At 42.7% G+C, this 288,358-nt stretch overlaps 2 protein-coding genes across 8 annotated transcripts in view; one reads left to right on the top strand and one right to left on the bottom strand.

The window, feature by feature from the left end:
* The window catches only part of LOC130293610 (uncharacterized), a 16,725-nt gene extending 10,240 nt beyond the window's left edge, over window positions 1-6,485 (bottom strand). For 2 of the 4 annotated variants that reach the window (XM_056542485.1, XM_056542489.1), the window contains exon 1: window positions 3,009-3,203. In XM_056542485.1, the coding sequence (XP_056398460.1) occupies window positions 3,009-3,087 (79 nt within the window). In that variant the 5' untranslated portion in view covers window positions 3,088-3,203. Of the gene's footprint in view, window positions 1-3,008; window positions 3,204-6,442 lie in introns of those variants that run through there. The other 2 variants (XM_056542487.1, XM_056542490.1) reach the window with 2 other exon arrangements.
* A 41,213-nt stretch (window positions 6,486-47,698) lies between these two features.
* Window positions 47,699-282,592, top strand: CACNG7 (calcium voltage-gated channel auxiliary subunit gamma 7). 4 transcript variants are annotated; one of them, XM_056542633.1, is made up of 7 exons: window positions 47,699-48,374; window positions 54,806-54,825; window positions 169,980-170,216; window positions 234,154-234,240; window positions 253,640-253,780; window positions 265,680-265,825; window positions 279,197-282,592. In XM_056542633.1, exons 3-7 carry the CDS (start codon window positions 170,021-170,023, stop codon window positions 279,452-279,454), a joined length of 828 nt encoding a protein of 275 aa, XP_056398608.1. In that variant the 5' UTR covers window positions 47,699-48,374; window positions 54,806-54,825; window positions 169,980-170,020; the 3' UTR covers window positions 279,455-282,592. The 4 variants fall into 4 exon arrangements, with proteins under 4 accessions (XP_056398608.1, XP_056398607.1, XP_056398606.1 ...); XM_056542632.1 differs by lacking the exon at window positions 54,806-54,825; XM_056542631.1 differs by lacking the exons at window positions 47,699-48,374; window positions 54,806-54,825 and adding an exon at window positions 49,887-49,977.
* Window positions 282,593-288,358: the final 5,766 nt, after the last annotated feature.

Genomic DNA, 288,358 nt, shown 5'->3' with positions numbered 1-288,358 from the left:
ACATACACATATGAGGTATTTCCTTACTCGAGAGAAATTGGGTTACACATTTTAGGAAGATTTCTCTCCTTTTACCCCTGGATGATGTTGAAGGCCGCAGTGGTCTTCAACCTGCGGACCTCCAGAGGTTTCAAAATTACAACTCCCAGCAAGCCCAAACAGCCGATGGCTGCCCGGGCTTGCTGGGAGTTGTAGTTTTGAAACATCTGGAGGTCCGCAGGTTGAAGACCACTGTATCAGGGGCTGATGACATGTGGTGAGGATGACAAGGGGATGATGAAGGGGGGGAGGGTGTGGGATGATGACAAGGGGATGATGAAGGGGGAGTGTGGGATGATGACAACGGGATGATTAAGGGGGGGGGTGGGATGATGACAGGGGATGATGAAGGGGGCTGTGGGATGATGACAATGGGATGACGAAGGGGGGTGGGGATGATGACAAGGGGATGATGAAGGGGGGTGTGGGATGATGACATGGGAATTATGAAGGGGGGGTGTGGGATGATGACAAGGGGATGATGAAGGGGGGGTGTGGGATGATGACAAGGGGATGAAGAAGGGATGTGTGGGATGATGACAAGGGGATGATGAAGGGGGGGTGTGGGATGATGACAAGGGGATGATGAAGGGGGGTGTGGGATGATGACAAGGGGATGATGAAGGGGGGTGTGGGATGATGACAAGGGGATGATGAAGGGGGGGGTGGGATGATAACAAGGGGATGATGAAGGGGGGGTGTGCGATGATGACAAGGGGACGATGAAGGGGGGTGTGGGATGATGACAAGGGGATGATGAAGGGGGTGTGGGATGATGACAAGGTGATGATGAAGGGGGGGTGGGATGATGACAAGGGGATGATGAAGGGGGTGTGGGATGATGACAAGGGGATGATGACAGGCAGTGACGATGAAGGGGGATGATGACAGGCGGTGATGATGAAGGGGGGATGATGACAGAGTGATGATGATGAGGGTGTTTATGACGGGGGTCTGGATGATGACAGGGGGGATGATGTATTTCCCACCCTAGGCTTATATTCGAGTCAATAACTTTTCCCGGGATTTTGGGGTGAAATTAGGGGCCTCGGCTTATATTCGGGTCAGCTTATACTCGAGTATATACGGTATATAATTTATTTGGGATGTCTATTTTCTTTATAAGCAGAGAGCTTCAAAGTTTAAAAAAAAATGCAAAATTTTTAATTTTTCATCAAATTTTGAAATTTTTCACCAAGAAATAATGCAAGTTTCGACAAAATTTTCCACTAACATAAAGTAGAATATGTCACGAAAAAACAATCTCGGAATCGGAATGAAAGGTAAAAGCATCCCAGAGTTATAAATGCTTAAAGTGACAGTGGTCAGATGTTCAAAAAATGGCCGGGTCCTACAGTGAAAATTGGCTGGGTCCTTAAGGGGTTAACATGCTGTCGTCTCAGGACTAGCCGGCTCGTTCTGGCGCTATAGATGACATCAGATGTCATAGGGGAATGTGACATCATGGCACCCGATCAGCCCGCCCCATCCTAGTACTGCAGAGAGGGTGCTATAGATGCTGCGATCAATGTGACCGCAGCATCTATAGAGTGACAGAGGGAGGAGGCTCTCTCTGCTGTTCACGGCGCCACCGGTGGTAGGGGGATCGCCAATGATAGCCATGGCAACCAGAGGTCTGACAGTAGCCTCCGTTGTTATGACTACAGAAGCCTGAGGCAAAGTCTGATTAGTTGTACTATGATAGAAATAGGCATAATACAGTGCAGTACAGATGTTTAGTGCACCGTATTATCTGTGTATAAAAAAAGAAGTGAAAAAATAAATTAAAATAAATTAAATAAATGTGAAAAAATAAAAATGTGAAAAAATGTAATAAATGTATAATATATATTACAGTATTTAATATGTATGTGCCACACTTTTTTTTTTTGCACAACTGTAACTCTTTGACTAGAAAAGTCGCAGAGGACTTCATACAAAGTGGTGTTCTGAAGTGATTTATTGTTTTTCGCATTTATCACCCCCCCCCCCCTGCGATAGTATGATAAATATGTCACATGTAAACCAAACCAAAGCAAAATACACAAAATATACTTTCCAAAAACACACAATGATAAATGTCCCCCTAGGTCTTTCTGCAAATAAACCTCCCCTTAATAAAACTAATATATATATATATATATATATATATATATATATACATATGTCATGCAAGAAACAGGCCAACGGCTGTCCGAGCATGCTGGGAGTTGTAGTTTTGCAACAGCTGGAGGCACCCTGGTTAGGAAACACTGCCTTATATGTTCATAAATAAATAAAGTTATAGGGGGAAATGTATCAAAACTTGTCTAGAGGAAGAGTTGCTGAGTTGTCCATAGCAACCAATCAGATCGCTTCTTTCATTTTTTCAGAGGCCTTTTCAGAAATGAAAGAAGCAATCTGATTGGTTGCTATGGGCAACTCAGCAACTCTTCCTCTAGACAAGTTTTGATAAATCTCCCCTCATAGGGGGAGATTTATCAAAACCTGTGCAGAGGAAAATTTGCCCAGTTGCCCATAGCAACCAATCAGATCACTTCTTTCATTTTGCAGAGGCCTGGTGAAAAATGAAAGAAGCGATCTGATTGGTTGCTATGGGCAACTGGGCAGATTTTCCTCTGCACAGGTTTTGATAAATCTCCCCAATAGTTTTTACAATCTGATGATAAAAGAAATAATGAAAATAGTTTGGGCAATAAGGCATAAATTGGTTTGGTCACTAAAATGTTCTGGTGATCCAGGGCTGTTTTTTTTTTTTCCGTCTTTCCAACAGGTTTTGTGCAGTATAACAACATGGCTCCATTCACATGAATGGTACTGAATTGCAATATTACACACAACCTTAGGACAGGGGGTGGCACTGTTTTCAAAAGAAATCATCTCTGTTTTTCTAATCCTGGATAACACCTCAACCTCTGGGGAAAATTGTGGTTAATGTCAGCTCCTCTGGTCAATGAAATCTCCCTTACCGTTTCCTCGATGCTGTTGCCCACAATGTCCTTGGACAAGGACATAAAAAACAATAAAAGTCATCACTAGGATCCTCATTTTGAAGTCGCTTTCTCAAATCCACTTGAGAAATGTTTGTCATCTCCTGCTCCGTCAGCCTTTTTGACTACAGCAGAGTATTGTGACATCATCAGGCTCAGACGATGTCATGACTGAGGCTAAGTTTCCACTTGTTTTTCTTTTACCTTCCAGGCCGATAGCAGATAACGGGCTGATATTCCGGTATAAGTTATTGGCTATTCCCCCCCCCCCCCCCTGGCGGGGCAGATGCCATTGCAGATGAATGATTTAAAGCGGGCGCTTTAAATCAATGAACTGCAGCGGCTTTTGCGGGGCCAGAGACTGCCGCCACCACCCGCTTCTCTCCCCCTGCATGTCCTGGGGTCCTCCTGAGTCCAATCACCACTGCTGCCCCATCGCCTCCCCCATCTCCGGTGTTATAATTACCTGTTCCGGGGGTCCGCGCTACTTCTGGCTCCTGCGGCGTCCTGAGCTGTCACTGTGCGCACTGACGGTGATGTCGCACAGCAACAGCGCTGCTTGCCCAGAAGTAGCGAGGACCCCGGGAACAGGTAATTATAACAGCGGGGATATGTGCAGATTAGTCAAGACCAATGGTCTCAAACTGTGGCCCTCCAGATGTTGCAAAACTTCAACTCCCAGCATGCCCGGACAGGAAAGCGAGAGTGGTCGCTTACCAGACCCTATTACACTAAGGCTGCATTCACACGGCAGAAATTCTGCACAGAATTTTGCATGATTTTTCCTCACTGAATTCCACCTAAATACATTGCCCGTTCCCTTTAATTGGATTCTGCAAGGTCATTTATACAACAGCCCCTAGTCGCCTCCTCCTTCTCTCATTTTATAGTGTTTATATGTATATATTTAGTAATGTATATATTTAATGTAATGTTTATTAGTATACTTACCTTGGCAGCGTCGCAGGACCTTCCTCTATGGTATGTTGGAGGACCTTTGGAGGTCCTTGGGTCACATGATTACCCATAACCCTTTGTAAAGAGAATTGAAAGAAGTATTGGACCAATCAGCCTAAGTTCAGCCCCTGCCATATAAGGGAGCTGTAGCCAATGATCGCTCTCTTAGGTTGTTGCTCTCGTGGGTGCCGGACTATCAGGACGGATCTGCACAACTTACAAAGAAAAGCTAGGCCAGAAACCTGCCGTCCTCAGCGTGAACTCAAAACATGAGTCTTAAACTAAATCCCCGCTAAAGCTAGCATGACCGCTGGACCTCAACTAAATCCCCTAAATCCAGAGGAACAGCACATATCAGTCTACGGACTCTAAAACTCTTAAGGTTCCAACCACTCTCAATTTCTAAGAGACTTTGCTTGTACAGAGACTGTTCCAATTATAAAGCTTGCATAAAATCTTCAGTAAAAGTTCAGACTGTTTTCAGCAAAACTCTCCGGTTGTGGACATTCCATTATTTCATACCTCCCTATCGCTCTTGGGAAGGGTGGGGGTAGGACAATTATTATGGAGGAGCCCTCACCCTGGCGTCACAAATAGAAAGGGTTAAACAGACCCTACAGCTACACTCCCTATACCCTACATCCCCAGGCTATCCCACTGCGACCAAGACTGGTCCAAACTGGGTCCAGATATGCTACTGCAGTGTCCAGGAGCGGGGTCACCTTTTGCTACCATGGACACTGTTTGGGTGGCTGTTGCCTCAAAGGTCCCCAGCTCTAAATCAGGTACATTGGGGAGATTTATCAAAAGCTGTGCAGAGGTAATGTTGACCAGTTGCCCATAGCAACCAATCAAATTGCGTCTTTAATTTTTTGAGGCCCTTTTAAAAATGAAAGCAGCAATCTGATTGGTTGCTATGGGCAACAGACAACTTTTCCTTGATAAATCTCCCCCTATTGTCTTTAAATGTGTTTTTATGCAGGTGTATTTTTCATGCCTTTATTTGCTTCCTGTGTGTACTGAGCCTAAATGTAGTGCAAGGGGTTAACTGTCTGCACCCATAATCCTTATCTGCAATCTGTAAAGCTGATAACATGTCACATGTCTACTCTTAAGCCAATGAAGGGTGAAGGGCTGTCCTGTCTCCACCCCAATCATTAGTCTTATCTGGAACATTCTCCCCTTCCCACAACTGCCAGAAATAAGGGAGGTCTCTGCCCAATATGAAGTCTACCTCCAGCTCTGCACACACTTCCAGCACATAAGTAACAGTCCCACAACATGTTTTCCAGTCAATGAGAACCATCTTATCAGACTCTGGATGGGTCATCACAAATGGTATAATGTTTGGAAGAACCCTTGAGGCCTCCATTAACAGTCCATCTCCACCAAAAGTAGATTCCACCCATCACTTTACACTTCTCTGGCCTCCTGAGCTGAGGACAATCCAGTGCGCAGACATCCATTCCCTTGGACCTCCAACATGGCTCACTCCACTGTACAGTAGCATCAGCAATTTGCTGTCGAGATTGGTTGCTCCTAGTTCTTTACACTTGGGCACCCGGCAAAAGGACTTGCGGCAACACAACAGTTCAGTCTTCAATATGCCAAGCCTGGCTCTGGCTGGAACAGCACCCTCATGCTTTCCATCTGGACACTCAGACAGGAGAGCCCCCTAACCTTTGGTATAGTAACCACCTGGTTAGGGTTGCAATGCATTGCATGTACCTGGAAGCAAACCTTGTGTCTTCAAATAGTAAAAAATAGAAATAGTTTTTTGTAAATATTGAAAGCTGAAACAATTATCAACAATTATCCCTTGTTGGGAGTTGCAACATGATAAGGGTCCCAAAATTTTGGAGTCTGGTAAGTAAAGAAGCCGCATTGGCTTTTTCCAAGCGTTCCAAAATTCCAAAAATTCTCCCGCTTAGAAGTTGCAACAGGATTGGTGTCCTAAAATGGTGAAGAAGAAATAGCTTAAGTACAAAACAAAAAAAAAGTGTCTTTTTTGGGTATCATGGGTTGTGTATGTGTAGGCATGGCTGGTAGTAGCAGCAGCAAGGGTGGTGGACTGGTGGGAGTAGTAGCCAGCAGACAGGCGGTGGTGGACTAGTGATACTTGTAGCCTGGCCTTGTGATGCCACTCCATGTGCTTACGTAGGGCTAAAATTCCTAAACTTTGACCCTGGCTATGCCTTACATTTTTTTCGCAGAGACTGCGCTTTGCCTGGTCTTCTGCAACTGGTAAGATATGAAAAGTGTACACATGGCAGAATATCGTAAAAACCTATGCATACCACTAGACAAGTGTTTCCCAACAAAAAAAAAATTTCCGCGAGGCACCGCTACCGAGGTTGACGAAAAAAAAAAGGGGAAAAACGGTAAAAAACGCAATACACTATATCTATTTATCAGTGAATATGTAGTTTAAAGTGCTGCTTTATACAACAACTCACCAATGATGTCTTCTCTAATTTGAATCATTGCCTTCCCTTCTCCATCTGGTCCGGGCCATCGTCATGATTTCTTCCACACACAATTCTTCACCGTTAAACCTGCAAAACAAACCTATTAGGCTCTGCATGGGTTACAGAGGGGTGTAGAGGGGTGTACAGAGGGGTGTAGAGGCGTGTACATGAATGAAAGAGGGGTGTAGAGGAGTGTATATGGGTGACAGGGGTGTAGAGGAGTGTACAGAGGGGTGTAGGAGTGTACAGAGAGGTGTAGAGGAGTGTACATGGGTGACAGAGGGGTGTAGAGGAGTGTACAGAGGGGTGTAGAGGAGTGGACATGGGTGACAAAGGGGTGTAGAGGAGTGTACAGAGGGGTGTAGAGGAGTGTACATGGGTGTCAGAGGGGTATAGAGGAGTGTGCATGGGTGACAGAGGGGTATAGAGGAAAGTACATGGGTGACAGAGGGGTATAGAGGAGTGTACATGGGTGACAAAGGGGTGTAGAGGGTATACAGAGGGGTGCAGAGGAGTGCACATGGGTGACACAGCGGTGTAGAGGAGTGTACATGGGTGACAGGGGTGTAGAGGAGTGTACATGGGTGACAGAGGGGTGTAGAGGAGTGTACATGGGTGACAGAGGGGTATAGAGGAGTGTACATGGGTAACAGAGGGGTGTAGAGGAGTGTACAGAGGGGTGTAGGAGTGTACAGAGAGGTGTAGAGGAGTGTACATGGGTGACAGAGGGGTGTAGAGGAGTGTACAGAGGAGTGTAGTGGAGTGGACATGGGTGACAAAGGGGTATAGAGGAGTATGCAAAGGGGTGTAGAGGAGTGTACATGGGTGACAGAGGGGTATAGAGGAGTGTACATGGGTGACAAAGGGGTGTAGAGGAGTGTACAGAGGGGTGTAGAGGAGTGCACATGGGTGACAAAGCGGTGTAGAGGAGTGTACATGGGTGACAGGAGTGTAGAGGAGTGTACATGGGTGACAGAGGGGTGTAGAGGAGTGTCCAGAGGGGTGTAGAGGAGTGTACATGGGTGACAGAGGGGTATAGAAGAGTGTACATGGGTAACAGAGGGGTGTAGGGAGTGTAGAAGGGTGACAGATGGGTGTAGAAGAGTGAACATGGGTGACAGGGGTGTAGAGGAGTGTACATGAGTGACAGAGGGGTGTAGAGGAGTGTACATGGGTGACAGAGGGGTGTAGAGGGCTGTACATGGGTGACAGAGGGGTGAAGAGGAGTGTACATGGGTGACAGAGGGGTGTAGATGGCTGTATATGGGTGACAGAGGGGTATAGAGGAGTTTACATGGGTGACAGATGGTTGTAGATGAGTGTACATTTGTGACAGATGGGTGTAGAGGAGTGTACATGGGTGACAAAGGGGTATAGAGGAGTGTACATGGGTGACAGAGGGGTATAGAGGAGTGTACATGGGTGACAGAGGGGTGTACATGGGTGACAGAGGGGTGTAGAGAAGTGTACAGAGGAGTGTAGTGGAGTGGACATGGGTGACAAAGGGGTATAGAGGAGTGTACATGGGTGACAGAGGGGTGTAGAGGGCTGTACATGGGTGACAGAGGGGTATAGAGGAGTTTACATGGGTGACAGATGGGTGTAGAGGAGTGTACATGGGTGACAGATGGGTGTAGAGGAGTGTACATGGGTGACAGAGGGGTATAGAGGAGTGTACATGTCACGATTCGGCTAACGGGTTGTGGATCCGCTGTGTCAGCGAGGGATTGGCGTGGACCGTGCTAGTGGACCGGTTCTAAGAGGCTACTGGTTTTCACCAGAGCCCGCCGCAAAGCGGGATGGTCTTGCTGCGGCAGTAGCAACCAGGTCGTATCCACTAGCAACGGCTCTACCTCGCTGACTGCTGAGAAGGCGTGGGACAGAAGGACAAGGCAGAGGCAAGGTCAGACGTAACAGAAGGTCGGGGGCAGGCGGCAAGGTTCGTAGTCAGGATGGATAGCAGAAGTTCAGGTACACAGGCTTTGGACACACTAAACGCTTTCACTGGCACAAGGCAACAAGATCCGGCAAGGGAGTGCATGGGAGGAGGTCAGATATAGTCAGGGAGCAGGTGGAAGCCAATTAAGCTAATTGGGCCAGGCACCAATCATTGGTGCACTGGCCCTTTAAGTCTCAGAGAGCTGGCGCGCGCGCGCCCTAGAGAGCGGAGCCGCGCGCGCCAGCACATGACAGCAGGGGACCGGGACGGGTAAGTGACCTGGGATGCGATTCGCGAGCGGGCGCGTCCCGCTGTGCGAATCGCATCCCCGACGGCCATGACAGTGCAGCGCTCCCGGTCAGCGGGACTGACCGGGGAGCTGCAGGGAGAAAGACGCCGTGAGCGCTCCGGGGAGGAGCGGGGACCCGGAGCGCTAGGCGTAACAGTACATGGGTGACAGAGGGGTATAGAGGAGTGTACATGGGTGACAGAGGGGTATAGAGGAGTGTACATGGGTAACAGAGGGGTATAGAGGTGTGTACATGGGGGACAGAGGGGTGTAGAGGAGTGTACATGGGTGACAGAGTGGTGTAGAGGAGTGTACAGAGGGGTGTAGGAGTGTACAGAGAGTTGTAGAGGAGTGTACATGGGTGACAGAGGGGTATAGAGGAGTGTACATGGGTAACAGAGGGGTGTAGAGGAGTGTACAGAGGGGTGTAGGAGTGTACAGAGAGTTGTAGAGGAGTGTACATGGGTGACAGAGGAGTGTAGAGAAGTGTACAGAGGAGTGTAGTGGAGTGGACATGGGTGACAAAGGGGTGTAGATGAGTGTACAGAGGGGTGTAGAGGAGTGTACATGGGTGACAGAGGGGTATAGAGGAGTGTACATGGGTGACAAAGGGGTGTAGATGAGTGTACAGAGGGGTGTAGAGGAGTGCACATGGGTGACAAAGTGGTGTAGAGAAGTGTACATGGGTGACAGGGGTGTAGAGGAGTGTACATGGGTGACAGAGGCGTGTAGATGAGTGTCCAGAGGGGTGTAGAGGAGTGTACATGGGTGACAGAAGGGTATAGAGGAGTGTACATGGGTAACAGAGGGGTGTAGAGGAGTGTAGAAGGGTGACAGATGGATGTAGAAGAGTGAACATGGGTGACAGGGGTGTAGAGGAGTGTACATGAGTGACAGAGGGGTGTAGAGGAGTGTACATGGGTGACAGAGGGGTGTAGAGGGCTGTACATGGGTGACAGAGGGGTGTAGAGGAGTGTAGAAGGTTGACAGATGGGTGTAGAAGAGTGAACATGGGTGACAGGGGTGTAGAGGAGTGTACATGAGTGACAGAGGGGTGTAGAGGAGTGTACATGGGTGACAGAGGGGTGTAGAGGGCTGTACATGGGTGACAGAGGGGTGAAGATGAGTGTACTTGGGTGACAGAGGGGTGTAGAGGGCTGTACATGGGTGACAGAGGGGTATAGAGGAGTTTACATGGGTGACAGATGGGTGTAGAGAAGTGTACATGGGTGACAGATGGGTGAAAAGGAGTGTACATGGGTGACAGAGGGATATAGAGGAGTGTACATGGGTGACAGAGGGGTATAGAGGTGTGTACATGGGTGACAGAGGGGTGTACATGGGTGACAGAGGGGTATAGAGGTGTGTACATGGGGGACAGAGGGGTATAGAAGACTTTACATGGGTGACAAAGGGGTGTAGAGGAGTGTACAGAGGGGTGTAGAGGAGTGTACATGGGTGACAAAGGGATATAGAGGAGTGTACATGGATGACAGGGGTGTAGAGGAGTGTACAGAGAGGTGTAGGAGTGTACAGAGAGGTGTAGAGGAGAGTACATGGGTGACAGGGGTGTAGAGGAGTGTACATGGGTGACAGAGGGGTGTAGAGGAGTGTACAGAGGGGTGTAGAGGAGTGTACATGGGTGACAGAGGGGTATAGAGGTGTGTACATGGGTGACAGAGGGGTGTAGAGGAGTGTACATGGGTGACAGAGGGGTATAGAAGACTTTACATGGGTGACAAAGGGGTGTAGAGGAGTGTACAGAGGGTGTAGAGGAGTGTACATGGGTGACAAAGGGATATAGAGGAGTGTACATGGATGACAGGGGTGTAGAGGAGTGTACATAGGGGTGTAGGAGTGTACAGAGAGGTGTAGAGGAGTGTACATTGGTGACAGGGGTGTAGAGGAGTGTACATGGGTGACAGAGGGGTGTAGAGGAGTGTACAGAGGGGTGTAGAGGAGTGTACATGGGTGACAGAGGGGTATAGAGAAGTGTACATGGGTGATAGATGGGTGTACATGGGTGACAGAGGGGTGTAGAGGAGTGTAGAAGGGGGACAGATGGATGTAGAAGAGTGAACATGAGTGACAGGGGCTATGCCTTACATTCTTTTCGCAGAGACTGCGCTTTGCCTGGTCTTCTGCATCTGGTAAGATATGAAAATTGTACACATGGCAGAATATCGTAAACACCTATGCATACCACTAGACAAGTGTTTCCCAACCTTTTTCGGGTCGGGGCACACCTTGGAAAAAAAAAATTTCCGGCACCGCACCGAGGTTGACGAAAAAAAAAAGGGGGAAAAACGGTAAAAAACGCAATGCACTATATCTATTTATCAGTGGGTATGTAGTTTAAAGTGCTGCTTTATACAGCAACTCATCAATGACGTCTTCTCTAATTTGCATCATTGCCTTCCCTTCTCCATCTGGTCCGGGCCATCGTCATGATTTCTTCCACACACAATTCTTCACCGTTAAACCTGCAAAACAAACCTATTAGGCTCTGCATGGGTTACAGAGGGGTGTAGAGGGGTGTAGAGGCGTGTACATGAATGAAAGAGGGGTGTAGAGGAGTGTACATGGGTGAAAGGGGTGTAGAGAAGTGTACAGAGGGGTGTAGGAGTGTACAGAGAGGTGTAGAGGAGTGTACATGGGTGACAGAGGGGTGTAGAGGATTGTACAGAGGGGTGTAGAGGATTGTACATGGGTGACAGAGGGGTATAGAGGAGTGTGCATGGGTGACAGAGGGGTATAGAGGAGTGTACATGGGTGACAGAGGGGTATAGAGGAGTGTACATGGGTGACAAAGGGGTGTAGAGGAATGTACAGAGGGGTGCAGAGGAGTGTACATGTGTGACAGAGGGGTGTAGAGGAGTGTCCAGAGGGGTGTAGAGGAGTGTACATGGGTGACAGAGGGGTATAGAGGAATGTACATGGGTAACAGAGGGGTGAAGAGGAGTGTACAGAGAGGTGTAGAGGAGTGTACATGGGTGACAGAGGGGTGTAGAGGAGTGTACAGAGGAGTATAGAGGAGTGGACATGGGTGACGAAGGGGTGTAGAGGAGTGTACAGAGGGGTGTAGAGGAGTGTACATGTGTGACAGAGGGGTATAGAGGAGTGTACATGGGTGACAAAGGGGTGTAGAGGAGTGTACATGGGTGACAGGGGTGTAGAGGAGTGTATATGGGTGACAGAGGGGTGTAGAGGAGTGTCTAGAGGGGTGTAGAGGAGTGTACATGGGTGACAGAGGGGTATAGAGAAGTGTACATGGGTAACAGAGGGGTATAGAGGAGTGTAGAAGGGTGACAGATGTGTGTAGAAGAGTGAACATGGGTAACAGGGGTGTAGAGGAGTGTACATGAGTGACAGAGTGGTGTAGAGGGCTGTACATGGGTGACAGAGGGAGGGGTGAAGAGGAGTGTACATGGGTGACAGAGGGGTGTAGAGAGTTGTACATGGGCGACAGAGGGGTATAGAGGAGTTTACATGGGTGACAGAGTGGTGTAGATGAGTGTACATGTGTGTACAGGAGTGTTCATGGGTGACAGATGGGTGTAGAGGAGTGTACATGGGTGACAGAGGGGTGTACATGGGTGACAGAGGGGTATAGAGGAGTGTACATGGATAACAGATGGGTGTACACGGTTGACAAGAGGGGTATAGATGTGTGTACATGGGGGACAGAGGGGTGTAGAGGAGTGTACAGAGGGGTGTAGGAGTGTACAGAGAGGTGTAGAGGAGTGTACATGGGTGACAGAGGGGTGTAGAGGAGTGTACAGAGGAGTGTAGAGGAGTGGACATGGGTGATGAAGGGGTGTAGAGGAGTGTACAGAGGGGTGTAGAGGAGTGTACATGTGTGACAGAGGGGTATAGAGGAGTGTACATGGGTGACAAAGGGGTGTAGAGGAGTGTACATGGGTGACAGGGGTGTAGAGGAGTGTATATGGGTGACAGAGGGGTGTAGAGGAGTGTCCAGAGGGGTGTAGAGGAGTGTACATGGGTGACAGAGGGGTATAGAGGAGTGTACATGGGTAACAGAGGGGTATAGAGGAGTGTAGAAGGGTGACAGATGTGTGTAGAAGAGTGAACATGGGTGACAGGGGTGTAGAGGAGTGTACATGAGTGACAGAGTGGTGTAGAGGGCTGTACATGGGTGACAGAGGGGTGAAGAGGAGTGTACATGGGTGACAGAGGGGTGTAGAGGGTTGTACATGGGCGACAGAGGGGTATAGAGGAGTTTACATGGGTGACAGAGTGGTGTAGATGAGTGTACATGTGTGTACAGGAGTGTTCATGGGTGACAGATGGGTGTAGAGGAGTGTACATGGGTGACAGAGGGGTGTACATGGGTGACAGAGGGGTATAGAGGAGTGTACATGGGTAACAGATGGGTGTACATGGGTGACAAGAGGGGTATAGAGGTGTGTACATGGGGGACAGAGGGGTGTAGAGGAGTGTACATGGGTGACAGAGGGGTATAGAAGACTTTACATGGGTGACAAAGGGGTGAAGAGGAGTGTACAGAGGGGTTTAGAGGAGTGTACATGGGTGACAAAGGGATGTAGAGGAGAGTACATGGATGACAGGGGTGTAGAGGAGTGTACAGAGGGGTGTAGGAGTGTACAGAGAGGTGTAGAGGAGTGTACATGGGTGACAGAGGGGTGTAGAGAAGTGTACATGGGTGACAGGGGTGTAGAGGAGTGTACAAGGGTGACAGAGGGGTGTAGAGGAGTGTACAAAGGGGTGTAGAGGAGTGCACATGGGTGACAGAGGGGTATAGAGAAGTGTACATGGGTGATAGATGGGTGTACATGGGTGACAGAGGGGTGTAGAGGAGTGTAGAAGGGTAACAGATGGATGTAGAAGAGTGAACATGGGTGACAAAGGGGTGTAGAGGAGTATACATGGGTGACAGAGGGCTGTAGAGGGCTGTACATGGGTGACAGAGGGGTGTAGAGGGCTGTACATGGGTGACAGAGGGGTGAAGAGGAGTGTACATAGGTGACAGAGGGGTATAGAGGGCTGTACATGGGTGACAGAGGGGTATGGAGGAGTGTACATGGTTGACAGAGGGGTGTAGAGGAGTTTACATGGGTGAGAGAGGGGTGTAGAGGAGTGTACATGGGTGTAGAGGAGTGTACATGTGTGTAGAGGAGTGTACATGGGTGACAGATGGGTGTAGAGGAGTGTACATGGGTGACAGATGGGTGTAGAGGAGTGTACATGGGTGACAGATGGGTGTAGAGGAGTGTACATGGGTGACAGAGGGGTATAGAGGAGTATACATGGGTGACAGAGGGGTATAGAGGAGTGTACATGGGTGACAGAGGGGTGTACATGGGTGACAGAGAGGTATAGAGGAGTGTACATGGGTGACAGAGGGGTGTACATGGGTGACAGAGGGGTATAGAGGAGTGTACATGGGTAACAGATGGGTGTACATGGGTGACAGAGGGATATAGAGGAGTGTACATGGGTAACAGAGGGTGTAGAGGAGTGTACATGTGTGACAGAGGGGTGTAGAGGAGTGTACATGGGTGACAAAGGGGTGTAGAGGAGTGTACATGGGTGACAGGGGTGTAGAGAAGTGTATATGGGTGACAGAGGGGTGTAGAGGAGTGTCCAGAGGGGTGTAGAGGAGTGTACATGGGTGACAGAGGGGTATAGAGGAGTGTACATGGGTAACAGAGGTGTATAGAGGAGTGTAGAAGGGTGACAGATGGGTGTAGAAGAGTGTACATGGGTGACAGGGGTGTAGAGGAGTGTACATGAGTGACAGAGGGGTGTAGAGGGCTGTACATGGGTGACAGAGGGGTATAGAGGAGTTTACATGGGTGACAGAGTGGTGTAGATGAGTGTACATGTGTGTAGAGGAGTGTTCATGGGTGACAGATGGGTGTAAAGGAGTGTACATGGGTGACAGAGGGGTGTACATGGGTGACAGAGGGGTAAAGAGGAGTGTACATGGGTAACAGATGGGTGTACATGGGTGACAGAGGGGTATAGAGGTGTGTACATGGGGGACAGAGGGGTGTAGAGGAGTGTACATGGGTGACAGAGGGGTATAGAAGACTTTACATGGGTGACAAAGGGGTGAAGAGGAGTGTACAGAGGGGTGTAGAGGAGTGTACATGGGTGACAAAGGGATGTAGAGGAGTGTACATGGATGACAGGGGTGTAGAGGAGTGTACAGAGGGGTGTAGAGGAGTGTAGAAGGGTAACAGATGGATGTAGAAGAGTGAACATGGGTGACAAAGGGGTGTAGAGGAGTATACATGGGTGACAGAGGGCTGTAGAGGGCTGTACATGGGTGACAGAGGGGTATAGAGGGCTGTACATGGGTGACAGATGGGTATGGAGGAGTGTACATGGTTGACAGAGGGGTGTAGAGGAGTTTACATGGGTGACAGAGGGGTGTAAAGGAGTGTACATGGGTGTGGAGGAGTGTACATGTGTGTAGAGGAGTGTACATGGGTGACAGATGGGTGTAGAGGAGTGTACATGGGTGACAGATGGGTGTAGAGGAGTGTACATGGGTGACAGATGGGTGTAGAGGAGTGTACAGAGGGGTGTAGAGGAGTGGACATGGGTGACAAAGGGGTGTAGAGGACTGTACATGGGTGACAGAGGGGTGTAGAGGAGTGTACAGAGGGGTGTAGAGGAGTGTACATGGGTGAAAGAAGGTGTCACGATCACACCCTATCGGTCCAGCCAAGACGCTAGAGAGAGTGTGATTGTGCAAGGGTTAAAGCCGCCAGACCTCTGGGTATCCACTACTAGTCCCAGCAAGTCACCAAATTAACCCTTAGATAAACGTGTTTCACCCGAGCTGCCTTCAGAAAGGTGAGCTCATATATTTAGAGATCAAAGACCAGAGCTGATTAATTAAACATTTAATCTGATAAAAGGTATCACAGTGCTGACTATATAAAAATACAGAAATAAATGACATACAGTTACAAAAAAATATAAAAGAGTTTAGCAAGTTCAGAAAGCAAAAATGAAGTTCTTACAGCGTAATAGTATAGCAGTCCATGAGAGTGGGTCTCCAGCTGTTCTTATGATGGTCTTGTCAGCTTGGGGCACAGATCTTAACACTGACTCTAGCATTGTTAAATATTATATATCTCCTTTTTGGAGGGACTCCATTCCCCCCTCCCCTCTGGTCCCACCAGGGGGGGGGGGGGGGGCATCTCTTATCTCATATATGGGACCAGAGATCCCTTACATCCTGCTACTTCAAAAAGAGGAAAACAGCAGACAGGCCCCAAATGACAGCAATACACAAAAACAAAGGATACACCGTCTGAATGACCCCTCACCCCCCAGATCTTGGATAATACAGTACACACAGTACAATTATTATACACATATATGATTTAATACTCAGGCCTGGGCCTGACACCTCCCCCTTTAGATGGGGACAGGGAGATCTTGCCTTTCCAGGCTGATAGACCTTTCTCCTTTACTCCTCTATTCCTCCCTGACGCGATCGTACCAGTACTTCCGCCTGGACTGGGCTGCTGTGAGGTTGTCATGTACCAGCCCAGTCAGTGTCTGCATTCTATCCCTGAATCTCAGAACATACTCCACCACAGAAGTCTCAGGGGCAGGTGGCCCCGCTTCCCATTCTCCCCTAACTAAATCTCGGGGTCCCCGCACTTTGTGACCATACAATAACTCAAAGGGCGAGAAACCTGTAGACTCTTGGGGTACCTCCCGGTAAGCAAATAACAGATGGGGTAAATACTTTTCCCAGTCTCTGCCCTCCGATTCTACAAATGTTTTTATTTGTTTCAAGGGTACCGATATGACTGGTAGGGGAACTAGGGGAACACGAGTAACATCCCCAGACTTACCCACCCTCTGGCAGACACGACAAGATCTACAATAATTGGCAACAGCAGTACCCATACCTGGCCAGTAGAAATTGTGTGCCAACCTCAGCGGCTCTTTCCTGTACTGCCTTTCTCTCTCCTGGGCCCCTTGCATGCCTTTGGAAAGGGACTCCCAGTACAAGATATCATTTTCCCAATGTACCCGATGCCCATCTGTGTCAACACCTGTATGTTTAGCACGTTGTCTCAGCCCTTCAAGGGAAGAGTCACTGCTCAGAGCTCCCCGGAAATGCTCATTTCCCTCCCTCCATCTTGGGGCATCAGGGAGCACATTTCCCCCGGGTGGACTAGCATCTCCACCTTCCTCTCCCTCAGTTCCAGACATAAGAATGTTACAGGCATCATACACAGGGCTATCACTCCTTCCCTCCTCCTCCTTAGGCTCACAGGATTGGGACATATCGCTCACTGCTGATCCCTCATACCTTCTTAGGCTCACAGGATTTGGACATAAAGCTCACTGCTGATCCCTCATCCTTCTTACACTCACAGGATTGGGACATAAAGCTCACTGCTGATCCCTCATCCTTCTTAGGCTCACAGGATTGGGACATAAAGCTCACTGCTGATCCCTCATCTTTAAATGTCACCAGGGGCACACCAACCCCTCCCCCTAGCCCATCTCCACTAGGTTTTGGCATTGGCAATGCATTGTCACCACATTTTACAATACACCCCATTCCACTTTTGGAAAACATTACTGGTTCAGTCACAGGTAAACAATTATCAATCCCCTGCACCCCCTCCCAGTTACCACATTTCGCAGTGTCTCCCAAAGTCTTGCACAGTACCTCAGAATGAACAGGGCTCTCTCCTAGCCCATCCGGTGGGCAGGTAGTGTCCTCTGGAGCATAATCACAGAGCATCCGACCCAAATCATTCCCCAGCAGAACATTAACAGGGATGTCCTCAGAGACCCCCACCTCCCGCAAACCTTTTCCTGTACCCCAATCCAGGTACACACGGGCCCTGGGCACAGCAGTCCGCACACCTCCAATTCCTTTTAAAGCCATGGTTCTTCCAGGGATAATGCCCTCTGTATCCACCACTTCAGGCCGCACCAAGGTAAAGGAGGCCCCATAATCTCGCAAACCCACTGTCACCCGTACACGCACAGTTACACTCTGCAGGTTATCCACTCTTTTCTTCACTGCTCCAGACACCAGAAGAATGGCTGTGTGTCCTCCAGCTACTGGTTGAGAATGCTTTTTGTTGGGGCAAGTGGCATTCAGGTGCCCAACATTGTTGCATCTGTAACATTGGCGGGTGTCCCCCTGACCCAATGTGGCTCCTGTTGCTTTTGGACTTGCTCCGGCTTGTGCAGATCCACGCTTTGCTGTCGGTGCCCGGTTGTTGGCGAAGTCATCTCCAAGTTCTGCTGCTTCCGTTGCTGTCTTGGGCTTGCGGTCCAATATCCACTCTCTGGCTTCAAAGCTCCGTGTTTGGAGAAACTAATCCAGGACCATCAAGTCCTCCAGGGCCTCATAGGTAGTGACTTGTAGGCCCCCAGTCCATAGCCTGAATGCAGTCCTTAGCTGACCTGCATGCTGAGTGCAGCTTTCTGTGGCTCTTTGTTGCAATGTCCGAAGCTTTTTCCGATAAGCCTCTGGAGTCAGATTAAAACTTTTTAGCAGGGCAGATTTTATTGCCTCATAGTCCTGGTCACTCTCAGAGGGAAGCGAAGCAAACACATCCAGAGCTTTCCCTCGCAACCGTGGGGTTAGATATCGTCCCCACTGTTCCTTAGGTAGATGGAACTGCCGGCAAACCTTTTCAAATCCCCTGAGGAACACCTCCAGATCACCATCTTTCTCCAACATGGGGAAATGTTCCAAGCGGTGTTTGTGGTCCCCTTGATCCTGCACATCACTCCGTGCAGATGAAGCATCCCCTCTCAGCCTCAGAACCTCCAGTTCATGCCTCCGCTGGGCCGCTCTCTCTGTGGCTTGTGCCTCTCTCTCTGCAGTTTGGTACTGGAGAAGCAATTGGAGTTTCATATTAGCATACACATCCCCAAGGTGTTGTAAGGCAGTCTGCATATAAGAGTCCAAGGCCTCATGTGGAGTACTGTCCTGATGAGGAGTAATGTTGCTGCGTTCCCCAGGAGATATCAGTCCTTGGATGGCAGTTCCAGCTGCATGACTTTGCCTCATGTCACTCAGCTCTTCTGCATGGGCATCATACTCCACAAGATCAGCAATAAGTTGTTCCTTGTTCTTTCCTGCAGTAGGGATGTCCTTTTCTTGGCACATTAGCTCCAGTGCAGGCTTGGACTGCTTGCGATATGCCTCCATATTTCTAAGATGAGACAGAGGAGGTAAAACAGGAGATGGGGAGGATAGAACTGTCTTGCACTCTTTTTGTATGTCTTTTAAACCAGCACTGAGCTCTGTCTTTGGAATTTACACACAAGAAGATGTATGCAATTTATTTTTTAGTGCTAAGATTTCCTTACAGGTAAAATTCAGCAAGCACTAAAAATCTCTAAATACGTCCCGACGCTGCCACCAGTTGTCACGATCACACCCTATCGGTCCAGCCAAGACACTAGAGAGAGTGTGATTGTGGGGTTAAAGCCGTCAGACCTCTGGGTATCCACTACTAGTCCCAGCAAGTCACCAAATTAACCCTGAAATAAACGTGTTTCACCCAAGCTGCCTTCAGAAAGGTGAGCTCATATATTTAGAGATCAAAGACCAGAGCTGATTAATTAAACATTTAATCTGATAAAAGGTATCACAGTGCTGAATATATAAAAATACAGAAACAAATGACATACAGTTACAAAAATATATAAAAGAGTTTAGCAAGTTCAGAAAGCAAAAATGAAGTTCTTACAGCGTAATAGTATAGCAGTCCATGAGAGTGGGTCTCCAGCTGTTCTTAGGATGGTCTTGTCTGCTTGGGGCACAGATCTTAACACTGACTCTAGCATTGTTAAATATCATATATCTCCTTTTTGGAGGGACTCCATTCCCCCCTCCCCTCTGGTCCCACCAAGGGGGGGCATCTCTTATCTCATATATGGGACCAGAGGCCCCTTACATCCTGCTACTTCAAAGGGCCTTTGACTTCAAAAAGAGGAAAACAGCAGACAGGCCCCAATTGACTGCAATACACAAAAACAAAGGATACACTGTCTGAATGACCCCTCACCCCCCAGGTCTTGGATAATAAATTACACACAGTATAATTATAATACACATATGATTTAATACTGAGGCCTGGGCCTGACAGAGGGGTATAGAGAAGTGTACATGGGTGACAGATAGGTGTAGAGGGCTGTACATGGGTGACAGAGGGGTGTAGAGGAGTGTACATGGGTGTCAGAGGGGTTTAGAGGAGTGTACATAGGTGTAGAGGAGTGTACATGTGTGTAGAGGAGTGTACATGAGTGAGAGATGGGTGTAGATGAGTGTACATGGGTGACAGATGGGTGTAGAGGAGTGTACATGGATGACAGAGGGGTATAGATGAGTGTACATGGGTGACAGAGAGGTGTACATGGGTGACAGAGGGGTATAGAGGAGTGTACATGGGTAACAGATGGGTGTACATGGGTGACTGAGGGATATAGTGGAGTGTACATGGGTTACAGAGGGGTGTAGGGGAGTGTACATGGGTGACAGAGGGGTGTAGAGGAGTGTACATAGGGGTGTAGAGGAGTCTACATGGGTGACAGAGGGGTGTAGAGGAGTGTACATAGGGGTGTAGAGGAGTCTACATGGGTGACAGAGGGGTGTAGAGGAGTGTACATGGTTGATAGAGGAGTGTACATGGGTGACAGAGGGGTGTAGGGGAGTGTACATGGGTGACAGAGGGGTGTAGAGGAGTGTACATAGGGGTGTAGAGGAGTCTACATGGGTGACAGAGGGGTGTAGAGGAGTCTACATGGGTGACAGAGGAGTGTACATGGGTGGCAGAGAGGTGTAGGGGAGTGTACATGGGTGACAGAGGGGTGTAGAGGAGTGTACAGAAGGGTGTAGATGAGTGTACATGGGTGACAGAGGGGTGTGACAGAGGGATATTGTAAATCTGGAAAAAAGCCTGCTCTTCAAGATGGCCGCTCACCTGATGGAGGATAAATCATGCATATCAACCCGCTGGGGTACTAACACATTAGAGGGAATGAACTGCCAAGCCCAAGGTTCAATGGGCGAAGACAAAATCTTATCCTATGTAGAGATGAAGGAAGCAGCAGTAGAAAAGGAAACCTTATCTGTAGGCCCTGTTCACGTTCCAAAGATATCAAGCCACAGTAAGTGGAAAAGTGCCCAGAAGCACTATATTTATTTATATAAAATCCAATGATGCGTTTCGGAGGCTTAATCCTCCTTCCTCAGATTGGCATACAGGACTAAATACAGACAGTGCTTTATATACACTCAAAATGGATGCCAACTTAAGGTTGGCAGAGCCATACAGAAACATACAGATCAGAGATTGTACAGAAAATCAAGTTATAATAGACTGGTACTTTCAAAGTTAATCAGAACGGAATACACAGAAATAGATTAGGCAATTAGAAACCTGAAATTGATGCAAAACATTTTACATAACCAGAGGTCATAGCAAGCCCTCTGTTCACGTGCACCGGTAGTGATGCATGATAATGAGGTTCACTGGAAAGTACATAAATAAATAGAGCGTGGCCGGGCTCAGATCGCATCCAGCATGGTCTAGTGGAGCTTCAGCTAATGTTGTCAGGGACGCGTCGCCAGGGCCAATGATCATGTGGTGACGGCTCACCATTCGCGTCGCAGCGGGGCATCTCATTGATAGAAACTGCCGGCTGTATAAACAGACGCGCGCTGTCAGTGGTGGTGTCATGCTGTTATCAGTATATTTTTACAAATTCCAAGGACACATGTCTATAATAATCAACATTGGGACCAACGATAATCAAGGAAGAATGAGCAATGGAAAAGTTATATGTATCTATAGAGACATTATCAAAAATAAATAATTTAATAGGATTGTGATCTACAAAGACCATATTAAAAGTAAAATAGCATTAGGAATAGCACCATCTGTAGCAGCAGGCATATTAATAGAATTAAAATACAAAAAGTTACACCAATATTAGGGTTTATAAAATAGCAACAATGTTAAAATATATTATGTCTGGTAGCAGCAACACTAATAAATATATATAGTGGACACAATGTTATATGTAGCAGCAGCGATACTCTATATATGGTAGCAGCAATATTGTTAGCAGCAATTATGCAAAGTTAAGAGCAGCAATATTGGTAGCAGCAGAAGAATAAGCGCTGAAAATTCTGGTTTCAGGGCTATAGAGCAAACAGCAGAGAAAGATACTTGAATGAAATTAAAAACTACTAAAAACTGTTAAACATGTCAGCAGGACTAGCAATAAAAATAGAAACAAAGGTAACTCTAGATTGGACAGTAAATTAAGCAGTACATAGGTGACAAGAAGGTGAACTAAAAAAAAATATATATACATATATATACTCCCAACAGCTACAGTATGCTGATAAAAGGGCTAACATTTTTTAAAAGGAACTTTCAATGAGCTCGTTTAAACCAAGAGGCATTAGGGTGCGTAGCCTATATATCCAATAATTTTCTCTTCTTTTTAGCATAGAAAAATTCTGGGGGATCTCTCTAGAAATACCTTCAATGGGGTGACTGAAATACCAGTAACTCCAAACTCGGAGTTGTGAGATTCCACAAGATGCCTGGATACACTGTGTAGCAGAAACCCTAATTTGGTATTGCTCCTATGCTTGTTGATTTTATCTCTCAATATACTGAAGGCCACAGGACATTGCAGTAGGTAAATAACAAATTTAGAATTAAAACTGAGAAATGACTGTATAAGGAAAGATTCATTGGTGGTCCCAGAGGTAAATGTCTTGGCCCTATTGGATATCTGGGCACAGTATTTACATCTAGGGGAGCCACACCTATAGCTACCCATTTTATCCAAGAATGTAGAGTTGGAATGTTTGCTATTCTTCAACCTACTGGGAGCTAGAATATTACAGAGGGTGCGGTTTCGCCTAAATGTAGCCCCTGGTCTCAAAGGTAAACACTGGCTGAGATAGGAATCTTGAAATAAAATATGCCAATGTTTTGAAAGGATTTTTTTGATATCTTTACAAAAATTTGTAATAAAATTAATGGAACATTTAGGATTGGACTGGGTAGTTGGCACTACATTGTCCATCATATTGTTGTTGTGTCTACCCGATTGCAGGCATTCCTGTTAAGTCAGCTTACTAGCTTTATTAAAAGAATAGTCAATAAGTTTTTTAGGATAGTATTTCGCACGGAACCTTGCCTTTAGAATCTTATTTTGTTCATGAAAATCAGTCTCTAAGGATCCATTTGAACTGACCAAACGGTATATTGGTAATGAACTTACTATAGTACGCACTAGAAAATTCTAGATAGCTGTTGCTATCGACTTTAAAAAAAAAAAATGTTTTGGTCTGCAACTTACCAGAATCTCCATGAAACACCAACACATCTAAAAACTCTGCATTGTGCTTAAAACAGATTGAGTAAAATTGAGACCCCAGTTATTATTATTAAGGGCAGATAAAAATTAATTTAGTTCAACAGGATTCCAACTCCAGATAAAAAAGATGTCATCAATACAATTTTAACAAAGTATAAAATACTTAACCCCTTAACAACGCAGGACGTAAATGTACGTCTTGGTGAGGTGGTACTTAACGCACCAGGACGTACATTCACGTCTTGTACATGTACTGATAGCAACCAGGAATCTGCCTATATAGGCCGACATCCGCAATTGTGCGGATGTCCGCCATTAACCCCTCAGATGCCATGATCAATACAGATCATGGCATCTGCAGAAGTGCGGCACTTAATATGGACGATCGGAATGCCTGCAGCGCTGACGCGGCGTTCCGATCATCTTTAATGGTTGATGGAGGTCCCCTCACCTGCCTCTGTCCGTCTCCTGGTAATATTCTGCTCTGGCCTGAGATCGAGTAGACCAGAGCAGGAGATAGCCGATAATAATACTGATCAGTGCTATGCCCTATGCATACCACTGAACAGTATTAGCAATCAAATGATTGCTTTAAATAGTACCCAATGGGGACTATTAAAGTGTAAAAATAAAAGTAAAAAAAAAAATTTGAAAAATCCCCTCCCCCAATAAAAATGTAAGTTGTCAGTTTTTCCAAATTTTACCCCCAAAAAGTGTAAACATTTTTTTTAAGTAAACATATTTTGTATCGCCGAGTGCATAAATATCTGAACTATTAAAATATAATGTAAATTATTCCATACGGTGAACGACGTGTACGTAAAAAAAGAAAAAAATCCAAAATTGATGATATTTTTTTGTAACATTTTATTCCCCCAAAAATGTTAAAAAATGTATTAAAAGTTTTATATATGCAAATGTGGTATCAAAAAAAATTACAGATCACGTTGCAAAAAATGAGCCCTCATACTGCCGACTATACGAAAAAATGACAAGGGTATAGGTCAGCAAAATGGAAGGATTTTAAACGCACTAATTTGGTTAAAAAGTTTGCGATTTTTTTATGTGGTATAATAATAGAAAAGTATGTAATCACGGGTATCATTTTAATAGTATTGACCCACAGAATAAAGAAAACATGTCTATTTTACCATAAAGTGTACAGCATGAAAACAAAACCTTCCAAAATTAGCAAAATTGTGGTTTTCTTATCAATTTTCCCACATAAATAGTATTTGTTTGATTGCACCATACATTTTATGGTAAAATGAGTGATGTCATTACAAAGGACAACTGGTCGCGCAAAAAACAAGCCCTCATACTAGTCTGTGGATGAGTTATTATTTTTAGAAGGCAAGGAGTTAAAAACAAAAATGTAAAAATAGAATTGACCTTACAGTCCAACAAACAAATTAGCAAAATTGGACGCTACCTTAGACCCCATTTCTGTACCAGTATGCTGAGAGAAGATTTGCTGTTGGAACTCAAAATAGTTATGGGTCAATATAAACCTTAGCCCTCTAATAACAAAATCAGTTTGAGCCGTCGGCATGCCATGGTCTAAATTAAGAAAATGGGATATTGTACTGAGCCCCAATTCGTGATCTATCACCGTATAAAGAGACAAAAATATCCATAGTACCCATTTTTCCAGGGTACCTCTATAATACTTTTAATAAAATCAGTGGTGTCCTTAACCCCTTAAAGGGGTATTCCAGGAAAAAACTTTTTTTTATATATCAACTGGCTCCAGAAAGTTAAACAGATTTGTAAATTACTTCTATTAAAAAATCTTAATCTTTTCAATAATTATCAGCTGCTGAAGTTGAGTTGTTGTTTTCTGTCTGGCAACAGTGCTCTCTGATGACATCTCTGCTTGTCTAGGGAACTGCACAGAGTAGAATAGTTTTGCTATGAGGATTTGCTTCTAAACTGGGCGGTTCCCGAGACACGTGTCATCAGAAAGCACTTTGACAGAAAAGAACAACTCAACTTCAGCAGCTCATAAGTACTGAAAGGATTAAGATTTTTAATAGAAGTAATTTACAAATCTGTTTAACTTTCTGGAGCTCATTTTTTGCGCCACCAATTCTACTTTGCTGTGACATTAGTCATTTTACCCAAAAAATCCACGGCAAAACAGAAAAAAAAAAAATCATTGTGCGATAAAACTGAAGAAAAATGCCAAATTTTGGGGGCTTCCGTTTTTACGCAGTGCATTTTCCGGTAAAAATTCCACCTTCTCTTTATTTTGTAGGTCCTTACGGTTAATATTATACCCTACTTATATAGGTTTGATTCTGTCGCACTTCTGGAAAAAATCATAACTATATGCAGTAAAATCTATACGTTTAAAATTGTCATCTTCTGACCCCTATAACGTTTTAGTTTTTCCGCATACTGGCTGGTATGAGGGCTCATCTTTTGCACCATGTTCTGAAGTTTTTATCGGTACCAGCTTTGCATTGATCAGACTTTTTGATCGCTTTTTATTAATTATTTCATGATATAAAAAGTGACCAAAAATACGTTATTTTGGACTTTGTAATTTATTTGCGCGTTCGCCATTGACCGTGTGGTTTAATTAACAATATATTTTTATAGTTCAGATATTTACGCACACAGTGGTACGACAAATGTTTATTTTTATTTACACAGGTTTTTTTTATGGGAAAAGGGGGGTGATTAAACTTTTATTAGGGAAGGGGTTAAATGACTTTTATTAACTTTTTCTTTTCATTTTTAATTTTTTTTTGCAATGTTATAGATCCCATAGGGGGCTATAACACTGCACACACTAATCTTTTCCCCTGACTTTTAAATTTTTCCGCATATGGGGAAGTATGAGGGCTCATTTTTTGCGCAGTGATCTGACATTTTTATTGGTATCATGTTTGTTTTGATCAGACTTTTTGATCGCTTTTTGTTAACTTTTTTATGGTATAAAAAGTGACCAAAAATACGCTATTTTGGACTTTGGAATTTTTTTAACCGTGCGCTTTAATTACTATTATATTTTTATAGTTCAGACATTAACGCATGCGGCGATACCACATATGTTTATTTTCATTTTTATTTACACTGTTTTATTTTTTTATTGGGAAAAGGGGGTGATTCTGACTTTTATTATGGAAGGGGTTAAATGATCTTTATTAAAACTTTATTTTCATATATATTTTTTTTTTTGCAGTGTTATAGCTCCCATAGGGGGCTATGACACTGTACACACTGATCTTCTACACAGATCACTGCCTGGCAATAGCCGGGCATTGATCAGTGTTATCGCCGCTCGACTGCTCCTGCATGGATCTCAGGCACGGAGCAGTCATTCGGCGATCAGACAGCGAGGAGGTAGGTAGGGACCCTCCAGCTGTTCACCAAGCTGTTCGGGACACCACAATTTCATTGCGGCGGTCCCGAACAGCTCCACTGAGTTAACCGACACAGTTCACTTTTACTTTAGACGCGGCGATCAACTTTGATCGCCACATCTGAAGGGTTAATACGGGCATCACCGCAATCGGTGATGTCCGGTATTAGCCACGGTCCCCGGCCATTGATAGCCGCCAGGACCGACGCGATATGATGCGGGGTCAGGAAGTGACCCCGCGTTCTGTCGCGGGAGCCTGCTCATGACATATGCATACGTCATATAGCTGGAAGGGGTTAAGGAATCAGCATTTTTCCGTTTTTGCAATTTTCATTTTTTCCTCATCACCTTCTTTCAATTTTGCATATAAAATTCCATATAATGGCTTATTTTTTGTTCCACCAATTCTACTTTGCAGTGACATTAGTGATTTTACCAAAATGTCCACGGCGAAACGGGAAAAAAATTCATTGTTTGACAAAATTGAAGAAAAAATGTCATTTTGTTAATTTTAGGGGCTTCCATTTCTACGCAGTGCATTTTTTGGTAAAAATAACACCTTATCTTTATTCTGTAGGTCCATATGATTAAATTGATACCCTAATTATATAGGTTTGATTTTGTCGTACTGAAAAAAATCCTAACTACATGCAGGAAAATATATACGCTTTAAATTGTCATCTTCTGACCCCTATAACTTTTTATTTTTCTGCATACCGGCTGGTACGAGGGCTCATCTTTTGCGCCGTGTTCTGAACTTTTTATCGGTACCAGGTTTGCATTGATCAGACTTTTTGATCGCTTTTTATAAATTTCTTCATGATATAAAAAGTGACCAAAAATACGTTATTTTGGAATTTGGAATTTCTTTGCACGTACGCCATTGAACGTGTTTAATTAACAATATATTTTTATAGTTCAGATATTTACGCACACAGTGATACCACATATGTTTATTTTTATTTACACAGGTTTTTTTTATGGGAAAAGGGGGGTGATTAAAACTTTTATTAGGGAAGGGGTTAAATGAAGGGGTTTATTAGGGAAGGGGTATTCCAGGCCAAAACTTTTTTTTATATATATCAACTGGCTCCGGAAAGTTAAACAGATTTGTAAATTACTTCTATTAAAAAATCTTAATCCTTCCAATAGTTATTAGCTTCTGAAGTTGAGTTGTTGTTTTCTGTCTAACTGCTCTCTGATGACTCACGTACCGGGAGCTGTGCAGTTCCTATGGGGATATTCTCCCGTCATGCACAGCTCCTGGGACGTGACATCATCATTGAGCAGTTAGACAGAAACTTCAGAAGCTAATAACTATTGGAAGGATTAAGATTTTTTAATAGAAGTAATTTACAAATCTGTTTAACTTTCCGGAGCCAGTTGATATATATAAAAAATGGTTTTGCCTAGAATACCCCTTTAACCCTTCAGACGCGACGATCAAAGTTGATCGCTGCATCAAAAATGAAAGTAAAAGCTTCCCGTTAGCTCAGTCGGGCTGATCGGGACTATCGCGATAAAATTGCGATGTCCCGTTCAGCTAGGATGCGAGCAGAGGCCCCCTTACCTTGCTCTGTCGTGTCCGATCAGCATTTGATTGCTCCAAGCCTGAGCTACAGGCTTGAGCAATCAACCCCCTATTACGCTGATCCATGCAAAGCTATGGCTTTGCAGGGATCAGGGTAAAAGATCAGTGTGTGCAGTGTTATAGCCCCATATGGGAGCTATAACACTGCAAAAAAAAAAGTGAAAAGAAAAAGTTAAAGGGGTATTCCAGGCAAAACCTTTTTTTATATATATATCATCTGGCTCCGGAAAGTTAAACAGATTTGTTCAGGATTAAAAAATCTTAATCCTTCCAATAGTTATTAGCTTCTGAAGTTTTCTGTCTAACTGCTCAATGATGATGTCACGTACCTTGAGCTGTGCATGATGGGAGAATATCCCCATAGGAACTGCACAGCTCCTGGGACGTGAATCATCAGAGAGCAGTTAGACAGAAAACAACAACTCACCTTCAGAAGCTAATAACTATTGGAAGGATTAAGATTTTTTTATAGAAGTAATTTACAAATCTGTTTAACTTTCCGGAGCCAGTTGATATATAAAAAAAAGTTTTGGCCTGGAATACCCCTTTAATAGCGCGTTGCTCAACGATCTGTAACGCACGCTATAAGCCCAAGGTCCCGGCTATGAATGGGCTGCCGAGACGGTGTGATGCGGGGTCACATTTTAAACACCGGGCGCAGGGTGTACAGGTACGTCCTGTGTCCATAAGAGGTTAAGGTATAATTCAAGTTAAACCCCTTAAGGACCAAGCCCATTTTCACCTTAACCCCTTAACGACGCAGGACGTATATTTACGTCCTGCGCCGGCTCCCACGATATGAAGCGGGATCGCGCCGCGATCCCGCATCATATCGCGTCGGTCCCGGCGCTAATCAACGGCCGGGACCCGTGGCTAATACCACACATTGCCGATCGCGGCGATGTGCGGTATTAACCCTTTACAAGCGGCGGTCAAAGCTGACCGCCACTTCTAAAGTGAAACTGAAAGTATCCCGGCTCAGTCGGGCTGTTCGGGACCGCCGCGGTGAAATCGCGGCGTCCCGAACAACTGATCAGACACTGGGAGGGCTCTTACCTGCCTCCTCGGTGTCCGATCGACGAATGACTGCTCCGTGCCTGAGATCCAGGCAGGAGCAGTCAAGCGCCGATAATGCTGATCACAGGCGTGTTAATACACGCCTGTGATCAGGGTAAAAGATCAGTGTGTGCAGTGTTATAGCCCCCTATGGGACCTATAACACTGCAAAAAAAAAGTTAAAAAAAAGTGTTAATAAAGGTCATTTAACCCCTTCCCTAATTAAAGTTTTAATCACCCCCCTTTTCCCATAAAAAAAATAAAACAGTGTAAAAAAATAAATAAATAAACATATGTGGTATCGCCGCGTGCGTAAATGTCCGAACTATTAAAATATATTGGACAATTGAAAGGGTTATGATTTTTAAAAGGTAAGGAGGAAAAAAAGAAAGTGCAAAAACGGAAAAACCCTGAGTCCTTAAGAGGTTAAGGACCAGAGCTTTTTTTGCACATCTGACCACTGTCAATTTAAGCATTAATAACTCTGGGACTTTTCATTCTGATTCCGAGAATGTTTTTTCATGACATATTCTTCTTTATGTTAGTGGTTAATTTTTGTCGATACTTGCATAATTTCTTGGTGAAATAATCCAAATTTTATGAAAAAATTCAAAATTTAGCATTTTTCTAACTTTGAAGCTCTCTGCTTGTAAGGGAAATAGACATTCCAAGTAAATTATATATTGATTCACATACACAATGGCCCTCATTTACTAAGTTTTCCGGGTTTGTATTTTTTCTTTTTTTCTGCTGATAGCTAGGGCTTTTCACACATATTTACCAATGTGTCGCATGTGAGTGCCGCACAATGTCGCATATGAGTTATAGTGTTGCAGCAGAATCCCTCTCTGATTCTGACAAGATTCCTGTCAGACTTCATTCCACTCAGAAGTGCGGGAGTGAGAGAAAAGAACTGCTTTCTGTTTGCTGGAGATTATGGCTGCAGCAAACAGAAAGCACATTCCCTAACCCCCTCCATCCTGTCACATTCCCCCCTTGTCACATTCCTCTCCCCCCCTCCTGTCACATTCCCCCTTTGTCACATTCCTCTCCCCCCTCCTGTCACATTCCCCCCTTGTCACATTCCCCTCTCCCCCTCCTGTCACATTCTTGTACTGCAGTAATACACTGGGTTTAATTCCCGGGCGGATTTCAAATCTTCCACGGGACCTGGGAAACCTAGTGTATTACTGCAGAACTAGACCTCTCCCCATCAGCCAATCACTGGCTTGACACGTGACACCACTGCGGCCAGTGATTGGCTGAAAAGGGAAAGGTCCTACTGTACCAAGAAGAGAGGAAACTCCAGAACACACGGAGACGAATCTGCTGGGACCGGGAGGGACTAGGTGAGCAAAATGTTAATGTTTTATTTTTCTCCCTGCACACTTTGCTCAGAGTTTTTCAAGCAGGGTGCCTCCAGTTGTTTTGAAACTACTACTCCCAGCATGCCCGGACAGCCTTTGCCGGATTGGGCATGCTGAGAGGTGTAGTTTTGCAACAACTGGAGGCACCCTGGTTGGGAAATAGTTTGCACAAACTTGAACACGTTTTTTGCAACAGCTTGCAGCTGTCGGTTAAAAAAACAACACAAAACCCGAGTAATGTGGTCGGGAAAATTGGTAAATATGTGTGAAAGTAAGGTTTTTGTCGGGGAACGCCCCTTTTTAGGCTTTTCAGCAAGCGGAGTCGGGTGGTTCGGGAATTAGTGTAATGGCGCAGACAATGTGCGACAACATAAACCCGACAAATGCTGTCGGTTTGGCGATAGTAAATGAGGGCCAATATGTCTATTTTATGTTTGCATCATAAAGTTGGCATGTTTTTACTTTTGGAAGACATCAGAGGGCTTCAAAGTTCAGCAACAATTTTCCAATTTTTCACAAAATTTTCTAAATCTGAATTTTTTAGGGACCAGTTCAGTTTTGAAGTGGATTTGAAGGGCCTTCATATTAGAAATACCCCACAAATGACCTTATTATAAAAACTGCACCCCTCAAAGTATACAAAATGACATTCAGTAGGTGTGTTAACCCTTTAGGTATTTCACAGGAATAGCAGCAAAGTGAAGAAAATTCAAAATCTTCATTTTTTACACTCACATTTTTTTGTAGACCCAGTTTTTTTATTTTTACAAGGGGTAATAGGAGAAAAAGCCCAACAAAATTTATAACGCAATGTCTCTCGAGTAAGGAAATACCTAATATGTGTATGTGAAGTGTTCGGCGGGTGCAGTAGAGGGCTCAGAAGGGAAGGAGCAACAATGAGATTTTGAAGAGTGAATTTTGCTGAAATGGTTTTTGGGGTTTGGGGGGAATGTCACATTTAGGAAGCCCCTATGGTGACAGAACAGCAGAAAAAAACCCACATGGCATAACTGTCTTGGAAATTACACCCCTCAAGGCACGTAACAAGGGGTACAGTGAGCCTTAACACCCCACAGGTGTTTGACGACTTTTCGTTAAAGTCGGATGTGTAAATGAAAAAAAAAAATCCTTTAAAGTGCAGTTTTTTCCCAAATTTACCATTTTTAAAAAGGGTAATGGGAGATAATGTCCCACAAAATTTGTAACCCCATCTCTTCTGAGTATGGAAATACCCTATGTTAGGACGTAAAATGCTCTGCAGGCGTACTACAATGCACAGAAGAGAAGGAGTCACATTTGGCTTTTGGAAAGCAAATTTTGCTGAAAGGGTTTTTGGGGGGTCATGTCACATTCGGGAAGCCCATGTGGTGCCTGAACAGCAAAAAAAAAAACAAAAAAAAAAACACATGGCATACTTATTTGCAAACTTCACCCCTCAAGAAACGTAACAAGGGGTACAGTGACCCTTAACACCTAGCAGGTGTTTGACAACTTTTTGTTAAAATTAGATGTGTAAATTAAAAAATAAAATTCACTAAAATGCTGGTTTTCCCCAAACTTTACATTTTTACAAGGGATAATAAGAGAAAATTACCCCCAAAATTTGTAACCCCATTTCTGGAAATGCATGGAAATACCCCATGTGTGGACATCAAGTGCTCTGCTGGCACACTACAATGCTCAGAAGAGGAGGAGCACCATTGAGCTTTTGGAGAGAGAATTTGTTTGGAATGGAAGTTAGGGGCCATGTGCCTTTACAAAGCCCTCCATGATGCCAAAACAGTGGACCCCCCACATGTGACCCCATTTTGGAAACTACACCCCTCACAGAATTTAATAAGGGGTGCAGTGAGTATTTACACCCTACTGGCGTTTGACAGATCTTTGGAACAGTGGGCTGTGCAAATGAAAAATTACATTTTTCATTTTCATGGACCACTGTTCCAAAAATCTGTCAGACACCTGTGGGGCATAAATGCTCACTGTACCCCTGATTACATTATGTGAGGGGTGTAGTTTTCAAAATGGGGTCACATCTGGGGGGGGGGTCCATTGTTCTGGCACTATGGGGGCTTTGTAAACACACGTGGCCTTCAATTCCAGACAAATTTTCTCTTCAAAATCCCAATGGCGCTCCTTCTCTTCTGAGCATTGTAGTTCACCAGCAGAGCACTTGGCGTCCACACATGGGGTATGCTCTTACTCAGAAGAAATGGGGTTACAAATTTTGGGGGGCTTTTTTCCTATTTTACCTTGTGAAAATGAAAAATTTTGGTAACACCAGCATTTTAGTGAAACATTTATTTTTTTCATTTTCCCATCCAACTTTAATGAAAATTCTTCAAACACCTGTGAGGTGTTAAGGCTCACTATACCCCTAGTTATGTTTTGTGAGGGGTGTAGTTTCCAAAATGGGGTCACATGTGGGTATTTATTTTTTTGCGTTTATGTCAGAACCGCTGTAAAATCAGCCACCCCTGTGCAAGTCTCTAATTTAGGCCTCAAATGTACATAGTGCACTCTCACTCCTGAGCATTGTTGTGCACCCGCAGAGCATTTTACACCCACATATGGGGTATTTCCATACTCAGGAGAAATTGCATTACAAATTTTGGGGGTCTTTTTTTTCTTTTTTTGCTTTTACTGCTTGTGAAAATAAAAAGTATGTGGCAACACAAGAAGGTTAGTGCAAACATTTTAATTTTTTTAGACTAATTGGCTAGTGTAGCCCTCAACTATCCCTTTTCATAAGGGGTAAAAGGAGAAAAATCCCTTAAAATTTGCAGTGCAATTTCTCCCGGTTACGGAAATACCCCATATGTGGCCCTAAATTGTTTCCTTGAAATACGACATGACTCCGAAGTGAGAGAGCGCCATTCGCATTTGAGGACTACATTAGAGATTGCATACACCAGTGATTCCCGAACAGGGTGCCTCCAGCTAAACTCCCAGCATGTACAGTGTACCCCCCTGTACAGTCAGTTGCTGTCCGGAAATGCTGGCAGTTGTTGTTTTGCAACAGCTGGAGGCTCCATTTTGGAAACACTGCCGTACGATATGTTTTTCATTTTTATTGGGGGGGACAGTGTAAGGGGGTGTATATGTAGTGTTTTAACCTTTATTATGTGTTAGTGTAGTGTTTTTAGGGTACATTCGCACTGGCCGGCGTTTACGGTGAGTTTCCCGCTAGGAGTTTGTGCTGTGGCGAAAAATTTGCCGCAGCCCAAACTTGAAGCAGAAAACTCACTGTAAACTCGCCTGTGTGAATGTAGTGTTGAGCGGCATAGGCCATATTCGAATTCGCGAATATTCGCGAATATATGGACGAATATTCGTCATATATTCTCGAATATTCGCATATTCGCAATATTCTCGTTTTATTTTCGCATATGCGAAAATTAACATATTCAAAAATTAGCATATACAAAATTAACATAAGCAAAAATTCACATATGCGAAAATTAGCATATGCAAATTTTCGCATAAGTGAAAATTAGCACACCAGTCTCACACAGTAGTATTAGAGCCTTCTTTACACCACACAAGCTGGAAGCAGAGAGGGATGATCCCTGTGATGTGTACTGTGGAAAAAAAATAAACAAAATAAAAAAAGAATATTCGTAATTACGAATATATAGTGCTATATTCGCGAATATTCGCGAATTCGCGAATATGCGATATTCGTGAATAAAATTAGCATTGCGAATATTTGCGAGCAACACTATGTGAATGTACCCTGTACATTGCAAACCTCCAGCTGTTTCAAAACTCCCAGCATGTACTGACAGACCGTGCATGCTGGGAGTTGTACTTTTGCCACAGCTGGAGGCACACTGGTTGGAAAACCTTCAGTTAGGTTCTGTTACCTAACTCAGTATTTTCCAACCAGTGTGCCTCCAGCTGTTGCAAAACTACAACTACCAGCATGTACTAATCACCCTCCCGATGTTGCAAAACTACAAATCCAAGCATGCCCAAACAGCAAACTGCTGTGTGGACATGCTAGGAGTTGTAGTTTTGAAAGATCTAGAGGACCACAGTTTAGACATCACTGTATAGTGTCTCAGACTGTAGCCCTGCAGATGTTGCTATGCAACTCACCGGCTTCCGTAGTATCGAGGGAGCCAGCCACATGACATCGCCGCCCGCCGATCACCGCCGGTTCTCTGTCGGTTTCCCCGTTCTGCCCCACCTATTTTGGGTGGGCAGAATGGGGAAACCGAAAGTTAACCCCCACGCCCCCGATCTGCTATTGGTCGTCGCTTCTTGATGACCAATAGCAGGGATAGGAGGGGTGGCACCCCTGCCACCTCACTCCTATCCCTTCAGGGGGATCTTGGGTCTTGGACAACCGTGATCCCCCTTATATTCCGGGTCACCATAGACCCGTATGACCTGCAATCGGTGCAAATCGTCGGTGTGAATTCACTGATGACCCCCCTAGGCATTTGCGTGGGGTGCCTGCTGATAGAAATCAGCAGTCACCCGGTCTGTTCCCTGCCCAGCACGGCGGGGACCGAAATTCCAACGGGCGTATGGATACGCCCAGGGTCCTTAACGATCTAAAACCCAGGGCGCATCCATATGTCCTGGGTTCTTAAGGGGTTAAAAAAAGGCTCAAAAATCTTTCTAAATGACTGTATACTGTACTGTACTCACTCCAGAGTGTAGTTACCTATAAAACATGATAAAAAGCAATATTACAGTAGAATCTCCCAGTGTCATTTAATCACCACTTATCAACCCCCTGTATCATTTCATCCCCCTTTATACCCTGTGCCACTTTATTTCCCCTGTGCCTTGTGTCAAATAATTCCCCTTTACCCCCTGTGCCACATCATTTCCCCTTGATCCCTCAGTGCCATTTCATTCCCCCTTTTTTACCCTCTTTGCAAATTCATCACCCCCCTCTTTACCAAACCCTGTATCATTTATCCCCCCCCGTGCCATTTAATTCCCTTTCTGTCACTGTATTCCACCTGTGCCAAATCATCCCCCACTCACCCCTTGTGCCACATTCCTTTTCCCCTTCCCATCTCCCCCTTTTGTTCTTCTAACCTGGCCACCAAACTCAGGTGCAGGGGCACTCAGCGGGATAGACGTTCTCCAGACGTCTTCTGTGCTGCACTTACTGAGAGCAGCAGCAGTGGCTGCGGGCACTGACAAGTGATATCAGGACATTCACTCGTCAGTGCACACAGCCGCCGCTGGCCACAGCCTCTCAGTAAGTGCAACTCAGAGGATGTAAGGACAATGTCAAACTAGCTTAGAGCCCTGCACCTGAGCCTGCTGGCCAGGTAGGAAGAACAGCTGGAGGAAGAGGGAAGGAGTAGTGATGTGGCATGGGAGGGGGGGTGATATGGCACAGGTGGAGTAAAGTGGCACTGGGGCATAAAGGTGGATGAAATGACACCGGTGGAATAAAGAGGGAAAGAAATGTCACAGGGGGTGGTAAAGAGAAGGTGATGAATTTGCACAAAGGGTAATAAAGGGGAAATTAAATAGCACAGGGGGGATCAAGGGGAAAAGATGTGGCACGGGGGGAAATAAAGTGGGGGATGATTTGACACAGGGGGAATGAAGTAGCACGGAGGGATCAGGGGGGCAAATGATGTGGCCGGCAGACATACAGAAGCAGGAGACCACTGACGGTGGTTCTGTGTACAAGGTAGGGTCGGAACATAAGCCTGGTTGTCCCCTATTGCAAGTGTTTTGTCCCCTACTGGGTGTGTCTGCATCCGCTATTGGGAGTGTCCCCTATTCGGTGGGTGCAGATAAATTAATAGAGTAGTCTAGTGAAAAATAACTTATCCCCTATTCAAGGATAGGGGAAAGGTAATAGATAGGGGGGGGGGGGGTTGAGTGCAGGGGCTCCCCCGCTATCTCCTGCACGAGGACCTGGCAGTTTTCCTGGAAGCTGACATCCGGCCCCGACAGGAAGCCTTGGCCGGAACACCCCTCCATGTATCTCTATAGGGTACATGGAGGGGCGTGTCGGCCGGCGCTCCGTGTGGGGGTTAGCACTCCCCCTTCCAGCCGTGCGGGGCTCCCAGCGCTCGGATCCCCCGCAATCTATAACTTGTCCTCTATCCTTGGATAGGGGATAATTTATTTTACACCAGAAAACTCCTTTAAGTCTTATGAGACTCTTCCGGGGAATTAAAAACTGTCCGCTACTGCTATAAGAAGGTGTCTGCCATATTGGAGTCAGAAGAGAATACAGTAAAATCTCCCTTAGCAATCAGTTATAATAAGTAATAATATAGATTTTTATCCAGGCCCCCTTGAACTTATTTATTGAGTCAGACATCACAAGATCATATGGCAGAGAGTCCCATAGTCTCACTGCTTCACTACTCAGAAAACCACAGTAATACATAGGAGGACTACAGTAATCAAAATTTGTGTTATGAAAGGGATGACCAAATAACTATGTATTAATTTATCAGATGACAGTACAAAGATCTCTCTCATCATATTTATACCAGAACTGTATCTATAACAAGAGAGCATCCTCTACAGAGGTGGGTTCTTTACTGTAAGAGCAGTGAGACTATGGAACTCTCTGCCAGAAGCAGGGGGAATGGTGAACTCAATAAAAGAGTTGAAAAAGGGCCTGGATGCATTTCTGGAGAGTAATGATATTGCAGGTTAATAATTACTGAAGTGAAAAACCTTCCAAAGCAAAAGTCGCAGTAAAAAGTCTCTAAATAGCATTTGAGCTAAACCAATGATAAATTCCCTTCTATGTAACTATGTAAAAGTCATGTTGTTATGAAAACCTGGTAATCTCATACCATACAGCTGAAGATGAGTTGAGTTTAGAGATAAGTTTAAAAAGAACACATCTGTATGTGCCAGATATATGTTTTGTACCCAGGATTAATTGACCAGGTAGACAACTGTAAATAACGCTGAACCATGCCTGGTGTCAAAAGAATTCTTCTGGACATCAATGAGAGCCCTAGATTACAAATGACATTTGTTTAAATATATTTTACATTTATGCTAGTTTTGCTACTTTTTGGCAGATTTACATTGTTCTTGACACTTGGAAAAGTGGGAGGAGCATGATATAAAGAGCGGAGTACCCCTTTAAGATCGGTATATGATGCATGGGACATAAGCCATTATATACCAGTAACCATGACAGTTAACCTGTTTATGCCTTTCTTTGGCACCACTAAGACTTTATATAGCAATCAGGCAACAGCAAGCTCAACAACCTGAAATGGTAATTAATAATTCTAACACTTCCTATGATTGACAGCTAGACATTGACTTCTGATGCACATGAAACCTCCTATGGTGGCTTATATCATTAAAACACAGCAATCCTGTAGACACCTGCTGTCCGTGAAGACAGCTTCCTAGGCTTATATTATAAAATGCTTAGATGTTCTCCTTCCTCACTTCTAATACACTGACTAATTAGAGCACATAGGTCATTTATATATAATTAAAGCATAACCTTAGAAAAATATTTGTATGTTGGATTTAGTGAGCAGAAAATAAGTCTGGTAATCTGCTGCAGTTTTCCCATGAACGGTGTCCTAGATTTGATGCTGGGAGTAATAATACATCCTGTGACGTATAAAGTAAGAAAAAAAAAAGATATCAAATTCCAAGAAGGATTTCCTTGATTCAGACATATAACATTCCTCAATCAATAAATCCTTCCATTCATAAATCATACATAGCTGCAACACACTTCTCTAATGTGATGCTAATTCTTACCAGCAATACTAGGACAGACATGAATCCAATGTCAGGTCACAGAGTATATCATTGTATATTCTTTTATTCATAATACAAGATAAAACAGAGAAAGGTTTCCTAACAACTTGAATTCATCTTTACAGATACCCCACTTAAGTCAATGGGGCACATAATAACATTTTATTTAGCAATGCATATTTTCCATAAAGAACAAATATACAATGACATATGCTCATTTCAAACATTCTAATATAAATTTTGTTTATATTTTTATCTATTTCAACCTCTTGGGGATGCAGGGCATGTGCATACGCCCTGCATCCCAGATCCTTAAAGAGGATCTTGGCTGCAGCATCCCGCTTTCATTACTGCACAGAGCAAACTCGCTCTGTGCGTAATGACGGGCGATACAGGGGGCGGAGCATTGTGAAGTCACGGCTCCGCCCCTCGTGATGTCATGGCCCGCCCCCTTAATGCAAGTCTATGAGAGGGGGCGTGACGGCTGCCACGCCCCCTCCCATATACTTGTATTGAGGGGGTGAGCCATGACGTCACGAGGGGCAGAGCAGTAACATCAATCAGACATCAATCAGACATCTTATCCCCTATCCTTTGGATAGGGGATAAGATGTCTAGGGGTGGAGTACCTTTTTTACAACTCAAGGGGTACCTGTACGCCCTGAGTATTTCTGGTCCCCACTACTTGCCGGGAGGGTACCGAACCAGGATGCCTGCTGAAATCATTTAGCAGGCATCCTGGCACATCGCCGACGGGGGGTGGGTCCTGGACCCCCCATATCGGCGATCGCCACAAATCAAGTCAGACCGGCGATCTGCGGCAATTCCGGGTCATTGGGGTTACATGTGATCCGATGACCCGGAAAAGGAGGATGATCAGTAGTGTAATATACACCATGAATTATCCTCTGTATTGTCCTGGGAGGTGGCAGTGTTGAGGGTATGAGGGACAACACCCCCCAGAATGTCCCCCCACTCTGGCTGTTAGCGGGAAAATTGTTTGGGGCCTTTTGCATCCAATGCTAGATAATAGTTAGCACCTTTCCGTGGATAACTTTTATACTAGTATCCCTCTCTTCTCATCCGTAGGCCGCAAGATCCACGCTCGCTTGTGGGACAGTCCGGAAGAATCAAAGAGGCCTTCCTATCCCCTCCAGACTCCTATGCCCCAGGGTGAGTCCCGTGCCCTTACCCATGAAAACCTGTTGCTGGTCAGGTATAAGGACAAGAGGGATGTCCTTATGCTCACCACAATTCATGGAACACCAGCACCTGTGTCCCTGTGAGAGGTACCGTGGGACTGGTTCTCAAGCCCGATTGATATTCTTGACTACAATCAGTATATGTAGGGAGTTGATATCTCTGGTCAAGTCCTCAAACCATATAGTGCGATGTGGAAACCAAGGGCATGGTACAAAAAAGTTGCGGTCTACATGGTTCAGCTTTTGTACTTCCCCAGTACAGTGGCAACACAGGGACATTCCTGCAGTTCCAAGAGAAAGTCCTAAAGGCCCTAATCTTTGGTGACTGCCAAAGAGCGGGGCAGAGCTCCTCAGAAACTTCAGTCCCCCGAATTGTCCCCGACGAATACTTTCCAGGTGAGGTCCCCCACACTGGAAAGAAGGGACGATCCCAGAAAAAAATGCAGAGTGTGTAGCAAGAGGGGGATTCGGAAGGAAGCCACCACTCAATGCGACACTTGTCCTGATCAACCGGGCCTCTGCATTAAGGCTAGGTTCACACTGTGGAATTTCTGGGCAGAATTTCTGCCGGTGATCAAGCCAGCAGCATTAGGACCGCACGGACTACATTGCTGTCCCCATAGATGGCAAGGTATTTCTGAGCAGATCTCCCAAAAGATCTACCCAGAAATGCTTTGCAGTCTATGGTGGCAGCAATGCAGTCTGCTCGGTCCTAGTGCCGCCTGCTCGATCTCCGGCTGAAATTCTGCCCAGAAATTCTGCAGTGTGAACCCAGCCTAAGGATTGCTTCAGGGAGTATCACACATTCATGGAGTACTAAATTTTTATCCTTTTTCTTAATTTTAACTCCCCAGAATTCGACTCCAATGTTCCAGTCCAGAGTACATTGTCTTCCAAATTTTAAAACCAAACACTCCCCCCCCCCAAAAAAAAAAAAAATAAATAAATAAATAAAAAAAAAGGGTCATGGGACACTGAGTCAACCAACAGTGTTGGGGGTTTGCAGTTGCCTCAAATGAGCAGGTGCGCATTTGAGGTAACGGAATAGGGATGGCCATAGCCATACACATGACATTCCCAGAATAATGATTCAGAGCATAGGGTTTGGGGCGGGCATAATTTTTACTTTTGGCTATACTATGGGTCATAAATCTGGGAAAATAATTGGCATATTAGTACTAAAATTGCAATTTTCATTTTCCCCAAACTACACTTCATCCATTCCTGGAAAATAAATTTAGGGAACACCTGTCTGTTCCAAATCTCCACTTCACCCCTATTCACCTTCCCTAGGGGGTGTACTGTTTGTAATAGGCTCACATGTGGGTGTTCCTTTCTTGTATTTTCCTCTGAACGTATGTAACTGTTAGGTCCGTAACAAACATCGGCCTCAAGTTCTCGCTCATGAGCTCTGTCGTATTTCCAGGCGACAATTCGGAGTCACATGTTAGTTGTTCCGAGAAAGATGAAGCAGAGCATAGGTTGAAAATTGCAATTTTCAAAAGCTACCCTTCATCCATTCCTGGAAAATAAATTTAGGAAACACATGTGCCCTCAAAATGTCCTCTTTATCCCTATACCCATTCCTCAGGGTGGGTACTTTCTGTAATGGTGTCACATGTGGGTGTTTCATTTATGCATTTTTCTCTGAATGTATGTAACCATCAGCTACTGATATTCCATAGGCCACAAATACAAACTGACCTCTATGACTTCTGAGCCTTGTAGTGCGCCCGCCCAGCACATTACCCCATATGTGGATGTGTTTCTATAGTGAGGAGAAAAAGCCCTCCCAAATCCGTAACCTAATTTCTCCCATTACCCCTTGGGTAACTCCAGCATTTTAGTGTTCAAAAAATAAAATTTCTCAATTTACAGCTCACTGTTCAAAAAACCTGAGTTGTAAGTACTCACTGTAGCCCTTTTTTCCTTCCTTGAGGGGTGTAGTTTCAAAATTGTGGTCATGTGCTTTTTTTTTTTTTTATAGATTTTATGTCAGAACATCAACCATTGCAGTGCAAATCACCACTTTATGCCTCAAATCTAATTGGTGCTGTCTCACTCCTAAGCCCTGTTTTGCACCCGCATAGTGCTTTACCAACATATGAGGTATTTCCTTGTTCTGGAAATTGGGCTACGAATTTTGTGGAGCTTTTTTTCTCCTACTACTTGTAAAAATGTTTGTTAATACCAGCAATTCAGTGTTAAAAATAAAATATTTAACTTTTAAGGCCCACAGTTCAAAAAACATGTGAGGTGTAAGTACTCCCTATAACCCTTGTTACGTTCCTTGAGGGGTGTAGTTTCTTAAATGGTATCACATGCGTGGGGTTTCTGCTGTTCTTGCACAATGGGGGCTTTGTAAACTCACATGGCCCCCGACTTCAATTCCAACAAACTTTTGATTCCAGAAGCCCAATGGCGCCCGCAGAACACTTTACATCCACATTTCTTTCTCAGGCGAAATTGCACTACAAATTTTAGGGGCCTTTTCCCCTATTTCCCGATGTAAAAATGAAACATTTGGGGTAACACTATCAATATAGTAAAAAAAAATCTAATTTTTCAAATTGTTCAAAAATTCACTGTAACCCTTGTTACATTCCTAGAGTGGTGCAGTTTCCAAAATGGTGTGACATATAGGGGGTTTCTGCTGTTCTGGCTCCATGGGAGGTTTGTAAATGCACATGGCCCCAACTTAAATTTCAGCAAAATTCTCTCTCCAAAAGTCCAATGGCGCTCCTTGTGTTCTGAGACCTGTAGTGCGCCAGCAGAGCACATTACGTCCACATATGGGGTGTTTTCTTAATCGGGAGAAATTGGGCTTAAAATTTTTGGGGCCATTTTCTCCTATTACACTATGTGAAAATGAAAAATTGAGTAACACCATAATTTAAGTGTTGAAAATCTAATTTTTCACTTTTACGGCCCACTGTTCAAAAAACCTGTAAGGTGTAAATACTCACTGTAATCCTTGTTACGTTCCTTGAGGGGTGTAGTTTCCCAAATGGTGTGCCATGTGTTGTTGTTTTTTTTTGCTGTTCTGGCACCCTGGGGACTTGCTAAATGCAACATGCCCCCCAAAAACCATTTCAGCAAAAGCCAAATTCTGCTCCTTCTCTTCTAAACATTGTAGTGCGCCAGCAGAGAACTTTACATCCACATATGGGGTATTTCCATACTCAGAAGAAATGGGGTTTTAAATATTTTGGGGCATTTTATCATATTACCCCTTGTGAAAAAGAAAAAATTGGGGTAACACCAGCATTTTAGCGTTAAAAATTTAATTTTTCATTTTCACGTCCAATTTCAAAACAAAGTTGTCAAACACCTGTAATGTGTTAAGGCTCACTGTACCCCTTGTTACGTTCCTTGAGGGGTGTAGTTTCCTAAATAATGTTCCATGTGGAGTTTTTTCTGCTGTTCTGGCACCATAGGGGCTTCCTAAATGCAACATGCCCCCAAAAATCATGACAGCAAAATTCGCTCTCCCAAATCCCACAGTTGCTCTTTCCCTCTTTCATCATGTTGTGAGCCCGGAGAGCAGTTTGTCAACATATGGGGTATTTCCATACTCAAGAGAAATTGGGCTACAAATTTTGGGAGACTTTTTCTCCTTATACCACTTTTAAAATTGAAAAAAATGGGGCTACAAGAACATGTTAGTGTAAAAAAAATGCAGATTTAGATTTTTCTCCTCTACTTTGCTGCTATTCTTGTGAAACATCTAAAGGGTTAACAAACTTTCTGAATGTCATTTTGAATACTTTTAGGGGTGTCATTTCTACATTGGGGTAATTTATGGGGTAGTTCTCACAGAAAGGCCCCTCAAATCCACTTCAAACTTAACTGGTCACTGAAAAATTCTGAGATTGAAATTTACGTGAAAATTTTAAAAATTGCTGCTATAGTTTGAAGCCCTCTAATGTCTTCAAAAAGTAAAAACATGTCAAGCTAGAAAAATGCAAAATTTAAAAAATGTTCATGAAATTTGGGGATTTTTCACGAAGAAAGGTTGCAAGAAATGACAAATATTCACCACTATGTGAAAGTACGCTGTAGCCGGCGTTTGGAGCTTGTAACATCATGATGTCATGCCCCGTCCCCTCAATGCAAGTGAGCATCACTGCTTACTATACAGAAGTCCTTGCTCATCTGTTTTTCTGGTGCTCAACATTAAGATGCCATGGAAACAATGTACTGAACAGGAATGCCCGGCCTGGTAGTGTAAGCTTCTATGCATCACTGCTTACACCTTTTACACTCGCCAGGCCGGGCATTCCTGCCAAAGTAAAAGCAGCAATGGATAGAGTATCTCTGCTTACTGTTAAAGAGCAGGGAGTCCTTTTTTAGACACATGTCCCTTCTCCTCTGCATAGTTTCCTGTGCACTCTAAGCTAGAGCACCATGGAAACTACAGTGACTCGACCTACGATGGCCCCGACATACGATAATTTCCACATGCAATGGCCTCTCAGAGGCCATCGCATGTTGAAGGCAGCATCAACGTACGATGCTTTTGTATGTCTGGGCCATCGTATAAACGGCTATCTGACAGCGCTGACTGCTTCAGCTGCCACCGGATAGCCGTTTACGCTGCCCCGTGTGCTCCGGTGATGGTCTCCTACCTGTCCTCGGGGCTCCGGAGCGCCTCTTCGGGATTCCCTGCATCGCCGGCGCTCTCCATCGTCGTCATCCAATAGGAGCTGCGTTGCGTAGTGACGTGATGGCGGCGACGTGAGAGCGACAATCCCAGGGAAGCAGAGACATCTGGAGCATTGGGGACGCAGCGGCAGTGATGGAGGGCGACATCCAGGGCAGCAGTGACGAGCGGTGACGGTCCGAAGTGGCGGGGACAGGTGAGTACAACTTCCTATACTTTACATTGCATGGATCCCTCAACATACAATGGTTTTAACAAACGATGGTTCATTTGGAACGGATTACCATCATATGTTGAGGGACCACTGTACGTATTAAGTAGTCAGGCATACATTGTATCCCTCCCTGATCAGTGAATATGTATAGTGAAAAGGACATTGTTCTGTGAATCATCAAGCAGACAATCATTTGCTGGGCTGGTGCTTGGCTCCTTGCCTAGTAAATGTGGACTTGACAGTTTGGTATACAGTGTATGCACTGCTTCTCCGAAAGTTAAGGAGTAGGGACTTATTTTGCTAAATTCTGGACCAATCTGATGAGTTCTATTCACTTGGCTCATCACTAATCCTAAAGATTTAAAAACTCACTGAATCATTTAATGCTCAAGGGTTTTAAACCTATGGATGTCAAATACCATTGACTTCAATACACTACGTGTGGAATTCCACCAAAGGACGCCCTGCTTACTCATACTTTGCAGGGCACCACGGCAGACATTGTATAGGGCATAGAGGGTAGTGAAAAGGTGGGGAATATGATGGAAAAGGGTGAAGCATGTTGAATGAAGTCTTTATGCCAGTCTGAGCCAGAAAAAAAACAAAAAAGGAAAGAGAACGCCTTCAAGAAGATGCCCCCTGCAAGTCAATGGATGTAACTGCATTGTAATAACTTATCGGTATAGTGATTTCTATTTTATGTGTATAGTGAATTCTATTTAGCATCATTAAGGAAGTATTCAGTCACTATGTGGTGGTAATGGTTGTGGTCATAGTGTGGCAGAATATATGTCTCCTGTATAGTGGTGTTTTATCTGTGATTTTGGTTTGTGTATAGTGATTTCTATTCAGTATCAGTAAGGTAGAATATGTATCCCTTGTAAAGTGATGTTGTTGGTGATATTATTACATTATGGGTATGTACCGGTACCTGTGTGTGTGTGGGGGTGTGGGTGGGTGTTACCACAGCTATCAGGGCCAGTAGTGCCCCCTCCCGAATTGAAAGGTAAATCTGGGGCTCAATTTTGGGAATGTATTTCTTTCATACTCGTTTGGTTGTAGATTGCCTAGAACACAGCGGGGGAGATTTATTAGTCTGCATGAGTGGTGCACACTATGAAAAGTCAGATTTTGGGGCCGAATGGGTGTTTGCTCAAATAAATCTGCAACCTTTCACTGTTTCCCCCAATGGGGCAAGAAGGGAACGTGGCTTCATATGGAGGGGAGCGTAAATTGGCGCAGGAATCTAAGCCAGCGTATATTTCTGTACCTGGTGCATAGACAGCCTCACAGACACTGGATTTACAGAGAGCCGTGAACCTCTCAGTAAATGCAGTGTAGCAAAAACGGGCAGAGTTTTAGGTAAGGCTAAAACAAAACACGTAGTAAACATTCCCAATGTTCCCCAAATGTTTGGATTATGTAGCTCCAAAAAGAAAGGAAGTTTCATTATGTGAGATGATGATTTGTTGACTTTTGTTATGAATGTCCTGTTCATTGTTACATCTATGTTATCAAAAAAAAAAAAAAAAGGAAAATAGCCAGCACAACTAACTAATACACAGGTGCATGCTGCTGTGGCAAATACAAAGTATATAAAAAAGAAGGTTGCAGCAGCACTCTTCAAAAAATTTCTGCTCTTAGCACACTTTTTGATCAAAACGTGTCCCCCATCCACCACGCGGAGGTGGCCTCACTTCGGATGGGACCCTAACATGCTTAATCCACTCACCTCTGCTGGGCATATAGCCTCTGACTGGGTGACATGTTGGATCCACTATCAATTTATAAAACCTCCTGTGAACAGGGAAGGGAGCACAGCTAAAGAGGGTGCAACGCCCCCTAACTTGCATAGCAAAAAAACTAAAAAAAAGCCACCTAATACATGGGTGCATGCTGCTGTGGAAAATACAAAGTATACAAAAAAGAAGGTTGCAGCACTCTTGGTCAAAAAATGGAGGCTCTTAGTATTAGGTAGTTGTGCTGGCTATTTTTTCTTTTTTTCTTTTTGCTATGCAAGTTAGGGAGAGTGGCACCCTCTCTAGCCGTGCACTCCTCCCTGTTCACAGGAGTTTTTTTTTTTTATTGATAGTGGATCCTGCATGTCACCCAGTCAGAGGCTATATGCAAAGCAGAGGTGAGTGGATTAAGTATGTTAGGGTCCCATCTGAAGTCAGGCCACCTCCGCTTGGTGGATGGGGGACACGCTTTGAGCAAAAAGTGCGCTGAGAGCCTCCATTTTTTGACCAAGAGTGCTGCTGCAACCTTCTTTTTTATTTTCTATCAAACAGATTGTCGAAAAAATGTATTGGCTATATTTCATACTTTATTTTATACATATACCCCCTCCTTCTCCTCCACATGAGCTGATGTCCAAGCTGCACTAAAATGCAGCTCTTGTGTGTTGTCCTGTATGTATAAAATGTTACATGGTGGATTGCATCACACAGTAAACCGGTCAGATTTCACAACCATTATATCTTTCTATCTTTCCCAGTCAACAAATAATAAACTAGTTTTTTCATTATATCTGAAACCGTATCAAGTTTACTATCATATCAGCCTTTTTTAACTTGTCCAGCTTCATGGGATAAGCTTATAAAAACATCTGAAGCTTTGCCCAGAGCTGCAACAATAGCTTATGCCAAGGTCATGGTGAATAGGAGGAGTAACTTATACTGTACAGTTCAACCCAGTGCACCAGTGACTAGTGACGTCACATAATTACAGGCTTCATGGCTACAGAATCCCTATAGTTGTTCTACACTGGCCCGATCACACACTGACTAAAGCTGAATGGACACAAAGAGGTGACCTTGTATCTATGTGTTGTTATTGTCTTTCAGATTACTTTCTTATATTTTAATTCATTTATACACTAACACCATCACCAAAACAATCAAAGAAAGTATCACAAGTGTAATGGAGCATATCCTGTCCAGAAACATGTATATGAGATGTCCACCTGCATGCAGTGCATGGCTGCAAATAAGTTACAATTGCATATGCAGGCACTGAATTGTAAATATGTGATATTCCGCATGTAGTCTGGGTGCCTGGGCTGCACATACTGTTTTTCACACATTCTTGATGTGATTCTAGTAATTCCTAATGACCGTTCTCCATTCTGTTTACTCACCACAAGCATAAGGGATACTGGAATATCTGCTGTAAAGCAGAAAAAATGTACATTAGTACAGAAGAGCTGAGAAATCCCCAGTCAGTGCAGTTTTCCACTGCAGTCCTCATGGGTGGCAGGTGTGACCAGTAAACCTCAATGCAGAGGCATAGAGTAGTGAAGGGGAAAAAACTCAGCTGTCCCTTTAAGAGAGCTCCCTCTGACATCACATTGATGAAGAAAAAAGGGAGGAGGGAGAGGGGAATTGTGAATTCTTGGCCACTCAGAGGAGAGAGAGTGCTCCTGAAAAGCGATGTAGAGGAAAGACAATGGGGACCTCAGGACAGACCAAGGCTCCTAACTGATCTTTCCAAAGCGATGGATGCTTCTCCCAGCACTGCAGTATCCCTCCTCCTCACCCCTTATCTACATTGAAGCTGCTGACAAAGAAGATCCAGGGTCTCCTCTCACTAACACTGATGATAAAGATGATCATGATATTCTGATTTTCTTCTACATATATATTTTTTGCATTAACATTGCCCATCTTTGTATTTTGATGGCATACAAATTAAGAAGCGCCCTCCCTCTGCTCCAGACAGGTCCCCTCCAGTCTTCATTCTTGCACAAATGACTTTACAGTACCTACACTTTGGCAAGCTGCAATATTCAGTTCCCATCCCCTCCCCCCATCCGAGATACAGATCCATACCTACACCAATACATGTAGTTCGATGATTCCTCTCCTCTACACGTATCTTCCAAGAGGATGACTCAGATCTAGAAAATAATATACTTGCTACTGTACCTGGCTGCAGTCGAGAGACTTTTTACATTCCCCTAAAGAAAAAAAAGTCATCCGAAGATATTTTCGCATTCTTTACGTAAAACTAGGAATATTAATTCAAGATTTGCCATGTTCTTGAAGCAATAACTATGCAGAGGCTTAGAGAAGACTGCAGCTCATAAACCCAGTGGATAAGGTGAGCATCGTGTTTATGTCCTAGTTTAATATAATATCCTTAATCTTTTCCTTTATACACCCACGGTTAACTCTTTCAGCACCCTGTGCGGTGAGGTTAGAACCTTGACCATGACCCTTGAGAGTTAAAATGATAGATCCCTGAATGCTTGACCTGTATTCTGTTTTCTGCTGTGTTCTTGTTTGACAGCTTGGTCTGCTGCATGCAAGTAGGCACCTGCATAATATGGGGGTTTTCTATGCTGGGATACTGGGGATGTCTGGGTACCAGTGTGTGTGATGGGTTGTGTATGAAGTAGCATGGTATGTGGTGATGTGTGGAGTGGAAGAAATGCTGCTTAGACTAACAGATTTACTGTGGGATGGATCCATCCCGGTATACTATGTAATTATCCATAGAAATGTTTGCATTGGTTGGCGTGGCTTTTTAATGGAATTGTTAGACAACATGTTTTAGCTCAGGAAAGCCACAATCTTGTTTATCATGTCTGCAGCTCTTCTGGAGCTGGATTTATGAACCTTCATACATTCTGTACTCTAAGTCATTGCTGTGACTTTTTAATTTACAACCCTGGTTAAATCATTTCATGACACACAGTAGAGTACATAGGAAATGTATCATATTACTACCATAGAGTATGTGAGCTTGTAAACCTATTGCACGTGTCTATCTATCAATCTATATAATATATATATATATATATATATATATATATATATATATATATATATATATATATATGAAGGTAACTGTGTATATACATCTTGAATGTATCTATAATATTGCATTTTCTGCTCTAATACACATGCATTGCATTGCCTAGTTACTGACACTGAGGAATTGCCTATTGGTATAAAATCATTTGGCGTAGTACTTGGCATGGTTGTACCGAGATATAGCAGTCATGCCCAGGAAGGCAATGATTTATTGTATATTATAGAATTGTATATTATACATTCAATTGATGGGGGTGGTATATGGGGAAATGTCCTACTAGTGGATTCGTTTTAGATGGGGAGGAGCAGATATATAAAAAAAAAAAGAAAAAAAGTGTGGGAACTAGCAATGATATAAAATGACACATAAGTACTTTTTTTTATTGGTTAGAAAGGAAAAGGTGGGGGCTGTTGTTGAAGATAAATAATATTATGGTATCCTATCCCCATCCCCAATCGACTTAATATTGGACGTCAAGGGTGAATGTTTGACTTAGCAGGGAAAATCTCTGAAATAACCATGAGAATCGTTATTATTTTTGATACTTCAAGGGTAAGGGCAGTGTTTCCCAACCTGCGTGCCTCCAGCTGTTGCAAAACTACAATCCCCAGCATGCCCGGACAGCCTTCGGCTGTCCGGGCATGCTGGGAATTGTAGTTTTGTAACAGCTGGAGGCACGCTGGTTGAAAAATACTGGGTTAGGGGCAAGAAGTAGAAAAGGGAGGGACTGCAGCAGTGTTCATGAAAAAAGCTGATTCAATTCCTCTTTGGAGACCAGGCTTTTGGCTGGAAGGTATGTTTCAGCGAGATGTGTGATATGCAGGTAGATGCTGAGGCTTTGCTGCAGAGGATTAGAGGAAATGGTGAAGTCTTTGCTGTATGAAGGGTGAGTTAAGAACTCTGCTGTACTGATCAGGACAATGGGGCTCTCTGTCATCCTATCCTGATACTGCATAAGAAAATGAGACAGCATCACTGCATCTTACAAAGGGCAATGGGGAAATCTACACCAGGGTGTTCTTTACTAAGCAAAATAAATGGACTTATATGATTTTTTTTGTTATTCTGTAATAGAATTGTATTATGATCATTAACTAATCTTTAGTTTTCAGTTTTCTTATCTGAATATCTATCTATCTATCTAGAAAAAATAAAGGCACAACAGCACTCGATGCAAAAAAACTGTGTAGAAGGCAGGGTGCAGGCAACTGAAAAAAGAATTAATCCATAAATTCCTCCAATTCCATAAAAGTAAAAAGCAGTGCAGCACTCCATATAGTGAAAAACTGTGGGTTTATTCCATCAAAAAAGTGTATGTTACACCTTTTTGATGGAATAAACCCACTGCTTTTCATTATATGGAGTGCAGCACTGCTTTTTACTTTTATCTATCTATCTACCTACCTACCTATCTACCTATCTATCTACCTATCTATCTCCTTCTCCCCTCCACAAAAAAATTATATAGATGGATACATATACTGTATCAATTTGATATCTTCTTTATCTTGTGGCGAATTTGTGTTTGTTTACATCAGGTTGTGTCACCAATTGTAAATATTGTTGTGACATTCTATTTAAAAGCTTTTGTTGTACACAGTTCTTTTACATTTGAAGTGACAGATTTAGTAAAACAAAAATACATTCAAAATGGTGCATACCTTTTTTGCCAAATGTCATGTAAAATCATGGTCTCCAAATGATTGGTGTATATATATATATATATATATATATATATATATATATATATATATGTATATAATGTTTATAATGTCACTCACTGTTGTAAAAGTTATGGAAGAAAAGTTCTGAGTATATTTTGTAGCATGGAGTCTTTAATAAAAAAAACAAAAACTTATAGATATACTTGCCCTTCAATATCCTTTTCTTCCCAATGGTAAGGACAGTTCGACCTGTTCTACGCTAAAGAAATCCATAAAATACATTGCTTTGTGAGGGTGAGCTGAGGACAAATATGGAAGCCTCTGCAAGGGTGGATGGGGTAAATTGTTCTTCAGATACTCATTTTACATCATGTGAAATATAGGCATTTAAAGGACTTCTGCAGCAAAAGACAACTTATCCCCTATCCACAGGATTGGGGATAAGTGTCTGATCATGGGGTCAAACTGCTTGGACCCCCCCTCCCCCCTCCGCGATCTGCTGTACGGGGCCACGGCTCTCCCGTGCAGTAGGAATGCCGTCCGCAGCGTGACGTAGCGGCCGACACGCCTCCTCCATGTATCTCTATGGGAGAGGCGGGGAGGTAGTGTTCGTGCTTCTCTGCCTCGCCCATAGAACTGTATGGGGAGTTGGCGTGGAGAGGTCGATGCTATGTGAATTAGCCGCTCACATAGAGCTGCAATGCCGGGCCCCATTTGGGGGATTGCGGGGGTTCCCACCGGTCGGACCCCCCAAAATCAGACACTTATCCCTTATCCTGTGGATAGGGAATAAGTTGTCTTTTACTGCAGATCTCCTTTAAGGGTGCGTTCACACATACAGGATCCTGCGCAGATTTGATGCACAGGATTTGTAACTGCCGATTAGAAGCTGTGCTCAGTCATTTAGTTTACATTGAGATGTGCCGCAGAAAATCCTGCGCATCAAATCCTGTGCATCAAATCTGCATATGTGTGAATGTATCCTAAAGAAAAGTTTGAAGTTACAAAAAATGGAAGAGAAAAGTTATTTTAAATTAATTATTACTGTCAAGCATGACCCATGGAAGGTTTCATGACCTTAGTAAAATCATGATCATTTTAATTTCCCAGGAATGTTTAAAATAACTTTGGTATACTTTATTCAGCACTGTGCCAAGTTAAAGGGGTACTCCAGTGGGAAACTTTTTTTTTTTTTAATGAACTAGTGCCAGAAAGTTAAACAGATTTGTAAATTACTTCTATTAGAAAATCTTTATCCTTTCAGTACTTATTAGCAGCTGTGTGCTACAGAGGAAATTCTTTGCTTTTTGAATTTCTTTTTTGTATTGTCCACAGTGCTCTCTGCTGACACCTCTGTCCATGTCAGGAACCGTCCAGAGTAGCATAGGTTTGCTATGAGGATTTTCTCCTGCTCTGCACAGTTCCTGATACAGGCAATAGATTTCAGCAGACAGCACTGTGGACAAGACAAAAAAGAAATTCATAAGTCAAAGAATTTCCTCTGTAGCATACAGCTGATAATAAGTACTGGAAGGAGAAAGATTTTTTAATAGAAGCAATTTACAAATCTGTTTAACTTTCTGGCTCCAGTTGATTAAAAAGTTTTCCACCGAAGTACCCCTTTAAGACTCTGTTCACACTAGCATCATCATGGCTTTCTTTTATAAATAAGCCAAAGTAGTTATGCTGGATTCAAATAGATCTCAACAAGACCCACACTAAGCAATTGGCATCATCAAGAATATTGGAAACTTTAATGGGAACAAGGCTCGCCAATGTAAATAAAGCCTTATTTCGGCATAAAAAAGATGAAAGTATTGAGACAGGTAAAAGTATTGGGTAAATCCATGAATGGTTAGCTGCTGGTCCCCCAACTGGTTAGCTCCTGGTGTTTATCCTGTGAGTCATAAACATAAAGGTCAATTAGTTAATTAGTTTATATAATTACAATATAAACAGTTTTATGCTGCTGCCCATCATGTTGTCTGAGCCATGTATTTGATAAAAATGTAAATTTCTATGTTTCTATTTGTGTAAAATATATAAGGACAAATCTTTAGTCTAAATATTTCTATGTTTCCAACAATCCATTTTACCAGACAGATTGTTACAATGGAAACATTAGTATGACCATATTCATAGGGATGATTGTAGAAAATGTATAATTACAGCAAGATATCATAATTTATTTTATTACAATGTTGAAGAAGTTATCCCAAGATTCAAAGTTATTTCCTATCCATAGCATAAGGGACAGTAGCTGATCAGTGGGGGTCCTACCACTGGGACCTCCACAGATTCTGAAAACAGAGGACAATTGTTCCCCCCATAATGGAGTAGAAGAACACATTTATTCACTAAAGAGCTCCTGAACATTGCTGAAATCTGCACTCAGCAATGTTTAGAAACTCCATAGATAATGAAATGGGTTATCCTAAGAAGCTGAGTTATATCATGTTCCTAGGATAGGGGATAACTAACTGATCAATGGGGTTTTGACTGCTAGGACCCCACCATCAGTTAGTTATTTTCTATCATGTAGATAAGGCTGGATTTACATGAGTATATCACATGTCCATAATATGCCCACGTGAAGCCGGACTTAGAGATAACTTTGCTTCTTGGGATAACCCCTTTAACTAACCTGTACAGTTGTGTCAGATAGCATCTATGGCATGCAGGCCACGCTCCAGATAATACATTTTTTCAGTGTCTGATGGTGTTAAATCAGAATGTGTAAAACCAACCTGAATCACAGACAATACCATAGATCATTTCAGTATAGCTTACAGAAGTTCATATATACATGTGTGTCAGCTATTAGAATGACAACATTCAAAATATGAATACTTTTTTTTTTATCTTTTGAATTAAAATTTTTATTCATAGCATGGCTTTGGCAAATACAACCATTGTCCACCACTATCTAGAATGTAATAACAACACTGAGGTTTTTTTTACATTTATTTCACACATAAATGATACAGGTGCTTAGTATAGTATAATTTATCCAGGGCTTTGAGTACATGTAACTTCCATACATATGAATGGCAATTAATAGGTAAATATAGGAGCAATGATTGATAATCCCTATATTGACAGTTAAAGAGGATAGGGGATACGATCATGGGCGGTCTGACCACTGGGACCCCCCTGTGATCTCAACCCCGTCACCCCGCCTCTGAATGCAGTTTGTCAACCACGGCACAAAGCTTTGAGTGACATGCCCTCTTCATGCATCTCTATGGGAGAGTCAGAGATATAGCATTCGGGTATCTCCGCCAGGCCCTAGGCATGAGATCGCAGGGGGTCCCAGCAGTCGGACCCCCCAGGTTCTGACAATTATCTCCTATTCCTGCAGATATATGGGATACATTTTTTGTTACTTTATAACTCCTTTAAGATTTAAAAAGCAGGGGGAAACAAGAGTCAATCATAAGGTATCCTTTTAGGATGCTGTCACATATGTGCTGAGCCGAATCCTGGTCACAAGTGACAAAGTGCATCAGAAGCTTAGGGTCTGACATCCAGTAATTCCTGCAGGCATAACAGGGGAATACTACAAGATGCAATCCAGTATCCCAATTGAGGCGCCTTAATTGAGGCGCCTGAAGTGTCCCATTCAAAAGAATAGGATCAATTTGATCATCAGTTTCACTCTGGCACTTGTTTTTTACAGCAATAGTGGGAAACTGAGTCAGTTCATTGGACATAAACGATGGCACCCTCAAAGTTTTTCCCATTGCTGTGCATATGGTCTTGCAGCCAGGCAAGGCAAGGTAGAGGCTAGACAAAAGAGTAGATATAATCAGTAGGTTATTTTTATTGCAGTTTTACTGTGTTTATTTGCCACAACCTTGAGTAATGATGCCAAAAATGCACACATTTCCCATGCTAATGGAAATCAAAGCAAAAAAAAGAAAAACAGATACAATCCCCCCAAAATAGCATATTCATATACTATGCTCCTCTGTCTCATATGTAATGTGAACTGTACTCTATGTGTCTGACATCCATCGTAGTGTTATTGCTTTTTCTTTTTTTTTGCAGCAAATGTTCAAAAGTTGCAGGTAAGAAACTCAATTTGTCACTCCCCTTCTATATATATTTCTAAATATATTTTAAGAATGTGAAATTAGAAACTTAGAAGGAAAAAATAGACATTTACCAATGAATGATTGTTTTAGCTGACCAATGATAATCCGTCATTGCCTTGAAAGAAAACAGTTACCGTTGGGAAGTCTGCGGGCATTACTGGCGGCCATGGTCCGGATCTGGACCGCAGTCTGCCAGTTGATTACCCCTGGCCTAGGTCTTGTTTTCGGGGTAGGGCTTATATTGCAGCCCACCGTGATAATCCTGCTAGGGCTTACTTTCGGGGTAGGGTTTATTTTTGGGGAAACAGGGTATGTGTGAATTCTCCAGAATTTTTTTTTCAGTTTCATTTCTATAAAAGTATGTTTCCAGAAAGATCATTTGTCCATTGGCTGGCATCATTGTACAATAATGTATAGCCAGTTTTGTGATGGGCCAGTATGGGAGGTGTTATCCCGTGCTCCTGCTGTCCTGTCCAGCAGCCTCCTTCAGTTTCCCCAAGGCCCCCTGCACTTGTTTCCCCATTGTAAATTTGTTTTATCATATAAAGAGTTATCAAATGTAATGTTGCTTTAAGAGTTATACCATGTGATATGTCATGTGATTGTTACCCAGGAGGTACCAGTGACCAGGTGATCCCAAGAGTGACCTATGGGCTCCCTGCTAGTCTCTCCCATATAAGCCTTGGGTGGAACTGGCTTCTCTCTCTATAAGCTCTGCTCTTCTGCTAAGCTGAGGTCCAGTGCAGTCGTGTCTAGTGTGTGTGCCCAGAGTGTTGGAGGCCTCAAAGTCAAGTCCTGCAGCCACCATCAAGTCAAGTAAGCTAAAGTCACAGCTTTATGAGTCAAGTCAGTCACTGTCATCTGTCAAGTCAGCATGGTCTGCATTCAATTGTCCAGTCCTACTACAAGTCCCAGCAAGCCCTTAAGGTCTCTGCATCACTGGTCACCTCCTTGGGCTCTGGCTGAACTGTATAGACTTTACCAACTGTACAGACTTTACCAACGGTAAAGCTACCGTTGTCCGTAACTTGGTGTCGGAGTCTTCTATTGCCCCCATGCCTAGCCCAGGATCCAGCGGTATACCTTTGGGTGGTTTTAGGCTAAACCACGCCCTGGCAAAATGAATACAAGGGGTTAATGCCATCTGCCCCTAGGATAACATCTGCCCTCATCACACCCCGCTATCATAAATTTTGGCTTTATGAACAGGATGCGGGTGTACGCCTTATGCCACAAGTCCTCCCCCTAGTCAGAACTGTGTCCAATATTGTCTGCAAAAACCACATGCCGATGCAATTCAAGCCTGCGCCAAAAGGTGTAGGGGACTTTACAAGTAAAAAGTGTTTTTTACTTGTGGCGCTTGTGAAACAGAGGAGGAGGTGAAGAAAATACTGTCATTTGCCATTGTGGATTGTAGGGATTTGCCATTGTCGATATTGGAAATGGATAGTTGGGTCCGGTGTTTCCCGTGTACGTGAGCAGTCGCAGCTCCTTCCCCTCAGTCCCCATCGGTGATGTCTCTCCAGCACAGTGAGGAGGAACCAAAGAGCCCCCTGTGTTTCACAGGGGAAGACTTTGCCGACCGGACCAAAACACAAAGTTCCTTGGGCACAGCCATATTGGAGGTTCCAGCGGCTCCGCTGTCTTCTATCAAGCACCCGCTGCAGTGCAGACTCGGCAAACACCGACGATTACCGGTATCAATTCTCAAGACAAATGACTACTGGGTACCTGCAAAATAAAGGGGACGCATTCATTTATAGTACTCCCACTAGCCGGGTATAAGCCGCTGCAGCACTTCAACAATTATCTTAAAGGCGAAAGCACCTTATTCTTCTTAAAGCAACAAGATGTCAGAACCCACCTCTCCAGATCAACCAGGCGACTGTGCCCCTCCATCTCAAGCAACGGGATCATCACCTGCCCCAGTGGCCGGAATGTTGCCAGTCCTGCCTGCAGTCTACATCAACAACACTGGTGTTCCAACGTCTGCACCGGTATTCATGGGGAACCCTGTCCTCCCTACCTACAATGGATACTCCTTCTCCCTGAGGTATTTCAAAGAAAGGATCCAGAATTTGTCTTTTACTCTTTTCCTCCTAATCAACAGGTGCAATTGCTCACAGGAAAGCTACAGAGACCAGCGTTAGAGGAAGTCCGCACCTGGCCAGAGGTACGTCTCCGGCTGTATGAAAGCGGACAGAAGCCAGGTGAAACCTTGAAAGCATATGCCGTAGCCCTACAGAATGCCCTAGAGACTGTTTAAAAATTAGATGGTATAACTCCCGAGCAGGGCAACAAGGTGTTAATGGACAGATTTATTGATGGGGCTCATAATAATTGGGACAAAGCCCAGCTACGAAAGTTGGCGGTCCAAAACCCCAACTTTTCATTCCCCGCTTTCAAGAGACTGGCTATCCAAGTGAATGAGTCCGGGACTGAGTTAGAGGGAGCTTATCCATCTGTCCAAGAGCCATTAGGGGTGGTAGCCAGACCTATACCACCACCATAACCAGCCCCCGCCCCAGTGTCACCTGCTTTGCCAGTCACCGCAGCCTCAGATTTACAGAGTGTTAGGCAGGACATTGACTAAGGTTGTAAAGGAGCTTGCCACACGGTCTGCCCCACCTGACCGTGAACCCAGAAAATCTGCCTCTGCTCCTGCTCCCTGCAATTTCAACCCCTGCAATCCTCTGCCTAATAGACCCACAGGGACTCAAAGACTCTTTTGTACCTATTGTAATAAACCAGGACATTGTAAAATGAAGAGTTGGGATTTAACTGGATTTTCTCTGAGGTCGCAGACCGTCCCTCAGAAAAACAGTCATAAGGTCCGATCCCCGAACGACCTCATTCAGGACTCTCACTTTATGTCTCCTCCTGCCCATATGTAAAAATTATTGTTGAAGGTGTGCCATTGGAGGCGATGATAGATACAGGGTCACAAGTGTCTACTATACCTAAAAATGTTTTCTATCAGCATTGGGATGCTAGTTTATTGTGTGAACCAGAGAATGTTAACTTCAGAGTAGTTGCGGGTAATGGGCAACAAGTCCCCAGACATGAATACTGGGAGCCAACCAGTCAGTTGGGAGAGCATGTACTTAGCGGGCAAGGAGTGATTGTAACTTATGTGACAGATAAGGGGAATTTATACTAGGGATGAACATTATGAAAAACTGTTTTGTTAAAATTGTAGATGCCTTGCATGCCTCTCTTCCCCATATGTCCCCTTTAGGCCAGCGGGCTGCGCAGCACCACTTGAAAGTTCCACAAGCAGAGAGATTTGCCAAAAAGCAAGGTGAAATCTGCAGAGCATAACCTATTTATTTGTATACAAGGGACTATGTCACGTGTTTAAACTATGCCCTGTTGCAGTATGACTAACATTGAAATGTCAGCAAATTTATTTTGCTTTATAATTATGCCTTGTTACTAAGACATGATAAGATATTCAGATGGCCCTCAATTACTATTTTAAACCCGACTTGGTTTTTTTGGCGCATCTTTGTCTGCGACATGTCGCAGACATCGTGCGCCAGTCTGCGACACGATGCAACATTTTTTCCCGACGGACCCGATGTGGATTCTCCCAAACCCGAAAAAGGGGCGTAACCCGACATTTCTGAGCTTTTCCACGTATTTATAAAGGTTTCCAACCCGAATATGTTGAATTGTTGTGGATTGTTTCCCGACAACTCAGAGGAGTTGGAAACCAAAACCAACAAAACCCACGTGCGACAAACAGGATGCGACATAATAATAAATACCAGGGGAAAAAAGCAGTTGGTAAGAAAGCAAGATAGACTTACAACCCGATTTTATAAGTAAATGAGGGCCACTGTGTTTTTCTATGAGCATAATAAATTAATGGCTAATAAATTATGTAGGGGATAGATGGTTAAGACCATTCATAGTATTTGGCCTATAATATTTTCTTATATCTTTGATGCAGCAGTATTGTTTAATGGAAATGTCACTTATTCTTACATATCATTTGAGCTATTCAAACATCATTATATCCACTGGCTGTAAAGAAATAATGTAGTAGTCTTGCCATGATAGTAACAACACATAGGACTATTGTGTACCCATGGAGACGTGTTCACTGCTCCTACATACGCGGTTCAGTGGTGACCATTTCGTCATAGTATCTGATGCAGCTCTGAAGATGTGCCCTACTTTATCCTCTAAAAGGCTGTGCATGGTTTTTGGAAGCAGTACTATAATACCTATTACATTGGTGGGATGGGGCATGTATGCTGATACAATTGCATGCTACATCTGCAAGTAAGCACTATGGCATCTAATATAATGGTGTGATGCAATATAAAAGGTTAAATAGGTTCTCAAAAGGGGTAGTTTTCCTGTGGGTTCTCCCTATTCAGAATGGTTGCCAGGTCACTACTAATATGCTTCCACCCCAAACCACACCCATAATTCCTCAGGTCACAGACCACTTCCCTAAGTTCCATAGATCTTTAAATGCCCCTATGCACCCAATTTGGGAGGACCGGACAACCATTTAATGTGTATTGGGGTTCCTAACTATACTGCTGGATCCTTTTTGGTCTCAGACAGATAAGCAAGTTCTAAAGGAATCTCTCCTTTCAGTGAAACCAATGGGCTGATGAGCAGAGATAGCTGTCTGCCAAACAAAGATGTGAAATCAAAAACGAATGACCAGGGAGTCAGGAGTTTATCTGGCGCAGAGAGGAACCATCAGGCAGCCAAGTAAAATCAATGGATTTATTAGATGCAACGCGTTTCGCTGCGCATGCGCAGCTTCATCAGGCATGACAAAGGAAGGCTGGTAACAGATATATATACCTCCAGGAATTAACCATTAGAGTGCTTTTTGAAAGAGTTGTTACATAGAATTACATATCCATGTGACAATGTATGAAAAAAGTATATAAATAAATATAAATAAATATAAATAGACAAACAAAAATCACAAAAATAATAATAAAACAGCAATATAAAAGCACAATGCAATCCTATAAACATATATATATATAATATAATTATCGCATGTGGTGTGAATATAACACCACAAGCGACTCAAGAAGTCACACCGCTTAGTCACCGGTGCGGCATTCAACAACACAAGTTGGATATTATTTCGAAAGATGTATATGGTATAAAGAGTTATGTATGTTAATTCAAAGGATAAAAAAATAATTTTTTATTTTTTTTATTTGTATATCGCTGCCTTTTTAAAATAAAATAAAAAATAAATAATAAATAAATGACAGTGCGGTAAACCAAATCGCAACTGACCAAAAGGGAATGTATGAACACTACTTGGAAAAAAGATGAACTAGAATGACTAGTGCGGTATTGAATACAGCACCCGGCGAAAACGCATGGTATAATATTTAACAAAGCTGTAAGGTACTGTTAATACTTCAAATGCTAGACCAGACCACTAAAGGCTGCCATACATAGAATACCCTTTAGACAGAAGTAGGTTGATGGGTGACGGATTGGCGAATGATCGTGTCAGTGACACAGCCATACACATTTTAGTCCATATCAGCTAAAATAGTAATTCAAACTTGTGATAGAGGGATGTGATGAGGGCAGATTTTGTTACCCTAGGGGCAGATGGCATTAACCCCTTGTATTTGTGATGCCAGGGCGGGGTTTAACCTAAAACCACCCGAAGGTATACAGCTGGATCCTGGGCTAGGCACGGGGGCAATAAAGACTTCAATGCCAAGTTACGGACAATGGTAGCTTTACTGAGGGTAGACCATTGGTAAAGTCTATACAGTTCAGCCAGGGCCCAAGTAGGTGACCAGTGACACAGAGACCTTAAGGGCTTGCTGGGACTTGTAGTAGGACTGGACAATTGAATGCAGACCACACTGACTTGACAGATGACAGGGTCTGACTTGACTCGACTCATAAAGCTGTGACTTTAGCTTACTTGACGGTGGCTGCAGGACTTGACTTTGAAGTCTCCAACACTCTTGACACACACACACACACACACACACACACACACACTAGGCACGACTGCACTGGACCTCAGCTTAGCAGAAGAGCAGAGCTCAAAGAGAGTGAAGTTAGCTCCACCCAGGGCTTATATGTGGGAGACTAGCAGGGAGCCCATAGGTCACTCTTGGGATCATCTGTTCACTGGTAACTCCTGGGTAACAATCACATGACATATCACATGGTATAACTCTTAAAGCAACATTACATTTTATAACACTTTACATGGTAAAACATATTTACAATGGGAAAACAAGTGCAGGGGGCCTTGGGGACACTGAAGGAGGCTGCCGGACTGGACAGCAGGAGCACTGGCTACCACAAACTCCCCCTCTTAATTAAAGTCATCATCGACGCGCAGTCCTGGAGGGTAGAAGACTGAAGTGGCCAATGAGGCCTAGTGACAGTTCCTGGGGCATTTATGCACAATGTTCTTCTCAGGTCTGGATTACAAAACAAGATAAGGATGAGTCTGTGTGGCATGGTGAATGTCCATACATGCTCTTTAAACATATGGGGTTAATTTGACTTTGTAACTGCTCTGAAGACACTCAAGACAACAATATACATATCAATATGCATAGAATTACGGATTCGGCTGCCGGAGGCCATCTAACCAATGCCTTGGCTGCTGGGGCCCCTCGGTTCCCAACTCTTCTCCCCAAAATTCAATATACGTTGTTACACTATACAACAGTGTTACCTTTACATTGATCAATTCTGTCACTCTACATACATTATCTAGATATCAGGTGAACCCTCTGGCCAGTAGAGTACCCTGTACACGTGGACAGAAGAGAAACATTAGACACATAACTGTATATATTTAGAACTTGTGGACTGGGACGACAAATAATGTTACGGTCCTATCTTAACTATTTGCATATGTGTGGACTATCTTTACCATATGTGAACTGACTATGTGTGGTACATAACTTTACATTATGAGTTAATCTTTGTACCTGGCGGGAATTTGTCCTTGTGTCAACCGTTGGGACCTACGCAACACCACTTGGGGGGAATCTGGAACTCTTGCGTCTTCGAGAGCCCTTGGAGCCTCTGAAGCTGCAGCTAACTCTTCCTCGATGAATTCAAGAGAGGGTATTGGTCCAGGGCTGGTGGGATCCAGAGTTGCTGGCATCTGTACTGGAGAGGATGGAGACTGAGTTGGTACGCTAGAGACTGGCGTATAGGCTCGAGCCAATGGTGACAAGACTGGGACTGGTGTGGAGACTAGTGTTGATTGAACCAGCCCCGGGGTTGGTGAAACACAGAAGATTGCATGCTCAGTGGGAGAAAACATGGGTAAATCCATGGATGGGTGGATTCTCTCGCATGGGACATATTCTTTTACAGGTCTGACAGCTGAAGGAGGTGGTGCTGGGAGCACTGGTAGATCTTCTTTCAGACACAACTTGATTCGGTTTCGGCAAACAACTTGTGGCTCATACCCAGACTTTTGTACTTTGTATACATGTGAGTCCGGATAGGGTATGGCCGTCATGGTGTATGGTTCTGTCTCCCAGATAGAGTCTAACTTGTGGGTCCTTGGAAACTTCCTCAGCAAGACTAGGACAGACTCAGGACACCCAAGGGGTTGTACCCAATTGGAGTAGAACAGATGGGCTGCTGTCTTGGCTGTAAGATCTTTGACGGGGACAACGACAACCCATTTAGAGTAGTGATCCACCATGGTAAGAGCATAAGTGTACCCGGACGGGGTAGGAGACAACTTGACATGGTCTAGCGTGACCAACTGGTTAGGCCTTTCACTCTGGATGAAATGGAGGGGTGCTCTTGCGTCCTTGCGCACATCTTGGTGACAATACAGATAGCACATTCACTGTACCATTTCCCTCGTAGCTCCACATTCTGATCCAATAGAATCTTCGCCTGACAGTAGCTTCGGTCTTGTGAACTCCAAAGTGTTCTGACTGATCATGGTATGCGTTGAGGACCATCGCCGCGTCTATTCGGTAAACCAGAATCTGATGAAGTTGATCACCAGAAACCAGATCCAAAGCATTTCGGCACAACAGCCCTTTCACGGCCCATACCAGGGCAAGAAGTTCTAACTTGAATGAGCTGTAGTTTGCATCGTTCTTCACTGCTCCTCGCAGGTTATGGCTGGCATAGGCAACTACTGGCTCTCGCCTTGCCTGGACTTGGGACAAAACCCAGACCTTCGAAACTGGCATAGGTATATAATCGGAATGGCTAACTGTAGTCTCGGTATGCCAGGAAGGGGGATTCTGTCAGAAGACGTTTAAGAGCTTGGAATGCTGCCTCTTGCTCTTCAGCCTATTCAACAGGTAGTTTCCCATTGTAGTTCTCTTTCGCCGTACCCTGTAAGAGAACTGTGAGGGGTTCTGCAATCTGGGCAAAGTGGGGAATGAAGCAGCGGTAATAGCCCGAAATCCCAGGAAGCTCCTGGCATATTTCACCCCGCGTGGGGTAGGCCAGTTCTTGACAACTTCCACCTTTTGAGGATTGGGCTAGACTCCCTCTGCGCTGACAACATGAATCAGGTAGGGTACCTGAGATTTGAGCAAGTGACACTTTGACGGCTTGATCTTCAGCCTATGCTTGATCAGGACTTGGAAGATGTCTGACAGATGACTGAGGTGTTCCTGATAGGACTTGGAATACACAATGACATTGTCCAGGTACAATAGGACACTTTGAAAATTTTGATGGCCCAGGCACCTCTCAATGAAACGCTGAAACGTAGCAGGGACATTACATAGCCCAAAAGGCATACTTTTAAACTCGAACAGTCCCATGGGTGTCATGAAGCACTTGCCGATATCCGCTGGTTAAGTCCAGGGGGGAGAAGTAAGCAACAGACCCGAGGACTGTGAGTGACTCCTCGATCCTTGGCAGAGGATAAGCATCCTTATATGTGACATTTTTCAGTTTCCTGTACTCGACACAGAAGTGGATGGTTTCCTTCTTTTTTCTTGACCAGGACAAGTGGAGCTGCCCAGGGTCTCTGACTTTCTTGGATGACTTCTGCTTCTTTCATGTCAGCCAGCATTTTCCTGACAGTCTGATACATGCCTGGCACGACAGGGCGGTGTCTTTCCTTGACAGGTGGGCTGTCGTCTGTGAGGATTCAGTGTTGGATCATGGACGCATGCCCAAAATCTGCGGGGTGTGTGCTAAAACCTTCATGGTACCTTTTGGTGACATTGATAACTACTTTGACTTGGTCCCTTGGGGCAGTTTCGTCTCCCACTTGGAGTTGTGCCCACCAGGGCTCGAGAGGACTTGTACTGGATCCTTGAGCCACTTGGGTTGCATGCTGTCGGGCCACCATATGTTCTGTTAAGATGTCCATTGACTCTATGAGATACAACTGAGATACTGGGGTGTATTTAGGTAACACAGTAGCAGCATCAGACAGGTTGACTAACCGGAATGGAACTCTCATGTTGATAACCGTGACAAGGCTTCTTGCAGCTCGGACAAGAGGGTGGTCTTCTATTTGCAGAGGCTCCAGCAGGGCTTGATAGTCTCTATTCTTGACTCCGGGATGCGCAGGAGACCAGATGATAATCTCTGTGTTGGGTTGCAAGGTCAAACTCTGCAGATTTATGTAGTCTATTAAACAATAGCATATAAAATTGAAATACACACAGACATTTTAAAGCAACACTCTTCTCAGCACACTGGTCTTTGCCCCTGAGCTGTTAGTACATCCATCAAAGACAAAAAATAGTGCATTCCATAAATTAATTTACACAATGGGCTTTGCTTTAATGGGACTAGTCCCCTTTTTAACTTAGGGCGCCTACAGAGTTATCAAATAATATCAAATAAATCCCTCTTTGATTATTATTGTTGAAGAGATTATCTAGACTTATAATAAACAAAGACAAGTATTTATGTATGAATTCTCACCAAATGATGCCATCATTGCTTAGAAGTGGTAATTTTCATTTTTATTATGCTGCTTAGCTCTGAATTTCACTGGTTCCATTTTAGTAGGGTTTCCTGTTAATATAGTAACATAGTTCATAAGGTTGAAAAAAGACCAGAGTCCATCAAGTTCAACATATAACCCTAATGAGTCCCTACTGAGTTGATCCAGAGTAAGGCAAAAAAACCCTCATACTAGAGGTAAAAATTCCTTCCCGACTCCAAATATGGCAGTCAGAATAAATTTCTGGATCAACGTTCTGTCCCTATAATACATAACCAGCGATGTTATTTTTCAAAAATGCCTCCAGACCCCTTTTGAACTCTTTTACAGACTTCCCCATGACCACCTCCTCTGGGAGAGAATTCCACAGTCTCACTGCTTTTCCAGTAAAGAACCCCTGTCTGTGCTGGTGTAGAAAACTTCTTTCCTCAAGACATAGAGGATGCCTTGTCATAGATATAGTTCTGGGTATAAATAGATCGTGGGAAAGATGTCTGTATGGTCCCGATATATTTATGCATATTTATTAGGCCTCCCCAAGCCTTCTTTTTCTAAACTAAATAACCCTAATTCTGATAATCTTTCTGGGTACTGTAGTCCTCCCATTCCCCATATTACTCTGGTTGCCCGTCTTTGAAGCCTCTCCAGCTCCACTATATCTTTCTTGTACACTTGTGCCCAGTACTGTACACAGTATTCTATATGTGGTCTGACTAGTGATTTGTACAGCAGTAGAATTATTTCCTTTTCATGGGCATCTATGCCCCTATTGATGCACCCCATGATTTTATTTGCCTTGGCAGCAGCTGCCCAACACTGGTCACTGCAGCTAAATTTAATATTTACTAAGACTCCCAAGTCCTTTCCACGTCAGTCGTCCCAAGTGTTCTCCCATTTAATACATAATCCCAGCCCGGATTTTTCCTCCCCATGTGCATTACCTTACATTTATCAGTGTTGAACCTCATCTGCCACTTCCCAGCCCAAACCTCCAACTTATCCAGATGCATTTGTAACAGTGCACTGTCCTCTATAGTGTTTACCGCTTTACAGAGTTTAGTATCATCTGCAAAGAGTGCTACTTTACTATACATCCCCTCTACAAGGTCATTAATAAATATATTAAATAGAACAGGACCCAAGACGGACCCCTGTGGTACCCCACTAGTAACAGTCACCCAATCAGAATAAGTACCATTAATAACCACCCTCTGTTTCCTATCACTGAGCCAGTTACTTACCCACTTGCACACATTCTCCCCCAGCCCAATCCTTCTCATTTTATGTACCAATCTTTTATGTGGCACTATATCAAATGCTTTGTAAAAATCCAGATCTACGACATCCAACGATTGTCCCTGGTCCAGTCTGGAACTCACCTCCTCATAAAAGCTGATCAGGTTAGTTTGACAGGACCGATCCCTCATAAATCCATGCGGATATGGGGTCCTACATCAAGATACTCCAAAATAGCATCTCTTAGAAAACCCTCAAACAATTTACATACAATGAAGGTTAAACTAACAGGTCTATAATTCACAGGGTTACCCTTTGACCCCTTTTTTAAATATTGGCACCACATTTGCCATGCACCAATCCTGGGGAACAGTCCCTGTTACGATAGAGTCCCTGAACATTAAAAATAGGGGTCTGTCTATTACATTACGTAATTCCTTTAGAACAAGGGGGTAAATGCCATCTGGACCTCGTGATTTGTCTATTTAGATTTTTTGTAGGCGGCACTGTACTTCTTTCTGGGTTGGACAGGTGACCTGTACTGGGGAGTTTACCTTATCTTGCTGTATTTCACCTGGCATTTCATTTTCCTTGGTGAATACAGTGGAGAAGAATTTATTTAATATATTTGCTTTTTCCTGATCCCCGTTTATAATTTCCTCATCATAATTTTTTAAAGGGCCAATACTTTCATTTTTAACCTTTTTGCTATTTATATAGTTAAAAAACATTTTGGGGTTAGTTTTACTCTCTTTGGCTCTGAGTCTTTCTGTTTCTATTCTTTTGACCTTTATCGTTTTTTTTTTTACATATTTTACATTTTTCTCTGTAGTTTTTTAATGCTTCATCACTGCTGTCCTGTTTTAGTAGTTTAAATGCTTTTATTTTTGTCATGTATTACCCCCTTAACATTTTTATTCATCCATATTGGTTTTCTTTTATTTCTGACCCTTTCATTCCCATAAGGTATATACATCTTACAGTGAGAATTTAAGATATTTTTAAAAGTCTCCCATTTAGTGTCAGCATTCTTGTTTTTTTTCATTTGCACAGCCCACTGTTCCAAAAGTCTGTCAAGCACCAGTGGGGTGTAAATGCTCATTGCACCCCGTATTAAATTATGTGAGGGGTGTAGTTTCCAAAATGGGGTCACATTTTGGGGGGTGCACTCTTCTGGCACTACGGGGGCTTTGTAAACGCACATGGCCCCTGACTTCCATTCCAAACAAATTCTCTCTCCAAAAGCTCCTTTTCTTCTGAGCATTGTAGTGTGCCCGCAGAGCACTTGATGTCCACACATGGGGTATTTCCATACTCAGAAAAAAAAGGGGTTACAAATTTTGGGGGGCATTTTCTCCTATAACCTCTTGTGAAAATAGTTACTTTGGGGGAAAAAAACAACATTTTAGTGAAAATCTTTTTTTTTATTTACACAACCGACTTTAACGAAAAGTCACCAAACACCTGTGGGGTGTTAAGGCTCACTGTACCCCTTGTTACATGCCTTGAGGGGTGTAGTTTCCAAAATAGTATGCCATGTGTTTTTTTTTTTTTTTTTTTTTCTGTTATGGCAATACAGGGGCTTCCTAAAAGTGACATGCCCCCCAAAAAACCATTTCAGCAAAATTTGCTTTCAAAAAGCCAAATGTGCCTCCTTCTTTTCTGAGCATTGTAGTGCGCCAGCAGAGCACTTGACGTCCACATATGGGGTATTTCCATACTCAGAAGAGATGGGGTTACAAATTTTGGGGGGCATTTTCTCCCATTACCTCCTGTAACAATGGTAAATTTTGGGGAAAAACTGCATTTTAGTGAAAAATTTTTTTTTTTCATTTACACATCCGAATTTAACGTTCCTTGAGGGGTGTAGATTCCAAAATAGTTTGCTATGTGGTTCTTTTTTTTTTTGCTGTTATGGAACCATTGGGACTTCCTAAATGCGACATGCCCCCCTAAAACCATTTCAGCAAAATTCACTCTCCAAAATCCCATTGTCGCTCCTTTGCTTCTGAGCCCTCTGGTGCACCCACAGAGCACTTTATGTTCACATATGAGAGAAATTGGGTTACACATTTTGGTGGGAATTTTCTCCTTTTACCCCTTGTAAAAAAAAAATTAAAACTGGGTCTACAAGGACATGTTAGTGTAAAAAATTGAGTTTTTGAATTTTCTCCTTCAATTTGCTGCTATTCCTGTGAAACACCTAAGGGTTAACAAATGTTCTGAACATCATTTTTTTTTTTTACTTTAATGGGTGCATTTTTTATAATGGGGTAATTTATGGGGTATTTCTAATATGAAGACCCCTCAAATCCACTTCAAAACTGATCTGGTCCCTGAAAAATTCTGATTTTGAAAATGTTGTAAAAAATTGGGAAATTGATGCTGAACTTTGAAGCCCTCTGATGTCTTCCAAAAGTAAAACCATGTCAACTTTATGATTCAAACATAAAGTAGACATATTGCATATGTGAATCAATATATAATTTATTTGGTATGTCTATTTTCTTCACAAGCAGAGAGCTTCAAAGTTAGAAAAATGCTACATTTTATAATTTTTCATGAAATTTTGGAATTTTTCACCAAGAAATTATGCAAGTATCAACAAAAATTTACCACTATGATAAAATAGAATATTTCACGAAAAAACAATCTTGGAACCAACTTCATAAGTAGAAGCATCCCAGAGTTATTCATAGTTAAAGTGACAATGGTCAGATGTGCAAAAAATGCTCTAGTCCTTAAGGCCAAAATGAACTCGGTCCTTAAGGGGTTAAAGAAAAACTGTTAGCCTGTTCACCCACACTAAACCCAATAAACTGGGTTATTGTGTAGGTGAACAGGAGTCTAACAAGGGGTCACTCACTTAAAAAGTACCTGTCACCAAATGAACTGTTTTCAACTACCTGAGGCTATGTTCCCTAACTACTCCTAACACCCCTCCTGCTCTTAAAAACTATTTCAGAGCTTTAAAAAGCTGTGTATCATACTTCTTCTTGCTCTCATAGGGAATCTCCAAGCAGGAGAAAGTGAGTGTTTCCCAACAGGCATGACATCACTGAAGCCTGCTGGGGGACAACTGCCCTCACATTGTTGCAGCATTGTGATGAATAGAAGACCTCAAGCTCTGTGCATGTTTCAGTCTGTGTTGCTATCAGTGAGGCTCTCCTTTTGCTGTCAGTCAAGGAGAATCTGTGGAGCATTCACTTTCTGTGCAGCTGTCAATCAAGCTCAATGCAGAGAAACACTTCCTAAGTTTGGTCTCTTGCCAGGACAGGAGGAGGTTGAACTCACTGTATTAATTTTTGCAGGGAACAGAACAGAGCCATCTAGTGGTCATTTTTTATATAACATTTTAAACATATTTATGTTGATAAATTTAAAAGCAAGTGAATGGTAAAGTGTCTGCCAATTACACAAGGAACACTATATAAAAAGTTTAAATATGTCCAGTAGGTCTTAAGATATGTCCACCAGAAGATCCTCTGCAAAATTCAGTGAATCATGCACAGGGGTGGGGCTTCGCTGGCTCATATTACCTATTCATTGTCTGTGACTCCCCCTATTAAATATAAAAAAAAAAAAACATATACACAAAGGAGATGTTAAAAACATGATGGTAGGGGAACACCCAATAACAGATGTAGGGCAGCAATTGATATCTTATACCGTATTTATCGGGGTATACCACGCACCGGCCTATAACACGCACCCTCATTTAACCAAGGATATTTGGGTAAAAAAAGTTTTTTACCCAAATATCCATGGTAAAATGAGGGTGCGTGTGTGCGCGTGTATACCCCGATATACCCCCAGGAAAGGCAGGGGGAGAGAGCCCGTCGCTGCCTGCTTCTCTCCCCCTGCCTTTCCTGGGGTCTAGAGCGCTGCTGCCGGCCCTTCTCTCCCCCTAGCTATCGGTGCCGCTGCCCGTTCTGTCCCCCTGACTATCGGTGCGGGCGCCCCATTGCCGGCGCAGATAGCCAGGGGGAGAGAAGGGGCAGCGGCACCGATTGCCGGCGCCGCTGCCCCGTTGCCTCCCCCCATCCCCGGTGGCATAATTACCTGGTTCGGGTCCGCGCTGCTGCAGGCCTCCGGCGTGCGTCCCCGACGTCGTTGCTATGCGCTGCACGGCGCGGCGCATGACGTCAGTGCGCCGTGCCGTGCATAGCAACGACGCAGGGGACGCACACCGGAGGCCTGCAGCAGCGCGGATCCGACCCAGGTAAATATGCCACCGGGGATGGGGGGAGGCAACGGAGCAGCGGAGCCGGCAATGGGTGCCGCTGCCCCTTCTCTCCCCCTGGCTATCGGCGCCGGCAGTGGGGCGCCGGCACCGATAGTCAGGGGGACAGAACGGGCAGCGGCGCCGATAGCCAGGGGGAGAGAAGGGCCGGCAGCAGCGCTCTAGACCCCAGGGAAGGCAGGGGGAGAGAAGCGGGCAGCGACGGCCTCTCTCCCCCTGCCTTTCCTGGGAGTGTATCGGCGTATAACACGCACATAGACTTTAGGCTAAAAATTTTAGCCTAAAAAGTGCGTGTTATACGCCGATAAATACGGTAATTCATAAACTATACACCCTTAATTATAACTACAGCATATATTAATTTTTGCCAATCAGTAAAGGTGACCTTTGCAAATATATCCTATAATCCAAAGAAAAGTGCCCTGTATAAATGAGGTTAATATTATCTTATCTTATCTTAATATTAATCCATTTGGGTGAGCATTGTTAAAAAATAAAAAAATAGAAAAAGCCAGAATTACTGTATTTAATCTTCTTCCCCCAAAAAAGTGAAAAGAAAGCGAGAAAAAAAGTGAAAACTTGTGCAGAGGAAAAGCTGATCAGTTGCCCATTGCAACCAATCAGATTGCTTCTTTAACCCCTTGGAGACGGAGCCCATTATGACCCTAAGGACGGGAGCATTTTTTGCAAATCTGACCACTGTCACTTTAAGCATTAATAACTCTGGGATGCTTTAACTTATACATTTGATTCCAAGATTGTTTTTTCGTGACATATTCTACTTTATGTTAGTAATACATTTTCGTCGATACTTGCATCATTTCTTGGTGAAAAATTCAAAAATTTCATGAAAAATGTGCAAATTTAGCATTTTTCGAACTTTGAAGCTCTCTGCTTATAAGGAAAATGGATATTCCAAATAAATTATATATTGATTCACATATACAATATGTCTACTTTATGTTTGCATCATAAAGTTGACATGTTTTTACTTTTGGAAGACATCAGAGGGCTTCAAAGTTCAGCAGCAATTTTCCAATTTTTCGCAAAATTTTCAAAATCGGAATTTTTCAGGGACCAGTTCAGGTTTGAAGGGGATTTGAAGGGTCTTATGGTTAGAAATACCCCATAAATGACCCCTTTATAAAAACTGCACCCCTCAAAGTATTCAAAATGACATTCAGTAAGTGTGTTAACCCTTTAGGTGTTTCACAGGAATAGCAGCAAAGTGAAGGCGAAAATTCAAAATCTTAATTTTTTACACTCGCATGTTCTTGTAGACTCAGTTTTTGAATTTTTACAAGGGGTAAATGGAAAAAAATCCTCTCAGAATTTGTAACCCAATTTCTCTTGAGTAAGAAAATACCTCTTATGTATATTTCAAGTGTTCGGCGGGTGCACTAGAGGGCTCAGAAGCGAAGGAGCAACAATGGGATTTTGGAGAGTGAGTTTTTCTGAAATGGTTTTTGGGGGGCATGTCCCATTTAGGAAGCCCCTATGGTGCCAGGACAGCAAAACCCTCCCACATCGCACACTATTATGGAAACTACACCCCTCAAGGAACGTAACAAGGGGTATGGTGAGCCTTAACACCCCACAGGTCTTTGACAACTTTTTGTTAAAGTCTGATGTGGAAATGAAAAAAAATAAAAGAATTTCACTAAAATGCTGGTTTTTCCCCAAATTTTACTTTTTACAAAGGGCAATAGGAGAAAATGCCCCCCAAAATTTGTAACCCCATTTCTTCTAAGTATGAAAATACCCCATGTTTGGACGTCAAGTGCACTGCGAGCAAACTACAATGCTCAGAAGAGAAGGAACGCCATTGAGCTTTTAGAGAGATAATTTGTTTGGAATGGAAGTCGGGGGCCATGTGCATTTACAAAGCCCCCGTGGTGCCAGAACAGTGGACCCCCCCACATGTGACCCCATTTTGGAAAATACACCCCTCACAGAATGTAATAAGGGGTACAGTGAGCATTTACACCCTACTGGCGTTTGACAGATCTTTGGAACAATGGGCTGTGCAAACAAAAAAATTACATTTTTCATTTTCACGGACCACTGTTCCAAAAATCTGTCAGACACTTGTGGGGCGTAAATGCTCACTGTACCCCTTATTACATTACATGAGGGGTGTAGTTTCCGAAATGGGGTCACATGTGGGTATTTATTTTTTTTGGTTTATGTCAGAACCGCTGTAAAATCAGCTATCCCTGTGCAAATCACCAATTTAGACCTCAAATGTACATAGTGCGCTTTCACTCCTGAGCCTTATTGTGCGCCCGCAGAGCATTTTACGCCCACATATGGGGTATTTCCGTACTCAGGAGAAATTGCGTTACAAATTTTGGGGGTCTATATTTTTCCTTTTACCTCTTGTGAAAATAAAAAGTAAAGGGCAACACCAGCATGTTAGTGTAAAAAATTTTTTTTTTACACTAACAGGCTGGTGTAGACCCCAACTTTTCCTTTTCATAAGGGGTAAAAGGAGAAAAAGACCCCCAAAATTTGTATTGCAATTTCTCTCGAGTACGGAAATACCCCATGTGTGGCCCTAAACTGTTTCCTTTAAATACGACAGGGCTCCGAAGTGAGAGAGCGCCATGCGCATTTGAGGACTAAATTAGGGATTGCATAGGGGTGGATATAGGGGTATTCTACGCCAGTGATTCCCAAACAGGGTGCCTCCAGCTGTTGCTAAACTCCCAGCATGCCTGGACAGTCAGTGGCTGTCCGGAAATGCTGGGAGTTGTTGTTTTGCCACAGCTGGAGGCTCCGTTTTGGAAACACTGCCGTACAATACGTTTTTCATTTTTATTGGGGGGAGGGGACAGTGTAAGGGGGTGTATATGTAGTGTTTTACTCTTTATTAGGTGGTAGTGTAGTGTAGTGTTTTTAGGGTACATTCACACTGGCGGGTTACAGTGAGTTTCTCGCTAGAAATTTGCGCTGCGGCGAAAAATTTGCCGCAGCTCATACTTGAAGCAGGAAACTTACTGTAAACCCGCCCATGTGAATGTACCCTGTACATTCACATGGGGGGGGGGGCAAACCTCCAGCTGTTTCAAAACTACAACTCCCAGCATGTACTGACAGGCCGTGCATGCTGGGAGTTGTAGTTTTGCAACAGCAGGAGGCACACTGGTTGGAAAACCTTCAGTTAGGTTCTGTTACCTAACTCAGTATTTTCCAACCAGTGTGCCTCCAGCTGTTGCAAAACTACAACTCCCAGCATGCACGGTCTGTCAGTACATGCTGGGAGTTGTAGTTTTGCAACAGCTGGAGGCACACTGGTTGGAAAACCTTCAGTTAGGTTCTGTTACCTAACTCAGTATTTTCCAACCAGTGTGCCTCCAGCTGTTGCAAAACTACAATTCCCAGCATGACTGATCACAGAAGGGCATGCTGGGAGATGGAGTTATGCAACAGCTGGAGGTACGCAACTACAACTCCCAGCATGCCGAGACAGCTGTTTGTAGTTTTGCAACATCTGGAGTGCTACAATTTAGAGACCACTGAACAGTGATCTCCAAACTGTGGACCTCCAGATGTTGCAAAACTACAACTCCCAGCATGCCCAGACAGCAAACAGCTGTGTGGTCATGCTAGGAGTTGTAGTTTTGCAAGATCTAGAGGGCAGTATAGAGATCACTGTGCAGTGGTCTCTAAACTGTAGACCTCCAGCTAATGCAAAGCTACAAATTCTAGCATGCCCACACAGCAAACAGCTGTCTGGGCATGCTGGGAGTTGTAGTTTTGCAACATCTGGAGGGCTACAGTCTAGAGACCACTATAGTGGTCTCAGACTGTAGCCCTCTAGATGTTGCTAGGCAACTCACGACTTCCGCGCATCCAGGGAGCAGTCCTCTTCTGCTGCATGCCACCCGCAGATCTCCGTCGCCGCCCGCCGATCGCCGTCGCTCCGCTGCCTCCGGACGGGTAAGTGGACTCCAGCGCCGCTCCTCTTCGTTTTCCCTGTTCTGTTCCGCCTATTGTGGGTGGGCAGGACGGAGAAAACAAAAGTAAACCCCCCGCCCCCGATCTGCTATTGTTGGTCGCGTCTAGACCACCAATAGCAGGGATAGGAGGGGTGGCACCCGTGCCACCTCACTCCTATCGCTTTAGGGGGATCATGGGTGTCTTAGACACCCGCGATCCCCCTTATATCCTGGGTCACCGGGTCACCATAGACCCGTAATGACCTGGAATCTGCGCAAATCGCAAGTGTGAATTCACTTGCGATTTGCGCCAATCGCCGACATGGGGGGGGGGCCCTAATGACCCCCCTGGGCATTTGCACGGGGTGCCTGCTGATAGATATCAGCAGTCACCCCGGTCCGGTCCCCGCCCGGCGCGCGGCGGGGACCGAAATTCCCACGGGCGTATGGATACGCCCTTCGTCCTTAAGTACCAGGATGCAAGGACGTATGCATGCGCCCTTCGTCCCCAACAGGTTAATTTTCAAAAATGCCCTCTGAAAAATTTGAAGCAATTTGATTGATTGCTATGAGCAACTGGCAAGATTTCTCTCTGTACAGGTTTTGATAAATCTCCCCAATGTGTACCTAAAAACACAGTTTCCCTGCAAAATGCAAGCTCACACACGGCAACACAATCTTTTTTTTTTTTTTTTTTTTTTTTTTTAGTTAGAAAGTGTTTCTAGTTAGTTTAGCTGTAATCATACTAAACCAGACAATAATAGAATAAAGTTATAATGATACTGTTCCCACATGGTGAACAGTGTAAATTGAAAACACACATAAAAATTAAATAAATAAATAAATAAAAGTTAACCAATACATTATGTGAACCTTTAAATGGTGCCATGGAGTACATCTGGGCATACAAAAACAAGCCCTCATATGGCTCTGTTAACAGAAAAATAAAAAATAAAGTTATCTCAGAATGGAAAAAGATAAAGAAAATATTTTAGTAAATATGCATAAAAACAGGGTGGCGTATGGTATGGAGGTCCAATTGGAATGTCTGTGGATGGATGAGGAAGGTTGTAGTCCTTAGTTGTCATGACAGGGTTCCCAGAAGTCATGGTGGCTATGGTACACAAGACATCCCACACTATTTGGGTTGGCACAGTGATGAGGAGGTTGCACTTACATCTAATGAGGGTATCAGTTCCCTGGCTGTTGTTGGTTGGTTGTGCACAGACAAATGGAAGAGAATGGTGGGAGTTCTAAGATAACACAGGGGAAAGCAATGTTCTGTAACAAATGTAGCAGAGCAGTTGCTGGGTTTTACAATTCCAAGAATACAGAAGTGCCACCGCATCCGACCTATTTCCCTCCCACAGGACTCCTGCCAGTTCCCCACTAAAAGCTGCTGCAGAATGTTGCGCTACACAGAATTTTTTTGTCTTTTTTTCTCTTCTGCCTGTTGTATTGCACAGTAAAAGGCAGCATGCTGTAAACACACCTCATTCCTCCCTAAAGGTCTCAATAAAGATATAAGTGTAAATGACAGGGAGAGATGGCGATGTAGGCTGTAGGACAGTGTTTCCTAACCAGGGTGCCTCAAACTGTTGCAAAACTGCAACTACAAGCCTTTGGTTGTCTGAGCATGCCTAGAGTTGTAGTTTTGCAACAGCTAGAAGCACCATTGCTGGGAAACACTGCTGCAGAGGCTTTTTCAAAGGTGGTGACATCCCTCAGGAGACTGGGTTCGAGCTCAGAGACAAGATCCAGCAAAGCCTCCCGAGGCAGCAGAGGAGGATATCTTGGAAGAGAAGGTGTTGCTGTGACAAGAGGCCCAAATGGCACGTTCAGCGTTGTGAGTTCATTGACAAAACCAAGGTCTGAGTTAAAATAAGTTATAGTCTATCCGAGAAATCAGGACATGCAATTGGCAATAAAAATGAGTATAATCCAAAGTGGAATTATCCAAATTGAGCCCAAAGTATCAATATTTTGTGTGGCTACCATTATTTTTCAGAACTGCCTTAAAGGGGTACTCCGGTGAAAAACTTTTTTTTTTTTTAATCAACTGGTGCCAGAAAGTTAAACAGATTTGTAAATTACTTCTATTAAAAAAAATCTTAATCCTTCCTGTACTTATTAGCTGCTAAATACTACAGCGGAAATTCTTTTCTTTTTGAAATACAGAACTGTCTGCTGACATCACGAGCACAGTGCGCTCTGCTGACATCTCTGTCCATTTTATGAACTGTCCAGAACAGCATATGTTTGCTATGGGGATTTCATTTTATCCTGGACAGTTCCTAAAAATGGACAGAGATGTCAGCAGAGAGCACTGTGCTCGTGATTCAACAGACAGCTCTGTGTTTCAAACGAAAATATTTTCCACTGTAGTATTCAGCAGCTAATAAGTACAGGAAGGATTAAGATTTTTTAATAGAAGTAATTTACAAATTTGTTTAACTTTCTGGCAGCAGTTGATACTCACCGGAGTACCCCTTTAAGCTGGAGTTCACCAGAGCTTCACAGGTCGCGTCTAGACCACCAATAGCAGGGATAGGAGGGGTGGCACCCGTGCCACCTCACTCCTATCGCTTTAGGGGGATCATGGGTGTCTTAGACACCCGCGATCCCCCTTATATCCTGGGTCACCGGGTCACCATAGACCCGTAATGACCTGGAATCTGCGCAAATCGCAAGTGTGAATTCACTTGCGATTTGCGCCAATCGCCGACATGGGGGGGGGGCCCTAATGACCCCCCTGGGCATTTGCACGGGGTGCCTGCTGATAGATATCAGCAGTCACCCCGGTCCGGTCCCCGCCCGGCGCGCGGCGGGGACCGAAATTCCCACGGGCGTATGGATACGCCCTTCGTCCTTAAGTACCAGGATGCAAGGACGTATGCATGCGCCCTTCGTCCCCAACAGGTTAATTTTCAAAAATGCCCTCTGAAAAATTTGAAGCAATTTGATTGATTGCTATGAGCAACTGGCAAGATTTCTCTCTGTACAGGTTTTGATAAATCTCCCCAATGTGTACCTAAAAACACAGTTTCCCTGCAAAATGCAAGCTCACACACGGCAACACAATCTTTTTTTTTTTTTTTTTTTTTTTTTTTAGTTAGAAAGTGTTTCTAGTTAGTTTAGCTGTAATCATACTAAACCAGACAATAATAGAATAAAGTTATAATGATACTGTTCCCACATGGTGAACAGTGTAAATTGAAAACACACATAAAAATTAAATAAATAAATAAATAAAAGTTAACCAATACATTATGTGAACCTTTAAATGGTGCCATGGAGTACATCTGGGCATACAAAAACAAGCCCTCATATGGCTCTGTTAACAGAAAAATAAAAAATAAAGTTATCTCAGAATGGAAAAAGATAAAGAAAATATTTTAGTAAATATGCATAAAAACAGGGTGGCGTATGGTATGGAGGTCCAATTGGAATGTCTGTGGATGGATGAGGAAGGTTGTAGTCCTTAGTTGTCATGACAGGGTTCCCAGAAGTCATGGTGGCTATGGTACACAAGACATCCCACACTATTTGGGTTGGCACAGTGATGAGGAGGTTGCACTTACATCTAATGAGGGTATCAGTTCCCTGGCTGTTGTTGGTTGGTTGTGCACAGACAAATGGAAGAGAATGGTGGGAGTTCTAAGATAACACAGGGGAAAGCAATGTTCTGTAACAAATGTAGCAGAGCAGTTGCTGGGTTTTACAATTCCAAGAATACAGAAGTGCCACCGCATCCGACCTATTTCCCTCCCACAGGACTCCTGCCAGTTCCCCACTAAAAGCTGCTGCAGAATGTTGCGCTACACAGAATTTTTTTGTCTTTTTTTCTCTTCTGCCTGTTGTATTGCACAGTAAAAGGCAGCATGCTGTAAACACACCTCATTCCTCCCTAAAGGTCTCAATAAAGATATAAGTGTAAATGACAGGGAGAGATGGCGATGTAGGCTGTAGGACAGTGTTTCCTAACCAGGGTGCCTCAAACTGTTGCAAAACTGCAACTACAAGCCTTTGGTTGTCTGAGCATGCCTAGAGTTGTAGTTTTGCAACAGCTAGAAGCACCATTGCTGGGAAACACTGCTGCAGAGGCTTTTTCAAAGGTGGTGACATCCCTCAGGAGACTGGGTTCGAGCTCAGAGACAAGATCCAGCAAAGCCTCCCGAGGCAGCAGAGGAGGATATCTTGGAAGAGAAGGTGTTGCTGTGACAAGAGGCCCAAATGGCACGTTCAGCGTTGTGAGTTCATTGACAAAACCAAGGTCTGAGTTAAAATAAGTTATAGTCTATCCGAGAAATCAGGACATGCAATTGGCAATAAAAATGAGTATAATCCAAAGTGGAATTATCCAAATTGAGCCCAAAGTATCAATATTTTGTGTGGCTACCATTATTTTTCAGAACTGCCTTAAAGGGGTACTCCGGTGAAAAACTTTTTTTTTTTTTAATCAACTGGTGCCAGAAAGTTAAACAGATTTGTAAATTACTTCTATTAAAAAAAATCTTAATCCTTCCTGTACTTATTAGCTGCTAAATACTACAGCGGAAATTCTTTTCTTTTTGAAATACAGAACTGTCTGCTGACATCACGAGCACAGTGCGCTCTGCTGACATCTCTGTCCATTTTATGAACTGTCCAGAACAGCATATGTTTGCTATGGGGATTTCATTTTATCCTGGACAGTTCCTAAAAATGGACAGAGATGTCAGCAGAGAGCACTGTGCTCGTGATTCAACAGACAGCTCTGTGTTTCAAACGAAAATATTTTCCACTGTAGTATTCAGCAGCTAATAAGTACAGGAAGGATTAAGATTTTTTAATAGAAGTAATTTACAAATTTGTTTAACTTTCTGGCAGCAGTTGATACTCACCGGAGTACCCCTTTAAGCTGGAGTTCACCAGAGCTTCACAGGTTTCCACTGGAGTCCTCCTCCTCTCCTCTATGACAACATCACAGAGCAGGTGGATATTCAAAACCTTGCACTCTCCAATCTTGAATTTCTCAATAGGGTTTAGGTCTGGCCAGTCCATCACCTTTCCCCTCAGCTTCTTTAGCAAGGCAGTGGTTATGTTGGAGGTGTGCTTGGGATCATTATTGTGTTGGAATACGTGATGGCAGGAAGTGAGGAAGGAATCGCCTCAGCTAAACAACATGCTTAGTCAGGTTTCATTCTCCTCCTCACCACCGGCAAAGGGATATACAGTAGTTTGGGAACTGACTTCAGCAACTGGAAGAGGGAGTCTCAGGCTCAGCAGGCTCAGGCAGGCTTTATCCTTCTCCAGTGTGTCTGCACACTGAGGTGGCACAGCTGACCACCTCACCACTGGCAGAAGGAGGGCATTCAGGTCGAACAGCAGAGGGACATTACATTAATCACCACTACTAAAACAAAAATTGCGAAGCAGTATATAAACACTCCACCCTCCTCAAGCAATTTAATGTGCCTCCGCTGCCGGTCTACACTCCACTTTCACCCTCCACCTGCAACCCTGCTTTTAAGAGCATTAAAGGACAGTTTATTTAAAAGAGGAAGAGCTCAAGCATCCTTGTGAGTCAATGTGTGCTTGTCCCAGGTTACAGTACATGTTGGCATCCATGGTTCCCTCCATTAACTGTAGCTTCCCAGTGCCAGCAGGTCCAGACTAGTGTTGAGCGGCATTGGCCATATTCGAATTTGCGATATTTCACGAATATATGGACGAATATTCGTCATATATTCGCTAAATTCACATATTCGTAATATTCGCGTATTAGTTTCGCATATGCAAAAATTAGCATATGTGCAAATTAGCATATTAAAATTAGCATATACGAAAATTTGCATATGCAGAAATTAGCATATGCGAAAATGCGCATGCCAGTCTCACACAGTAGTATTAGAGCCTTCTTTATACCACACAAGCTGTAAGCAGAGATGGATGATCACTGTGATGTGTACTGTAAAAAAAGAAATTTAAAAAAAAAAGAATATTCGTAATTACGAATTTATAGTGCTATATTCGCAAATAAAATTCGCATTGCGAATATTCCCGAGCAACACTAGTCCAGACAATGACGCTTCCACTACTATGTTTAACTAAAGGCAAGACACATTTGTCTTTGTATTCCTCACCTGACTGTCACCACACACGCTTGACACCATCTGAACCAAATAAGTTTATCTTGGTCTTTTATGACCACAGAACATGATTTCAGTAATCCATGTCCTTAGTCTGCTTGTCTTAAGCAAACTGTTTGGGGGGCTTTCTTGTACATCATCTTTAGAAGAGGCTTCCAATTGGGACGATAGCCCTGCAGACAAATGTTATGCAGTGTGCAGTGTATGGTCTGAGCACTGAAAGACTGGCAGCATTCATATGGATATGAGGCTGAGCACGTGCACTCAGCTTCCTTGGTCGACCATGGCGACTTCTGTTCTAAGTGGAACCTGTCCTGTGAAACCACTGTTTGGTCTTGCTCACCATGCTGCAGCTCAGTTTCAGGGTCTTGGCGATCTTCTTTTAGCCTAGGCCATCTTTATGTAGGTTCTTTGCAATGAGATGCAATGTTGAACTGTCAGTGATCAGTATTAGAGAATGTGAGAGTGATAAGAAACCAAAGACAGCTGCTCCCAATTCACACCTGAGACCTTGTAACTCTAATGAGTCACATAATAGTGGAAGAGAAAATGCTAACTGGGCCCAACCCAATTTCCACTTCCACTTGGGTTGTTTTGACTTTTGTTGCCAAGGTTTAGACCTTATTGGCTGTGTGTTAGGTTACACATCATTAAACACTGTTATACAGGCTGTGCACTAACTGCATCACATTGTAGCAGAAGGTCATTTTTTCATTGTTGTGACGTGAAAAGATATAATAAAATATTTAAAAAATGTGAGGGGAGTAGTCACTTATGTGAGATGTTGTAATTTTGTGCTATTTTTATGTTGTCTGCACTGGCTTCATCATTTTTCTTGATGTACACTTGCATGGGTGTGGTTTGCAGATGCATTGGTTGTTGCGCTGAATTTATCTCCCTCTGGTCTATGAAAGTATGTGAATTTTTCACAATATTTTACACTATCCTGGAACTTCCTGTCACTTGCATAAATTTATGAAGTGACATGCACCACAAAATACTGCGAGATACTGTAGATGATAACTTCAGTGCAAATGAATGCACAAAATAAAAACCCACTATGTGTCTCTTTAGGTGGTGAAGGATTCTGGAAAGGTAAGTATTGTAACAAAATGGATACAAAAGTGTTTCCCTTTTCTACATAGATCTTTGCAAAGTGTTTTCCATGGAATTGCATATACAAGTTGTGTGCTAACATATTCATGCCACACGGAAATGCAAAAGCCAGCATACATTTTTTTTTTTTGTGTGTGTGTGTGCAGAAGAAGGAAACCATTTCGGATTTAAAATGATTTGCATATGATTTACATTTTATAATAGGTCATGGACAAAGTCAGCATCTACAAATACATTGTGAATGTGAGGTGAGCATTGGACACTGATGTAGAACATTTTAATTGTCAAAACATGAACTTTATACCATGAACATTTCGTATTTCGTGCAACCAGAACTAAATCAAGATAATGTGAACCACATATAATTCCAATTTATAAATAATTGGATCAGTGACAGTGTGTGAATACTTTTCCTGGAATTTGGGCATTAACCAGAACTATGAATCCTCAGTGCTATGTGCATTTCCATTACAAAGCAGTAAGGGTTACATCTTAGGCTGTGTCCTATATTCAAACAAAAGGAGGACTTTAGTTGGGCAGAAAAAATAAACATTCATAAATTGTTTATGGCGAGTATTAAGCTGGGTGTTCAGAGTTTCCTATAGAGGCTAATGGCTCAAAATGCTACTGCACCAAAAAATGTTGAAATTTCTGTACTCATTGTATATACATATTCAGATTATTGCCTCACCCCATATGACTGATATATATTTATTAACCTATCAAAGGGGTACTCCAATGGAAAACACTTAAAAAATATGAATCCTTTCAGTACTTATCAGCTGCTGTGTGCTCCACACAAAGTTGAGTTGTTCTTTTCAGCCTGATGACAGTGCTCTCTGCTGACATCTCTGTCTGTGTCAGGAACTGTCCAGAGCAGGAGAGGTTTGCTCTTGGGATTTGCTTCTACTCTGGACAGTACCTGATATGGGCACAGAGGTGTTAGCAGAGAGCACTGTGGTCAGACTGAAAGAACAATTCAACTTCCTCTGTATTATACAGCAGCTGAGAAGTCCTGGAAGGATTATGCTTTTTTAATAGAAGTAATTTGCACATCTGTTAAACTTTTTGGAACCAGTTGATTCGAAAAAAATTGGTTTTCACCCCAGTACCCCTTTAACCCCTTAACTCCTTCAGGACAAAGGGCGTACCTGTACGCCCTCTGCCCTGTCCCGGTGTTTAAAACGGGGTCACACCGTGACCCTGCATCACACCGGATTGTTCCTGGCTGCTAACGATAGCCGGGACCCTGGGCTAATAGTGTGCGACACCGATTAATGTGCCTTGCGCTATTAACCCTTCAGACGTGGCAATCAAAGTTGATCGCCACGTCTAAAAATGAAAGTACACGCTTCCCGGCAGCTCAGTCAGGCTGATCGGGACATCGCGATAAAATCGCAATGTCCCGATCAGCTAGGACGTGAGCGGAGGCCCCCTTACCTTGCTCTGATGCATCCGATCGGCGATTCATTGCTCCAAGCCTGAGCTACAGGCTTGAGCAATCGAGCCCCTATCCCGCTGATCCATGCAAAGCTATGGCTTTGCCGGGATCAGGGTAAAAGATCAGTGTGTGCAGTGTTATAGCCCCTTATGGGAGCTATAACACTGCAAAAAAAAGTGAAAAGAAAAGTTAACAAAGGTCATTTAACCCCTTCCCTAATAAAAGTTTGAATCACCCCCTTTTCCCATAAAAAACTGTGTAAATAAAAATAAACATATGTGATATCGCCGCGTGCGGAAATGTCCAAACTATAAAAATATATCATTAATTAAGCCGCACGGTCAATGGCGTATGCGCAAAAAAATTCCAAAGTCCAACATAGCGTATTTTTGGTCACTTTTTATATTATGAAAAAATGAATAAAAAGTGATCAAAAAGACCGATCAAAAATAGTACCAATAAAAACTTCAGAACATGGCACAAAAAATGAGTCCTCATTCCGGCCTGTACGCAGAAAAATAAAAAAAGTTATAGGGGTTAGAAAATGAGAATTTTTAGCGTATAAATTATCCTTCATGTAGTTATGATTTTTTTCCGATATACGATAATATCCAACCTATATAAGTAGGGTATCATTTTAACCGTATGGACCTACAGAATAAAGATAAGGTTTTTACTGACAAATTTTTACTGACAAATGCACTGCGTAGAAACGGAAGCCCCCAAAAAGTTACAAAATTAAATTTTTTCTTCAGTTTTGTCGCACAATGAATTTTTTTCCGTTTCAACGTAGATTTTTTAGTAAAAAGAATTTTCACTGCAAAGAATTGGTGGCGCAAAAAAATAAGCCATCATATGGAATTTTAGGTGCAAAATTGAAAGTGTTATGATTTTTTGAAGGTGATGAGGAAAAAAGGAAAATGCAAAAACAGAAAAACCCTGCGTCCTTAAGGGGTTAAGGACCAAGCCCATTTTCACCTTAAGGACCAGGGCATTTTTTGCACATCTGACCACTGTCACTTTAACCCCTTAAGCACCAAGGACGTACCGGTACGTCCTTGGTCCTGCTCTTCTGATATAACGCGGGGTTACACAGTAACCCCGCGTCATATCATGGCAGGCCCGGCGTCATAGTGAAGCCGGGACCCGCCTCTAATAGCGCGCGGCGCCGATCGCGGCGCCGCGCGCTATTAACCCTTTAGCCGCGCGCTCAAAGCTGAGCCGCGCGGCTAAAAGTGAAAGTGAAAGTTCCCGGCTAGCTCAGTCGGGCTGTTCGGGATAGCCGCGGCTAATCGCGGCATCCCGAACAGCTGACAGGACAGCGGGAGGGCCCCTACCTGCCTCCTCGCTGTCCGATCGCCGAATGACTGCTCAGTGCCTGAGATCCAGGCATGAGCAGTCATCCGGCAGAATCGTTGATCACTGGTTTCTTATGAGAAACCAGTGATCAACATAGAAGATCAGTGTGTGCAGTGTTATAGGTCCCTATGGGACCTATAACACTGCAAAAAAAAAGTGAAAAAAAAAAGTGAATAAACATCATTTAACTCCTCCCCTATTAAAAGTTTGAATCACCCCCCTTTTCCAATAAAAAAAAAAACACAGTGTAAATAAAAATAAAAATAAACATATGTGGTATCACCGCGTGCGGAAATGTCCGAATTATAAAAATATATCATTAATTAAACCGCTCGGTCAATGGCGTGCGCGCAAAAAAATTCCAAAGTCCAAAATAGTGCATTTTTGGTCACTTTTTATATCATTTAAAAATGAATAAAAAGTGATCAATAAGTCCTATCAATGCAAAAATGGTACCGTTAAAAACTTCAGATCACGGCGCAAAAAATGAGCGCTCATACCGCCCTATACACAGAAAAATAAAAAAGTTATAGGGGTCAGAAGATGACAATTTTAAACATATTAATTTTCCTGCATGTAGTTATGATTTTTTCCAGAAGTCCGACAAAATCAAACCTATATAAGTAGGGTATCATTTTAATCGTATGGACCTACAGAATACATATCAGGTGTCATTTTTACCGAAAAATGTACTACGTAGAAACGGAAGCCCCCAAAAGTTACAAAACAGCGTTTTTTTTTCAATTTTGTCGCACAATGATTTTTTTTCCCGCTTCACCATAGATTTTTGGGCAAAATGACTAACGTCATTACAAAGTAGAATTGGTGGCGCAAAAAATAAGCCATCATATGGATTTTTAGGTGTAAATTTGAAAGAGTTATGATTTTTTAAAGGCAAGGAGCAAAAAACGAAAATGCAAAAACGGAAAAACCTCCGGTCCTTAAGGGGTTAAGCATTAATAAATCTGGGATGCTTTTACATATGAATTTGATTCCGAGATTGTTTTTTTCGTTACATATTCTACTTAAAAATTTCAGAAAAAATTTGAAAATATTGAATTTTTCTAACTTTGAAGCTCTCTGCTTGTAAGGAAAATAGACATACCAAATAAATTATATATTGATTCACATATACAATATGTCTACTTTATGGTTGCATCATAAAGTTGACATGTTTTTACTTTTGGAAGACATCAGAGGGCTTCAAAGTTCAGCATCAATTTTCTTTAGATATAATTTTGTTACGAATTTCAATATTGAGGCATCTAGTATTAGAAAAATACTAACCAAAAACTGGCCCATTATTCAAAATGATAAAATTCTAAACCAAATAATTCCCCCAGTCCCTAATGTCACCTACAGACGTTCCAAAAATCTCAGCAATTTATTAGCCCCCAGTAGATTTTCCGAACATCTTACACCACAGAATTCCTGTTCCATTAAACCATATTGTTTCCCTTGTAAAAAAAAGTCGCTGCCTTTGTTGTGAATGGATCATCCAAACTGACACTTTTTCCATTCATTTACCTAACAGAATACAAAGATTAAACAATCGTGAATCCTTCTGGATTCACAAACTACATACTTTGCACCCTCAAGGTTTTAATGAATGCATCGATACAGTTAAATAATTTGATAATTTGGGGTTTAAAAATTTCCCATTTTTTCTTATGGATTAATCTCCAAAATATTATACCTTGATTTTTCTTTGTTCCTTTTGTGCTGTTCACCCTGGAGCGCCCCACTGTGTATTCATTATTCCTTATGTTTTATTATTTAAGTTTTGTTTATTTTCCTTTCCTTTCTACATATAAATACTTTTGTATTTTTTATTTATTTATTGTTTGTAAATTTGGATCTTTGTACGAATATTCACACCCTGCGTTTTCGCCGGGTGCTGTATTCAATACCGCACTAGTCATTCTAGTCCATCTTTTTTCCAAGTAGTGTTCATACATTCCCTTCTGGTCAGTGGCAATTTGGTTTACTGCACTGTCATTTATTTATTTTTTAATAAGGCAGCGATATACAATTAAATATTTTTTTTATCCTTTGAATTAACATACATAACTCTTTATATCACATACATCTTTCTAAATAATATCCAACTTGTGTTGTTGAATGCCGCACCGGTGACTAAGCGGTTATATTATATACTTGTTATATTCACACCACATGCGATAATTATATTATATATATATATATATATATATATATATATATATGTTTATAGGATTGCACTGTGCTTTTATATTGCTGTTTTATTATTATTATTGTGATTTTTGTCTGTCTATTTATATTTATTTATATTTATTTATATATTTTTTTCATACATTGTCACATGGATATGTAATTCTAGGTAACAACTCTTTCAAAAAGCACTCCAATGGTTAATTCCTGGAGGTATATATATCTGTTACCAGTTTTCCCTTGTCATGCCTGATGAAGCTGCGCATGCGCAGCGAAACGCGTTGCATCTAATAAATCCATTGATTTTACTTGGCTGCCTGATGGTTCCTCTCTGTGCCAGACAAACTCCTGACTCCCTGGTCATTCGTTTTTGATTTTACTCTCACCCAGGAGGGCTGCAGTGGACCTTCTTCCATATCTCTTCTGCTCTATACCTTGTTGTGTGTGGGCGCACAACCAACTTTGGTAAGCGGCTTGGGAATCACCGTCCCCTACCCCCACCTGCAAGATCTACTGATCCCGCACATGAGGCGCCTTCCTTTCTTTCTCTAGACATCAATTTTCATAACATTTTCTAAATCAGAATTTTTCAGGGACCAGTCCAGTTTTGAAGTGGATTTGAGGGGCCTTCATATAAGAAATACCCAACAAATTACCCCATTATAAAAACTGCACCCCACAAATTATTCAAAATGACATTCATTTGTTCATTTGTTCATTCATTTGTTCATTTTTCACACTAACATGTTCTTGTAGACCCAATTTTTAAATTTTTACAAGGGGTAAAATGAGAAAAAGCCCCCAAAATGTGTAACCCAATTTTTCTTGAGTACGGAAATACCTCATATGTGAACATTAAGTGCTCTGCGGGCGCAGTTGAGGGCTCAGAAGCGAAGGAGCGACAATAGAATTTTGATAAGTGAATTTTGCTGTAATGGTTTTGGGGGGGCATGTCACATTTAGGAAGCCCCTATATTGCTTTAACAGCAAAAAAAAAAAAAAAAAAACACATGGCATACTATTTTGGAAACTACACCCCTCAAGGTACGTAACAAGGGGTACAGTGAGCCTCAACACCTCCCAGGTGTTTGTCAACTTTTCTGTAAAGTCGGATGTGTAAATGAAAAAACATTTTTTTCAATAAAATGCTGTTTTTTTTCTTTCCAAATTAACCATTTTTACAAGATGTAATAGGAGAAAATAACTCAATTTCTTCTGAGTATGTAAATACCCCATGTGTGGACGTAAAGTGCTTTGTGAGTGTACTACAATGCTCAGAAGAGAAGATGCCACATTTGGCTTTTGGAAAGCAAATTTAGCTGAAATGGTTTTCGGGGGCATGTCACATTTAGGAAGCCCCTATGGTGCCAGAATAGCAAAAAAAAAGCCCCACAGGGCATACTATTTGGGAAACAATACCCCTTAAGGCACGTAACAAGGGGTACAGTGAGTCCACTAAAGTTGGACGTAAAAATGAAAAATTTGATTTTTTTCAATAAAAAACTGGTGTTACCCCAAATTTTTCATTTTCACAAAGGGTAATACAAGTAAAAGCCTCCCAAAATTTTAACCCCGTTTCTTCTGAATATGGAAATATCCTATATGTGGATGTAAATTGCTCTGCAGGCAAACTACAATGTTCAGAAGAGAAGGAGTGCCATTGGGCTTTTGGAGAGTGAATTTGTTTGGAATGGAAGTCGGGGACAATGTGCATTTACAAAGCCCCCATGGTGCCAGAACAGTGGACCCCCCCACATGTGACCCCATTTTGGAAACTACACCCCTCATGGAATGTAATAAGGAGTGCAGTGAGCATTTACACTCCAGTGGCTTTTGACAGATCTTTGGAACAGTGGGCTGTGCAAATGAAAAATTCAATAAATTTTTATGGACGTCTGTTCAAAAAATATGTTAGACACCTGTGGGGCGTAAATGCTCACTGCACCCCTTATTACATTACACGAGTGGTGTAGTTTACAAAATGGGGTAACATATGGGGGTCTCCACTGTTCTGGCACCATGGGGGCTTTGTAAACGCACATGGCCTTCAATTCCAGACACATTCTCTCTCCAAAAGCCCAATGGTGCTCCTTCTCTTCTGAGCATTGTAGTGTGCCAGCAGAACACTTAACATCCAGATATGGGGTATTTGTATTCTCAGAAGAAATGGTGTTAACAATTTTGGGTGGCTTTTTTCCTATTACTCCGAGAGAAAATGAAAAATTTAGGATAACACCAGTATTTTAGCGGAAAAAAAAAATGTTTCATTTTCACGTCCAACATAAACAAAAATGTATCAAACACCTGTGAGGTGGTAAGGCTCACTATACCCCTTGTTACGGTCTGTGAGGGGTGTAGTTTCCAAAATGGGTTCACATGTGGGTGTTTTTTTTTGCATTTATGTCAGAACCGCTGTAACGATCAGCCACCCCTGGTCAAATCACCTCAAATGTACATGGCCCTCTCACTCATGAGCCTTGTTGTGCGCCCACAGAACATTTTACATCCGCATATGGGGTATTGCGTTACAAATTTTGGGTTTACAGCAAGTTTCCCGCTGGGAGTTTGAGCTGCATTTCAACCTTGCAACTAGTGTTGCTCGCGAATATCTCATTTTCGCGAATTCTCGAATATTCGTGAATATAGCACTATATATTCGCAATTACGAATATTCATTTTTAAAAATTTTTTTATTTTTTCACAGTACACATCACAGTGATCATCCCTCTCTGCTTACAGCTTGTGTGGTGTAAAGAAGGCTCTAATACTACTGTGTGAGACTGGCGCGCAAATTTTCGCATATGTTAATTTTTGTATATGCTAATTTTTGCATATGCAAATTTTCGCATATGCAAATTTTTGCATATGCGAAAATAATACGTGAATATTACGAATATGCAAATTTAGCGAATATATGATGAATATTCCTCCATATATTCACGAAATATCGCAAATTCGAATATGGCCTATGCCGCTCAACACTACTTGCAACGAGAAACTCTCTGTAAACCCCAGTCTGTATGAATGTACCCTGTACATTCACATGGGGGGGTGCAAACCTCCAGCTGTTGCAAAATTACCACTACCAGCAGGCCCTTTGGCTGTCCGTGTGTGCCGGGGGTTGTAGTCATGCAACAGCTGGAGGCACACTGGTGGCAAAACACAGAGTTTGTTATTTAACTCAGTGTTTTGCAACCAGTGTGCTTCCAGCTGTTGCAATACTACAACTCCCAGCATGTATGGTCTATCAGATGTAGAGATGTAGTTTGCAGCAGCTGGAGGCAAGCTGGTTGCGAAACATTCAGTTAGGTAACAAACTCTGTGTTTTGCCACCAGTGTGCCCCCAGCTCTTGCAAAAAAATACAACTCTCAGCATGCAGTGACAGCTGTAGAGCATGCTGGGACTTGTAGTTATGCAACAGCTGGAGGCATACTACTAACACTCCCAGCATGCCCTTTGGCTGTTCGTGCATGTTGGGGGTTTTAGTTATGCAACAGCTGGAGGCACACTGGTTTCAAAACACTGAGAGTTTGTTATTTAACTCAAAGTTTCCCAACCAGTGTGCCTCCAGTTGCTGCAAAACTACAACTCCCAGCATATCCAGACAGCCGGGAGATGTAGTTTGCAGCAGCTGGAGGCAAGCTGGTTGCGAAACATTCAGTTAGGTAACAAACTCTGTGTTTTGCCACCAGTGTGCCCCCAGCTCTTGCAAAAAAATACAACTCTCAGCATGCAGTGACAGCTGTAGAGCATGCTGGGACTTGTAGTTATGCAACAGCTGGAGGCATACTACTAACACTCCCAGCATGCCCTTTGGCTGTTCGTGCATGTTGGGGGTTTTAGTTATGCAACAGCTGGAGGCACACTGGTTTCAAAACACTGAGAGTTTGTTATTTAACTCAAAGTTTCCCAATCAGTGTGCCTCCAGTTGCTGCAAAACTACAACTCCCAGCATATCCAGACAGCCGAAAGGACATGTTGGAAGTTGTAGTTATGCAACAACTGGAGGAGAACAGTTTGGAGACCACTGTGTAGTAGTGTCCAAACTGTAGCCATCCCGATGTTGCAAAATTTCAGGGCCAGATGTTAAAGGACTAAAACTCCCAGCATTCCTGGACTGTCTGGGCATGCTTGGAGTTGTAGTTTTGCAACATTTGGAAGGGCTACAGTTTGGACACCACTGCACAGTGGTCTCCAAACTGAAGTGCTCCGGCACACACCGTCATCTTTCCCCTGCTCTGCTTGGACATCCAGGGGCGGGCAGAGCGGGGATTTCAACTGTATCCCCCCCTCCCCCCGCTCCCAACTGCCAAAGGTCAGTCAGTCCTGATCGACCAATGGCAGGGGATAGGAGGAGGTGGCACCCCTGCCACCTCACTCATATCCTTCAAGATTATCAGGGATGTCTCTGACAGCTCTGATCATCCCTATTAGCCCGTAATCACCGCAAATCGCCAATCTCAGGACCCCTCAGGGGTTTGCACGAGGTGCCTGCTGAATTATCTCAGCAGGCATTCTGGTCTGGTCCCCGCCCGACGAGCGGCACCCTGTGTTCTTAAGCACCAGGATGTCAGGGCGTACCTGTACAGCCGTTTTAGCCTTGAAGACACAGACAGGTTTTATTTTTGCTTTTTCATTTTTCCTCCTATCCTTCTAAAAGCCATAACTCTATATTTTTTATTCACTGAGCCATATAAGGGCTTGTTTTTTGCAGGACAAATTGTACTTTGCTATTGTACTATACCTTTTTTAGGGAGGGGAATTGAAATACCCCCCACAATTTTGCAACTTTTGGTGGTTTCATTTTTAAGTACTTTTACAATAAAATTGACATGTGATCTGCATTCTTTTGGTCAATACTATTACAACAATATCCACATTTACATGGTTGTCTATTATTGTACTCATTTTTTAAATATTCAGAATAAGAATGTTAACATTTTTCCTATTCTGACCCCTAAAACATTTAGACTTTTCCATATGTCGGGCTGTATGAGGGCTCTTATTTGTGTGATGATTTGTATATGATGTGACCAAAAATTTCAGCAACAAAATTGTGTTAAGGATTTTTTTATGTTTACACCATTTACCATGAAGGGTCATAAACTTTAAATTCTAATAGTTTGGACAGTTCAGCATGCATTTATACAAAATTTGTTGTATTTTTTTTTTTTGTCTATATATTGTTTAAAACATTTTTTTAATGATTATTTTACATCTTTTAAGTCCCTATATAGTACTATTAATAGCAATTATTAGATTGCTATGTACTGTTCAATACTATATTGTATGGTAAAACACAGTACTAATCAGTACTATCGGTGATCTTGTTGTACAGTCTGGCTCTGCAGGCTGCACAAGAAGATTGTCTATTCTGCATGCCAGAGGCTGGTAAGAGACCTCCAGTGGCCATTTGTGTTCAATGGATTCCAGTGATTACACTGTGGGGGTCTGATGAGCCCACTGGAACTCACTGACAACTCCATTTTCCCTATAAATGCTGTCATCTGCATTAAACATTGCATCTATAGAGTTTTTAGTGGCTATTAGCATGATTGCTGATGTACACACCAGGAAGAGGATCACATCTGTCACCAGAGGAGCCACCAAAGCAGCAATATCGAAATTATCGGGGGAGCACAAAGGGTAAGTAAAGGTTTGCTTTTTGAAGGAGACAGACTAGGCATATTTCTAAAAAAAATGTTATGTTTGGCTTTAACCAATGAAGACTGGGAATGCTTCTAAAACTCTGCCATGGGCAAAAAGAGAGCTTGTCCCTCCACTATCTTCCAGTGGTCAATATCTAGATCAGAATCAATATTATGTATGTTTTGTGGAATATAACCCCCAAAAATCAAGAAAAAATGCTTTGACAGGGGCGTTGGTAGTATCAAAGAGCCTAACAAGTGGCTTTAAAATTATGCGTGCATAGCTTACAACTTGTTAATAGATCCCAATAAAATAGGACCAAACCCCTATGGACAACAGAAGAGGGCTTCTCCATCTGTGGAGGGGTCTTAATTTAAAAGCAATTTAAAAGGCAAGCTGAAAAAATTATGTGAAGAACATACATGCATCTTTTTTTTTTATCAAGCTGTATCTACTTGAAAATTCTGAAAATACTATAGGAGAAAATATTGTAAGAAGTAGTAACTTTTTGTGGCAAACACCTGACGCAAACTATCTTCAAACCCCTGGTGCTTTTGATAACCTAAATCACCTTGACTATATTTTCCGCCATCAGGAGAAGTAGATTTTTCCCTTGCTGAGGGAATATTCTCAATGACAAACCAATAACCAAATCCCTGACTGCTCTGTCACAATGTTTCATGGGTGGGCTCATTAAACCTAACTTCAAGCCTGTAATTTATTCAAGGCACATTGAGAGGTAAAGATGTGAAAACTGTCAGTTTTGGTCTGTTAGGTATCTTAGTTAGGTAAGAGATGAATTTAGAGATATTTCTAATTAAAGGAAATGATAACCTAGAATAAAAAAAATAATATATATATATATATATATATATATATATATATATATATATATTTATAACCGGGGATTGGGCCGTGACAAAAAAACTCTACCTGTTAGAGTGTTGCATCTTAAAGATATTTTTTATTAATTAATTTATTTACCTATAATTTTTTTTCTATATAATTAGAGTTTGTAGGCCTCTTTTTGAGAACAATGGTCAGAAAAATGAAAAAAATTAATAATTTTAAAATTCGTTTTCCCAATCAATAGCATTTCCTACAAAAAAATAATCCACTGATACTTTTATAAATACAAATACTATCTATCTATCTGTATGTATGTATCGATTAGAATGTGTAAGATTACATCACTACAGAGAACAAAAAGACAGAGAACAAATCCCCATTTTTTGTTTTATATTGAAAAGGCTCGAAAGCACAACGGACTACAGTGGGACAGAGAAAAATGGCGCTGTAACATACATACTTGGGGGTATTGATTTCTGAGCCCCTGACTCCAATACGGCAATCTCCAACACCACAGTGCAATGCAGGAGCTGCCAAGACTAACAAAGTCATAAAATGTATCGTGAGAGGCATAGAGGCTCGGGACAGGACTATAGCTTTGCCTCTGTATAAATCAATAGTCAGACCAAATATGGAGTACTGTGTCCAACTTTGGACACATGACTATACCGTAAGAAGGAAATGGCTGAATGCAGAGGAGGACACCAAAGATAATTAATGGTATGGGAGGATGACAGGACCAAGACAGGTTATCATGCTTGGGGTTATTTAGTTTTGAGAAAGACGTCTTAGGGTCGATTTGATCACAATGTACAAATATATGAATGGACAAAACAAAGGTCTTTCTAGTGATCTAGTAACCATGACAAGAGTCAATCCTCTATGTCTAGAGGAAAGAAGGTTTCACCATCATCACATACCAGGGCTGGCCCAAGACATTGTGCTGCCATACTGCCATACTGCCCACATTGTGCTGAAATACTGCCATTGCATTTTAGGAGGACATGACTAAAAAAAACGCAATTCTAGGGTTTTGTATATATTTATTTTTTACTTTCATGCCATTTACCATACAAGATTAATAATGTTATATTTTAATAGTCTGAAAAATTATGCACAATATCTATTATGTTTCTTTTTATTATGTTTACATGTTTTTTATGTGGAAAATGGGAAAAGGGGAGGTGATTTGAACCTTTAACATGGAAGGGGGTAATGTATTTTGTATTTTTATTTTTTTTTACTTTATTAACCTGCTAAGGATGCAGGGCGTACCAGTACGCCCTGTGCCCACTCCTGTGATATAATGCAGGGTCACGTGCTGACCCCGCATCATATCGGGTCAGTCCTGGCACCTAGTAATGGCCGGGACCCGTAGCTAATTCCCGTGCAATCCGTGAAGTCGGTATTAACCCCTTAGAGGTGGCGATAAAAGTTGATCGCCGCGTCTAAAATGTAAAAAAAATGCTTCCCGGCAGCTCAGTCAGGCTGATGGGGATCACCCTAATGAATTATTGTTTATATTTTTAACAAAGAGGATTTTTTCTTTTTTTTAACCAGAAAACATTTGTACTTTTGTGCTGGGTCTTCTTTTTGTGACATGGTCATGTGGCTTTTTCTCCAAGTGATCCATACATAATATACTCCTTGAGAAAGATGTGGTGAGCTGTTCTTGCCTGGTGAATACATAGAGCTGTGGTACTGTATTTAAGCCTGTCATATTACAAAAATTGCCTTGTGGATAAACTCTCCCAGAGTATATATCTTGTAAAACCATTGTAATGTCTTTGGTTACTAGCGTTGGTAGGTTACTTAAGATATTGATGATGTAGTTGATAGTTATGGGCCATAAAAAGAAGGAAGTAAGCGCAAGTACTACTTTTCCATCAGGGCCCATGATTCAGTGAGCATAGTAGAGCCAAACCCCTTCATTCTCCTGCTTCTGCTACTTCAACTTGAAAGGCAGGAAGCGAAATTGAGAACATGTTGAAGTAATCTGGAACACAGAATTTCCACTTGTCTATATAGTAGTTAAAAAGTTAAGCAAGTATTCCTGGCATTTGACTGGCTTTGAATAGCTTCAAGAGACTGGACTGGATATACAGTCATGGCCGTAAATGTTGGCACCCCTGAATTTTTTGTAGAAAATGAAGTATTTCTCACAGAAAAGGATTTCAGTAACATGTTTTGCTATACACATGTTTATTCCCTTTGTGTGTATTGGAACTAAACCAAAAAAGGGAGGAAAAAAAGCAAATTGGACATAATGTTACACCAAACTCCAAAAAATGGGCTGGACAAAATTATCGGCACCCTTAACTTAATATTTGGTTGCAAACCCTTTGGAAAAAACAACTGAAATCAGTGGCTTCCTATAACCATCAATAAGCTTCTTACACCTCTCAGCCGGAATGTTGAACCACTCTTCCTTTGCAAACTGCCCCAGGTCTCCCTTATTGGAAGGGTGCCTTTTCCCAACAGCAATTTTAAGATCTTTCCACAGGTGTTCAATGGGATTTAGATCTGGACTCATTGCTGGCCACTTCCGAACTCTCCAGCGCTTTGTTGCCATCCATTTCTGGGTGCTTTTTGAGGTATGTTTGGGGTCATTGTCCTGCTGGAAGACCCAAGATCTTGGATGAAAACCCAGCTTTCTGACACTGGACTGTACAGTGCAAACCAAAATCCGTTGCTAATCCTCAGATTTCATGATGCCTTGCACACATTCAAGGCACCCAGTGCCAGAGGCAGCAAAACAACCCCAAAACATAATTGAACCTACACAATATTTCACTGTAGGTACTGTGTTCTTTTCTTTGTGGGCCTCATTCCGTTTTTGGTAAACAGTAGAATGATTTGCTTTATCAAAAAGCTCTATCTTGGTCTCATCTGTCCACAAGACATTTTCCCAGAAGGATTTTGGCTTACTCAAGTTAATTTTGGTAAAATGTAGTCTTGCTTTTTTATGTCTCTGTGTCAGCAGTGGGTCCTCCTGGGTCTCCTGCCATAGCGTTTAATTTCATTTAAATGTTGATAGATAGTTTGTGCTTACACTGATGCTCCCTGAGCCTGCAGGACAGCTTGATTATCTTTGGAACTTGTTTGGGGCTGCATATCCACCATCCTGGCTATCCTGCATTGACACCTTTCATCAATTTTTCTCTTCCATCCATGCCCAGGGAAGTTAGCAACAGTGCCATGGGGTGCAAACTTCTTGATAATGTTGCACACTGTGGACAAAGGCAAATCTAGATTTCTGGAGATGGACTTGTAGCCTTGAGATTGGTGATATTTTACCACAATTTTAGTTCTCAAGTCCTCAGACAGTTATCTTCCCCTTTTTCCGTTGTCCATGCTTAGTGTGGCACACTCAGACACACAATGAAAAGAGTAAGTGAACTTCTCTACTTTTTATTCTTTTTCAGGTGTGATTTTTATATTGCCCGCACCTGTTACTTGCCCCCAGGTGAGTTTAAAGGAGCATCACATGCTTCACAATTTTGAAAGGGTGCCAATAATTTTGTCCAGCCAATCTTTGGAGTTTAGTGTGACAGTATGTCCAATTAGCTTTTTTCTTACCTTTTTTGGTTTAGTTCCAATACACACAAAGGGAATTCACATGTGTATAGTAAAACATGTGTTACTGCAATCTTTTTCTGTGAGAAATATTGGTTTTCTAGAAAAATTTCAGGGGTGCCAACATTTACGGCCATGATTGTATATAGTTTGCAGCTCTCAAAATAAACAAATTGTTCTGCCATTGCCCCAAGCCATAACCAAAACTCTTCCACCAATTGTCGGGCTCTTGTGTTAGGCACATGCTTGGCAATAAAATATCTTGGGCTTTATGTCTAAACTTGGCATTATTTAACCAAGAATTAACAGTGGCAACAATGCTGTAGAGGCACTTTTAGCATACAACATGAGAGAGAAGATAGTAGAAGATTATCTCCCCTAAACATAGGTTTGACAAAGTACAGCATCTCAACAGTCAGACAAAGATGTGGTGGCACACCATACTGGGCACATATGCAAGTGAATGATCACCTATAGTAATCGTGCTATTGGATTTTTGCATATGGTCAGGTAGGCAGTTTTCACCAAACAGTGCTGTAGATAGTCTAGAATCACATTAGAATGTCAGGCAAAGCCAGAAAAGATAGGTGAGTCATGGGTGCAAATCCCTTAGCAGATACACACTTACATTATAGTGTGCATGAAGTGACCACGGCTTTGTTGATTTAAAATAATAAACAGTCTACTCTCTAACAGCTGGCAATGCAATTCTTGTTGATGACCATTTATGTTACTGATTGTATTTAACACCCTTAAAGGGATACTCCGCCCCTGGACATCTTATCCCTTATCCAAAGTATAAGGAATTGTTACGCCGAGCGTTCCGGGTCCCCGCTCCTCCCCGGATCGCTCACAGCATTCTCCTGTTCGCAGCGCCCTGGTCAGACCCGCTGACCGGGTGCGCTGCGATAATGTCCCTAGTCGGGATGCGATTCGCGATGCGGGATGCGCCTGCTCGCTGTGCGCATCCTGACCCGCTTACCAGACTCTCTCCCCGTCTGTGCTGTCCCGGCGCGCGCGGCCCCGCTCCCTAGGGCGCGCGCGCGCCGGTTCTTTGCGATTTAAAGGGCCAGTGCGCCACTGATTGGCGCATGGTTTTTAATTAGTGTGTTCACCTGTGCACTTCCCTATATTACCTCACTTCCCCTGCACTTCTTTGCCGGATCTTGTTGCCATTGTGCCAGTGAAAGCGTTCCTTGTGTATCCCTAGCCAGTGTTCCAGACCTCTTGCCGTTGCCCCTGACTACGATCCTTGCTGCCTGCCCTGACCTTCTGCTACGTCCGACCCTGCTCTTGTCTAATCCCTTGTACCGCGCCTATCTCAGCAGTCAGAGAGGTTGAGCCGTTGCCGGTGGATACAACCTGGTTGCTACCACCGCTGCAAGACCATCCCGCTTTGCGGCGGGCTCTGGTGAATACCAGTAGCAACTTAGAACCGGTCCACCGACACGGTCCACGCCAATCCCTCTCTGACACAGAGGATCCACCTCCAGCCTGCCGAATCCTGACAGTAGATCCGGCCATGGATCCCGCTGAGGTCCCGCTGCCAGTTGTCGCTGACCTTACCATGGTGGTCGCCCAGCAGTCGCAACAGTTAGTGCAACAAAGCCACCAGCTGTCTCAACTGACTGTGATGCTACAGCAGCTTCTACCACAGCTTCAGCAATCATCTCCTTCGCCAGCTCCTGCACCTCCTCCGCAGCGAGTGGCCGCATCCAGCCTCCGTTTATCATTGCCGGACAAGTTTGATGGGGACTCTAAACTTTGCCGTGGTTTTCTCTCGCAATGTTACCTTCATTTGGAGATGATGTCGGACCAATTTCCAACTGAAAGGTCAAAGGTGGCTTTCGTGGTCAGTCTTCTGTCTGGGAAAGCCCTGTCATGGGCCACACCGCTCTGGGACCGCAATGATCCTGTCACTGCCTCTGTACACTCTTTCTTCGCGGAGATTTGAAGTGTCTTCGAGGAACCAGCTCGAGCCTCTTCTGCCGAGACTGCCCTGCTGAACCTGGTCCAGGGTAATTCTTCAGTAGGCGAGTACGCCATCCAATTCCATACTCTCGCTTCTGAATTGTCCTGGAATAACGAGGCTCTCTGCGCGACCTTCAAAAAAGGCCTATCCAGTAACATCAAAGATGTGCCGGCCGCACGAGAAATCCCTGCTAACCTGCATGAACTTATTCATCTTGCCACCCGCATTGACATGCGTTTTTCTGAAAGACGTCAGGAGCTCCGCCAGGATATGGACTTTGTTTGCACAAGGCGGTTTCTCTCCCCGGCTTCTCTGTTCTCTGGTCCGCTGCAATCTGTTCCTGTGCCTTCCGCCGTGGAGGCTATGCAAGTAGACCGGTCTCGCCTGACACCTCAAGAGAGGACACGCCGCCGCAATGAGAACCTATGCCTGTACTGTGCCAGTACCGAACACTTCTTGAAGGATTGTCCTATCCGACCTCCACGTCAGGAAAGACGCACTCCGATTCCGCACAAAGGTGAGACAGCTCTAGGTGTGAACTCTGCTTCTCCACGTCTTACTGTGCCTGTGCGGATTTCTTCTTCTAACTTCTCCTTCTCAGCTGTGGCCTTCTTGGGTTCCGGATCTGCAGGAAATTTTATTTCTTTAACAGGTTCAACATCCCAGTGACCAGTCTCGCCAGACCCCTCTACATCGCCTCTGTTAATGGTGAAAGATTGGACTGTACTGTGCGTTACCGCACAGAACCCCTCTTAATGCGCATTGGACCCCATCACGAAAAGATTGAATTTCTGGTACTTTCTAACTGCACCTCTGAAATTCTTCTTGGACTACCTTGGCTGCAACACCATTCCCCTACCCTTCATTGGACCACCGGGAAAATCAAGAACTGGGGTACTTCTTGCCACAAAAAATGCCTTATGTCTGCTCCCAGTCCTGCCAGTCAAAACCCTATGGCTCCTCCGATACCAGGTCTCCCCAAGGCCTATCTGGACTACGCTGATGTTTTTTGCAAAAAACAAGCAGAGACTTTGCCTCCTCACAGGCCTTATGACTGTCCTATTGATCTCCTCCCTGGTACTACTCCACCCCGGGACAGAATCTATCCTCTGTCTGCTCTGGAAACACAAGCCATGACGGAGTACATCCAAGAAAATTTAAAAAGGGGATTTATCCGCAAGTCTTCCTCCCCTGCCGGAGCAGGGTTCTTCTTTGTCTCCAAAAAAGACGGTTCCTTACGACCATGCATTGATTACCGCGGTCTTAATAAAATCACTATAAAAAAACGCTATCCCCTGCCTCTTATCTCGGAACTCTTTGACCACCTACGTGGCGTCAACATCTTTACCAAATTGGATTTAAGAGGTGCATATAATCTCATCCACATCAGGGAAGGGGACGAGTGGAAGACCACGTTTAACACTAGAGATGGACACTTTGAATATCTGGTTATGCCCTTTGGGGTTTGCAACGCCCCTGCCGTCTTCCAGGACTTTGTAAATGGAATTTTTCGGGATTTATTATATACCTGTGTTGTGGTCTACCTGGACGATATTTTGATTTTTTCTTCTAACCTAGAAGAACACCGCCGGCATGTCCGCATGGTTCTTCAGAGACTCCGGGACAATCAGTTATATGCCAAGATGGAGAAATGTCTCTTTGAATGCCAATCTCTTCCCTTCCTAGGATATTTAGTCTCTGGCCAGGGACTCCAAATGGACCCAGACAAACTATCAGCCGTGTTCGATTGGCCACGCCCCTCCGGACTCCGAGCTATCCAACGTTTCTTGTGGTTTGCCAATTACTACAGACAATTTATTCCTCATTTTTCCACCATTGTGGCTCCAATTGTGGCCCTAACCAAGAAAAACGCCAACCCTAAGTCCTGGCCTCCTCAAGCGGAAGAGGCGTTCAACCGTCTCAAAACAGCCTTTTCTTCTACTCCCGTACTCTCCAGACCTGATCCATCTAACCCCTTCTCACTGGAGGTAGACGCCTCCTCGGTGGGAGCTGGAGCTGTACTCCTACAGAAAAATTCTTCCGGACATGGTGTTACTTGTGGTTTCTTTTCTAGGACCTTCTCTCCGGCGGAGAAAAACTACTCCATTGGTGATCGAGAACTACTGGCCATAAAACTGGCCCTCGAGGAATTGAGGCACCTGCTGGAGGGGTCCAAATACCCAGTTATTATATACACTGATCACAAGAATCTCTCTTATCTTCAGTCTGCCCAACGGCTGAACCCTCGCCAGGCTAGGTGGTCGTTGTTCTTTGCCCGTTTTAACTTTGAGATTCATTTTCGCCCCGCTGACAAGAACATTAGGGCTGACGCCCTCTCTCGTTCCTCGGATGCCTCTGAAATGGAAGCCTCCCTGCAACACATTATTCCTCCTGACTGTCTGATCTCTGCTTCCCCAGCTTCCATCAGACAAACTCCTCCTGGAAAGACCTTCGTCCCTCCACGCCAGCGCCTCAGGATTCTCAGGTGGGGACACTCCTCACATCTCGCCGGCCATGCTGGCGTCAAAAAATCCGTCCAGCTCATCTCTCGTTTTTATTGGTGGCCTACCCTGGAAGCAGATGTTGCTGATTTTGTTCGGGCTTGTACAGTCTGTGCCCGGGACAAGACTCCTCACCAGAAGCCTGCCGGTCTCCTTCATCCTCTGCCTGTTCCTGAGCTACCATGGTCTCAGATTGCTATGGACTTTATTACAGACTTACCTTTTTCCCATGGCAACACAGTTATTTGGGTGGTCGTTGATCGTTTCTCCAAGATGGCACATTTTATTCCTCTTCCAGGTCTTCCTTCTGCGCCACAGTTGGCGAAACAATTTTTTGTGCACATTTTTCGCCTTCACGGGCTTCCTACGCATATCGTCTCAGATAGAGGTGTTCAATTTGTGTCGAAATTCTGGAGGGCCCTCTGTAATCAGCTTAAAATCAAATTAAACTTCTCGTCTTCCTATCATCCCCAATCCAATGGGCAAGTGGAGAGAGTTAATCAGGTTCTTGGTGACTATTTGCAACATTTTGTTTCCTCCCGCCAGGATTACTGGGCCGATCTCCTACCATGGGCCGAATTCTTGTACAATTTCAAAGTCTCTGAGTCCTCCGCTAAATCCCCATTCTTTGTAGTGTACTGCCGTCACCCTCTTCCCCCCTCCCCACTCCCATGCCTTCTGGTTTGCCCGCTGTTGATGAGGTGACTCGGGACTTCTCCACCATCTGGAAAGAGACTCAAAAATCTCTCATACAGGCCTCATCCCGGATGAAGAAACATGCCGACAAAAAAAGAAGGACTCCTCCTGTCTTTTCTCCTAGAGACAAAGTGTGGCTCTCCGCCAAGTATATCCGCTTCCGTGTCCCCAGTTATAAACTGCAACCATTGTTATCTTGGACCTTTTGAAATCAAATGCCAAATCAACCCTGTCTCCTACAAACTCCTTCTCCCTCCTTCTCTCCGTATTCCCAATGCTTTTCATGTCTCTCTCCTTAAACCACTTATCCTTAACCGCTTCTCTCCTAAGGTTGTTGCTCCTACTCCTGTCTCCGGGTCCTTTGACATCTTCTCGGTTAAAGAAATTCTGGCATCCAAGACGGTCAGAGGTAAAAAAAAAAATTCTTGTAGATTGGGAGAATTGCGGTCCGGAGGAGAGGTTATGGGAACCCGAGGACAACATCCTTGACAAGGACCTTATCTACAAATTTTCAGGTTCTAAAAAGAGGGGGAGACCCAAGGGGGGGGGGGTACTGTTACGCCGAGCGCTCCGGGTCTCCGCTCCTCCCCGGAGTGCTCACAGCGTTCTCCTGTTTGCAGCGCCCCGGTCAGACCTGCTGACCAGGTGCGCTGCGATAATGTCCCTAGCCGGGATGCGATTCGCGATGCGGGATGCGCCCGCTAGCGGTGCGCATCCCGACCCGCTTACCAGACTCTCTCCCCGTCTGTGCTGTCCCGGCGCACGCGGCCCCGCTCCCTAGGGCGCGCGCGCGCCGGTTCTTTGCGATTTAAAGGGCCGGTGCGCCACTGATTGGCGCATGGCTTTTAATTAGTGTGTTCACCTGTGCACTTCCCTATATTACCTCACTTCCCCGGCACTTCCTTGCCGGATCTTGTTGCCATTGTGCCAGTGAAAGCGTTCCATGTGTATCCCTAGCCAGTGTTCGAGACCTCTTGCCGTTGCCCCTTACTATGATCCTTGCTGCCTGCCCTGACCTTCTGCTCTTGTCTAATCCCTTGTACCACGCCTATCTCAGCAGTCAGAGAGGTTGAGCCATTGCCGGTGGATACGACCTGGTTGCTACCGCCGCTGCAAGACCATCCCGCTTTGCGGCGGGCTCTGGTGAATACCAGTAGCAACTTAGAACCGGTCCACCGACACGGTCCACGCCAATCCCTCTCTGACACAGAAGATCCACCTTCAGCCTGCCGAATCCTGACAGGAATAATATGTCTGATAACATGTCAGAATGCTGGAGTGCCATGGCTGGACCACCCACGATCTGGGGGCGGCACTCTGGCAATCTGAACATTTTTGTTCAGAATGCTGTGTTCGGGCGACCGTGGTTGTGACTTCACACCATGCCCCCTGCATTCATGTCAATGGAAGGAGGCATGACGAGCGACCAGCCATCACGCCCCTTTTCATAGGCATGAATGTAGGGGGCCTGGTGTGAAGTCACAACCCCGGCTGCCCAAACCCATTGCTCTGAGCAAGGATATTCAGTACGCTTGTGACGCCTAGAGATTGCAGGGGGGTCCTAGAGGCCAGACCCCCAGCGATCAGACATCTCATGTCCAGTGGAAGAGTACCCCAACACGAGCATTTTCTTGTGATTTTCTTCTAGTAAAGGTTAATACTGGGCAATAATTGATTTGTCTTGTATTATTTTAGACCTTTGGAAACAAAAAAAGGTTGTCCCTGAGATTTGATATGATGAGGCCTTAAATCAGTTTTCAGGTGAACTGTCGCAAGTGATGTAAGGTCGCCTCTACCTAAATAAACGTCTTAGATTTTGTTGTAGTCAATGAAATGTTTTAAGCAGGAGTCACATGACCCTCTTCCTATTGAAAAAACTAAAGTTGGATTCAAAATGGCCGACTTCAAAATGTCCGCCATGGCCACCACCAATCTTGAAGAGTTTCCCCCTCACATATACTAATGTGCCACAAACAGGAAGTTAATATCACCAACCATTCCCATTTTATTAAGGTGTATCCATATAAATGGCCCACCCTGTATATTAGCTGTGAACATTGAAAGTATTCTTAAACACAACAGGGGCAAAAACACTGCAATAAGGATGTAAATTTTTACTTCAGAGAAAGAACTGTAAGGGGAAAGTCTTTAACAATGGAGGCATATAATGAACAAAAAAAAAGAATTTTAAAGAAAAGAACACAATGAAGACAAGAATACCTGTGATGAAACTTCACAGGAATATACAGTAGAAAGGGGAGATGACATTTAAACATTTGATCAAAGATATAGCACATAATTCACAGGAATGGTTCAGAAAGTGAGCCGCCTGTCAAATTTAACCATATTTTTACTTCTCAGCAGAGAATAGTGTCATACGAACATCTTAGAAATTAATTCCAAGGGCAAATTGCTTTAAGAGTTTGGCAAATCAAAACAATGTAAAACCTAAAAGTGCAAGTGCATTTCCTTCAGATAAGAAAAGTGCTGTCAAAATTCTCTCATTTGACTCATATGATGGATAGTTTGACATGACACAGTAAGGTATTACAGCTTAAATCAAACATTTTCCTATCTGCACTGTAAATTGTTTAATGCAGTGTTCCAGCACCTTTACTATTCTCACAAACAGTGGGGGGAAGGTAGCGTGCATCTATTGCAGTTATTACATGGCAGACCATTTTTAGTCGGGCAAACAAATCGAATATGGTCCAAAAGTGATCTGACTCTGGTCGGCTCATTCAAATAAATGGGTGCAGCATGGGTCTGCCGGATCAGGCTGCCGCATCCTCAAAACATAGTGTGAATGAGACCTAAACATTTCCCAAGGCTAAATTATTTGATGTAAACATAATTGTATTGATGGGGGTGATACAGAACTGTATTTATATAGTTTCCATTAGAAACAGAGATGTATTGGAGAGCTGGTACAAACTGAGAAAACTTTATTTGGCATTCTATGAAACTTGCCTAAGTGTGTTTGAGATACTCAAAAAAAAAACAAAAAAACAATATGCTGTAGGGAGAGAAATATGAAAAAAATGCATACTTATCTAGCCACACTCCCTCACTGGTCCCCCACATCTGACATTAGCCTCTGTAAAGGAACCCTGATTTTCTAAAGAACTAAAGCTGGAAGCTTTCTTTTTGCATCTACTTTTGGATTTGGTTTCAATAAATGCAAGCATAACCTGCCACAACAACTGCATATGTGATTCTAGTCTTTCATGGTTATTTTCATGCATCAGAAGTGTCCAATTCGGTGTATAAAGATGCAGAGAGGGGCTGGGTTGGGACCATGCTTAAGAGGAATCTATAGGCTTTGTATTATGCCCAGAGCTAAAGTATGAAGGAGGCAGTGCCAAGCCACAGGATGTATGCATTCTCTCTCCCCCACACTTCCTTGCCTTGACCATTTGACGTACAGGGCACATCATCCAGCACTGAACCTTGTACATAGATCAGTCAAGACAGGGGCAGGGGAGGGAGAAGGAGTGTATGATGTGAATCAGTACTGTCTCTTTGACACTTCAGCTGTGAACATAACATAGGGATCAAAGATCCCCTTGAAATAATAAAGTCCAATGCAGCACTTCCACCAAATGTTGAGACTTTGCTGTCTCACAGCAAAAGAAGGCTATCACTGAAACGCGTTTTGTTTTATTTGAAGGCTATGCAATAAAGCTTCTTATTCCTGAATAAACCTAGTGAGTTCTGGGCCTTTATTTACACAGTAACGTAGCTATAACATACAGAATATTCCAATAATAAATTTCATATAAGAGGTTAATTAACTTTCAAGTATTATTTTGTGCTAGTAGTTGCTGTATATCGGTCACATTGTAATGTATTGTAAATGTATTTTTAGATTATTCCTCATGGATTTCACTGTGTGACCCATGTCACATGATCTCTGAAGGGTGCACAAATCAGCATAAAATGTGCATACTCAGTTTTTGCTGTACATTTTTTTCTGCTACAATTGTAATCATTGATGCAAAACACCTGTGTTACTGCATACTTAACCCATGATCAATGCACATGGCCATAATGATAGTTGTTTTGTGATTGTGAAGTGTTTTCTTCTATCACATTAGTTCAAGCTGGACTTTTTTTTCACAAATGACTTAAACCAAAAAATAAGGATTAATCTAGGAAAGTAGAAACAATTAATGTTTTCAAGTGTAGTTGGGGCTGCTATAGCGTATACCAGCCATACATATGTCTGTTACGCCTAGCGCTCCGGGTCCCCGCTCCTCCCCGGAGCGCTCACGGCGTCTTTCTCCCTGCAGCGCCCCGGTCAGTCCCGCTGACCGGGAGCGCTGCACTGTCATGGCCGTCGGGGATGCGATTCGCACAGCGGGACGCGCCCGCTCGCGAATTGCATCCCAGGTCACTTACCCGTCCCGGTCCCCTGCTGTCTTGTGCTGGCGCGCGCGGCTCCGCTCTCTAGGGCGCGCGCGCGCCAGCTCTCTGAGACTTAAAGGGCCAGTGCACCAATGATTGGTGCCTGGCCCAATTAGCTTAATTGGCTTCCATCTGCTCCCTGGCTATATCTGATCTCCTCCCTTGCACTCCCTTGCCGGATCTTGTTGCCTTGTGCCAGTGAAAGCGTTTAGTGTGTCCAAAGCCTGTGTACCTGAACTTCTGCTATCCATCCTGACTACGAACCTTGCCGCCTGCCCCCGACCTTCTGCTACGTCTGACCTTGCCTCTGCCTAGTCCTTCTGTCCCACGCCTTCTCAGCAGTCAGCGAGGTTGAGCCGTTGCTAGTGGATACGACCTGGTTGCTACTGCCGCAGCAAGACCATCCCGCTTTGCGGCGGGCTCTGGCGAAAACCAGTAGCCTCTTAGAACCGGTCCACTAGCACGGTCCACGCCAATCCCTCGCTGACACAGCGGATCCACAACCCGTAAGCCGAATCGTGTCAATGTCAAACAGCCTTTTTGTCATTAATGTCCATAGGCACATTAGTGTATATTTTTATGCATCACAGATATGGTTTAAAACAGTCATAAGCAGATGATAACATTTAAACCAGTCTGGCAGTTTAATTGAATGTTTCTTTAGGGTGAAAAATAAAATGGCGTGAAAGACTGGCAATGCCAGCTTGGTAGCCCCCTCAAGCAAGCATATGGCCTCCCTGAGACCCATGTTACAGATTATTATGGTTTGGCTGATAATCCTTAGTCATGTTCCAAGACTCTTTAAGTAATTGAGTATTATCTTACAGGGAAAACATATCGAATAGCTGACACTAGAGATATTTTCACACCCACCTCTTATAATAAGCTTGTCACGATGCCGGCTGGCAGGTAGTGGATCCTCTGTGCCAGAGAGGGATTGGCGTGGACCGTGCTAGTGGATCGGTTCTAAGTCACTACTGGTTTTCACCAGAGCCCGCCGCAAAGCGGGATGGTCTTGCTGCGGCGGTAGTGACCAGGTCGTATCCACTAGCAACGGCTCAACCTCTCTGACTGCTGAAGATAGGCGCGGTACAAGGGAGTAGACAGAAGCAAGGTCGAACGTAGCAGAAGGTCGGGGCAGGCAGCAAGGATCGTAGTCGGGGGCAACGGCAGGAGGTCTGGAACACAGGCTGGGAACACACAAGGAAACGCTTTCACTGGCACAATGGCAACAAGATCCGGCGAGGGAGTGAAGGGGAAGTGAAGTATAAATAGGGAGTGCACAGGTGAACACACTAATTGGAACCACTGCGCCAATCAGCGGCGCAGTGGCCTTTTAAATCGCAGAGACCCGGCGCGCGCGCGCCCTAGGGAGCGGGGCCGCGCGCGCCGGGACAGGACAGACGGAGAGCGAGTCAGGTACGGGAGCCGGGGTGCGCATCGCGAGCGGGCGCTACCCGCATCGCGAATCGCATCCCGGCTGGAGACGGTATCGCAGCGCACCGGGTCAGTGGAGCTGCCCGGAGCGCTGCGGTAGCGAGAGAGAAGCGAGCGCTCCGGGGAGGAGCGGGGACCCGGAGCGCTCGGCGTAACAAAGCTCTACTGTAGGTATTTTTCTATAAAGATGTGTGTCCTTACCCTTTCTAACTTACCCCTTTAACAACCTCACTTCATAGACAGTGCATGATGGCTGTTATCAGCAGCAGCAGACAGTCAATGTCACTGATTTTGGTCATTTAACTACCAAAATGCAGTACGACATTTAAAAAGTACCTGTCACCAAATACATTTTTCTAAACTAAAGCTATGTTTCCTAACTACTCCTTACACCCCTCTGAAAAAATTTCAGAGCTTTAAAAAAGCTCTGTATCTTACCTTTCTTTTTGCTCACGTAGTCCAATTTCCCAGCTGGAGAAAGTGGGCGTTTTCCAGCAGGCATGACATCACTGAAGCCTGCTGGGGGATCACTTTTGCCCTCACATGGTTGCAGCACTGTGATGAATAGAAGAACTCAGGCATGTTTCAGTGTGTGTTGCGATCAGTGAGACTCTTCTGCAGCTTTCAGCCTTTGCAGCTTTCTCTGAGAATCTGTGGAACTTTCACTTTCTGTGCAGCTGTCAATCAAGCTCAGTGCAGAGAAACACTTCCTGTGTTGTGACTCCTGCCAGGCCGGGAGGAGACCAAACTCACTGTATTATACATTATACATTTTAAACATATTTATGTTGATAATTTTAAAAGCAAGTGAATGGGAAAGTGTCTGCTATTTACACAAGGGACACTATATTAAAAGTTTTATTTGGTGACAGGTACTCTTTAAGAAGTGGATTGACAGGAGCAGTGCCTGTCAGGTTCCCGGTCGACAACCCTGCAATATAATAGTGGGGTGCCAACCAGTTATCGTGGCAGACTGAGGCCTTCTGAAGGCCTGTGTGCATGCCATGGTAAGATCTGCTAATACAGGTTGCTTTAGGCAGGCTGTACAAGCAAAGCATGAATCTAACTGTAGCAACCTATCTGCCTAATGGGGTAGGTTGTTTGTCCGGCAGGATATGCAGAGATAAATTGTGGCTGGAAGAAATTGTCATTGCAGTCTGGGTCAGATGAAGAAGAAATAGGAAAGAAAAAGGAAAGAGTAATTTGAAATAACAGCAGTCATTATGTGGAGATATTATTTAGGCATCATGTAGTGGTATCATTGGTAATATCTTTCTGTTTATAGGGCATTATATACAATGGCAGTATGAAGGAAATATTTAATCACTGTAATGTAACAAGGAGAAAATCTGCAGATAAAATATATTGCGTTTATTGGGAAATTTGAATAAAAATGACAAAATTGCAAGACCAACACTGTGTATCGGTGTTAAGACTACACCCTTACTCATGGCTATCGATGTATGGGTATGGTTGGAGTTTTATGGTCTGCAAAATGGGCCATGAATTTTCTTCTGGATCAGATTTTTATGAAATTCTGTGGAATTGCCATAGCTGAGAAAAGGCTTACTAAAAGTAAATACATTTTATGTAGAACACAATACTCACTAAAAAGCACCAAAAAGAAATGCAACATAGGAAAAAAAAAGCTAGTGCACGCATGACATGCCAATAAACTTGTATGATAACTGGTATGATAAACATATCAGAAGTAACAAAAAAATTCAAGCATAAGAAAAATAAGATTGATGTAGTGTGGACAAAACAGAACATATGATGTAAACAAGACAAAGCATAAAATACTGGAGCCTATATTTGTGTAAATACAAAGAGAAATAGGAAATTATTTAATAATGAAACATGAATTCATTTAAAAAATGTAACTCTGCTGGTAATCTAGTATACAGGGGGAAAATCCAGAAGGCCTCTCTGTCCATCAGGAACCACTTGTGATCACGAGTCACGACCCCTGGCCATATTGTATCTATCTTATTTCCTATGCTTGCATTATTATTTATTTCATTATTCATTTTTGATATGTTTATTATATCAAACTTTATCCATAGGTCATGTATTTACTTACCGTATTTTTCGCCCTATAGGCATATAAGACGCACCCAATTTTAAAGGTGCAAAATCTAGAACCCAACAGTGATCTTCAACCTGCGGACCTCCAGATGTTGCAAAACTACAACTCTCAGCAAGCTCATGCTGGGAGTTGTAGTTTTGCAACATCTGGAGGTCCACAGGTTGAAGACCACTGGTATAGGAGCTAATACTCACGTGTCCCTGCCGCTCCGGACCCGTCACCGCTCATCACCGCTGCCCTGGATGTCGCTCCATCGCTATCGCCGCATCCCCGTGGTGTCCCTGACGCTCCGGATGTCTTCTTTCCCAGGATCCACGCTCTCTGTCGCCGTCATCACGTCTCCGTCATCACGTCGCTACGCACGTCGCCCCTATTGGATGACGGGACGGCGTGCGTGACGACGTGATGGTGTCGAAGGAGAGCACCGGCCAGGCAGGGGATCCCGGCACAGAACAGATACCAAGGAGGCAGGTAAGGTCCCCCCCGGTGTCCTGTAAACTGTTCGGGACACCGCGATTTCACCACAGCGGTCCCGAAGAGCCCGACTGAGCAGCCGGGTTAGTGTCACTTTCGCTTCAGACGCGGCGGTCAGCTTTGATCGCTGCGTCTGAAAGGTTAATACAAGGAATCACCGCGATCGGTGATATCCTGTATTAGCCGCGGGTCCCGGCCGTTGATGGCCGCAGGGACCGCCGCAATAGGTGTTTATTCGCCGTATAAGATGCACCAACTTTTTGCCCCCAGTTTTGGGGAATAAAAAGTGCGTCTTATACGGCGAAAAATACGGTACTTTTTTCGTGTGTTGCATTTATTTTCATTTTGTCTAACCTTTGTAGAGGGTATTGTGTTCTACATAGAATATATACAATATTAGTGAGCATTTCCATAGCTGTGGCAATTCCACATTTTAATTTACCTCAGAAGGAAGTTCATGTCCCATTTTGCGGAGCATAAAACACCTACCATACCCACACATCAATAGCCATGAATAGGTGGAAATCACAGCATTTGTCTTGCACTTTTATCCTTTTTATCATAAATTCTCTTCTGTCTTTTAGTAAAATCTGTCATTTGGTAAAACCTAATATTATCTAGAATGTGCCATTTAATAACAAATTTGAAGCTTTTATACCCCCAAATCTACATTGAAGTTCCAGCCACGTGAGATCCTCCTTTAGTCCTGCATGCATTTCTCTCCCCAGGCCTAGCAGGATTTTCTCTTGCAGCTGTCGAGTCATAGAAAAAAATCTGGAAATGCAGGCAAAACCATCATTCGATTGGCGATGAAGTGCGAAAGCAAGCGCCATGTTAGATGCACCACATGCGCCTCCTCTATCTCTCTGCCTTCTAAGAACAAGCATCAGCCAGGAGCGCAGAGTATTACTCACTTTAGTGCAGGTCTACCAGCCTGCTGTGCAAAGTATTTTCTAGCAGGGCTTTGGTTAATGTCATGCCTGCCAGGGAATGCCCTTTCCTGAACTCTGGAGCTTACTGACAGTGAGCAGCAGAAAGGGAGCTTTAGTAAGTGTAAAAAAATTCAAATCAACAAAATAAAGGTGGAGGGCGGGGGGGGGGGGGGGGGCAATACTGTTTATTTTTATTCTTACTAATAACAGGTACTCTATAAAGCTATTCCAACAATGTGAGGTTTAAATTGTTCACATGGTTTTTATTTGCGCCTGAAAACCAGTCAGATACTTTACATAGCCCAAATCAATTGCAGTCTTTTGTGAGCCCCTTGACACCTTCCTGCCCACCTAGTACAATTTTATTGGTGTGCCCTTGTGTGTTTATAATTTGTTGCTATATTACTTCCCTGGCTTCAAAAGCATTATCAAAAAAAAAATTATCTGTAAATAAATATAATTATTACTATCTGCATCTGACATCTGTCATCTGTGTCCAAGCATAACCCGAAATGAGCAATATCAACAATTACTGTCATATTTTTACTTATAGTAACATAGTTCACATGGTCAAAAAAAGACCAGAGTCCATCAAGTTCAACCTATAACCCTAATGAGTATCTAATGAGTTGATATAGATATAGAATCCATAATGTTATTATTCTCCAAAAATGCATCCAGACCCTTTTTAAATTATTTTACAGAGTTCACCATGACCACCTCCTCTGACAGAGAATCCCACAGTCTCACTGCTCTTACAGTAAAGAACCCCCGTCTGTGCTGGTGTAGAAACCTTCTTTCCTCTAGACGTAGAGGATGCCCCCTAGTTATAGATACAGTCCTGTGTTTAAATAGATAATGGGAGAGATCTCTGTAAGGTCCCCAGATATATTTATACAGAGTTATTAGGTCGCCCCTAAGCCTATTTTTTTCTATACTAAATAACCCTAATTCTGATAATTTTCCTGGGTACTGTAGTCCTGCCATTCACTGTATTACTCTGGTTGTCCTTTTTTGAACCCTCTCCAGCTCCACTATGTCTTTCTTGCACACTGGTTCCCAGTACTGTACACAGTATTCTATGTGTGGTCTGACTAGTGATTTGTACAGCAGTAGAATTATTTCCTTGTCGTGGGCATCTTTGCCCCTATTGATGCACCCCATGATTTTATTTGCGACACTGGTCACTACAGCTAAATTTACTATTAACTATCACTGCCAAGTCCTTTTGCATGTCAGTCGTCCCAAGTGTGCTCCCATTTAATACATAATCCTAGCCTGGATTTTTCTTCCCCATGTGCATTACCTTACATTTATCAGTGTTGAACCTCATCTGCCACTTCCAAGCCCAAACCTCCAACCTATCCAGATCCATTTGTAACAGTGCACTGTCCTCTATAGTGTTTAACGCTTTACAGAGTTTAGTATCATCTGCAAAGATTGCTACTTTACTATTCAACCCCTCTACAAGGTCATTAATAAATATATTAAATAAAACAGGACCAAAGACTGACCCCTGTGGTAGTGACCCCACTAGTAACAGTCACCCAATCAGAATAAGTACCATTAATAACCACCCTCTGTTTGCTATCATTGAGACAGTTACTTTCCCACTTGCACACATTTCCCACCAGTCCAAGCATTCTCATTTCATACACGAACATTTTATGTGGCAGCATATCAAATGCTTTGGAAAAATCCAGATATAGGACATCCAGCAATTGCCCCTGGTCCAGTCTGGAGCTGAGCTCCTCATAAAAGCTGATCAGGTTTGTTTGACAGGACCGATCCCTCATAAAGCCATGCCGATATGGAGTCATACATTTATTTTTATCAAGATACTCCAAAATAGCATCTCTCAGAAAACCCTCAAACAATTTACATACAACGGAGGTTAAAGTAGCAGGTCTATAATTCCCGGGGTCACTTTTTGACCCCTTTTTAAATATTGGCACCACATTTGCCATGCATCAGTCCTGGGGAACAGTCCCTGTTGTGAGAGCTTGTGAGTTATGAGAGCTTGTTTTTGCTTTTAGTGACTCATTTGACAGTCTGGTATTAAATAAACAGGCAAAAAGTTCTAACCATGTGAAAGGTTATGTTGGAATTTTCAATTCACTTTCCACTGGTAACACAGTGGGATGATGATAAAGAAACAGTGTGACTATTACATAACCTAATATTTCATTCAGAGTGATAAAGTAACTGATACTGAGGTCTTAATTCACATGCTTTGAAAAGGTTGCATAAACATATTGAACTTGTTTTACAAACTAAACAGCAGATGACTATTTGATGAAGTTTTGTAAGGCTGGGTTCACATATATCAGTTGTCCAACATAGTTTTCCTCCAACGTGCACTGGAGTGAAACTGATGCTAGAACTGATACCATTCATTTGAATTGGACAGTTTAAAATCATCCAGTGTCTCAACTTTGACGCCCGATAGTTGGACACACCGGACGGCACCCGAGAGGGGAATACAGCTTGCTGTCTTGCCTTGTCTGGTGTCCAGAAACAATGGCCACTGGATGCCATACAACTGATGACAACTAATGCATGTTGTCATCAGTTATGGCATCAGTTGCATTGAGATCTAGGCTGAGTTCACCTATGCGGACATATATGAACCCAGCCTACATGTATTATGTCAAAAATCTTAACTTTCCTGTCCATTTTTTGAGAGGGTCATTTTAAGTGGACATTTATTTTATAGGTGTGCAGACCTATATTAATATGTAAGTTATAGTCAATTACATGACAGTTGGAAAAAAAAGGTTTTGTTGGTTTCGGATTTTGCTTATTGATCATTATTTTATTTTATGTTTACCCAAATCTGGTAAATTAATAAAGCCAAGGCACCATTGAGTCGTTCCTCTTAATCTGAGCATTAAAAAAGCTGTAATCAGCATGACGGTGACTACTCCCCTTGAAGACTTTATGAGCTCCTTATCTTATTAGGTAATAATAAGGTTCATAATTTATGCAGTGCAGTAGAACATTCTACTTATTAATACATTATTGTTTGGTCCCATTAGGGCACTTATGGGGATTAATTAGTAGATCCTTGTGTTAAAAGCCTCCAAATCACACAACATTTATGTAGGAAAACATATAGGTGTTTGTACAAATGCACATCATGTTTAGAGCCATCCAAATGAAAAGCACACACATCATTAATGGATGTTTTTTTCAGCCAAAAAAAGAAAAATTGGCTGTTTTTTCATGAACAAAAAAACTGCTAAAATGTTGGCCTTTCCAGCTGTATTTGCAAAAAAAAAAAAAAGATGGTAGGGCCAAAAATTTAGCAGTTTTTTTTTCATGAAAAAACAGCCATTTTTTCTTTTTACTTCCACAGTTTTTTTTTTTTGTTTAAAAAAAATTGTCTGCAATTAATGACTTGATTTTATTTATTAGGTGTTATTTATTATAAATGATGTTATACCTTATCTTACCTTATCAGCAGCAAAAATAGTTTCATCCCCTCTCCCCCCCCCCCCCCACAAAAAAAGCATAAACACACACCAGTATATATATATATGTATATATATATATATATATATATATATATATATATATGTATATATATACATATATATATATATATATATATATATATATATATATATATACAAATATCACAGTGTATATATATCTCAGCCCCCTAATTACACATGCAAATGAAGGGGGATATGCCATACAAAACATAAACAAAGATGTACATAATACTCAAAGAGCCATGATCGGTCAAAATTACAATGTAAGGGAGAGCAAACGTGTGTTCTCCTGTATAGTGACAACACTCTCATAGTGACAACATATAAATAAATAGTGTCATACATGTGTGAAGAGTAAAAGTCTATAGTGTGTCCGGTTCTGAGGGCGGAGCTCACCTGATGACGGAAAACTTGTGGTCCAGTGATCTTCTAGTTTGATGGTATCACATCATATTTGTAAACAAAAGCACTGTGCAAGTGCCGGATCGCTGTTTCCGGTGGCACCCAGAAGTCGTCAGCGGTCACAGGTTCTTGCGTACAGCCGCTCGGGCCTGTACCTATCCCGATGAGCTGCGTCTGCGTCGTGGCTTCTCAAACATCCGACACGCCATCTTGAGTGATGACACAGCTTCTGGCATATGTACAATATCGAGAGCATACAGGATAACCACACTACTGTATTAATAGGGCAAGCATATAGTGTTAAAATAATACTAACTAAAGTTATAATATGCATAATTTGATTATTGCATTGGGTATGTCACACATTAGTTCCACAGACCTGTAAACCGGACCAAATAGCCACTCATGTCCAGCAAAGGCATACAGGGTACAGCTTGTGGGTATTTAGGCTCATATTTGATGTTCTCCTGTCTAGTGGTGAACCATATAAATATATCACCCCACTCAAGTTGTGGTGGCTCCCCCATGCAATAAATAGCAAATAATAAAGTGCTCTGCCCGACAGTAACATAACCTCTAGGTGTTCCCATGTGCTCTCAAAAATAGTTGTATTGTCAATAAACTAGTATATATATAGACCAATCTCACGATCTTCCAGTCATCGGTGAGCTGCCTTCTTGTATCCAGACCACTAGGTGAGTATCTGTAAGAAGAAAATATATATTAAAAAATAGGCAGTATTTAATATGAAAAAGAAGGAACAAATCCTTACAACGGATTAGCTGACATCACCAAAACTGGGAGGATCAACATGGATCCCATGCTCTCTCTTATTCACAAAGCTATAATATCACAAATACAGTTAATTAAAGACTCTAATGGGAAAATCCATATTGAGCCCGGCTGGATACAGCGAGCCCAATCTATATATCCATACAACCTCCCTTTGTTTTAACAATTTAATCCTGTTACCCCCTCTCTTGGGTGCTGGGACATGATCAATGATGGAAAATCTGAGTTGTTTTTTTGTACCACCAATTTTAGTTTGTATTGATATCACTCATTTTACCACCAAATTTATGGTGAAACAAAAAGAAAAATATATTTGTGGAATGAAATTGAAAAAACAAACACCATTTTGTAACTTTTGGGACTCCTAAAAACTTTTTATTGCTTCTTATTACGTTTTTTAAGGCCCCTTAAGGACTTTTTTTTTTTTGCCCTTTTCGTTAATTAGTTTTTCATATTCTAAAAAACCATAATACTTTAAATTTTCCACCTACAGACCCAGAACTTTTTTTTTATTTTCACGTAGATGGGGACATTTGAGGGCTTCAAGGTCTTTAGTTTTTAGTGATAACATTTTGTTTTGATGGTACTTTTTGATCACAAAAATTGGGGTACAAAAAATATGCAATTCTTTACTTTTTTTTTATTTTTTATGTTTATCCCATTGACCGTGCTGTTTAATAAACATTATATTTTAAAAGTTCAGACATTTACGCATGTGGTGATACCACATATGTTTATTTTTATTTTTGTTTACATTATTTTATAAATGGGAAAAAAGGGATGATTCAAACTTTTTTAGGGAAAGGGTTAATTCATATTCATTAACTTTTGTTTTTACACGTTATTTACAATTTTTTAGTCCCCACAGGAGACTATTACCTGCAATCTTAAGATTGCATACACTGATCAATGCTGCTCCATAGAAGAGCATTGATCAGTGTTATTGGTACTCGATTGCTACAGCTGCAATGGCTGGCTGCAGCATAAAAGTGCCAATTGGATGGCAGGGAAGGATTTAAGAGACTTCCCTCTGTACTTACAGCTGATCGGGACGCCACGATTTAGCCACGGATGTCCCGATCAGCTATCTGAGCTACCAGCAACAGATTTTGGCATTTTTGATTGTGTCATCTAAAGGATTAATGTCGGACATCAATGCCTGGCTCCTGATTTAATTTCATACCCCTAATGCGCTGCTGTGCCATTTAAAGATGGCATTCTGCATCTAGTGGTTAAAGCAATCCTTTGATTGCTATTACTCTTCAGCATTTATTAAAACAATTGACGGCAAGTGAGGAAAGCTCCAGCCACCATCTTGACTCATCGAACAATGTAGGATGTTGAATGAATCTTTCAAGGACTGCAACAGCTTTAGGTGCTGTAATCAGCATTGATCATGGCATCTAAAGATTTAATGGCAATTAAGTGTCATTAGCAGCAAGTTCCTGGCTGCTGATAGAAGCCAGGACCCTCCATGTATGAAGCAAACATAGCTCCTGCACTCACTTCGGGTTCATGACTAGAGATAAGCGAATGAAATCGGACAAAGTCGAATTCATACCAAAGTTCATGAAAAATTCGCTTTGGACCGAATCCGGCCTTAACCCCTTAAGGACCGGAGGTTTTTCCGTTTTTGCATTTTCGTTTTTTGCTCCTTGCCTTTAAAAAATCATAACTCTTTCAAATTTACACCTAAAAATCCATATGATGGCTTATTTTTTGCGCCACCAATTCTACTTTGTAATGACGTCAGTCATTTTGCCCAAAAATCTATGGTGAAGCGGGAAAAAAAATCATTGTGCGACAAAATTGAAAAAAAAACGCTGTTTTGTAACTTTTGGGGGCTTCCGTTTCTACGTAGTACATTTTTCGGTAAAAATGACACCTGATATGTATTCTGTAGGTCCATACGATTAAAATGATAACCTACTTATATAGGTTTGATTTTGTCGGACTTTTGGAAAAAATCATAACTACATGCAGGAAAATTAATACGTTTAAAATTGTCATCTTCTGACCCCTATAACTTTTTTATTTTTCCGTGTATGGGGCGGTATGAGGGCTCATTTTTTGCGCCGTGATCTGAAGTTTTTAACGGTACCATTTTTGCATTGATAGGACTTATTGATCACTTTTTATTCATTTTTAAATGATATAAAAAGTGACCAAAAATGCACTATTTTGGACTTTGGAATTTTTTTGCGCGCACGCCATTGACCGAGCGGTTTAATTAATGATATATTTTTATAATTCGGACATTTCCGCACGCGGTGATACCACATATGTTTATTTTTATTTTTATTTACACTGTGTTTTTTTTTTATTGGAAAAGGGGGGTGATTCAAACTTTTAATAGGGGAGGAGTTAAATGATCTTTATTCACTTTTTTTTTTCACTTTTTTTTTGCAGTGTTATAGGTCCCATAGGGACCTATAACACTGCACACACTGATCTTCTATGTTGATCACTGGTTTCTCATAAGAAACCAGTGATCAACGATTCTGCCGGATGACTGCTCATGCCTGGATCTCAGGCACTGAGCAGTCATTCGGCGATCGGACAGCGAGGAGGCAGGAAGGGGCCCTCCCGCTGTCCTGTCAGCTGTTCGGGATGCCGCGATTAGCCGCGGCTATCCCGAACAGCCCGACTGAGCTAGCCGGGAACTTTCACTTTCACTTTTAGCCGCGCGGCTCAGCTTTGAGCGCGCGGCTAAAGGGTTAATAGCGCGCGGCGCCGCGATCGGCGCTGCGCGCTATTAGAGGCGGGTCCCGGCTTCACTATGACGCCGGGCCCGCCATGATATGACGCGGGGTTACTGTGTAACCCCGCGTTATATCAGAAGAGCAGGACCAATGACGTACCGGTACGTCATTGGTCCTTAAGGGGTTAAATTTGATTTGAAATAACAATTCTTCATTAACAATACCCCTGCGATTGTCCTGTATAATGTATAGATGCAAGCGCCTTTCTCCTGCGCTTGCATCTCTGCAATAGATAGGACAATCGCAGCGGGTGTCAGGAGTGACACCTTCTTTGATCTGTCTTTAACTTCAGGTCCTACTGCTCCCAACATGGAGCACATTCTGCTCCATGCTGGGAGCTGTGGTACCTGCATTATTAGACAGATTGCAGCGGGTGTCCATTCTGATACCCAATGCAATTGTCCTTTATAATGTATAGATGCGGGTGGCCGGACGCTCTTCTCTGGTCCCACTGTATTATGAGTATATGCCGTATATATATATATATATATATATATATATATATATATATATATACCTATTATTCATATTTCCCGCAGAGCTGTGAGTGGAAATTCTTTTCTTTTTGGAAAAGAGAGCTCTCTGCTGACATCACGAGCATAGTGCTCTCTGCTGACATCTCTGTACAGTTTAAGAACTGTCCAGAGTAGGAGAAAATCCCTATAGCAAATATATGCTGCTCTGGACAGTTCCTAAATTGGACAGATATGTCAGCAGAGAGCACTGTGCTCGTGATGTCAGCAGAGAGTTCTGTATTCCAAAAAGAAAAGAATTTCCTCTGTAGTATTCAGCAGCTAATAAGTACTGGAAGGATTAAGATTTTTTAATAGAATGTATTTATAAATCTGTTTATAATTTAGAAAAAAAAAATGTTTTCCACCGGAGTACCCCATTGACTGCAGGTTCTACAGCTCCCAACATGGAGCACACTCTGCTCCATGCTGGGAGCTGTAGTACCGGCATTAATAGACAGATCGCATTGGGTGTCACTCTATTAGTACAGGTACTACAGCTCCAATCATGGAACAGTCTGTTCAATGCTGGGAGTAGAGGTACTACCTAAAATATGTAAACAGTTTAGAAATAAAAGTGAAACACACTACCAACACTTTATTGAACGCAATATTAAAATACATTACTAAAAAAAATGTTTAAAAAATTAATTATAAAAAATATATTATTTTTACATTTAAATGGCCCCTTTCTACATTTTTAGTATTGTCGGCTAAATTTTTAGGTCCCTGTCCACCCACATAAATTGATCCCTGTTTAAAAATTAACATTAACGTTTTTTTCTTTTTGTCTTTGAACTTTCAGGAGCGGGCAGGGACCAGAAAATTCAACGCTCAATATTAAAAATGAGGCTAAAAAAACTAAAGTGAAAATTAAAAATATGATTTAGAACAAAAACTAGAAAAAAAAATTATGAAATGTACTCCTCATTCATTTTTTATATTGAGAGCTGAATTTTCTGGTCCCTGCCCGCTCACGAAAATTAAAAGACAAAAAAAAAATTTTAATTTTAATTTTTAAACATGGATCAATTTGTGTGGGCGGGCAGGGAATTAAAAATGTAGCCAACAATAATAAAAATGTAGAAAGGGGCTATTTAAATGTAAAACTAATATTTTTTTTATAATACATTTTTTCAATTTTTTTATTAGTAATGTATTTTAACCCCGTGAGGACGCAGCCCATTTGGACCTTAAGGACGCAGACAATTTCATTCTTACGTTTTGTTTTTTTCCTCCTCGCCTTCAAAAAATCATAACTCTTTTATATTTTCATCCACAGATTAGTATGAGGGCTTGTTTTTGCACGACCAGTTGTCCGTTATAATGCCCTCACTCACTTTACCATAAAATGTATGGCGCAACCAAAAAAATACTATTTGTGTGGGGAAATTAAAAAGAAAACTGCAATTTTGCTAATTTTGGAAGGTTTTGTGTTCATGCCGTGCAATTTACGGTAAAAATCCCATGTGTTATTTATTCTTTGTGTCAATACAATTAAATTGATACCCATGATAACATACTTTTCTATTACTGTTGGGTTTAAAAATAAATCACAAACTTTTTAACCAAATTAGTACGATTAAGATCCCCCTATTTTGAAGATACCTATAACTTCTTCATTTTTCTGTATAAGCGGCTGTATGAAGGCTCATTTTTTGCGCCATGATCTGTACTTTTTATTGATACCATATTTGCTTACATAAAACTTTTAATACATTTTTTTTTAAATGTTATAAAAAGCAGCTATTTTGTAACATGGGACAATTTAAGTTTTTATTGGGGGAGGGGGTTTTTACTTTTTTTTTTTACTTTAGTTTTTTAACTTTTATTTTTACACTACAAAAGTCCCCATAGGGGACTATTTAGAGCAATCATTTGAATGGTAATCCTGTTCAGTGCTATGTATAGGACATAGAACTGATCAGCATTATCGGTCATCTTCTGCTCTGGTCTAAGGGAAGGCAGATCAGAGCAGAAGACTCCTGGAAGGTAGCGGAGCCAGGTGAGGGGACCTCCATCTGCCGTGCTGGATGATCGGATCACCGCGGCAGCGCTGCGTGGGATCCGATCATCCATTTAAGTGACCGCGATGCTGCAGATGCAGTGATCTGTATTGATCACGGCATCTGAGAGGTTAATGGCGGACATCCGCGGGATCGTTAAGTACCACGTCACCAGGACGTACATTTACGTCCTTCGTCGTTAAGGGGTTAATATTGTGTTTAATAAAGTGTGTGTGTATGTGTGTTTCACTTTTTTTTCTCTATTTATTTATTTATTTATACTCTATACATTTTTTAGGTAGTACTACTACTCCTAAAACAGACTACAGACTGTTCCATGATGGGAGCTGTAGTACCTGTACTAATAGACAGATCACAGCAGGAGTCACTCCTGACATCCGATGTGATGTCCTTTCTATTGCAGGGATGGAGTGGTTTTCTCCTGCGCTCACATCACTGCACTATACATCGGCTAGCCAGTGATATGAATAGAATTATTTGTGACTTATTCATATTTCCTGCAAAGAGCTGTGATTGGCCAGATGGTTCCAGCCAATCACGTCTCTCTGCGGGAAATATGAATAATAGGTATATTTACGGCATATACTCATACTATAGTGGGACCAGAGAAAAGCGGCCGGCCGGCCACTCACTACGATCTGTCTATTAATGCAGATACTACAGCTCCCAGCATGGAGCAGAGTGTGCTCCATGTTGGGATCAGTAGTACCAGCAATTGAGGACAGATCATAGCAGCTGCCACTCCTGACACCCAAAGCGATCATCCTATCTAGATGCGAGTAAGCCACCCGCATCTATACATTATACAGGACGATCAAATCAGGTGTCAGGAGGGACACCTGGAGCGATCTGTCTATTAGCACAGGTACTACTACTCCCATCAAGGAACAGTCTGTTCCATGCTGGGAGTAGTAGTACTATCTAAAAAATTTGAAAAATGTTGAGAAAAAAAAGGGAACACACACTTTATTAAAAACATTATTAAAATAAAAACTACTAACAATTTGTCAAGAATTTATTCGGATCAAAACTATTTTTTTTTTCAAAATTGTCGAATCGGCCGAATCAAATTTTTCTACAATTCGCTCACCTCTATTCATGACGTAAATATATGTCATAATGTGCTAAGTCCCAGGACCTCTAGGGTTTAAACGAGACTTTTCTTGTTTTTATGTTTACACAAAACAAAAAATGAAGTTCATCTAAACATGTGCAGAGTAAAAGTAGAGCAGTTACCAATAGCAGCCAATCATCTCTTTTTTTCCCTTTAAAAAAATAAAAGAAGCAATCCGATTGGTCCTATGCTGTTCCGTCCCCTAAAGAAGTATCTTATGCTGTGGCTTCAGCTCCACTATTCAGTGAAGACGATCTAATAGAGGACAGTCAGCAGCTTCTGCCCAGCCAAGAAGTCGAGGAAACATCCACCGCTTCCTCCGATAGGTGGGCAAGTAGTGATGAGGAGAGTGACGTGGGAGGCGGTGTTGCCAGCGTTCAGCGGTCCTGAAGCAGACACTGTTGAGGAACCTGTGGAGGACATCAGTGACGTGCAGACAGTTGTTGATGATGATGATGAAGCCGATCGCAATTGGGAGCCGGGTGCAGAATGGGCTTCATTATCATCAGGAGAAGAGAGTTGCAGGTTGCGCGTGAGGCAGCAGCTGAGCCAGCAAGGTGGTAGCATGGTTGGCAGTCAGCATTGTGGCAGAAGTGGAAATACTGGAGCCAAACATACCCAGGGAAGACCACCTGCTTCGCGGCAGCCAACCATCCTGGGAGGTAGTGGAACAGGGGTTCCTGGAGATGGCGGCAGTAGCAGTCAATTAGTGCGGACTGTTGGTAGGAAAATCAGCTACTCGGCCGTGTGGCAGTTTTTCATCAAGCATCCGGAGGAGGTTCACTTAGCCACATGCAAGATGTGTCGGAAGAAGGAAAAGCGTGACCATGGTCCCAATGTTGGCACCATGGCCCTGCGTCAACACATGCTTCGCCACCATAAAGCGGCCCGGGAGAACCATGGCTTCAATGTAGTGGTCCAGTCTACTGCATCGCCCAGTGGCACGCCGCTCCCTCTTTCAGTCAGCAAAGGCTCCACCACCTCAGCTGAAGGGAGCTGTATTTCCTACCCTCCTTCTGTTGCTCCAGATGCTACTGCTCATCCTACTTTTAGTCAGCAATCCATCGGCAAATCCATGTCCAAGAGACAAAAGTATGGTCCTGTGACAGTTTTACACGCCACCTCCTCATCATCCACCATGTCCTCAGCCTCCACTGCCCAGACAAGACTCAGTGGCCCTATAGTATACCATGTGTGCAGGGCAAGGGGGTGTCACGCTGTTCGTCACATGGTTTGCCTTCGCGAACAGAGTCACACAGGGGAGGAACTGCTAAAAGTTATTCGTAAAGAAATTGGCTTACTCCACGAAAACTGGAAATGGGAACCATGGTGACTGACAAGGGGAAGAATATCTTGCATGCTCTGTGCGACTGGGAAGGCTGAGCCATGCGCCCTGCATGGCGCACGTGTTCTATCTGCTTGTCAAGTGGTTTATGAAGTGTTCCCCCCATTTGCAAGACATCCTAACAATGGGAAGGAATCTTTGCATGCTCTTCAGCCACTCGTACACCGCAAAGCACACCCTCCTTGAGTTGCAGCGTCAGAACGGTATCCCCCCAACATAGTCTGTTTTGTGACGTTACCACATGTAGGAATTCCACCCTCCATATGTTGGACTGACTGTATGAACAGAGAAAAGCCATCACTGATTTCTTGATGATCCAAGCGGATAGAGTTACTCCCCTGTTTAACTTCAATGTGTCATATGTGACATCTGCTGTTTGCTCAGGCCCTTTGAGGAAGCCACATTATTAGTCAGTCACCAGGATTACAGGATGAACAACATCATTCCACTGCTTCATTTCTTACAATGTGTTGGAAACCATGGCTGCTCAGGGCACTGGAGACATGGTGCCTACATCTCACAGTAACATAAGCATTTTGGGGGCTGAACTGGAGGAGGAGGGGTAGGGTTACAGTGGAGCACAGTTTACGTTTGCAAGACCGGCAGTTTTTCTAGTCATCTGACAGGAGAGGAGGAGTAGGAGCATCCAGAGGAGCTAGAGGATTATGAGGAAGATGAGTGTGGCAGTATGCAGTGAAGATGGAGGCAAGGAGTCCCTCTGGGTCACTTGCACAAATGGCACAATGCATGCTCACTTGCTTTCATAGTGACAGCCAAATTGTCACCATTTGGCAGCAGGATGACTTCTGGCTCTCCAACCCTCGCTACCGAAACAAAATAGGGGCCTTTTTTACACCCACTGAGAGGGAGGACAAACTGACCTACTACAGAGGCATCCTATGTAGTCAGTTGGCTGATGCCTATTGGCGCCATCGTCCATCCTCTTGCATGTCTGAATCAGGGGTGGCTACCTGCACTCACCTTCCACTGCTATGGCTGCTGGGGAGGGGTGGGGTGGCAGGAGCAGTACCAGCTCCATCAGCAGCAGCCTGAGTCTACAGTCGGTGATGAGTACCTTTCTTCACCCGCATAGTGAAGCAACTCATCATCAACAGGTAGACCTGGAGCAGAACCTGAACCAGCAGGTGGTGGCATACCTTGACATGCCCATGCCAACACACCTTGACTGTCCACTGGACTTCTGGGCAGCCAAACTTGATTTGTGGCCGCAATTAGCAGAGTTTGCCCTGGAAAGGCTGTCCTGCCCGGCCAGTAGTGTGCCATCAGAGCGGGTGTTTACTGCAGCGGGGCCATAGTCACCCCAAGGAGAACTTGTTTGTCCATGAAAAATGTGGAGAGACCGACCTTTGTAAAGAAGAATCAGGCATGGATCAGCCAGGATTTCCACCCACCAATGCCTGATGCATCAGAGTAGATTGACCATGGTGCCACACCAACACTTCACAAATATGGACAGTGCCAAACAGATTTAAGGCACTGCTCCCCAGTTACAAACATTCCTCTACATCAGACCTTTTTTCACCTACCTTCGTCACCGGGTACTGGTATTGCCACCCACCGCACCACTCTGTCACTGGGTCACTTTCAGGACTCCTGATGCTGCTGCTGCGACCTCCAGGCTGTCTCATTCGGCCACTATATGGTCTTCTCATGCCACCTCAAGGCTGTGCCATTCAGACACTATATGGTCTCTTCATGCTTCAGCCGACTCCAGGCTGCGCCATTCAGACACTATGTGGTCTCTCTTCATGCTTCAGCCAACTCCAGGCTGTGCCGTTCAGACACTATATGGTCTCCTCATGCTTCAGCCACCTCCAGGCTGTACAATTCAGCCACCATATGGTCTCTTCATGCTTCAGCCACCTCCAGGGTGTGCCATTCAGCCACTATATGGTCTCCTCATGCTTCAACGACCTCCAGGCTGTGCCATTTAGCCACTATATAGTCTCCTCATGATTCAGCCACCTCCAGGCTGTGTCATTCAGCCAATAAATGGTTTACTTATGCTGTTGGGCCTGGGCCTAAACAATTTTATGGTAGCAATAGCTACCATAAATCTTCCATTTAAATTTAACCCCTTAAGGACCGAGCCCTTTTTCACCTTAAAATTTTGCATTTTTCTAACTTTGAAGCTCTCTGCTTGTAAGGAAAATGGATATTCAAAATAATTTTTTTTGGGGTTCACATATACAATATGTCTACTTTATGTTTGCATCATAAAATTTATGAGTTTTTACTTTTGGAAGACACCAGAGGGCTTCAAAGTTCAGCAGCAATTTTGAAATTTTTCACAAAATTTTCAAACTCGCTATTTTTCATGGACCAGTTCAGGACCAGTTCAGGTTTGAAGTGGATTTGAAGGGTATTAGAAATACCCCATAAAAGACCCCATTATAAAACTACACCCCCAAAGTATTCAAAATGACATTCAGTAAGTGTATTAACCCTTTAGGTGTTTCACAGGAATAGCAGCAAAGTGAAGGAGAAAATTCAAAATCTTCATTTTTTACACTAGCATGTTCTTGTAGACCCAATTTTTGAATTTTTGCAAGGGGTAAAAAGGAGAAAATTTTTACTTGTATTTGAAACCCAATTTCTCTCAAGTAAGGACATACCTCATATGTCTATGTTAATTGTTCAGCGGTCGCAGTAGAGGGCTCAGAAGAGAAGGAGCGACAAATGGTTTTTGGGGGGCATGTCACCTTTAGGAAGCCCCTATGGTGCCAGGACAGCAAAAAAAAAAAAAACATGGCATACCATTTTGGAAACTAGACCCCTCAGGGAACGTAACAAGGGGTAAAGTGAACCTTAATACCCTACAGGTGTTTCACAACTTTTGCATATGTAAAAAAAAAAAAAAATTTTATACCTAAAATGCTTGGTTTCCCAAAAATTTTACATTTTTAAAAAGGGTAATAGCAGAAAACACCCCCAAAAATTTGAAGCCCAATTTCTCCCGATTCAGAAAACGCCCCATATGGGGGTGAAAAGTGCTCTGCTGGCGCACTACAGGTCTCAGAAGAGAAGGAGTCACATTTGGCTTTTTGAAAGCAAATTTTGCTCTGGGGGCATGCCGCATTTAGGAAGCCCCTATGGTGCCAGAACAGCAAAAAAAAAACACATGGCATACCATTTTGGAAACTAGACCCCTCGGGGAACGTAACAAGGGGTAATGTGAACCTTAATACCCTACAGGTGTTTCACGACTTTTGCATGTGTGAAAAAAAACTTTTTTTTTTTACCTAAAATGCTTGGTTTCCCAAAATGTTTACATTTTTAAAAAGGGTAATAGCAGAAAACACCCCCCAAAATTTGAAGCCCAATTTCTCCCGATTCAGAAAACACCCCATATGGGGGTGAAAAGTGCTCTGCTGGCGCACTACAGGTCTCAGAAGAGAAGGAGTCACATTTGGCTTTTTGAAAGCAAATTTTGCTCTGGGGGCATGCCACATTTAGAAAGCCCCTATGGTGCCAGGACAGCAAAAAAAAAACACATGGCATACCATTTTGGAAACTAGAACCCTCGGGGAACATAACAAGGGGTTAAGTGAACCTTTATACCCCACAGGTGTTTCATGACTTTTGTATATGTAAAAAAAAATATTTTTTTTTACCTAAAATGCTTGTTTTCCCAAAAATTTTACATTTTTAAAAAGGGTAATAGCAGAAAATACCCCCCAAAATTTGAAGCCCAATTTCTCCCGACTACGGCGATACCCCATATGTGACCGTAAACTGTTGCCTTGAAATACGACAGGGCTCCAAAGTGAGAGCGCCATGCACATTTGAGGCCTAAATTAGGGACTTGCATAGGGGTGGACATAGGGGTATTCTACGCCAGTGATTCCCAAACAGGGGGCCTCCAGCTGTTGTAAAACTCCCAGCATGCCTAGACAGTCAGTGGCTATCTGGCAATACTGGGAGTAGTTGTTTTGCAACAGCTGGAGGCTTCGTTCTGGAAACAGTGGCGCACCAGACGTTTTTCATTTTTATTGGGGAGGGGGGCTGTGTAGGGGTATGTGTATATGTAGTGTTTTTTACTTTTTATTTTGTGTTAGTGTAGTGTTTTTAGGGTACAGTCGCACGGGCAGGGGTTCACAGTAGTTTCTCAGCAGAAAATTTGCAGCAGAAAATTTGCCGCAGCTCAAACTTGCAGCCGGATACTTACTGTAATCCTCCGCCCATGTGAGTGTACCCTGTACGTTCACATGGGGGGGGGGGGGGGGAATACCTCCAGCTGTTGCAAAACTACAACTCCCAGCATGTACGGTCTATCAGTGCATGCTGGGAGTTGTAGTTTTGCAACAGCGGGAGGCACACAGGTTGTGAAACACCGAGTTTGGTAACAAACTCAGTGTTTTGCAACCAGTGTGCCTTCAGCTGTTGCAAAAGCTACAACCCCCAGCATGTACGGACAGCGGAAGGGCATGCCGGGTCTTGTAGTTATGCAACAGCCGGAGGCATACTACATTGGCTGGGGATGCTGGGGATTGTAGTTATGCAACAGCTGGAGACACACTGGTTTGCTACTTAACTCAGTGTGCCTTCAGCTGTTGCAAAACTACAACTCTCAGCAGTCACCGACAGCCAACGGGCATGCTGGGAGTTGTAGTTATGTAACCACCAGATGCACCACTACAACTCCCAGCATGCACTTTAGCTGATTGTGCAAGCTGGGAGTTGTAGTTATACAACAGCTGAAGGTACACTTTTCCATGGAAAGAATGTGCCTCCAGCTGTTGCAAAACTACAAGTCCCAGCATGCCCATAAGGGCATGCTGGGAGTTGTGGTGGTCTGCCTCCTGCTGTTGCATAACTACAGCTCCCAGCATTCCCTTTTTGCATGCTGGGAGCTGTTGCTAAGCAACAGCAGGAGGCTGTCACTCACCTCCTGCTGCTGCTCCACGATGCCGCCGCACAGGTCAGTCCCTCGTCGCCGCCGTCGCTCCTGGGGCCCCGATCCCAACAGGGACGCCGGGGATCGGGGTCCCCAGCACCGGGGGTCGTCTTCCCGCACCCGCTCACGTCCTCCGGAAGAGGGGCGGAGCAGGTTGCGGGAGTGACACCCGCAGCAGGTGCCCTGATTGGTCGGCCGGGAATCTGGCCGACGAATCAGGGCGATCGTGAGGTGGCACCAGTGCCACCTCACCCCTGCTGGCTCTGGCTGTCTCACTGGAGACCCGATTGACCCGGAATCCGCCGCAGATCGCTGGACTGAATTGTCCAGCGATCTGCGGCAATCGCCGACAAGGGGGGACATAATGACCCCCCTTGGCGATATGCCGGGATGCCTGCTGAACGATTTCAGCAGGCATCCGGCTCCGGCTCCCCTCCGGCTAGCGGCAGGGGCCGGAAATGCTCAGGGCGTATCCATACGCCCTCGGTCCTTAAGGACTTGGAAACGGGGGCGTATGGATACGCCCTATGTCCTTAAGGGGTTAAAATATCATCTTTTAATCTTAGGGATTGTGAAGCCCTAGTGTCTACTCATGCTGTTGCCAGCTCTAGGCTGTGTCATTCAGCAACTATATGATCTCCTCATGCTGCCAACACCTCCACGCTGTGTCATTCAGCCACTATATGGTCTCCTCATGCTGCCAACATCTCCACGCTCTGTCATTCAGCCACTATATGGTCTCCTAATGCTTCAGCCTCATCCAAGCTGTGTCATTCAGCCACTGTATGGTCTCCTCATGCTTCAGCCTGATCCAAGCTGTGTCATTCAGCCATTATATGGTCTCCTCATACTGATGCCACCTCCAGGCTCTGTCAATGTGCCGCTCTGCGACAGTGATTCTAATAGCAATGCCTGTAATCTGCATGCCATACTGAATAACAGGATTATTTCACTATCCCAGCAAACTCCATATGCATGTTAGAACACAGCTATGGAGGCTCTCTGTAGGCCAGAAATTGCGATTTTTAATATAGATTTGCCACAAATTATTTCGACCCAAAACTAATTTTTGGGCGAATCAGCCGAATTTTGGGCGAATTTTATCAAAAGTTTGCTTATCTCTATCCATTACTGCTGACAGGAAGATTATCCAGGATATCCAGTAGGGGGGATTGTTCAATGGGCTATGTCCCACCACTGTGAAGTAAGTTTTTCTGGAAGTGTATTCAGTTTTATATTGCATTATATTCCTTTCCCCCTTAAAATTTATTGAACAAAATCAGTGTATTAAAAATTGTCCGATTCTGAGTCCTATAACTTTCTTATTTTTCCGTATAAGGGGATGTATGAGGGCTCATATTTTGCGCCGTGATCTGTAGTTTTTATCAGTTCTTGTTTTGATGTTTATATATAATGTGACTAAAAATCTATATTTTTGGACTCTGTATTTTTTAGTAGATCGGACATTTTTGCATGCGGCGATACCAAATATGTTGATTTATTTAAATTTTTTGCTGTTTTTATTTCAATGGGAAAAGAGGGGAATGTTATTTTTAATTGGGGGAGGAGCTTTTTCACTTTCACTAAAATGTTCTTTTACTTTTTTTTTTACACTTTCATAGTCCCCATAGAAGACTATTTATTGCAATCATTAGATTGCAGATGCTGATTAGCTCTATGCATAGGCATAGCATTGATCAGTGTAATCGGCAAACTACTGCTTGACGGCAGACCATAGAAGAAGACCCCATGATGGCAGCAGGAGGCAGGTCAGGAGACCTTTAGCTGCCATCTTAGCTAAATTGATCCTTGCGGCCGTGTCGCAGGCGATCAGATCAGCCACCCAAACTGCCGCATAGCCGCAGATGCCGTGATCTGTTTTGATCGCTTTATAGCCGTGGTGGAACACAGGGCGTACAGGCACCCAGGGCACAGCTGTACGCCCTGCGTCCCCAAGGGGTTAACATCAGTAAATTTGCTTTTTGTTTAACTACAGTTTAATACATATATTTCCATTTCAGTTTAATGTGGGTAGCTTATTTACATCTACAATTGTATAGAGGGCAGCTGTGAATTGTACAAATATCTTAATTGATACTGTTGTTGCTTGAAGATGAGGTAATATTGAACTTTTCATGTGGTTTGTACAGTGTGTAGATGTTGTGTTTTTATTTACATTCAGTAGTAATAATAAAGGCTAATAAAAGAGCCATATCATATATTAGCTGAGCAATGTGTCAAGACATAAAGCATCCAATCTCTTCTCATACCTAAATAAACAGTGTAGCAGTCAGCACTTACCGTACAAAGCACTGCAGGGTTTCTGCATTTATTTAGCTGCAGTATATATACAATCAATGATATGAGTTATTATGTACTATTAAAATATAGCACAGGTTAAACTACACTTAGATTCTACAACTGTGATCCAAGAAGAAAGCCTGAGGAAGCAAGCATTATACTGTGCGGTTGGATTACATCACAAATGCAGAGCTAGCAGGAAATTTGCAGGAGTGCAGAGCTTGTAAAAATAAATGACATGAACTGAAGATGCAAACTTGCAAGAAAGAGCTATGTTCTGCCTGAGAGGAGGAGAATGATATATCTAATTGTAAATCTATGTTTTTTTTTTTTTTTTACTAAAGATCAGCATTTAGTTGATGTACAGTGACAAATACTGTATACAGTACATCTTCATATGATGTAAAACATTTTTTTATATCATTATGAGTTTCTGTTTATTTGCACACTTTCACCTGCTTTGTGCAGTTCTATATGTGCAGGATAAATATTTCCTATATAATTATTGGGCATGTACAGAACTGTAAGAGTACCATAAGGAAGGGTGGAGGAAAGTTGGAGCCCAATTTGAGCTGTAGTTAGACAGATGTAAACAGATGTAAAGAACCGTTTGATAAAGACCTTTTTCTTCAGGGTAATAAGACATGGATGCTCCTGGCAATGCTAACCAAAAGTTGCTACATACCTACTACTACATACATACTTTCAAATAGTATCCATTAAAGATCCTTTGAGCTCTATTTAGACTCAATCTTACATTATCACTGAGCTTTTTGCCGATTTGTATAGGGATCTTTATCAAGATTCTCCCCCTGATCCTGATAAGAGAGATGCCCTAAATGCACTAATGATGGATGAGGAGGTCAAGGCAGTCTTTAAGTATTTGCATAATAAAAAAAAAAAAGCCCCTGGCCCAGATGGATATCCAGGGGAACATTATAAGCCACTAGTGGACCAAGTTGTTCCGGTCTTTCTGAGGATGGGAGAAATGCCATAAAGGCAGGTGACCTTATGGTTACCAATAGTAAATGGTGGCTCTCTCCTCGTGAAAATGTATTTTCCCTCCTACATGCTGTGAACCAAAACTACTCTTTTTTGCTCTGCTTGACTGTGCTATCTAGATAAAGAAGCCCTCACCCATGCTTTACTGTACATAATAGGGAATAAACCCCACAAAACATTTTCTCTACTTTACAATGGCCTCCACCATATCTTTCTGAAGGTGGACCCTTAAATCTCATTCTTCTCATGGCAGGTTTGGATTCCTGGGGGAGGATATTTCAGACTGCATTTTATCTGGCTGGAACTCTGTCCAATGGTACATCAGTAATGAGATATAGAGAGAGCTGCTCTAAACTGGCACACAGAGCCTTGTATTCCTGGACTATTTACCTGCAAGCTTAACCAGAATGGCAGCTGTACTGTGATTACTAAGCACTCACACAAGACTTCCTTTCCCTTATCTCTCTGGCCAAACAGCCCAACTTTGGTCAAAATCTTTGAAATAGAAAGACTGAGAATGTTGTGCCAGGGGACTCTCAGGGGCTCAATATCAGACATGAGAGTATTGAAATCACCATGTTTTTTTTCTTCTAAAGGGTCAATCGAATAAAACTATGCAGGTTTTAAAAAATCATTTAAAATAACATGTACACTTTAAAATATGTTTTGTGTTAATTTCAGAATGAATGCCATTACATTTTAATCAACCTTACATTAAAGTGAACCTGTCAAATCCCACAAAAAAATTAATAAAATAATAATAATATGCTACTCAGTACCTACATCAAATTTTTTATTTAAAGGGGTATTCCAGGATTTTTTTAATTTGACTATGCTACAGGGGCTGTAAAGTTAGTGTAGTTCATAATATAGTGTCTTTACCTGTGTGTGACAGTTTTATCACAATTCTTATGTGATTTTCACCCCAAAATTTATTTTTAACAGCATAAAAAATGACTGTTGCCTCAGATTTTTCCCAGCTTGCAATGCGGTCGAGACCTGACCTCACTAGTCAGCTGGAGGCACCCTGATTGAAAACCACATTTATGTCTCAATGGGTGGGGTGGCTGATGTGTGGGAAGGAGGAAAATGGAATAATGGGATTTGTAGGCAAACAAGAAAACTGAAAACAGGAAATACAAGTTCACAAAATGCTAACCACAGTGTTATGGTAATCTCACAGCATAGCCATTTAGCCCCAAGACAAGCACAGATCCTTCCTAAGTATGTCCATTACTGTCTGGCAGGTATGTACTAAAATCACCTTATGCTGCATAACCCCTTTAAACACTGGGAATTATTTTGGATATTTACAGGTTAAAGATGCACTTAAAAAGAAAGAGGGAAAGGAAAACTGAGAGTAGACGCATATTACATAGTTTATTAAAAAGTCACAAGGAGGAGAGAAAAAGTTGCTGGGTTCCCTATATAAAATGCTGGGGGAAAATGGTTGGGAAAAAGTGGATTAGGTCATGGGCGTGATGTAGGTGGGATTTCGGAGGATGAATGTAGAATTAAGGAATATTGGCAGAGCCACAATTAATATAAATCACAGAATTTCCTTCCTTATGATAGCATACCGTACACAATGGGGACCTCTAGTGGTGGGATTTCCAGGGGCCATTTCTTTATTAAATATTTTTTTTAAATGCAACAACCATATTACGAAATGTCTTTAATTTTCATCAGTAATAACATATAAAATGTTTTTGGATCTGACAGTGCCCATTTAAGACAATGTCAAGCACATCATACATTGTGTAGTCTTACCAAAGATAAGCAGCTTGTTATGTACAATGTATATCAATCTAAAAATTACCTCAGCTTCATTACATTTTACACTATTCCACTAAATCTATTCAAACAGACCAAAGAAATTCATACATAGCAGCAAAGCAATCTGTAGCAGTACAATTCAAAAGAAACTACAAACACAGTAATACATTAAAATATTTGCTAGAGCATTTATATAGAGTAAAGCAAAAACAGAATTGGTGTACATACCCTTGGAGAAAGGGGGTCTAGAACTTTAAACCTTTACTTGTCTCCCCAAATGAAATGCATTGTTAGCATAATAAAAGGGGCCGAGTTTGGGATAAGGTTTACAAGTCATAATTTTTTCTATTGGTAGACTTGGCCTTAGTAAACTATACAGATACCTGAATTTTAGGAAGCTTCAATGGTAGTGTTACAATAATCCATTTAGTTAATAAGAACAACTCTTTAAGTCAAGCATAGTTGTGCAGACTTCTATCCTTGGGTACTGAGAAAACATTTTACAAGCAAATATTTTAAAGCAGTTATTTATTTTTATAAAACTATATGAGCGAGTCACAGTGTTCCCATTTATTTTGCTAATCTAAAACTTTGTATTTAGCCAAGAGGTCTTTCACTTCTAATATACTTTTATATAGATTAGAGCTGAGAGTGGAAAAATCATGGGACATGAAAGGGATACAGATCTTTGCCAGTACATTACATGGAAGTACATTTCAGCTAACAAAAATGCAAATTACATTTAGCTATCAGAAGGCTGCTATTCAGAATACTGGAGTTAAATGAATTAACTATGAGCTTCACACTATAAATTATTGACCCTGTGTTGGCAATTTCATTCCATTTTTTTTATTAATTTTTTTATTATAAATGTCAATTACCATTCTTAATTTACCTATTCTAATTTTATTATAGGTGAAAACAAAGACAATAAAGTGATCACCGCTCCCTCTGTTGTATGTTCTACACAATACATTCATTTTATAATGTGCAAGAAAATCTTCCAGAATAAACCTAAGTCTAACATTTCTTAGTGTTTCTTAGCTTAGTGTTTAGTAAAATTTGATTTAGTCTAGATGAGCCTCTGTAAGCTAAACAGCTTGGACTCCAGGCGGATACATTCTACCTACACTAATACATAGTGGCATTGAAGCAGGGCAGGAAAGAGATTTGTACTGCTGCTGATATGTTTAGCTGGCAGAGTATGGCAAAGCAATTGCTCTTAACCCTCAGCTTTAAGAGGAATTACATTTTTCTACAATTCAGCCCTTGGATGTAAACAAAAATATTTCCATTCATTGGCAAAAACCTGAAATCTTGAAAATTGTAAGGAATTGAGACACTAAGTACATTTCAAAACTTGTTTATGTTTCAGAGAGGTTTCCGTTATTTTACATAAATCAGGAAAGTCCTTTTAACGTTTTGTTAATATACTTCACTGAACTGTATTGGAACAGATGGTGAATGCAGGATTACAAGTAGCAATCAGTTTCGCCTCCATTTTCTCACATGAAATGAGAATAAAGCTTAAAAACTGGAAGTGGAATTGTGAATTAATAGATAAACAATGAAACCAAGTCAAAGGAAAAGCAGAGATCTACATTTTACTAATGCTACTGAAAAACAGTGTGCATTATCCAGTATCCATTTCAGTCAAAATTTGTCAAAATACAAACTTCTAATTGTGTGAACAGTTGAATATAGTTGGATATTGTCGTTTATGACAACGTTTCTCCATGTGATAGTCTGTGTTTCCTAACATTCCTAACATTCCTAACATTCCTAATTCCCTTTATTTACCGAAATGACTCCTTACTCCAGAAAAAAAGCTCTAAAGTCTTGGCCACTAGATGTTGTTACGCCTAGCGCTCCGGGTCCCCGCTCCTCCCCGGAGCGCTTACGGCGTCTCTCTCTCCGCAGCGCCCCGGACGGTCCCGCTGACCGGGAGCGCTGCACTGTCATGGCCGTCGGGGATGCGATTCGCACAGCGGGACGCGCCCGCTCGCGAATCGCATCCCAGGTCACTTACCCGTTCCCATCCCCTGCTGTCATGTGCTGGCGCGCGCGGCTCCGCTCTCTAGGGCGCGCGCGCGCCAGCTCCCTGAGACTTAAAGGGCCAGTGCACCAATGATTGGTGCCTGGCCCAATTAGCTTAATTGGCTTCCACCTGCTCCCAGACTATATCTGATCTCTGCCCCTGCACTCCCCTGCCGGATCTTGTTGCCTTAGAGCCTAGTGAAAGCGTTACTGTGTTTGTCCATACTGTGTACTTGACCTCCTGCTATTACCTTATTGACTACGATCCTTGCTGCCTGCCCCGACCTTCTGCTACGTCCGACCTTGCTTCTGTCTACTCCCTTGTACCGTGCCTATCTTCAGCAGTCAGAGAGGTTGAGCCGTTGCTAGTGGATACGACCTGGTCACTACCGCCGCAGCAAGACCATCCCGCTTTGCGGCGGGCTCTGGTGAACACCAGTAGTGACTTAGAACCGGTCCACTAGCACGGTCCACGCCTATCCCTCTCTGGCACAGAGGATCCACCTCCTGCCAGCCGGCATCGTGACAGATGTATTTCTTCTTTGTATTCTTCTGACCTCTGCTTGTTGTTAGAAGCAATCTGTCTCTAGTAACAGTCTACGCAAGACAAAAGACAAAGTCCACAGTGCTGCAGTGTAATCTCCCATCACTCTCCTTACTGTGCTGCAGTGTTTACACTAGGCTATGGACGGAGCAGGTGCAGTGTTTACATTAGACTATAGACTGACTGGATGCAGAGTTTACAATAGAACTTAGACTGACCAGCTTTAGTTTACACTGGAGAGTGGACTGACAGGGAAAACATTTAGGGTATACCACAGGCAGATTGGGAATGGAACTGACACTAGACTGCAGACTGTCCAGAGGCATCATTTCCACTAGACTAAACTAATTTGGTGAAGTTGGGTGGGGCTTGGGGAAGAAAACCTTGGAGCTAAAGCTAAGCAGGTCAGGCTGTGGTTACACAAAGCAGATAGGTCCTGAATTACAAAATATATGGGGTGCAACACCATGACATCAAGAGAGCCTGATAAATCAACACGGGAAGAAACAGGTACCCACAATAGGGTTTGGTAATTTCTATAATTATTGGGTGCCTCACCACATTTCTATAAAGATGGATCTAGAGTAGTACAGTATGTCTCATCTATCATGGTGGTTTTTCTAATGTGGCTCTAATGTTGATAACAAATTCATTAAATCACTGTTATTGATAAACTTCTCATTCTCAACTTCCCAAGCTGTCCATAGTCCTACCTCATCGCTGTGCGGACCTCTAGATTATATTTATAGCCTATCCTTCATGAATTATGGCTAACTACAGAAAAAATACAATCCAAAAGTAGTTATTTTTGTACATCATTCATAAAGTTTTCCCATCTCATAAAATATTCAACATTGTCCTTTCTGCATGTTTTATAACAGTGTAGAATGCAGTAGTCTTCAGACACAAGCAACACATCTTCAATGAGCTCACGCTCTAAAAAATGTAAGTATCTTTCATCTCTTTTAAAGAACAAGACAGCTTTAGGCTACGTTTCCATGCAGGATATTTGACATGAAACACAGAGAGCTTCCTTGTGCGGGATCACCGGGAGACTTTTTAAAAAAAATTGGAAATCGTGGATTCGCTCACCTGGTGGGGTTGTGCAGAATCCAGGCACAACACTTACAATGGCGCGGATGTAAGAAGCTTCTGCGGCTTCCCAGAGCCGAAGGACTCTGCGTGGTAAATCAGTGAGACAAGGGTGGAAGAGAACGGGGGGCTGTAGTCGTGCTGCTAGATAGTTGAATGCACAAGGCAATAGGACGTAATAAGGATGAAGTAAGAAACCATTTATTTCTTTCATGCAACGCATTTCTGGGAAGAACGCAAAGATGCCTGATGAAAGGATGGTCTGACGAAGTGCGGAAGGACAATACGGCTGTGACCAGTCAGCCGGATTCCCCGGTGTCCCTGTCTCCCTGCACCTGCATGTTTTAACTGCACGCCTAAGAAATAAAGAAGTTGTCGCTAGCTGTCTGTGGTGAGTGCCGCTTATTTTCCATGCTCTCTCAAATATTTGATATTTATACATTTATCCACATTTAGAGAAGGTATAGAGTGGGTAAATATTCAAGGTCATCCTTTGTATAGGTGTGTATATACATCATCTATACGGGCCAATGCTTTACTTGATTTGAAGAATAGGTCAGGAAAGCCTAGTGTTATCTTAACTCATCTTATGTGTGGAGCACTTTCATGATCAGCGCATAATAAGTGCATACCACATACCTACATCTAAGTACTATTTTACGTTTCAACAGATTTTATTGAACATTTTTCAAACACGAATCAATAGACATAGGCAGTACAAAGCATAGTCAGAAGCACAAAGTACACATATTCCATAAACAGGTGCGAAGTACTGACCCAATAGCAATTGATAATGATGTGAACATAAGCGTACATTATTGATAAACGGGTTATGCATAGTCCATCCTGAAGTGGGGTCGGCATGCGGACAGCATGGCAAGTCAGTAGTGTACTATTTTGTACTTGTTAATCTGTAAAGGGCCTGCATACTGTGAAAGTCCAGGCAAAAGTAATCACCGTCTGGTGTTTTACAAAAATACAGAGTTTTTAAGCGTACTTTAGCGCATTTTACTGCCTTCATAAGTGCATACCACATACCTACATCTAAGTACTGTAGTGTACTATTTTGTACCTGTTAATCTGTCAAGGGCCTAGATACTGTAAAAGTCCAGGCAAAAGTACTCACCAGCAGTTGTTTTTACTTAGATAATTTTTTAAGTGTACTGTAGTGCATTTTTCTGCCCTCATAAGTGCATACCACATACCTACATCCAAGTAGTGTACTATTTTCTACCTGCTAATCTGTCAAGGGTTTATATACTGTGAAAGGACAAGGCCAATAGTACACACCTGCTGCTTTTCTAGACAAATAATGTTTTAAGTGTAGTGAAGCGTATTGTACTCCCCTCACATACGCAATAAGTATTTTAGGCAGAATAGTGCCAGGGAGTGGCACTGGAGTGGCAGAGGCCTAAATTCATCAGGCGCAGGCAGAGGTCGCAGCAGAGTAGGGGCATGTGGCAGCTGGAGTCGCAGCGAGAGATCTGAGCTCCTGGTGTCAGCTAGCAGTCGTGTCTCGACCAGCAACCCAGCAGCCGTGATTGATCGGTTCACTCGGTCATCCACGTCATCCCAAGTGATATCCAAAACCCCCAGTCAATAGTCAGTGGGTTCCTTAGACTTAAACCTCAGTTGGATTAGCCCTCATGCCGCTGCGGCCACCTCAAGGCTCTCTCATTGTGCTGCCATGTGACATGTGACTCCTTGTTACATTTTTTCCTGTGGAGACACACGCCGGGGCCTGGGGCACTAAAACTTAGGAGTTAAAATTTCCATTTCAAAATCCTCAATTTCAATTTCAAAATCTTAAATTTCTATTTAAAGAATCTTACATTTCAATGGTCTCCTCCTGCTTCTGCCAACACCACGCTGTGCCATTCAGACACTATATGGTTTCCTCATGCTTCAGCCACCTCCAGGCTGTGCCTGTTATCCAATATATATTTTACTGATGCTTCAGCCACCTTCAGGCTGTGCCATTCATCCAATATATGGTTTACTGATGCTTCAGCCAGCTCCAGTCTTATTTAGCAACTACATGGTTTAGTGATGCTGCTGGGCCTAGGATATTACCTATATATTTTTATGGTAGCACTAGTTACCATACATCTTCAATGGAAATTTCTATATTCATCATTTAATCTTAGGGTACTCATGCTGCTACCAGCTCTAGCCTGTGTCATTCAGCAACGACATGGTCTCCTCATACTGATGCTACCTCCAGGGTCTGTCATTGTGCTGCATTGTGACATGTGACTCCTTGTTAGATTTAGTCCTTTGTACCCACACGCCGGTGCTCGGGACAATAATACTTGGGAGTTAAAATTTTCATATCAAAATCCTCAATTTCAATTTAAAAATCTTAAATTTATATTTAAAAATCTAAAATTTCAATGGTCTTCTCATGCTAATGCCAGCTCCAGGGTGTGCCATTCAGACAGTATATGGTATCCTTATGCTTCAGCCACCTCCAGGCTGTGTCATTCAGCCAATTTATGGTTTACTGATGCTGCTGGGCCTAAACAATTTTACTGTAGCACTAGCTACCATAAATCTTCAATTGAAATTTCAAAATTAATCTTTTAATCATAGAGATTGTGAAGCCCTAGTGTCTACTCATGCTGCTGCCAGCTCCAGGCTGTGTCATTCAGCCACTATATGGTCTCCTCATGCTGCTAACACCTCCACACTGTGTCATTCAGCCACTATATGGTCTCCTCATGCTGCTGACACCTCCACGCTGTGTCATTCAGCCACTATATGGTCTCTTCATGCTTCAGCCACATCCAAGCTGTGTTATTCAGCAACTATATGGTCTCCTCATGCTGCCAACACCTCCACGCTGTAACATGCTGCGCTCCGGCCGCTGACTCCGGTCGTGAGCGCAGCGTCCCCGACTCCCCTCGGGGCCTGGATTCGCAGCGCAGGACGCAGCCGCATGCAAATCCCGGCCCGTCCATTACCTCGTGCCGCTCCTTCCTCTCAGCCCAGATGCGTGCGTTCCTTAGGGCGCGCGCGTGCCGGGGCTTTGAAATTTAAAGGGCCAGTGCGCCCATAATTAGTGAATGCACCTGCCCCTATGTTATAAGTTGTTTGCACCTCCCACACTTCCCTGCCGGATCTTCGGTGCTCATTGCCTAAGAGAAAGCATTCCCACTGCCTGTTTTGCCTTCCCATGTTTCCAGACCTTCCTGCTACGTTTTTTGACTCCGAACCTTTGCAGCCTGCCTAAACCTTCTGCTAAGTTGACTACGCCTCTGTCTCATCCTCCAGTACCTCGCTTTGCCCAGGTACCTGTGTGGTCGAGCCGTATTAGGGGTAGCGACCTGGGTGTCGCCTGCCACAGCAAATCCATCCTGCTTTGCGGCGGGCACTGGTGAAGACCAGCGGCACCTTAGACTCTGCTCCCCGATACGGTCCGAGTCATCAGCCACACAGGTAGAGGATCCCCATCCAGCTCCGTGACAGCCCGCATTCAGGTGCATGACACACGCTGTGTCATTCAGCCACTATATGGTCTCCTCATACTGATGCCACCTCCAGGCTCTGTCATTGTGCCTCTCTGTGGCAGTGATTCTAAAAGAGATGCCTGTAATCTGCATGTTATACTGAATAACAGTATTATTTCACTACCCCAGCGCACTCCATATGCATGTTAGAACAAAGCAAAGTGTTCTCTGTAGGCTCTCTGTGGTCCAGAAATAGCCATTTTTAATATAGATTTGCTGCAAATAATTTTGGATCAAACCAAATTTTTTCGAAAGTTCGGTCATCTCTAGTTATTAATCAGTTAAGAACCGAGCCCTTTTTCACCTTAAGGACTGAGCACATTTTTGCAATTCTGACCACTGTCACTTTATGCATTAATAACTCTGGGATGCTTTTACCGATTATTCTGATTCCAATACAGTTTTTTCATGACATATTCTACTTTAACATAGTGGCAAATTTTCATCGTTACTTGCATCCTTTCTTGGTGAAAAATCCCCAAATTTCATGAAAATTTCGAAAATTTTGCATTTTTCTAATTTTTAAAGTTTGCTTGTAAGGAAAATGGATATTCCAAATAAATTATATATTGATTCACATATACAATATGTCTACTTTATGTTGGCATCATAAAGTTTACATGTTTTTACTTTTGGAAGACCTTAGAGGGCATCAAAGTTCAGCAGCAATTTTCCAATTTTTCACAAAAATTTCAAAATCGGAATTTTCAAGGGACCAGTTCAGTTTGAAGGGGATTTGAGGGGCTTTCATTTTAGAAATACACCATAAATTACCCCATTATAAAAACTGCACCCCTCAAAGTATTCACAATGACATTCATAAAGTTTGTTAACCCTTTAGGTGTTTCACAGGAATAGCAGCAAAAGGGAAGGAGAAAATTCTAAATCTCCATTTTTTTACACTCGCATGTTCTTGCAGAGCCATTTTTTGTATTTTTACAAGGGGTAAAAGGAGATAAATCCCCTCAAAATTTGTAACCCCATTTCTCTCGAATAAGTAAATATCTCATACGTGGATGTAAAGTTCTCCATGGGTGCAATAGAGGGCTCAGAAGGGAAGGAGCGACAATGGGATTTTGGAGAATGAATTTTGCTGAAATGGTTTTTGGGGGGCAAGGAAGCCCCTATAGTGCCAAAACAGCAAAAAAATAAATAAAAAAAAATGGCGTACTATTTTGGAAACTACACCCCTCAAAGAACATAACAAGGAGTACAGTGAGCCTTAACACCCCACAGGTGTTAGAAGACTTTTTGTTAAAGTCGGATGTGTAAATGAAAAAAAAAATGTCACTAAAATGCATTTTTACCCCCCAAATTTCACATTTTTATAATGGGCAATAGGAGAAAATGCCCCCCAAAATTTGTAACCCCATTTCTTCTGAGTATGGAAATACCCCATGTATGGACGTCAAGTGCTCTGCTGGCGCACTACAATGCTCAGAAGAGAAGGAGTTACATTTGTCTTTTGGAAAGAAAATTTAGCTGGAATGGTTTTTGGGAGGCATGTTGCATTTAGGAAGCCCCTATAGTGCCACAACAGAAAAAAAAAACACATGGTGCACTATTGTGGAAACTACACCCCTCAATGAATGTAAGAAGGGATACAGTGAGCCTTAACACCTCACAGGTGTTTGACACCTTTTTGTTAAATTCTGATGTGTAAATGAAAAAACATTTATTTCACTAAAATGAAAATTTTTCCCAAAATGTTCCGTTTTTACAAGGGGGTAATAGGGGAAAATGCCCCCCAAAATTTGTAATCCCATTTCTTCTGAGTATGGAAATACCCCATGTGTGGACGTCAAGTGCTCTGCTGCCCCACTACAATGCTCAGAAGAGAAGGAGTGCCACTGGGCTTTTGGAGAGAGAATTTGTTTGAAATGGAAGTCGGGGGCCATGAGCATTTACAAAGCCCCCCGTGGTGTCAGAACAGTGGACCGCCCCACATGTGAACCCATTTTGGAAACTACACCTCTCACAGAATTTAATTAGGGGTGCAGTGAGTATTTACACCCCACTGGCATTTGACAGATCTTTGGAACAGTGGGCTGTGCAGATGAAAAATAAAATATTTCATTTTCACAGACCACTGTTCCAAAAACCTGTGGGGCGTAAATGCTCACCTTACCCTTTATTACATTCCGTGAGGGGTGCAGTTTCCAAAATGGAGTCAAATGTGGGGGGGGGGGGGGGGTCCATTGTTCTGGCACCATGGAGGCTTTGTAAACACACATGGCCTTCAATTCCAGATACATTTTCTCTCTAAAAGCCCAATGGCGCTCCTTCTCTTCTGAGCATTGTAGTGCACCTGCAGAGCACTTTATATCAACATATGGGGTATGTTCTTACTCAGAAAAAATGAGGTTACAAATTTTGGGGGGATTTTTTTTCCTATTTTCCCTTGTGAAAATGAAAAATTTAGGGTAACACCAGCTTTTTAGTAAAAAATGTTTTTCACTTTCCCATCCAACTTTCCAAAATTCGCCAAACACCTCGGGCCACACGTGGGTATTTATTTTTTTGTGTTTATGTCAGAACCCCTGTAAAATCTGCCACCCCTGTTCAAATCACCAATTTTGGTCTCAAATGTACATAGTGTGCTCTCACTCCTGAGCCTTGCTGTGTGTCCGCAGGGCATTTTACGCCCACATATGCGGAATTTCTGTACTCAGGAGAAATTGTGTCACAAATTTTGGGGGTCTTTTTTGCTTTTACCTCTTGTGAAAATAAAAAGTATGGGACAACACCAGCATGTGTGTAAATTTTTTTAAATTTTTTTTACACTAACAGGCTGGTTTCATAAGGGGTAAAAGCCCCCCAAAATTTGTAGTGCAATTGCTCCTGAGTACGGAAATACCCCATATGTGGCCCTAAACTGTTTCCTTGAAATGCGATAGGCCTCCGAAGTGAGAGAGCGGCATGCACATTTGAGGACTAAATTAGGGGTGGCATAGGGGTGGACATAGGGGTATTCTATGCCAGTGATTCCTAAACAGGGTGTCTCCAGCTGTTTCTAAACTCCCAGCATGCCTGGACAGTCAGTGGCTGTCCAAAAATGCTGAGAGCTGTTGTTTTGCAACAGCTGGAGGTTCCGCTTTGGAAACACTGCAGTATGATACATTTTTACTGGGGGGGGGGCAGTGTTTAACCCTTTTATATGTGTTATTATGTGTAGTGTTGTGTTTTTAGGGTACATTCACACTGGCGGGGGGGGTTTACGGTGAGTTTTCCGCTAGGGATTTGAGCTGCTATGGAAAATTTGCCGCAGCTCAAACTTGAAGAAGGTAACTCACTGTAAACCTGACCGTGTGAATGTACAGGGTACATTAACACGGGGGGGGGGGGGGGGGGGCAAACCTCCAGCTGTTGCAAAACTACAACTCCCAGCATGCACTGACAGACCATGCATGCTGGGAGTTGTAGTTTAGCAACATCTGGAAGCACACCAGTTGGAAAACCTTCAGTTAGGTTCTGTTACTTAACTCAGTATTTTCCAACAAGTGTGCCTCCAGCTGTTGTAAAACTACATCTCTCAGCATATACTGATCGCTGAAGGTCATGCTGGGAGATGTAGTTATACAACAGCTGGAGGTGGGCAACTACAACTCCCAGCATGCTGAGACAGCAGTTGGCTGTGTGGGCATGCTGGGAGTTGTAGTTTTGCAAGATCTAGAGGGCCACAGTTTAGAGATCACTGTACAGTGATCTCCAAACTGTAGCCCTCCAGCTGTTGCAAAACTACAAATCCCAGTATGCCCAAACAGCTGTCTGGGCATGCAGGGAGTTTTTGTTTTGCAACATCTGGAGGGCTACAGTTTAGAGACCTCCAAACTGTAGCCCTCCAGATGTTGTTAGGCAACTCACCGGCTTCCGTAGTCTGCAGCACGCCGCACCAGGGAGCCCGCCACACATCATCGCCGCCTGCCGATCACCGCCGCCGATCGTCCCCTCTGCCGCCGCTGATGGTAAATGGACCTCCGGCGCCGGTCACAGCCGGTTCCCTCGTTCTGCCTGGACTACTGTGGGTGGGCAGAAAAGGGGAACCAAACTTTAACTTCCCCCAGCCCCGATCTGCTATTGGTCGGTCGCTTCTGACCCACCAATAGCAGAGATAGGAGGGGTGGCACCAGTGCCACCTAACTCCTATCCCTTCACGGGGACCGGAGGGTGTCTTGGACACCCCCGATCCCCCTTATTTTACAGGTCACTGGAGACCCGTATGACCCGGAATCGTTGCAGATCGCCAGGCAATTCAAACCAGGCAATTCAGACCAGGCAATTTGCAGCGATCGCTGACATGGGGGGTCTCAGGACCCCCCTGGGTGATGTGCCGGGATGCCTGCTGAATGATTTCAGCAGGCATCCAGGTCCTGTCCCCAACCGGCTAGCGGCGGTGACCAATAATCCCACAGGCTTAATAATCCCACACCCATACGCCCTCAGTCCTTAAGGACTTTAAAACGGGGGCATATGGATATCCCGGCATCCTTAAGGGGTTAATAAACAACACAGAAGAGAGGAAATTTGGTCAAAGCAAAGGTATTTCTTACATTAATATGTGACACAAATATTGTAAAATAGGAAGAAATACAGCGTACAACTATTGTATATTAATGTATAAGAAGGGAAAATACAAGGGGAAATAAAGAGGAGAGGTAAAGATAACAACAGATTAAAGGGCAAGTGCATTAAAAAATGATTGATCATTCACCACATAACTGTATCTGTCTTTTACTCAGAAAGATCTTCTATTTACCAGCATCTATTACATTTTAAGGAAAAAAAACATTCTAAAAATTCTTCACATTTTTACTTTTGGAGAAAATAAAATAAAATTGCCATTTACTATTGGAAATGGTGGTTGTTATGCTTTTTCAGCTTTTCTACAGTTTATTGTTGGATTTAATGTAATATTTCATTTAATTATTTTTTGTTTTATATTAACCCCTTCCCGCAGAATGTCATATATAAACGCCGGGTTGTGCAGTGCGTTCGCGCATCCCGGCGTTTATAAATGACATGCAGTTAACCCGGCGATGCGCAGCATCACACGGGTTAACTGGCAGAAGTCCCGCTGTTTCCAGCAGGGGACAACTTCTGCTTCACCCCCAGGACCATCAATTGATGGTCCTGGTCAGCGATCACTGTGATTGGTCCCTGTGGACCAATCATAGTGATCTGGGGTGAAAGTTCAGATCCCCCGCACTGCCCGCCCCTGGAAGTCGGGCAGAACGGGGGACGAAGGCTGCAGGGGCTCGCGGGGACCTGCGGCATTCGGGGGGAACACGTGGGGACCGGCGGACTTACCTGATCCAGCGGCGGGACCGAGGAGCAGCGGCAGGATTGGCCACGTGGACGAGCAGCGACGGGTAAGTATGTTGTCCTCAGAGGCAGCAGTGAAGATCTTCACTGCTGCTTCTAGGAGTCTGAAAACTACAACTCCCAGCATGCCTAGACAGCCTTTGGCTGTCTGGGCATGCTGGGAGTTGTAGTTTTGCAACATCTGGAGGGCCTCAGTTTGGAGACCATTGTATAATGGTCTCCAATCTGTGCTCTTCCAGCTGTTGCAAAACTACAACTCCCAGCATGCACTGACTGTCCAGGCATGCTGGGAGTTTTAGTTCAGCAACATCTGGCCCTTCAGATGTTGCCGAACTACAACTCTCAGCATGCCCTTCAGCTGTCTGGGCATGCTGGGAGTTGTAGTTTTGCAACAGCTGGAGACACACTGGTTGGGAAACATTGTTTCTAACTCAGTGTTTCCTAACCTGTGTGCCTCCAGCTGTTGCAAAACTATAACTCCCAGCATGCACTAAAAGACCATGCATGCTGGGAGTTGTAGTTTTGCAACATCTGAAGGGCCCCAGTTTGGAGACCATTGTATAATGGTCTCCAATCTGTGCTCTTCCAGCTGTTGCAAAACTACAACTCCCAGTATGCACTGACTGTCCAGGCATGCTGGGAGTTTTAGTTCAGCAACATCTGGCCCTTCAGATGTTGCCGAACTACAACTCCCAGCATGCCCTTCAGCTGTCTGGGCATGCTGGGAGTTGTAGTTTTGCAACAACTGGAGACACACTGGTTGGGAAACATTGTCTGTTTCTAACTCAGTGTTCCCTAACCTGTGTGCCTCCAGCTGTTGCAAAACTATGACTCCCAGCATGCACTAACAGACCATGCATGCTGGGAGTTGTGGTTTTGCAACAGCTGATGCAAGCCCCCCCCCCCTTCCCCCCCCCCCCCCCCCCCCCCCGCCACGCCACCCCCGTGAATGTACAGGGTACATTCACATGGGCGAGGCTTTTACAGTGGGTTTCTCGCATCTTGAGATGCAGCAAATTTTGCGCTGGGAAACTCGCTGTAATCCCCCGCCCATGTGACTGTACCCTAAAAACACTACACTACACTAACACAAAATAAAATAAAAAGTTAAAAACACTACATATACACATACCCTTACACAGCCCCCCTCCCCCAATAAGAACGTCCGGTACACCACTGTTTCCAAAGCAGAGCCTCCAGCTGTTGAAAAACAACAACTCCCAGTATTGTCGGACAGCCGTTGACTGTCCAGGCATGCTGGGAGTTTTGCAACAGCTGGAGGCACCCTGTTTGGGAATCACTGGCGTAGAATACCCCTATGTCCACCCCTATGCAAATCCCAAATTTAGGCCTCAAATGCACATGGCGCTCTCACTTTGGAGCCCTGTCGTATTTCAGGGCAACAGTTTAGGGCGACATATGGGGTATCGCTGTACTCGGGAGAAATTCCGTTACAAGGTTTGGGGGGCTTTTTCTTCTTTAACCCTTCATAAAAAGGAAATGTTGGGGTCTACACCAGAATGTTAGTGTAAAATATTTTTATTTTTTACACTAACATGCTGATGTTGCCCTATACTTTACATTTTCACAAGAGGTAAAAGGGAAAAAAGCCCCCCAAAATTTGTAATGCAATTTCTCCCGACTACAGAGATACCCCATATGTGAGCGCAAAGTGCTCTGGGGGCGCACAACAAGGCCCAGAAGGGAGAGCGCACCATGTACATTTGAGGTGATTTGCACAGGGGTGGCTGATTGTTACAGCGGTTTTGACAAACGCAAAAAAAACAAAACCCCACATGTGACCCCATTTCGGAAGCGACACCACTCACGGAATGTAATGAGGGGTGCAGTGAGAATTTACCCCCCACAGGTGTCTGACGGATCTTTGGAACAGTGGTCCATGAAAATGAAAACTTGTACAGCCCACTGTTCCAAAGATCTGTCAGACACCAGTGGGGGGCAAATGCTCACTGTACCCCTTGTTATGTTCCTCAAGGGGTCTAGTTTCCAAAATGGTATGGCATGTGTGTTTTTTTTTGCTGTTCTGGCACCTTAGGGGCTTCCTAAATGCGACATGCCCCCCGAGCAAAATTTGCTCTCAAAAAGCCAGATATGACTCCTTCTCTTCTGAGCATTGTAGTTCGCCCATAGTGAACTTCAGGTCAACTTATGGGGTACCTCCATACTCAGAAGAGATGGGGTTACAAATTTTGGGGGGTATTTTCTGCTATTAACCCTTGCAAAAAGGTGAAATTAGGGGGGAAACACACATTTTAGTGGAAATTTTATTTATTTTTTTTACATATGCAAAAGTCATGAAACACCTGTGGGGTAATAAGGCTCACTTTATTCCTTATTACATTCCTCAAGGGGTCTAGTTTCCAAAATGGTATGCCATGTGGGTATTTTTTGCTGTTCTGGCACCATAGGGGCTTCCTAAATGCGACATGCCCCCCGAGCAAAATTTGCTCTCAAAAAGCCAAATATGACTCCTTCTCTTCTGAGCATTGTAGTTCGCCCATAGTGAACTTCAGGTCAACTTATGGGGTACCTCCATACTCAGAAGAGATGGGGTTACAAATTTTGGGGGGTATTTCCTGCTATTGACCCTTGGAAAAATGTGAAATTTGGGGGGAAACACACATTTTAGTGAAAAAAAATTTTTTTTTTTTACATATGCAAAAGTCGTGAAACACCTGTGGGGTATTAAGGCTCACTTTATTCCTTGTTACATTCCTCAAGGGGTCTAGTTTCCAAAATGGTATGCCATGTGAGGGTTTTTTGCTGTTCTGGCACCATAAGGGCTTCCTAAATGCAACATGCCCCCAAAAACCATTTCAGAAAAACGTACTCTCCAAAATCCCCTTGTCGCTCTTTCCCTTCTGAGCCCTCTACTGCGCCCGCCGAACACTTTACATAGACATATGAGGTATGTGCTTACTCGAGAGAAATTGGGCTACAAATATAAGTATACATTTTCTCCTTTTACCCCTTGTAAAAATTTAAAAATTGGGTCTACAAGAACATGCGAGTGTAAAAAATGAAGATTGTGAATTTTCTCCTTCACTTTGCTTCTATTCCTGTGAAACACCTAAAGGGTTAAAATGATGACGGAATGTCATTTTGAATACTTTGGGGGGTGCAGTTTTTATAATGGGGTCTTTTGTGGGGTATTTCTAATAAGAAGACCCTTCAAATCCACTTCAAACCTGAACTGGTCCCTGAAAAATAGTCAGTTTGAAAATTTTGTGAAAAATTGGAAAATTGCTGCTGAACTTTGAAGCCCTCTGGTGTCTTCCAAAAGAAAAAACTCGTCACTTTTATGATGCCGACATAAAGTAGACATATTGTATATGTGAATAAAAAATTTTTTTATTTGTAATATACATTTTCCTTACAAGCAGAGAGCTTCAAAGTTAGAAAAATGCAAAATTTTCAAATTTGTCATCAAATTTTAGGATTTTTCACAAGGAAAGGATGCAAGTTACCACAAAAATTTACCACCATGTTAGAGTAGAATATGTCACGAAAAAACAATCTCAGAATCAGAATGATAACTAAAAGCATTCCAGAGTTATTAATGTTTAAAGTGACAGTGGTCAGATGTGCAAAAAACGCTCTGGTCCTTAAGGCCAAAATGGGCTTGGTCCTGAAGGGGTTAATGAGAAAGATTGGTCCAGGATTCAGAGTATTGGCATTTTACCTCTCTCAGCATGTAAAACCCTTGAAGAGTTATTACAAAACATCAGCTTAAGACCCAGGCCAGCTCTTCTACAGTATAAGTAATCTTTACAGCAAAGAGATTGGAAATCACCCTCCCCCACAGTTTTGGACATGTGTATACCTATAGACCATCTGCACAAAATTCAGTTTTGTGTTAAAAACTGTTTAAAGAAACAAATATTTATATATATATAATATTAAAAACTATATCTAGACATACATTACCTAATGGTTTGCTTTGGTCAGACCTTCATAATAGAATATTTGGATTATTTTTTTTTTTTCAAAGTATGTAATGAGTTCTTGTATTTTTTTTTTTTTTTTTAAACATGCATTGGTAATTCAATAATCTGTCAGATATAAAATGTTTACTGTTTCCATTCAAAATCCCCAGTGCCTGTTCTGTGTAAATAATGCAAATTTTTGAAACTTGATGCTGTTTGGTATAAGTAATTGGATTTGAATGCATTCTTTCATCACCATGGAATCTTTTGCAAATATAATGCATATTATTTACTGTGGTTCTCAAGAATCTTTGCTCACTTCCTCTTTTAGACTGTGCATGTCAATTATCTCATTAGCATGATGGCACACCATAGCGCTGTCTTTCATCAGAACTGTTAGGCTTTCATACTATACAGACAATATATTGCTCACATAACATCTTTCCTTCTCCGAAATCAAGGAATATTCCTTCACGAGTCATCAAAAAACTTTCTAAACTTACTCCACAAACACTTTGGGCTTTAGACCATTCTTATCATTTATAAAATGATTTACAGTAATAATGGAGTGGTAGTGTCTGATCCTACAGTGACTACAGAATATTTTCTGGTGACCTTCCCCCATACAAAGTTTTTCAGCCTGTACTCCGCCCCTAGACATCTTATCCCCTGTCTAAAGGATAGGGGATAAGATGCCTGATCATGCCTTAAAATGCATTAAAATGTTGTCTTCAAGGTAGGTGGTCAAAGAACATGGCCAGTACATATAATAAATATTGGACTCAAAAATCTGTTGAAGAAAATCTGGTCTGGATAAAGAGATAGTCTTCTCAAAGAGGAAGTCTATTGAAGATGATTCACTGTATTTGAAGACTATTATGTTCCTATCAGCCTTATCTGCTTTGTTTTTTTTTAACTGTGATATATCTGCTTCTGAGTCTCATTACATCATTGCATATGTATGATAATATATGAAGCAATTCCGGATGGAATTGACTAGAACTGGCCTAAGACACTAGAACTGTAATAATGCAAATGTAAATGGAGAAAAGGCAGCAATATCAAACTGAGAAAAATTATATGAATTAGAAGTTGAACTGACTAGACAAAACAAAGTCTTAAAGAAATAGAAAAAATACTTGGTTTAAACACACAAAGCATATGCTATAATCCGCACCCCACTGCAAAAGTCATAGATATTTAAATTAGCAAGCCCTGAATTTCATGTTCTTCAATGTGCTAATATCCAAGAATTGTTATACTCCCACAGACAATTCAAACTACATCTATGCCTGTAGAGAGTGAAAACTAAATAGTTATTTTTACATCTGTTCAAGGACAATTGCATTATCAAGAGGAGATTTTTCAAAACCTGTCCAAAGGAAAAGTTGCCCATAGCAACCAATCAGATTGTTTCTTTCATTTTTAACAAGGCCTCTAAAAATGAAAGAAGCGATCTGATTGGTTGCTATGGGCAACTGAACAACTTTTCCTCTGGACAGGTCTTGTCCTGGTCTTGTCCCCCAATGTCTGTACAGGTCTTGTACAGGTCTTGTCCCCCAATGTCTGTAACCTATGTCTTTAACCACTTTTCAGTGCAAAGCAAATTTTTGAAGCATATCAATGGAAGCCAGTTTATTAATAAAGATCATTATTACATGTATTTTTTACATGAACAAAGAATTACAGGAGGAAACAAAAAGAGACAATAGCACTAGGACTAAATGAATGCTATCAAATGCTCATATAGTAAAAGATATTTTCTATGTTGTGATAACTATAGACATGTTATAAGTTACCTCATGGAAAAGCTTCCTGTTCAGTTATTTATTTTCCACTGACACCGATTCTTTCTTTTGATTGTATGTGTTCCATAATGTGTGAATACAGAAATGTGTTAGATTGAAATTTACAGAACACAGTGTAATAATGCAAATTCTTAGACTGTTTGATATTTTGCATATTTTTTTTATTCCTCCAACTCAGTTACTTTCAAGGTAAAACAGCTGAGATTTAACTATATACATGTCCTTAGATTCTTACCTTTGCTTGGGCTCCACAGGTGCTCTATTGGTGAGGTTTTTACTACCATCAGGAGCAATACTCTAGTACTGTACTCCACTGGGGAGAAAATTAAACTTCTTATCTATTTTTGATATATTGTGGCAATGCATCGTACGATTCGTTCTCTGACCCCTTTTTATTTTATTTTTGAGAAGCCATATAAATAATGCATTTTTTCATGTACTGCACTTAAAGGGCCAATAAAAAAGGCAGGCTATCTGGGATACCTCCAAGATAATGTCAGCTTTATTTTAGGCATTTCTAAATATCTTCCAGTGCAAGACCAGGTCTCATTTACCTGCTCCAGTTCTACTTTGCATTTATTTTCTTGATATCAGACCTAGCTCATTCCCAAAATGTTTACGAGTGTGCCACAATCCAGGTACATGATCACACTTGTCTGTTCAGTGAAGATCATCCTGGGTTCAACAAATAGATCATGTGCAGAACATTCCATGCCCAATGGTTTTAAACTTAAAGGGGTATTCCAGCCAAAGACATCTTATCCCCTATAAGATGTCTGATTGCAGGGGGCCGGCCGCGGGGACCCCAGCAATCTCCGTGCAGCACCCGTATTCTATGTGTAGCTGCTCCTCCAGTCTTGGAAACCTCCAGTCTCAGGGCCCCATGGTCAGATTTCTTATCTCCTATCCAAAGGATAAGATTAGAGATGAGCGAATTCTTGAAAAACTCGATTCGGACGATTTGCCGAATGTTCCGAAAAAATTTGGTTCGGTCCGAATTTATTCGCTAATCACTATTAAAAACGGCTATTTCTGGCCTACAGAGAGTCTCAATAGGAGTATAGAACACTTTGCTTTGTCCTAACACGCATAGGGAGTGTACTGTGTTAGTGATATAATACTGTTATTCAGTATGACATGCAGATTACAGGCAGCGCTATTAGAATCCCTGCCACAGAGCGTCTGGATGTGGCAGATTTTGTATGTAATTTTAATTTAATTTAATTTGCATTTATTAAAATTTTTTGAGTACCCATTCTGGTGAGCATCAAGCTGTTCCAGCCTCTGCCTCTCAGATGAATGACACAGCCTGTAGCTCGTGGCAGCGTGAGTAGAACATATAGTGGCTAAATGGCACAGCCTGGAGTTGGCAGCAGATGAGGAGACAATAGGGCTTCACAAACCCGAAGATTAAAATATTAATTTTAACATTTTAATTGAAGATTTATGGTAGCTAGTGCTACCATAAAATTTTTCTAGGTAATGTCCCAGGCCCAGCAGCATCAGTAAACCATATAGTGGCTGAATGACACAGCCTGCAGCTCACGGCAACATGAGGAGACCATAAGGCATCACAATTCCTAAGATTAAGATGAATTTAAAAATTTTAATTGAAGATTTATGGTAGCTAGTGCTACCATAATTTTTTTTAGGTAATGTCCCAGGCCCAGCAGCATCAGTAGCTGAAAGGCACAGCCTGTAGTTGGCTGCAGCACGAGTAGAACATATAGTGGCTGAATGGCACAGCCTGGAGTTGGCGGCAGATGAGGAGACCAAATAGTGTCTGAATGAAACAGCCTGGATCTGGCAGCAGCATGAGTAGAACATATAGTGGCTGAATGGCATAGCCTGGAGTTGGCGGCAGCATGAGTAGAACATATAGTGGCTGAATGGCACAGCCTGGAGTTGGCAGCAGCATGAGTAGAACATATAGTGGCAGAATGGCACAGCCTGGAGTTGGCGGGAAATGAGGAGACCATATAGCGGCTGAATGGCACAGCCTGGAGTTGGCGGAAGCATGTGGAGACCATATGGTGGCAGAATGAGACAGCCTGGAGGTGGCAGCAGCATCAGGAGTCCTGAAAGTGACCCGGTGACAGAGTGCTGCGGTGGGTGGCAGCACAAGTACCCGGTGACGAAGGTGGGTGAAAAAAGGTCTGATGCAGAGAAATGTTTGTAACTGGGGAGCAGCACCTTAAATCTGTTTGGCACTATACATATTTGTGAAGTATTGGTGTGGCACCATGGTCAATCTATTCTGATGCATCATGCATTGGTGTTTGGAAAACCTGGCTGATTCATGCCTGATTCATCTTCAAAAAGGTCAGTCAGCCCAGAAGTCCAGCGGATCTTGAAGGTGTGTTGGCAGGGTCATGTCAAGGTATGCCACCACCTGCTGGTTCAGGTCCTGCTCATGGTCTACCTGCTGCTGATGAGTTGCTTCACTATGCAGATGAAGAAAGGTACTCATCAGCGACTGTAGACTCAGGCTGCTTCTGATGGAGTTAGTACTACCCCGGCCACCCCACCCCTCCCTAGCAGCCATGGCAGTGGAAGGTGAGCGCAGGCAAGTGCAAAAGCTCACTTACCATGTGCTCCGCGTCAGACTGGGAGGCTGCCAGAAATTAAAGGGCCCTGTGTAGCTACCTGCTACTTTATATAGGGTTGGGCTGAGGGGGTGGGGCAGAGTGCAGACCAAGTGAAACCAACAAAAAAGGAGGGGGTGGGGCAGAGTGCTTTGACCAGCCATCGTTTCCAACACATGTTGTAGGAAATGAAGCAGTGGAATTTCGTCGTTCATCCCATAATCCAGGCGACTGACTAATAATGTGGCTTCCTGGACCTGAGCAAATAGCAGGTGTCACGCATGAGTCGCCACTGGTTGACATTGAAGTTACACAGGGGAGTCCCCATATCCGCTTGGATCATAAAGACATTGGTGATGGCTTTTCTCTGTTTGAAGAGTTGGTCCAACATATGTAGGGTGGAATTCCAATGTATGGCAAAGTCACAAATAAGACTATGTTGGGGATACCGTTCTGACGCTGCAGCTCAAGGACAGTTTGCTTTGCGGTGTACGAGTGGCTGAAGTGCATGCGAAGATTCCTTCCCATTGTTAGGATGTCTTGCAAATGGGGGGAACACTTCAGGAACCGCTTGTCAACCAGATTGAACATGTGTGCCATACAGGACGCATGGCTCAGCCTTCCTTGTCGCAGAAGATGTTCTATCCGTTGTCAGTCACCATGGTTCCCATTTCTAGTTTTCATGGAGTGAGCCATGCTCCGATTTTTTTTATGTGTGACTCCATTTGCCAAGGCAAACCATGTGGAGAACAGCGTGACACCGCCGAGCCCTGCACACTTGGTATGCTGAAGGGGCACTGAGACTTGTCTGTTCAGTGGAGGCTGAGGACACGGTGGAGGATGAGGAGGCAGAATCACACACTGTCACAGGACCAACGGGCTGAGAGCGTGGAGGAGGAAGCGGCGTGACATTTCCAAGTTCGTGTTGTGGCTGTGCAGGAATCACATTCACCCAGTGGGCCGTAAAGGACATGTATTGTCCCTGGCCGTAGTTACATCTCCAGACGTCGGCGCTGCCATGCACTTTTGTACACACCGACAGGCTCAAGGAATGGCCCACCTTCTCTTCCACAAAATTGTGCAAGAGGCTTGGCACTCTCCACCTCGGCTCGGCACAAGCCATCAGTTCTCTGAAAGGTGCAGAGTCCACCGCTTGAAAAGGGACTGCAGCACCAGCAACTTGGACCGGAGCACATTCAGCTTCTGCGCCGTTGGATGAGGGGGCACATACTGTTGTCTCTTGGACATGGCTTTGCCGATGGATTGTTGACGGAATGACTGACTAGAAGTAGGAGGAGCAGGAGCATCTGGAGTGACAGAAGAAGGGTATGAAACACAGCCACTGGGTGATGCAGCAGACTGGACCACTACATCGGACCCACGGTTCTCCCAGTCTGCTTTATGGTGGCGAAGCATTTGTTGACAAAGGGCCGTGGTGCCACATTGGGACCCTGGCCACACGTCACCTTCTGCCGACACACATCTTGCATGAGGCTATGATAACCTCCTCTGGATGCTTGATGAAAAACTGCCACACCGCCGAGTAGCTTATTTTCCCTCCAACATTCCGCACTGATTGACTGCTACTGCAACCGTCTCCAGGAACCCGTGTTCCACTTCCTTCCAGGAAGGTAGGCTGCCACGAAGCAGGTGGTCTCCCCAGGGCACGTTTGGCTCCAGAATTTCCACTTCTGCCACTATGCTGACTGCCAACCATGCTACCACCTTGCTAGCTCAGCTGCTGCCTCATGGGCAACCTGCAACCCTCTTCTCCTGATGATGATGAAGCCCCTTCTGCACCCGGCTCCAAATTGCGATCGGCTTCATCATCATCAACAAGTGACTGCATGTCACTGATGTCCTCCTCAGGTTCCTCAACAGTGTCTTCAGGACCCTGAACACTGGCAACACCGCCTCTAACGTCACTCTCCTCATCACTACTTGCCCGCCTAGCGTAGGAAGCAGCGGATGGGCAGTAGCTGCTGACTGTCCTCAATTAGATCGTCCTCACTGAATAGTGGAGCTGAACCCACAGCATAAGATACTTCTTTAGGGGAGGGAACAGCATAGGACAAAGGCAATGGGAGGACAGGGACTGCTTCCGGGCCATGCCAACTGAGGGTTGTGTCTCAGAAACCCACCGACTGTTTACTGGGGGTATCAGATGTCACTTGAGATAAAGTGGATGACCGTGTTAACCAATCGATGACAGCAAATGAGTTGCTGGTCGAGACACGAACACTAGCTGATACCGGGGGCTCAGGCCTCTCGCTGCAACTCCTGCTGCCACTGGCTCCTAGTCTTCTGCGCCCTTTTCCTGATGAATTAAGGCCTCTGCCACTCCTCTTTGCACATCCTGGCACTTCTCTTCCTGACATACTTAGTGCGTATATGAGGGGAGTACTATACGCTTCCCTACGCTTAAAACAGTATTTGTCTAGAACAGCAGCAGATGTGTACTTTTGGCTGTCCTTTCACAGTATCTAGGCCCTTGGCAGTTTAAACAGGTACAAAATACTACACTACTTAGATGTAGGTATTTGATATGCACTCATGAAGCAGAAAAATGCGCTACAGTACGCTTAAAAAAGAATTTGAGTACAACACCAGCCGATTAGTACTTTTGCCTGTCTTTTCACGGTATCTAGGCCCTTGGCAGATTAACAGGTAAAAAACAGTACACTACTTATATGAGGGCAGAAAAATGTGCTACAGTATGCTTAAAAATCATATTTTTGCACAACACCAACAGTACAGAACAGTTCTGCAGCACACTGTCGCTGTATACTAAACCCAAAATTTAACTCTCTCAAAGACTATTAGGAATGGACTGCTGGGTTTTATACAATCTAAAGACTAGTATAACCAGCAGACCATTTTCTGTGGAACAAAGACACAGAGTTGCGCTGAAAAATTATCCCTCCATCCTCTGTTGTTTCTCAAGCTGAGCCAGCTTGTTCAAATGTATGAGGCAACAAACAGCTCCCTGCCCCTCACTGTAATACACTGCTGTAGAAAGTGACTGGGAGGTTAAAGGGGTATTCCAGGCAAAAACTTTTTTATATATATCAACTGGCTCCAGAAAGTTAAACAGATTTGTAAATTACTTCTATTAAAAAAAATCTTAATCCTTCCAATCGTTATTAGCTTCTGAAGTTTTCTGTCTAACTGCTCTATGATGATGTCACATTCCGGGAGCTGTGCATGATGGGAAAATTTCCCCATAGGAACTGCACAGCTCCCGTCCCGGGACGTGAGTCATCATTGAGCAGTTAGACAAAAATACAACAACTCAACTTCAGAAGCTAATAACTATTGGAAGGATTAAGATTTTTTAATAGAAGTAATTTACAAATCTGTTTAACTTTCCGGAGCCAGTTGATATATAAAAAAAAGTTTTTGCCTGGAATACCCCTTTAATGGCTGCAGTAAAAATTATTTTCTGTGAAAAGCGCAGTGCTATCTGTCCACCAGAAAGCTGATGTGACTATGAGGTGAAACGCTGCTGTAAAAAGCTTGTCTGTGTAACACACAGCGCTGTCCTATTTCTCTACAGTGAAAGGATGAAGTGACGAGCCAGAATATGGCTGCCGATTATATAGGGCTGTGAAATCACAGGGTTGACTGGCTGCTGGATCCTGCATGTGATTCAGGGTCATCCCGCCTACCCACCTTTCTGTCTTGTCTTCCCAGAGTTCCTTGCCCCATGTCCTCACATGTGGATCTGCCATTTTGGAAGCCCTGGAGCCTGGACCGCACTAAATGGAGTTTAGTGAGGCGATTCAGCGATAGAATTGCGTCAATATTCGCATTTGTTGCAAAACTAATTTTACATGAAATTCGCAACGAATTTGGATTCATCAGATTCAATTCGATCATCTCTAGATAAGATGTCTTTGGCTGGAATACCCCTTTAAGAATTTTTGGGTTTGCCATGCCTCTTTGCCATTTAGTGCTGCTTTTGGGAATTTCCACCTACTAATCATCACAATTTTTGCTGTATATTGTTGTAAGGGGAATGTAAACAGTATTGTAAATTTCACTTGCATACCCTCTAAATATCATGTTTATGTGCCTGTCCTGTTGAATATTTGTGATTCGATTCATTGCGTAATAGCTTAATATCTTTGATTCCTTTTTCTAAACTGGTGGACCACAGCATTGGGCAGGGCCACTGTCACAGATAGCTGTCAGATAGGAAAGAGTCTTCAAGAATGTTCTGCAACATTGAATGTTCTGTAACATCTTTCTTTCCCATTTGGCAACTGCCAGCGGAACCTCAAGCATCCTTCAGCCACCCTCCTCAGGTGGACCTGGGTCCGGAGGCAACCCCGCTCTACATGTTTTATGCTACTATAGATGTTGAGCTCTGAGCCCAACATCACAAGGTATGTGAGAATTCAACACCCCTGATTCAACCATCTCACCCCCGGTAACGGCACAAGGCAGCGCCTTCCCCTGTCTGTTTCTTTTTGTCTCTGCATATACTGTATCTGTAACATTCAAGCAACAGTACAACCAAGAATAAACGTCAAATAAAAAGTTCCTATATAAGAGTTGAAACCACCAAGTGTATAGTCCGGTTACTAATCTTGGCCTGTAACTGTTTCTTTAAAACCCATTTCCTAAAAATTACTGGTTCAAAAACCACTTCTTACATGTTTGTAAGAATAAAGTGTCTTGCATGTGGCAAAAGGGAATTTTTCAAATACAATCCCAATGTTGTGGATCATTTTTCACAGACATTGAACAACAATGTGAATATTTAAATCCTCACTGTGTCAATTTTGTGTTGCAAATTTTTACTGCAGCTTTCACCTCTTTCAGTAAGCCAAAGCCAGAATTGTATTCAAAAGGATAGGAAATATAAATGAAGAACTTGTACTATATTCCAAAAAACGGCAGGAAAAATCTGTGTGGAAACTTAACCTAAGTGGTGAAATCATCAACGAATCTGAAATAAAATCTGCATTTCACAAATGCAAATTTTGCTGAGGATTTGCGGCAGATTTGTGGTGGTGTGTTATATCATAGTGCTAAGTGCATCAGATTGTCTCAGATTCCACTCGATGCATAAGGCCTTTATTAACTATTGGAGTCCTGTGTAAATTTAGGTACAAGAATTAAGGTCTTTCCCTGTAATTTAATTTTTTATATTTTTTTACCCAGTTCCTCATTTTCAGCTAATTTCATAAAAAGTGGGTGTGGTTTTTAATTTTTAAGGCTGTAATTTTTCACTATAAGCAGAGAGGTTGAATAAATGTCATACATTCATGCATATGAGGGAAACATGTATCTTAATTCACTATGAAAAAGAAAAAAAAATCAAAAACATACAACATGAGGCACATCCTGTTCCATTTTTTTGTTGCAGAGCTACATGGGTGACAGATTGTGCAACCAATACTACTACAAAATGAGATCAGCCTGCATCAGTTTTTAGTCTTTTTCTTAATCAGTTACTGCTGAGTTCAGTACGGAAATAATGAACCATGCCTTATCATGGAAGATCACAACAGTTCCACATAAGCCTGACTGACGGCATCTCTTGTCATTCTGATAATGGCCATGCATATAAACTGCAGTGCCTATCCTCATGCCTCGCAAGAGTGGGATGTCTACACTGCCATGTATCTGCAGCCTGTGCCCGTCTTTGCAATTTACTAACACAAAGGCCTAAAAGGGGCTCACAAATCTGTCAGGAGTAATACAGTATAACAACTTACTGAAACAAAGGTCATGAGCAGGATATATTTATCAGCAGCAGATGTTGCTTTCTTTTGCATATGTTGTGATATATATATATATATATATATATATATATATATACATGATTAGCTCTGTAGAACCAGTCCAATAGCAGCAAAATAGTAGTTAGAGCAAGGGACCCAGAAGTAGCTTGTAAACAGAGCTTCTCCTGTCTTTACTTTTCAGTAACAAAATAAACACAGTCCAATAGTCCAATGCACAGGGTTAAAGTGCAGATAAACCTGAGTAAAAGGAATATAGGTTACTTAGTTCTGTGGTCCCATTGTAATGAAATCAGGTGTATGGCTAATATGTAAATGTCCCCCTTTTCCTATTGGAGTTTGGAGCTGGCTGTCTGAGCTTCCCTGTCTTTATCTTGTCGGCTGCCTACCTTATAAATATTCACATTTTCTTCACTCTTACATCCACATGACAAGAGAGAGTATGCCCACATGAGCACTCTGCTCTGCTAGGTGGAAGGGAATTTGGCAGCAGTAGGTACAGGGGCAGGAAAGCTTGAAAACACAGCTCCGCCTCCATTATGCACAAGGGGGGGGGGGGATTTGTATATTGGCAATATACCAGATTTCTCTGCAACAGGGCCACTGAACTAAGTAAGTCATACATTGTTTTACTCAGGTTCAGCCAAACTATAACCCTGTTTGTTATATTTAGTGCCGGTGAACCATCTATCAGATTCCTTTTAATGTAATGCCCAAACAAATACAAAATAAATCATGATTGTCAAGCACTATCTACACAAAATCTTTCCTCTCTGGACAGGTGGCTTAGTACCCATCAAAATAGTCACCAAAATGTGTTACTCCCTGTTTGAGCAAGGGATTTTACCGACCTCCTGGATTCCCCATATCTCACCCAGCTTTTCCTAAATATGAACAGTACATTAGGGACATACTGTGATCCTTGTCAACCATCCCTGTCATAGACAAAGACAATGGCCCAGATTTATAAAAAAAAAATGTCTATGGTAGGGCTATTTTCCCATGTTTATTTGGGCGGTAGGTTTGACTAGTATGCATCTTATTTATCAAGAAGGTGCAGCAGGATGATGAATTTTGCGCAGCTCTGCTGTGGTGGGAAAAGCTCTACCACATACTGTACACATTTTCGAGACCTTGTGAGGGAGAAAGGGTCCTGAGTTTTACAGGATGGGCGTTTTTACTTACTTTCGCAGTGCTGCCAGGACATTTTCACTTGCATTTTAAATGCTGCAATCAAATTTGATTGCGGATTCCATGGGGTTAAAGCCGGGCATCACGATGATAGGTAATGTCTGCATTAGAGACGGGTCTCAGTGGCAGATACCTGCTGGGACCAACCAGCTATGACTCGTGATCAGCTCCTGAGCGAGCGTCATAGAGGGGGACTGGAATGTCGTCGTCCCCAAGAGGTTAATGGCTACTGTTACATTTCGGAAGGTAGAAGTGATTCTCAAGCCTACTTGTAGGTGGTGTAATTATGTGGGTTATTTGTCAATAATGGTCTTGGCTAGATCATTTTTGTTGTTTGTCTAGATTTTGTTTTGTTTTTTTGGCGGTGCTGCTCCAAATTTATCATATTGTCACAGTGACCATGATACATTTCACACAGATCTTCTCCCAGATTATTTTCTACCACTGCTTTCAGATCATGTCTACCCTGCTTCTGAGGAGCGTGTTTGTCTGTGTGTTTGGACAGAAATGTGCAAAATGAAAACTAAAGTAGTTGTCCATATGAAACAATCAGATATATTTTTTAAGGTACAAAAAAGGAATCAAAAAGATGTAAGAAACAATAAGATTGTTAGCAATGGCCAAAATCTAACGATTTCATGTGCCCAAGTTTAACACCTTGGGGACAGAGGGTTTTTCCGTTTTTGCACTTTCGTTTTTTCCTCCTTACCTTTTAAAAATCTTAACCCTTCCAATTTTGGAATTGCCATATGATGGCTTATTTTTTGCACCGCCAATTATACTTTGTAAGGACATCAGTCATTTTACCCAAAAATCTACGTCGAAATGGAAAAAAAATATATAATTGTGCACTTCTACACAGTACATTTTTTGGCAAAAATTACATCTTCTCTTTATTCTGTAGATCCGTACGGTTGAAGTGATACCCTACATATATATATATATATATATATATATATATATATTGTGGCAGTGTGGCAAGGAAAGGGTGTATTTCCCTTGCTAACTCTGCTAAATGCTCCACCTGTGGCCTGATTAATGAGGTATCAGGAAGGGAAAGTGTGTTTAAAAGGAAAAGAAACAGAATAGTTGGGGCTCTCCCTGGGTAACAGCAAGTCGCTGTAGGGGGAGACACACGGACCCTGTTGAGGAAACACACAGCGTACTGTTAGCGGTCCAAGAAGTGGTGTGAACTGTGAGTAACAGGTTGCAGGGGCACATGTTTTATGCTGGCTGAGGGTAGCTCACCAGATAGTAGTCAGGGCATGCTGATATGTGTAGTCAGTGACCAGACGGTCTAGGACTTTGGTTTGTTCCTGAGTTATGTTTTGTTTTACCTGCAACCTGTCTAAATAAAGCTGGCAAGGTGCCAGGCTTGCATGAATAACCGTTGTCTGCGGGTATATTGAGTGGAATTGTGTCCCGTGGCAGTGTCCAGGATGATCCCGGAGCTAATCCCCAAGGAGGAATCCTTACAATAAATATATATATATATATATATATATATATATATATATAAATGATTTTGTTCTACTTCTGGAAAAAAAATCATAACTATGGGCAGGAAAATGTATACGTTTAAAATTGTCATCTTCTGACCCCTATAACTTTTTTTTCTGCATATGGGCCAGTATGAGGGCTCATTTTTTGCGCCGTGATCTGAAGTTTTTATTGGTACCATTTTTGTATTGATCGGATCTTTTCTATCGCTTTTTATTTATTTTTTCATGTTATAAAAAATTACCAAAAATACACTATTTTGGACTTTGGAATTTTTTGCGCACATGCCATTGACCATGCGGTTTAATTAACAATATATTTTTACAATTTTGACATTTCTGCACGTGGCGATACCACATATGTTTATTTTTATTTACACAGTTTTTATTTTACATGGAAAAAGGAGGGTGACTCAAACTTTTATTAGGGGAGGGGTTAACCGATCTTTATTAACTTTTTTTCACTTTTTTTTGCAATGTTATAGCCCCCATAGGGGGCTATAACACTGCACACATTGATCTTTTACATTGATCATTGTTATCCCATTGGATAACATTGATCAATGATTCTGCCGCTTGACTGCTCATGCCTGGATCTCAGGCACTGAGCAGTCATTTGGCGATCAGACACACAGGAGGAAGGTAGGGACCCTCCTTGTGTCCTCCAGCTGTTTGGGATGCCGCGAACAGCCCACTGAGCTAGCCGGGAGTAGTTTACTTTCAACTTTGAACGCCCTGTCTAAACGGTTAATAGCTATTAGCCATGGGTCCTGGCCCTTGTTAGAGGCCAGGCCCTACCCGCTATAACACGGGGCCATGCCTATAGTGGTTAATGTCTAAAAGAATGTCTGCAAAGAGAGTCTCACATTTGAACAGTGGTTTACCTTGCCGCAGGCCAGAGGAAAAAAAAATATTGTCTGGGAGAAAGAGGTTTTAGTTGAACAGATTATATATGTATTTTACCTTTTACAATTTTTTTATTTTGTACCTGTACGCCCTTCACCCACTGCCATTTTATAACGTGGGGCCCGTGGCTAATAACCCTTTAGATGCGGCTTTCAAAGTTGAACGCTGCGTCTAAAGTGAAAGTAAATTAATGCCGGTTAGCTCATTGGGCTGTTCGGGATTCGGCATCCTGAACAGCTGTAGGACAGCAGGAGGGTTCCTACCTTCCTCCTCGCTGTCCGATCGCCGAATGACTGCTCAGTGCCTGAGATCCAGGCATGAGCAGTAAAGCAGCAGAATCATTGTTCAATGGTTTCCTATGAGATACCCTATGGGAGCTATAACATTGGAAAAAAAAGTTTAAAAAAGTGAATAAAGATCATTTAACCCCTTCCCCAATAAAAGTTTGAATCACTCCCCTTTTCCCATTAAAAAACAGTGTAAATAAAAATAAACATATGTGGAATCGCCATGTGTGGAAATGTCTGAATTATAAAAATATATTGTTACTTAAACCCCACGGTCAATGGCGTATGCACAAAAAAATTCCAAAGTCCAAAATAGCGTATTTTTGGTCACTTTTTATAACATGAAAAAATGAATAAGAAGCGATCAAAAAGTCTGCTAAATACATAAACAGTACCGCTAAAAACTTAAGATCATGGCACAAAAAATGTAGCCCTCATACCTCCCTCGTACGCGGAAAAATTACAGTTATAGGGGTCAGAAGATGACAATTTTAAACATATACATTTTCCTGCATGTAGTTTAGATTTTTTCCAGAAGTAAGGCAAAAATCAAACCTTTATAAGTAGGGTATCATTTTAATCATATGGACCTACAGAATAAAGAGAAGGTGTAATTTTTGCCAAAAAAATTACTGCGTAGAAACAGAAGCCCCCAAAATTTACAAAATGGCATTTTTTCTTTAATTTTGTTGCACAAAGATATTTTCTTCTATGTTTCGTCGTAGATTTTTGGGTAAAATGACTGATGTCATGACAAAGTAGAATTGCTGGTGCAAAAAATAAGCCATCATATTGATTTGTAGGTGCAAAATTGGAAGGGTTATGATTTTTAAAAGATAAGGAGGAAAAAACGAAAGTGCAAAAACGGAAAAACCCTCCGTCCCCAAGGAGTTAAACTTGGGCACATGAAATTGTTAGATTTTGGCCATTTCTAACAATCTTATTGTTTCTTACATCTTTACCATTCCTTTTTTGTACCATAAAAAATATATCTGATTGTTTCATATGGACAACTACTTTACTTTTTATTTGCACATTTCTGTCTCTCTCTCTCTCTCTCTCCCTCTTTTTGCGCACAAAATATCAACTTTTGACAAAAGTCGCAAATGATAAATACGTGACCAGTGCATGGTCCAAAAGAAAAAGGTCTACGGATAGGCAAAAATATTGAAACTATCTATATCGAAAGAAGCTTAAAAGTCACTAAATAGGCCGCTTGCGCCTGGACTGCGCCAAAACATAGATAAAAAACTGCTCTAAAAGCAATGATAAATCTCCCCCAATTACCCTAAACATACAGCTAATGCCATTAAGAACTATTAGGAACTTCTGTATCTTTAGCATACAGAAGTACAAGGAGTCCTGCATGTGATATTATGGCCTTCATATAGCCCTGATCTTAACATCATTGACAGAAGGATCTGAGCAAGCCTATATTCAAAAATATAGGAACAATATAAGAACAACTTTTCTGCTAAGTTTCTTCAAAAACTGTGGGCAAGTGTACCTAGAAGAGATTAAGTTGCTTTGAAGCCAAAATGGGGTTACATCAAATATCAATTTAATTTAGATTCTTCTTCTGTTCATTGACTTTGCATTTTGTTGATTTATAAACATAAACTATTACCACTTCCATTTTTGAAAAGGTGGCATTATATATACAGTAAAATCTCCCTTAGTGGAAACCTCCCAACAGGGGACACCTCTCAATGGTGAACAGTTTTAAATTCCCTGGCAGAGTCCCAAATGTATTTGCACCCTCCAAATAGGGGACACTCCCAAAAGGGGACAATAAGATTTCACAGGGTATAAAAAGGGGGATAAAATGATACTGGGGAGGGATAAGGCTTGATTAAACAACACTGGGAGATTATACTGTAATATTGATTTTTATTGTGTTATATAGGTTATTAAACTCTGAATTGAGTACAGTACATTATTCAGTCATTTAGGAAGGATTTTGAGCCTTTTTACCAATAAGGGATATCTCTCAATAGTGGACACTTTTTTATTCCCCGCGAATGTCCACTATTGGGAGATTCTACTGTGTCAACTTTATTTCCTGATAATATCTTTACTTAGAGTTTGCAGCATTTTTGCAGCATTTTAAATTAGTAGTATACATTATGCAAATTCTTCTATTATTGATTTACCCTTGCAACCAATTGAAAGTTTTATCAGGCATGAATTTTACACGCTTGAGCATTTAAAGGCATTTCATCTAGTACAGTCACCTACTTTTCCATGAAAGATGAATGAGTGGTTGTAACAGCTCTGCCCCAGCTACTAACATCAATGAATATTAATGAATGAATATAACCTTTTTTTTAATGCTGACCTTAAACAATTTTATTTGTAACTAAAGAGTAACTTCTTTTAGACATATCTGAATTGATTATTTGTAATGTTTCTTAAAAGGGTTAGAGCACCAGGGTAATGAAATGAAGTTAGATCTATTTATTTAATTATTCTCAGCATCCTATTTTTATTTTCTGTAGATTTAGCTTTCAAAAAAATTAAAGAACCTTTTTTAGCTTCACTACATTTGATGGTCAGGCAGAGGCATAGCTTGTAGCTTCTGGACCCCTGTGAAAAATCTGCAATGGGGCCCCATGTGCCAAGTATAATACTGGTCTCTTATGGAGCAGATGTGCTTTGGGGCCCACTTAGGCACCAGGGCCCCCAGTGCAACTGCAACCTCTGCTACTTCTATAGCTATGCCCCTGTGGCCAGGGAAATACAATACAGTCCACATTAAGTCACGTGAATTGTGTTCCAGTTCCATGAACAGTAGGTGAGCAGGAGCGCTGCTGTGCAGGGATAAACTAGGAAACAGATGTAGTGCTTAAAGGAGAACTCCGGAATAGGAAAATTATCATCCATACTGCTGGCAGTAAAAAAAAATAAACAGGTACATACCTTCCTTCGCTCCCCCGGTGCCTCCGATAACCGTCTCCGGCCTACGCCGCGATCCTGTTCCTGGTTGCCGGTGGTCGGCGAGTCATACTGCACTCAGCCAAACACCGCTGGCAGCAGGTGCCGGTGTAGTGAAGAATTGTGTGTCTTGAAGCGTTCTCACACTGCCGCTCAGCCTATTGTCTGCTGAGTTGGGACTTCACTGTGGCCGGTGATTGGCTGAGTGCAGTATGACTCGCCGATCACCGGCAACCAGGAAGAGGATCACGGCGGAGGCTGGAGCCGGTTACCGGAGGCACCGGAGGAGCGAAGGAAGGTATGTACCTGTTTATTTTTTTTACTGCCGGCAGTATGGACAATACTTTTCCTATTTCGGAGTTCTCTTTTAAAGAGGTACTCCACTGCCCCAGCATTCAGAACATTTTATGTGACTTGCATTAAGGGGGCATGGTGGGACGTCATGATGGGTGGGGCCGTGACATCATGACCCCCCGCAGTCCGCACCCAGCGTTTGAAACAAAATGTTCCGAATGCTGGGGCAGGGGAGTACCCCTTTAAAGTTATTTTCCCAACTAATATGATTGATGGCTGCTTGAATGGGAGCTGAGGCGAGGTAAAGGGGCTTAAAGGGGTTTTCCCGGCTCATATGATTGATGGCCATTTGAATGAGGGCTGAGGTGAAGTAACTTGACTCAACCTCAACACAGTGAATAGAATCAACTTCCAGTCCCTTTACTGTGTATTGTGAGACCCTAACAGCTGATTAGCATGGGTGTTGAGTGTCAGCGGCCCCCTGATGATAGATTGATGGCTTATCATGAGGATAGGCCATCAGTCATATTAGCCTGGAAAACCCCTTTAACTTCAGAAGATATTTCTGGACTCGTAGCAGCTGGAACCAAATTGATGAGGAAGTGATGACATATTCTAAGAAGGTCTCAGCACTTCCTTTAGTAGCAAACTACAGGGTGGGCCATTTATATGGATACACCTTAATAAAATGGGAATGGTTGGTGATATTAACTTCCTGTTTGTGGCATATTAGTATATGTGAGGGGGGAAACTTTTCAAGATGGGTGGTGACCATAGCGGCCATTTTGAAGTCGGCCATTTTGAATCTAACTTTTGTTTTTTCAATAGGAAGAGGGTCATGTGACACATCAAACTTATTGGGAATTTCACAAGAAAAACAGTGATGTGCTTGGTTTTAACGTAAGTTTATTCTTTCATGAGTTATTTCCAAGTTTATTACCACTTATAAAATGTGTTCAATGTGCTGCCCATTGTGTTGGATTGTCAATGCAACCCTCCTCTCCCACTCTTCACACTGATAGCAACAACGCAGGAGAAATGCTAGCACCGGCTCCGTAGTTTCAGGTGCTGCACCTCGTATCTTCACAGCATAGACAATTGCCTTCAGATGACCCCAAAGATGAAAGTCTAAGGGGATAAGATCGGGAGACCTAGGGGGCCATTCAACTGGCCCACAATGACCAATCCACTTTCCAGGAAACTGTTCATCTAGGAATGCTCGGACCTGACACCCATAATGTGGTGGTGCACCATCTTGTTGGAAAAACTCAGGGAACGTGCCAGCTTCAGTGCATAAAGAGGGAAACACATCATCATGTAGCAATTTCGTATATACAGTGGCCTTGAGGTTTCCATTGATGAAGAATGGCCCTACTATCTTTGTACCCCATATACCACACCATACCATAATTTTTTGTGTTCCAACAGTCTTGGAGGGATCTATCCAATGTGGGTTAGTGTCAGAGCAATAGCGGTGGTTTTGTTTGTTAACTTCACCATTCACATAAAAGTTTGCCTCATCACTGAACACAATCTTCTGCGTAAACTGAGGGTCCTGTTCCAATTTTTGTTTTGTCCATTCTGCAGCACCTGAAACTGCAGATACTGGAATCCTGTGCTAGCATTTCTCCTGCGGTGTTGCTATCAGTGTGTGAAGAGTGGGAGAAGAGGGTTGCATTGACAATCCAACACAATGGGCAGCACATTGAACACATTTTATAAGTGGTCAGAAACTTGTTAATTACTCATGAAAGAATAAAATTACGTTAAAACCAAGCACATCATTGTTTTTCTTGTGAAATTCCCAATAAGTTTGATGTGTCACATGACCCTCTTCCTATTGAAAAAACAAAAGTTGGATTCAAAATGGCCGACTTCAAAATGGCTGCCATGGTCACCACCCATCTTGAAAAGTTTCCCCCCTCACATATACTAATGTGCCACAAACAGGAAGTTAATATCACCAACCATTCCCATTTTATTAAGGTGTATCCATATAAATGGCCAACCCTGTACTTATTTAAAGGGGTACTCCGGTGAAAACTTTTTTTTTTAAATCAACTCGTGGCAGAAAGTTAAACATATTTGTAAATTACTTCTATTAAAAAATCTTAATCCTTCCTGTACTTATTAGCTGCTGAATACTACAGAGGAAATTATTTTCTTTTTGAAATGCTCTCTGATGACATCACGAGCACAGTTCTCTCTGCTGACGTTATTATAAGAATAATAACACTTTATATATTGTTGTCCTTAGTGGGATTTGAACCCAAGTCCCCAGCACTGCAAGGGAGCAGTGCTAACCACTGAGCCACCATGCTGCCCTTAGCATACATCTGCTATGCATGGTTGCTAAAATGGACAGAGATGTTAGCAGAGAGCACTGTGCTCGTGATGTCATCAGTTTTCCAAAAAGAAAGGAATTTCCTCTGTAGCATTCAGCAGCTAATAAGTACTGGAAGGATTAAGATTTTTTAATAGAAGTAATTTACAAATATGTTTAACTTTCGGCAACCAGTTGATTTAAAAGAAAAAAGGTTTTCACCGGAGTACCCCTTTAAGTCTTATTGATGAGTTGTTGTCAAAGCTATTCTGATAGGAGTGCTCATTTGCTATATACTGACCCTGCTTTAATTGCAACAATGCCTGGTTAGCTGGTCTTTGAGGAATGGGGATGCCAGGTTGGATCAGGGCAGCGCAAAACCAAAATACACCACTGGTTTATGGACAATAAACTTCACAGCTAGTTGGATTGATAGTCTACCTCCAGTAAATCCTATTCACATGTTGTTATTTTTCCTTACAGGTCACCGCAACATTTTGACTGGTTTCCTTCTAGGCCCTAGGATGAGTAATTGTAGCAGCCGTGCATTGACCCTACTCAGTAGCGTCTTTGGAGCGTGTGGTCTCCTTTTGGTTGGCATAGCCGTTAGCACTGACTACTGGCTTTACATGGAAGAAGGAATTGTCCTACCTCAAAACCAAACAACTGAAGTCAAGATGGCATTACATGCTGGGCTATGGAGAGTGTGCTTTGTGGCTGGTAAGTTGTTCAGCATTATTGTGTATGTTAGAAGTATATGTCCAGCTGGAATATGAAAATGTCTATATAAAACTTTTTACAGTTTCAACAATGATATTTATGTTTTCAGTGAGTACATACATCAAGTATATTTATACAGGTAACATAATTAAAAGTTGACTTCTTAACAGTGTTGTCTGGGAAAAAGTTTTTATTTCATAAATATTTCCAGGCTATTTTATAAAAGAAAAAAAAAAAACTATGTTTGGCTGAGGCCGCCATTAATTGGCTGAACAGGAAGTGCTGCAGAATGGAGATCAGGCATTATTATAACAGAGGCTGAATGAGAGTAAGGAAGAGTTGCCCAATACTATGACTGCTATAAAGTGATCCATGTTGTAGTAAATATTGTGTAACAAATTAATTCCTCATATTTAGGAGACCCCCCCAAAAATAATAATAATAATAATAATAATAATAATAATAATAAGGATCATTCAATGCCCACACAGACTTCATCAAGACTTCACAATTCAATGGATAAATGCCCCTATTAAATTTGACGATTTGTAGACAATTTTTAAGCAAACTTAGCTCCATGCAGTGATGACAGGGGTGATGCAGGAGAGATTGCGGGAGGCCCCAGCAGTGGTACTCCCACGATCAGACATTTTATCCCCTATACTTTGGATAGGGGATATAATGTCTAGGGCAGAGTACCCTTTTAATTCAGGCCCATGTAAGGGCAATCTGGTTTGGAGAAGGCCGTTGGATTCTGTTTCATCTACATGAGTATAAACTATAAAGGTCTAAATAAAGTCTAATATAGATAAGTTGGTGTTTGCTAGCACACTTTATTTTTGGCCCCCATTATGAGCCAGTGTATTATTTTGTGCAATATATGTTAAAACATATGTTACTTTTTTTCTATGAGATCCTATATTTTGTAGCCACCTCACGTACAGAATTGTATTTTTGACTCCTATAGGAGTGAGCCTTTATTCAGGTTGTCGGTTGATTATAGGTAAATAGTCAATCTAATATAATTGATAACCCCAGATAAATTTGGTGTACGTTTATAATGCACAGTTCAAGTGGCTCACTTGTTATTTGGGTAGGTGTTACCAATTTTCAAGGAAAGGACAACATTACTCCACTGAGGAACATGCTGAATATTTACTGCACAACAGCATTAGGCACCATAAAAAAGGTGTCTCGCAAATAAAGGGGTTATCCAGGAATAGAGAAAAACTGAACTACTTACTTTTATAAACCCCTCCTGTCTGTCTCCAGGTTCGGTGTGGTTCTGCAGCTCAGGCCCAATGAAGTTAATTGAGCCAAGTTGTAAAACCACACCCAACATGGAGACAGCATGGAACTGTTTTTGAAAGAAATTATCTTTGTTTTTCTATTCCTGGATAACCCCTTTAATGTAAGCAAGTTGCTGAGTAGTCTGTTGCTGACTTTTTTAATCCCCTTTGCAAACAGAAGTATAGACTGCAGAGTTTGAAACTAAGTGGTGAAACACTGCTGGTGAGAAACACTGATAGGGGTATACCCCCGCAGGGATAACCCTTGACTAAAGACCCCCCTAAATCCATATTTAAAACTTTACTTTTATTATCATGATTAAAATGAAAAATGGTGAGAAAATTTCCCTAGGTGACAGTGTGTATTAAAAACATGAACTCTGCATCAAAAATCTGCTGGCTTTAAATTGTATTGCAAGATACAGTTTATAGTCTCTTTTTGAGATATAACTTTTAGAAGCACTGTGGCCGGTCCATTATTTTTCCTATACAGTATTTAACTAGCTAGAATAAAGTGTTTGCACTAAAATCCACAGTAACCTCCCTGATGTTTTGCCAGGAAATCTGGCTTTATCAATTGCTCAAGGTTAATACCGTGGCCACACCACATCCGTTCCTATATGGACTATGTTTTAAGATGTCCTCCCATTCCCCGTATTACCCTGGTTGCCTGTCTTTGAACCCTCTCCAGCTCCACTATATCTTTCTTGTACACTGGTGCCCAGTACTGTACACAGTATTATATGTGTGGTCTGACTAGTGATTTGTACAGCGGCAGAATTATTTCCTTGTCGTTGGCATCTATGCCCCTATTGATGCACCCCATGATTTTATTTGCCTTGGCAGCAGCTGTCCGACACTGGTCACTACAGCTAAATTTACTATTAACTAAGACTCCTAAATCCTTTCACATGTCAGTCGTCCCAAGTGTGCTCCCATTTAACCCCTTAAGGACACATGACGTACTGGAATGTCATGTGTCCACTCCCGATCTATAACGCGGGGCCATAGCGGGTCTAACAACGGCCGGGACCCATGGCTAATAGTGCAGTGCCGCGCGCTATTAACCCTTTAGACGCGGCGTCAAAGTTGAACACCGCGTCTAAAGTGAAGCTGAAACCATGCCGGTTAGCTCAGTGGGCTGTTCGGGATAGCCGCGGCGAAATCGCGGCATCCCGAACAGCTTACAGGACAGCGGGAAGGCACCTACCTGCCTCCTTGCTGTCCGATCGCCGAATGACTGCTCAGTGCCTAAGATCCAGGCATGAGCAGTCAAGCGGCAGAATCATCGATCACTGGTTTCTTATGAGAAACCAGTGATCAATGATAAAGATCAGTGTGTGCAGTGTTATAGGTCCCTATGGGAGCTATAACACTGCAAAAAAAAAGTGACAAAAAAAAGTGAATAAAGATCATTTAACCCCTCCCCTATTAAAAGTTTGAATCACCCCCCTTTTCCCATAAAAAAACACAGTGTAAATAAAAATAAACATATATGGTATCGCCGCGTGTGGAAATGTCCGAATTATAAAAATATATCGTTAATTAAACTGCACGGTCAATGGCGTGCGCGCAAAAAAATTCCAAAGTCCAAAATAGTGCATTTTTGGTCACTTTTTATATCATGAAAAAATGATCAATAAGTCCTATCAATGCAAAAATGGTACCGTTAAAAACTTCAGATCACGGCGCAAAAAATGAGTCCTCATACCGCCCCATACACGGAAAAATAAAAAAGTTATAGGGGTCAGAAATTACAATTTTAAACGTATTAATTTTCCTGCATGAAGTTATTATTTTTTCCAGAAGTACGACAAAATCAAACCTATATAAATAGGGTATCATTTTAATCGTATGAACCTACAGAATAAAGATAAGGTGTCATTTTTACCGAAAAATGTACTACGTAGAAATGGAAGCCCCCAAATTTACAAAACTGTGGGTTTTTTTCAATTTTGTCTCACAATGATTTCTTTTTTGGTTTTACCGTAGATTTTTGGGCACAATGACTGACGTCATTACAAAGTAGAATTGGTGGCGCAAAAAATAAGCCATAATATGGATTTTTAGGTGCAAAATTGAAAGAGTTATGATTTTTTAAAGGCAAGGAGCAAAAAACAAAAATGCAAAAATGGAAAAAAAAACGGTCCTTAAGGGGTTAATACATAATCCCAGCCTGGATTTTTCTTCCCAATGTGCATTACCTTACATTTATCAGTGTTGAACCTCTTCTGCCACTTCCCAGCCCAAACCTCCAACCTATCCAGATCCATTTGTAACAGTGCACTGTCCTCTATAGTGTTTACCTCTTTACAGAGTTTAGTATCATCTGCAAAGGTTGCTACTTTACTATTCAACCCCTCTACAAGGTCATTAATAAATGTATTAAATAGAACAGGACCCAAGACGGACCCCTGTGGTGCCCCACTAGTAACAGGGGAGGGGGGGAGGCAAGGGCAAGGAGGGTGGGACACAGTACGAGCCTAGGGGAGACATCACACATATTGGCAACAATAACATAATGCATCAAATGTATACCTCACGGGGGGAGAGTACTCCCAGAGGCCTTCATGTTACGGTTGATCCAAGGCTGACAAATCTGCAGAAACTTGTCATGAGACCTATCGAATCTACTGGACATTTCCTTGAACCTGCAGATCTGGTGTACTTTAGAAGACCAGTCAGCAATTGTTGGGGGCAGGGGGTCCAGCCACCTCAAAGGGACAAGAGATTTTGCTGAAGCTAAGAGGTGAGCCAGTAAGGAATCCTTATGCAGGCGCACTAACTGGGTAGGTTTACCAAGAAGGACCAAGCCAGGATCCAACCGGACTGGAGTGGGAAGGATAGCATTGACGTTCAATTCTACCTCTTCCCAAAATTTGCTGATTATAGGGCATGACCACCAGATGTGGGTGAGGTTACCCACCTGCGACCCACAACGCCAACAGGACTTAGAAGAGGATAGACCATGTGTGAACAATAATTTGGGGGTTCTGTACAAGCGCGAGAGGAGCTTAAAGTGAGACTCCCGCAAACGCACACATCTAGAGTAACCTTGAGAGTTGTTGACGATATATGCTACCTCAGAGTCGGAAAGTGGGATACCCAGCTCTCGCTCCCAGGAATCTATACAGCCTGGTCTCGAGAGGTGTGTTGGCGGGCAGCAAAACTTCTTGACTTGGGACAACTTATGGAGAGAGTCTGGGCGAGAGGCCAGAGCATCCTCAAAAGTCGTCGGACTCCTCATCTCCCCCACCCCCTGCAGAAACAAGGCACAGCATCGCTGCAGCTGATGAGCATGGAGAAACGTCAGGCCAACATCTGGGATGAGAGAGCATAGACGCTCCACCGTCGGGACCCCACTGTCCGAGAGTAGCTGATTTACCGGGACCTGAGCAAGTCTGGACCAAATGTGTGTGTAGGTGGAGGTGGCGCGACCCACGACCTCAGGAATAAGAGAAGAGGGAAGTAAAGGAGAAAAGGAGGGAGAGAGTAAAGGAGCTAGAGAGGACCAGACAGAGAACACATCTGAGAACAGTAGTGAGGAGTCAGAGCGGGAGTAACACCTCGGCCTCTGTAGCCAAAGTTCTGTCAAAAATCGAGGACCAAATGCCTATTGAGACCAAGAGAGTTCAGAGTAGGAAGTGGAGGAGAGAGAGGAGAAGCACAACACCCATCTATGGAGTTGTATAGCTTTGTACAGAAATTGTATGTCCGGGACACCCTGTCCACCATGGTGAGCAGGAGCGTGTTAAGAAGGAGTAAGCCATGCTAGGCCTCTTTTGTCTCCACAAGTAAGCGGAAAACACTCTCCTGAGGGAGACAAAGAACGACCGAGGGAGGGCAATCGGGAGCAACTGCAGTTTGTAGCTTATCTTGGGAACAACATAGGTTTGGAGGACATTCCGCCTGCCAATTCAGGAGATGAGAAGAGCCTGAATGTCAGAGATCAATGGGGAAAAGTTGGCTTTTTAGAGGGACATTAGGGAGGGCGTGATGTGGACCCCCAGATATTTTAAAGAGGAGGACGCCCAGGGGAACGGGGAGAGTCGCGCTAGCTTAGAGACTTGTGGGGGGGGGGAGGGGAGAGTAATATTGAGGAGTTCCGATTTCATTATGTTTACTTTGAAACTGGAGAGGATACCAAAGTCAGCGAACAAGGACACCAGACAGGGCAAGGCCTCCTCAGGGTTGGATAAGAGAAAGAGCAGATCATCCGCAAAGGCCAAGGTCTTTAGTTCGCCGGATGGCGCTCTGACGCCTCTTATGGGGGGGGGGGGTGTTGTCTAAAGTGTTGGAGCAAAGATTCAATGAGCAGCACAAAAAGGGTCGGGGAGAAAGGACAGCCCTGCCTGGTGCCATTGGTGATCTGAAATGGTGGGAAGACAGTGTAATTTATAAGGAGGGAGGCGTAGGGATGTGAATAAAGAGAGAAGATGGCACTGATATATTGCTCAGGAAAGCCAAATTTTCGGAGAACCGCCTCCTTGAAGGACCAATTTACTCTGTCAACGGCCTTCTCGGCATCAACACCGAGAAGGACCAGTGGAGAGTGAACAGAGCGTGCCCAGTGAATGGAAGACAACAGCTTGAGTGTGTTAGTTCTACCCTCCCTGCCTGGAACAAAACCAGTCTGTTCAGGCGCAATCATGTGGGGGAGAAATTTCTTGATTCTGTTGGATAGTAGCTTGGCCCAGACCTTTAAGTCAAGGTTTAGGAGCGAGATAGGCCTATAACTCCCACACTCAGCCGGGTCCTTCCTGTCTTTTGCAATCAATGTGATGTGAGCTTCTAGAGCCTGGTGGGGAGAGGGGATCCCTGCATTAAGGAAGAACATGAGTCCGTCAGGTAAGGAATGAGGATGTCGAGGAATTTCTTATAGTATGCCAGAGGAAGGCCGTCAGGGCCGGGACTTCTGCCTGGGGGAAAGGAAGCGAGGACCTCCCGGACCTCCCCAGGAGACACTGGTTGCGTGAGTGCCTGGGACATCGTAGAGTCCAGTGAAGGCATATTAAGGCCAGATAAGAATGTCTCCTGAAGGTGGGTCCGAGAGGCCACCGAGTCCAGACGTCCAGACACTCGCAAATTATAGAGGTCTGTATAAAAGCGGTGAAATTTTGAGCTATGGTTGTGGTGGAGGAAAGCAGAGTGCCCGAGCTGTCCTTGATACCGTGGATATGTTGCTTTTCCCTCGCTTTTTTGCGGAGGGAAGACATCAATCTACCTCTGTTGTCCCCGTGTGCATAAATGCGGTGCCTGTGGTGGAGATAAGCTTTAGAGGACTGTGAATGCAGGTGGGATCGCAGTCTCTCTCTCAATCTCTGCAAGTCAGAGAGAGTGGCAGCTAGATGGGTACGTTTATGGGTCTTCTCTAAGGCCGAGATGTCAGCCAGGAGATCATCTACCTGTTTCCTAGACTCCCTCTTCAATTAAGTACCCCAGGAAATAAGTATCCCCCGTATATAGGCTTTATGTGTCTCCCAGATTACAGGAGGGGATGGACCGGAGTCCCTGTTTACCTCAAAGAAAGTTTCAAGGTGGGTGACCAGGTCAGCTACAACACTACAACACTTGTTTTCTAACAGGCGTTCGTTAAGTCTCCATGAGGGTGTGGAAGTAGAGGAGGGGGACAGAGAGAGAGTAAGGGTTATAGGATCGTGGTCTGAGATCGTGATCGCGCCAATACCTGTGGTAGTGAGAGATGGGAGGAGCGAGGAGTGGATCAGCAAGTAGTCCAGTCGCTGGTAGGAGTTGTGTACCAGGGAATAGAACGAGTAGTCTCGGACGATCTATGAGAGATAATTCAGACAATTTAGAATGCAACCTTGACAATAGGTGTTGAGATATATGGGAGGCAGAGGAGGTGGAGTCAATACATGGGTTCAAAGTTACGTTAAGGTCTGAGCCCAGGATGACCAGTCCCTCTGCGAAAACCTTAAGGTCCGACAAAACATTGAGCAGCCATGGCACCTGCGCGTGATTTGGGGAGTAGATATTAGCTAGAGTGTGTTTTGATTGGTAGAATTGAATACGGAGGAAGAGGACTCTTCCATCAGCACCAGAGTGCTGTTGTAAAATTTTGAACGGAAGAGACCGGTGGATAGTAATAGATACTCCTTTAGTCGCGGAGGAGCCATGGCAGGAGTGTAACCAATGAGAGTAGTACTTCGTTGGAAGCTTGGGGATCTTGTCGGGTTTAAAATGCGTTTCCTGTAGGAAAACGAAGGATGCCCCACGATGGATGTCCCTCAGAAGGGATATAACATGGTGTCTCTTTTCCGGGGTATTTAGCCCTCTGACATTAAAGGAGGCAATAGTGAGATCTGGCATCCCAGTAAGGGAGAGGGATGGGAAGGAGAAAAGTGTGGAGGAGGGAAGAGAGGGGCAGGAAGCGAGAAGGCAGGAAGGGAGAGGGGGTTAGAGGGGGGAAGGAGGGGGGAAGGGCAGAACAAGGGGAGTAAGTGGAATGAGCAAGCAAGAGAGAGGAAGGGAGGGAGGGGAGAAGAAAGAAGGGGTAAAAGGGAGGGGGGAGTGAGAAGAGGGTGGGAGAAGAGGTACGGGAGAGAAACGAGCAGGCCAAGGAGAAGAAGAACAGTAGGTGAGCAAGAGGAGGGAAATAGAAGGGAGGGAAAGAGGGAGGGAAAGCGGGGGGGTAAAAGGAGTGTGAGGGCTAGGTGGGTAAAGAAGACGGAAGAATGAGGGGAGCGATAGAAATCAGAGCACAAAGACCGCAAGGCCTCAGGTCCCAACCAGAGAAATGGGAGGGAAGCCCAGCAAGTCTGGGGGGAGGGTTAGGGAAACCAACACTGCCTAACCTGTGTGCACTCGTGGACCACACCTCTCATGAAGAGAGATCGGGGTAAGCATACAGGTGAGCAGAAGTGCCACATAAATCAGAAATAGAACAGTTGTGACATGACATGAGAACACTGATGTGGAGAGGCTGGAGGGAAGAGGAGGAGAAGGGAGGAGGGGGGAAGGGGTATGGGGGGGTTCGAGGAAGTACCCCCACTAAGTAAAGGGCGAGAGAACACATCTAAGGAAGGCAAGTAAAATCATCTATGTGCTAAGCATGAGAGGTAACACAAGGCATAGGTTATAAAACATCAACAAGTGCAATAAGCATAGACACAATCACAACCCTGGGTCCAGGTCAGGAGAAGTCCAGGAGGAGTCAGCGTCAATGGAGACTAGGAAAGGGGGAAAGAGGGGAAAGAGAATCAGGAAGTCCAGACCTACATGCAAGTAGCTTGAGGATCAGTTCTTAGCCGGCTGGAGGGGGCAAGGATCGGGATGTTGGGGGGGTGGGGGGCGGTAGCAGGGAATGTGAACGAGCAGCAAGGGATTGTATGGTTACAGCTATATGTCCATCAATAGATCAGGTGATCTGGTGGTCAGGTGATCTGGTGGTCAGGTGATCGGGTGGCCAGGTGAAGGTGACAGTGGCCAGGTAAGTCCGCAGACATGACTGAAGAGCAGATAACAGGGGGGTAAAGGAGATGGTGGACGAGAGTCCACAAACAGTCAAACCTGGGGCCACCAAGGTAAGGTGGATGAAGAGCAGTCTACCGAAACCAGCCACAGTTCACACCGGCCGTCTAGAAGAGGGTGAACAACTTAAGTACTGAGGCATCAGCGGGGTGGGGGTCCATCTTTAAGCGGGGTGATCTTACGCTTGTTGGACATAGGCCACGAGACCACCGGCCAGTCGGTCATCTGTGGGAGTAGGGGTAGCGGTTGCATGTCGGTCACAGTCATCTAGGAAGGCAGCTCGATCAGTGAGATGTCCAGCGCAGACCACACGGACTCCAAGTCCGCAGGCGATCTTTCAGTGAGGCGGCGGCCCTTGTGAGAGATGGAGAGGGTGAACAGGAACAGCCAGGCATATTGAACTCCCATCGCCCGCAGGGCAGTCCAGCAGCGGGCACAGCATGCCGTGTTTGGCAAGCATGGACGGGGCAATGTCCTGATAAAGAGCGATTTCTGCCTCACCGTAGGTGATAGGCCTCTTCTCTCTAGCCGCTTGGAGGATGGCGGAGGTGTCCACAAAGGAGAGAAGTCCACATGTTACGTCTCGAGGAGGTTCAGAGACCTTCGGTTTTGGCCTTAACGCCCTGTGGATCCTTTCAATGGTGATCAATTTCGCTCTCTCAGGGCCCAGGAGACCGGAGAAGATTTCACGGGCGACCTTCTGCAGAGCGTCCGCAGCCAAAGACTCAGTTAAGCCCTTAAAACGAATGTTTCTGCGTCGGCTTCTGTTTTCCTGGTCTTCGATGAGAGAATACGTGGTATTCAGGTGAGCCTCCAGCATCTCAGTGCGACTAGAGACTGCCACTGAGTGAGATGTAAAGGCCACGCATGTAGACTCCAGGGCCTCCGTCCTGGCTCCTATGGCCTGCACCTCGGCCTTATTTTTTGCAAGCTCCGTCATCACCGGCCTGACCGCTTGTGCGAGAGCTTTTGTCATAAAGGACTTCAGGAAGGACTGCGTGACCATCGCTGGGGAGCTGCCTTCAGCGCTGTTGTCCTGCTCACCTTCTTCCTGGGAGTCATGTGGGGAGGTTTCCGGCACCATTTTAAGCGCCCGGGCTGGTGAAACGCCCCCTTTCTTTTTGAAGAATTTGGACATATCTGAGCGGTTTTTGCCCGGCTTGGGGGAATCTCCAGCCTCACCAGATGACCAATCTTAACCATGATGTAGCACTAACATGGTAGTTAGAGGTGAGGAAACACGAGGCAGATGGGAGAGCTGCAGGCTCATGCGTCCATACCAGTCCGCGGCTAGGCTTCGCCCCCTTTGGTACGTAATATTTGAGACAAGAATCTCTTAATAATGTTTATAGTATTGTGCAATGTGTTAATGGAATACAGACACGTCAGTGCTAGGGAAATTTTTTTTACAGGTTTATTGGCATACAGAAATAATAACCATCAGTATACTTTATATTGTATATGCTGGCATTAGAGATTTGTTGATCCAATACCTGCCTTACAGAGTAATAGAGAGCTGTCATCTCATAGGCTCATAATGATATAACATAGTAGCTGGTAATCATGGGTTTGAGTTATAATCTTTTGACTTTGTTCTATAGGACAATTTCCCTTTTACAGTCCACTTTTATGTTTAACATTGTATGATGTCCACTTTGCTACTAGGTCTTCTGACACTAGACATATTAGTTCTCTACTTACCTGAATGGTACCTATCAAAAAAAAAATTAACTTTTGTTATGCTGTAGAATTTTTATTGGTCTCAGTGTTTAGACCCTGACCAATCACAAGAAAGAGCTAAGAGAAGTCACACGACCTGTATGTAAATCTATGGGGCTGTCCAGGAGAGAGGAGTGTGCAGCATTGCAGCTCTCTCCCAGTTTGTTCTCATCTTCGATAAGGTTCTGAACACTCAGGCCCTGACTTTTGGTATATCCCAAGGATATGTGCAGAACAATAAACTTAGGACTTACACTCAAACTGAGCCTCACATTGATCACTAATATTATTTGTTCATAGTTCATTTGGATGAAAACATTTTATGAGTGGGTTGTTAATAAAGGTACTTTAATGCACAGAAGTGAGTAACCAGGAAGATTTCTTCTTCATTTTGGGGAATGTATAATCAGAAAATCACCAAATTGTTAGGTTTTTGTTATGAGTTTTTTTTTCAAATGTTTTAATGTTTTTTTTTTTTTTATTCATCAAGACATTATCCACTTTACAAAATTGGAAATACACCCATTGCGATCATTCTTTATAATTTGGAGAAGTGGGTGGGTGGCCGCACTTCTCTTCTCCCCTGCCTGGCACTGTATTCTTCAGTGATGTGAAGTTTTCTCCACATCACAGATTCATTTTTGGCACTGAGAGTTGTGATTGGCCGGATGGTGTCGACCAATCACAACTCTCAGCGGCATATATGAATCTGTGATGTGAAGAGAACTTCACATCACAGCGCAGTACAGTGCCGGCCAGGGGACCAGAGAAGTGTGGCCGGCAGCCCACTTCTCCAGATTATAAAGGCAGATCGCAACAGGTGTCAGGAGTGATCTGTCTTGCGATCTGTCTATTAGTTCAGGTACTACAGCTCCCAGCATAGGAGCTGTAGTACCTGCAGTAAGGGACGGATCGCAGCGGGTGTCACCCATTGTGATCATCCTTTATATTCCTGAGATGTGGAGTGGCTCTCTGCAGCACTCTACATCTCAGCTATGAACTCCGGACAGTAATGTAAATAGAAATTCACATCACTGATTCATATATGCCACTCAGAGCTGTGATTGGCTGGCACCATCTGGCCAATCATAGCTGAGATGTAGAGTGCAGCCGAGATCACTACGGGTGCCAGGAGTGATACCCGGGGTGATCTGTCCTTAGTGCAGTTACTACAGCTACCAGCATGGAACAGACTGTAGTAGTAGTACCTAAATAATATTGAAAATAGAAAGAATAAATTTAAAAAGTATTAAAAATAAAACACACTTTATAAAACACTGTTAAAATACATTAATAATGAAAAGTTTCACAAAATTTATTTAAAAAAAAATATATGATTTTTACAATCACAGGGCCCCTTTATACATTTTTTATATTGTCGGCTATATTTTTATTTCCCTACCCGCTTACATAAATTGGTCCCTGATTGAAAATTACTAAAAATGTTGTTATAAAAAACATAAATTTCCATTTTTTGCCAACCATACTGCATATTATTATTTTTTATTTTTTTTGTACCCAACAAAATAAAACAAAAATGCCCACAGGGAAACTGCCAAAGGGGCCAAAAATGCAATTTCCACACAAAGTTAAAAACACGAGCAAAAACGCCTGGTGTTTTCTGGTGTTTTGTCTGGCGTTTTTTCAGGTATAAAAAAAACAAAACAAAAATAAATAAATAAACAAATGGAAACCTAGCCTTTAGGGCAGCTGAGCAATTAGAAAGAAGAAAGACGTTCCCTGAGGCTATGTTCACATGGTGGAGTGTCAGCATGGAAAATTTCCATCAGACATTCCACAGATAGTGGAGCATGTTCTGTGCTAAGACCACTCGGAAATGCACCATCTCATACACTGAAATGCATTTCCTTGCAGAATCTGCATAAAAAAATAGACATGTCCATTCTTTCTGTGGATGCCAGAATCAGAATTTCTGGCATGTGAACAATGCATCAGAATCCCATTAAAATCAATAGAAATCAGTGTCCAGCCGGAATTCTGCAGAAGAATGATTTCCATTGATTTTGAAATTCCGCCACGTGACCATGGCCTTAGTCACCAAATCAGGCCCTCTGTGAAGCAATTAGACATGTGCAATTCGGTTCGGCACGAATGTCTAATTTACCGAATTTTACCGTTTTCGGGCATTCGGACCGATCCGAATGCACGGAAACATATTTTGAACATTCCCGAATAGCCACGATAATACGAATAGCAAAATAACGAATGCATTCGTTATTTACCGAATGCATGCGGTAAATAACGAATGCATTCGTTATCCGTACACAAACGTAAAGAATTCATTCTAATAACAAAAAATAATGAAAAAGATACAGTAGTGATGGAAAAAATTGTATCTAACGAAATGTATCTTTTTTATTATGAAATGTTTATTAATTTTTAAACACGGATCAATTTATGTAAGCGGGTAAAGCACTAAAAATGTAGCCTACAATAATAAAAATGTAGTGTGTGCGTGTTTTTCACTTTTTTTTAAAACATTTTTTGGGTAGTACTACTATTCCCAGCATGGAACACACTGTTCCATGATGGGAGTAGTAGTTACCAGTACTAATTGACAGATCACCGGGGTCCCTTGCGATCCTCTTGTATGATGTATAGCTGTGGCGGCCGCTCTTCTATGGTCCCCTGCACTCACGTATATATACACATATTCATATTTCCCGCAGAGCTGTGATTGGCCAGATGGTTCCAGCCAATCACAGCTCTCTGTGAGAAATAGGAACATGTGTATATATACGGCCGTGCAGGGGACCATAGGAGAGCGGCCGCCGCATCCATACATTATACAGGCGCATCACAGCGGGCGTCAGGAGTGATACCCGCAGTGATCTTTCCTTTACTACAAGTACTACTACTCCCAACATGGAGTACACTCTGCTCCATGCTGGGAGCTGTAGTACCTGCATTAATAGACAGATCGCAGTGGGTGTCAGAAGTTACACTCACTGCAATATGTCTATTAATGCAGGTACTACAGCTCCCAGCATGGAGCAGAGTGTGCTCCATGTTGGGAGTATTAGTACCTGCAATAAGGGACAGATCCCAGTGGATGTCACTCCTCCTGTTACTCGCATTGATCGTCCTTATGTGAATGTCGGGATCAGCTGTTCTCAGGGCTACAGAGGCGGGAGAACAGCTGACGCTGAGCCGTAGGTATACATCGTATATCTACTGCCCAGCAAGAACTTACAGTGAGCCTGCAATGTGTATACAGAATACACATTGCTGGCTCACTTAACCCCTTGCTGAGCTGTGCGCTATGTGCAAGCCCAGCAAGGGAAGAGTTAACTTACATTGCTGCACAGTGTAGGTTAACCCTTTGGGCGGTATACACTATATACAGCTATCTATAGATAGCTGTATATAGTGTATACAGAAGACGAAGTCCGCCTACTTCCCTCGAGTATGGGCAGGCCCATGTAGCTCCTCCCCCTAGTGATGACGTCATTGGGGGCGGAGCTACATAAGGGAACAAGGCAAGTTAATTTGAAGCTCTGTTCACATTGTCTGTTTTGCATAATGTGAACAGACCCTTCTGGCAGTGTCTATCCAGACAGGGAGACTCCAGCTGTTGCTAAACTACAACTCCCAGCCAAAGGCTGTCTGGGCATACTGGGAGTTGTAGTTTTGCACCAATTGGTCGCTCCCTGTTTGGGTAGACATTGCATCATGGGTGCCAGAAGGGTCTGTTTACAATTTCCTTGCTGGGCTTGCGCATAGCGCACAGCTCAGCAAGAGGTTAAGTGAGCCAGCAATGTGTATACTTTATACACATTGCAGGCTCACTGTAAGTTCTTGCTGGGCAGTAGATATACGATGTATACCTACAGCTCAGCGTCAGCTGTTCTCCTGGCTCTGTAGCCCTGAGAACATCTGATCCCGACATTCACATAAGGACGATCGATCACAGCGGGTGTCAGGAGGAGTGACATCCGCTGGGATCTGTCCCTTACTGCAGGTACTAATAATCCCAACATGGAGCACACTCTGCTCCATGCTGGGAGCTGTAATACCTGCATTAATAGACATATCGCAGCGAGTGTAACTTCTGACACCCGCTGCGATCTGTCTATTAATGCAGGTACTACAGCTCCCAGCATGGAGCTGAGTGTACTCCATGTTGGGAGTAGTAGTACTTGTAGTAAAGGAAAGATCACTGCGGGTATCACTCCTGACACCCGCTGTGATGCTCCTGTATAATGTATGGATGCGGCGGCCGCTCTCCTATGGTTCCCTGCATGGCCATATATATATATACACATATTCATATTTCTCACAGAGAGCTGTGATTGGCTGGAACCATCTGGCCAATCACAGCTCTGCGGGAAATATGAATATGTGTATATATACGTGAGTGCATCTATACATTATACAAGAGGATCGCAAGGGACCCCGGCGATCTGTCAATTAGTACAGGTAACTACTACTCCCATCATGGAACAGTGTGTTCCATGCTGGGAGTAGTAGTACTACCTAAAAAAAATGTTTACAAAAAAAAGAGAAAAACACACACACAATACATTTTTATTATTGTCGGCTAAATTTTTAGTGCTTTACCCGCTCACATAAATTGATCCCTGTTTAAAAATGAATTAACATTTCATAATAAAAAAGATACATTTAGAGATGAGCGAACTTACAGTAAATTCGATTCGTCACAAACTTCTCGGCTCGGCAGTTGATGACTTTTCCTGCATAAATTAGTTCAGCTTTCAGGTGCTCCGATGGGCTGGAAAAGGTGGATACTGTCCTAGGAGGCTCTTTCCTAGGAATGTATCCACCTTTTCCAGCCCACCGGAGCACCTGAAGGCTGAACTAATTTACGCAGGATAAGTCATCAACTGCCGAGCCGAGAAGTTTGTGACGAATCGAATTTACTGTAAGTTCGCTCATCTCTAGATACATTTCTTAGATACAATTTTTTCCATCACTACTGTATCTTTTTTATTATAATTTTTTTATGGTACCCTACGAAATTTTTATAAAAAAGGTATCTCCATAATTTATTTGGATCGCTAAAGTCCAAAAAAGAATAAAAATATTTAGCCAAATGTACCCAAATACCGAATGTATCCTAAAACAAATCTAACCGAACACCCGAATACCGAATGTATCCGAAAAATCAAAACCGAAAATATTACCGAACCGAAAAATTTTTCAAAAACAAAACGAACATTTTTCTAGTGCACAAGTCTAATAGCAATTGTTTGGTTGCCATGACATCCGATTAGAACATTTACACAAACATACTGGTGTTGCCCCATACTTTTTATTTTCACAAGCAGTAAAAGGAAAAAAAGACCTCCAAAATTTGTAACGCAATTTCTCCTGAGTACGGAAATACCCCAAATGTGGGCGCAAAATGCTCTGCGGGCGCACAACAAGGCTCAGGAGTGAGAGCGCACTTTGGTACATTTGAGGCCTAAATTGGTGATTTGCACAGGGGTGGCTGATTTTACAGAGGTTCTGACATAAACGCAAAAAAATAAGTACCCGCATGTGACTCCATTTTGGAAACTACACCCCTCACGGAATGTAATAAGGGGTATAGGGAGCCTTAACACCCCACAGGTGTTTAATGAAAATTCTTCAGTAGGATGGGAAAATGAAAAAAAAAAAAAAATCATGAAAAAAGCTGGTGTTACCCTATATTTTTCATTTTCACAAGGGAAAATAGGAAAAAAGCCCCCCAAAATTTGTAACCCCATTTCTTCTGAGTAAGAACATACCCCATATGTGGATGTAAAGTGCTCTGCTGGTGAACTACAATGCTCAGAAGAGAAGGAGCGCCGTCATTGGGCTTTTGAAGAGAAAATTTGTCCGAAATTGAAGGCCACGCATGTTTACAAATCCCCATGTGACCCCATTTTGGAAACTACACATCTCATGTAATGTAATAAGGGGTACAGTGAGCATTTAGGACCCACAGGTGTTTGACAGATTTTTGGAACAGCGGTCTGTGAAAATGAAAAAATTTATTTTTTATTTGCACAGCCCACTGTTCCATAGATCTGTCAAACACCAGTGGGGTGTAAATACTCACTGCACCCCTTATTAAATTCTGTGAGGGGTGTAGTTTCCAAAATGGGCCACATGTGGGGTGTCCACTGTTCTGGCACCACGGGGGGCTTTGTAAACGCACATGGCCCCCGACTTCTATTTCAACCAAATTCTCTTTCCAAAAGTGCAATGGTGCTCCTTCTCTTTTGAGCCTTGTAGTCTGCCAGCAGAGCACTTGACGTCCACACATGGGGTATTTCTATACTCAGAAGAAATTGGGTTACAAATTTTGGGGGTAATTTTCTCCTATTATTCCTTGTAAAAAATTTAAATTTGGGGAAAAAACTGCATTTTTGTGAAAACATTAGTTTTTTCATTTACACATTCAACTTTAACAAAAAGTCGTCAAACATCTGTGGGGTATTAAGGCTCACTGTACCCCTTGTTACATTTCTTGAGGGGTGTAGTTTCCAAAATAGTATGCCATGTGTTTTTTTTTTTTTTTTTGCTGTTCTGGCACCATAGGGGCTTCTCAAATGGGACATGCTCCCAAAAAAGTTTAAAAAAAAGCAAAATTTTCACCAAGAAATGATGCAAGTATCGATGACATTTTACCACTAACATACAGTAGAATATGTCACGAAAAAACTATCTCGGAAACAGAATGAAAGGTAAAAGCATCTCAGAGTTATTAATGCTTAAAGTGACAGTGGTCAGATTGGCTGGTTCCTTAAAGGAGAACACCAGAACATGAAAATTGTCCCCCATAGTTCCGGCAGTAAAAAAAATAAAGATGCATATACCTTCCTCCGCTCCCCCGGGGCCTCCGGTAACCGGCTCTGGTCTCCGCCGCGATCCACTTCCTGGTTGCCGGTGGTCGAATGAATCAGCCAATCACCAGCCGCAGCACAGTCCGACTCGGCCGGCGATAGGCTGAGCGGCAGTGTGACGTTTTCGGCCCAGGCCGCAGGTGCCGGTGTAGTGAAGAATTTTGTGTACTGAAGCGTTTTCACCCTGCTGCTCAGCCTATCGGCGGCCGAGTCGGACTGCGCTGCATCTGGTGATTGGCTGATTCATCCGACCACCGGCAACCAGGAAGTTGATCGCGGCGGAGACCGGAGCTGGTTACTGGAGGCCCCAGGGGAGCGGAGGAAGGTACGTACATCTTTATTTTTTTACTGCCGGCACTATGGGGGACAATTTTTATGTTCTGGAGTTCTCCTTTAAGGGGTTAAGGAGTTAATGTTTGTGTTCATATCATGGCATTTTTTGTTTGTTTGTAAAAGATGCAGCTGTTGTTACTACTAACATATAACATGTCATTACTAGAGAGTGATGGTTACTTTCCCCTCAGGTAGTGTAGCTCCTCTGGGCTTTTGAAAGAGAAACTGGTATCCTGTTCACCCTCAATAAAACCCAATACACAGGATTATATTGCAGGTGAACATCATTAAAATGAGGGGTTACTTACAGCAGATAAAAAATGTTCATTCCCAGTAGCGCCATTGCTATAGCTCTCCTGTGCACAATGGAGGCAGGGAGCATGCTTGCCTGCCTCATTTCTATGCAGCACTATGCCTGTTCATGTGATGATTTTTCTAATTTCTAATGAGAGTGAAGAAACTAAAATTTTCATCAGATGGGCACGCAAAGCACTTTGTTTAAAGGAGGCAGGGAAGCTTGGCAAGCCCCCTTCCCTCCTTCATTGCGCACAGCAGAGGTATACCAATGCCATAATTGGGAGGGATACATTTTAATCTGCTGGACAGAATTATGTAAGTAAACCTTTGTTTTAAGGCTGTTCAACCACACTTTAAAATGAGAAGGAAAAATGGCAATTTTAAGCTCCTGAGCCCCAATGCTAATTTGCTAATAGGGCCTCTCACTTTATATGTGCATTTTAAAATACTGTTGCCTTTATATGTAGTAAAAGATACTTTGGGCCCCCTCAGACACCATAACCTGAATCTTTGCAATGGCATAGTTATGCCTCTTCCACTAATATTTTTATATGAGGTTGTTATGGATCCGCTAATATCGTCACTTTGCGATTTTGTGAATATTTAGCATATAGCGATATATATTTGTAATGATGAATATTATTTTTTTTTTCTTCACAGTACACATCACAACAATGATGTGTACTGTGTAAAAATAATAAAAAAGTGATCATCCCTCCCTGCTTCCAGCTTGTGGTCCAAAGAAAGCTCCAATATTATTTACTGTGTGAGTCGGTGTGGAGCGTGAATATTTTGTATATGCAAATATTCACGAATATTGTCACTTTCAGAGGACACTGATCCCTCCCTTCTTTTAGGTGAAAGATATAATCGTGCATGCGCATTATGCAAATTTCATTATTAGTTTTTGCATGAAAAAAATGGGAACGAACTGCAATTGCAAATTCGAATATCGTCCCTGCCGCTCATCACTATTAAGCAGCAGGATTTGGGTGCAGTTGCTTACCTCTACACCCCATCTTTTTATCTATTGTCCCCCAAGGACAGCATTTGAAAAGATTTGTATGTTCGTAGATAATAGAAATTGTAATGCTCAGCATATGTACAGGGTGAACAGGTTGGAAGAAAAGTAGATAACAGGGACAGTAGCATATAGGAACAGCTAAAATAAGAGCACATTAGAAATGAAAATGTTTGGAGGGAAGAGTCAGCCTGAACCATCGAGTGGTAAAGTATCTGTGATTTACTTATGATAGGAAAGGGTAAAGATCCTCAAACAGAGTGACACTTTGGCAAGTAATACACAATTTAATGTGATAACATGGGGAGGTTGTCTATGACATTTCAAATAGGTTTATTGCACTTGAAGTGATGCTTCAATTTCCTATGACACCTTTTAGCTTGAGTGGATTATGTTGCTTGGTGTGGAGGAAAACCAGTGGCATCAGTGAACACTATTATTGGATTTGAAATTATATAATGTTCTCCCAGCTCCTTCTCCTCATATACATTTCTGGAAGGCAAAATATTCATTGCTGTAGAGTACAACATAAAGATACATTCTGTTACTTCATTTACACAGTAGACATTTCGGTTAGACTGAATTATCTATTTTTTTAATTATTTTTTTCCAGAACAATTAACCCCTTAAGGACTCAGGGGTTTTCCACTTTCATATTTTCCTCCTTACCTTTTAAAAACCCTAACCCTTTAAATTTTGCACCTAAAATTCCATATTATTGCTTATGTTTTGCGACACCAATTCTACTATGCAGTGACATTAGTCATTTTACAAAAAAATCCACTGCAAAAGGGAAAAAAATATTAATTGTGCGACAAAATTGAAGAAAAAATGCCATTTTGTACATTTTGGGGGCTACCATTTTCTGTAAAAATTACACCTTTTCTTTATTCTGTAGGTCCATAAAATGAAAATCATATTCTACTTATATAGGTTTGATTTTGTCTTACTTCTGGAAAAAATCATAACTACTGTACATGCACGAAAATGAATACGTTTAAAATTGTAATCTTTTGACCCATATAACTTTTTTATTTTTCCACGTACAGGGTGGCATGAGGGCTTATTTTTTGCAGTGTGATCGGAAATTTTGTATTGATTGGACTTTTTGATCGCTTTTTGTTAATTTTTTCATTATATAAAAAGTGACCAAAAATATGCTATTTTGGCCATTGACCTTGCAGTTTAATTAACAATATATTTTTATAGTTTGGACATTTCCACACTTGGCAATACCACATATGTTTATTTTTATTTACATTTTTTTTTTCTTTTATGGGTAAAGGGGGGTGATTCTTACTTTTATTAGGGAAAGGGTTAAATGATCTTTATTAACTTTTTTCCACACTTTTGTTTTGCTATAGTCCCCTCTAGTGGCTATAACACTACACACACTGATCTTCTACACAGATCACTACCATGCATTCACATGGCAATGATCAGTGTTATCGGTGGTCAATTGCTCAAGCCTGGATTTCAGGCTTAGAGCAAACAATCGCTGATCGGATGCGCCGGAGGCAGGTAACGGACCCTCAGCTTGCATTCTAGCTGATCGGGACATTGTGATTTCACCGCGATGGTCGTGATCAGTCTGACTGAGCTGCCGAGAGTGTATTTTTGTTACTTTAGATGCCGTGTCTAAAAGGGTTAATAGAGCACGGCACAACGATCGGCTGTTAGCCCGGCTTTCATTAGCCACGGGGAATGACCCCACGTTATGGACCGGGACCAGGCACAGGGCGTACAGGTATGCCCTGCGTCCTTAAGAGGTTAAAGGGGTACTCCGCTGGAAAACATTTTTTTAAATCAACTGTTACCAGAAAGCTAAACAAATTTTAAAATTACTCCTATTAAAAAATCTTACTTCTTCCAGTACTTATAAACTGCTGTTATGATATTTTTGATTTTCCTTTCTGCCTGGAAACGGTGCTCTCTGCTGACACCTCTGTCCATTTTAGGAACTGTCCAGAGCAGGAGAGGTTTTCTATGGGGATTTGCTCCCACTCTGGACAGTTCCTAAAATGGATAGAGGTATCAGCAGAAAGCATTGTGGTCAGAAAGGAAATTCAAAAAGGAAAGAACTTCCTGTGGATCATACAGCAGCTGATAAGTAGTGGAAGAATTAAGATTTTTTAATAGGAATAATTTACACATCTTTTTAACTTTTTGGCACCAGTTGATTAAAAATAAATAAATATATATATATATATATATATATATATATATATATATATATATATATATATATATTTTATAGTGGTGTACCCCTTTAAGCACCAGGACATTGTTTGTAAATCTGACTTGTGTCACTTCATGCATTAACATCTTAAGGATGCAGGGCATACCTGTACGCCCTGTGCCTGTTCCCGGTAGATAATGCAGGATCACACCATGACCCCACGTCATAGTGGGTCAGTCCCGGTGCCTAATGAAAGCCGGGACCCTGGGTTAATAGTGTGTGGCATCGATCGTTGTACCACGCGCTAGTAACCCTTTAAATGCGGTAACCCTAGTAACTCTTTAAGCGCTAGTAACCCATCACGGGGAAATTTTGATGTCCCGATTAGCTAGAGCGTGAGCGGACGGTGCCTTACCTGTCACATCCGATCGGCGATTGATTGCTCCAATCCTGAGATCCAGGCTTGAGCAATCGACCGCCGATAACACTGATCATCTCCATGTAAATGCATGGGGCTGGTCTGTGTATAAGATTGGTATGTGCAATGCTATAGCCACTAGAGGGGGTTATAACACTGGAAAAAAAGTTAATAAGGATCATGTAACCCGTTCCCTAATAAAAGTAAAAATCACCACCCTTTTCCCATAAAAAAACACTGTGTAAATAAAATAAAAAAATCTGGTAATGAGGAAATGTCCGAACTATAAAAATATATTGTTAATTAAAATGCATGGTCAATGGCGTACGCGCAAAAAAGTCCAAAATACCTTTTTTTGTCACTTTTTATATCATGAAAAAATGAATAAAAAGCCATCATAAAGTTAGATCAATACAAAAATGGTACCGCTAAAAACTTCAGGTCACGGTAAAAAAATGGGCCCTCAAACCGGCTCATACGCGGAAAAATAAAAGTTATAGGGGTCAGAATACAACAATTTTAAACGTATACATTTTCTTGCATGTAGCTATGATTTTTTTCAGAAGTAATACAAAATCAAACCTATATAAGTAGGGTATCATTTTAACTGTATGGACCTACAGAATAAAGATAAGATGTCATTTTACCGAACAATGTACTGTGTAGAAACTGAAGCCCCCAAAAGTCAAAAAATTGCAATTTTTCTTCAATTTTGTCACACAATTAATTTTTTTTTGTTTCGTCATAGATTTTTTTGGTAAAATGACTAATGTCACTGCAAAATAGAATTGGTGACGCAAAAAAATAAGCCATTATTTGTAATTTTTGTGCAAAATTGAAAGCGTTATGATTTTTAGAAGGTGATGAGGGAAAAATGAAAATGCAAAAACTGTAAAACCCTGTGTCCTTAAGTGGTTAAGAACTCTGAGATGCTTTTACTTTGTAATTGCATCTTTACTTGAATTTTTTTTTCTGTGACATAGTCTACTTTAAGTTAATGGTACATTTTTGTCATTACTTGCATCATTTCTTGGTGAAAAACTTTTTTAGAAAACAAAATTTTGCATTTTTCTAACTTTAAAACTCTCTGCTTGTAAGGAAAATTGATATGCCAAAAAAATTATATATTGATTCACACATACAATATATCTACTTTATGTTGGCATCATAAAGTTGACATGTTTTTACTTTTTGAAGACATTAGAGGGCTTCAAAGTATAGCAGCAATTTTCAAAATATTCTCGAAATTTTTCAGGGGCCAGTTTAGTTTGAAGTGTATTTAAGGGGCCTTTCTGTAAGTAATCCCGCATTAAGTATTCCTTTTACAAGGGGTAAAACAAAAAAAAAAGGCCCCCAAATTTTTAACACAAATTTTCTCGAGCATGCAATATCTCATGTGTGGATGTAAAGTGCTCTGTGGACACACAACATGGTTCAGGAGAAAAGGAGCAACTTTGGGATTTTGAATAGAGGATTTTGCTGAAATGGTTATTGGGGGGCATGTCACATTTAGGAATTTTGGTGCCAAACCCAAAAAAAATGGCACCAGCATTTTTGTGAAAAAAATCATATTTTTATTTTCACATTCAAATTTAATGAAAATTCATCAAATACCTGTGGGGTGTTAAGACTCACTGTACCCCTTATTTTGTTCCTTGAGGGGTGTACAGTGAGTCTTAACACCCCACAGGTATTTGATGAATTTTCGTTAAATTTTAATGTGAAAATAAAAGTATGATTTTTTTTCACTAAAATGCTGGTGTTACCCCAACATTTTAATTTTCACAAGGGGTAATAGGAAAAAAAGACTCCCAAAATTTGTAACCCCATTGGAAATACCTCAAATGTGGACGTAAAGTGGTCTTCTGGCGCACTACAGGGCTCATGAGAGTAGGAGTGTCATTGGGCTTTTGGAAAGAGAATTTGGCTGTAATTGAAGTCAGGGGCCATGTGCTTTTACAAAGCTTCCATGGTTCCAGAACAGTGGACCCTCCCACAGGTGACCCCATTTCGGAAACTACCCTCCTCAAGGAAAGTAACAAGGGGTACAGTGAGCCGAAACACCCCACAGGTGTTTGACAGATTTTTTGAACAGTGGTCTGTGCAAATGAAAAATAAAATTTCAGATACCCGTGGGGTGTAAATGCCCACTGCACCCCTTATTACGTTCCCTGAGCAAATCACCAATATAGGCCTCAAATGTCCATGGTGCACTCTCACTCTTGAGCCATGTTGTGCGCCTGCAGATCGCTTTCTGTCCACAAATGGGGTATTTACGTACTCAAGAGAAATTGCATTACAAATGTTGGGGGTCTTTTTTTCCTTTTACCTCTTGAAAATGAAAAGTATGGGGCAACACCAGTATGTTAGTGTTAAAATTTTAATTTTTTTACACTAACATGTTGGTGTAGACCCCAAGTTTTCCTTTTCATAAGGAGTAAAAGGAGAAGAAGTCCCCAAAATATGTCACACAATTTCTCCCGAGTACAAAAATACCCCATATGAGGCCCTACACTGTTTCCTTGAAATACCACAGGACTCCGGAGTGATAGAGCACCATGCGCATTTGAGGCCTGAATTAGAGAGTTGCATAGGGGTGGACACGGATGCAAGCATTACAGTTGCCTTTTCCACCAAAAATACCCTGCTGTTGCAAAACTTCTAGCATGCCTGGACAGTCAATGGCTGTCTGACAATGCTAGGAGTTGTTATTTTGCAACAGCTGGAGGCCCTGTTTTGGAAACACTGCCATACCAGACGTTTTAATTTTCTTGGAGGGGGGGGACGGGACGGGGGGTAACTGTGTAAGGGTGTGTGTATATGTATGGTTTTACTCTTTATTTTTGGTAGTGTAGTGTAGTGCTTTTAGGGTACATTAACACAGGCGGGGGGTCACAGCTAGCTTCCTGGAAGTTTGAGCTGCGGTGGAAAATTTGCTGCAGCTCAAGCTTGGAGTGGCAAACTCAATGCAAACCCCCACCCATGTGGATGTACCCTGTACTTTTTTTTTTTTTTGGGGGGGGGGGGGGGGGGGCAAACTTCCTGCTGTTGAAAAACTATGACTCCCAGGATGAACTGACAGACCGTACATGCTGGTAGTTGTAGTTTCTGAGTTAGGTAACTGACCCTAACTCAGTGTTTCCCAAGCAGTGTGCCTCCAGCTGTGGCAAATTACAACTCCCGTCATGCATAGTCTCTCGGTGCATGCTGGGAGTTGTAGTTTTGCAACACCTGCACATGCATGCCCATAGGCTGTGCTGTGATTATGCAGCTGCAGGAGGCACACAGTCCTTACCTCCTGCTGCTGCCTTCTGAGCTGGATTCAGCTGCCATCCCAATGTCCCCGTCCATCAGGAGCCCCATTTGGTTGGCCGGTGCCAACCAATCAGGGTGATTGTGCTGCCTTACTCCTGCCAGGCAAGGGTGTTAGGTGCTGTCTCGGACAGCATCAATCACCCTTAATTTCCGAGTCTCTAGAGACCTGAATGACCCAAAATCTCCGCAATTCAACAGTCAGAATCACCGACATGGAGGGGTCTCAGAAAGCCCCTAGGCATTGCCATGGGATGCCTGCTGAATAATTTAATGGAAGAAGCCATTTGGGATATAAAACCTTCACTGAACTGGTTGTGTAATGCAGTCTACATTTCCCATGAATTCTCTGGAATTGGGTGGGAAGTTTCATCATTGCACCTGTTCATTTAATCAGGTTGCTAGTTCCGGAGGTCACCCAGGTGAACTCATTAGTGGGTTGGTATCCGTTTACACTACATGCAGTTTTGTGTTTTCTTATTTAAAGTACATTTTTTAGATAAATATTGCAATGAGGAGAAAGTGATTTGACCTATAATCACAACTGAAGTGTTTTTGGAGTGAGGAAGAAAACCAGAGTACTTGGAAGAAACCAACAGAAGCTCCTTTGCAGATGTTGTCCTTGGTGGGATTGAAACCTAGGACCCCAGAGCTACAAGAAAACAGTGCATACCATAGAGATAGCAGGAGTATATACAGATCAGGGTGAGTATGGGTATGTGAGCTAGTATGAAGGGATTTGGTAGGTGATAATGTCATCCTGTAGATTACAGGAAGTCAGACTCAGTGCTGGTGATCACAGGACCTAGTTAGAGAACTGAAACACATAGATGCAGCAGTGATGAAAAAAAAAAATTACCCATAAGACTGGTGACAGTAAGTGTGCATAATACAGGAAAAAAAAAAACACAAGTACTTCTTTAAATATTTGAATGAAGATAAGAAGGTGAAGGTAACTGACCTTCACTTACCTCTAAAAAGCTTAAAAAAGATTTAAAGGGGTTGTCAAGACTTAGAAAACATGATTGTTTTTCTTCCAAAAACAGTGCCACACCTGTCCATGGTAGGTGATGCCAGTACCCAAGATATTCAAGCATCACACTGTCACTGAAAGCTTGACTTCTTCCATAATTCGCTGTAGATATAAGCCTGGAGATTTTCTCTTATGCCTCAATATCTCAACTTGATATCAATGCATAAGAGCAAAGGACCTGCAGCACCCTCATTCCCAGAGTCCTAACACCCAGCTGATCCCCAAGCTGATTTATTTGGCAAGTTTTAGTCATATCTTAAGTCATGCAAGGTATTTCAGCTCACCTGTTTCCAATCGTGCACGGCAAGCCTCTAATTCAAAGCTGAAACCAAAAGGGAGGAGTAGAGCCAGCACTAGAATAAAAATCAATTTTATTGTAAAATAGTTAAAAAAATCCATATAGGAGGCAGAAAAAATGAGCACTGGGACAAAAATTGGTAATAGGAGACACCTCATAGAGCTGACCCATTTCAGGTCAATGGACCTTTAAAGGGGTATTCCAGGAAAAAACTTTTTTTTAAATAACTACTGGCTCCAGAAAGTGAAACAGATTTGTAAATTACTTCTATTAAAAAATCTTAATCCTTTCAGTACTTATGAGCTTCTGAAGTTAAGGTTGTTTTTTTCTGTCTAAGTGCTCTCTGATGACATGTGTCTCGGGAAACACCCAGTTAAGAAGAGGTTTGCTATGGGGATTTGCTTCTAAACTGGGCAGTTCCCGAGACAGGTGTCATCAGAGAGCACTTAGACAGAAAAGAACAACCTTAACTTCAGAAGCTCATAAGTACTGAAAGGATTAAGATTTTTTAATAGAAGTAATTTATAAATCTGTTTAACTTTCTGGAGCCAGTTGATGTATAAAAAATTTTTTTTCCCGGATAACCCCTTTAATAATGGCATACATGTTACATCTTAAAGCACCTATTTATAGGGGCTGGATCCTGATTATTGCAAGATAAAAAAAACTTTATTGTCCCCACTGCATATAAAAACAAACAAAAAGGTAAATAGCCAAGAAAAAGAGACAAAAGAAAATATATATAATACAATTCATGGGTAAGCAAAAGAATTCTGATATTAATAATGCAGAATTAGATCTGTTCTGTTTTTTAAACCAAAAGTATGCATACTGTTAAATAAATATATCCACATTGTTTCTCTGTTACGGTTAGAAAGCAGACCTGCATCTTGGCGTATATGTTCCTGTAACTGCTCTTTTAGAGACCGTTTAGTACTGCTAATGTAGGTAAGTGAACATTCTGTACATGTAATTCTGTAAACTATAAATTTAGAGTTGCAATTAATACAAATATGGATCTTGTGCTTTCATTGTCAATTGTACTTTCAATGACAGTAATTTTTCTGCATGTGTACATACCACATATCTTGTTTCTGAGTATTTAAAGAATCCCTTCATTAACAACCATGCTTTAATGTTGCTGCAATCGACAACTGTAGTCCGAGCCCAAAAAAAATTGATAACGTAGGGGCTCTACGACTAGAAAATCTAACCCCTTTCTGTAAAATGTAGCTAAACGCAGGGTCAGAATGCAATATGGGAAGATATTTAGATACAATGTTCCTGATCTTATTAAACTCGAGACTGTAAGTGGTTACAAAAGTTAAGTTTTCACTAACCTGGCGACGATCCTTATCCTTTAAAAGAGAAGATCCATTCAGGGGATCAACACTTGTCCGAGCTTTGGTTAAAACCCAGTTAGGATAGCCTCGCTGTTTGAGACGAGTGCACACAGAATCAGCTTCCTCACGGTAAGTGGACTCATTAGAACTGTTCCAGCTCCCCTACGGAATACCCTCAATGGTGTGTTTAGAGTGACAGGAGTGAGCACTTTGTATACTATTACCCGCAATGGATTTGTGGAATGGACGCACTTCAATGTTGTTACCCTTGATAACTAAGAAAACATCAAGAAATGGCGTACAAGACCTAGACCAATTATAGGTGAAACGCAAGTTACAAGAATTGTTGTTAATATATTGCATAAAATTATGAACTACCAATTTTTCCCCTTTCCACATTATTATGACTTCATCGATGTATCTACCAAAACATGTGACATTGTCTCTGAAGGGATTGTGATCAGACAAAATATATAAATCCTCCCACATAAAAAAAAAAGAAAAAATTGCTAGTGCAGGTGAAGATTTGGCCCCTTTGATGCTCCAGTCTTATGTAAATAAATGCAAAATATATGTTGTGATGTCCAAAATAAATTGCTTAAATTCACAATCATAATTAGAAAATGTGTTCATAATATCAGTGAGAGCTATCAATGCAAGATGGTGGGGAGTGCACAAATACAAAGAGATTCAATGTTGCATGTTATCCAATGAGTATGATTCACACCAGGGAAAATTATCCAAAATGTTCAAAAGATGTTTATGCAAAGAAAAAGCTAAAAAAAGGGGCGCTCTCTGGAGTGCTGTTTAGGAAAAAGCAAATGAAACCCCCCGTCTAGTGCTGGGTGTCACACCTGATCCGCGGGAGTGATCCCACGGAACAAACGAGACCCCGTGATGGTAGCGTGGTGAGTAGTATATGTGCAGTGTGCGGTTCACTTTCCCTATTTACATATCCACAGGGGTACGGGAAAATAGAAGTGGAGTGAATGGGAAAAAGGAGGGAATTGGGTGGAGCGCTTCTGCTGGAAATGACGGGACTCGGAACACCACGAAAGCACAGGATGATGTTTATTGAAAGATTTCGGACAACGCATTTCGGCGCAGGAACGCGCCCTCCTCAGGTCCACAAAACAATCAAGTTGGTGCGTCCTGGGGTGTGTGGCTGTGCTATTGGCAGCATGCCGCCAATAGCACAGCCACACATCCCAGGAAGCACCAACTTCATTGTTTTGTGGACCTGAGGAAGGCGCATGCCTGCGCAGAAACGTGTTGTCGGAAATCTTTTAATAAACATCGTCCTGTGCTATTGTGGCATTCCGAGTCCTGTCATTTCCAGCAGAAGCGCTCCATCCAATTCCCTCCTTTTTCCCATTCACTCCAAAAGATGTTTAGTATCTTTTATAAAACTAGGACACTTGCTGACCAAGGGTTGTAACATGGAGTCAAGCCACTCACAAATGTACTCAGTCTAATTTTGGTAAGGTATGAAATATGGGAATAACTGGTTTCTCCACATAGATGTAGTCAGCTTCTTTTTGATGATAGATTTGGATACACCATCATTTAGCAACCTAGAAAGAGACATTTGAAAAGAAGAAGTAGGATCAGCTGCTAAAGGCCAATATGTGTCCTGATCAGACAATAGCTCTTCACTTAGTTTAACATATAAACCTTTATTCACACAGACCACCGATCCGCCTTTATCGGCAGACCGGCAGACCGGCAGATTATATAGCGATCTTCTTTCTTGCTTAAAGAGGTTATCTCTAACATTGAGTGCTTTTTGACTTTTTAAATCAACAAGATCTTTCATGATTAAGTCCTGAAACCGGTCCAAGACTTGCGGCCGTGTGTGAACAGGATAGAAATCCGGATTTTTCATTTGAAAGTGTCCTGACTTGGTAGTTTCATCAGATGAACTGCTAGCTTCCATTTCAAGTATATTTAAATCACAGAAAGCAATCTGTTCTTCCAGAGACCTCAAAACTGGATCCGGCAAAATCGATGAGTGTGAACGTTCCTCTAGGGAGTCCACAATAATTCTTCCATCTCATTTATGGTTAGAAAATGCTTTTTTATGGTTAATAGACTTATAAATTTATTTACATCAATAATGTTCTTGTACACGTCAAAGTGGTTTCTGGGGGAAAATCCTAATCCTTTAGATAGTAATTTAATTTCGTGATTTGTGATGTTGAAAGTTTTTTTTTTTAATGGTGTTTTTTAGTTACAAAAGACCGGAGCATCAATAGGGGCCAAATCTTCACCTACATTAGCTAATTTATTAGTTTTTTTGTGGAAGGATTTATATATTTTTTTCTGATCACAATCCCTACAGAGACAATGTCGCATGGTTTGGTATATACGTCGATGACTTCATAATAATGTGGAAAGGGGAAAAATCGGTAGTTCATAGCTTTATGCAATATGTTAACAACAATTCTTGTAACTTACATTTCACTTATAATTGGTCTAGGTCTTGTACGCCATTTCTTGATGTTTTCTTAGTTGTCAAGGGTAACACATTGAAGTACATCCATTCTGCAAATCCATTGCGGGCTACACTATCGTAAGGGCTGTTTCCCGTCACTCTAAACACACCATTGAGGGCATTCTAGTAGGAGAGCTCATCCGCGTCAAGCGGAACAGTTTTAGTCCACTAACTAGGAGGAAGCTGATTTTTTGTGCACTTGCCTCAAACAGGGAGGCTATCCTAACTGGATATTGAACAAAGCCTGCAGACGTGTTGAACCCTGATCTTCTCTTTTAAAGGGTAAGGATCGTTGCCAGGTTAGTGAAAACTTAACTTTTGTAACCACGTACAGTCTCGAGTTTAATAAGATCAGGAACATAGTATCTAATTATCTTCCTTTATTGCATTCCGACCCTGCGTTAAGCTACATTTCACAGAAAGGGGTTAGATTTTCTAGTCGTAGAGCCCCTACGTTATCGAATTTTTTGGCTCAGAGTAAAGTTGTCGATCACAGCAATAGTAACGCATGGTTGTCAATGAAGGGATTCTTTAAATGCTCAGAAACAAGATGTGTGATCTATGTACACATGCAGAAAAAAGCTGTAATTGAAGGTACAATTGACAATAAAAAGCACAAGATCCATAATTGTATTAATTGCAACTCTAAATTTGTAGTTTAGAGAATTACATGTACAGAATGTTCACTTACCTACATTGACAGTACTAAACGGTCTCTAAAAAAGTGGTTACAGGAACATATACACCAAGCTGCAGGTCCGCTTACTAACAGTATGTTTCTTCTAAGTATATAATCGTGATGTTACCAGGCTTAAATTTTCAGCAGTAGAAAGAATTTTCCCTAACAGAAGGGGAAGAGATCTTGTTCGATATTTACCAATGTAGTGAAACGTATTGTACTCCCCTCATATACGCACAAGTATATGACAAGTAAGTCATGCAGAGAAGTGCCAGGACGTGCACAGAAGAGTGGCAGAGGCCTAAATTCATCAGGCAGAGGTCGCAGCAGACTAGGGGTGAGTGGCAGCAGGAGTCGCAGCGAGAGGCCTGAGCTCCCGGTATCAGCTAACGGTTGTGTCTCGACCAGCAACCCATCATCATCATTGATTGGTTAACACGGTCATCCACTTCATCACAAGTGACATCTGATACCCCCAGTCATTAGTTGGTGGGTTCCTCAGACACAACCATCAGTACATATGGCCCGGGAGAAGTACCTGTCCTCCCATTGCCTCTGTCCTATGCTGTTACCTCCCCTAAACAAGTATCTTATGCTGTGGTTTCAGCTCCACTATTCAGTGAGGACGATCTAATAGAGGACAGTCAGCAGCTACTGCCCAGCCAAGAAGTGGAGGAGACATCTGGCAGGCAAGTAGTGATGAGGAGAGTGACGTGGAAGACTGTGTTGCCAGGGTTCAGGGTCCTTAAGCAGACCCTGTTGAGGAACCTGAGGAGGACACCAGTGACATGCAGACACTTGATGATGAAGAAGCCGATCGCAATTGGGAGCCAGGTGCATAAGGGGTTTCATCATCATCAGGAGAAGAGAGTTGCAGGTTGCCCCTGAGGCAGCAGCTGAGCCAGCAAGGCGGTAGCCTGGTTAGCAGTCAGCATGGTTGCAGAACTGGAAATAGCGGAGCCATATGTGCCCAGGGGAGACCACCTGCTTTGCGGCAGCATACCTTCCCGGGAGAAAGTGGAACAGGGGTTCCTGGAGACGGTGGCAGTCAATTAAGTCAATCAGTCAATTAATGCAGACTGTTGGTGGGAAAATCAGCTACTCTGTGGTGTGGCAGTTTTTTATCAAGCATCCGGAGGAGGTTCACATGGCCACATGCAGGATATGTCGGCAGAAGGTGAAGCGTGGCCAGGGTCCCAATGTTTTCACTACGGCCCTGCATCAACATATGCTTCACCACTATAAAGCGGCCTTGGAGAATCGTGGCTCCGATGTAGTGGTCCAGCCTGCTGCATCACCCAGTGGCATGCCGCGCCCTCTTTCATCCAGCCAAGGCTCCACCACCTCAGCTGAAGGGACCTGTGTGTCATACCCTCCTTCTGTCGCTCCAGATGCTCCTGCTTCTCCTACTTTTAGTCAGCCATTCCACCAACATTTCATCGGCGAAGCCATGTTTAAGAGACAACAATATGCTCCCACTCATCCAATGGTGCAGAAGCTGAATGTGCTCCTGACCAAGTTGCTGGTGCTGCAGTCCCTCCCTTTTCAAGTGGTGCACCTTTCAGAAAACTGATGGCTTGTGCCAAGCCGAGGTGGAGACCACGGCCAGTTTTAGAGGGGGGCAACCTGGACAATTGCCCAGGGCCCCCATGTTCAAAAGGGCCCCCTGAACTCTAGAGGAACATTACTGCATTTTGCCATGATTTGCGCACGATTTTATGCAAATTGTGGCAGACTACAGTAATGTGAGAGTGGCCCTGTGGGAGCCCGGGCTTCAGAGAGCAGAATAGACACTCAAATTTCATGTGAAATATGGGGTCATACAGAACAGTATATGTGAGATAGGGGAACACGGAGCAGTATATGTGAGATAGGGGACATACGGACCAGTATATGTGAGATAGGGGTCATACAGAGCAGTATATGTGAGATATGGGGTCATGCAGAAACGTATATATGAGAGAGGGCCATGGGGAGCAATGTGGAGGGGGGAGGGTCTTTTTGTCCAGTCTGGGGTCTGTACTCCAAAGATCATCACCAATACACAGAATATCTGATCGGTGAGACCTGACCCCTGGGACCACCACCGATCATTAGAATAGAGGTCCCTTGTCCCCCAAAGGAATAGAGCAGCAACACATGATCACCTGCAGCTCCATTTGTTCTCTATGGGACTTAAAAACATTGCTGATCGCTGCACTCACGTGTATGGAGACCCCAAAGAGAATGAAATGAGTGACATGGGCTCATGTGTTGTTGCTCCAATCACCCAGGGATTCCAGTGGTTGGATCCTACCGATTAGATTTTTACTCTGTCCCCTAGGTATGCTGTAGACATGGTAATGGGGCAGCCGCAAGCACAGCATTAGTGAAGCTGGTTTGCAGTGTAAACGATGGGGGTTGTGTTACTATAGAGTTTCCGGTAGACTGCAGAAGGGGCCACAGATGTCTTGCTATAGTCTTCAGTCATCAGGATAAATCATCATATTTGAATGGACTGGATGGAAAAGAGAACAAATACAATCAGAGAGGATGACTCCTGTGGTCACTGGATTTAATACTCCTGCATGCTGTGACTGCTTCTGATCAGGAGAGAGCTGCTCTAACGTGGCCACAATACAGGAGTGTTTTAGGGTCTGATTTATTTTAATGGGTAAAGCACAGCCTACGAGCTTATCACTGTTATACTGCAGCCTATGAGCTGATCACTGGTATACCACAGCCTACGAGCTGATCACTGGTATACTACGGGCCTAAGAGCTGATCACTGGTATACTGCAGCCTACAAGCTGATCACTAGTTTACTGCAGCCTACAAGCTGATGATTGGTATACTGCAGCCTACAAGCTGATCTCTGGTATACTGCAGCCTACAAGCTGATCACTGGTATACTGCAGCCTACAAGCTGATCACTGGTATACTGTAGCCTACGAGCTGATCACTGGTATACTGCCACCTACGAGCTGATCATTGGTATACTGCGGTCTACGAGCTGATCACTGGTATACTGCGGCATACGAGCTGATCACTGGTATACTGCAGCCAACTCTCTGTTTTTGCACTTTGTGTCTTCTATGCTGTAAAAATTACTTATACCCACAGTTGTCAAAAGTCAGAGAGGAGAGAAGGGCAAGGGATCTACAATGCCCCGGGGCTGCCAAGCCTCTCTTCTTTGGCGTCACTGACTGGCATGTAGCTCTGTTTCTTTCTCAGTCAGTGAGCTGTGCCGGAGGGGGGCTGTGATTGGAAAATAGATTGCAGATCCCTGACTATGCACCTCTCTGACTTTTGGCAACTGTAGATAAAAGTAATCTTTACAGCATAGAAGACAAGGAGTGCAAAAACAAATGTATGGCTGCAGTAAACCAGTGATCGGCTTGTGCTGTGCTGAAAGGTCATTGACCTCTTTATATGTGACAGTTGCGCTTTAAATGAAAAGTATTCACTATGGGGGAGATTAGTGAATGCTTCTAATTAGTGGATGCTACTCTCATTTTTAAAAAGGCCTCTAATCGGTTTCTACAGGCAACTCCACCACTGATCCTCTGCACAGGTTTTCATAAATCTCCCCCTATATAGCTTAGATTTGGACCCTATAATGCATTTGTGTTATGGCCTTCAGCTGAGATGCAGCACAATTCAACATGGTGATCTTTGGTCATGTGACCCATGGGCCCCATTTTTATTTTTGCCCAGGGCCACATTTAGTCTACAACCGTCCCTGGTGAAGAGTGCCAAGCCATAATTTCTTTGCGAAGAAGGCAGTACCAGTCCTGCACAATTTTGTGGAAGAGAAGGTGGGCCAGTCTTTGAGCCTGTCGGTGTGCACCTAAGTGCAGAGCAGCACCGACGTCTGGAGCTGTAACTTCTGGATCTCCACCTTATTGGACCCTCGCTTCTGCCACAAAATAGGGGCCTTTTTTACACCCATTGAGAGAGAGGACAAAGAGACCTACTACAGAGGCATCCTATGTAGTCAGTTGGCCGATGCCAACTGACCATCTTCCATCCTCTTGCAGGTCTAAATCAAGGGGCCCCCTGAGCTTACCTTCCATTGCCATGTCTGTTGGGGAGGGGTGCAGTGGCAGGAGCAGTACCAGCTCCATCAGCAGCAGCCTGAGTCTACAGTTGCTGATGAGTAGCTTTCTTCACCCGCATAGTAAAGCAACTCATCATCAGCAGGTAAACCTAGAGCAGGACCTGAACCAGCAGGTGGTGGCATACCTTGATATGCCCATGCCAACACACCTTGAAGATCCGGTGGACTTTTGGGCAGCCAAACTTGATTTGCGGCCGCAACTAGCAAAGTTTCAGGACTACTGATGCTGCTGCTGCCACCTCCAGGCTGTCTCATTTAGCTACTATATGGTCTCTTCTCATGGTTCAGCCAACTCCAGGCTGTGTCATTCAGACACTATATAGTCTTTTCATGGTTCAGTTACCTTCAGGCTGTTCCATTCAGCCACCATATGGTCTCCTCATGCTTCAGTCAACTCCAGGCTGGGCCATTCAGCCCCTATATGGTCTCTTTGTGCTTCAGCCACCTCCAGGCTGTGCCATTCAGCCCCTATATGGTCTCTTCATGATGCCAAAAAGTCCAGGCTGTACCATTCAGACACCATATGGTCTCCTCATGCTTCAGCTACTTCCAGGGAGTGCCATTCAGCCACTACATGGTCTCCTCATGTTTCAGCCACCTCCAGGCTGTGCCATTCAGCCACTATATGGTCTCCTCATGCTTCAGCCACCTCTAGGCTGTGCCATTCAGCCACTATAGGGTCTCCTTATGCTTCAGCCCCCTCTAGGCTGTGTAATTCAGCCAATATATGGTTTACTGATGCTGCTGGGCTTGGGCCTCAAAATGTTTATGGTAGCAGGTTGTTGGGCAGGGATGGAGAGGACCCAGCAGTCATGGTACATATTGGCACCAATGACAAAGTAAGAGGTAGGTGGAGTGTCCTTAAAAATGATTTCAGGGACTTAGGCCGCAAGCTTAAGGCAAGGACCTCCAAGGTAGTCTTTTCTGAAATACTACCAGTACCGCGAGCCGCACCAGAGAGGCAGCGGGAGATCAGGGAGGTAAACAAGTGGCTCAGAAGCTAGTGTAGGAAGGAAGGGTTTGGGTTCATGGAGAACTGGGCTGACTTCGCTGTCGGTTACCGGCTCTACCGTAGGGACGGGCTGCTCCTCAATGGGGAGGGTGCAGCTTTGCTTGGGGAGAAGATGGCTAGAAGGGTGGAGGAGTGTTTTAACTAGGGACTTGGGGGGAGGGAACCTACAGCAAAGAGGGGGAAGATAGTGTAGATAGAGAGGTGGGAATTATAAATGTACCTGGGGGTGGAGCGGAGGGAGGGGTTAGAATAGTTAATATGAATAAGCTTCATAGGAAAATAAAACTTACACCCGTGAATCCCATTAACCCCAATAACATAAAGGATGGAAATGTAAAGTGTATGTTCACAAATGCCAGAAGCCTAGCAAATAAAATGGGGGAGCTTGAGGCCTTGATACTGGAGGAACATATTGATATAGTTGGGGTCACTGAGACATGGCTGGACTCCTCGCATGACTGGGCGGTTAATCTGCAGGGGTTTACATTGTTTCGCAAGGATAGAATGAACAGAAAAGGTGGTGGAGTCTGTCTGTATGTAAGAAGTGGTATGAAAGTCAGCGTGAACGATGCCATAGTGTGTGATGATTCTGAGGATGTGGAATCATTGTGGGTAGAATTACAAAAGGAGGGAAATACTGAAAAAATAGTATTTGGTGTAATCTACAGACCCCCTAATATCACTGAAGAGATAGAAGTTCGGCTTCATAAACAAATAGAGAGGGCCGCCCGGGCAGGTACAGTGGTAATAATGGGAGATTTTAACTATCCAGATATAGATTGGGGTCCGGGGTTGGCTAAAACTACAAAGGGGCGACAATTCCTAAATTTATTGCAGGATAATTTTATGGGCCAGTTTGTGGAGGACCCAACAAGAAGTGATGCCTTGTTGGATCTGATCATTTCCAACAACGCAGAGCTGGTTGGTAATGTAACTGTGCGGGAAAACCTTGGTAATAGCGACCACAATATAGTTACTTTTGACTTAAAATGTAGAAAACAAAGACAAGCGGGGAAGGCAAAAACATATAACTTTAAAAAGGCAAATTTCCCTGGGCTGAGGGCTGCACTACAGGACATAGACTGGGGGGATGTGTTGTCAAATCCTGATACAGAAGGTAAATGGGACATCTTTAAATCAACTCTAAATAACTATACAGCTAAATATATACCAAAGGGGAACAAATATAAACGATTAAAACTAAATCCTACATGGCTGACACATGATGTTAAAAGAGCAATAAACAACAAAAAAATAGCCTTCAAAAAATACAAATCTGATGGGTCAGCTATAACATTTAAACAGTACAAGGAGCTTAATGAAATCTGTAAAAATGTAATAAAAACAGCAAAAATTCAAAATGAGAGACAGGTGGCCAAAGAAAGCAAAACTAATCCTAAATATTTTTTTAGATATATAAATGCAAAAAAACCAAGGACAGAGCATGTAGGACCCCTTAATAATGATAATGGGGAGGTTGTCACAGGCGATCAAGAGAAGGCGGAGCTACTGAATGGGTTCTTTAGTTCTGTATACACTATGGAAGAAGGAGCTGACATTGGCCAGGTCAGTGCTGGTAACACATCATGTAATTTACTGAACTGGCTTAATGTAGAGATGGTACAAGGTAAGTTAAGTGATATAAATGTAAGCAAATCCCCAGGACCGGATGGACTACACCCAAGAGTTCTTAAAGAGGTAAGTTCAGTAATATCTGTACCCCTGTTCATGATATTTAGAGATTCTCTGGTGTCTGGTATTGTGCCAAGGGACTGGCGCAAGGCGAATGTGGTGCCAATCTTCAAAAAGGGCTCTAGGTCTTCCCCAGGAAACTATAGACCGGTAAGTTTAACGTGCATTGTGGGTAAATTGTTTGAAGGACTTATAAGGGATTACATACAGAAATACATAGGGGATAATTGTATTATAAGTGATAGCCAGCATGGGTTTACTAAGGATAGAAGTTGTCAAACCAATCTAATTTGCTTTTATGAAGAGGTGAGTAGAAGCCTTGACAGAGGAATGGCTGTGGATATAGTGTTTCTGGATTTTGCCAAAGCGTTTGATACTGTCCCTCATAGATGTCTGACAGGTAAGTTAAGGTCTTTGGGTTTGGAAATTTTAGTTTGTAACTGGATTGATCACTGGCTCATGGATCGTACCCAGAGAGTGGTGGTCAATGATTCGTACTCTGATTGGTCCCCGGTTATTAGTGGTGTACCCCAAGGTTCAGTACTGGGACCGCTGTTGTTTAATTTATTTATCAATGATATAGAGGATGGTATTAACAGCTCTGTTTCTATCTTTGCAGATGACACCAAGCTTTGTAGCACAGTACAGTCTATAGAGGATGTGCATAAGTTACAAAATGACTTGGATAGACTAAGTGTCTGGGCATCCACTTGGCAAATGAGGTTCAATGTGGATAAATGTAAAGTTATGCATCTGGGTACTAATAACCTGCATGCATCGTATGTCTTAGGGGGGATTAAACTGGCAGAGTCACTGGTAGAGAAGGATCTGGGTGTACTTGTAGATCACAGACTACAGAATAGCATGCAATGTCAGGCTGCTGCTTCCAAAGCCGGCAGGATATTGTCATGTATCAAAAGAGGCATGGACTCAAGGGACAGGGACATAATACTCCCCCTTTATAAATCATTGGTACGGCCTTATCTGGAATATGCTGTTCAGTTTTGGGCACCTGTCCATAAAAGGGACACTGCAGAGTTGGAAAGGGTGCAGAGACGCGCGACTAAACTAATATGGGGCATGGAACATCTTATCTATGAGGAGCGATTAAAGGAGTTACAATTGTTTAGTCTTGAGAAGAGACGTTTAAGGGGGGATATGATAAACGTATATAAGTATATTAATGGCCCATACAAAAAATATGGAGAAAAACTGTTCCAGGTTAAACCCCCCCAAAGGACGAGGGGGCACTCCCTCCGTCTGGAGAAGAAAAAGTTTAGTCTCAAGGGGCGACACGCCTTCTTTACCGTGAGGACTGTGAATTTATGGAACGGTCTACCTCAGGAACTGGTCACAGCAGGAACAATTAACAGCTTTAAAACAGGATTAGATAAATTCCTAAAACAAAATAAGATTAATGCTTATGAAGAAATATAAAATCTCATCCCTTCCCCAATATCGCGCCACACCCCTACCCCTTAATTCCCTGGTTGAACTTGATGGACATATGTCTTTTTTCAACCGTACTAACTATGTAACTATGTAACTATGTAACTATGTAGCACTAGCTACCATAAATCTTCAATAGAAATTTCTAAATTCATCTTTTAATCTTAGGGATTGTTAAGCCCTAGTGTCTACTCATGCTGCTGCCAGCTCCAGGCTGTGTCATTCAGCAACTATATGGTCTCCTCATGCTGCCAACACCTCCACGCTTTGTCATTTAGCCACTATATGGTCTTCTCATGCTTCAGCCACCTCCTGGCTGTGCCATTCAGACACTATATGGTCTCCTCATGCTTCAGCCACCTCCAGGCTGTGCCAGACACTATATGGTCTCCTCATGCGTCAGCTATCTCCAGGCTGTGCCATTCAGATACTATATGGTCTCCTCATGCTTCAGCCAACTCCAGGCTGTGCCATTCAGATACTATATGGTCTCCCCATGCTACCACCAACTCCAGGCAGTCATTCCGCTACTATATGGTCACCTCATACTGATGCCACCTTCAATTTTAAAATCCTCAATTTCAATTTCAAAATCTTAAATTTCTATTTAAACATCTTAAATTTCAATGGTCTTCTCATGCTTCTGCCAACTCCAGGCTGTGCCATTCAGACATTGTATGGTCTTCTCCTGCTTCCCCCAACTCCAGGCTGTGTCATTCAGCCACTATATGGTTTCCTCATGCTTCAGCCACTTCCAGGCTGCGTCATTCAGCCAATATATCGTTTACTGATGCTGATGGGCCTGGGCCTAAAAATCTTCAATTGAAATGTCAAAATTCATGTTTTAATCTTAGGGATTGTGAAGCCCTAGTGTCTATTAATGCAGCTGCCAGTTACAGGTTGTGCCATTCAGCAACTATATGGTCTCCTCATGCTGCCAACACCTCAGCGCTGTGTCATTTAGCCACTATATGTCTCATCATGCTTCAGCTACCTCCAGGCTGTGCCATTCTGACACTATATGGTCTCCTCATGCTTCTACCAACTCCAGGCTGTGCCATTCAGACACTATATGGTCTCCCCATGCTGCCACAAATTCCAGGAAGTCATTCAGCCACTATATGGTCTCCTCATACTGATGCCACCTCCAGGCTCTGTCATTGTGCTGCCATGTGACTCCTTGTTATATTTGGTCTTTTGTACCAACACGCCGGAGCCCGGGACACTAAAACTTGGGAGTTAAAATTTCAATTTTCAAATCCTCAATTTCAATTTCAAAATCTTAAATTTCTATTTAAAAATCTTAAAGGGGTATTTCAGGAATTTTTTTTATTTGACTATGCTACAGGGGCTGTAAAGTTAGTGCTGTTCCTCATATAATGTCTATACCTGTGTGTGACAGTTTTTTCACAATTCTTCTGTGATTTTCACTCCAATATTTATTTTTACCAGCATACAAAATGACTGTTGTCTCAGATTTATCCCAGGTTGCAATGCGGCCGAGACCTGACTCACTTGTCAGCTGATGATAGGGAGCCTGTCTGCTTCAATGGATGGAGCGATCGCTTGGTGGAAGAGAGTTCAATCTGCAACTAATGCAACAGCTGTAGACACCCTGATTGAAAACCACAGGTCTTTTGAATGGATGCAGCTCATTTATGTTTCAATGGGTAGGGTGGCTGATGTGTGGGAGGGAGGAAATGGAATTGTGGGATTGGTAGTCAAAAAAGAAAAGTCAAACAGGTAATACCAGTTCACAAAAAGCTAGTCACAGTGTTATGGTAATCTCACAACATAGCCATTTAGCCCCAAGACAAGAGCAGATCCTTCCTAAGCATGTCCATTACTGCCTGCCAGGTACGTACTAAAATCACCTTATGATGGATAAACCCTTTAAATTTCAATGGTCTCCTCATGCTTCTGCCAACTCCAGGCTGTGCCATTCAAACACAATATGGTCTCCTCATGCTTCAGCCACCTCCAGGCTGCATCACTCAGCCGATATATAGTTTACTGATGCTGCTGGGCCTGGGCCTAAAAATTTCAATAGAAATCTTCAATAGAAATTTCAAAATTCATCTTTTAATCTTAAGAATTGTGAAGCCCTAGTGTCTACTCATGCTGCTGCCAGCTCCAGGCTGTGTCATTCAGCAACTATATGGTCTCCTCATGCTGTCAACACCTCCACGCTGTGTGATTCTGCCACTATATGGTCTCCTCATGCTGCCAACACCTCTACGCTGTGTCATTTAGCCACTATATGGTCTCTTCATGCTGATGCCACCCCAGGCTCTGTCATTGTGCAGCTCTGCGCCAGTGATTTTAAAGCGATGCTTGTAATCTGCATTTCACACTGAATAATACAGTGGGGATCAAAAGTTTGGCACCCCAGGTAAAACATTTGTATTAATGTGCATAAAGAAGCCAAGGAAAGATGGAAACATCGCCAAAAGGTATCAAATCACAGATTAGACATTCTTATAATATGTCAACAAAAGTTAGGTTTAATTTCCATCATTTACATTTTCAAAATAACAGAAAACAAAAAAATGGTGCCTGCAAAAGTTTGGGCACCCTGCAGAATTTATAGCATGCACTTCCCCCTTTGCAAAGCTGAGACCTGCCAGTGTAATGAATTGTTCACAATCATCATCTGGGAAGACCAGGTGATGTCAATCTCAAAGGTTTTAAATGTACAGACTCATCTGACCTTGCCCCGACAATCAGCACCATGGGTTCTTCTAAGCAGTTGTCTAGAAATCTGGCTTCTACAAATGGATAATGATCCTATACACCTCGAAATCCAAGGGGGATTACATCAAGAGACGAAAACTGAAGGATTTGCCATGGCCTTCACAATCTCCCGACCTCAACATAATTGAAAATCTATGGATAGACCTTAAAAGAGCAGTGCGTGACAGACAGCCCAGAAGAACTGGAAGACTTTTGTAAAGAAGAATGGGCAAAGATACTTCAAACAAGAATTGAAAGACTCTTGGCTGGCTACAAAAAGCGTTTACAAGCTGTAATACTTGCCAAAGGGGGCAGTACAATATATTAACTCTGCAGGGTGCCCAAACTTTTGTAGACACCATTTTTTGTTTTCTGTTATTTTGAAAGTGTAAATGATGGAAATAATATCTAACTTTTGTTGACATATTATAAGAATGTCTAATCTGTAATTTGATGCTTTTTGGAGATTTTTCCTTGGCTTCTTTATGCACATTAATACAAATTTTTACCTGGGGTGCCCAAAACTTTTGATCACCACTGTAGTATTATTTCACTACCCCAGCACACTTCATATGCGTGTTGGAACAAAGCAAAGTGTTCTACACCCCTATTGAGGCTCTCTGTAGGCCAGAAATAGCTGTTTTTTTTATATAGATTTGCTGTGAATAAATTCATATCGAACCAAATTTTTTTGGAAAATTTGGCAAATCGGCCTAATCGAATTTTTCAAAAGTTTGCTAATCTCTAGTGATGAGGATGTAGAGAAACAAAAAAGCTATACTTTACCTTGTGTCTTTTATCAGCATTTCCCTCCATTCCTGTATTCTTCAAAGCCGGGTTTCTGGCTATGCAGCTCTATATGCAGCAAACTGCCATGCTCTGTGTGTTTTGACACTTTTCTATTATAGCTGGTATTAAACTTGTTGTCCTTCCTTGGCCCACTTCTACAAATTTTTCACAACTGCATATGAGGAACATTTCAAAAGTCCTGACATTTTGCAGATGTTTTAACCAAGTTGTCTAGCCATAACAATCTGGTTCATTTTGGTTGGAGCAGGGTAACCCGCAATAATGGAGCATTTTACGATATCTGGAGGTGGTCCACTTTACTTTAGCCCATGTGCTGTTACATTTCTTTTGTTTTACCCCTTTAGCAGGTGGTAACTGGATCCTGGTAGAACTCAGTGGAGGCATCAAATATCCACTATCTCCCCAGCCACATTTTCCCACTATTCTGATGCAATCTGTTCACTTTTTCTAGTCTCCAGCCTACTCTCAGCATAGTAAAACAGAAAATCCCGGCACTCAAATAAATTTCTTCTTGTTTTTTTATGCATATGGCACACTTAACAGACAACGCAGGCACGCTTTCTGGCATATGCCTTTTTCAACTGCAGTTGAAAAAGGCATAAGTTGGAACGCATGCCTGCAGGATTTTCTGTTTTATTATTATTTAATATTGCCGAGCACCGGACTGACACTACAGTGCCGTCCACTCACTTATCTGGATTTACGCTCAGAATAGGACTATGGAAATGAATCAGATGGAATTCTTAGAACAAACCTAAACCCCTAACCTGGTTCAGAATTCTTAGCATCAGTTGTATGTGTCCTAAACTATCCTGCAGACCTCTCAGCAGGGAAGCTTTCTCAAACCCTTCTCTCACTAAAGAGACTAAATTCTTCACTAATTGAACTTTTTTTCCACTCAGTAGAGAGGCTGGACTAGAGCAAGCTCCTCCCTTCCCTCTGGAAGGTTCCAAGCTTTATGTATCTGTATGTGCATGTTGACCCTTCTGCTTCCAGCCATACCTGGTATAATATGAAAATATAGAAAACCAAACAAAACAATATACATATCACTAATATATATGTGGATGACATCCAACCAGAGGCCCTTCAATGATCACAGAGAGACACTGCATTATTAACCAGTGCTGTTAGTTTAGTTAGATTTTGTTTGTCTATATTAGGGACTTTCATGGCAATCAGACCAGTTTCTTAGTAATTATTACAGAAATCTAGGTAATTCCAAAGGGTTTACATACTTTTTTTTGGACCTATAAGCAATGGTCATCACTGATAAATGTAATGCCAGGTTGCACATCGTGAGTGCAATTTATAGATATCACAGACAAATGGCTGCATTATCATTGAAGTACGTTCCACTCGGGACAGAGCTTGGCATATTAATAGTTATTTCCTAGCTTTTTAAGCTATGGACCTCCTTAAGCTGGTGCTGGGTATGATGATGGTTGGGGATGTAATTTGCTTGAGCCTTGTGTTGTAAGTCTTGCCCCTCACTGTTTGTGGAGGTCACTGACACTAACAGCTTTAATGATAATATGACAGAGATAAGAAATGCCTCCTGAGCTGATCATTTCAGATTATGTATCAAAGATAGTGAGCATTGCAGCATTATAAACTGCAGTGCAGTGCGCGCCGTTAAATCCTCACATCCATAAAATTGCCCTGTAGAGTTGTTCTGTGTCATATCTATAAAAAAGAAATAAATGCATGACCACTCTTTAATAAAAGTCAGGGATTTTATGAGCTGGATGCTGAATGAATCCCAACAATACACAGTTAAATTAAGATAAAAGCATACATAAAATTAGGTGGTTGCAATGGGCATATGGCACATGAACAGCAAGCAAGATGAGTTTATAGCCTTATTTTCAGGAAACTATATACAGTATACGTGAGTATGTGTGATGTTCAAGTTAACAAATAGGTTTAGGTAAATGTTGCAGTTAACCTTTTAGTGGAGTAAATGCAGTGCAACAGCAATTACTTTCATAGGTATGGGATCAATATAAGGATGTAAACAATCTAAAACATGCAGTTATGACAGTACAAGGTTATATATAGTCTGTCTTACAGAAAAAATCCAACTGTACGGTAAATTTTATAATTGGTGATTTATATATTTCTATGTTATTGACTTGATATACCAGGTGTCACTTCTCTTTGGTCTGGTCACTGCAGCCTAGCACAGGGCTCAGTCTTTGTTTTCCTTAAGTACTTTCACTCACTAAAATCTTTACATGGGTCTCTGGCATTAGTTCGTTCTTTACTCTGTGATGCAGATTCTGCACCTAAGCAATTTCTGTCTCTGCAAAGCAACTCTAGTAGCAGGCTGTCTCACTCTCTGCAAAGCAGATGTAGTAGCATGCTGTCTCTCATTAAATGGTACCTGCCATTCGTATATGAAAAGCCTCCTTCAATTCTACGTCTAACAATTTTTGTTGTTTCTCTTAGCAGTAATTTGGACAAAAACTCGCCATTATCAGCAGTTGTGTTAACTCTTTACCATAGTACCATACCTTTGTTATAATTCCAAAATGATCCAAAGTCCCAAAATCGGCATTGTATATTTATTTTCTTTGAGTGAAGTAAGATAATCCTTATATCAGAATAATATGTTATTGGATTCCTCCTATACTTTGTGTATTCTGAGAGAGCAGAATAGCCCAGATTTATCAATCTGCCTGAATGATAAACCTGTTCCAGTATTGTATCATAGTACAACTATATTGTCACACATTATTAAAATATCAAAACATGATATTGCCCTTTTTGACTTTATGTAGAAGCAGATTGAGGTTGAGGTTGTTCATCTTTTTTTAAATGTTCATACAATACAATATAGTGGTTCCTGGAAGGACCCATTTAATCAGTTATTATCTCTAAGTGAGGATTTTCAGTGTAGGTGCTGAATATGTGAGAGCAGAATTTAAAAGAAAAAAAGAAAAAAAAAATGAAAATGTCACTGCACAGATTTACTAATATTTTCTGGTTTCCAAAATACCAATGCATTAGGGTTTGGGTTCCCATTCCTTTACATTTACTTTTAGTCTGCTTGCTGCTTAGTTTATTTGCATGGCTTTGGCCTTTTGTTACCCCAAGTTAAACAATTTTGCAGAGTAAGTTATGGGAACACTAGGCACTCTACTGTAATGTTGACCATATAGGTGGAAATCACATGCACAAGAATCGGTAGGGATGCCCATAGTAAATGGGTCTGAACAAATAAATAAAAGGAAAAAACAAGGGCATGCCCCTATTTAGGATTTCTAAGCTGAATTGATGGTTAGTGTTGAGCACGAATATTCGCAATTTGAATATTTATTGCACATTTTGCATATTCGCAAATATGGCGAATATAGCGCTATATATTTGCAATTACAAATATTCTTAATTTTTTTTTTCCCCACAGAGCACAGTGATCTCATCCCTCCCTGCTACCAGCTTGTGGTCTAAAGAAGGCTCCTATACAATTTAACCCCTTAAGGACCAGGCCATTTTTCACTGTAGGACCAGAGCGTTTTTTGCGCATCTGACCACTTTCACTTTAAGCATTAATAACTCTGGGATGCCTTTACCTTTCATTGATTTTTTCGGGACATATTCTACTTTATGTTAGTGGTAAAATTTTGTCAATACTTGCATCATTTCTTGGTGAAAAATTCTAAAATTTGATGAAAAAATAGAAAATTTAGAATTTTTCTAACTTTGAAGCTCTCTGCTTGTAAGGAAAATAGAAATTCCAAATAAATTATATTTTGATTCACAAATAGAATATCTCTACTTTATGTTTGCATAATAAAATTGACATGTTTTTACTTTTGGAAGACATCAGAGGGCATCAAAGTTCAGCAGCTATTTTCCAATTTTTCACAAAATTTTTGAAATCGGAATTTTTCATGGACCAGTTCAGGTTTGAAGTGGATTTGAAGGGCTTTCTTATTAGAAATACCCCACAAATGACCCCATTATAAAAACTGCACCCCTCAAAGTATTCAAAATGACATTCAGTAAGTGTGTTAACCCTTTAGGTATTTTACATGAATAGCAGCAAAGTGAAGGAGAAAATTCAAAATCTTCATTTTTTTACACTCGCAAGTTCTTGTAGACCCAGTTTTTGAATTTTTACAAGAAAAATCCTCTCAAAATTTGTAATCCAATTTCTCTCAAGTAAGGAAATACCTCATATGTGTATTTCAAGTGTTAGGCGGGTGCAGTAGAGGGCTCAAAAGGGAAGAAGCGACAATGGGATTTTGGAGAGTAAGTTTTTCTGAAATGGTTTTTGGGGGGCATGTCACATTTAGGAAGCCCCTATGGTGCCAGAACAGCAGAAAACCCCCCACATGGCATACCATTTTGGAAACTACACCCCTCAAGGCACGTAACAAGGGGTACAGCCATAATACCCCACATGTGTTTGACGACTTTTCGTTAAAGTCGGATGTGTAAATGAAAAAAAAAAATTTTTCACTAAAGTGCAGTTTTTTTTCCCAAATTTACCATTTTTATAAAGGGTAATGGGAGGAAATGCCCCCCAAAATTTGTAACGCAATCTCTTCTGAGTATGGAAATACCCCATGTTAGGATGTGAAATTTTCTGTAGGCGAACTACAATGCTCAGAAAAGAAGGAGTCACATTTGGCTTTTGGAAAGAAAATTTTGCTGAAATGGTTTTTGGGGGGCATGTCAAATTTAGGAAGCCCTTATGGTGCCAGAACAGCAAAAATACCCACATGGCATACTATTTTGGAAACTACACCCCTCAAGGAATGTAAAAAGGGGTACAGTGAGCCTTAACACCGCACAGGTATTTTACGACTTTTTTGGATGTGTAAATAAATAAAAAAAATTCACTAAAATGCTGTTTTTCCCCCCAAATTTTACATTTTTACAAGGGTAATAGGAGAAAATTACCCTCAAAATTTGTAACCCCATTTCTTCTGAGTATGGAAATACCCCATGTGTGGACGTCAAGTGCTCTGTGGGCGAACTACAATGCTCAGAAGAGGAGGAGCGCCATTGAGCTTTTGAAGAGTGAATTTGTCTGGAATGGAAGTCGGGGGCCATGTGCGTTTACAAAGCCCCTCGTGGTGCCAGAACAGTGGACCCCCAAAATGTGACCCCATTTTGGAAACTACACCCCTCTCAGTTTAATAAGGGGTGCAGTGAGCATTTACACCCCACTGGCATTTGACAGATCTTTGGAACAGTGGGCCGAGCAAATGAAAAATGACATTTTTCATTTTCACGGACCACTGTTCCAAAAATCTTTCAGACACATGTGGGGTGTAAATGCTCACTGTATCCCTTATTACATTACATGAGGGGTGTAGTTTCCAAAATCGGGTCACATGTGGGGGGGGGGGTCCATTGTTCTGGCACTATGAGGGCTTTGTAAACACACGTGGCCTTCAATTCCAGAAACATTTTCTCAATGTGCTCCTTCCCAAGGGCGCTCCTTCTCTTCTGAGCATTGTAGTTCACCCGCAGAGCACTTTACATCCACATATGGGGTATGTTCTTACTCAGAAGAAATGGGGTTATAAATTTTGGGGGGCTTTTTTCCTATTTTCCCTTGTGAAAATGAAAAATTTAGGGTAACACCAGCATTTTTGTGAAAATCATTTTATTTTCATTTTCCCATCCAACTTTAACGAAAATTTGTCAAACACCTGCGGGGTGTTAAGGCTCACTATAACCCTTGTTACATTTCGTGAGGGGTCTAGTTTCCAAAATGGGGTCACAAGTCAGTATTTTTTTGCGTTTATGTCAGAACCGCAGTAAAATCAGCCACCCCTGTGCAAATCACCAATTTAGGCCTCAAATGTACATAGTGCGCTCCCACTCCTGAGCCGTGTTGTGCGCCCGAAGAGCATTCTACGCCCACATATGGGGTATTTCCGTACTCCGGAGAAATTGCGTTACCAATTTTGGGGGTCTTTTTTTTTACTTTTACCTCTTGTGAAAATAAAAAGTAAAGGGCAACACCAGCATGTTAGTGTAAATTATTTTATATTTTTTACACTAACAGGCTGGTGTAGACCCCAACTTTTCCTTTTCATAAGGGGTAAAAGGAGAAAAAGCCCCCCAAAATTTTTAGTGTAATTTCTCCCGAGTACGGAAATACCCCAAATGTGGCCCTAAACTGTTTCCTTGAAATATGACAGGGCTCTGAAATGAGAGAGCGCCATGCGCATTTGAGGACTAAATTAGGGATTGCATAGGGGTGGACATAAGGGTTTTCTACGCCAGTGATTCCCAAACAGGGTGCCTCCAGCTGTTGCTAAACTCCCAACAGTCAGTGGCTGTCCAGAAATGCTGGGAGTTGTTGTTTTGGCGGCTCTGTTTTGGAAACACTAGCGGACAATACGTTTTTCATTTTTATTGGGGGGGGGGGGCAGTGTAAGGGGGTGTATATGTAGTGTTTTACCCTTTATTATGTGTTAGTGTAATGTAGTGTAGTGTTTTTAGGGTACATTCGCACTGACGGAGGTTTACAGTGAGTTCCCCGCTAGCAGTTTGCGCTGCGGTGAAAAATTTGCCGCAGCCCAAACTTGAAGCAGGGAACTTACTGTAAACCTGCCCGTGTGAATGTACCCTGTACATTCACATGGGGTGGCAAATCTCCAGCAGTTTTAAAACTACAACTCCCAGTATGTACTGACAGACCGTGCATGCTGGGAGTTGTACTTTTGCAACAACTGGAGGCACACTGGTTGGAAAACCTTCAGTTGGGTTCTGTTACCTAACTCAGTAATTTCCAACCAGTGTGCCTCCAGCTGTTGCAAAACTACAACTCACAGCATGTACTGATCGCCAAAGGGCATGCTGGGAAATGTAGTTATGCCACAGCTGGAGGCACGCAACTCCAACTCCCAGCATGCCGAGACAGCTGTTTGGGCATGCTGGGATTTGCAGTTTTGCAACATCCAGAGAGCTACAGTATAGAGACTACTGCAAACTGTGGCCCTCCAGATATTGCAAAACTACAAATCCCAGCATGCACAGACAGCAAACAGTTGTGTGGGCATGCTAGGAGTTGTATTTTTGCAAGATCTGGAGGGCTATAGTTTAGAGACTACTGTATAGTGATCTCAAACTGTAGCCCTCCAGGTGTTGCAAAACTACAAATCCCAGCATGCCCAAACAGCTGTCTGGGCATTCTGGGAGTTCTAGTTTTGCAACATCTGGAGTGCTACAGTATAGAGACCACTCTATAGTGGTCTCAAACTGTAGCCCTCCAGATGTTGCTAGGCAACTTACCAGCTTCCGTAGGATCCAGGGAGCCAGCTGCACGACATTGCCGCCCGCCGTTCTCCAACACCGATCGTCGCCCACACCCTCGCCCGCAGGGTAAGTGGACTTCGGCGCAGGTCCTCCTCGGTTTACCTGTTATGCAACGCCTATTGTGGGTGGGCAGAAAGGGGAAAATGAAAGTTAACCCCCCCCGCCCCCGATCTATATATAGACGTCATATATATATATATATATATATATATATATATATATATATATATATATATATAGTCATATAGACGCGACGACCAATAGCAGAGATAGAAGGGTATGGTACCCCTGCCACCTCACTCCTATCCCTTCAGGAGGATCGTGGGTGTCTTAGACAACCGTGATCCCCCTTATATTCTGGGTCACTGGGTCACCATAGACCCATAATGAATCGCGCAAATCGCAAGTGTGAATTCACTTGCGATTTGTAGTGATTGCCGACATGGGGGGGGGGTCTGATGACCCCCTGAGCATTTCGCGGGGTGCCCGGCTCGCAGAAGGGAACGAAATTCACACGGACGCACGCGTACGTCCTTGGTCCTTAACTACCAGGGTGCTTAGACGTATGCGTACGTCCATGGTCCTTAAGGGGTTAATGTATTAGATTGGAGAGCAAATATTCACAAATATCATCACTAAAATTAGATAGGTAGATAGATAGTGATGATATTCGCGAATATGACATGACAATATTCAAAATGAAAAGATGTCATAGACCCATTATCACTTCTGTATAGACCAAGAATATTAGGATATAGATAGATAATATAGATAGATAGGTAGATACAGCAACAGGAGAATACAGCAGCACACTGCTAGCACAAAGATATAGATAAAACATGAGTATATAGATACAACATGAGAAGCTAATCAGCTATGGTGCAGTAATGAAATATAATGAATGTAATGAAAATTTTTATCTATATCTTTGTGCTAGCAGTGTGCTGCTGTATTCTCCTGTTGCTGTATATTTAGCCCAGCAGCCTGCACCTGTAAGCCAGGTCCGTATAATAGTTTGGAATCAATAGTGCTAGCCAACTTATTCTTTGTTTGTATTACACATATGGGGGAGTGGCTACCTCCATGTTGGTTCTTGCACCCCACCCACCTCTATCAGGTGTATATAATGTGATTTGGATGTTTCAGATCCTGCAATGCCTGCTGATCTGTTCACACACAGGCATATTCACAGTGTAGGGTCCGTCCCAATGAGATCACCTTACCGTGGTGGGACGGTTCAAGCTTTTTGGTCGCAAAATTGCAAGCTAAGTATCTCACTATTTCATTACTGCACCATAGCTGAATAGCTTCTAATTTTGTGTCTATATACTTATGTTTTATCTATATCTTTGTGCTAGCAGTGTGCTGCTGTATTCTCCTGTTGCTGTATATTTAGCCCAGCAGCCTGCCCCTGTAATCCAAGTTCGTATAATAGTTTGGAATCAATAGTGCTGGCCAACTTATTCTTTGTTTAGATAGGTAGTTATCCGCATACGTGCAAGCGCATTTACGCAAAGAGTAAATAACCATGAATATAATGAATATGCAAATTTTGTGAATATAGGACAAATATTTGTGTATATATATTCGTGAAATATCGCAAATTTGAATTTGGCATATGCTGCTCATCTCTATTGATGGTATAGGTGTATGATCAAGAAAAAAAATGATAGAAACACTAGGTAAATCCTTTGAAAAAGGGCTGCACTTGCTTAACCCCTTAAGGACTCAGCCCATTTTGGCCTTAAGGACTCAGACAATTTAATTTTTACGTTTTCATTTTTTCCTCCTCGCCTTCTAAAAATCATAACTCTTTTATATTTTCATCCACAGACTAGTATGAGGGCTTGTTTTTTGTGCGACCAGTTGTCCTTTGTAATGACATCACTCATTATATCATAAAATGTATGGCGCAACCAAAAAACACTATTTTTGTGGGGAAATTAAAACGAAAAACGCAATTTTGCTAATTTTGGAAGGTTTTGTTTTCACGCCGTACAATTTATGGTAAAAATGACATGTGTTCTTTATTCTGAGGGTCAATACAATTAAAATGATACCCATTATTATGTACTTTTATATTATTGTTGCGCTTAAAAAAAATCACAAACTTTTTAACCAAATTAGTACGTTTATAATCCCTTTATTTTGATGACCTCTAACTTTTTTATTTTTCCGTATAAGTGGCGGTATGGGGGCTCATTTTTTGCGCCATGATCTGTACTTTTTTTTGATACCGCATTTGCATATAAAAAACTTTTAATACATTTTTTATAATTTTTTTTTAATAAAATGTATTAAAAAAGTAGGAATTTTGGACTTTTTTTATTTTTTTTCGTTCACGCCGTTCACCGTATGGGATCATTAACATTTTATTTTAATAGTTCGGACACTTACGCACGCGGCGATACCAAATATGTCTATAAAAAAAAATTTTTACGCTTTTTGGGGGTAAAATAGGAAAAAACGGACGTTTTACTTTTTTATTGGGGGAGGGGATTTTTCACTTTTTTTTTACTTTTACTTTTACATTTTTTTACATTTTTTTTTACACTTGAATAGTCCCCATAGGGGACTATTCATAGCAATACCATGATTGCTAATACTGATCTGTTCTATGTATAGGACATAGAACAGATCAGTATTATCGGTCATCTCCTGCTCTGGTCTGCTCGATCACAGACCAGAGCAGGAGACGCCGGGAGCCGCACGGAGGAAGGAGAGGGGACCTCCGTGCGGCGTTATGAATGATCGGATCCCCGCAGCAGCGCTGCGGGCGATCCGATCGTTCATTTAAATCGCGAACTGCCGCAGATGCCGGGATCTGTATTGATCCCGGCACCTGAGGGGTTAATGGCGGACGCCCGCGAGATCGCGGGCGTCGGCCATTGCCGGCGGGTCCCTGGCTGCGATTAGCAGCCGGGATCAGCCGCGCATGACACGGGCATCGGTTATGCACAGGACGTAAATGTACGTCCTGGTGCGTTAAGTACCACCTCACCAGCACGTACATTTACGTCCTGCGTCCTTAAGGGGTTAAAGTCTGACATAAAAAAAAAGAAATATTAATTGTCGCAGAGACATGTCAAAGGTTTGATCAGTAAGGGTTTCAGTGTTGAGACCCCTCCCCATCATTAGAATGAGTGGGGAGAAGTGAGTGGTGGCATGGTTCACTCACTGACTCTGAGTGATCTTTGCCCTGCTTTACAGTACGACCCCCAACACTTACAATACCACAGGATGGTTGTTGCTGCAAGATGGAAAGGTGCATTAATGTGTTCGTCTCCTCACTCATTCTACTGATCAGTGGGGGCTCTCATCACTGAGATCCTGATTGATTAAAACTTTTGACAAGTCTCTGTGACATGTCAAACGTTTTTTTGAAATGACTGTCTAAAAAGTATCAGTTTCAAGGTTGTTGATTTTGCTGTGAATTCAGTGTTTTCACAGCAATACATTACATTGTGCAATTATTACAGATTTCGACGTCTCCATTAAAGTCAATGGGAAAGTAGGTAACAAATGTCCAGTGTATTGTTAACATAAATTGACATGCTCCAAATTTAAAATCCACACCACGGGTCAATTTTTTTGGACATTCAACACTGTTTTTTCCTGTAACTTCTAAAATCTGATACAACAAAACAACAGCATATCTACATCTACCTCATGTGAACATACCCCTATTCTTATTTAAACACAACTTGACTCTTTACCTTAGGACTTTGCAATCAGCCTTTGTTGTAAATAATCGTGACCAATATAGATGAGTGAATCGAAGCTGACGAACCCGAATTTGTTACGAATTTCATCAAATATTTGATTTGCAACGAATGCGAATATCGCCTCCATTCTATCGCGCAAATCGCTTTATTAAACTCCATTTACTGCGGTCCAGGCTCCAGGGCATCTAAAATGGCGGATCTACATGTCAGTACATGGGGCAAGAAACGCTGGGAAAGCGGGAAGGCAGGCGGGAAGGGAAGTAGGCGGGATGACCCTGAATCACATGCAGGATGCAGCCTATCAGCAGCCAGTCACCCCTGTGATGTCACAGCCCTATATATTCGGCAGCCATTTTGCGGCTCATCATATCATTCATTAAACTGCATAGAGATAGGACGGACGTCGCTGTGTGTGTGTGTGTGTGTGTTACACAGAAGAGCTCATTCCAGCAGCGTTTCACATCCTAGTCACATCAGAGTGGATAGAGAGCAGTGTTTTTTTCACTGAAAATGATTTTTACTGCAGCCATTAACCTCCCAGTCCCTTTTTTCAGCATTGTATTACAGAGAGGGGCAGATAGCTGTGCGTTCCCTCATACATTTCAACAAACTGTCTCAACTTCATAAACCTTAGCAGAGGAGGCAGGAATAATTTTTCACAGCAATTCTGTGTCTTTGTTCCACAACAAATCATCTGCTGGTTATACTAGTCTGTAGACGGTATAATACCCAGCAGTCCATTCCTAATAGTCTTTGACAGAGTGCAATTTTGTGTTTAGTACACAGATTTTTTGTGCTGCAGAACTGTTGTTTACTGCTGATTTTGTGCAAAAATAAGTTTTTTTAAGCGTACTGTAGCGTATTTTTCTGCCCTTATAAGTGCATACCCCATACGTACATCTAAGTAGTGTACTATTTTGTACCTGTTAATCTGTCAAGGAACTAGATACTGTGAAAGTCCAGGAAAAAGTAATAATCGGCTGGTGTTTTACTCAAATCATTTTTGGAGTGTATAGTAGCGCATTTTTCTGCCCTCATAAGTGCATACCACATACCTACATCTAAGTAGTGTACTATTTTACACCTGTTAATCTGTCAAGGGCCTAGATACTGTGAAAGTCCAGGCAAAATAACTCCCCGGCTTGTGTTTTTACTCAGATACTTTTTTAAGTGTACTGTAGCACATTTTTCTGCCCTTATAAGTGCATACCACATACGTACATCTAAGGAGTGTATTATTTTGTACCTGTTAATCTGTCAAGGGCCTACATACTTTGAAAGGACAGCCAAAAGTTTTCACCGGCTGGTGTTTTACTCCAATATGTTTATGAAGCAAACTGTAGCGCATTTTTCTCCCCTCATAAGTGCATACCACATACCTACATCTAAGTAGTGTACTATTTTGCACCTGTTAATATGTCAAGAGCCTAGATACTGTGAAAGTCAAGGCAAAAGTCCTCACCGGCTGGTGTTGTATTCAGATACTTTTTTATGTGTACTGTAGAAAATTTTTCTGCCCTCATAAGTGCATACCGCATACAGTGGGGCAAAAAAGTATTTAGTCAGCCACCAATTGTACAAGTTCTCCCACTTAAATAGATGAGAGAGGCCCGTAATTTTCCTCATAGGTATACCTCTACTATGAGAGACAGAATGAGAAAAAAACAATCCATAAAATCCCATTGTCTGATTCTTTAATAAATTAGTTATAGAGTAATGTAGTATAGAGTAATCGCAACCTAACCTTATTATGTATGAACTTGAAGGTCTTAATACTGTTGGTATAAGGTGAGTATAGCCCTTGGCTATCCTCACATACTTCTTAGGGAGACAGTCAGTCTTCTCCCATCACACCTTATAGATTTGATAGTCTATGTGGTCCCCTATGGAATCCTGTATCTCTTTTTGTAAGATCTTTACAATCAGGACTAGTCCTTGTTATGGACTAGTCCTGATTATAAAGATCTTACAAAAAGAGATACAGGATTCCATAGGGAACCACATAGACTATCAAATCTGCAGCATCAGAACTGTATCCCCCAACATAGTCTGATTTGTGACATTGCCACACCTTGGGATTCCACCCCCCATATGACTGTACGAACAGAGAAACGCCATCACCGATTTCTTGATGATCCAAGAGAATAGGGGTACTCCCCTGTGTAACTTCAATGTGAACCAGTGGCAGCAAATATGTGACACCTGCCATTTGCTCTGGCCCTTTGAGGAAGCCACATTATTTGTAAGTTGCCAGGATTATGGGATGAATGACATCATTCCACTGCTTCATGTCTTACAACACATGTTGGAAATGATGGCTGATCAGGGCACTGGGGACATGGCGCCTACATCTCATGGCCACATGAGCCCTGTGGGGGCTGAACTGGAGGAGGAGGAGGAGGGGGAGGGGCACAGTGGAGCACAGTTTAGGTTTCACCAAATGGGTGGTTTTTCTAGTAATCTAACGGGAGAGGAGGAGCAGCCAGAGGAGCTATAGGGTCATGAGGAAGGCGAAACAGAGGACCCAGACACACTGTGGCAGTATGCAGGGAGTCCCTCTGAGTCCCTCCGAGGTACAAATGGCACGATGCATGCTCGCTTGCTTGCGTAGTGACAGCCGAATTGTCACCATTCGGCAGCCGGGGGACTTCTGGATCTCCACCTTATTGGACCCTTGCTGCCACCAGAAAAGGGGGGGCCTTTTTTTACACCCACTGAGAGGGAGGACAAATTGACCTACTATCGAGGCATCCTATGTAGTCAGTTGGCCGATGCCTATCGGCGCCATCATCCATCCTCTAGCAGGTCGGAATCGGGGGGCCACCTGCGCTCACCTTCCACTGCCATGGCTGCTGGGGAGGGGTGGGGTGGCAGGAGCAGTACCAGCTCCATCAGCAGCAGCCTGAGTCTACAGTCGCTGATGAGTAGTGAAGCAACTAATCAGCAGCAGGTACACCTGGAGCAGGACCTGAACCAGCAGTGGGTGGCATACATTGACATGCCCATGCCAACACACCTTGAAGATCCGCTGGACTTCTGGGCAGCAAAACTTGATTTGTGACCGTAACTAGTAGAGTTTTCCCTGGAAAAGCTGTCCTGCCCGGCCAGTAGTGTGCCATCAGTGGAGAGACTGACCTTTATGAAGAGGAATCAGGCATGGATCAGCCAGGATTTCCAACCACCAATGCCTGATGCATCAAAGTAGATTGATCACAGTGCCACACCAACACTTCACAAGTATGGATAGTGCCAAACAGATTTAAGGTGCTGCTCCCCAGTTACAAACATTTCTTTGCACCAGACCTTTTTTCACCCATCACCGGGTACTGGTATTGCCATCCATCGCACCCCTCTTTCACCGGGTCACTTTCAGGACTCCTGATGCCACCTGCCACCTCCAGGCTGTGCCATTCAACCACTTTATGGTCTCTTCTCATGCTTCAGCCAACTCCAGGCTGTGTCATTCAGCCACTATATGGTCTCCTTATGCTTCAGCCACCTCCAGGCTGTGTCATTCAGCCAAAATATGATTTACTGATGCTGCTGGGCCTGGGCTTAAAAAAAAAAATTTATGGTAGCACTAGCTACCTTAAATCTTCAATTAAAATTTCTAAATTCATCTTTTAATCTTAATCTCATGCTGCTGCCATCTCCAGGCTGTGTCATTCAGCAACTATATGGTCTCCTCATGCTGATGCCACCTCCAGGCTCTGTCATTGTGCTGCCATGTGACTCCTTGTTAGATTTGGTCCTTTGTACCCACACACCGGGGCCCGGGACACTAAAACTTGGGAGTTAAACTTAAATTTCAAAATCCTCAATTTCACCTCCACGCTGTATAATTTAGCCTCTATAAGGTCTCCTCATGCTGCCAACACCTCCAGGCTGTGTCATTCATCCAATATATGGTTTACTGATGCTTCAGCCACCTCCAGGCTGTGCCAGTCATCCAATGTATGGTTTACAGAAGTTTCAGCTAGCTCCAGGCTGTGTCATTCATCCAATATATGGCCAAAAAATGCTTCAGCCACCTCCATGCTGTGCCATTCATCTAAAACATGTTTTACTGATGCTTCATCCACCTACAGGCTTTGCCATTCATCCAATATATGGTTTACTGATGCTTCAGCCACCTCCAGGCTGTGCCAGTCATCCAATATATGGTTTACAGATGTTTCAGCCACCTCCAGGCTGTGCCATTCATCCAATATATGGCTTACAGATGCTTCAGCCACCTCCAGGCTGTGCCATTCATCTAATATATGTTTTACTGATGCTTCAGTGTCACGATTCGGCAGGCTGGAGGTGGATCCTCTGTGCCAGAGAGGGATTGGCGTGGACCGTGTCGGTAGACCGGTTCTAAGTTTCTACTGGTATTCACCAGAGCCCGCCGCAAAGCGGGATGGTCTTGCAGCGGTGGTAGCAACCAGGTCGTATCCACTGGCAACGGCTCAACCTCTCTGACTGCTGAGATAGGCGCGGTACAAGGGAGTAGACAAGAGCAAGGTCAGACGTAGCAGAAGGTCGGGGCAGGCGGCAAGGTTCGTAGTCAATGGTAATAGCAGGAGGTCAGGAACACAGTAATGGTAAACACAGAAGAAGCTTTCTCTAGGCACTAAGGCAACAAGATCCGGCAAGGAAGTACAGGGGAAGTAAGGTAATATAGCCAGGGAGCAGGTGGAAACTAATTAGGGTGATTGGGCCAGAGCATGACAGCCGGGGGCCGGGACAGGTGAGTGTCTTGGGATGCGATTCACGAGCGGGCGCGTCCCGCTATGCGAATCGCATCCCCGCCGGCAATGTCAGTGCAGCGCTCCCGGTCAGCGGGTCTGACCGGGGCGCTGCAGGGAGAGAAACGCCGCGAGCGTTTCGGGGAGGAGCAGGGACCCGGAGCGCTCGGCGTAACATTCAGCCACCTCCAGGCTGTGACATCCATCCAATATATGGTTTACCGATGCTTCAGTCATCTCCAGCCTGTGTCATTCAGCAACTACATCGTTATGTGATGCTGCTGGGCCTAGGATATTACCTATAAATGTTTATGGTAGCACTAGGTACCATACATCTTCAATGGGAATTTCAAAATTCATCTTTTATTCTTAGAGATTGTGAGGCCCTATTGTATCCTCATCTGCCGTCAACTCCAGGCTGTGCCATTCAGCCACTATTTGGTCTCCTCATGCTTCAGCCAACTCCAGGCTGTGCCATTCAGACACTATATGGTCTCCTCATGCTTCAGCTACCTCCAGGCTGTGCTATTCAGACACTATATAGTCTTTTCATGCTTCAGCCAACTCCAGGCTGTGTCATTCAGCCACTACATGGTCTCCTCATGCTTCAGCCACCTTCAGGCTGTGTCATTCAGCCAATATATGGTTTACTGATGCTGCTAGCCCTGGGCGCCAGCCTAAATTTTTTTATGGTAGCACTAGCTACCATAAATCTTCAATTTAAATTTCTAAATTCATCTTTTAATCTTAGGGATTGTGAAGCCCTAGTGTCTACTCATGCTGCTGCCAGCTCCAGGCTGTGTCATTCAGCAACTATATGGTCTCCTCATACTGATGCCACCTCCAGGCTCTATCATTGTGCTGCCATGTGACATGTGACTCCTTGTTAGATTTGGTCCTTTGTACCCACACGCTGGGGCCCGGGACACTAAAACTTGGGAGTTAAAATTTCAATTTCAAAATCCTCAATTTCAATTTCAAAATCTTACATTTCTATTTAAAAATCCTACATTTCAATGGTCTCTTAATGCTTGTTACGCCTAGCGCTCCGGGTCCCCGCTCCTCCCCGGAGCGCGTACGGCGTCTCTCTCTCCGCAGCGCCCCGGTCGGTCCCGCTGACCGGGAGCGCTGCACTGTCTTGGCCGTCGGGGATGCGATTCGCACAGCGGGACGCGCCCGCTCGCGAATCGCATCCCAGGTCACTTACCCGTTCCCGTCCCCTGCTGTCATGTGCTGGCGCGCGCGGCTCCGCTCTCTAGGGCGAGCGCGCGCCAGCTCCCTGAGACTTAAAGGGCCAGTGCACCAATGATTGGTGCCTGGCCCAATTAGCTTAATTGGCTTCCACCTGCTCCCTGGCTATATCTGGTCTCCTCCCTTGCACTCCCTTGCCGGATCTTGTTGCCCTTGTGCCTAGTGAAAGCGTTTTGTGTGTCTAAAGCCTGTGTACCAGTACTTCTGCTATCCACCCTGACTACGAACCTTGCCGCCTGCCCCCGACCTTCTGCTACGTCCGACCTTGCTTCTGTCTACTCCCTTGTACCGCGCCTATCTTCAGCAGTCAGAGAGGTTGAGCCATTGCTAGTGGATACGACCTGGTCACTACCGCCGCAGCAAGACCATCCCGCTTTGCGGCGGGCTCTGGTGAAAACCAGTAGTGACTTAGAACCGGTCCACTAGCACGGTCCACGCCAATCCCTCTCTGGCACAGAGGATCCACTACCTGCCAGCCGGCATCGTGACAGTAGATCCGGCCATGGATCCCGCTGAGGTTCCCCTGCCAGTTGTCTCTGACCTCCCTACGCTGGTCGCCCAGCAAGCCCGACAGATCGCACAACAAGATCACCAGCTGTCGTACTTGACCACCATGACACAGCAACTCCAGTCGCAGCTACAGCAGCAACAGTCACAGCTACAGCAAGTTCAGTCACAGCTACAGCAGCAACAACCATCTCCTCCGCCAGCTCCTGCACCCCTTCCGCAGCGAGTGGCCACTCCTAGCCTCCGCCTGTCCTTGCCGGACAAATTTAATGGGGACTCTAAGTTTTGCCGTGGCTTTCTTTCGCAATGTTCCCTGCACTTGGAGATGATGTCGGACCAGTTTCCTACTGAAAGGTCTAAGGTGGCTTTCGTAGTCAGCCTTCTGTCTGGAAAAGCCCTGTCATGGGCCACACCGCTCTGGGACCGCAATGACCCCGTCACTGCCTCTGTACACTCCTTCTTCTCGGAAATTCGAAGTGTCTTTGAGGAACCTGCCCGAGCCTCTTCTGCTGAGACTGCCCTGCTGAACCTGGTCCAGGGTAATTCCTCCGTTGGCGAGTACGCCATACAATTCCGTACTCTTGCTTCTGAACTTTCCTGGAATAATGAGGCTCTCTGCGCGACCTTTAAAAAAAGGCCTATCCAGCAACATTAAAGATGTTCTGGCCGCACGAGAGACTCCTGCTAACCTGCATGAACTCATTCATCTAGCCACTCGCATTGACATGCGTTTTTCTGAGAGGCATCAAGAGCTCCGCCAGGAAAAAGACTTAGATCTCTGGACACCTCTCCCACAGTCTCCATTGCAATCTGCGCCTAGGCCTCCCGCCGAGGAGGCCATGCAAGTGGATCGGTCTCGCCTGACCCTGGAAGAGAGGAATCGCCGTAAGGAAGAGAATCTTTGTCTGTACTGTGCCAGTACCGAACATTTTTTGGTGGATTGCCCTGTCCGTCCTCCACGTCTGGGAAACGCACGCTCGCACCCAGCTCTCGTGGGTGTGGCATCTCTTGATGCTAAGTCGGCTTCTCCACGTCTCACGGTGCCTGTACGGATTTCTACTTCAGCCAGCTCTTCCCTCTCAGCCGTGGCCTGCCTGGACTCTGGTGCCTCTGGGAATTTTATTCGGGAGTCCTTGGTGAATAAATTCCGCATTCCGGTGACCCGTCTGTTCAAGCCACTCCACATTTCTGCGGTCAACGGAGCCAGGTTGGATTGCACCGTGCGTTACCGCACGGAGCCCCTCCCAATGTGCATCGGACCTCATCACGAGAAAATTGAATTTTTGGTCCTCCCCAATTGCACTTCCGAAATTCTCCTTGGACTACCCTGGCTTCAACACCATTCCCCAACCCTGGATTGGTCCACTGGGGAGATCAAGAGTTGGGGTCCCTCTTGTTCCAAGGACTGCCTTCAACCGGTTCCCAGTACTCCCTGCCGTGACCCTGTGGTTCCTCCTGTATCCGGTCTCCCTAAGGTCGTTATGGACTCTGCCTGCCTTAAGAAGTGCCTCTCCCCCCCTCCCAGTCCAGTCAGGCAAGCCTCGGTGCCTCCTCATGGCCCTCGTCCTGGTGTCACACTGCCCCGTGCCAGGCCTCGCCCTCTGCCCTCCCTCCCCATTCCCACTCCTGCTGTTCTGCCTGCCGTTGAGGAATCCCTCCATCCTTTCCCGGTGTCCTCATCCCAGGGGAGGCAGTTACCGGACAAAGAGAAGGGGAGACCTAAGGGGGGGGGTACTGTTACGCCTAGCGCTCCGGGTCCCCGCTCCTCCCCGGAGCGCGTACGGCGTCTCTCTCTCCGCAGCGCCCCGGTCGGTCCCGCTGACCGGGAGCGCTGCACTGTCTTGGCCGTCGGGGATGCGATTCGCACAGCGGGACGCGCCCGCTCGCGAATCGCATCCCAGGTCACTTACCCGTTCCCGTCCCCTGCTGTCATGTGCTGGCGCGCGCGGCTCCGCTCTCTAGGGCGCGCGCGCGCCAGCTCCCTGAGACTTAAAGGGCCAGTGCACCAATGATTGGTGCCTGGCCCAATTAGCTTAATTGGCTTCCACCTGCTCCCTGGCTATATCTGGTCTCCTCCCTTGCACTCCCTTGCCGGATCTTGTTGCCCTTGTGCCTAGTGAAAGCGTTTTGTGTGTCTAAAGCCTGTGTACCAGTACTTCTGCTATCCACCCTGACTACGAACCTTGCCGCCTGCCCCCGACCTTCTGCTACGTCCGACCATGCTTCTGTCTACTCCCTTGTACCGCGCCTATCTTCAGCAGTCAGAGAGGTTGAGCCGTTGCTAGTGGATACGACCTGGTCACTACCGCCGCAGCAAGACCATCCCGCTTTGCGGCGGGCTCTGGTGAAAACCAGTAGTGACTTAGAACCGGTCCACTAGCACGGTCCACGCCAATCCCTCTCTGGCACAGAGGATCCACTACCTGCCAGCCGGCATCGTGACAATGCTTCTGCCAACTCCAGGCTGTGACATTCAGACAATATATGGTCTCCTCATGCTTCAGCCACCTCCAGGCTTTGTCATTCAGCCAATATATGGTTTACTGATGCTGCTGGGCCTGGGCCTAAACATTTTTATGGTAGCTCTAGCTACCATAAATCTTCAATTTAAATTTCAAAATTAATCTTTTAATCTTAGGGATTGTGAAGCCCTAATGTCTATTCATGCTGCTGCCAGCTCAAGGCTGTGTCATTCAACAACTATATGGTCTCCTCATGCTGCCAACACCTCCACGCTTTGTCATTCAGCCACTATATGGTCTCCTCATGCTGCCAACACCTCCACGCTGTGTCATTCAGCCACTATATGGTCTCCTCCTGCTTCAGCCACATCCAAGCTGTGTCATTGAGCCACTATATGGTCTCCTCATGCTGCCAACACCTCCAGGCTGTGTCATTTAGCCACTGTATGGTCTCCTCATGCTGCCAACACCTCCATCCACGCTGTGTCATTCAGGCACTATATGGTCTTCTCATGCTTCAACCAGATCCAAGCTTTGTCATTCAGCCGCTATGTGGTCTCCTCATGCTGCCAACACCTCCATGCTGTGTCATTCAGCCACTATATGGTCTCCTCATGCTGCCAACACCTCCACGCTGAGTCATTCAGCCACTGTATGGTCTTCTCATACTGATGCCACCTCCAGACTCTGTCATTGTGCCGCTCTGCAGCAGTGATTCTGAAAGCGATGCCTGTAATCTGCATTTCTTACTGAATAACAGTAATATTTCACTACCCCAGCACACTCCAAATGCATCTTAGAACAAAGCAAAGTGTTCTACACCCCTATTGATGCTCTTTGTAGTCCAGAAATAGCCGTTTTTAATATAGATTTACCTCAAATAAATTCGGATTGAACCAAATTTTGGGGAAAAATTCGGGGTGAATCGGCCAAATCAAATTTTTCAAAAGATCGCTCATCTCTAGTGATCAATATACATAAGCTTTATCCTCAAAATCTTTTATGTCAAATGCAGGATACAATTTGAGTTGCTTCTTACCATATTAGGAAAAATGCGGCAAATCTGTTTACATAGTTATTTAAAATAGCTGGTTTTGTTGCCCAGCGCTCAGCTTTCTAAGTCTCTCTTCACATACATATTGGCGCTTCTGCTCATAAAGTGCAATGGATAACAAAGGCACACTATAAACTCTTTAGACTTACAATGGGGTCTAGTAGGGATTCCAGAGGGTTGTTATGCCATCAAGAATAGAGTTGCATTCTTTGTTGTTTTTGTCATTAAATGCAATAGAATTTCACAGCCTCAGAAAAAAAAAAATATATATATATATGGGCTGTGATTGCCAAGAGGGCCAATTCTTCTCTTAATGTTTACGTTTCAGCCATTCTATAACTAATGAATATTTTACTATATTTACTACAGGTCGAGAAAAGGGTCGGTGTGTTGCTTCGGAATTTTTTCATGGACCAGACACAGATATTGTGACAGAAAACACTGCAAATATACTCAGTAAGTTATTGAAAATGTTACAACCTGTAAATTTATCCTAACATAATTTGAGTGAAGATTTATAGAGAAATTACTTTTATAACCTGTCAGCACCCAAATCCCCCTTTGTAAGTAATGTAACATCAAGAGTAGTGAAGAGCTGTACAATTTATAAACTAGCTTGAGTAAACAGCATTTAAAAAAAATTCCCATTCAGATATTGGCTAAACAAACTAGATGATTTTATTTTATTAAAGGGGTTATCAAGGAATCGAAAAACAGACCTAATTTCTTTCAAAGACTGCTCCCTGTCTGTCTCCACTTTTGGTGTGGTATTAAAATTTGGCTCCATTCATTTCAATGGAACTGAGCTGCAGAACCACACCCAACCTGGAGACAGACAGGGAGCGGTCTTTGAAAGAAATTATCTCAGTTTTTTGGATTCCTGGGTAACACCTTCAAACCTGCCATGAAGGAGAAGCCTACATTGGGCAACCCCCTTTTTCTTGCTCGTCTACAGACCCAATTCCCAGTTTGACTGTTGGGTGTTTAGGGGTTTGCTACAATAAGCCTGTTACACAGGGAGAAGCGTGGTCGATGGCCAAGGATTTTGACAGGTCAAAATCACCCAATCAGCCAATAACCAAGCCTTTTCTTGTTCGTTAGCTGATCACTAGCCTGATCATTGCCCTGTGTAATAGGGCTCTCACCCTTTAGTGTAAAATAGATCATCTGTGGTCCCACTGCTAGTATAAAGGATTAAAGGACATCTATAGTGCAAAATAACTTATCCCCTATCCGAAGGTTACGGGGCCGCGGCAATATACAGGAGAGGGGGCGTTCCGTCCCCGCATGACGCGGAGGCCGACACGCCCCCTCCATGAATCCCATAGAGATATATGGAGGGGGAGTGTCTGCCGCGGCTTTCTGCCGGGGACGAAACTTCACTTCCGGCAGACTACCGCAACCCTGTCCAGGAGATCACGGGGGGCCCCAGCGCTCGGACCCCCCGCAATCTATAACTTATCCCCTATCCTTTGGATAGGGGATAAGTTATTTTGCACTGGAGTACTCCTTTAACTAGCATGCATTAAAAACAATAACTATTGGGAAAATGTATCAAAGCTGTGCAATGTAGGTCAGATGTTGACATTGTTGCAAATTTTTGCACAAGTCTCTTGGTTGCTCAAAAAAATTTGACTGTTGTCCTCTTAAATTTTAAAGGGGTACTTGGAGAAAAAAACAAAACATTTTTTCAGATCAAATGGTGCCAGAAATTTATAGACATTTGTAAAAGTCTTAAATGGGCCCTGTCAGAGCCAAAAGCTTTTTATGTGTTGTTAAAGACCTGTGAAAATTAACCCCTTCCCGCAGAATGTCATATATAAACGCCGGGTTGTGCAGTGCGTTCGCGCATCCCGGCGTTTATAAATGACATTCAGTTAACCCGGCGATGCGCAGCATCGCACGGGTTAACTGGCAGAAGTCCCGCTGTTTCCAGCAGGGGACAACTTCTGCTTCACCCCCAGGACCATCAATTGATGGTCCTGGTCAGCGATCACTGTGATTGGTCCCTGTGGACCAATCACAGTGATCTGGGGTGAAAGTTCAGATCCCCCGCACTGCCCGCCCCTGGAAGTCGGGCAGAACGGGGGACGAAGCGCTGCAGGGGCTCGCGGGGACCTGCGGCACACGGGGGGGAACAGGAGGGGACCGGCGGACTTACCTAATCCAGCGGCGGGACCGAGGAGCAGCGCGGGACCGGCCACGTGGACGAGCAGCGACGGGTAAGTATGTAGTCCTCAGAGGCAGCAGTGAAGATCTTCACTGCTGCTTCTAGGAGTCTGAAAACTACAACTCCCAGCATGCCTAGACAGCCTTTGGCTGTCTGGGCATGCTGGGAGTTGTAGTTTTGCAACATCTGGAGGGCCCCAGTTTGGAGACCATTGTATAATGGTCTCCAATCTGTGCTCTTCCAGCTGTTGCAAAACTACAACTCCCAGTATGCACTGACTGTCCAGGCATGCTGGGAGTTTTAGTTCAGCAACATCTGGCCCTTCAGATGTTGCCGAACTACAACTCCCAGCATGCCCTTCAGCTGTCTGGGCATGCTGGGAGTTGTAGTTTTGCAACAACTGGAGACACACTGGTTGGGAAACATTGTCTGTTTCTAACTCAGTGTTTCCTAACCTGTGTGCCTCCAGCTGTTGCAAAACTATGACTCCCAGCATGCACTAACAGACCATGCATGCTGGGAGTTGTGGTTTTGCAACAGCTGATGCAAGCCCCCCCGCCCCGCCACCCCCGTGAATGTACAGGGTACATTCACATGGGCGAGGCTTTTACAGTGGGTTTCTCGCATCTTGAGATGCAGCAAATTTTGCGCTGGGAAACTCGCTGTAACCCCCCGCCCATGTGACTGTACCCTAAAAACACTAAACTACACTAACACAAAATAAAATAAAAAGTTAAAAACACTACATATACACATACCCCTACACAGCCCCCCTCCCCCAATAAGAACGTCCGGTACACCACTGTTTCCAAAGCAGAGCCTCCAGCTGTTGAAAAACAACAACTCCCAGTATTGTCGGACAGCCGTTGACTGTCCAGGCATGCTGGGAGTTTTGCAACAGCTGGAGGCACCCTGTTTGGGAATCACTGGCGTAGAATACCCCTATGTCCACCCCTATGCAAATCCCTAATTTAGGCCTCAAATGCACATGGCGCTCTCACTTTGGAGCCCTGTCGTATTTCAGGGCAACAGTTTAGGGTCACATATGGGGTATCGCCGTACTCGGGAGAAATTGCGTTACAAGGTTTGGGGGGCTTTTTCTTCTTTAACCCTTCATGAAAAGGAAATGTTGGGGTCTACACCAGAATGTTAGTGTAAATTTTTTTTATTTTTTACACTAACATGCTGATGTTGCCCTATACTTTACATTTTCACAAGAGGTAAAAGGGAAAAAAGCCCCCCAAAATTTGTAACGCAATTTCTCCCGACTACGGAGATACCCCATATGTGGGCGCAAAGTGCTCTGGGGGCGCACAACAAGGCCCAGAAGGGAGAGCGCACCATGTACATTTGAGGTGATTTGCACAGGGGTGGCTGATTGTTACAGCGGTTTTGACAAACGCAAAAAAAAAAAAACCCCACATGTGACCCCATTTCGGAAACGACACCCCTCACGGAATGTAATGAGGGGTGCAGTGAGAATTTACCCCTCACAGGTGTCTGACGGATCTTTGGAACAGTGGTCCATGAAAATGAAAACTTGTACAGCCCACTGTTCCAAAGATCTGTCAGACACCAGTGGGGGGCAAATGCTCACTGTACCCCTTGTTACGTTCCTCAAGGGGTCTAGTTTCCAAAATGGTATGCCATGTGGGGGTTATTTTGCTGTTCTGACACCTTAGGGGCTTCCTAAATGCGACATGCTCCCCGAGCAAAATTTGCTCTCAAAAAGCCAAATATGACTCCTCTTCTGAGCATTGTAGTTCGCCCATAGTGCACTTCAGGTCAACTTATGGGGTACCTCCATACTCAGAAGAGATGGGGTTACAAATTTTGGGGGGTATTTTCTGCTATTAACCCTTGCAAAAAGGTGAAATTAAGGGGGAAACACACATTTTAGTGGAAATTTTTTTTTTTTTTTTTACATATGCAAATGTCGTGAAACACCTGTGGGGTAATAAGGCTCACTTTATTCCTTATTACATTCCTCAAGGGGTCTAGTTTCCAAAATGGTATGCCATGTGGGTATTTTTTACTGTTCTGGCACCATAGGGGCTTCCTAAATGCGACATGCCCCCCGAGCAAAATTTGCTCTCAAAAAGCCAAATATGACTCCTTCTCTTCTGAGCATTGTAGTTCGCCCATAGTGCACTTCAGGTCAACTTATGGGGTACCTCCATCCATACTCAGAAGAGAAGGGGTTACAAATATTGGGGGGTATTTCCTGCTATTAACCCTTGGAAAAATGTGAAATTTGGGGGGAAACACACATTTTAGTGAAAGAAAAATATATTTTTTTTACATATGCAAAAGTCGTGAAACACCTGTGGGGTATTAAGGCTCACTTTATTCCTTGTTATGTTCCTCAAGGGGTCTAGTTTCCAAAATGGTATGCCATGTGAGGGTTTTTTGCTGTTCTGGCACCATAGGGGCTTCCTAAATGCAACATGCCCCCCAAAAACCATTTCAGAAAAACGTACTCTCCAAAATCCCCTTGTCGCTCCTTCGCTTCTGAGCCCTCTACTGCGCCCGCCGAACACTTAACATAGACATATGAGGTATGTGCTTACTCGAGAGAAATCAGGCTACAAATATAAGTATACATTTTCTCCTTTTACCCCTTGTAAAAATTTAAAAATTGGGTCTACAAGAACATGCGAGTGTAAAAAATGAAGATTGTGAATTTTCTCCTTCACTTTGCTTCTATTCCTGTGAAACACCTAAAGGGTTAAAATGATGACTGAATGTCATTTTGAATACTTTCGGGGGTGCAGTTTTTATAATGGGGTCTTTTGTGGGGTATTTCTAATAAGAAGACCCTTCAAATCCACTTCAAACCTGAACTGGTCCCTGAAAAATAGTGAGTTTGAAAATTTTGTGAAAAATTGGAAAATTGCTGCTGAACTTTGAAGCCCTCTGGTGTCTTCCAAAAGTAAAAACTCGTCACTTTTATGATGCAAACATAAAGTAGACATATTGTATATGTGAATAAAAAATTTTTTTATTTGTAATATACATTTTCCTTACAAGCAGAGAGCTTCAAAGTTAGAAAAATGCAAAATTTTCAAATTTTTCATCAAATTTTAGGATTTTTCACAAGGAAAGGATGCAAGTTACCAAAAAATGTTACCACTACGTTAAAGTAGAATATGTCACGAAAAAACAATCTCGGAATTGGAATGATAACTAAAAGCATTCCAGAGTTATTAATGTTTAAAGTGACAGTGGTCAGATGTGCAAAAAACGCTCTGGTCCTTAAGGCCAAAATGGGCTTGGTCCTGAAGGGGTTAAAGACCTTTTGTAATATGGTTGTTTAACATTTTTTTAAATGTATTAATACTACTAGGGGTCCCCATACCTACTGGGACTCCAGAGATGATTCATAACAAGGCTTCATGAGCAGACACACCAATCACCTCCTACCACCACAAGAGAAGGGCACGCCCCCTTCCCCTTTCTAACACTGTGAGCTAATTAAAAGTGGTATTTCTATTATAAATATAGGTGAAAGAGGCATCAAAATTAGATGTACAAGATCAGGATTAGGTTCTGAGTAACATATTCTTTTATTTTTTTATTTTTTGGGGGATCTGAGAGGTACACTTTAAGCCTACCAGTACTGTATTGTGAACTTTCCAGTCTGACCACAGTGCTCTCTGCTGCCACATCTATCCACGTTAGGAACTGTCCAGAGCAGAAGAGGTTTGCTTTGGTGCTTTGCTACTGCTCTGGACAGTTTATGACACAGACAATTCGGTATTTACATATATATATATATATATATATATATATATATATATATATAAAACTCAATGGCCCTCATTTATTATAGAAAAGAAAAAGAAAACCCGAAAAAGCGGCGTGGCTGCCGGGAAAAGGGGACATGGTCTCCAAAAGGGGCGTGTTCCCGACATTTTCACAAAAAAAACAACATATTTACTAAGGTTTTCACATTAAATGTGGTGGATTTGAGCTGAGAAAAACCAGACAGATCAGAGCAGGTGTAAAAAAGCAAAGTGTAGGGAAAGTGGAATATGTAGGGAAACCTTAGTAAATAACGTGGAAAATAAATTGTAGGGAATTAAAACCCACAAAGAAACCTACACAACACTTTTAGTAAATAAGGGCCAATGTGTGTTTGTGTGTGTGCTTGTGTGTATGTATGTATGTTCCACAATAATGTGCTAAAGATATTAACTTGAAACTTGGCACACATGTTACTTATATGTCAACAACAAACATAGAATAGGTGATTTAACCCTTACCCCCATTTGCCAGGGTCGGGGATTTTGTTTAAAGTCCTGTACAAGTCTATGGAAAATATATGTTACTGCATAACTTCCAAACGGCTGAAGATATTTCGATAATACTTGGTTACATGTTACTTATATGTCCACTTAAAATATAGGATAGTTAATTCAACCCTTAACTACCCGCATTTGTGAGGGTCAGGGTTTTTGTTTAAAGTCCCATGCAAATCAATGGGAAATGTATGTTCCCACATAACTTCTGTACGGCTGGAGACATTTCAATAATACCTCTTACACATCTTACTTATATGTAAAAAAACTATGATAGTTGAATTAACCCTTACCTACACCCTTTTTATAAAAGATGGGTTTTTATTTCAAGTCCCATGCAAGTATTTGGGACTTCTAGTACCTTACTCCATAAGCTCCGCTCTGCATCTCTTGGGGAATGTGTCAGTCCGGCTTGCAAGCCAAACCCCATCCCACAAAGACCCACCCACAGTTTAAGCCCCACTCATTTTATTATCTACCCTTTTTGTGCATTGGTCTAGCTTGCAAAATCACACCCAGTTCCACAAAGCCATGTCCCCTTCTATTTTCAGCTTACAACATCTTCATCACAAATCAGTCCCACCTGAGGACAGGATATGAGGATGGGACATAAGGACAGGATATGAGGATGGGACAAAAGGACAGCATGTGAGGTTGGGATATGAGGACGGGATATGAGGTTGGCATATGAAGACTGGATGGGAGGTTGGCATATAAGGTCGGTATCTGAGGTCAGGAAATGATGACGGGATATGAGGACGGGATATGAAGACGGGATATGAGGTCAGGATATGAGGTCGGGATATGGGGACGGGATATGGGGATGGGATATGGGGACGGGATATGGGGACGGGATATGAGGTCGGGATATGAGGTTGGGATATGAGGTTGGTATATGAGGTTGGGATATTGTCACGATGCCGGCTGGCAGGTAGTGGATCCTCTGTGCCAGAGAGGGATTGGCGTGGACCGTGCTAGAGGATCGGTTCTAAGTCACTACTGGTTTTCACCAGAGCCCGCCGCAAAGCGGGATGGTCTTGCTGCGGCGGTAGTGACCAGGTCGTATCCCCTAGCAACGGCTCTACCTCTCTGGCTGCTGAAGATAGGCGCGGTACAAGGGAGTAGACAGAAGCAAGGTCGGACGTAGCAGAAGGTCGGGGCAGGCAGCAAGGATCGTAGTCAGGGGCAACGGCAGGAGGTCTGGAACACAGGCTAAGAACACACAAGGAAACGCTTTCACTGGCACTAAGGCAACAAGATCCGGCGAGGGAGTGAAGGGGAAGTGAGGTGATATAGGGAAGTGCACAGGTGTAAACACTAATTGGGACCACTGCGCCAATCAGCGGCGCAGTGGCCCTTTAAATCGCAAAGACCCGGCGCGCGCGCGCCCTAGGGAGCGGGGCCGCGCGCGCCGGGACAGAACTGACGGAGAGCGAGTCAGGTACGGGAGCCGGGGTGCGCATCGCGAGCGGGCGCTACCCGCATCGCGAATCGCATCCCGGCCAGAGGCGGTATCGCAGCGCCCCGGGTCCGTGGAACCGACCGGAGCGCTGCAGTGAGAGGAGTGTAGCGAGCGCTCCGGGGAGGAGCGGGGACCCGGAGCGCTCGGCGTAACAGTACCCCCCCCCTTGGGTCTCCCCCTCTTCTTGGAGCCTGAGAACCTGAGGACCAGACTTTTGTCCAGGATATTGTCCTCAGGTTCCCAGGACCTCTCTTCTGGACCACAACCCTCCCAATCCACTAAAAAGAAGGTTTTCCCTCTGACCTTTTTAGATGCTAAAATTTCTTTGACGGAGAAGATGTCCGAGGAGCCGGAGACAGGAGTGGGGGGAACGGATTTGGGAGAGAAACGGTTAATGATAAGTGGTTTAAGAAGAGAAACATGAAAGGCATTAGGAATACGAAGAGAAGGAGGAAGAAGAAGTTTGTAAGAGACAGGATTAATCTGGCGCAAAATCTTGAAAGGACCAAGATAGCGTGGTCCCAACTTATAGCTAGGGACACGGAAGCGGACATATTTGGCGGAGAGCCATACCTTGTCTCCAGGGGAAAAAATGGGAGGAGCTCTTCTTTTCTTATCCGCGAATCTCTTCATGCGTGAAGAAGCCTGTAAGAGAGAATTTTGGGTCTCTCTCCATATGATGGAAAGATCACGAGAAATTTCATCCACAGCGGGCAGACCAGAGGGCAAGGGGGTAGGGAGGGGGGGAAGAGGGTGACGGCCGTACACCACGAAAAACGGGGATTTGGAGGAAGATTCAGAGATTCTGAAATTATACGAGAATTCGGCCCAAGGTAGAAGATCTGCCCAGTCATCCTGGCGGGAGGAAACAAAATGTCGTAAATAGTCACCCAAGATCTGGTTAATTCTTTCTACTTGTCCATTGGATTGAGGATGGTATGCAGAAGAAAAATTTAATTTAATCTTGAGTTGTTTACAGAGAGCCCTCCAGAATTTAGACACAAATTGGACGCCTCTATCCGAGACGATCTGCGTAGGCAACCCGTGAAGACGAAAAATGTGTACAAAAAATTGTTTAGCCAACTGAGGCGCTGAAGGAAGACCAGGAAGAGGGATGAAATGTGCCATTTTGGAGAATCGATCAACGACCACCCAAATAACAGTGTTGCCATGGGATGGGGGTAAGTCAGTAATAAAATCCATACCAATCAGAGACCAAGGTTGTTCGGGAACAGGCAGAGGAAGAAGAAAACCAGCGGGCTTCTGGCGAGGAGTCTTATCCCGGGCACAGATAGTGCAGGCTCGCACAAAGTCCACCACATCAGTCTCTAGAGTCGGCCACCAATAGAAGCGAGAGATGAGTTGCACAGATTTCTTGATGCCCGCATGACCTGCGAGATGGGAGGAGTGACCCCATTTGAGGATTCCGAGGCGTTGGCGTGGAGAAACAAAGGTCTTTCCTGGAGGAGTTTGCCTGATGGAGGCTGGAGAAGTGGAAATCAGGCAGTCAGGAGGAATGATGTGTTGAGGGGAGAGTTCAATTTCAGAAGCATCTGAGGAACGAGAGAGAGCATCGGCCCTAATGTTCTTATCAGCAGGCCGAAAGTGAATTTCAAAATTAAATCGGGCAAAGAACAGAGACCACCTGGCCTGACGAGGATTCAGCCGTTGGGCAGACTCGAGGTATGAGAGGTTCTTGTGATCGGTGTAAATAATAACTGGAAATCTTGATCCCTCCAGCAGATGCCTCCATTCCTCAAGTGCTAATTTAATGGCTAGAAGCTCTCGATCCCCGATGGAGTAGTTCCTCTCCGCCGGAGAGAAGGTCCTAGAAAAAAAACCACAAGTAACAGCATGCCCGGAAGAGTTTTTTTGTAGAAGGACAGCTCCAGCTCCCACTGAGGAGGCATCAACCTCCAATAGGAAGGGTTTAGATGGGTCAGGTCTGGAGAGCACGGGAGCCGAAGAGAAGGCAGACTTGAGTCGTTTAAAGGCGTCTTCCGCTTGAGGAGGCCAAGACTTGGGATCGGCATTTTTTTTGGTTAAAGCCACAATAGGAGCCACAATGGTAGAAAAATGTGGAATAAATTGCCTGTAATAATTGGCGAACCCCAAAAAACGTTGGATGGCACGGAGTCCGGAGGGGCGTGGCCAATCTAAGACGGCAGAGAGTTTATCTGGATCCATTTGTAGTCCCTGGCCAGAGACCAAGTATCCTAGAAAAGGAAGAGATTGGCATTCAAACAGACATTTCTCAATTTTAGCATAGAGTTGATTGTCACGAAGTCTCTGAAGAACCATACGGACATGCTGGCGGTGTTCTTCTAGATTGGCCGAAAAAATTAGGATATCATCAAGATATACAACAACACAGGAGTATAACAGATCACGAAAAATTTCATTAACAAAGTCTTGGAAGACAGCAGGGGCGTTGCACAGGCCAAAGGGCATGACCAGATACTCAAAGTGTCCATCTCTGGTGTTAAATGCTGTTTTCCACTCATCCCCCTCTCTGATGCGGATGAGGTTATAGGCGCCTCTTAAGTCCAATTTAGTAAAGATGTGGGCACCTTGGAGGCGATCAAAGAGTTCAGAGATGAGGGGTAAGGGGTAGCGGTTCTTAACCGTGATTTTATTAAGTCCGCGGTAGTCAATGCAAGGACGTAGAGAGCCATCTTTTTTGGACACAAAGAAAAATCCGGCTCCGGCAGGAGAGGAGGATTTACGGATAAAGCCCTTTTTTAGATTCTCCTGGACGTATTCAGACATGGCAAGAGTCTCTGGGGCAGAGAGAGGATAAATTCTGCCCCGGGGTGGAGTAGTGCCCGGGAGGAGGTCGATAGGACAATCATAAGGCCTGTGAGGAGGTAGAGTCTCCGCTTGTTTTTTGCAGAAAACATCCGCGAAGTCCATATAGGCCTTAGGGAGACCGGTTACTGGAGGAAGCACAGAGTTACGGCAAGGGTTACTGGGAACCGGTTTTAGACAGTCCTTGGAACAAGAGGGCCCCCAACTCTTGATCTCCCCAGTGGACCAATCCAGGGTTGGGGAATGAAGTTGAAGCCAGGGAAGTCCAAGGAGAATTTCCGAGGTGCAATTGGGGAGGACCAAAAGTTCAATCCTCTCGTGATGAGATCCGATGCTCATTAGAAGGGGCTCCGTGCGGAAACGTATGGAACAGTCCAATCTTTCATTGTTTATACAATTGATGTAAAGGGGTCTGGTGAGACTGGTCACTGGGATGTTGAACCTGTTGACGAGAGAGGCCAAAATAAAATTTCCTGCAGATCCAGAGTCCAAGAAGGCCACAGAAGAGAAGGAGAAGGCAGAGGCAGACATCCGCACAGGCACAGTAAGACGTGGAGAAGCAGAGTGGACATCAAGGATTGTCTCACCTTTGTGCGGAGTCAGGGTACGTCTTTCCAGGCGGGGAGGGCGGATAGGACAATCCCTCAGGAAGTGTTCGGTACTAGCACAGTACAGGCAGAGGTTCTCCATGCGGCGTCGTGTCCTCTCTTGAGATGTCAGGCGAGACCGGTCGACCTGCATAGCCTCCACGGCGGGAGGCACAGGAACAGATTGCAGGGAACCAGAGGAGAGAGGAGCCGAAGAGAAGAAACGCCTCGTGCGAACAGAGTCCATATCTTGGCGGAGCTCCTGACGCCTTTCGGAAAAACGCATGTCAATGCGAGTGGCTAGGTGAATAAGTTCATGAAGATTAGCAGGCATTTCTCGTGCGGCCAGAACATCTTTAATGTTGCTGGATAGGCCTTTTTTAAAGGTCGCGCAGAGGGCCTCATTGTTCCAGGATAATTCAGAAGCAAGAGTACGGAATTGTACGGCATACTCGCCAACGGAAGAATTACCCTGGACCAGGTTCAACAGGGCAGTCTCAGCAGAAGAGGCTCGGGCAGGTTCCTCAAAGACACTTCGAATTTCCGAGAAGAAGGAGTGTACAGAGGCAGTGACGGGGTCATTGCGGTCCCAGAGCGGTGTGGCCCAAGCCAGGGCTTTTCCAGACAGCAGGCTGACTACGAAAGCCACCTTAGACCTTTCAGTGGGGAACTGGTCCGACATCATCTCCAAGTGTAATGAACATTGGGAAAGGAAGCCACGGCAAAGCTTAGAGTCCCCATCAAATTTATCCGGCAAGGATAGTCGTAGTCCAGAAGCGGCCACTCGCTGCGGAGGAGGTACAGGAGCTGGCGGAGGAGATGGTTGCTGGAGCTGTGGTAGTAACTGTTGTAGCATAACAGTCAGTTGAGACAGCTGTTGGCCTTGTTGCGCAATCTGTTGTGACTGCTGGGCGACCACCGTGGTGAGGTCAGCGACAACTGGCAGAGGAACTTCAGCGGGATCCATGGCCGGATCTACTGTCACGATGCCGGCTGGCAGGTAGTGGATCCTCTGTGCCAGAGAGGGATTGGCGTGGACCGTGCTAGAGGATCGGTTCTAAGTCACTACTGGTTTTCACCAGAGCCCGCCGCAAAGCGGGATGGTCTTGCTGCGGCGGTAGTGACCAGGTCGTATCCCCTAGCAACGGCTCTACCTCTCTGGCTGCTGAAGATAGGCGCGGTACAAGGGAGTAGACAGAAGCAAGGTCGGACGTAGCAGAAGGTCGGGGCAGGCAGCAAGGATCGTAGTCAGGGGCAACGGCAGGAGGTCTGGAACACAGGCTAAGAACACACAAGGAAACGCTTTCACTGGCACTAAGGCAACAAGATCCGGCGAGGGAGTGAAGGGGAAGTGAGGTGATATAGGGAAGTGCACAGGTGTAAACACTAATTGGGACCACTGCGCCAATCAGCGGCGCAGTGGCCCTTTAAATCGCAAAGACCCGGCGCGCGCGCGCCCTAGGGAGCGGGGCCGCGCGCGCCGGGACAGAACTGACGGAGAGCGAGTCAGGTACGGGAGCCGGGGTGCGCATCGCGAGCGGGCGCTACCCGCATCGCGAATCGCATCCCGGCCAGAGGCGGTATCGCAGCGCCCCGGGTCCGTGGAACCGACCGGAGCGCTGCAGTGAGAGGAGTGTAGCGAGCGCTCCGGGGAGGAGCGGGGACCCGGAGCGCTCGGCGTAACAGATATGAGGTCGAGATATGAGGACGGGATATGAGGACGGGATATGAAGACGGGATATGAGGTCAGGATATGAGGTCGGGATATGGGGACGGGATATGGGGACGGGATATGGGGACGGGATATGAGGTCGGGATATGAGGTTGGGATATGAGGTTGGTATATGAGGTTGGGATATGAGGACGGAATATGAGGTTGGGATATGTGGTTGGGATATGAGGTCAGGATATGAGGATGGGATATCAGGACAGGATATGAAGTCTAGATAGGAGAACGGGATAGGAGGTCAGCATATGAGGACGGGATATGAGGTCAACATAGGAGGTTGGGATATGAGGACGGGATGGGAGGACGGGATATGTGGTATAGATATGAGGACGGGATACCAGGTCAGGACATGAGGTCGAGATATGAGGACGGCATATGAGGTTAAGATTTGAGGACAGGATATGGGGATGGGATATGGGGTTGGGATATGACAACAATATATGGGGATGGGATATGTACTCAGAAGCTTCCTCCTTTGTTGATATTCCTCCCCAACAAGGATTAGGAAGGATAAACCGGGCAATGCCAGGTAATCAGCTAGTATTCTATAAAAAAAAAAAAGAGAGCAGAGCTCCTCATAGGGCAGTATCGTTTAGAACCACAGTATATTATTCAGGTGAAACAGAAAAGCACAAGTGGGACTCTTGCTCACCTTTCTCTGTTAAGTAGAATGACACAACATCAATATGAGGTTGGGATATGAGGACAGGATATGAGGTCGGGGTATGAGGACGGCATATGAGGACGGGATATAAGGATGGGATATGAGGTCGAGACATGAGGTTGGGATATGATTATGGGATATGAGGTCGAGATAGGAGGACGGCATATGAGGTCAAGATATGGGGACGGGATATGGGAACGGGATATGAGGTCGGGATATGAGGACAGGATATGAGGTTGGGATATGAGGTTGGGATAGGAGGTCGGGATATGAGGTTGAGATATGAGGATGGGATATGAGGTCAGGATATGAGGTCGGGATATGAGGTCAGGATATAAGGACGGGATATGGGGTCAGGATATGAGGTCAGGATATGGGGATGGGATATGAGGACGGGCGGGATATGGGGATGGGATGTGAGGTCAGGATATGCGGTCGGGATATGAGGACAAGATAGGAGGAAGGGATATGAGGTCGAGATATGAGGATGGGATAGGAGGTCGAGATATGATGACTGGATATGATGACGGGATATGAGGTTAAGATAAGAGGACGGGATATGGGGATGGGATATGAGGACAGAAGATGGAATGTGAGGTTGGGATATGAGGATGGGATAGGAGGTCGGGGTATGAGGACGGTATATGAGGACGGGATATGAGGATGGGATATGATGATGGGATATGAGGTCGAAATAGGAGGACGGGATATGAGGACGGGATATGAGGTCAGGATATGGGGACGGGATATGGGAACAGGATATGAGGTCGGGATATGAGGTCGGGATATGAGGACAGGATATGAGGTTGGGATATGAGGTTGGGATAGGAGGTCGGGATAGGAGGTCGAGATATGAGGACAGGATATGAGGACAGGATATGAGGTCGGGATATGAGGTAAGGATATGGGGACGGGATAAGAGGTCAAGATATGGGGACGGGATATGGGGACGGGATATGGGGATGGGATATGAGGTCGGGATATGAGGACAGGATAGGAGGAAGGGATATGAGGTTGAGATATGAGAATGGGATATGGGGTTGGGATATGACAACAATATATGAGGATGGGATATGAAGTCAAAGCTTCCTCCTTTGTTGATTTTCCTCCCCAACAAGGATTAGGAAGGAAAAACCGGGCAACGCCGGGTAATCAGCTAGTACTCTATAAAAAAAAGAGAGCAGGGCTCCTCATAGGGCAGTACCGTTTAGAACCACAAGTGGGACTCTGTTATGTAGAATGACACAACATCAATAAGCATGTTCAAAGAAGAATGAGGTGGTGCAGCTTCCCGGTGTCAGCAGGAGAATCCTCTGGCTGATAGTAAATGTGTTGAGATGCAGTGAAGAGAAAAATCCAGGTATGCCAGTGCAATCCACCAGGCAGAGAATTTCATACAACAAGTTTTATTAGCCACAACATTACATGTTACGAGGTTTTCGAACCGCTTCCTCAGATGTTTGGTGGATCGCGCTGGCATATGTGTATTTTTCTCTACACTGCATCTTATCACTAGTGATGAGCGGCAGGGGCCATATTTGATTTTGCCATATTTCGCAAATGTATTGACGATTATTCGTCCTATGTTTGCGAAATTCGCATATTCGTCATGTTCGCTATAATTGCAATAAAAATGTACATTACGAATATTCGTGCTCAACACTACCCATCACAGAAAAAGCGGTGGCAGCAGAGAGCACTATGTCTGACCGGAAAGAAAACATGGCTTCTTATAGAGTATACAGCAGCTGATAAGTACTAGAAGGCTTTACTTTTTTTTTTTTTTTTAAATAAAAGAATTTACAAATCTGTATAACTGTCTTGCATCAGTTGATTTGAAAACACTTTTTTTCCCCTTTGATGCACTCCTTTAAGTATATCTTAGCATTTAGGTAAGTCAGTTCTAGCCCTGAGCAAACCTATCACGTCAACAATGTTTTCTAGTTTGAGCAAGCTCCAAAGCTGCATTCTCTTCATAGACTGTGGTTCATAGACTGATAGCAGCCAGGGATCTGCCACTAATGGCAGACATCAGCGATCACACTGATGCCTGCCATTAACCCTTTAGATGGTATGATCAAAACTGATCTTGGCTTCTAAAGTATTAGCAGGACTTTGTATCCCTCACCTGGTCCTTCTGGCTCTTCCTGGATCCACTTGCATGGTCTGCTATAACGGTTCAGTGCAGTGCAGGAGGCAATCGAGTTAAACAACACGGGATAGTTTGATAAATTTGCCACATATCATCAAACAGAAAACATGCCCTTCAAGTCTAGGTTTCTACTTGGCATTTTGTTTCTTTTTTGCAAACTGCTACTGCATATTTTTTTTCAGCCAAAGCCAGAAGTGGATCCATGAGGAAGGAGAAGTATAAGTCCTTCTTTTATAGTTTGTATTTCTTTTGAATACACTTCTGACTTTGGTGAAAAAATTTCAGTGGCAGTTTAAAAAAATATTAATTATAAAGCCAGCCTTAGACTAATGAAAGACTAAAGCCAGCCTTAGACTAATGTAGACTAATGAAAGGCGTCATAAATGATAAATTTCTCCAATGGATGTGAACCATGGGAAAAGTGTCTATATTCAAGAGGAAAATGTAAAATTACAGTGCAGTAGTTCTATATTACTGTGAGCCAGTTGGCTCTGCTCCCCGACCACCTAAATGAATGTTCTCCAACTATAAAACATGTTGAAAATTATTTGTGGTGGAAACATAGGGCTCACAATAGAATAATTTTTAAGACCTAGAGAATTATGTCTTAAACCTGTTGGGTTTTAAAGATTAGCTACTGTGAATTAGAAGCTTGACTAGACTATGGGTATGTTCACACTGCCGAATTCCACCAGAATATTGCACACAGACAAACCACTGCATTGATTTTAATGGAATTCTGCTGGACTTTGCTCATCTGCTGCAGAAATCCCGATTCCTATAGTCACAAAAAGAATAGACTTGTATTTACAGATTTAGCTTGGAAATGCATTGCCGTCTATAAGACAGTACATATACAAGCAGTCCTAGCGCCCATTGGATTATTCAAATGTGCGGAATGTCCACCCGTGTTTTTTGGCAGACATACTGCACATGTTACCTCATGTGAACATAGCCTGATTAAAGATGTATGTCTAAGTAAAAGGTATTTTTTAAAACCACTGCGAAAAGAATAGTTCTTGATCTACTTACAGAAACCAGACTCACGTCACCATTTTTCTTATTTTGGTAAATCTCCCCCAATGTGCAGATCCGAATCAATATTTGTATTATCATCACCGTTAAAAGCATTAGAAGTAACAGTTATACTGTTCATGATTATTTGGACATATTAAGAGAACTTGCTTGTAGTCTTGGGTCACCTGATTCCATGTTTTTACTTTCTAGCTATACCTCTTGGTTACTAAATGAAATAAAAATCAAATTTTTTTTTAAATAACCACCAGTTCTCTTTAACTGACCATCCACCTTTGTACACCATGTCAATTTTAGGTCCAATATTCAGGACTGATTCCTGCCCTGGCGCCTGAGTTTTCTTAGGCTGGGTTCACATATGTCCGGCATCCCTCATAGGTGAAATCAGCCTAGATCTCGACTCAACCATGCCACAACTGATAACAAGTTGTCATCAGTTGTTTGGCATCCAGCGACCATTGTTTTATGATTGAAGACGGGGGAACGCAGAAAGCTGCGTTCCCTAGTCCAGTGCTCTCCGGAGTGTCCAAGCATCCAGCGTCAAAATTGAGATGCTGGATGATTGTGGACTGTCCCATTCAGATGAATGTGATCAGTTCTAGCATCAGTTTCCCTCCGCTGCACTCCAGAGGAAAACTGTGCCAGACACCTGATATATGTGCACCCAGCCTTACTCTGCTAACCTGCTCTCCAACTCTACTGATGATGTTCCAAACCCACTGCAGACAATTTTATTATTGGATCTAATTCCACATAAAGGCAGTAAGCCAAGTTAAACAATTTCATCATTTAACCCTATAAAAATGCAGGGAATTTGGAGCTTTACAACAAACAAATTGATCTATTGACACTATTGTTATCAGTTGTCTGGCAGTGTTTTCCACAAAGGCGCACTGGAGGGAAACTAATGGTAGAATTTATCCCATTCATTTGAAAGGGACAGTTCACAATCATCCGGTGTCTCAATTTGAATGCCGGATGTTTGGAAATGCTGCATTCCCCTGACTGGCATCCAGAAACAATAGGCGCTGGATGCTACACAACTGATGACAACTGATGCATGTTGTTATCAGTTGTGGCATTAGTTGTGTTGAGATTTAGGCTGAATTCACCAATTTTGGACATATATGAACCCAGCCCTACAAAATTAATCAGAATTTTGGACCTAATTAAACAAAAAAAAAAAAAAAGCATTGGTTCTAGGATGAACATATCAATTTGGTAAAAGTTAAAAGAAAATGTGTATTAATATTACACATAACATATTGTAAATAAAGAATTTAGCAAGAGGTTATCTGACATATGTTCTTTCTTCCAACACAGACACAGTCGATCTTCAGAGTAGTGTATGATGCTAGTCTTCTTCTCAAAACAAAGTTCTACTCTGAGGAAAGGTCAGGTACAGAGAGTCTAAAAAACAACAGCTTCAAGTCTTAGTGGTGGTATTTGTGTCTGATACATGGTGATACTAGCTGTTTTGATGATGTTATATATCCGTATATATGTTGTTATTCTGCGTGGTTCAATGTGGTCCATGTATTTACTTTTAGAAATGCTTCTTTGGACATTGCACAACAAGTGTTACCATTTGTATTCATTATGTGTGGCACATCAAAAATGTAATAAAAAATAAAATAAAATAAAAAAACAGTCCAGCAAAGGGGAAATCCTTTCCTGCATCATTTTGCTGAACTTAACTTGATTTTATTGCATAAGTGGAGTTTTATGTGTTAAGCTGATGATTTTACATTGTGCTTTAAGGAAAGATCAGTATTTGCGGTGGAGAAGTTACAAATAGGGGAATATCACAGCAGAGGCATAACTAATATAACGAGTTGGCCATATCAGAAGGTTTGAACCCATTCTATTTTTAAATATTTTTTTTCCGGTAGATTGTATCTTTAGTGGTAGTTGTCTCGGTTTTGGGGTGTGACACTGAAACCATTTGTCTCTACAATATTTGTATAAGGCTTTATGGATTCTGAGTTAAAGTTTTTAAGCTTTTTATAGATAGGATATTGGGACTTTGTCTAGTTGTTTTGGCATTTAAACATGGAATGTGTTCTCAAATTATACAAGGCATTGTTCTTAGAAAAAAAATATGCAGTTAATCAGGGGATGGTGTTAATAAAAGCAAGGGGGAAGATTTATCCAAACCTGTGCAAAGATAAAAATGCCCAGTTGTACATAGCAACCAATCTGATTTCTTCTTTCATTTTGCAGAGGCCTTGTTAAAAATGAAAGAAGCGATCTGATTGGTTGCTATGGACAACTGGGCAACGTTTCCTCTGCACAGGTTTTGATAAATCTCCCCTGATGTTGTCAGACACATTTAGAACACATTTTAAGATGTTGATCTCTCAGCTATGTGATTTAGCTTAAATATCCATTTAGTGTCCATGCACTTTTTGGGATATTGTGGCTTATTTAATGTTCCAACCTATAAGCTTTGTTACTAGACATTTGTTTGCTAAAAAATATGAAAAAAAAAGTATTCAATTTTAGAAGTTTAAAATTTTAAAACTTTTAAATCCAAGCAATGAGAAATGGAACATAATTCCTTTAACCTGGAATGTAAATTATTTGACATCTAAATGTTTTATGAAATTAAGATTATTGTCCTGGGAGGTTCTTGACACTCAATAGCAAAGAATATGGGATCAATCTGGGCTGAGCACCCATTATATAGATTACCTCTATGAATAGAGATTACATCTAGTTTTGAGCAACATTGTCATGTGTAACAATTCCATTTCATAAAAAGACAAAATTGATTAAAGGAAATGTTACAATATTTGTATATCTGTATTCAAAACTCAGATTTGACTATTGTAGCCTTACTTATATATAAGTATTACCATGTGTTTCTCAGCAAGTTCTTGAATGTGTTCAGAAAACTTAGAAGCATTGCTCTGTTTACAGATTGTGTTTTGTACCTTTTGTGCAGAGACCATCCGTAGTGCTACGCCATTTCCCATGGTCAGCCTTTTTCTTGTGTTTACTGCCTTTGTTATCAGCAACATTGGACACATCCGGCCACAGAGGACAATACTGGCTTTTGTGTCTGGCATTTTCTTTATTCTCTCAGGTAAGTAATAACACACATATATGTGAAACATCTGCTTTCGAGGTAGAAATCTTATATTATATCTAGAGAATATCTACAAGGATACACAATACAGATATTAATGAAACCTTCTTTTTACTTCTAATATTGCGTTCAAATATCCTGCTTAACCCCTTAGGACATGTGCCGTAAATGTACGGTGCTGCAGAGAGAAACTTTGCGCACAGCTCTGTACATCTACGACATGAGTGCAGGAGCTGTGCTCGCTTCATACACAGTAGGTTCTGGTGGCTATCAGCAGCCGCGGACCCGCCGGAAATGGCGGACATACAGTAAGTGTTTGGGCTCATGTCTGACATTAACCTCTCAGATACTTTCATCAATACAGATCAAGGCCTCTGCGGCAGTGCAACACTTTATGTGGCTGATCTGATCGCCTGTGACACTGCTGCGGGGATCAGATCAGCCAAGATGGGGGACAGAGGTCCCCCTCACCTGCCTCCGCTGCTCTCCTGGGGTCTTCTGCTCTGACCTGCCTTCCAGCAGGCCAGAGAAGAAGATTGTCAATACAACTAATCAGTGTTATGCCCTATGCATAGCACAGAACAGTATTAGCAATTAGCAATTGCTATAAATAGTCCCCTATGGGTACAAAAAAAAAGTTGAAAATAATTGTAAAAAAAAGTTTTAAAAAGATGTGAAAAAGCCCCTTTCCCAATAAAGATTTAAATCACCCCTTTTCCCCATTCTAGTCAAAAAGGCTTAATGGGTTAATGATCCCGTACGGTGAACGGTGTAAACGGGAAAAAAAAGTCAAAAATTTCTCGCAAAAAACAAGCCCTCATATGGGTCTGTGAATGGAAATATAAAAGAGTTATGAATTTTAGAAGGCGAGGAAGAATCAAAATGCAAAAATAAATTGGCAGTGTCCTTAAAGGGGTACTCCGGCACTAAGACATCTTATCCCTTATCCAAAGGATAGGGGATAAGATGCCTGTTCGTGGGGGTCCTGCCGCTGGGGACCCTCATGATCTTTCACGCAGCACCCTGTTACCATCAGCCCCCGTAGCATGTTCGCTACGGGTCTGATGACTGACGATCACGGGGCCGGAGTATTGTGACATCCTGGCTCCGCCCCCCGTGTGACGTCACGCTCCACCCCCTCAATGCATGCCTATGGGATGGGGCGTGCCAGCTGTTGGTAACGGGGTGCTGCGTGAAAGATCACGGGGGTCCCCAGCGGCGGGACTCCCGCGATCAGATATCTTATCCCCTATCCCCTAGCCATAATCATACTGCTCAAAATAAAACAAATGCAAAAACAACTACAAGTACTAGGACACCTAGATTCCATACTAAATTCAAGACAGAGATATTCCCCTCTCCCAAAAAACATCTGGGGATTTTAACTTGTCCATATTAACAATGCACAATCCTGCATGCATACCCTTGTCCCTTATCACAACACCTTTCTTTTCAACATTTTTTAGTGATTTAGTCCTTTAGTCAATTCAATGCCCATTTATGAGGGATAATAATGCATTATCCAATGACATTCTATCCTTGATATCTAGATCCATTAATTCACAGGTTTCTCAAACAAACCCCCATTGAGTGCTGAATGTTCTTAACCAATGTATAAATCCATGATCCAGTCTTTATGATCCAATTCTCAACAATAAGTTTATTTAACAGGACTGTATCAGCCTCACATCCAGTGAAGTCCACTTGGTTTGTGCAAATTAATCACTTTTAACAAACTTAAAAAAAAAAAATTTCAAAACACTTTTCACATTACAAAAGGACCCAATAATGAAAAAAAAAAAAAAAAAAAAACAATTATGTTGGTCATTAGTTTTATCAAAGACATGAGTGGGTCCAAAACACGGAAAAAGGTACAAATATTATCACTATTGTTTATCTCTGTGTTGGGTTAAAGGGGTACTCCCCCGGAATGTATTATTATTTTTTAATCAACTGGTGCCAGAATTTAAACAGATTTGTAAATTATTTGATACAAAAATTGCCTACACCTCAAGGGCAGTATTCACATTAATAAATTGGTTGACCATGCTTCAGTTATGAACCAAATTTCATTAAAAGTACAGCTTATGTTGCATAAAATATAGTGCATAAAATATTTCCCACACAGGGCCCTTGTGGGGAAAATAACAGTTGCAATAAGAATAAGTGTGGAGAGCATCAAACAAAAATTAGTAGACAGTAAATTGTGTTGTTACCGATAGTCCGGCAATTTGGAGAAATTGCCATCTGGGAATACTATTCTTATTTGCTGGACTATTCCATCTTCTTATTTGCTGGACTATTTCATCTAGTTTTCCAGACTATCAGATTCTCCAAATTGCCGGACAATCGGTAACAACACAATTTACTGTCTACTATTTTTTGTTTGATGCTCTCCACACTTATTCTTATTGCAACTGTTATTTTCCACACAAGGGCCCTGTGTGGGAAATATTTTAAGCACTATATTTTATGCAACATAAGCTGTACTTTTAATAAAATTTGGTTCATAATTGAAGCACGGTCTCAGTCAACCAATTTATTAATGTGAATACTGCCCTTGAGGTGATGAATCACAATTGCTCCAAGGTACAAAGACTGGAGCACTAAGGTCCCTATCAAGACTAACTACCTAAAATTCAACTTTTAATAAATATGAATAAAACAAGACCTAGTGATTAATGCTGTTTAAAAGAATGACCTTGCATCCTGTGTAGAACTCTATCGAAAAATACTGTCAGTGTCTACCAAAGTGGGGCCCTATGTGTTATATTTGCACTCAACCATTATGCCACATCCTGTGTGGTACCATCAGTTGGCAATGTATATTATTGTGCTGTCTTATCATATATGGAGGGGCATAACACCCTCTCTCTAGTCAATATAATATGGGATCCTTCCACCTTAATTGGTAGATAGTTATTAGTGGTGCCTGCCGGCTGCACCACTAGTATTTGGTTGGTGGGGCCTACAGGCTCGTCCACCCTTTTCCTTTTATCAAGCCAACTGCTGGTGTTATGTACTTTTATGAACAGGAACAAGAGACGTAGTTAAAACATGAAGATTGCCTCCCTAAACATGTTTCAGTGTAAACACACCCTCATCAGGAGAAAAATACGGTTTGCCTCATTTTTCCTCCTGATGACCTCACCTCTACCAATTAAGGTGGAAGGATCCCACATTATATTGACCAGAAAGAGGATGTTATGCCCCTCCATATATAATAAGACAGCACAATAATATACATTGCCAACTGATGGTACCACACAGGATGTGGCATAATGCAAATATAACACATAGGTCCCCACTTGAGTAGACACTGCCAGTATTTTTCGATAGAGTACTACACAGGATACAAGGTCATTCTTTTAAACAGCACTAATCACTAGATCTTGTTTTATTTGTATTTAATAAAAGTTAAATTTTAGGTAGTTAGTCCTGATAGGGACCTTAGTGCTCCAGTCTTTGTACCTTGGAGCAATTGTGATTCATTAGTTAAAGTGGTCTTGAACTTACCTGGGTTTATTTGTGTTTTTGTTTTTCTGCCCTTGAGGTGTAGGCAATTTTTGTATCAAATATTTTATTTCACTCTCACACCTAGGGTATAGGTGTTTTCTAGCCTACTTCACCTCGGTCAGTATATAATTGTGAGCTGTACCACCCAATTTTTTCTTTTTAGATTTGTAAATTACTTCTATTTAAAAAACGTAATCCTTCCAGTACTTATCAGCTGCTATTTGCTCAACAGGAAGTTATTTTCTTTTTGAATTTCCTTTCTGTCTGGCAACAGAGCTCTCTGCTGAAACCTCTGTCCATTTTAGGAACTGTCTGGAGCAGGATAGGTTTGCTATGGGGATTTGTCCCTATTCTTGACAGTTACGAAAGTGGACAGAGGTGTCAGCAGAGAGCGCTGTGGTCAGACAGAAATGAAATTCAAAAAGAAAATAATTTCCTCTGGAACATACAGTAGCTGATAAGTACTGGAAGTATTAAGATTTTTAAATAGAAGTAATTTACAAATCTGCTTAACTTTCTGGCTCCAGTTGATTAACCCCTTAAGGACTTTCAGTTTTTGCATTTTCTTTTTTCCTCCTTACATTTTAAAAATCATAACCCTTTCAATTTTCCATCTAAAAATCCATATTATGGCAAATTTTTTGCACCACCAATTCAACTTTCCAGTGACATTAGTCATTTTACCCAAAAATCCACGGCAAAACGGGGGAAAAAAAATCATTGTGTGACAAAATTGAAGAAAAAATGCCATTTTGTAACTTGTGGGGGCTTCCGTTTCTATGCAGTGCATTTTTCAGTAAAAATGACACCTTATATTTATTCTGTAGGTCCATATGGTTAAAATGATACCCTAATTATATAGGCTTGATTTGGTCGTACTTCTGGAAAAAATCGTAACTACTCGTAACTGTCCTCTTCTGACCCCTATAACTTTTTTTATTTTTCCGCTTACGGGGCTTTAGGGCTAATTTTTTGCACTGTGATCTGAAGTTTTTATCAGTACCATTTTTGTGACCAAAAGTATGCTATTTTGGACTTTTCATTTTTTTTTTACATGTACGCCATTGACTGTGCGGTTTAATTAGCAATATATTTTTATAGTTCGGACATTTCCACACACAGCGAAACCACATATGTTTCTTTTTATTTACACAGTTTTTTAATAAATTTTTTTAATGGGAAAAGGGGGGGGGGTGAATCAAACTTTTATTGGGGAAGGGGTTAAATCACATTTATTAACTTTTTTCAATTTTTTTTGCAGTGTTATAGCTCCCATAGGGGGCTACAACACTGCACACACTGATCTTTTACACTGATCACTGGCATGTATTAACATGACAATGATCAGTGTTATCGGCGCTTGACTGCTCCTGCCTGGATCTCAGGCACGGAGCAGTCATTCGCCGATCGGACATCGAAGAGGCAGGTCGGGATCCTCCCGGTGTCCTGCAAGCTTTTCGGGACGCCACGATTTCATCCCGGCAGTCCCGAACAGCCTGACTGAGCTGCCGGGATACTTTCATATTTTCAAATTGAGTACCCCTTTAACTACTTGTCTTGTTAAAGGGGTACTCCAGTGGAAAACTTTTTTTTTTTTTAAATCAACTGGTCCCAGAAAGTTGTTACAAAACTACAACTCCCAGCATGCCCAGACAGCAGTTTGCTGTCTTAGCATGCTGAGATTTGTAGTTTTGCAACATCTGGAGGGCCACAGTTTAGAGACCACTGCCAGTGATCTCCAGCCTGAACCCCTCTAAATCTTGCAAAACTACAACTCCCAGCATTCAGGAAGAGCAAAAGGCTGTCTCGGCATGCTGGGAGTTGTACTTGCGTGCCTCCAGCTGTTGCATAACTAAATCTACCAGCATTCCCTTTGGCAATCAGTACATGCTGAGAGTTGTAGTTCTGCAAGAGCTGGAGGCACACTGGTCGGGAAATACCGAGTTAGGTAATAGGTTCTATTACCTAACTCAGTATTTTCCAACCAGTGTGCCTCCAGCTGTTGCAAAACTACAACTCCCAGCATGCACGTTCTGTCAGTGCATGTTGGGAGTTGTAGTTTTGCCCCCCCCCCCCTCCCATGTGAATGTACAGGTTACATTCACATTGGCGGCAGATTACAGTGAGTTCCCCGCTTCAAGTTTGAGCTGTGGCCGTCAGTGTGAATGTAACCTAAAAACACTACACTACACTAACATAAAATAAAGAGTAAAACACTACATATACACACGTACACTGCCCCCCCTACCACCTCCCTTCCCCCCCAATAAAAAGGAAAAACGTATCCTACAGCAGTGTTTCCAAAACGGAGCCTCCAGCTGTTGCAAAACTAAAACTCCCAGCATTTCCGGACAGCCATTGACTGTCCAAGCATGCTGGGAGTTTTGCAACAGCTGGAGGCACCCTGTTTGGGAATCACTGGCATAGAATACCCCTATGTCCAACCCTATGCAAATCCCTAATCTAGGCCTCAAATGCTCATGGCGCTCTCACTTTGGAGCCCTGTCGTATTTTAAGGCAACAGTTTAGGGCCACATATGAGGTGTCGCCGTACTCGGGAGAAATTGCCTAACAAATTTTGGGGGGCTATTTCTCCTTTTACCCCTTATGAAAAGGTAAAGTTTGGGTCTACACCAGCATGTTAGTGTAAAAAAAAACATTTTTGTACACTAACATACTGGTGTTGCCCCATACTTTTAAATTTCACAAGCGGTAAAAGAAAAAAAAGCCCCCAAAATTTGTAACGCAATTTCTCCTGAGTATGGAGATACCCCATATGTGGGCGCAAAGTGCTCTGCGGGCATAAAACAAGGCTCAGAAGGGAGAGTGCACCATCTAGGTCTAAATTGGTGTTTTGCACAGGGGTGGCTGATTTTACAGTGGTTCTGACATAAGCGCAAAACAATAAATACCCACATGTGACCCCATTTTGGAAACTACACCCCTCACGGAATGTAACAAGAGGTATAGTGAGCATTTACACCCCACAGGTGTCTGACAGATCTTTGAAACAGGGGTCTGTGAAAATGAAAAATACAATTTTTAATTTGCACAGACCACTGTTCCAAAGATCCGTCAAATGCCAGTGGGGTGTAAATTCTCACTGCACCCCTTATTAAATTCCGTGAGGGGTGTAGTTTTAAAAATGGGGTCACATGTGGGGGGGTCCACTGTTCTGGCACCACGGGGGGCTTTGTAAATGCACATGGCCAAATTCTCTCTCCAAAAGCTCAATGATGCTCCTTCTCTTCTGAGCATCGTAGTTCGCCCCCAGTGAACTTCACGTCCACTTATGGGGTATTTCCATACTCAGAAGAGATGGGGTTACAAATTTTGGGGCGTATTTTCTGCTATTATCCCTTGTAAAAATGTAAAATTTGGGGGAAAATAAGCATTTTAGTGTAAAAAAAAATTTTTTTTACATATGCAAAAGTCGTGAAACACCTGCGGGGTATTAAGGTTCACTTTAACCCTTGTTACGTTCCCCAAGGGGTCTAGTTTCCAAAATTGTATGCAATGTGTTTTTTTTTTTGCTGTCCTGGCACCATAGGGGCTTTCTAAATGCGGCATGCCCCCAGAGCAAAATTTGCTTCCAAAAAGCCAAATGTGACTCCTTCTCTTCTGAGACCTGTAGTGCGCCAGCAGAGCACTTTTCATTCCCATATGGTTTTTTTTCTGAATCGGGAGAAATTGGGCTTCAAATTTTGGGGGTATTTTCTGCTATTACCTTCTTTAAAAATGTAAAAAAATGTTTTTACATATGCAAAAGTCGTGAAACACCTGTGGGGTATAAAGGTTCACTCTATACCTTGTTACGTTCCTCAAGGGGTCTAGTTTCCAAAATATGTTTTTTTTTTTTTTTTTTTTGCTGTCCTGGCACCATGGGGGCTTTCTAAATGTGACATGCCCGCCAAGCAAAATTTGCTCTCAAAAAGCCAAATATGACTCCTTCTCTTCTGAGCATTGTAGTTTGCCCGTAGTGCATTTCAGGTCAACTTATGGGGTACCTCCATACTCAGAAGAGAAGGGGTTACACATTTTGGGGGGTATTTTCTGCTATTAACACTTCCAAAAATTTGAAATTTGGGGGGAAACACACATTTTACACATGCAAAAGTCGTGAAACACCTGTGGGGTATTAAGGCTCACTTAATTCCGTGTTGTGTTCCTCAAGGGGTCTAGTTTCCAAAATGGTATGCCATGTGTTTATTTATATTTTTTTTTGCTGTTTTGGCACCATAGGGGCTTCCTAAATGCAACATGCCCCCCAAAAACCATTTCAGAAAAACATACTCTCCAAAATCCCCTTGTCGCTCCTTCGCTTGTCACTTACTCAAGAGAAATTGGGCTAATTTTTAATTTTTTCATCAAAATTGGGGATTTTTCACCAAGAAAGGATGCAAGTTACCACAAAAATTTACCACTATGTTAAAGTAGAATATGTCACGAAAAAACAATCTGAGAATCAGATTGATAAGTAAAAGCATTCCAGAGTTATTAATGTTTAAAATGACAGTGGTCAGATGTGCAAAAAAGGGCTGCGTCCTAGAGGTGGAAATGGGCTGTGTCCTTAAGGGGATAAACTACTGACCAGAATAAGGAGCAAAATATTGTGCGAGAATTCAGCATTACTGTGACAATATGAATAAATAATGTATCATCAAGTTACAAGACATATCTTAAAAAAAGCTGTGTAATTCATGTTACAGTAAATGATAATAAATATATAAAAATAATAATAATGAAGAAAATATCACTGTAAAATCTTCTAGCAGTGTATACCAGCAAATACAGATATGCAAAAAAAAAAAAAAGAAAAAAATACTGGTATTCATCTAAAACATCAGTATCGAATACAAAAAGCAGGCCTACTAAAAACTTCCTGAAAAAAAGATTTTCATATGCTGAAAATATTTGTCTATTTTTAGGCAATATATTCACAGATTGGCCCAGATTTATCAAACTGTGTGAGAGAAAAAGTGGAGAGATTTTTCCACAGTAACCAATGACAGCTCAGCTATCGACCTCTGGTAAAGTGAAACCTGAGATGTGATTGGTTGTTGTGGGAAAATCACTCCATTGTTTTCTCTTACACAGTTTGATAAATCTGGAACATTGTCTTTTATTTGTGGTACTGTTGCAGAACTGTCATGGTGCTGCCATGTTTTTACCCCAATCACAGTGAAACATTTAGTGAATCTGCCATAATTGTGTTAAAGGGGTTATCCAGGAAAAAACTTTTTTTTATATATCAACTGGCTCCAGAAAGTTCTCTCTGATGACACGTGTCTCGGGAAACGCCCAGTTTAGAAGAGGTTTGCTATGGGAATTTGCTTCTAAACTGGGCGGTTCCTGAGACACGTGTCATCAGAGAGCACTTGGACAGAAAAGAACAACCTTAACTTCAGAAGCTCATAAATACTGAAAGGATTAAGATTTTTTAATAGAAGTAATTTACAAATCTGTTTAACTTTCTGGAGCCAGTTGATATATATATAAAAAATAGTTATTTCCTGGATAACCCCTTAATTTCCATCAATAACACATGTAGTACTGTAACAGCACTGTAAAGCAGCCATGAAACACATAGTGTGACTTTAGGTAAGCCACACCAGAGGGTATGTTCAGACCCCCATTCAAATATAAATAAGTATAGTTTAGAAAAACTCCTAGTACTATTTTGCATTGCCAGATTTAAAAATGTAAGGCTGGGTTTCCATATGTCCGGTGTCCGGCATAGTTTCCCTCCAGAGTGCACTGGAAAGAAACTGATTAATTTGAATGGAACAGTTCACAATCATCCAGTGCCTCAATTTTGACGCTGGCTAGTTGGACATGCCAGATGGCACTGGGCAGGGGAACACATCTTGCTCCAGAAACAATGGACGCCAGATGCCATACAACTTACATAATAGATATTGCTGCCACATTTGTCAAGATGTGTACTATAAAATTATAAATTTTATACTGAACAAAGGAAACTAGAGCAATTGCTACTGATTGAGATTATATACTTTATTTGTTACACAATTAAAACCATATACATGTGAGGTATAGTATAGATGTAGTTGATACAAAGCAAATGGATGTTCAGACTATTAAATCCAATAAGGTGGTGGGGCCGGTAATGTGGTCATATATTTGTCACTAGACACAGAAAAATAACAGCGAGGTGGAACAGCAAATTAAGGCTAGTATTCACATAGTGTGACTCTAGGGAAGCTGGGGTGAAACCCTCCACTAATTAGTGGCCGCACAATGTAAACACCCTACACACTCAGAGTTCCATATACCAAAGGCTGCCTCACCAATTGGTCCTGTCACCAATTGGGTGGTTAAGAGTTTCTAAATCCTAAATTATTTGAGAGGTGCATTTTTTTTTTAAATTGAATGATATAATAGATGATATAAGGAGGTTTCTAGCACCAAGACATCTCAAATCCACGTAAGAAATTAACTGATCCCACAAAAAAAAAAAAAAAACAATATTTAGGAAAGTTGAAATGCCAAATTTTGAAAAAAAAAATACTAATTTCTAAATTCTTGCTTAATTGTGGAGTGCTTTCACAAATGTGAAGGTATGGAATAAAGATATCAACCAATATTTACCTTTACATAATGTACAATGTACCACAAACAATGAAGAAATCACTTGGATTAAAGCATCCCAAAGTTACTAACACATAGCCAGAATTGTCCAGAACAATAGCACAGTCATGCAATAGTTCCCATCTTGATAAGTTGTCTAGTATACTTTATACATTAGTCCTCTGATGTGACAGTTCTTTATTGTTTCATTTTTCTTGTTTAGTCACTATTTGCATTATGTTTGACATCATTATGTTCTCAATGACTGCTTGGTTTATCATCTCTGTGTTGTTGTATATGTTTGTGCATTGTCACTGTATGATCATGCTTATTCTTCCAGTGCTGTAATATCATAATTATTTACTTTGTATTGTGACTTTACAATTCTCATAATTCCTATGATGTGACATTAATGTGTGGATTATGGATGTATGCCTGAAGAAATGCACACTCTGATGTCACAGAACAGGGTTGTAGTTCTTTCACACCGGGAAATTATCATTAAAATGTGGTCAGTTTAAAGGAGATCTGCAGCGGTATTTAACTTATCCCCTACTGCTGCAAATCTCCTTTACGTAATTATATTTGACTAGTGTAATTTTTTTTTTTTTACTTTTGTTTAATATTGGATATAAATGAAGACAATTGTTATCAGTGTTATGACCATTAAATGTAAAATTGACTTGTGGTGAAATTCACCACATACCGTATTTCTCGCCGTATAAGACGCATTTTTTCTTCCCCAAAACTGGGGGGGAAAGTTGGTGCGTCTTTTAGGGCAAAAATACACATTAAAACCCTGTCATATCCCGGCAGTCCCTGCGGCCATCAACGGCCGGGACCCGCGGCTAAAACAGGACATCACCGATCGCGGTGATGCCCTGTGTTAACCCTTCAGAAGCAGCGATCAAAGCTGACCTCCGCGTCTGAAGCGAAAGTGAAACTAACCCGGCTGCTCAGTCGGGTTGTTCGGGACTGCCGCGGTGAAATTGCGGCGTCCCGAACAGCTTACAGGACACCGGGAGGGACCTTACCTGCCTCCTCGGTGTCCGATCGGTGAATGACTGCTCTGTGCCCCTGCTCTGCTCTGTGCCCCTGCATTGCTGGTGCTCTCCTTCGTGGTCATCAAGTCATCACGCACGCCGTCCCGTCATCCAATAGAAGCGGTGTGCGTAGCGAAGTGATGGTGGCGACGGAGAGCAGGTTCCGGAGCGACGGGGACACCCCGGGGACGCGGCAACAGTGATGGAGGGCGACATCCAACAGCTGTCCGGGCATGCTGGGAGTTGTAGTTTTGCAACATCTGGAGGTCCGCAGGTTGAAGATCACTGTCCTATACTTTACATTGTATTTGGTTCAGAATCTTTTTTTTCTAGATTTTCCTCCTTTAAAATTGGGTGCATCTTATATGGTGAAAAATACGGTAGATGCTATTTCTAGCCAACACTGATGGTCCTTTCCTTCCCAACAGCAGCAAGGATTCCCATAATGGAAATTAAAATGTATGAAAAAAATATTTTTCATGGCAGCAATCATTTCTACACTTACAAACTTACAGTAAAATGACAGTTAAGTAATAATGCACACAGTGATGTCATATTACTGGCAATCATACAAAATGTGATGTCAGAGAGGATTTACATATATTTATGTAGAGATGGTATAATCGGACCAAATTATTCTATATATTTTATATTTTTATAACAAATGTTATTGGTCTTTATTTAATGGATGGACAGCAAATGGGAGTTGCTCCTACTAATTCTTTTAATTATGTCATATTCTATTACAGGCCTTTCCCTTGTGGTAGGTTTGGTTCTTTACATCTCCAGTATTAATGATGAAGTCATGAACAGACCTAGTAGTTCTGAACAATATTTCAACTACCGATATGGGTGGTCTTTTGCTTTTGCAGCCTCCTCGTTCCTCCTAAAAGAGGTTTGTAACCACTTTTTTTTATTGATAACAAATTATTTAACACAATACAATCATCTATTGATATTACCCAATATATTATAGCACATTAGGATTGTTAAGTTTGTTATTAGATTTTTATGATAAACAACCAGGTTTGGGTGTTATACACATTGGAAAGCCTTGAGCATGGAGCCTGTATGGTAGCAGTATTATATACTACAGAGTTGCTTTATCTATATGTTGTCTCTTTAAAGGAGAAGTATCATGCATAAAAAGTATCCCCTATTAGCAGGATAAGGGATAACATATAGATCACAGGGGGTTTGACCGATGGGATTGGAAAAATCTAATTAGAAAGAGTTAATTTCTTCTAAAAACAGTGTCACCCCTGTCCTGAGGTTGAACGTGGAGTTGTATCTCAGTTCCATTGAAGTAAATGGAGATAAGTTGTAATACCACACACAACCTGAGGACAGCTATGTTTTTCTATTCTTGGATAACCTCAAGTAAGTTACCGCTGCCTCTAAAGAACTTGTTAGATTTTCAACAAACATTTTATAAATCAGAACTTGAGTACATACAAACTATACAATATTGCTACAAAAATAATACATAATTTTAAAATTATATGGAAGATAAACATATTAATTGCATTTACTAAATTTTCTAAAAGCCAAGGACATCTTATTCCAAAACTAATAACAGTTTGACAAAATGAAACAATAAGTAAGAAAACTTATGAAATGTCAAAAAAAAAATTTATCATGGGTTATATGGGTGAATCTTTGCTCTAATAATTGTTGAGTGTCTCAGCACCCACACCCCCATCAATGAAAATGTTAGAAATATCTGTACATCATGTCAAAGGTTTTCTCTAATGACAGTTACACTTCAAAGTTTTTGAATATTCAAGCCAAACCCAAGCTTCTATTTCATTAATTCTGTGGTGGGGCCTGAGAGAGTATTGCTTGACAATTACCATCAACAGTGTTTAGTTAAAGCACTAGGGATAGGGGATAAGATGTCTGATTGCGGACCCCCGGGATCTCGGCTGCAGCACCCCGCTGTCATGACTGCACAGAGTAAACTCACTCTATGCGTAATGATGGGCAATACAGGGGCTGGAGCATTGTGACGTCATGGCTATACCCCATGTGATGTCACAGGCCGCCCCCTCAATGCAAGTCTATGGGAGGGGGCGTGGCGGCTATCATGCCTCTTCCCATAGACTTGCATTAAGGGGGTGGGCTGTGAAATCATGAGGGGCGGAGCCGTGATGTCATGATGCTCCTGCCCCTGTATCGCCCGTCATTACGCACAGAGCGAGTTTGCTCTGTGCAGTAATGACAGCGGAGTGCTGCAGCCGAGATCCTGGGGGTCCCCAGCAGCAGGACCCCCGTGATAACATGTCTAGGGGTGGAGTGCCCCTTTAAGGACCACAGGATTTAAAAATTTTTGCACTTTCGTATTTTCCACCTCAACTTCTAAAAATCAGAAAGCTTTCAATTTTGCACCTACAGACCCATATGAGGGCTTGTTTTTAGTGCCACCAATTGTACTTTGTAATGACAACAATCATTTCACCACAAAATCTATGGCAAAATTGGAAAAAAAAATGCCATTTTGTAACTTTTGGGGGCTTCCAATTCTACACAGTGATCTTTTCGTAAAAATGACACCTTATCTTTATTTTGTGGGTCCATATGGTTTCAAATTTGCAGGTTTAAAATTCTCCTCATCTGACCCCTATGTACGAGAGCTCATTTTTGGTGCCGTGGTCTGTAGTTTTTATTGGTACCATTTTTGTTTTGATAGGACTTTTTGATGGCTTTTTATACATTTTATTAGGGTATACATGGGGGCCTGCGAATCGGCGAGTGCACTCTGACATCGCGGAGCAGCTGCAATGTCTGAGTACACTGCACATGACATTGTAATGACATGTACACTGCACATGGCCTCAACTCAGATATTGTGGAGCAGACGCGATGTCTGAGTACACTGCACACGCCGACTCGCAAGCCCACTAGGTCTACTGAGAATTCATTTGTAATATTTATGGTCTGTTTTTTGCTGTAAATCTGTCGTTTTTTTGCTGTAAATCTGTTAAATCCCCATAACTAGATGGCATCTATGTTGGAAAATGCAGTCCGATGTACATCCTGTTCAATGTATGCAATCCTTGAACAACAGTTTGAGGGTGCATATTGTTGTGCAAGATGTGTGCTAGTTGTTCGTTTAGAAGCCCAGATCCTGGATCTAGAGGAGTGACTGGCAACATTGAGAAGCATTGACAACTTGGAGAAGAGTCTCCTGCTCACTGAGCAAGTACTCTCTGGGGTAGAGGTGGGAGAGGATAGTGGGATGGAGGTGCAGGACAGTCAGGCAGTCAGAGGCAGTCTTTTGCTGCAGTACTGCTAGCTCTAAAATGGTATCCCCCTCATCTACCAACCGGGCAAACTTGTTGGGGTGTGCCAGTTCAGGACAAGCCTCCCTGACACTTTTCCCTCTATCCCGTTTTCTAACTTTTCCCTCTACCCCGTTTTCTGCTCCAGTAAGGAGGGAAGGAGGAGTGCAGGGCAGTCCAGACAGGTACTGGTAGTGGGGGACTCAATTATTAGGGGGACAGACAGGGCGGTCTGTCACAAAGACCGGGATTGCCGAACAGTGTGTTGTCTGCCTGGTGCTCGAGTTCGGCACATTTCGGATCGGGTTGACAGGTTGCTGGGTGGGGCTGGAGAGGATCCAGCAGTCATGGTACATATTGGCACCAATGACAAAGTAAGAGGTAGGTGGAGTGTCCTTAAAAATGATTTCAGGGACTTAGTCCGCAAGCTTAAGGTAAGGACCTCCAAGGTAGTATTTTCTGAAATATTACCTGTACCACGAGCCACACCAGAGAGGCAGCGGGAGATCAGGGAGGTAAACAAGTGGCTCAGAAGCTGGAGTAGGAAGGAGGGGTTTGGGTTCATGGAGAACTGGGCCAACTTTGCTGTCGGTTACCGACCCTACCATAGGGATGGACTGCACGTGCAGCTATGCTTGGGGAGAAGATGGCTAGAAGGGTGGAGGAGTGTTTAAACTAGGGACTGGGGGGAGGGAACCTAAAACATAGAGGGGGAAGATAGTGTAGATAGAGAGGGGGGACTAAGTAATATACTTGGGGGTGGAGCGGAGGGAGGGGTTAAAATAGTTAATATGGATAGGCTTCATAGGAAGAAAAAACATACACCATTTAATTGCATGATGACTAATGCCAGAAGTCTGACCAATAAAACTGACGAACTGGAGTGGTTGATGTCTTAGGAGAATTATGATATAGTGGGTATAACAGAGACTTGGTTGGACGATAGCTGTGACTGGGCAGTCAACATACAGGGTTATAGTTTATTCAGGAAGGATCGGACAAAACGGAAAGGGGGAGGAGTTTGTCTGTATGTGAAATCGAGTCTGAAGGCCGCACTACGTGAGGATATATTGGAGGGACACGATAATGTGGAGTCATTATGGGTAGAAATATATCGAGATAAAAAAAATCCTGATTTATTCGCGAATATCGCATATTTGTGAATTCGCGAATATTCGCAAATATAGCACTATATATTTGCAATTACGAATATTCGTTTTTTTTTTTTTTTTTTTTCAAAGTACACATCACAGTGATCATCCCTCTCTGCTTCCAGCTTGTGTGGTGTAAAGAAGGCTCTAATACTACTGTGTGAGACTGGCGTACGAATTTTCGCATATGCGAATATTCGCATATGCTAATTTTCGCATATGCTAATTTTCTCATGTGCAAATTTTCGTTCATGCAAATTTTAGCATATGCGAAAATAAACACGAATATTACGAATTTAGCGAATATATGATGAATATTTGTCCATATATTCGCAAAATATCGCGAATTCTAATATGGCCTATGCCGCTCAACACTAAATAAAAGAGACAGAAGATCAATTACTGAGGCAAATAAACAAGGCAGCAAATCAAAATGACGTTATAATAATGGGGGACTATAACTATCCTGATATAAATTGGGAGACTGAGACCTGTGAATCTCATAAAGGAAACAGGTTTATGACTATAGCGAAAGACAATTATCTGTCCCAAATGGTGCAGGGCCCCACCAGAGAGGGCACCCTACTGGACTTAATATTAACCAACAGACCTGACAGAGTTACTAATGTGTATTTTTCAAAAAATATAACAGACACAGAAAATTCACATTATAAAAAGTAATTATAAAGCTCCCTTACCCTTACCCCCCCTCCCCTCCCTTCCCCCATCCCCTCCCCATCAGTCTGGCACCAATACTATCTTGACTTTTCCTGATCACCATTTCCACATTGACCATTTTTTCCTGACTTTTTTCTCCTTCCTTTTTCCTTTACTATCTAGTAACTCATTTGTTTTTACCTTATTTACCAGACCTAGCCACTCTTCAGTAGATGGGGGTTTATCTGAAATCCACCTTCCAAGAATACAAATCTTTGCCAGCCCATTCAGTTTGCTTATCATTTCGTTCTTTACCCCACTAACTCCACTCACACCCATTACTACCGGAAGTACGTTAAATTGTAATTTTACGCAGAGACTTTCCTCGATTTTAGCGATAATTTTCCCCCTAAATTTCAGGATCTCAGGGCATCCCCAAAACATGTGGAACAGGTCTGCCTCTCCCTCTCCACATTTAGGGCAAGTAGGGTCCTTTCTGTATCCTATTTTCCACAGAAACCTTGGTGAGTAATGCAATCTGTGGAGCATCTTAAACAGGGATATCCAATGATTTTGATTTAGTATTGATTTTTGATTTGCAGAAGGCGTTCAACCAATCTTCTCTGCTTATCTCCCCTAGGTCCTTTTCCCATTTCCCTTTATGTTTATTAATTTGGGTCTCCCCCTTATTAATAACAATCATTTTGTATATATTCCCCTTTACTTTCTTTTTATTAGTGATCAGTGGATCCTTAATATAGTCCATAATTAAGTGCTCCCCTACTACCCATCTATCATTATCTTTATCCTTTTTATAAGCCTCCCTAATTTGTATATATCCAAATTTTTATTTTTATTCCAACTCAAAATCTCTTTTAATCTGTGTCCACTCCCTTAAGTGACCTTTTTCAAATAAGTGATCCACCACTTTAATACCCCTCTTTTCCCAATCTATGAAGTTGGAAATTTTTCCAAGTTCCTTTAAGTATATATTGTGCCAAAGTGGAGTGCATTTCAAACTTCCCTTTATACCCATCAATTCCCTAATATTCTTCCAAGTGTAATCTAACAGCTGAATACCTGGATACTTCCTATAAATTTTATTTCCCAGCCTACCACTCTCCATAATTGTGAACAGATCCTCCACCTCTATACCCTTTCTCCTTAGAAATTCAAGCGTATCATCCTTATCCTGCAAAATATGTGTTAATTGACTTACAAAATAATAAATACGAAAATTGGGGAGACCCAAGTGCCCTTTTTCTATTGGGGGATTGAGATATACACTCTTCATTCTAACCTTTTTCCGTCCCCATATCAATTCATTAATTATTTTTTCCAGTCCCCAAAATAAAGCGTCTTTAATCCTAATTGGAGCAGCTCTGCAGTACTGTAGCATCATCGGGAGTAGTACCATTTTAAAGGAAATCTGTCATCAGAATCACCCGCACTAAACCTGTTACACAGGCTTGTAGTGCGGGTGATCCTGATTAAAACTCTCCTTACCTGGTAAAAAATGGTTCAGTGGTTCTTAAGATATCTTTATTTTTAGTGTTCTGTTGTTCCCTGGCTTGGGACTCAGTGGGAGGTGTTATCATCTGGTACTCGGCCACACGTCATATGAGCTGGGCGGAGCTGCCGCCCAGCTCATGAATATTCATGACCTTATCCTCGTAGTCTAACTCCTTTTTCTAGGTCTGGTGGGGAGGGCCGCGAGGATAAGTTCATGAATATTCATGAGCCGGGCGGCAGCTCCGCCCAGCCAGAATGACGTGTGGCCGAGTCCCAGATGATAACGCCTCCCACTGAGTCCCAAGCCAGGGAATAACAGAAAACTAAAAATAAAGATATCTTAAGAACCACTGAACCATTTTTAACCAGGTAAGGAGCGTTTTAATCAGGATCACCCGCACTACAAGCCTGTGTAACAGGTTTAGTGCAGGTGATTCTGATGACAGATTTCCTTTAACCAGCATAATTCTATCTGCCATAGATAAACCCATTCTGCTCCATATTTTGCATTTAGAGTTCACTACTTCACTCAGAGGGTCTAAATTAAACTTCCCAAATTGATTAACATTCCCTGATACCCTAATCCCTAAATATTCAAAACTGTCTCCTATATCTAATACTTTTATCTTCCCTATTGGACAATCTCTCTTACTGTCGAGGGGTAACAAAACCGACTTACTCCAATTGATACTGAGACCTGAATACCTGCCAAATTCCTTCACTTCCTCAATCACCCTCAGTACCTGCATGAGGGGGTCTTTAATAAATAGGACAATATCGTCTGCATATAACAGAATTTTTTCCCTTCCTTCTTTAATTCCGAAACCAGGCAGGCTGTTATTGTCCCTTATCCGCCCTGCCAAGGGCTCCACAAAGAGCACAAATAGCAGGGGGGACAAGGGACAGCCCTGCCTGGTTCCTCTTTCTAACCTAAAGCTAGGGGTAAGTTCCCCATTGATGTCAATCCTAGCCGTGGGTGCACTATAAATTGTCCTAACCCCTTCAATAAACTTCTCCCCCAGATCAAAGGCCTTTAGAACCCTAAACAGGAAGCCCCACTCCACCCTGTCAAACGCTTTATTCATGTCAAGCGACAGGATGGAGCGGGCCCCCCTCCCTCTATTTGGACATTCCAAAAAAGTATTTTAATGTTTTTATACTTATTTCTCGCTGGCATGAACCCTTTCTGCTCCTCCCCAACAATAGAGTTAATTACTCGTCCCAACCTACTAGCCCACAGCTTAGCAAAAATCTTCCCATCAGTGTTTAAGAGAGAAATTGGTCTGAAATTTTCCATACTTCCTCCCCCCTTTCCTTTTTTAGGTATCAAAATAATAATAGCATCAAGCATTGAGGGGGATAACCTCCCAATTTTCAAGGATTCATCAAATACCTCTTTTAAAAAGGGCAGGAGGGGGTCTCTAAATTTCCTATAAACCTCAAAAACCAACCCGTCCAATCCCGGTGCAGAGTTACCCCTTATATTATTAATGCCCTTTTCAATTTCCTCCACTCCGATTTTTCCATTAAGACATTTTTTCTCTTCTTCCCTAATTTTGGGCAGATCTATACTTTCAAAATATGTGTCCAGCTCTTTCTCTTGCTTACCTCCCTCTGAGGTATATAGGTTCTGATAGAGAAATAGGGGAAGTAGCTCTGGAATTCTATCTCCCACTAATTATTTCCCCTGGGGGTTGCACACATTTTTTATTAGTCTACTTCCTTTCTGATTTTTAACAATGCTGGACAGCCACTTATTTGGTTTTCCTGTCTCAACAAATTTCTTATATCCCCATATAAGTGCTGAACCTTTTCAATTATAAATAATTGAAATTTCTTTTGGGCTGCTTCCAACGACTCCCTGATTTTTTGGTCGTTGTTTCCGCTAAATTCTTGTTCTAATTCCTTAATTTTATTAACCAAATCTGTTTCCTGCGCTTTCATTTTCTTTCTGAACCTGGAGATATTTCTATACAAACAGCCCCTTAAAAAGGCTTTGAGGGAGTCCCATACCATATGAATACTAGCCGACCCTTTATCTCCCAAAACTCAATTAACTCCTCTCTTATCCCATTAGTGATTTCATCTATCTCCAGCCAATGTGGGTTAAAGGGGTATTCCAGGCCAAAACTTTTTTTTTATATATCAACTGGCTCCGGAAAGTTAAACAGATTTGTAAATTATTTCTATTAAAAAATCTTAATCCTTCCAATAGTTATTAGCATCTGAAGTTGAGTTGTTGTTCTCTGTCTAACTGCTCAATAATGATGTCACGTCCCAGGAGCTGTGCAGTTCCTATGGGGATATTCTCCCATCATGCACAGCTCCCGGGACGTGACATCATCATTGAGCAGTTAGAAAACTTCAGAAGCTAATAACTATTGGAAGGATTAAGATTTTTTAATAGAAGTAATTTACAAATCTGTTTAACTTTCCGGAGCCAGTTGACATATAAAAAAAAAGTTTTTGCCTGGAATACCCCTTTAATATTGATTTTCCTGTCGGGCCTCTCCACTGTTCCTTTATGCATCACCTCACAGACCATCATTGCATGATCTAAGATACATTTTGGTTCGTAGCTCATCTTATTTATAGACTGGATTGCCCGGTCATTCCCTAGAATTAAATCTATTCGGGAGGCAGAATTGTGCACTTTACTAAAGTATGAAAAGACCTCTTGCTCAGGATACAGAAGTCTCCACGCATCTCTTAACCCCATTTCTTCACAGAATTTTGCGAGAGGGGACTGTTTTTTAATCTCTACCAAACACACAATTAAAATCTCCTATAATGTATACATTTTCGTATGTCTTCTCTTTAAGAAATTCATCTAGCCTCTGCAATACCTTGAGATTAAATGGGGGCGGGATGTATACAAAGGCTAGCACAGCCTCGCACTCTTTCCATTTAGTATGTATAAAAATATACCAACCTCTTTCATCGATTTTAGTGGAGTGAATTACCATATTAACTTTCTCATGAATTAACACCAAAACTCCAGCGGAATATTCTGAATACATTGAGTGCAGGACTGTGCCAGCCCATTTTCTCGTAATCAATTGACAAGTATCTGGCGTGAGGCGAGTTTCTATCAGGCAGACCACTGCCGGCAGGTAGTTGTTTATTCTATCAAAAATAGCGGTCCTTTTCCCCTTCTCCTTAACGCCTCTGATATTCCATGCTAATATTAGTCCCGTTTTCTCCCTATTCATAGATGAGTTACTATAGGGTAACTAAGCCTAAGAAAAATTTTCCTCCTCCATGGTGCCAGACTGCTTCCCTCTACCCCTCATTTATCTTATTCTTCAGCTCTTTATTTTCTCTTTGAGCCACCTCCTGGCCTTTCATAACTGATCCAACTTTAGTATCCAACAGAGGGAGAGTTTTTTCCATCTCACCCACTCTGTCCTTGACTTTCTGCATATCCTCTCTTATAAAGCTAATCTCCACTCCAAGACAGCCAACTTTTGTTGTTAACTCTGCCAGAGCCTTGTTGCTTTTTTGAACTTCGTGCAGAATAGAGTTTAAAACTTCCGGGTTTATCTCTCCCCTCTCACCCTCCTGACTGCCCTCCTCAACTTGGAGAACCGCATATCTTGACCCCCCCTGTATCCCCCAGGGGTTGTGCTCCTGGCTGCTGTTTGGCAGTCCTAGTTCTAATGGTCTCTCTAGGGGAGCCAAGGTATTTGTCCATTTTGTTGTGATTGGAGGTATCTAGAGTGTTACCTCCTCCCGAGAGCCTTTTCGGAGGTTTTGTTTTCTTAGACATGTATAAGGATATACAGGAGGGTCTATTGTTCAGAATTAACTTCAGCAACTTAAATGGATACCGTCCTCCAGCATTTACCCCAGCTGGATCTTGATTTCACAGGAGTAGTTTTAATTCTCCACGGCGACAGCAACAACACTGCGGTCTCTGGGCCCGCTTCTCCACGCTGGGCCCCATCAGACGCTGAGGAATCCCCGGCCGCTCCGCACACCACCATCCGGGCATCCACACCACTCCGTTCCCCGGCTGGGGCCTTCCACGGTAGAGAGAGGGGAAAGGGGAAGGGGGGGGGAGGAGCGGAGACTGCGGGATCTACGTCATCCCATTGCGTGACTTCTTCGGAAATAGTGATCATAATATAATACATTATAACTTGTTCTTCAATAAGGGAATTTCTCGAATTTTCACTGCAAGATGTATATACCTTATGGGAATAAAAGGGTCAGAAATAAAAAAAAAACAATATGGATGGACAAAAATGTTAAGGGGGCACTAAATGACAAAAATAAAGCAAAAATAATACATACATTTAAACTACTAAAACAGGATGGCAGTGAGGAAGCATTAAAAAGCTATAGAGAAAAAAGTAAAATATGTAAAAAAAAACATACAAAACGCAAAAATAGAGACAGAAAGACTCATTGCCAAATATATACTGTATAAATTTCAAAAATATCAAAAATTTAAGTGTGGGCCCTTTAAAAAATGATGAGGAAGAAATTATAAACGGGGATCAGGAAAATGCAAATATATTAAACAAATTCTTCTCCACTTTGTTCACCGAGGAAAATGAAATGCCAGGTGAAATACAGCGAGATAAGGTAAACTCCCCAGTACAGGTCACCTCTCTAACCCAGGAAGAAGTACAGTGCTGCCTACAAAAAATCTAAATAAACAAATCACCAGGTCCAGATGGCATTCATCCCCATGTTCTAAAGGAATTAAGTAATGTGATAGACAGACCCCTATTTTTAATATTCACGGACTCTATAGTAACAGGTACTGTTCCCCAGGACTGACGCATGGCAAATGTGGTACCAATATTTAAAAGGGGATCAAAAGGTGACCCCGGGAATTACAGACCTGTTAGTTTAACCTCTGTTGTATGTAAATTGTTTGAGGGTTTTATAAGAGATGCTCTTTTGGAGTATATTGATAAAAATAAATGTATGACACCATATCAGCATGGCTTTATGAGGGAGTGGTCCTGTCAAACTAACCTGATCAGCTTTTATGAGGAAGTGAGCTCCAGACTGGACCAGGGGAAATCGCTGGATGTCGTATATCTGGATTTTTCCATTTGATACGGTGCCACATAAAAGGTTTGTGCATAAAATGAGAAGGATAGGGCTGGGGGAGAATGTGTGCACGTGGGTAAGTAACTGGCTCAGTGATAGGAAACAGAGGGTGGTTATTAACGGTACTTATTCTGATTGGGTGACTGTTACTAGTGGGGTACCACAGGGGTCCGTCTTTGGTCCTGTTAATATATTTATTAATGACCGTGTAGAGGGGTTGAATATAAAGTAGCAATTTTTGCAGATGATACTAAACTCTGTAAAGCGGTAAACACTATAGAGGACAGTGCACTGTTACAAATGGATCTGGATAGGTTGGAGGTTTGGGCTGGAAAGTGGCAGATGGGGTTCAACACTGATAAATGTAAAGTAATGCACATGGGGAAGAAAAATCCGGGCTGGGATTATGTATTAAATGGGAGAACACTTTGGACGACAGACATGGAAAAGGATGTAGGAGTCTTAGTTAATAGTAAATTTAGCTGTAGTGACCAGTGCCGGGCAGCTGCTGCCAAGGCAAATAAAATCATGGGGTGCATCAATAGGGGCATAGATGCCCACGACAAGGAAATTATTCTACCGCTGTACAAATCACTAGTCAGACCACACATACAATACTGTGTACAGTACTGGGCACCAGTGTACAAGAAAGATATAGGGGAGCTGGAGAGGGTTCAAAGACGCACAACAAGGGTAATACGGGGAATGGGAGGACTACAGTACCCAGAAAGATTATCAGAATTAGGGTTATTTAGTTTAGAAAAAAGAAGGCTTAGGGAGACCTAATAACTATGTATAAATATATCAGGGGGCAGTACAGTGATCTCTCCCATGATCAATTTATACCCAGGACTGAATCTATAACAAGGGGGCATCCTCTACGTTTAGAAGAAAGGTTTCTACACCAGCACAGACAGGGGTTCTTTACTGTAAGAGCAGTGAGACTTTGGAATTCTCTGCCAGAGGAGGTGGTCATGGTGAACTCTGTAAAAGAGTTCAAAAGGGATCTAGATGCATTTTTGGAGAATAATAGCATTACAGGTTATGGATTCTAGATCTATAGGGACAGAACGTTGATCCAGGGATTTATTCTGACTGCCATATTTGGAGTCAGGAAGGAATTTTTACCTCTAGTGTGAAGGTTTTTTGCCTTCCTCTGGTTCAACTCAGTAGGGACTCATTAGGGTTATAGGTTGAACTTGATGGACTTTGGTCTTTTTTTAAGCTTATGAACTATGATACTATGTCACTATGTATGAAGTTTTTAACCCATTAACAACGCAGGGCGTATATTTACATCCCCTTCGCCGGGTTCTGCAACATATCGGGTTGGTCCCAGCGGCTATCAATGGCTGGGACCCATGGCTGATACCGGACATGATCGATCGTGGTGATACCCGGTATTAACCATTCAGATGCTGCAATCAAAGTTGATCACCACGTCTAAAATGAGAGAATACCCTTCCTGGCAGCACAGTCAGGCTGATCGGGACCACCGCTGTGAAACCGCGGTGTTCCGATCAACTGTTAGGACACAAGGAGGGTCCCTACCTGCCTCCTCATTGTCCGATCGTCGATTCACTGCTCCGTGCCTGAGATCCGGGCAGGAGCAGTGGAGCGCCGATAACATGGATCAATGCAATGCTATGGAATAGCATTGATAAGTGTCTCAATCAATGGACTGAATGTTATAGTCCTCTATGGGGGCTATCACATTGCAAAAAAAAGTGTAAAAAAATTGTTAATAAATGTGATTTAACCCCTTCCCTAATAAAAGTTTGAATCACCCCCCCCCCCCCCCCGTTTCCCATTGAAAAAAAAAAAAAAAACTATGTAAAGGAAAATAAATATAAACATATGTGGTATTGCCACGTGCATAAATGTGCGAACTATAAAAAATATATTGTTAATTAAACCACGTGGTCAATGGTGTACACGTAAAAAAATTCCAAGGTCCAAAATAAAAATTTAGAAATAGCGATCAAAAAGACCGATCAAAACATTAATGTACCGATAAAAACTTTAGATCATTGCGCAAAAAATTAGCCCTCATACATGCAGAAAAATATAGGGGTCAGAAGAGGACATTTTTAAACATATTAATTTTCATGATTGTAGTTATTAAGACAAAATCAAACCTATATAATGAAGGTATCATTTTACTCACATGGACCTAAAGAATAAAGAGAAGGTGTTACTTTTACGAAAACATGCACTGCGTAGAAACGGAAGCCCCCAAAAGTTACAAAATAGCATTTTTTTTTCAGTCTTATCGCACAATTATTTTATTTATTTTTTTGTTTTCGTTATAGATTTTTGGGTAAAATGACTAATGTCATTACAACGTAGAATTGGTGGCGCAAAAGAAAAAAAAAAGACATCATATGAATCTGTAGTTGCAAATTGAAAGGGTTATGACTTTTAAATATGAGGAGGAAAAAACTAAAGTGCGAAAATGGAAACAACCCTGAGTCCTTATCTCCGGCTAAGAATTTTTACTTAATTTGACTTAAGCTGAATGAGTCTGTACTAAATTTTGTACTTTATTATATATTCATTACATATTTATGTTGATGTCTGCTATATCTTTTTTTAAAGGGCGCAGGTGTTATGTCTGTGTACTTATTCACAAAGCGTTATGCAGAAGAGGAAATGTATCGCCCCCATCCAGCCTTCTACCGCCCTCGTCTCAGCGACTGTTCAGACTACTCAGGTCAGTTCCTACACCCTGAAGTGTGGCATCGTGGTCGCAGCCCATCAGAAATCTCTAGTGATGTGTCAATCCAGATGACTCAGAACTATCCACCTGCAATCAAGTACCCAGACCACATACACATATCAACATCACCCTGCTAAAAGAACCATGAAATGGAAAATGTTTGGAAGTTCTAAACATCTCCTTACAATAAAACTTGCTATACAGACATCATAGTTTAACCTAATGATCTGTTAAACTAGAGACATTATATTGCAGAGTTTAAAATGTGAGCTTTTACTTCCCATTTTGAGGAACTCTACTGCTCATGTACCATTTAATGGAATCAATTATTATTATTTTTTTTTATTGTTTTCACGGTTTTGTAGACAACATGAATATACAATGTAGCCATATCATATTTTCATCTTTACTTTATCACTATTATTTAGAACATTTCTTTCTATCTTAACTCTTTTCGTTCTTCCGTTTTCTATAAAGTAATTTCTTAATACTTTGAAGGAGATTGATATTCAATACTAAACTTTTGACTATGTAAAATATTTCTAAATTCTTCATTCATTCACCTGGAAGATGAAAGAAAAACAACCAGGAGACTTTTTCTGTACTGTTTTATTCTGATGCAATGTTCACCAGACTGAAAAGAAGAAAACGCTAATAGCGAAATCTCTCCAGCAAGAAAGAGGATTGAAGAAAACAAATAAAATAAACAATACATTCTGTGGATTTGTGGTGTTCACATGGACTGAACATCTGCTTTGTGTGGCCACAAACTAGAAAACCTAATAGACTACCTTCCTCGTTCTCTTCATGAGGTGCAGTATCTTGGAGGTTGTTACCTAAAGTCTTACAGATGCTACTGTTTTATGTTCACTGTGCTAAGCTATAGTAGATTACAGACAACGTTGAAAGCTGTCTAATAGAATGTCACATTCCATTAAAATATTGCCATTTTTATGATTTCCCTGTTAACCTTCTGTTTGGAAAGCTAAAGAACTAAAGCAAAATATGTGTTGTAATCTGATCGCTCTAGTCAAGGTACCAAGGACACTGTATTGATGTGTAATATCTGATAGACCTGTCATGGTCATATAGTTTATGTATCTTTTTTCCTCTTTAGTTTAATCAGCAGTCTGGAACATCTTGTTCTTTGCACTGCCAACTATCGCAACAATAACATTCCTAAAGTTCACCATAGACCTTTATTGGGACAGGAGCTAATGAAGTAAACAGTAATTATATATAGTTTCTCAATTTATACTTGCTTGCACACTGAACAAAAAACAGACAGCAAACTGTATTTTGAAGGCTAGCTGACAACATATGTCAAAGGCATTTTTCCACATTGCACTATCCCTACAACACATTCTCAAGTGTTGGTATAATGTACAGAATCATAATGTATAAATTGATGTAATTATTTTAATGCTGTGATTTTCACAGGGACTTGGAAAGGCCTGGCTTGCATTTTGCCCATTGTATATCCTTTCATCCACGGAAGACATTTTGTTTCTGCAATGAGCAGAATATAATGGTGTCTAAAGAGCACTGAAATGTATATAGATAGTTGATATATATATCAATGCAATGTAAGAAATATAACATGAGATATAGTGACAAAATAATGCTCTGTCTGGAAGTCATTACAGATAATATATGAAGAGAGGCGACTATATACATTGGCATTCAGGTTGTTAAATGTATTTTTCATATATGTTTTATATTTATAGCAATTGATTTTTACCTTCACAAATTTACTTAAAAATGTCCTAAATGTTTAAGCTATGCACTTCAGTGTTTAAATTCAAGTTTCTTATTTGATAGGAGACATACCATTACCATGTGGTAGAAGAGGAAGAAACTGTGACCATACACCTTAGACTTTGGTAGCTTTAGCCAACTGAGTATTGGGTATGGTGGCCTCTCCACTAACAGATGGAGGGGGGGGGGGGCAGAAAGGTTAAGTGGATTGTTAAGAGAGAGAGAAAAAGAAAGAGAATGAGAAAGATACCTTAAATAGCTTACCCAAAGAGGGAATAGCATGTCTGTGTATCTGTAAAGACTTGCTAGCCTCTGCACTAATTCAAACATTTAGCGTTTGTGGTGTGGTGGGTGGCGGTGGGTGAGTACAAGGGAGAGGAATAGCAACAGTGTAAAATAAGATAATTGAACCAGTGACATTGACCATACTACAGCAACTGCAGCACAAATGGCTGGACTTTGAAGGGAAAGACTTAAAGCAGTGTTTAATGGCCATTCTTTTATGCCACAACTTTTTAAATAATGCTGTGGCTGGTGAGATAGGAAAAAATCTATACTTATCTACCAGGTCCCCCACAGGTCCCGCTGCAGCTCTCATAGCAACTCTGATACTCATCCCCTGATACTCATCTCTTCTGTCTTCTTCTGAGAGGAAATGTAGAAGGAGGACCTGCCCCCTAGCCAATCCTGGTTGAGAAAGGACACCACTGTGACTGAGAGGGGAGGTCCTTCTTCTTCTACATCTTATCTTTGAAGCAGACCAGGAGAGGAACATTGTGGAACCAAAAAGAAACATAACAGAAGCTGCAGTGATATGTGCAAAGGACTAAGGTTTGTAAGTATTACTTCTTTCTTTTTCTCACCATCCTTACACTGACATGTCCTTTCAGCTTTTATTATATACTTTAAGGGGTACAACGGTAGAAATTTTCTTTTTTTTCAATCAACTGGTGCCAGAAAGTTAAACAGATTTGTAAATTACTTCTATTAAAAAATCTTAATCCTTCCAGTACTAATTATTTTCTTTTTGGAACACAGAGCTCTCTGCTGACATCATGACCACAGTGCTCTCTGCTGACACCTCTATGCATTTTAAGAACTGTCCAGAGTAGGAGAAATCCCCATAGATAACATATGCTGCTCAGTTCCTAAAATCGACAGAGATGTCAGCAGAGAGCACTGTGGTCATGATGTCAGCAGAGAGCACTGTCTTCCAAAAGAAAATAATTTCCTCTGTAGTATTCAGCAGCTAATGAGTACTGGAAGGATTAAGATTTTTTTTTAATAGAAGTCATTTACAAATCTGTTTAACTTTCTGGCACCAGTTGATTAAAAAAAAAAGTTTTCCACCGGAGTACCCCTTTAAATGGTAACTCTAATTAAAAAAATTTTTGCTATTGCTCTCCTTATGGTAAAAAATATATATATTTCTAATATACTTCGTTTGAAAAATGTTTCATGTTTTATTTGTGCTTAAAAAAGCTCAAGAGCACATTTTCCCCCCATCTCATACTCAGACTTTGGACCGAAGCCCAAACACAGGAAGTGCAGCCTGGAGTGCTGAGGGGGGGGGGGGGTGTCCAGCCTCATCCAATCATAGCTCCTCTCACACTTAATTGCCATATTCTGTTGGCTGGACACCCCCCCCCCCCTCAGCACTCCAGGCTGTACTTCCTGTGTTTAGGCTTCGGTAAAAAGTCTGTGTATAAGATGGGGGAAAATATGCTCTAGAGCTTTTTTAAGCCCAAATAAAACACAGAAAACTTAATTTTTTTTTATCAAAGTATATTAGAAATATTTTTTACTTATCATAAGGAGTGCAATAGCAAAAATTTGTTTTAATGAGAAGGCCTTAACGATAATAACTTGGTTGTCTACCCAGTACAACTTTGTTTCACAATTTAGCTCCTGCAACATTTAGCTGATCGCTGGGATCTGGCCGTTTGAAGTTACCAGTGCATCCACTTTTTGCTCTCCAGGACATGTAATGTTCCCCATTACTAAGTCTCTAACATTCATATGGTCTATCAAGGCATAAAGACAATTATTTGTCTAGACAATCCCATAAACTTCTTGAATGCCAAAGATGATATATTCCATCAGATTAAAAGAAGTTCTTTAATGACTTCCGGATATAACATTATTGATAGGAAACTTTTCTCCTTACTAATTAAGGATATTATATTTTTGCTATAGTTTAGGTTACAGCTGAGCTTCATTTCCTAAATGAATGAGTGGGTATATAAGATGAAAAAGTTATACCCACTAAAAAGAAAGATTATATGTAATATATAATGCATACCTCTAACTGACCAAACAGATTGCTTCATTTTCATTTTGATAACTGCTCTATTATTTACAACTTGTTTTTTGATTCTATCTTGTACAGTTCAACTGTTTGAAGAAATTTTACTAGGATTTAAGAATGTGCAAACTATTTGGTTCTTTGAGGGATTTGAATGGTGGTAGCTGCTATGCATGCATGTGAAATTCATGCCCTATCTCTGTCACTAGCAGAGAAGAGGGTGATAGAAATGCCATATAAGTTCCCACATGACCCTAAATGGATTCTAAGGTAATCCAAGCCCTACATGTAGATATACAGGATAAATGGTATGCTTTGCAAATAATACCATACATCGTTTACATTGCTTGTTTAGAAACTGAAATATTTCACTATTTTCTATTGGCTAATATTTTTCAACACAGTTGCGTACAGCAAAAGCATCATAATGATAAAGCTTCCGTTGAAGGTGCCACACACCATAGATGATCATGTCCACCAAATGTCTTTGTACTGTTTGTATGTATGCATCAATACAAAGACATATAGCTGGTGAACAAAATAATATGAATGATGCCCAGCTGTGTAATAGTACTTTTATTCTTATTACAAATTATGGTGATAATACATCAGGTTCTCTAGTCTTATCCTAAGGCTCCTCAGACGGACAAATTTGGGATTAATACGGCTAGTACATATGAAAGTGGCTGTTCTCAAGAAACTGAATCTGATTATGTTTTGTATCATAAATAAACCTCATTCTGTACCAACCACTCGGTACATATTTGCATAATCTTCCAATGTGAAAATATACAAGAGTCTTGATTGTGTGTGATAAAGATAATGACACCTGGAAGCCATTACATCTGAAGGCATTTTCTAATGTATAAGGCTTATTTTATATTTATGATAGTTTCTTATCATATTATCTAACATGTAAAAAAATAACATTTATGTGTAGGGATAAATTGGAATGAACATCTGCTCTTCATAGTATGTGTTTATATTATTGAGGAAATTATTATAGTTGTTGGAAGTAAACGATAACATCATGAAGACAGAGGAGGGCAGTAAATAAAGAGGATTCAGATATGTTATACTGTTCTGTGAATCCCATTGAACTATTTAAAAGCTAAATACATCTTTGCATTGATTTTTTTTATTGTTCATTTGTTTCCTGAATGCAAAATGAAACAACTTTCTAAATAGTCTTTATTAAGAAATTTCCTACCATTTAACTGCTTAGAGAAATATAGAAATCTAGCAGATGGACTTTCTGCTGTTCTCTGTGTTAAATATAGTAGCAGGAAGTGGTGGGGGTTACACACCAGGTCAGAGTTATACAGAAAGGAGATAATTCTTGGAGGGCGAAATAGAAAGAAAAGCACACAAAAGGCAGTGTGCAGGGGAGAATTACTGTGTACAAATATAATGAGAAACCAAAGCTTGTACATCAACTGAAGAGGCTGTAAAAGACAAATTAAGCAAATTTTTTAATACAGACCTAAAAAGAAAATATTTGATTGTATCATAATAAGCACAAAGCAAGAATAGGAAATGCTTTACAAAATGTATACAAAAAGCCTTTAAAGTGTTTACAATTTTATGTAGATAAAGTGTAATTGTTGTACATGTAAAAAGTTCTATACATTTGTAATATGCTTTGTGTTTAGTCCCTCACCAAAGTATTCCTCCGGTCTAGACAATGCTTTTTGAGCTAAACATACTGGACTCAAGACTAAAACATTGTGTTACACTAGCAAAGATTGTTGATGTTTTTTTAGCTGCTGATAAATTTAGCTTTAAGAACATTGTCTAGACTGAATACAATTGTATCCACTTGTCAGTTGTGAGAAGGGCTATTATGTTCACGTTCGCTGTCTCTGAGCATAAAAAAGAGTGCTCTTATTTACTAAGAGCAAATATATACACAGGTCAGTCATAACATTTAAATCAGCAGGTGGCAGTAAGGCTGGGTTCACATATGTCCGGCATCCGGCATAGGTGAACTCAGCCTAAATCTCGACGCAACTGATGCCACAACTGATGACAACTTGTCATCAGTTGTATGGCATGCGGCGGCCATTGTTTCTGGGCAACGGACAGGGGAACGCAGCAAGCTGCGTTCCCCTGTCCGGTGCCCTCCGGCATGTCCAACCATTCGGCGTGAAAATTGAGAAGCTGGAGGATTGTGAACTGTCCCATTCAAATGAATGGAATCAGTTCTAGCATCAGTTTCCCTCCGGTGCACGCCGGAGGGAAACTGTGCCAGACGACTGATATATGTGAACCCAGCCTAAGTGAACAGTCAGTCCTTGATATTGATTTCCTAAAAGCAGTAAGAATGGGCAAGTGTAAGGATCTTAGTGACTTTGACTAAGGCCATAGGCATGATGGCTAGACAACGGTCCAAGTTGTCCAAGGAAAGATAAATATTGAACAAGTTATGGGCACCAAGCCTCATTGAAACTCATGGTAATCGAAGGCTATGCTTTATACTGGAGCAAAAATTGCTAAAAAAGTCCATGCTACTTATGAAAGAAAGGTTCAGTACTTTCAGTGCATTGTATTTACAATGAGTGCATAAGCGCTAGAAGCAATGGAAATAGGTGGCCTTGGCTTATAAATCATGTTTTCTTTTGTTATGTAAATAATCTAGTATACTACCATGGCCAAAATATTTAAAGGGTTACTCTGGTCGGTGAAAACCTTTTTCTTTTAAATCAACTGGTTGCCGAAAGTTAAACATATTTGTAAATTACTTCTATTAAAAAATCTTAATCCTTCCAGTACTTATTAGCTGCTGAATGCTACAGAGGAAATTCCTTTCTTTTTGGAACACTGATGACATCACGAGCACAGTGCTCTCTGCTGACATCTCTGTCCATTTTAGCATCCATGCATAGCAGATGCATAGCAGATGCATAGCAGATGTATGCGAAGGGCAGCATGGTGGCTCAGTGGTTAGCACTGCTGCCTTGCAGTGCTGGGGACTTGGGTTCAAATCCCACTAAGGACAACAATAAATAACGTCAGCAGAGAGAACTGTGCTCGTGATGTCATCAGAGAGCATTCCAAAAAGAAAATAATTTCCTCTGTAGTATTCATCAGCTAATAAGTACAGGAAGAATAAAGGTTTTTTAATAGAAGCAATTTACAAATATGTTTAACTTTCTACCACCAGTTGATTTAAAAGAAAAAAGGTTTTCACCGGAGTACCCCTTTAAGGCTGACACAAACTTTGGTTTGTGTTTGTGATGCTACAGTTTTTATAGTGGAAAAATGCATTGACTCTCGATTATTATGAAGGTTGATAAGATAAATTGCTATAAATTGCAAAGTTCTTCCTTGCCATGAAAATTAACTTTGTTGCTAAAAGCTCACTTGAATTAAACAGTAATTCAGTCCTGACACAAAACGACCTGCTACCATCCTTGACCTGCTACAATGACCTTCTCCCTAGCTCAGGAGAAAGTGTTATCGAGGAGAAGGCAACTGATATCACACTCTGTCATGTGGATTAAACTAAAAGAGCAGAATGGTTGGTTTAAAAGGGGGATGGTGCTTAAAATCATTGCTTCTTCTGTTGACCATGGTTCATGGCTGTATTTACTAATAGGCACCCGTGGGACAGTGCCTAGGAGAGCAGTTTTAATGGGGCAGCACTTTAGTAAGTAAATAAAATTATAAATATCATGATGTAGCTGGGGGAGTTTCAGACGCTGGCCACAGACCGTGTCACCGCCTAGGGGCTTGACACGGTCCGTGGCCAATGTCTGAAACTCCCCCAGTTCCATCCATCTACCATCTCCCAAGTGACACGGTCCGTGGCCAACGTCTGAAACTCCCCCAGTTCCATCCATCTACCATCTACCAAGTCTGAAGAGACTAAATACGTTACTCAGGATCTCCTACATATCGGGTGAGTGCTCCATGTCTTCTGTAATTGCATACCATTTGGACTGTACACTATTCATATGTGAGCACCACCTGCCATATCCTGAATTTGTTCATTGCTCCCTCCACCATTCCCCTCATTGTCAGATCCACATCGTCAGATCCACATTATATGCATAACTACAATGCCAGCATTTCTTTTCTTTTCTTGGCTTGTTTGCATAGTAAAAGTTTAAGTTGTGTTGGAAAAATAAGGCATATCCATGCTCAAAACATTACTTAATGGATCTGTTGGCATGTCAGGGACCTACACAAAAGTAGGCAATTAATTTTATTCCTATGGCTGATCAAAAACAAAGTATATAAGATATTTGTAGAATTTTTTATTTATAAAATAATTCCTCTTAACCGTATATACTCGAGTATAAGCCGACCCGAATATAAGCCGAGGCCCCTAATTTCACCCCAAAATCCCAGGAAAAGTTATTGACTCGAGTATAAGCCTAGGGTGGGAAATACATCATCCCCCCTGTCATCATCCAGACCCTCATCATCATCACCCTGTCATCATCCCCCCTTCATCATAACCGCCTGTCATCATCCCCCCTTCATCATCCCCTTGTCATCATCCCACACTCCCCTTCATCATCCCCTTGTCATCATCCCCTTGTCATCATCCCCACCCCCCTTCATCATCCCCACCCCCCTTCATCATCCCCTTGTCATCATCCCCACCCCCCTTCATCATCCCCTTGTCATCATCCTCTTGTCATCATCCTCTTGTGAACTATCCGCCCTCAGTGGTCTTCAATCTGCGGACCTCCAGAGGTTTCAAAACTACAACTCCCAGCAAGCCCGGGCAGCCATCGGCTGTCCGGGCTTGCTGGGAGTTGTAGTTTTGAAACCTCTGGAGGTCTGCAGGTTGAAGACCACTGCGGCCTTCGACATCATCCAGCTCCCTCTCACCTCCTTTAGTTCTGTACAGTACTCGCCTCCGCTCGGCGCCGGTCCGGTGCTGCAGGACTGTCCGGTGGGGAGGTCGTCCAGTGGGATAGTGGTTCCGGGCTGCTATCTTCACTGGGGAGGCCTCTTCTCCGCGCTG

This window comes from Hyla sarda, chromosome 10, assembly GCF_029499605.1.
Source record: "Hyla sarda isolate aHylSar1 chromosome 10, aHylSar1.hap1, whole genome shotgun sequence".
Taxonomy (NCBI): Eukaryota; Metazoa; Chordata; class Amphibia; order Anura; family Hylidae; genus Hyla; species Hyla sarda.
This window is presented reverse-complemented; position numbering and strand designations above follow the sequence as displayed.

What these genes read in the sequence shown, in the direction of transcription:
- CACNG7 (XM_056542631.1), top strand. An exon ending in CATTTTCTTTATTCTCTCAG is followed by an intron (nt 253,781 to 265,679) that starts GTAAGTAATAAC and finishes ATTCTATTACAG; the next exon opens with GCCTTTCCCTTGTGGTAGGT. An exon ending in CCTCGTTCCTCCTAAAAGAG is followed by an intron (nt 265,826 to 279,196) that starts GTTTGTAACCAC and finishes CTTTTTTTAAAG; the next exon opens with GGCGCAGGTGTTATGTCTGT.